Genomic DNA, 226,767 nt, shown 5'->3' on the forward strand with positions numbered 1-226,767 from the left:
CATTGGGGGAGGTATCGCCGGTTCTGGGGGGGGGGGTTATGTGGCGACCCACTTTCTGGCACACACGAACCGGTTCACAACAGCGCGCACAGGCAGAGGGCTGGCCCCGTAAAGGGCGCCAGGCCATCTTCACCAGCAGGGGGAAAATCCCGCGCGCGGAAAGGGTCTGGGAATATGTACTCCCCACAGCAATCCCGCCCAGGGAGAGCGGGAACGGGAAGGCTTTAAAGCAGGCCGCGAAGTTTGAATAAATCTCTTTCATCACAACTCTAACTCACCGACTCCGTGTGGTTATTCTAGCGCTGTGTGTAGCGCACCACTACACTATCCCTAATTTCCCTTGTCAGCCACGGGTGCACTACCTTCCCTGGTTTATCCTTTTGCCAAACTGGGATGAACAATTGTTGCAGTTCATCCATGCGATCTTTAAATGCTTGCCATTGCATATCCACCGTCAACCCTTTAAGTATCATTTGCCAGTCTATCTTAGCTAATTCACTTCTCATACCTTCAAAGTTACCCTTCTTTAAGTACAGAACCTTTGTTACTGAATTAACTATGTCACTCTCCATCTTAATGAAGAATTCCACCATATTATGGTCACCCTTATCCAAAGGGCCTCGCACTACAAGATTGCTAACTAACCCTTCCTCATTGCTCAATACCCAGTCTAGAATAGCCTGCTCTCTAGCTAGTTCCTTGACATGTTGGTTCAGAAAACTATCCCACGTACATTTCAAAAAATCCTCTTCCTCAGCACCCTTACCAATTTGGTTCACCCAATCTACATGTAGATTGAAGTCACCCATTATAACTGCTGTTCCTTTATTGCACGCATTTCTAATTTCCTGTTTAATGCCATCCCCAACCTCACCACTACTGTTAGGTGGCCTGTACACAAATCCCACCAGCGTTCTCTGACCCTTAGTGTTACGCAGCTCTACCCATATCGATTCCACATCCTTCCGGCTAATGTCCTTCCTTTCTATAGCGTTAATCTCCTCTCTAACCAGCAACGCCACCCCACCTCCTTTTCTTTCATGTCTATCCCTCCTGAATATTGAATATCCCTGAATGTTGAGCTCCCATCCTTGGTCACCCTGGAGCCATGTCTCTGTGATCCCAACTATATCATATTCATTAATAACTATCTGCACATTCAATTCCTCCACCTTGTTACGAATGCTCCTTGCATTGACACACAAAGCCTTCAGGCTTGCTTTTACAACACTCTTAGCCCTTATACAATTATGTTGAAAAGTGTCCCTTTTTGATTTTTGCCCTGGATTTGCCGGCCTGCCACTTTTACTTTTCACCTTACTACTCTTTGCTTCTACCCTCATTTTACACCCCTCTGTCTCTCTGCACTTGTTCCCATCCCCCTGCCACGTTAATTTAAATCTTCCTGAACAACAGTAGCAAACAAGCAAGACAAGAGAAATAGATCAAATGGATAGCTGGAGAATTTTTCTCAGGGCAGAAATGACTAATATGAGAGGGCATAATTTTAAGGTGATTGGAGGAAAGTTTAAGGGCGATGTCAGAGGTAGTTTCTTTTTTTTTACAGAGAGTGGAGGGTGGGTGGAATGTCCTTCTGGGTGACGGTAGAGGCAAATATATTAGGAACATTTAAGATTCTCTTAGATAGGCACATGGATGATAGAAAAAATGTCAGGCTTTGTGGGAGGGAGGGGTTAGATTGATCTTAGAGCATGGTCAAAGGCTGGCACAACTTCACAGACTGTAGGTCCTGTACTGTGCTGAAGTGCTCTATTTCCCTGGCGTACACCCAATTCAAATCAGCAAAATCATTTTTAAATGTGCAGATCTGGCATAACTTGGATCAATTTTGCTTCATTAACTGGAAACATTGACGCCAACTAATTATGACTTCTCATGAAGCTGTCTGCTCAATCATAGGTTGTAAGAGGCCCAGCTAACTAAGTTTTACAACCTTACCTTGTGGACCAATTGACCCAGTTGTGTTCTTCCAGGCTCCTGGACCTCCCTTGGCCCACAAACCTGCCACTCCTGTTCCTCCTGTATGATGACATTCCATAGCCCATTCACCAATCAAGACATAATTCTTGCATAATTCACATCATTCAGTACTTAAAGAAACAATGTTTGGGACTAAAATAACTTTCACCAGATACAAGAACCCCTAAAGGCAGTGACTCTATAATTCAATAAAATCAGAGTCTATAATGTTTAAATTTTGACTGATTTGGCAACATTCACTCTGAAGTGATGTTCTCAAAGAACTGATCAAATCAAGGTCCTGCCTTTCTGTTCAAGAGACTATCAAAATTCCATTTTGGTAGTTCTAAAGTCCAAAGTTCATCTTGGTAGCTTTCTCTAAGAAAAACAGTCAGCATCCTAGTTATTCAGAAAGCCATTGACAGGGTGTTGCACATGAGGCTGCTTAGCAACACAAGAGCCTATGGTATTACAGGAAAGATACCAGCATAGGTAGAGTGTTAGCTGATTGGCAGGAGGCAAAGAGTGGGAATAAAGGAAGCTTTTTGTGATTGGCTGCTTGTGACTCGCAGCGTTCCACAGCGGTTGGCATTGGGAACTCTTCTTTTTACATTGTATGTCAATGATTTAGATGATGGAATCGATGGTTTTGTTCAGGGTGTCAGATGTGGGAATCCTGGGAGACTTCCAGCCTCCCTGATGGCCACATCTGCGCCAGGTGCACCAAGTTGCAGCTCCTCAGAGACCGTGTTAGGGATCTGGAGCAGCAGCTTGATGACCTACTGCTTATCAGGGAAAGTGAAGAGGTGATAGACAGGAGCTACAGGGAGGTAGTCATCCCTAGGCTACAGGAGTCAGAACACTGAGTCACTGTCAAGAGAGGGAAGGGAAATGCCCGGATAGTGGAAAGCACCCCTGTGGCTGTCCCCCTCAGCAACAAATATCTTGTTCTGGATGCTGTTGAGGGGGATGACCTGACAGGGGACGCCCACGGTGACCGGGTCTCTGGCACTGAGCTTGGCGCTGTTGTGCAGGAGAGAAGGAGGGAGAAGAGAAATGTGGTAGTCATAGGGGATTCCATAGTCAGGGGAACAGACAGGAGATTCTGTGAGCCTGATAGAGATACCCGCATGGTGTGTTGCCTCCCAGGTGCCAGGGTCTCGGATCGGGTCCTGAATATTCTAAAGGGGGAGGGTGAGCAGCCAGTTGTCTTGGTACATGTTGGTACCAATGACATGGAGAGGACAAAGGAGGAGGTCCTGAAGAGAGATTTCCAGGAGTTAGGAAGGAAGCTGAGAAGCAGGACCTCCAGGGTAGTAATCTCGGGATTGCTACTTGTGCCACGTGCTAGCGAGGGCAAGAGTAGTCGGATCAGGCAGATGAATGCCTGGCTGAGAGACTGGTGTAGGGGGCAGGGCTTCAGATTCTTAGATAATTGGGATCTCTTCTGGGGAAAGTATGACCTGTTCAAAAAGGACAGGTTACGCCTGAACCCGAAGGGGACCAATATCCTGGCGGGAAAGTTTAATAGAGCTGTTAGGGAGGCTTTAAACTAATTTGGCAGGGGGATGGGAACCGGAATGATAGAGCGGAGGAAGGGGAAAACAGAAATAAATCTAAGATAGTGATCAGTAAAGATGTCAGGAAAGACAGGCAGGTGATGGGGCAAATGTGTAGCCATTGGGATGAGTTGCAGTGCAATAAAGTTGCAGTGAAGTCAAAGCAACAAGTATCAAATACTGGTCTTAAGGTGTTGTACTTAAATGCACGCAGCATAAGGAATAAGGTGGATGATCTTGTTGTACAGCTACAGATTGGCAGGTATGATATTGTGGCCATCACTGAGACCTGGCTAAAGGATGCATGTCTCTGGGAGCTGAACGTCCAAGGATACATGGTGTATCGGAAGGATAGAAAGGTAGGCAGAGGGGGAGGCGTGGCTTTATTGGTAAGAAATGATATTAAATCATTAGAAAGAGGTGATATAGGATCGGAAGGTGCAGAATCTTTATGGGTTGAGCTAAGGAATAGCAGGGGTAAAAGGACCCTGATGGCAGTTATTTATAGGCCTCCAAACAGCTGCAGGGATGTGGACTACAAATTACAACAGGAAATAGAAAAGGCTTGTCAGAAGGGCAGTGTTATGATAATTGTGGGGGATTTTAACATGCGAGTAGATTGGAAAAATCAGGTCGGCACTGGATCTCAAGAGAGAGAATCTGTAGAATGTCTGCGAGATGGCTTTTTAGAACAGCTTGTTGTTGAGCCCACTAGGGGATCGGCTGTACTGGATTGGGTATTGTGTAATGAACCGGAGGTGATTAGAGAGATTGAGGTGAAGGAACCCTTAGGAGGCAGTGATCATAACATGATTGAATTCACTGTGAAATTAGAAAAAGAGAAGCTAAATCTGATGTGTCGGTGTTTCAGTGGAGTAAAGGAAATTACAGTGGCATGAGAGAGGAACTGGCCAAAGTTGACTGGAAAGAGACACTGGCGGGAAAGATGGCAGAGCAGCAGTGGCTGGAGTTTATACGAGAAATGAGGAATGTGCAAGACAGGTATATTCCAAGAAAGAAGAAATTTTCGAGTGGAGAAAGGATGCAACCGTGGTTGACAAGAGAAATCAAAGCCAAAGTTAAAGCAAAGGAGAGGGCATAGAAGGAAGCAAAAATTAGTGGGAAGACAGAGGATTGGGAAGTTTTTAAAACCTTACAAAAGGAAACAAAGAAGGTCATTAAGAGAGAAAAGATTAACTATGAAAGGAAACTAGCAAATAATATCGAAGAGGATACTAAAAGCTTTTTCAAGTATATAAAGAGTAAAAGACAGGTGAGAGTAGATATAGGACCAATAGAAAATGATACTGGAGAAATTGTAATGGGAGATGAGGAGATGGCAGAGGAACTGAACAAGTATTTTGCATCAGTCTTCACTGAGGAAGACAGCAGGATACCGGACACTCAAGGGTGCCAGGGAAGAGAAGTGTGCGCAGTCACAATTACGTACTCAGGAAGCTGAATAGGCTAAAGGTCGATAAATCTCCTGGACCAGATGGAATGCACCCTCGTGTTCTGAAGGAAGTAGCTGTGGAGATTGCGGAGGCATTAGCGATGATCTTTCAAAAGTCGATAGATTCTGGCATGGTTCCGGAAGACTGGAAGATTGCAAATGTCACTCCACTATTTAAGAAGGGGGCAAGGAAGCAAAAAGGAAATTATAGACCTGTTAGCTTGACGTCGGTGGTTGGGAAGTTGTTGGAGTCGATTGTCAAGGATGAGGTTACAGAGTACCTGGAGGCATATGACAAGATAGGCAGAACTCAGCATGGATTCCTTAAAGGAAAATCCTGCCTGACAAACCTATTACAATTTTTTGAGGAAATTACCAGTAGGCTAGACAAGGGAGATGCAGTGGATGTTGTATATTTGGATTTTCAGAAGGCCTTTGACAAGGTGCCACACATGAGGCTACTTAACAAGATAAGAGCCCATGGAATTACAGGAAAGTTACATACGTGTATAGAGCGTTGGCTGATTGGCAGGAAACAGAGAGTGGGAATAAAGGGATCCTATTCTGGTTGGCTGCCGGTTACCAGTGGTTTTCCACAGGGATCAGTGTTGGGGCCGCTTCTTTTTACATTGTACATCAACGATTTGGATTATGGAATAGATTGCTTTGTGGCTAAGTTTGCTGACGATACGAAGATAGGTGGAGGGGCCGGTAGTGCTGAGGAAACGGAGAGTCTGCAGAGAGACTTGGATAGATTGGAAGAATGGGCAGAGAAGTGACAAATGAAGTACAATATTGGAAAGTGTATGGTTATGCACTTTGGCAGAAAAAATTAACAGGAAGACTATTATTTAAATGGGGAGAGAATTCAAAGTTCTGAGATGCAACGGGACTTGGGAGTCCTCATACAGGATACCCTTAAGATTAACCACCAGGTTGAGTTGGTGGTGAAGAAGGCGAATGCAATGTTGACATTCATTCCTAGAGGAATAGGGTATAGGAGCAGGGATGTGATGTTGAGGCTCTATAAGGCGCTGGTGAGACCTCACTTGGAGTACTGTGGGCAGTTTTGGTCTCCTTATTTAAGAAAGGATGTGCTGACGTTGGAGAGGGTACAGAGAAGATTCACTAGAACGATTCTGGGAATGAGAACGTTAACATATGAGGAACGTTTGTCTGCTCTTGGACTGTATTCCTTGGAGTTTAGAAGAATGAGGGGAGACCTCGTAGAAACATTTCGAATGTTAAAAGGCATGGACAGAGTGGATGTGGCAAAGTTGTTTCCCATGAAGGGGGAGTCCAGTACGAGAGGGCATGACTTCAGGATTGAAGGGTGCCCATTCGGAACAGAAATGCAAAGAAATCTTTTTAGCCAGAGGGTGGTGAATCTATGGAATTTGTTGCCACGGGCAGCAGTGGAGGCCAAGTCATTGGGTGTATTTAAGACAGAGATTGATAGGTATCTGAGTAGACAGGGCATCAAAGGTTATGGTGAGAAGGCGGGGCAGTGGGACTAAATAGGATAAAATGGATCAGCTCATGATAAAATGGCGGAGCAGACTCGATGGGCCAAATGGCCTACTTCTGCTCCTTTGTCTTATGGTCTTATGGTTTTGTGGCCAAGTTTGCAGATGATACGAAGATAGGTGGAGGGGCAGATAATGTTGAGGAAGCAGGGAAGCTTAGACAGATTAGGAGAATAGGCAAAGAAGTGGCAGATGGAATACAGTGTCAGGAAGTGTATGGTCATGTGATTTGGTAGAAGGAATAAAAACGAAAACTATTTTCTGAACAGGGAGAAAATTCAAAAATCTGAGGCGCAAAGGCACTTGGGAGTTCTCATGCAGGATTCCCTAAAGATAAACTTGCAAGTTGAGTTGGTGATGAGGAAGGCAAGTTCAATGTTAGCATTCATTTCAAAAGGACCAGGATATAAAAACAAGGATGTAGTGCTGAGGCTTTGTAAGGCATTGATAAGGCCTCACTTGGAGCATTTTGAGGAGTTTTGGGCACCTTATCTAGGAAAAGATCTGCTGACATTGGAGAGGGTTCAAAGGAGGTTTATGAAATGATTCTGGGATTGAAAGGCTTATCATGTGACGAGTGTTTGATGGCTCTGGGTCCGTACTCACTGGAATTTAGAAGACTGAGATGGGCTGTCATTGAAATCTATTGAATGCTGACAGGCCTGGATAGAGTGGACGTGGAGAAGATGTTTCCCATAGTGGAGGAATCTAGGACTCGAGGGCACAACCTCAGAATAGAGAGATATTCATTTAGAATGGAGATGAGGAAGAATTTCTTTAGTCAGTGGATGGTGAATCTGTGGAATTCTTTGCCACAGGCGGCTACAGAGGCTAGGTTATTGGGTGTATTTTAGGTGGAGATTCTTAAGGTCGGAGTGTGAAAGGTTGTGGGGAGAAGTCAGGAGAACGGGGTTAAAAGAGAAGGGGAAATAGCGGAGCACACTCGATGGGTGGAGCAACTTGTTTCTGTTCTTAAGTCTTATGGTCTTATCTTCCATCTTTCAGCTAACACCATCAAAAATGGATGGCTACTAAACTCATTGTTGTGCGTAGGGCCTTAATAGCCAATTACACCAATTAGCCTGCAAACCCCTACATCTTTAGAACGTAGGAGGAAACTGGAGGAAGCCCACAGGGACGTGGGCAGAATTTACAACGTCCTTCCTGACAGCAGCAGAATTGAACCTGAATCGTTGGCACCGTCGGGAAGAACGTGCAGATGCCACACAGTCAGCCCCGGAGGTTGGGATCGAACCTGGGCCAATGGAGCTACAAAGCAGCGGCTTTACTGGCTAGGCCACTTTGCTGTACCTCACATGGCAGTGTGTCTGTTGACAATCCAATACCCTCACAGTCATCACTGCAATTAGTCTATTTTCCATTTCATACTTATCTATACGATAGAATTTAAACTCCCAAGCTGCTACAGTGTCCTTGGATCCAGTTCTCCGGATTATACTAGTGCGACGGTACAGTGGTGTAGGAGATAGCGCGTTCACTTTACGGTGCCAGCGATCACCCATTGAGGTTCCATTCCTGCTGCTCTCTGTCAGGAGTTTTCACGTCCTCCCCGTAACTGTATGGATTTTGTCTGGGTGCTCCAGTCCCCCCCCCCCACTCTCTAAAGATCTACAGATTGGGGCTAGTAAGTTGCCAGCACGCTACGTTGGCACCAGAGGCGAGGCAACATGTGCAGGCTGCCCCCAGCACAATCCTTGATGATTTGTTTTGATGCAAACAACACATTTCATCGTACGTTTTGATGTCTTGTCTTCTTAAGCCTATCACCCCTACTGGGGAATAAGGCTGCCAGAACCCTGTCCTGGGCCAGTCTTTCAGGTTTTCCCAGGTGCAGCCCACCTTCGGGGTTTACCCTTCCTCTTCCAGGAATGAGGTCTTTGGAGATTCTGTTGGTGTTCCAGAGTACCTTCAGATACACTGGCCTTAAAAGCTCTGGTTTTTAACAGGATGAGGTTACTATCCCCATGCCCAACTCTCTTCCTCTTGCAGCCAGGCTTGGACCATCCATGGTGGAGTTTTGTTTTGATGGACATATGGCAAATAAAGCTCATCTTTCATTTACTATTCCAGCAATATTCCAGCCATGCTCCCATCTCATAACACAGGGCAGCACTGAGCTCATCATGGCCTTGAGCTGGCCTCCCTGCATTATTCTTACAGTCACATGAGGATATTACTGCGGAGGGCTCCCAAATGCTCCATCCTTGGTGCACCAGACTACATCATAACTGGCAACCATACCTCAGGTGCTCGAACCTAAGGGCCGACTCATAAACAAGAGATCCTGCAGAGGCTGGACCTGCTGAGTTCCTCCAGCATTTTCAAATTTAATTGTCATTCAACCATACATGGATATCCATGAATATGGCCAAAGCAAGTAGCGTTTCTCTGGGTCTAAGGTGCGAAACGCAGTACCAATAGTAACACATAGCACGAGGCACACAGAGCACATGCAAGATAGCAGTAAATATACAGTCGCATAAAAAAATATAGCCCAATTCCATGAGTGTCACACCTTGTAGACTGACGGTACATGGATGTTGTCAGCAAGAACGAGTCTGCAGACAAACGGAATCCAGTTCGTCTTTCACTGAGCGAACTCTGGTGGGAACCACAGACAGGATGGGCTAGCCCCCAACCTGTGCCAGGCTGCCTTTGGGCTCTCCCCTCCTGGGCGGCTGCAACAGGCCACCTTGCGGCACAAGGCCTAGTCCGTGCTACAACCGAGGGCACGCAGATCCCCCACTGTCAGTCTCACCGACGAAGCAGTGAACCGGACTGGCAGTATTCCACAATACCAATGTCCAACTACCCATCATCCAGGATTATTCCGATGCCCAACTGTTAAAATAGTTGAAATCCAATTAACAATGCAACCTGATGTAAATTAATTAAAACATTAATAAAAATGAAGTTACCTTAAAAAAAAACACACACACATAACACAGACCTGGACATCTCTCTTCCACCCAGGAAAGTTACCCTGACCAAACGAATGGGGTTGTAGGGGTAGAATAAAGCCAGGGATACAGAGCACATGAAGGACAGTGTACACTCTATCCGTGTACTCAGGTGGTGGGTTCAGAGGCTGGGCAATCGGTTCAGATACACTGGAATGTGACCTTCAGCTCGGACAAGAAGAAGACTCCGGCCTACAGTTCTGGCTGCCTCAGGAAAGCAGCCCGCATAACAGGCGACGTGGCAACGTAGTGGTTAGTGTAACACTATACAATGCCAGTGACTCTGGTTCATTTGCCACTGCGATCCGTAAAGAGCTTGTACGTTCTTCCTGCGACCACGTGGGTTTCCTACAGGTACCCCAGTTTCCTCCCAATTCCAAAGATGTACGGGTTTGGAGGCTAATAGCTCACATGGGTATAATTGGGTGGTGCGTGCTTGCCGGGCTGAAGTGGCCTATTACCTTGCTGTATCTCTAAATAGATAAAATCAGTAAATAATCAAATAATAATAAATAAAAATGCTTTAGCTTTTACCGCAGCTTGTGTGTGGGAAGGGTAAGAGGGACTTTGGAGGGTGAGGTTCTGCTGCTTGTCATTCATGCTTTGGGTTTTTTCCTGTTTTGTGAATGGCTGAGAAGAGTAAGAATTCCAGGATGTACATGTTCTCTGATATTAAATTAAACCATTAAACCCTCCCACCCCTGGTGTTCTCTCTTCTCCCCACTACCATCGGGTAGAAGATACTGAAGCTTCCAAATACGTACCACCAGGCTTAAAGTCAGCTTCTATTCCGTTGTTATAAAACTGACCTCTTGTATGTTAAAGATGAACTTCTGATCTCACAGCCTACCTCATCATGTCCTCTTACTTTGTAGTCCACCTGCACTTTCTCTGTAAGTGTAACACTATTACATTGGTATTACTGTCTTTTCCTTCGTAATATCTCAAAGTTTTTATGCTTTGAAACTTAACCTTAGCATAATTTGAATGGCTCGTCAAACTTAAGTTTTTCACTGCATCTAACAATAAAATAATACCTGTGAAGATACTGTAGTTTTCCTCAGAACTGCTGGCAAGCTGCATCATGTGGATACAAGACAACATTGTACCTGTAACCGCGAGCGCAGGGTGGATAATTATGTTCGCTATCCAAATACATTTAATGTTTGGATGGATAACTTTGAAGTCCGGTTGTAGAGCTGGTGGTTTTAACGTTAAGTGGATAATGGTATAATTGTATCAGCACCAGCATGAAGTTCCACTGAAAACCAATATCACAATGCAGCTCCGAAATTTATCAGGTGCCCATCATCGTATTTTTTGAAAACGCAGTAACAATGAAAGTTAGGCTGAGATACCATCCAGACACAGATAAGCTTAAAAAAATTATAAATCGCTGGTTTCATTACAAAGAGTGCCAACTTTAGATTAGTAAAAAATAATCCTTTAATTTCCATCATGATTTAACAAGTAGGAAGTTCTAGCAATATAAAAGTAAGGAGAGGTAGTGTAAATTTAGCAACACAAAGACAATGCTGTTTAACAGTCTAGTGCAGAACAGTGATGTTGGGTCTCCAGTTGACTGGAGATCTTGAAGCCATAACAGCTTCACTGACATCTAATTGGCAAAGTTATACGGTTTTAAAAACATCAAGCCTACACAGCATGAACCTGATTCACAAATCTCACAGCATTTCCCAGGTTTGTTATTACAGGGTTTTTGAACAAATACAGTGGGACACCGCTGAGTAATCCCTAATTCCCAAATGGATTAACTGATATGGAATGCACTGTACATTTCAACGTTAGTTGGAACTACATGCCATGTATACAGCCAACCACACCATAAGAATGCCTCAGAGTAAATGGCTCACATTGTTTTGCAGAACGTTTTCTCAGGTATATGGTGACCTAACAGGGAAATTGCTGTATGGAGCCCACATACATAGAGGTGGTACAACTATCATTCTCCAAGCATCAACCCTCTCTGCCTTGAACAAGTTAAGTCCTTTGTTAAATTAGCAGGCAGGGAGATCAAGGGTAACATTTTCTGGAATGTTTGATCTCTGACAAGGTCACAGTTCATCCATAACTTTACACACGTAAAATACTGGAAGAACTCATCAGGCCAGGCAGCAGCGATGGAAAAGACGAAGTTTCAGGCTGAGACTATTCATCTGAAGGGAGCTGGGAGTTGGCCATAGCAAGAGAGTTAAATCCAGGGTTAGATGCTGTCTGGCCTGCTGAGTTCCTCCAGCATTTTGTGTGTGTTGCTTTGGATTTCCAGCATCTGCAGATCTCTTTGTGTTTGGCATCCATAATTTTGCAGTCCCTCATCAGGTACGTGCCTGTACTTTGTTATGTAAGAGTGTTTTCAAAGACATGCAGGCCTAGACGTTCAGGCTTCTATCAACTGTGTAAAAGTTGATATCTTTCCACAGTGGAACGCAATTACTTCAAATCCAGGTCAAATTGCCTCACTCTGGAGATTTGACCAGTCTCTTCCGGTCATGAATCACTCCCGTGATAATATACTTTCCTTATCAGAAGCACACATCATAAAATCATTCCCCAAGAAACTCTTGGATCACAATGCCATACCCACTTTCGGGCCACATAGATTTAATAGAGCTGCTTGATCTGCGGTTGCACCACTTATACAGGGGTTCCCCTGAGAAGGCTCCCTGGTGCTGCTGGGACCTAACCAATGAAAATCCTCCTGTAGTCCTTGTCTATGCCGCTGTCACCCAGAGCAGTACATCACCCAAGATTGACCCAACCACTCACCAATCTTCAACCTCCTCCCATTTCTTAAACCTCAGCCTCTGGCCCACAAAGCATCGCTCCCCAGTCCCTAAGTCACAACTCCCTGATCACATGCTGAGGCTCCAATTCTCTGATTTGACTCTCTCCCATTCTTCCCAACTCCTCCCAACCCAGATACACTGCTGTAGAAACCAGTTATTTTCCATGTATGCACTGTACAGGGGCCTAGCACGCAAAGTTAAGTGCATACAGCTGTTCACTAGCAGTCCCTGGTTGATTTTCGTTTATTATGGAAGGCCTATAACCAAAATGGTTTTCAGCAGTCTGTGTCGTACACCTGTGGATGCCAGTTTATTTTCAGAGTACTATCCTGAAACAGGAAAATCCTCCCTGTTATTTTCCCAAAATCGCTCTGGGTCATGCGTCAATGTAGTTAGGAGTTCATAATATGCTTCTGTTCTGAGGCTCTGTGGATTGGTCATCTGGATAATGAAAGACCAGTTTGAGGAGGAGTTCATTGTTTCCTGATCTTTCAGGGGTATTGAGCTTCACCCTGCCAATAGCCCATTGCACACAGGAATAAAAAGGAGTAGGGTACCGAATCTCCATCCTAAATCAACTCAATGCTGTTCCACCACTGACCTGCTTCTTCTGTGCTAAGTCACTGAGAGAATAGTAAAGCAAGCGCTAATGTATTTTTTTAAAACATTGGGATCAGTCAGCCTTTATCAATTTTGTAGTTTCTATCCAACATTAAAATGCTATCACAAGGTTTAACATTGTCTCCTCTCTGGTGGAGAAAAAACATTGGTATTTTTCATACTGTAACCTCTTTACTCATGTCAGCATTCACTAAGTAGAATCGTGGCTCTCTACTTAGAAAATTGAATAAGCAGTAGGGCAACATGTTACAAGAGTGCACTCTAGTATTTACACTTCTCAGCAATTAACATTACTGACAGAATTCACTCGTTGTCCATGAAATACAAGTTACATGGTGTGACGATGAAATCACAAAGTGTACTCTAAATATATACACAGGTACCTGTACATACATACAAATATGTACTGAGACATAAATGATTACGTCACCAGTAACATGCAGATGGCAAGAGCAAATGTAAGTTTGTAGAGATATTGAGAGAACAAAAGATACTACACTGAGTAACTTATGATGAACAAAAGTTTCACTGCTTATTTTTTGCATTGTTACTATGTAAACAGTTTAACATTGTATTTTAAGTGGTGGTGTATATTCAGTAGACTACTATTAGTACATGCATGATCAGAATCTACTAACTAAAGATACATGGTTTTAGCACTTTGTTTTTGAATTACAAGTCCTTGAAGATTCATTCAAAATATTTACGTTGTTGTACTAAACATACCTGTATCACAGTGAAAGATAACTTCTGGCAATTTAACAAAATAATTTGGCAGGTATATATTTACATACTAAAGTTCGCACTCCCTATGTATATGGTAAACAATTAGAAGGATAAGACTTATAGTGCAATTGCATTCCTACAAATATTTAAACACAGGCTGAGGCAATATAATTTTCACACAATGAGACAAAATTCTTGAAAATGTCTTAACAATTTCCCCGTGTAAATGGGTGCATCCATTGTGGTTAATATTTTTGGATATGTGTGAATGCTCTCTTTAAGCCAGGGAGTAACACTGTACTTCAGCTGAAGATGCACACAATAAGCCAGGACTCATGTTAAATGGATGCCTTATCAGCAGCATGACACATAGTAAGTGCAGCATCGATGGGCAAGTAGTGCCTCTGGACCCAGGGCTCCCAAAGCTTTCCATACCAGGGGGTTTATTTGCATGTCATGTCTGGGTCCATTATGGGCTAACTGGCTGCAATGCAGTCAGTGACTCCTGTATTAGTAAAAGGATGGGGCAGGTGGTGATCTAGGCCTTGTTTTACTCACTTGATCCCCTATTCCAAGCTACTGATCGTCCAGCCGATTCATACAGCCAAATATCTGCTTCTTACTCACTTCAGCTGGGAGAAACTGACATGATTTTAATGTCAGCTTTAATCAGTTAAAATCACCCAATCTGTTGATTATAGAAGCAAGCAACACATCTATCCCATGTCAATCCAGATCCTGGAACACACTACAGGGTAACCTGTGCACTCAGAAGTAAAAATAGCAATTGGTAAAAAAAAAGTGAGATGCTGCAAAAACCCAAGTACAAATACAGCCATCACTAACCAGATAAAGTATCTACACACCTTTCCCACATCTTGTGATTGTTTTGCTTTTTTAAGGAGTGGAACTGTAATACAGAATGACAAATCATTACAGAAAATTAGCAAAACTTAAAAAGCTTAGAAATATATTTTGTTTTTTTATACACCTGATCCAAAACACTCATTCTTTTAAATGTGAGAGAACACTTTAGAAGACATGGAGAGATTTGTGGATCACTTGAACTCAGACTTTTAAAGTGTTTTTGATAAAGGAAACAGCTCTGCATCTTTTTGTCTTGTCCCATTTTGTTCATCTCACATCATCTCCTGTACATCAAACAAACTCAGCAAGAAAATAATGAGGCTAATTCTCTAAGTATAGCAATCAACTGGGAGGCATAAAGGCATATGTTTTTATACACAGTAACATCCTGCACAAGGCAGGAGATCGTTACATGGTCTCTGGATCATCCCTTCAGGAATGTGTAGTCAAATCAGACAGGCCTCCATATCTCTATCCTTACAAGAGCCCAGTGTCATATTACGCTAGATGTAGAAGACTAAAGAAAACCTAGTTTTGTTCTTACAAAGAAGCCAGAGTGCTAAAGATCATCTACAGTTTGCCAACATGGGATTCTACCTTTCCATCAATCAACACTGCAGACAAACTAATGCATATCCAACAGCCAGTAGCAAATACGTTTCCATGTATAACTTAGAGGTTCCACGTGGGAGGCTACTTGATGATTTGTGGCATGTCACTCCAAGCTTTCGCCTTTTTCTTAGCCAGTTCCATCCACGATGGCTGATTGGAGGAAGGGGAAACTTTATCTTTGCTGTGTTGATCTCTTCCATCCTTGTCACTAGTGTTCTGTGTCATTGCCGGTGAATGTTTATTTACTATAGGAAAAAGAAGACTTTTTTAAAAAAAATACTCTCATGCATGTGGGGAGAAATGGAATTCACATATTACACTAATTACATTAGACTTGCAATTTTACAGTGCCTTGTCTCATCTGTGAGAAACATTTTGAAACACCTCATGAAAAAGTAAATTGCTTTGACACATGGAGATGTTAGTCATGTGGGGCACGGATATGAACAGAAAGTTATGTAAATAATGTTATTTTAAATATCTTCAAAATAATTAACAGCCAAAAATCAATTTCCTTCCTCTGCATACAAATATTGTCCTATTTGGGCTTTAAATAAATTTTATAATTAGCAATTAATAGTCATAATGAAAATATACTTTGAACTATGATTTCTATTATCAAAACATTGCTCAGTTTAATTATTTTTTTCTACTTTAAGTACAGTACCCCTCTAATTAAGCTGTCACAGTCCTTCTTAATTAGTTCTACATTTATGTTCCAGTACTACTTGCTACAGGCTTAAGTGGGGCTGTTTTTTGCAGTCAATCTCCAGTCATCTGCTGAATAAATTGTGCTAAAGTTGAGAAGAGACAGAAGTTTAATGCTACAAGTCTTAAACTATTTTGGGGAGAGGTCATTTGGATGCTGGCCACTTCAAACTACCATACTGCCACATTATGTCAGTTGTACAAGGTAACAGATTAGTCTCCATCTCAATTCAGCAAATAATTGCAAGAATAGCTCGAGAATAGGAAAGGGGACAGTGCATTTGCCAATTGGCCGGCTGGTGGCGCAATGGCATCAGCGCCGGACTCCGGAGCGAAGACTCCGAAGTTCAAGTCCAAGTCGGGCCACCCACCCCAAGCACGCTTTCCATCCGTGCCGGGTTGAGCGTCGAGCTAGCCACTCGGCCATGTTAAAAAAAAAAGAGTCAAGTCAGGAACGTTCATATCGTGACCCGGTTAATCCGAAAGGAGACCAATCCTGACACCACGCGCCAGACAAGAATGGCTGACTGTCTGGTGCGACACGCTAAAAAAAAAGTGCATTTGCCAGCAGTGGGCTGCAGTTTTCACAGAGGAGTCAGAATGTTATAGATTTCTACAGTTTGCTGTGTTAGCTGTTGGACTAGGACCATGTCTGCCTGCTGGTGAGGCAGAGTGCTCTGCAATTGGTGTCTGGGCTGTAGGAGGTGAAAAATGAGACATCTGAGCTAATCTTATTTGCCTGCAGTACATCTGCTGGAGAACTGCTCTCATTGAGTTACATTGACTCCTTGACGCACAACAGGCAACACTTAACCTCTGATAGAATAGACAGCTGGTATCTTTTTGGACTGTCTAATACCAGAAGGCATGGATTTCAAGTGAGAGGGTTAAGTTCAAAGGAGTTGTGCGGACAAAATGTTTTTACACAGAGAGAGGTGGGTGCTTGGAATGTGCAGTTGGGGTAGTGGTGGTGGAGGCAAGTAAGAGAGAATTTAAAAGGCTCTCAGGTAGTAACATAACACATAGGAGCAGAATTAGGCCATTCAGCCCATCTCATCTGATCTACCACTCCATCACGGTTGACTTATTATGCGTCTCAACCCCATCCTCTTGCCTTCTTCCACGTAACCTCTAACACCTTTACTAACCAGGAACCTATCAACCTCTGCTTTAAATATACCCTGTGACTTGGCCTCCACACCCATTACAGCAATGAATTCCTCCGATTCACCACCCTCTGGCTAAATACATTGCATGCATGAATAGGTAAAGAATGAAGGGATTGTGAGGAATATTGCATAGGCAGAAGTTAGGCATTTAATTACTAGTTTAATTAGTTTAGCACTATACCGTGGGATAAAGGGCCAGTTCCTATGCTGTGTATGTTCTAGTCTTCACTTTATTGAGAACAGAATTTCCTGCTGCTTGGCCCCTAATCCTTCCCTAACCTCCCTCTTCTTCCCCTCCCTTTAAGAATCAAAGAACCAACCCTTTAACCAAACATTTGCTTATCCCTTCGTATCTCATAGAGTCATAGAGCACTATGACACAGAAACACACCGTTTGACCCATTTAGTCTGAGCCAAACTATTAAACTGCCTAATCCAATTGACCTGCATCTGGACCATACCCCTCCCATCCATGTACCTATCCAAACTTCTCTTAAATGTTAAAATCAAACTCTCATCCTCCACTTCAGCTGGCGGCCTGTTCAACTGTCTCACCACTCTCTGAGTGAAGAAGTTCCCCCTCATGTTCTCCATAAAGCACACCATTCTCCCTTAATCATGACCCCTATACTTCTAGTCTCACTAAACTTCAGTGAAAAAAGCCTGCTTGCATTTACCCAGTCTATACCCCTCGTGATTTTGCATGCCTTTATCAAATCTCCTCTCAATCCCCTATGCTCCCGGGAATAAAGTCCTAACTTATTCAATCTTTAATATACATCGTTACCTACCTCTGCTTATAGAAGAAGTTCCTTGATGGAAATTTCTACAATTAATGTACCAAAAGAACAAAAAAGTCATTGCCTTTGTTCATACCTGTCACAGGACTGGTTTTAGGAGAAGTTTTCTTCTGAGGTTCTGACACAGATGCCTTTATTTCCAAACTGTAATCTTGGGTAGGCTTGCTAATGGTCGATGACTTAGGGTGGGTGCTTTTAGATTCAATGGGTGCATTCGTGGCATCCTGAGAAGAAAAAGAACAGTGTAATTTGCAAGTACAGTTTACAATTTTGCAAGGCAACATCACTGTACAAGTTAAGCATGAAAGCAGGAATGCATTCCAGTACAAGGCCAATGAAGGCAACATCACTAACTATTACTAATGAAAATCTCAAGACTGTAGTAAACAAATACCACATTTATGATTTTAGCTGTAATAATATATCAATGTGCTAGAACTGACTAATCGTGTGACTTAATACCATCTTCAACTCAAAGAAATGCAGAAGGAAATTGAATGTTTGGCAATATAATTCTGATTTTTCACTATCAGATTTATTATCCTGATACACGACATAGAATCTATTGTTTTGCAGCAGCGGTGTAGTGCAGAGACATAAAATCTATTAATTAGAAAATTAAATAATAATGCAAAGGAAGGACGAGGTAGTGTTCAAAAATATGACAGCAGAGGGGATAAAGTTGTTCCTAAGTCGTTGAGTGTCAGTCTTCAGGCTCCAATATTTCTCCCTAGTAACCAGAGGACATGTCCTGATGGTAAGGGTCCCTTAATAATGGATGCTCCCTTCTTAAGGCACTCACTCTTGAAGATCTCTTCAATATTAGGGAGTTTTGTACTCATAAGCCTCTTCAATTCTATGCATTGGAGTCTCCATACCAGGCTGTGATACATCAATCAGAATGCTCCCCAACCTACATCTATGTGAAATTTGCATGTGGTGACATACCAAATAACCTCAAACTCTTAATGAAGTAGAGCTACCAACGTGCCTTCTTTGTGATTGCATCGGCGTGTTGGGCCCAGGATAGAGCCTCTGAGACGCTAACATGCAGGAACCTGAAACTGCTCACTCTTTCCACTGCTGATTGCTCAATGTGTTTTCCTGCCCTGAAGTCCAATATCAGTTCCTGACTCTTTACTGATGTTGAGTGCAAGGTTGTTATTGTACGCCACCCAGATAGCCAATCCATCTCACTCCTCTGCACCTCATTCCCCCAAGAACAGTGATGTCATTGGCAAATTTATAGATGGCAGTTGAGCTGTGTGTGTGTGTGTGTGTGTGTGTGTGTGTGTGTGTGTGTGTGTGTGTGTGTGTGTGTGTGTGTGTGTGTGTGAGAGAGAGAGAGAGAGAGAGAGAGAGAGAGAGAGAGAGAGAGAGAGAGAGAGAGAGAGAGAGAGAAGGAGGAAGAAGAGGAAGAGGAAGAGGAGGAGGAGAGAGAGAAAGAGAGAGAGAGACACTAAGCACACATCGTAAGAGCATCTGTTGATAGTGAGGAGGAGATACTATTATGGAGCCACAGTGACCGTGGTCTCCTGGTAATGAAGTCGAGGATCCAGTTGCAGAAGGAGGTACAGAGGCCCAAGTTTTGAAGTCGAGGGAATGATGGAGTTGAACATAGAGCCGTAATCCACACATACTGTAGTAGCTCCAAAGCCAAGTGGACAAGTGAGATTGTGTCTGCTTTAGATCTGTTCTGGTGGTAAACAAATTGCTGTGGATCCAGGTCCTCACTCAGACGCAAACTAATTCTAATTATAATCAACCTCTCCAAGTACTTAATTAAAATAGATCTGAGTGCTGCCAGGAGATGGTCTTTGAGGCAGCTCACACTTCTCTTCTTGGGCACTGGGGTAATTGTTGCCCTTTTGAAGCCGGTGGGAACCTCTGACTGTGGCAGTGAGAGACTGAAGATGTCCGTGAACACTCCAGCCAGTTTGTTGGCACAGGGTTCATCCTCTTAAATGATATTCGGACATCAGTGTCCAAAACAGAGATCACAGGGTCACCAAATTCTGTGGGAATTTGCTCTGGTGTAGTTTTATTTTCCCTTCTGAAGTGTGCGCAAAAGGCATTGAACCCGTCAGTGAGCGAAGAATCACTGTCATTTATGCTGTTAGGTTTCACCTTGTAGGAAGTAATGGCATGCAATCCCTGCCTTAGCTGTCGTGCATCCAGTTCTATTTCTAGCTTCACTTGGGATTGTCTCTTGGCTCTCACAATGGCCTTCTATAAGTCACACCTGCAATGGATTACTGTGCAAAGATCTCTTTTGTTCTATTTGTCATTTGTCGCAAAACTGGGAGCACATGAGACTCCCTTATGCACAGAATTGCAGTATCATGGGAGATGACAGGAGAATTTGAAATGCAGGAAGATCAGAGCAGGAGTCGCCCACCAGACCCTTCAAACCTGCCTCACCATTCAAGGCGATCGTGGTTGATCGATGCTGTCCTCAACTCCTCTTCTAAAGCACAAGGAATTGTGAAGTCAGGAGTCCATCTTACTGTACTAGGGAACCTTTCAATATTCTTACAACAGTGCTGTTGAGGCTGTCCTTGAGTCTGGTGATATATGCTTTCAGGCTTCTGTATCTTATGTCCAATGGAAGAGACGATGTCTGAGATGTCTGGGGTCTTTGATTATGCAGTTTGCTTTATAGAGGCAATGAGAAATACAGACCCAGTCTATGGTGTGATGATATGCTGAGCTGTGTCCACAACTATCTGCCGTTTCTTGCAGTCACAGGCAGAGCAGTTGCGATACTAAGTTGCAATGCATCCAGATAGGATGGTTTGCATGGTGCAATGATAAGATGATTGGCAAGGATCAATGGGGACAGGCTGCTTCCTGGATTATTGATTAGAAGCAGTTTGCCATCTTCCCAACAGATAATTTCTGTGAACAAATAAGGACGGTAAAAATCCTTACGGACAACCTGAATGGTTTGGAAATAAATTGCAAAGACTGGGAGATAAATGCAGAGCCAACACAATCCAGAACTCAATTACAAAACTGTGTGACAATGGTAAATGTTGAGGAAATTAAGACACTGCACAAATCCTACATTTGAGTTGCCAGCAACTGACAGCTTGGTAGGCTAGTTAATATCTAGATGACAACGGTCAGACTTTCATATGTGCAGCCCAAGAGTATACAGAACAAAAAAATCCACTTTCCAAAAGTAGACTAGTTTATTATTGACCCATGGATCCAGGTACAATGTAAATCTTTTTTTTACATTACTTCCATGCTGATCATTTTGGCACATCAGTAAGTTGAGGTAATACAAGGGATAAGCAGTAACAATGCAGAATGGAGTGTTACAGTTACAGAGAAAATGCAGCTGCAGTGGTCAATATGGTGCAAGGCCACAGCAAGTGAGTTTTTAAGGGCAAGAGTCCATCTAATTAGACCATAGGACATAGGAGCAGAAGTAGGTCATTTGGCCCATTGAGTCTGCTCCACCATTTCATCACGGTCGATCAAATTTTCCTCTCAGCCCCATTTTCCTGCCTTCTCCCTGCATTCCTTTGTGACCTGACCAATCAAGAATCTATCAACCTCTACCTTAAATATATATACAGACTTTGCCTACACATCTGCCTGTGGCAACGAATTCCACAGATTTACCTAAATTCCTCCTCAACTCCGTTCCAAAAGGACGCCTCTCTATCGTGAGGCTGTATCCTCTGGTCTTAGACTCTCCCGCCAAAGGAAACATTCTCTCCACATCCACTCTATCAAGGCCTTTCAACATTCAATAGGTTTCAAAGAGGTCAGCCCTCATTCTTCTGAATTCCACTGAATTCAGACCCAGAGCCATCAAACACTCTTCATGTGATAAGCCATTCAATTCTGGAATCATTTTCATGAACCTCCTTTGAACTCTCTCCAGTTTCAGCACATCCTTTCTAAGATAAGGGCCCAAAACTGCTCACAATTCTCCAAGGGAGGCCTCAGCTGTACTTTATAAAGTCTCAACATTACATCCTTACTGTTATATTCTAGTCCTCTTGAAATGAATGCTAATGTTGCATTTGCCTTCCATAACACAGACTCGATCTGCAAATTAACCTTCAGGGAATCCCACACATGGATCCCAAAGTCCCTTTGTGCCTCAGTTTTTTGTATTTTATCTCCATTTAGAAAAAAGTCAATCCTGTCATTTCTTCTACCAAAGTGCATGAACATACACTTCCCAACACAGTATTCCATCTGCATTTTTTTGCCCATTCTCTCAATCTATTTAAGTCCTTCTGTAGCCTCTCTACTTCCTCAAAGCTACTTGCCCCTCCACCTATCTTTGAATCGTCTACAAACCTTGGAACACAGCCATCAATTCCAACATCCAAATCACTGACATATAACGTAAAAGAATCAGTCCCAACATAGATCCCTGTGGAACATCACTAGCCACCAGCAGCCAAACAGAAAAGGCTCCTTTTATTCCCACACTTCGCCTCCTGCAAATCAGCCACTGGTTTATCTATAGTAGAATCATTCCTGTAATTCCATGGGCTTGTAGCTTGTTAAGCAGCCTCATGTGTGGCACCTTGTCAAAGGACTTCTGAAAATCCAAATACACACTATCAACTGGTTCTCCTTTGTCTATCCTGCTTGTAATTTCTTCAAAGAATTCCAACAGATTTCCCTGAGGAAGTTATGCTGACTATGACCTATTTTATCATGTGCCTCCAAGTATTCCGAAACCACATCCTTAGTAATCAACTCCAACATCTTCCCAACCACTGAGGTCAGACTAACTGGCCTATAGTTTCCTTTCTTCTGCCTCTCTCCCTTTTTGAAGAGTGGAATGATATTTGCAATTTTCCAATCTTCCAGAGCCATTCCAGAATCCAGTGATTCTTGAAAGATCATTACTATTGCCTCCAGAATCTCTTCAGCCACCTTTTTCATAACCTTGAAGTGTACAACATCCGGTCCACCTCAACTTATCTACCTTCAGGTCTTTCAGTTTCCAAGAACCTTCTCTCTAGTAATGGTAACTTCACACACTTCATCACCCCTGACACCTGGAACTTCCACCATACTGCTAGTGTCTTCCACAGTGAAGACTGATGCAAAATACTTATTCAGTTCGTCTGCCGTTTCCTTGTCTCCCATTACTACCTCTCCAGCATTATTTTGCTGCAGTCCGATATCCACTCTCACCTCTCTTTTACACTTTATTTATCTGAAGAAACTTCTGGTATCACCTTTAATATTGTTGGCTAGCTTACTTTTGTATTCTACCTTTACCTTCTTAATAACTTGTTTAGTTGCCTTTTGTTAATATTTGACTAATTTCCCACTATTTTTCCTCTGTTATATGCCTTCTCTTTGGCTTTTATGTTGGCTTTGACTTCTTGTTAGAGACAGTTGCGTCATCTTGCCTTTAGAATACTCCTTCCTTTTTGGGATCTATATATCCTGTGCCTTCCGAATTGCTTCCAGAAATTCCAGCCATTGCTGCTCTGTCGTCATCCTGCCAGTGTTGTTTTCCCAATCAATTCCGACCAACTATTCTCTCAGGTTTCTGTAATTCCCTTTACTCCACTGTAATACTGATACATCTGACTTTAGCTTTTCCTTCTCAAATGTTGATGTGAATTCAATTATGTTATGATCACATACTCCTACGAGTTCTTTTACCTTAAGCTCTCTAATCAATTCTGGTTCATTGCACAACACCCAATCCAGAACAGCTGATCCCCTTTGTGGGCTCAACCACAAGCTGCTCTGAAAATCCATCTCTTAAGTACTCTAGAAACTCCCCCCCTTGGGATCCAGCACCAATCTGATTTTCCCAATCAACCTACAAGCTGAAATCCCCCATTGTAACATTGCCCTTTTGGCATGCACCTGCTATCTCCCATTGTAATTTGTAGACCACTTCCTTACTACTGTTTGAGAGTCTGTATATAACTCCCATCAAGGTCATTTTACCCTTGCAGTTCCTTAGATCTATCCATTATGACTCAATACCTTCGGACCCTATGTCACCTTTTACTGAAAATTTGATTTAATTTTTTTTCACCAACAGAGCAACACCACCCCTTCTGCCTTTCTGCCTGTTCTTTCGATACAATGTGTATCCTTGGACTTAAAAGTTATTAAAGGTGATGTGTATCCTTGCTCCCAGCTATAATCTTCTTTCAGCCATGATTCAGTGATGCAGACAACATCATACATGCCAATATACATAACACTTCTAACAAGTTCATCTATCTTATTCCGTACAACGAGCACATTCAAATATAACACCTTCAGTCCTGTATTCACCTTTTTTGATTTTGTCCACCTTTTACATTGCAGCTCATCCTATTTGCCCTATTATCAGCCTCTAGCTTGGAGTCTCAGTGCACATTGCCACTGTTTGTAAACCAACTACCTCACCTTCAGCACTATCACGCCAGTTCCCATACCCCTGCCTATTTAATTTAAACCCACCCAACAACTCTACTCAACCTGCCTACAAGGATACTGGACCCCCATAATTATGAAAATTAAGTGTAAACAATTTTAAGTCCTGGTTAAACCAATAGAATATAGTGCTATAGAATAATTGCATATACTTTTAATAATTGCTATCTAGAAGTTATTGCTGTTAGCAAGGACAAATGACCTTACATTGGGATAGCAAGCCTGTGAAAAAGTTTCCTCAGTCCTTTGATCTTGAACAGTTTGGCCTCATTTGCCAATTGCTCCTACCCTGGACTTGACAACAGGTGAATGATGAACCGAAACCATAACTTAGTTTTCCCATTTATCTGTTCTGTTTGTTGTGTGGTAGCAAGATTCACAGTCTAAAGGAGACCAGTGTGTTTCACAGACTGCAAAATAAGGGCCACATCCCAAACAAGGTCAAGTTCAGGAGATTAGCGTTCCTCATTTGGAGGAGATGTTCCTCAAAGTGTTGGGAGTTTCCTCAAAAAGGTTGGGACTTCCCTCAAAAGATTCTCATCATATTCTCCTCATTGTATTATGCTGCAGCAGTGATCCTTCACTGTGGATTGACATGTACTCCTGGAAATCAGGAGCATTTACACCCTGTCAGTCTGTCACTTACAAGAAGCTTGTCATTCCGAAGCGAAAATTAAATCATAAAAATTGTACTGCTTATAAAAATCAGCATGTCAGAACCTGTCATACATTAATAATTTTTCCTGTATTTGAGAGGAACTCCTGCATGTAGAGAATCCAATTTGCTCCTTTTTGACAGCCATTTTCTTAAAACTCCTCTTTCTCACTAAAGTAATTCTTTGCTGCAAAACTGAGCTGTCTATTATGAGAGAAGCATCTCCTTCAGTTTAAAGTGATGGCAAAAGTGAAGTTAGTGCAATCAAATCAACAAGAAAGCAATTGTGTCTTGTTCCTACAATCAGGTTTATTCATCACTGGCAGATGTCAGAGAAGCAAACGACATAGAACATTACAACACAGTACAGTCCCTTCGGCCCATAATGCTGTGCCAACCTTTTAACCTACACTAAGATCAATCTAACCCTAAAGTTTTTTGGGTGCAAAGAGTTCATTTTGTGGTTCACCCATCTATAGACTGAAGACCCCACTTTGGATTCACACTTCACTGGGATAGGATATTTCATACCAAACATTTTCCTGAGTGAAAGATTCAAACGGAATCAACTATTGGCTACCAATAATCTCCAAATTAATTGCTTTAAAGATTTAAAATGTGTTTGTATTTAAACAACAATTACAATGAATGATTCTTCATTTACATTGGAATGGAAATCTATTTAAGACTCTGCTGTAGCATAGAAGCTCACCATAATTTTACACTTATAAAATTATCAGTGTTGAATCTCCTGAACATCAGGTATCAAATTCTTGGATTTTGTACAATTCTGATTTATATTCATTCACTACTTTGGCTGTACACACAACAGCCACAACCTTAAGGTGTGAAACTCCTCCCTAAGCCTCTCTGACTTGTCACCTCCTCCTTCGAATCCAGTTTCTTTAATCAAAGTTTTTGATCAACTGTCCTAATGTTTCAGACCTCGCCTGGCTGGCGGTGAGAGGGGCCCTCCCAGTCAGAGCCCTCCTGTACGCCCGGAATGTCGTCCCCGCACCCCACTGCCCACGGGAGGACTGCAGTGAGGAGGAGTCTGTGACCCACCTCTTCGCACACTGCCAGTTCGCAAAGAGGGTGTGGAGGAGGATGGACGGGCTAGTGTCACGTTTTACCCCCAGCAGCTGCGTGACAGAGGACTCTTTGATCTACGGGCTGTTCCCGGGGACGCACACGGAGACCAACGTCCGGTGCTGCTGGCAGATCATCAACTCGGTGAAAGACGCTCTTTGGTCGGCCCGAAACTTGATGATCTACCAGCACATGGAGATGTCCGTGGGAGAATGCTGCCGACTGGCACATTCTCGGCTGCAGGAGTACGTGCTGAGGGACGCACTGAAACTCGGTGCAGGAACCGCAAGGGCCCGGTGGAGAAAGACCACAGTATAGGTTTCTCCACCCGTGGGAGTGGGAGGGGTCGGTGGGCGGGGAGTATACCCCTCAACAATGATATGGTAAGCTGAACTACTGGAGTGCCACGTGGGTGGCTATAAATACAGATATATACTGAGTCTAATGGAAACGTATGTAAAGGATGAAAAGTTATTGAATGGTTTATTGTATATATTTATTTTTGAATAAAGTATATTTTGAAATTAAAAAAAATCTGCAGCTTAGTGCCAACTTTTTAACACACCGCTCTTTTAACCACTTTGGGGTGTTTTGCTGCATAAAAAAGGCACAATCTAAACCAAAGTGACAGTTCGTTTTAAATATATTAAAAGTATTTTTCCCAAAACACATAACAAACTCACCAGCTAACACACTTTTCGTCCCTCTTCCCTCCGGGAGAAGGTTCAGGAGCTTGAAGACTCGTATGGCCAGATTTGAGAACAACTTCTTTCCAACTGTGATAAGACTGCTAAACGGATCCTGACCCGGATCTGGGCCGTACCCTTGAAATCTCCGGACCTGCCTCTCGGTTTTTTTGCACTACCTTACTTTCCCTTTTCTATTTTCTATTTATGATTTATAATGTACGTTTTTAATATTTACTATCGATTTGTACTCCAGGGAGTGCAAAGCGTAGAATCAATTATCGCTGTGATGATTGTACATTCTAGTATCAATTGTTTGGTGACAATAAAGTATGAACTCAGAACAGATTAAAGCTATATCCTAAGTTCAACATTACAGGTCACTTATTGAATGAGTAACACATATAAAGTGCTGGAGGAACTAAGCAGTTCAGCAGCATCTATGATGGGAAATAAACAGTTGGCGTTTCAGGCCAAGGCCTTTCATCAGGACTCAAATGTCTCAGCCCAAGATGTTGAATATTTATTCCTCCTCATAGACGCTGCTTGATCTGCTGAGCTCCTCCAGAGTTTTGTGTATGTTCCTTAAGATTTCCAGTATCTGCAGAATCTCATGTTATTAAATGAGTAGCAGGTTTCATTGAAGGAAATAGAGGACAATTTAGAAATCTGGCTTTTTTCAAAATGTAATCATGACCAATACATAACATAGGATATGAACTAGGACTGAACACGACAACAACATGGTACAACGTTACCTTGTCTCTCTCCTGTTGCTTCTCGCTATCAGCTTTGACTTCTTTGGCTGACGTTTTAGCTTCTTTGCCAATATACTGTTCTTGGTAACCCTTCTGCTTTTTTCTTGCCACAGTCACCCAAGCTGGCACAGTGGAGTCTTCAACAGATGATCCATTATCTTTGTTGAAAGGTTGCCCTTTGTCTGCAGAAGGGAGATGATAAAAATCAATATTTAATGATTAAGATCTTTAAAGCTTTATTTGTCACATACTCATCGAAAGATGTAGCGAAAATGTATTGTTTGCGTCAAATCAATTCGGCGAGGATTATGCTGGGAAGCCAAGCTACTAGTGCCAATATAACATGCCCCAAAATCACTAACCCTAATCTGTACATATTCAGAATGTGCGACAAAACCAAAGCACCAGGAGGAAATCCACCGGGCCGGGGGAGAATGTACAAACTCCTTACAGACAGCAGTGAGAATCAAACTCTGATCTTACTGCTGACGCAGTAATACCGTTATGAATATACTCATTGGAATTTAGAAGATTGAGGGGGGATCTGATTGAAACGTATAAAATCCTAAAGGGATTGGACAGGCTAGATGCAGGAAGATTGTTCCCGATGTTGGGGGGGTCCAGAACGATGGGTCACAGTGTAAGGATAAAGGGGAAGCCTTTTAGGACCGAGATTCGGAAAAACTTCTTCACACAGAGAGTGGTGAATCTGTGGAATTCTCTGCCACAGGAAACAGTTGAGGCCAGTTCATTGGCTATATTTAAGAGGGAGTTAGATATGGCCCTTGTGGCTAAAGGGATCAGGGGGTATGGAGGGAAGGCTGGTGCAGGGTTCTGAGTTGGATGATCAGCCATGATCATACTGAAAAGCGGTGCAGGCTCGAAGGGCCGAATGGCCTACTCCTGCACCTATTTTCTATGTTTCTATAACCATCATGCTACCGTGCTGCTCGACTCTCAACAACTTGCACAGATTCCCAATGCACTATTCACCCATGAACAAAGAAACAACATCTCACAAGATGAGGAAAAGCTTAATTAAAACAGATCTTTAATATATTAATTCCAAAGTATGCTTGATTAATTGTTTAATTAATTTGTTTCAGTGCTTCTTTGTTCATTAGGTTGATTCCCCAGACAAAGTGTTGGTTTCCATGCAACCGTGAAGCAGATTCTATCCACACTCTCTGGAGATTAGCAAAGAACGAGGTGGCCTAATTGAAACTTACAAGACCCTAAGAGATATCGACAGGATAGATGATGAGAGGATGGTTCTCCTTTTAACTACTGCATACTGAAAGACCTAGATAGAGTGGATGCGAAGAGTATGTTTCCTATAGTGCAGGAGTCTAGGACCAGAAGGCACAGATTCAGAACAGAGGGACATCTACTTAGAACAGAGATGAGGGGGAATTTCTTTAGCCAGAGGGTAGTGAATCTGTGAATTAATTGCCACAGATGGCAATTAGGTATATTTAAAGCAAAGGTTGATAGGTTTTTAATTAGTTAGGGCATCAAAGGTTACGGGGAGAAGGCATAAGAATAGGGTTGAGAGGGATAATAAATCAGCCATGATGGAATGGCTGAGCAGACTCAGAGGGCTAAATGGCTTACTTCTGCTCCTATATCTTATAGCCGCATGGTCTAGAGCTAGACAGGATTAGCCTTTAAAAAAAAGTCATCCATTAGTAGTAGTTTTGACTCTGAGCGTCATTTTAAACTCTCAAGCCTTGGGTGTTGTAGCGACCAAGTCAGTGAGTGAGTACAAAGCTGCTGGACTACTGGGGAGTGAATACCTTTGAGGAACAGGTGAGAAAGTTGCGGTCAAGGCCATATTAGCTAGAACTTTCTTGAATGACTAGAAAATATAATTTGTCTGGCTTTATATTGCACAGCAGAGATAATGGGAATTTCCTTGGTTTTTATGTAATGTAGATGAAAATAACTATTGTCCTAGATAAACTTTTTTTTTTAAAAATGAGTGGGAAGAGCCAGAGGTTTTGCAGACCTGGGCGACTTCTTCGAATTTATCTGCAAAACAGTTTAAATCTCCTTTTCTCATGTCTTTTCTTTCCTTTTTCAAAGTGGCTGAGGTCCTGTTGGAGCCAGCGATCTACAGCTGTGCACAAAATACATTCTTCATGGACGGTGGGTTCTCGCTCTTCAGAACCTGCTGAGCAGCCTGTGTTTTGGGATCTCCCGGAGCAGCCTGAAAGATGTGTGCCTTTGGGGGCGCAGCCCTGAGGATGACCCAGTTTGCCGCTGATGTCGCAGATTGAAGCGTCACGGGAGATTGAAACATCAAAACAGTAGGTGCAGTTGTCAGATGCCTCTGCACTCGAACAACTGCTCTCTCTCGAAAGTGGGAGAGAATCTGCTGATTCTCGAGTAGGGGGAACTTGAAATAAGCGACGCTGCAGATTGTAACATCGAAACGGTGAGTTGTTGGCATCCCCTCTCGCTGTGGCAGGAGCAGCATCTCCCTCCCTCCCTCGTTAGTGAGAGAGAGGGCCTGTTGAGATGTTCAAGCACTGGGATGGACAGTAGTTTTTGATGAACTATAGATTATGGTCTCTGGGAGCTTGCTATTGCCCTCATGGTGGTTGGGGGGGGGAGGGCTGATGCTTTTTTGCTGGAACAAGCTGGGGGAGGGTTGATGCTTTGCTGCTGAATGTGCAGAGGAAGTGGGAGGAGGGCTTTGGGGTTCTAGCGTTTCTCTGTCATTCATTCTTTGGGGTTTTTTCTTTGTTTCGTAGCTGTCGGTGAAGAGTAAGGATTTCAGGTTGTATACTGTGTACATTCTCTGACATTACATTGAACCAGTGAAATATATTTTGCTGTATTCTCTGCAGGCAGTTTGAAACTGAGCCCAAAATTTTGACAGAAACATCAAAACCTAAGATTGAGAAGTAGACCTTACTCCCCAACCCCCTCCATGCTTACACTCACTCACAAACACACTCACACTCACCTTACTCCCCAACCCCCTCCACCCCCCCACACTCACACTCACAAACACACACACTCACAAACCCTCACCTTACTCCCCAACCCCCTCCACACACACACACACACACAGTCTTGCAATATTATGAATTTGGTGAGCCTGAAGGACGTTTCAATGATAATTCAATATATTATTTCATATTCCCTTATGACAAAGAAAGCAGCCATTTCCAGCTCATCATGTCTGGCTCACAGAACATTCCTGGTTGCTGACCAACTTACCCAGTGGCAATTTATAGCGGCTGATGAACCCATCAATCCACCTGCCCTTGAGGGGTGGGGGGAAACCAGAGAAACCAATCAGTCACAAGGGGAGCATGCAGACTCCACATAGACAGCAGCAGGACTCAGGAGTGAACCCCAGCTTCTGAGGCTGAGAAGTTGCACCACCCCACTGCCAAAGTATTTGAAGATCCTTCCAGTTTTTAAAACATTTAAGGGCTAAGTAATTTTTTTCCACATTTTTAATAACAATTATAGCTAGGATGATGGAATTTAAACTGGTATTTCAGCAAAAACAACTTTAATTGGTATCACATTATTTGCATAACGTTTCAGTTTGGTGTTGCTCTACCTTGTGGCAATTAATGGAAAGTCTATACAACAGGTTCACCTGAAATATCAAATAGGGACAAATTCTACTTCCAGATCTCAGGTGTATTAATATACCTCATTTGACACAGAACAGTACAGCACGGTACAGAATCTTCGGCCCATAATGTTGTGCTGACCAGCTTAACCTAGTCCAAGATAATCTAATGTTTCCCTTCCACGTAGCACTTTATTTTTCTTTCATCCATGTGCCTATCTAACAGTCTCTTAAAAGTCCCTAATATATTCACCTCTATCAGTGCGTTGCATACACTTAACATTATAAAAAAACCTACCACTGGCATCCCTCTATACTTCTCTCCAATCACCTTAAAATTATGCCTTCTCGCACTAGCCATTGCTGCCCTGGGAAAATGTCTCTGGCTGTCCACTCTGTCTATGCCTTTTATCATCTACTACACCTCTACTAAGCCACCTCTCATTCTCCTTCGCTCCAAAGAGAAAAGCCCAACCGTGCTCAACCTTTCCTCATAAGACTTAGAACATTATTGTATGCCTCAATGGGATAGCCAGTGAAGTCTCACACCATGGCCTGGTTCAATGACATAATGTTTCTGTGATTCTGTTTAATCCATCTTGAGAAATCGAATAACCTAAAGCATGGCTACCATCGATGATAATTCAATGAAAGCCGCAGGTTCCACCTGCCTCCCTGCCTCCAATGTATCCCTCCCTCTCCCACTCCCCATGTGGTTTCACCTGCCTCCACGTTTCAAATGCAACTCTCCCTCTCCCACTCCCCATGTGGTTCCACCTGCCTCCGTGTCCCCAATGTACCCCTCCCTCTCCCACTCCCCACATGGCTCCACCTGCCTCCATGTCCTAAATGGACCCCTCCCTCTCCCACTCCCCACATGGCTCCATCTGCTCATCATCTTTCACACCCACTTAGCCCATCAAGTGCTTTTTCATTCCCTACCGAGGCCACCTCATCTTATGCCACATCATCACACACTCCACATGTCCTTTAATAAACTACTTTCCCTACTGTGATAGGTGTAACAATGGAGAAGCTTCACTTATTCATATGTTATGGACGTGCCCAAGTCTTGGAAAATATTGGAAGGGAGTATTCCAAACTTTTTCTGTACTCTTTAAAGTAAATTTTAAGCCTAATCCTTTGACTGCCCTATTTGGTATTGTTGGAAGGGAAGATATCATTTTGAAGACATCTGATCTGCACATTCTGGCCTTTACCTCTCTTATGGCTAGGAGGGTGCTTTTGTTTAAATGGAAGGATGCTGTTCCGCCAAACCATGCTCAGTGGTTGTGGGATGTTATGGCATGCCTAAATTTAGAAAAGATTCATTGTTCAATTTCTGAATCTAACCAAGATTTTCAAAATTTTTGGGGGCCGTTTTTAAATTATTTTCATAATCTTTGACTTCCTGTTAAAGTACAGAAGTTGGCGGCGTGACGCAGCGCGCGCGGCTGTTCCAATTGATATCGATATGTGTAACTAGGGGCCGTGCACAATCCTGATTTGATGGGGACAGCCGTGAGAAGCATGGAGGAACACCTAGAGAAACTTCTGAAATTCCTGCTTCGCTGCCGCTGCTACTGTGCAATGGAGAATCTCCAGAGGGGAAGGCCCCAAATCCTCGGCTTTACCTATTGTCGGTTGGCAGGGCCGGGGTCGGAATGCTCGGCAGAGATGGTGTTCGGTGCCGGAGAGCTGGTCGGAGGCTTGGAATTTTCGGGCGGACTCAGAGTCGGACTTCGGTCAGATGCTTCCAGTGTGCTGCATCGGCAAGTTGGCAGCGCTGGAGGTTGACCGTCTGTGTGAGATGATGGGACTTTCGAGAGACTTTGAGACTTTACCGTGCCATGGTCCGTTCTTATCAAATTACGGTATTGTTTTGCACTGTTGTAACTATATGTTATAATTATGTGGTTTTTGTTAGTTTTTAAGTCGGTTTGTCATGTGTTTCCGTGATATCATCCTGGAAAAACATTGTATCATTTCTTAATGCATGCATTACTAAATGACAATAAAAGAGGACTGCGTCTCCTCATGATCTAATCTAATAGTAAATTTTATTATCAGATAATTTTTTTTTCTTTTCTCCCCCCCCCCAAACAGCTTCGACTTTGGTAGTGGGTGTAGATCCCTTTTTTAAATAAAATTGTTTATATTCTAATATACGAATTAATCTAATCCATATGAATATAGAGTAAGGAGTTTGTTAATGTGATTCAATATACTGTATCTGGTATTATTATATGTTTTCTTTTGTTTTATAATATGTATTCTCTTGAACTCTGTATTCTTCTATATAGAAATCAATTAAAAAAATTGGAAAAAGAAAAAATAAGCTACTTTCCTCAGAAACAACCCAGTTCCTGTTTCAAACAATAGTTTACTTCAGAGAACAGCACTTCCTGATCATGCTCTGTATCAGTTTTCTCAGAGACTAATCTCAGTTCCCTGAATGAACTGTGCAAATTTTTGCAGAATAATCTTTATTACTTACTGCTAAATTTATCTGCCTTGAACTCAATTTATGTTACCTATTTTTTTCACATAGCTTCTTAGAAATAGTTGGGCACCAGGCCAAGTGGTTAAGGTGTTCGTCTAGTGATCTGAAGGTTGTTAGTTCGAGCCTCAGCTGTTTGGGTCCTTGAGCAAGGCACTTAATCACACATTGCTCTAGTGTCTGTGCGAGGAGTGGCGTCCCACACAGACTTCCAATCTGCGCCTTGTAACGCATGAAAATGCCCGACGCAGGCCCCTCATGGTCTGAGTCGACGTTCCCTCCCTCCTTCTTAGAAATAACAAGTTTGAATGCAGCAGCAGTTGACCAGATTTGAACTAATCAGACTCCTTGTGGAATGGTGTGTTTTAACGGAAATTTGCATAAGCAGAAATATCCATCACCATAAGAAAAAAATGATTATACAGTAATTTCTTCTGAAGTGTTGATTATACAGGTGATTTCCTGGATTTTCAGTGATTTTAGATTCCAAAATCCCCGAAGTAAATCAATTGTAGATTCCAAAATCCCCAAAGTAAATCAATTGTAAATCTGACCAGAAACTTAATATTCCCACATTAATACCTTCCTCACAATATCCTTCTCGCAAAACTTCAACATAGTTCTCTGGAAGAAAGGAAATCAGTTTATCTAATGGATGAATAATGGCATTGTTATAATTTGTACACATTCAGAAAGCCTTACCAATCAACCATATGACCAAAGGTCATTTTTGTTGGCGAGTGCACACGCTGTGCACTCTGGATACTCTGTTCAATAAAAACTGAAAGAAAGATCGGGTCAATGCAAGCAGGCTTTTTCCGCTGAGGTTGGGTGAGACTAGAACCAGAGGTCATGGGTTAAGGGTGAAAAGTGAAATGTCTAAGGGGAACATGAATGGGAATTTCTCGATCAGAGAATGGCGATATCTGCCAGCAGAAGTAGCAGGTACAGGTTTGATTCCAACATTTAAGAGAAATCGGGTAGGTATATGAATGGAGGGAGATTGATGGGTCTAGGCAGAGTAATCGTTCAGCATGGGCTAGATGGGCTGAGGGGCCTGTTTCCGTGCTGTAATATTTTATGACACTATGACTCGAAACAGACCAGAACAAGCTCAGAGGAGTTACAGATCTTCAGATCTGAGACGGACCATTCAGTCTATCTGCTCCACGCTGGATTTCCATAAGCCTCCGTCACCACCTTCCATTGTAAAATATCATATTTCCTCCAATTCCTTTCTCTCTCATCTGGCTTGCCCATCAATACATCCAGAATACTCACCTTAACCACTTTGTAAGTGATGAAATCCACTCCTCCCCCCATGCCAAACGTCAGTGACCACGCCCCCTATCCCAGAGACAGTGAGCTGCACTGGGGGAATCAATTGTCACCCTAGGGGAACACGTCAAACAAACCCACTGCCTGAAATGGACTGGGCTTCCTGATAACTCTCCTGGCCAGGGTGTTACTTCACTAAACTAATCAGCCATCTGATAGTCGAAAACTAGCCCTTCATTACCATAATAATGCAATGCTGCCTTTGTCAATGGACACACGAGTGACAAAAACTAGTCAGATTTTAACAGCAGTTTAGAGTTTGTACATAATGTAGTAGATTTTCAATTCAATCACTTAACCGAGTTACAGAAATTTTCCAACACATTGGTACAAAAGACAGCTGAAACCTCCAACTTGTGAAAGACAGAGATAAACAAATCCCAAGGATCATTCAGACTCTTACAAAAATCTTCAGGATCCACAGCTGTGAGTTTGTGGGAAAAAATAGCTGGAAGCTCAGTGTTTTAAAGTGTCTTATCTTCTTCTTAGGTGGCTTCCCACCATTGAGGTGACTTGTTTGCAGTCTGGTTTTGAAACTGGTTTATTATTTTCACATACACACAGTGGGCATTTTATTGGGTACCTCCTCTACCTTCATTACGTTCATGATCTTCTACTGGCGTAGCTCATCAAATTGTTGTGCAGTAAATAATTTTCTGCATACCACTGTTGTAACACATGGTTATTTGAATTACAATCAACTTCCTATAAGCTAGAACTAGTCTGGCCATTCTTCTCTGACTTCCCTCATTAACAAAGTGGTGTTGCCCACAGAACTCCCACTCACTGGACATTTTTATTGTTTCTCACACCATTCTCTGTAAATGCTAGAAACTGTTATGCATGAAAATCCCAGGAGGCCAACGGTTTCTGAGATACTCAAACCACCCCATCTGGAACCAACAACCATTCCATGCCCAAGTCATTTAGATCACAGTTCTTCCCCATTCTGCTGTTTGGTCTGAACCACAACTGAACCTCTTGACGTCTGCACGCTTCTATGCATCCAGTTGCTGCCACATGATTGGCTGATTAGATACTAGCACAAATGAGCAGGTGTACCTTATACAGTGGCCACAAAGTATACATTAAGACAGTGAAAATCTTAGTTTTGCATGCCATACAGATCATTTCAAAACATAAATACATTGAGGAAGTACAGGAGAAAGGCAATAACAGAATGCAGTGTTACAGTTACAGAGAAGTTACAATGCAAGTAGTCAATAAGATGCAAGGGCTATGACAGGTTAGATTGCAAGGTTAAGTGTTCATTAATGTACAAGTGGGTGTTCAAAAATCTTATAACAGTGGGAAAGGAACTGTCCCTGAGGTCTCTGAGACTGATGGTGCATGTTCACAACTTCTGCCTGATTTTGCCGGGGGGGGGGGGGGGAGGAGAGAAAAAAATGTCAGGGTGGGAGGGGTGTTTGATTTTATGTGCTCTGAGGTGACATATGGGGCCAATAGAGGGACTGCAGAATAACGGGGTAGGCAGCTGAGTAGTTTGTTACATGATGGATTCGTTCTGTGTGTGTCTGACGCGCAGACATGAGGTTCTGAATGCTGCATCTTCACTTCAAGCGCTGGTGGACCAGGCATTCCCAGGAGGCAGCAGGAAGGTTGTATTTTTCCAGGCAAGCCTTGAGCATAAGTTTGAACCTTTTTCTCTGCCTATCATTTTCCATGACAGAGCTCAGAAGTGAAAGCCTGAGTTGGGAGCCTGGAGTTGAGCATACCAACGACATGGCCTGCTCAATGTCGACCTGGGAAAGGAAATGTTGCTTCACCTTATCCTTGTGAAGTAAATTCATTACCAAAGCACATCTACATCACCATATACTGCTCTGAGATTCACTTTAATGCACGCATTGACAGTGGAACAAAGAAATACAATAGAAGCAATGACAGACTAGACACAAAGACTGACAAACAACTAATGTGCAAAAGATGATAAACTGGAAAAACAGAAAAAAATAAGTAATAATAATGAATGAATAATAAACAATATTCAGAACATGAATTGTAGAGTCCTTCAAAGTGAGTCCATAGGATGTGGAATCAGTTGTGTTGAGCTGAGTGAGGTTATCCATGTTGCTGCAGGAGCCTGATGTTTGAAGGGTAATAACTGTTCCTGAACCTTTTGATGTGGGGTCCAAGGCTCCTGTACCCCCTTCCCAATGGCAGCAGCGTGAAAACATGTCCTGGATGACGGGGGTCCTTGATGATGGGTCCTGCTTTCTTGTGGCAGTGGTCCTTGGTCAGCTGTGGAGAGGGCTTCATTTGTGATAGACTCCTGTGGAGTTAAAGGGTTTTGTGCATAGTGTCTCCATCTGAACCAACAATTCCATTGATTACTGAACCATTGAACAGATATTTTCCACTTAACCAACCAAACATTGGCTAAGGATATTAAATGGAAAATATCTATATGCTGGAATCAAGACAACATTTTTAAAAGATACAGCTCAGTAATAAGCACTTCTGACCCAATAAGACCCAGCCGCCCAATTACACCCAAGTCACCAATTAACCTGCATATCTTTGATTTACTTAACTTGTCACATGTACATTGAAACATCGATATATACAGTGAAATGCATCATTTTGCATTATTGACCAATACAGTCCAAGGCAACCTGCAGGAGTCGCCATATTTCCAACACCAACATTGCACGCCCAGAACTTCCTAGTCTTGACCAGTATGTCTTTGGAATGTGGGAGGAAACCTTAGCACCCAAGGGAAAACCACATGGTCATTGGGACAGCATATAAATTCCTTACAGTCACAGAATTGAATCTTGGTCACTGACACTGTAATAACATTACACAACTACACTACTGTGCTGTCCCTTCAATGGCAAAACACAGGAATCGTATGGCGAATGGAAGTGAAAAAAAACTTGGATCCATCTGGAATAAACCAGTAAGCAGTGGGAACAAAATGGGAGGCAGCAAGGATAAAGATCAGATAGGAAGTTAGGTGGAGCTTTTGGAAATGGGAATCAATGCTAACAAGAGTGAGGTGATGGATTTTGGAAAGTCAAATGGGAACAGGACACATACAGTCAGTGGTAGGCTGCTAAGGAACGTAGATGCACAGAGACCCTGGGCTCCAATTCCATGGTTCCCTGAAAGAGGCAACACAGGTTGATAGGGTAATGGGGGGGAAAAGCCAACAGCGTGCCTGCCTTTGTAACTCAGGACAGAGAATATCATAGTTGGAGTATTGTGTTATAAGGCACAGGAGCACAATTAGGCCATGGAGTCTGCTCCACCATTCCATCACGCCCGAATTATTGTCCTTCTCATCCCCATTCTCCTGCCTTCTCTCTATAACCTTTGACATTCTTATTAATCAAAATCCTATCAGCCTCCGCTTTAAAAATACCTAATGACTTGGTCTGCACATCTGTCTGTGGCAATGAATTCCACAGATTCACTACCCTCTGGCTAAAGAAATTCCTCCTTATCTCTGTTGTAAATGGATGTCCCTCTTCTGAGGCTGCGCCCTCTGGTCCTAGACTCCCCACTATAGAGAACATTCCCTCCACATCCACTCTACCTAAACTTTTCAATATCTGATAAGTTTCCATGACCAATATTGCAACTTTACAAAACACTGGTTAGGCCACCCTTGGAGAAATATGAGCAGCTCAGGTTGTTGTACTCTAGAAAAGATGTGGTTTTGTTGGAGAGAGCTCAGAGAAGATTCACCAGGACTTTGCCTGGACAGGGGCATATTAGTTATGGGGAGAGACTGGATAGACTGGGCTTGTTTACTCTGTAATGAAGGTGGTTAAGGGTGACTCGATAGAAATATACAAGATGGAGAGGCAAATAGAAGGTAGATAATCAAAATCTTTTTCCCCCATGGTATAGGTATAAAGAGGGCAGAGGTCTAAGTCAGGAGAAATGAATCTTAAGGGGTTCTGAGAGTAAGATTTCTATTTTTACCTTTGATTATGGGGCATTTAAACAGGCTCTTAAACAAAGCATGGGAGGAAATAGGAGTATGGGACAAGGTCAGCAAATGGGATTGGTGTAGATGGGCAAAGTAGTCAGTACGGACATGGTAGGCTGAGGGAGGGGTTAGTTTCTGTGCTGTGGGAGTAACATTGAGTTACATCCACCAACAATACCAGGGAGAGCTAAAATTCAAATCTGACACCAACCACCCAGGAGATCAACAAGTATAGATTAATTGATCAAAATGTCACTAAATTGAATTACATGGCTTTGAAAGACAGATGAAGGATTCAGTAATCTGTCTGGGAAGCCAGGAGGTATCTATTCAGTTCTAGGTGTGGAAATGAAAAACATGTTTGCTCAGTGTAGCCAAGTGGAGGATCCTCACATACAATGATGTAAAGAGAAATGCTGCTTCGTTCATTCATTTTTAGCACCACATGACTGTGAGAATGACATCCTACGTTCAAATATATTCCCTTGCTACAGTTTAAAAAGCTCTATCAATGCTCCCTTGCGTTCTTCCAAGTGCTACTTCTGCCTCCCAGTTTGAAGCTTAGCTTTATTTGTCACACGTACATTGAAACATACAGTGGAATGCATTGCTTATGTTAGTGATGTGCTGGCAGCAGCCGGCAAGTATTGCCACACTTCCAGCACCAACACAGCAAGCCCACAACCTACTGAGCCCAATTCATACGCTTTTGGAATGCAGAAGGAAACCGGAGCACCCGGAGGAAACCCACGCGGGCACAGGGGGGAAAGCACAAACTCCTTACAGCCAGCGGCAGAAAGTGAACCCCAATCGTACAACTGGTGCTGTAAAGCATTGCGCTAACCTCCATGGAACTACGCTGCCCTCTTCAGTGCAAAATAATAAGGCACAAATAGAGTCAAAATGGCATTATCATTGACAGGAATCAATGTACTTGAAGGATGGCCATCTCCAAACAGTCCAAAGCTTTTCAGCCTTCCACAAGTCAGGAATGTGGTAGCATACTCCCTGCTTCACTTGAGCGCAGTTGCACCCACATAAAGAGCTCAGCACCAACCATTACGGAGCAAACCACTTAATTACTACCACACCCTTCCCCAGAAACATTTTTTTCCCTCTACCGTTAGTCATTGTGTTCCCTCTCCAAAATACCACTGCAATTGCTTGTTTAGGCTGGGCTGAGAGGACATTCCAAGCACACCCTTCTTGCCAAAGAGGACAAGGGCAGATGCACTTGGCTTTTACATGCATCCTTCTGAGTCACATGTCATCCCAGATTGGACGTTCACGTATAGCAGGCCTTTCATTGTTGCGGTGTTCTGGGGAACGCTGTACATCTTTAGCAAAAGGGCCACAGCAGTTCAGAAAGGCGGCGCTAAAGCATTTTTATATAAGATGTAGGTTTACAGAGCTCCCTGATGAATGGAAATGTCCTAGGTTTCCCAGTTGTAAGTACTAATGATGACTAAGTTTCCAAGTTACATTGTTCTCTACTTGTACTTTTTTCAGGAGAACCATGCAGTGAGGTACTCTCCCCAGGGGAACTGACGGACAAGGCAGCACATGGGGGCAGCTAATAGGGCTGCTCCCTCACAACGCCAGGGACCCAGGTTCGACTCTGGTGCCATCCCCGTAGAGTTTACAAATTCCCCTTGGGTTTCCTCTTACATTTCAAAGCCTAATTTAACCCTAGACTAATCACGAGACAATTTACAATGACCAATTAGCCTCCCAACCAGTACATCTTTGGACTGTAGGAGGAAACTGTAGGGGAAACCCATATGGGCACGGGGAGAACATACAGACTCTTTACAGACAGCTACGGGAAATGATCCTGGGTGACTGGTACTGTTAAATCATTGTGCAAACTACCATGCCACCGAGCCGCTGGCAGGAAGAGGCTACTCACTCCAATGTGTCTGTGTCATCTCTGTTAAAGAGCTACTCAGTTAGTTCTTGTCCCTTGCTCCTACTAATATTTCTTTCCTGTGTTTACATCCAGTTCCCTTCAAAAACTTAACCATAAAACTGCTTTCCAATTCCATTTCAGGCATGGATTCAAGATCAAAGCACACAGGCTAATAAAGGTCTACTCCTGCTTCTCCAGCTCTTAAATCCAAATTCTTTAGTAGTTGACTCTGGTGAAAATTGAAACCATTTTTCCTTAGTTATTTAATAAAGACACTACAGTTTTGAATATGCCTTTTAAATCTGTCGATCAACTCTGTTTTCAGAATTCTATCAGCTTCTCTGATCTCCCAAGTGAACAGAAATCTTTCATCCTTTGTATGCATATTTCTAACAAATCTCCATCTTCAGTACAAAGATAGAGCGAATGTCTTAAGTTGTAATGCAGGGATGATCACATCCATTGTGGATCTCTGGAGAAATAAAGCACAAGTGACGTCAGTCTCTCCAAAGAGGTGTTGCTATCAGGTCTATCATGACCTGCTTGAACAGTTAACAGCTCACAATACATAACTCCTGGTAAGGTACGACTGACTACATGCAGCCATTCCTATCTCAATAACTATGGCCAATAACCAACTCTCCATTCACGCTCCCACATCTCCTCTGATACCACCTACCTAAATTCTGAAAACTTCAGAGTAGAAATCTGTATTTGGTTCTCAGCACCAAACCTGGAAGTGTTTCATCTACCTCAGAGAAAGGTGGTGCTGGGGTATTATTCAGAAAAATAAACTTTACTTTTACATTTCTGACCAAATGATGCACAAAGTACCAGAGCAGCACAGATGAAATGCTGGAGAGACTCAGCAGGTCAGGCAACATCAATGGAGAAGAGTAAACAGTCAATATTTCAAGCTGAGACGCTTCACTTGGATTGAAGACTGAAGAGACTCGGCCCAAAACGTCAGCTGTTTATTCCTCACCATAGATGCTTCATGTCCCTGCTGAATTCCTCCAGCATTGTGGGTGTGTTGCTTTGGATTTCCAGCATCTGCAGAATATCTTGTGTTTATGTTGAAGTACTAGGTTTGCAGGGGAATGGGAACCAGAGTGCCAGAGCTGACAGTGTGGCTGGGGTGAAAATAAATGTTGTTAAAAGTTCAAGCAAATCCGTTAATAGAAAGGTTGTGAGTGGTGGTAAAAATCTTCTGAGGTGTATATATTTCAATGCTAGGAGTATTGCAGGGAAGGCGGATGAGTTGAGGGCGTGGATTGACACGTGGAATTATGACGTTATAGCAATTAGTGAAACTTGGCTACAGGAGGGGCAGGACTGGCAGCTTAATATTCCAGGGTTCCGATGTTTCAGATGTGATCGAGGCAGAGGAATGAAAGGTGGGGGAGTAGCATTGCTTGTTAGGGAAAATATTACAGCAGTGCTCAGGCAGGACAGATTAGAGGGCTTGTCTACTGAGTCCTTATGGGTGGAGCTGAGAAACAGGAAAGGTATGGCCACATTAGTGGGATTGTATTACAGACCACCCAATAGTCAACGAGAATTGGAAGAGCAAATCTGCAGAGAGATAGCAGGCAACTGCAGGAAACATAAAGTTGTGGTGGTAGGGGTTTTTTTTTTCCATATATTGATTGGGACTCCCATACTGTTAGGGGTCTAGATGGTTTAGAGTTTGTAAAATGTGTTCAGGAAAGTTTTCTAAATCGGTATATAGAGGGACCAACTAGAGGGGATGCAATATTGGATCTCCTGTTAGGAAACGAGTTAGGACAAGTGACGGAAGTCTGTGTAGGGGAGCACTTTGGTTCCAGTGATCATAACACCATTAGTTTCAACTTGATCATGGACAAGGATAGATCTGGTCCTAGGGTTGAGGTTCTTAACTGGAAGAAGGCCAAATTTGAAGAAATGAGAAAGGATCTAAAAAGCGTGGATTGGGACAGGTTGTTCTCTGGCAAGGATGTGATCGGTAGGTGGGAAGCCTTCAAAGGAGAAATCTTGGGAGTGCAGAATTTGTATGTTCCTGTCCAGGATTAAAGGCAAAGTGAATAGGAATAAGGAATCTTGGTTCTCAAGGGATATTGCAACTCTGATAAAGAAGAAGAGGGAGTTGTATGACATGTATAGGAAGCAGGGAGTAAATAAGGTGCTTGAGGAGTATAAGAAGTGCAAGAAAATACTTAAGAAATAAATCAGGAGGGCTAAAAGAAGACATGAGGTTGCCTTGGCAGTCAAAGTGAAGAATAATCCAAAGAGCTTTTACAGGTATATTAAGAGCAAAAGGATTGTAAGGGATAAAATTGGTCCTCTTGAAGATCAGACTGGTCGGCAATGTGCGGAACCAAAGGAAATGGGGGAGATCTTAAATAGGTTTCTTGCGTCTTTATTTACTAAGGAAACTGGCATGAAGTCTATGGAATTAGGGGAAACAAGTAGTGAGATCATGGAAACTGTACAGATTAAAAAGGAGGAGGTCCTTGCTGTCTTGAGGAAAATTAAAGTGGATAAATCCCCGGGACCTGACAGGGTGTTCCCTTGGACCTTGAGGGAGACTAGTGTTGAAATTGCAGGGGCCCTGGCAGAAATATTTAAAATGTCGCTGTCTACAGGTGAGGTGCCGGAGGATTGGAGAGTGGCTCATGTTGTTCCGTTGTTTAAAAAGGATCGAAAAGTAATCTGGGAAATTACAGGCCGGTAAATTTAACGTCGGTAGTAGGTAAGTTATTAGAGGGAGTACTAACAGACAGAATCTACAAGCATTTGGATAGACAGGGACTTATTAGGGAGAGTCAACATGGCTTTGTGTGTGGTAGGTCATGTTTGACCAATCTGTTGGAGTTTTTCGAGGAGGTTACCAGGAAAGTGGATGAAGGGAAGGCAGTGGATATTGTCTACATGGACTTCAGTAAGACCTTTGACAAGGTCCCGCATGGAAGGTTAGTTGGGAAAATTCAGTCGCTAGGTATACATGGAGAGGTGGTAAATTGGATCAGACATTGGCTCAATGGAAGAAGCCAAAGAGTGGTAGTAGAGAATTGCTTCTCCGAGTGGAGGCCTGTGACTAGTGGTGTGCCACAGGGGTCAGTGCTGGGTCCATTGTTATTCGTCATCTATATCAATGATCTGGATGATAATGTGGTAAATTGGATCAGCAAATTTGCTGATGATACAAAGACTGGAGGTGTAGTAGACAGCGAGGAAGGTTTTCAGAGCCTGCAGAGGGACTTGGACCAGCTGGAAAAATGGGCTGAAAAATGGCAGATGGAGTTTAATGCAGACAAGTGTGAGGTATTGCACGTTGGAAGGACAAACCAATGTAGAACATATAGGGTTAATGGTAAGGCACTGAGGAGTGCAGTGGAACAGAGGGATCTGGGAATACAGATACAAAATTCCCTAAAAGTGGCGTCACAGGTAGGTAGGGTCGTAAAGAGAGCTTTTGGTACATTGGCCTTTATTAATCAAAGTATTGAGTATAAGAACTGGAATGTTATGATGAGGTTGTATAAGGCATTGGTGAGGCCGAATCTGGAGTACTGTGTTCAGTCTGCATCACCAAATTACAGGAAGGATATAAATAAGGTTGAAAGAGTGCAAAGAAGGTTTACAAGGATGTTGCCGGGACTTGAGAAACTCAAGTTACAGAGGAAGGTTGAATAGGTTGGGACTTTATTCCCTGGAGTGTAGAAGAATGAGGGGAGATTTGATAGAGGTATATAAAATTATGATGGGTATAGATAGAGTGAATGCAAGCAGGCTTTTTCCACTGAGGCAAGGGGAGAAAAAAACCAGAGGACATGGGTTAAGGGTGAAGGGGGAAAAGTTTAAAGGGAACATTGGGGGGGCTTCTTCACACAGAGAGTGGTGGGAATATGGAATGATCTGCCAGACGAGGTGGTAAATGCGGGTTCTTTTTTAACATTTAAGAATGAGTTGGACAGATACGTGGATGGGAGGTGTATGGAGGGATATGGTCCGTGTGCAGGTCAGTGGGACTAGGCAGAAAATGGTTCGGCATAGCCAAGAAGGGCCAAAAGGCCTGTTTCTGCGCTGTAGTCTCTATGGTTCTATGGTTCTACTAGTGTGTCGTGAACAAGCCTATACTACGCTGCTGGGGCCTCAATGATTTCTAAGTTAGTGGCTGGGTGACTGCAGCTATTTGTACAATCTGATTCCTTCTCCTTTTCGTGCCGAGTAACGTTTCAGTGCTTAAGGAAGCAACAGTCTCCCCATTGTCTGTCAGCACCTCAGTGCTGACACTATTTGTGCTTGTGCTGTGGGTAGTACACTTGCCTCTTAGTCACAAAGTCCCCCCTCAGAGACACCAGCAGCAAAATTCAGAAAGTGAACTACATTAGTGGGGGTCATACAAATATCAAACTTGAATAAACAATATCTCATAGCATCATTTTCAAAGAAGAACAGCGGTTTGATGTCCTGGGAAATACTATTCCTTGACCCGTGCCTGAAGACACCTAACCTGTGCTGTACTGGTATGTAGGAGCTCGCATGTGAAAGTTTGCTGTTACAGGACATCTGAACTTAAAAATCTAATTTTTGTGGTTACACTACTAGTTAACTGATGCAAAAACCAATGAACAAGCAAAACAGGAAATGAATTTGAGGTTAAACACTGCCGTCTATTTCAGGGAATTAAGCTGTTTATATTAGGACAATTTCAAAAATCTCCCTCATGCCAATTCCATGAGAGGTGCTCTATAATTACTTCTCTCTATTAAAGTGTATATACACACACACTACAGATGCTCCTCTTTCATGATAAGTACTCAAAGTGTGGAATTGTTATGGTTACACATGAAAACAGGCGTAGTATAGAAACATATGCTGGAAGAACTGAGTAAGTCAGGCAGCACCTATCATGGGGTAAAAACAGTCTGGAGTGAAATAAACTGTCGTTGTTTTAGGCTAAGACACTTCAGCAGCACTGATGAGGGGTCTCAGACTGTTTATTCCCCTCCATAGGTGCTGCCTGACCTGCTGAGTTCTTCCAGGATTTTGTGTATGTTGTCCTAGTTTTCTAACATCTCCAGAATCTTCTGTGTTAATGAGGGAGAGGATAGTAAATGTGTTAGTACCAGGTGGGGTGTGTTCTTACATAAAACAGCCTCACTCTCCACCCTTTTCATGTGTTTTCTTTTTGTTCAGGTAACTAAATCTGACACTTCAAGTCCCAACTGAATTATAATCAGTCCTGATACATAGGAATTGCTGTAGACAATTTAGTGTTCAGCAAAGTTCCCAAACATAACAACACATGAATGAGCAGGTAATCTGTTACACTGACGTTGTTTGAAGGATAAGTGTTGGTCAACATATCAGGGACAGCCCATATGCTCTTCCTCAGATAACATGTGCTTATCTTTTCTGTCCATCTGAATGGATGGAGGGGTCCCTGATTTAAAGCCCAGCAAGTTGACACCAGCCAATTCAGCATTCTCTCTTTACAGCAATGAAGTTCCTGCAAACGTTATGGGTTCATGGCTTCATGAGGCAACCATTTACAGTGGATGGAGCATAGCCCAGATGGGGCAAATAAAGAGAAGTTGTCCTTGTTAATGAAAGTTAACAGCACATGCCGTATCTCGTTAATGCCACATGGAAGAAAGAAAATTGGAGAACTATGTGGGAGGGAAGGGTTAGATTGATCTTGGAGTAATTAAAAGGTCAGCACAACTTTGTGGGCCAAATGGCCTACACTGTGCTATACTGTACTGTTCTATACTCTAACGTTTGGCTAAAGGGTTGGAACCTAAATTTAAAGTGCTTGGGAAAAGACACAAGTAGAATGTCAGAAAAATATTTTCCTCTTTAAACATTAGCTATCATTCTTCTTGGTTCAATTTCTTAAGATGGATGGCTGTTCTGTCTCCATTTTATTTCATGCCTTATTTGTTCACTGACACTGCCATGAGTTATATTTATTAACCAACAGTACTGCAGCTTAATGCTATTCGTAAGTTGAGACACTCCAATGGGATGACAGGAGCAGACATGAAGCAAAAAAGTGATCTTTCAAATTGATAGCCCTGCATCAGAATTCACTGTCGGGTGAACTTCACTGCATAGAAATAAGAGTCATTAGATTTTCAAAAGAAAATAGGAGATACACTTGAGCAAAAGTACGTTGCAGAGCTATGGGCAGAAAGCAAGAGAAATGGGATTAATTGCTTGCTCTTGGTGTAATTAACACTGACTCAATTGGCTAAGAGGCCTCCATAATGATTCAAAAATTCTATCAATCGTCTAGCTCCAAGGCAAAAAAAAGGTGTTGAAATTAAAAACAGAAATTGGGAGAAATATGTAGCAGGATAGATCTGCTGATGGAGAAACAGAGTTTATATTTCAGGTTAATTACCTTCCTAATAAAAATTTATCAATCTGAGACAATGATTTGTTTCTCTCTCCATTGACCCTGTGAGAGCCACTGAGTATCTCCAACATTTCCTGTTTTTATTTCAGACTTCTAGCATCTGCAAAATCTAGCTTCTCAGAACACACAAATATCACTTCACTGCCATGCCATTTGTTAATAACACAAAGTGATGCAAACACTAATGAGCAAGTAAAACACAAAATAAAATTGATAGAAGTAATCTTAGGAAAACAGCAATCATCTAGTCTAGTAAATTAAATCAGGAAGAATGTCAACAATTGTTTGAAGTTCAATTACATTCATACTGACATTAGTGTAGGCTTTATCAACACTGATTGAAACTACAATGTAACTGAAATCCCCTTGCATAAAGCAATCCTAACTGTAATTTGGAAAACACCATTCAGAGGAAATCATAATGCAGTATGAGGTTCTCCAGCCCTCTGTGTGTTAAATTCAGTTCATGCTGAATTGTTCTAGTTTCAATACCGAAGATCATTTTCACTCAGCTTGAAGTATCGCCAAATGTTGGCAAATGGCCAGTGCAGACCCAAGCCACACAGGCCAGGAAGCTGCCAGTTTCAATTGCTCATCTCTGTTGAGGAGATTAATTTCAACAGATCACTAACAACATTATCATGTGCAATATAATGTTAGGTACCTTTCATTATTACTACCTTCCCAATTTCTCTCATCCAATTTTTCCTTTCTTCTGCTTTTCATTAGTATTTCATCTCATTCTGCTCATTCAGATTCAGATCTGATCAGAAGCAACCAATATAAATACCATTGAATCTTTCCCTCCACATCAAGTTTCTGAAGACAATGAACCAGCCCACGAACACTACCTCACTATTTCTCTTCCCTTTTATGCACTACTTTAATTTTTTTGTAAAATTCTTACTGTGATTTTTTTTTAGTTTAATGCACTGTACTGCTGCTGTAAAACAACAAAATGCATGACATATGTCAGTGATATTAAACCCAATTCCTGATATTAAACCAGGTTTATCACTGGTAACGAGCAGTGCACATCTTCGAGGAAGGAGGTAAAAGAATGACTATACTAGCAAGAGGCAACAGCTTTAAAGAAAAAGACAAACAAATATCCACACCCATTTAAATAAAGGAAGTGCATAATTAAATTTATTGTAGCCTGTTACAGGTGAATCATTACGATGGCGTTAAAAATTACTTCAACCACCTTTCCAAGTAACCATCATTATAATCACTTAGATTATGGATGCATTTTGAACCCTCATCAAGGTGCAGGGATTGGCTAATCTGGTTCTTATAAGAGATCAAACAGCACACTTGTGGGGAGCCGCCAATCAGTTACTCCAGTTGGTCTGTGGTTTGAACTACAGTGATTATCACAGCTAACAGTGTTGCATGGCAATTTGCATTTATACTCTGTCTCATCTGCTTTGCAAAGATACAATATGCTGCCAATTATACAGCAAAGCTAAAATTGTATCATAAGAATTTTGACACCCAAAGGAACAACATAGCTGCAGCTCCCCATCCCAACCAACATGAAGTTTTCAACCCGCTCATTATCAATCCTAATCAGTAGTTAGAGGTGAGAAACAATTTGAAAATCAATCCTCCCAAGATATGAAAGCGAGTAAACTTGCTGCCAAGTATTAACATGTTTTTTGTTGTTCTACTAATCATTTTGTCCACCTGTTGACAATATTTACTTTCATTTGAACTTGCAGGATTTACAAACCAAGATTATGTTTAATCAGTGAACGCTTAGCACTTGAAATTGCCAAAAGCAAGAAGAGAACTCAATCCAACAATGAGCAATTTTATCAGAACACTTCCAATATTATCAGGGGCTTAAATCCAGTTACATCTCTCTTCTCATCTTTGCAATACCGGTCACATGGTTTGATTTTTTTTAAAAATTAAGAGTGTTTTTGCTTAGGAAGCAAGGACACAAATGTTCCTCTGATCTTATTTCTCACAATGTAGAAGGCTGCCATTCTGCCGATTAAATCAATGCCGGCTATTTAAACCATCCCATTCCAAACCAACCTCCCCTTTCCATCACCATCAATTTTTCCATGCAACCTTTTCTTGCTGGTATGTCCAGGAACTCCTGCTCAAGCCTCACTGCGCTCAGGGTCATTTATAAGGAGCAATAAAATTACCTAGCAGTTTGACTTTAAGGTGTGGAGGGAATCTGAAGCACCTGCGGAAACTCACTTATTTAGAGAGAAAACACACACACTCCCCACAGAAAACATCAGACGTCAGGTTTGAACATGTGTCACTGCAAAAGGCTGTAACTGCATTAGCTTCACCGCTGTGCCATCATCACCACGGAAGTAATAAAGAGTTACTCATTGTTTTGAGTAAACAACAGAATCACTTAGACAATAGATAATAGGTGCAGGAGTAGGCCATTCAGCCCTTCGAGCCAGCACCGCTAATCACCGTGATCATGGCTGATCATCCACAATCAGTACTCCGTTCCTGCCTTCTCCCCATATCCCTTGACTCCACTACCTTTAAGGGCTCTATCTAACTCTCCCTTGAAAGCGTACAGAGAATTGGCCTCCACTGCCTTCTGAGGCAGAGCATTCCACAGATCCACAACTCTCTGGGTGAAAAAGTTTTTCCTCAGCTCCGTTCTAAATAGCCTACCCCTTATTCTTAAATTGTGGCCTCTGGTTCTGGACTCCCCCAACATCGGGAACATGCTTCCTGCCTCTGGCATGTCCAATCCCTTAATAATCTTATATGTTTCAATCAGATCCCCTCTCATCCTTCTAAATTCCAGTGTATACAAGCCCAGTTGCTCCAATCTTTCGATATATGACAGTCCTGCCACCCCGGGAATTAACCTCGTGAACCTACGCTGCACTCCTTCAATAGCAAGAATGTCCTTCCTCAAATTTGGAGTCCAAAACTGCACACAATACTCCAGGTGTGGTCTCACCAGGGCCCTGTACAACTGCAGAAGGACCTCTTTGCTCCTATTCTCAACTTCATCACGTTCGTTACATAAGAGATGCTGCAGATGCCGAAAATCCACATAAAATGCTGGAGGACCTCAACAGCTCAGGCAGCATCATCAGGACCCTTCATCAGGACTTAATCCACTTTAGGGAACTAGGTACTTGGACCCCAAGATCCCACAATGCATCAATGCCTTTAATGAGTCCTATACACATTCCTCTTACATTTGACTTTCCAACGTGCAACACTACATCTTTGCCCAGATTACGCACCATGAGGTTCTCGGCCTGAAACACCCACTGTTTATTCCCCTCCATAGATGCTGCCTGACCCGCTGAACTCCTCCAACTTTTTGTGCGTTGCATTAAATTCTTCAACCTTTTGACAAATTATATAATAATTATGGTTCAAGATAAATCTATTCAGCCCATCAGGTCCATACCAGCTCCTAGTAGAGCAATGTACTTACTGCTATTCCCCCAATCATTCTCTCTGACCCTACAAAGTACCTTCTCTCAAGTGCCTATCCATTTCCTCCTGAAAGCTTTGATTGATTCAATTTCCTCCATCCTTCCTGGTAGCAAGTTCCTGAACAGCATTTTTTGGTGATAAAGTTTTCTCCCCCCCATACTCCCTTCTACTTTTTGCCCAAAATTTCACTGGGGTGCCACGGTAGCGAAACGGTCAGTGCGATGCTTTTGCAGCTCGAGGCATCAGTATTGGGTCTTCAATCCCAACACCACCTGTCAGAAGTTTGTACGTCTTTCCTGTGAGCAAGTGGGTTTCCTCTGGGCACTCTGGTTTCCTCCCACGTTCCAATGACATACCAGTTAGTAGGTTAACTGGTCATTGTAAATTGCCATGTGACTGGGCTAGGATTGAACAGGCGGGCTGCTGGGCAGTGAGGCTCGCTGGACCACAAGGGCTTGTTTGGGGCTGTATCTCTAAATAAATAAATAAATACAATCTGTGTGCATCAATCCTTGAGTTACCCGCACAGGGGACAATTTCCCTTTATGTAGTCTATGTAAACCAGTCAGGGTCTCCAGCTACGATCCTCTGAACATTCTTTGTTGCCGTTAATGGTCTTTGAGTATTAGGGTCAGAGAGCACGACAGCACAGAAACAAGGCATCCACAGCTGCTTGTGGCAAAGAATTCCACAGATTCACCAATCTCTGGCTGAAGAAATTCATCCTCATCTCCATTCTAAAAGGACGTCCTTCTATTCTGAGGCTGTATCCTCTGGTCTTAGACTCTCCCACCACAGGAAACATCCTCTCCACATCCACCCCTTTTACCATTCGATAGGTTTGAATGAGGTCATCCCTCATCCCTCTGAATTCCAGTGAATACAGGCCCAGAGCCATCAAACGCTCTTCATATGACAAGCCGTTCCATCTTAGAATCATTTTTTGTGAAGCTCCTTTGAACCCTCACCAGTTTCAGCACATCTTTTCTAAGATAAGGGCCCAAAACTGCTCACAATACTCCAAGTGAGGCTTCACCAGTGCTTTACGTTCTTGTGAGGCCTCCCCACAGACTCAACCTGCAAATTAACCTTTTGGGAATCCTGCACAAGAACTCCCAAGTCCCATTGCACCTCAGTTTTTTTTTGTATTCTCTTCATTTAGTAAATAGTCAACCCTTTCATTTTTTTCTACTGAAGTGTATGACCATTAACTTCCTGACACTATATTCCATCTGCCATTTCTTTGCCCATTCTCCTAATCTAAGTCTTTCTGTAGCCTCTCTACTTTCTCAAAACTACCTACCCCTCAATCTATCTGCATATGATCTGCAAACTTTGCAACAAAGCCATGAATTCCATCATCCAACAGGAATTCTGTAGATGCTGGAAATTCAAGCAACACACATCAAAGTTGCTGGTGAACGCAGCAGGCCAGGCAGCATCTCTAGGAAGAGGTACAGTCGATGTTTCAGGCCGAGACCCTTTGTCAGGACTAACTGAAGGAAGAGCTAGTAAGAGATTTGAAAGTGGGAGGAGAAGGGGGAGATCTAAAATGATAGGAGAAGACAGGAGGGGGAGTTCCATCATCCAAATCAGTGACATATAACGTAAAAAGAATTGGTCTCAACACAGACTCCTGTGGAACACCACTAGTCACCGGCAACCAGCCAGAAAAGGTTCCCTTTATTCCCACGCTGCTTCCTGCCAACCAGCCACTGCTTTATCTATGCTAGAATATTTCCTCTAATACCATGGGCCTGTAACTTGTTAAGCAGCCTTATGTGTGGCACCTTGTCAAAGACCTCCTGAAAATCCAAGTATACAACATCAACTATTTCTCCTTTGTCTATCCTGCTCCTAATTTCTTCAAAGAATTCCAACAGATTTGTCAGGCAAGAAACCTTGAGGAAACCATGCTGACTATGGCCTATTTTATCATGTACCTCAAGGTACCCTGAGACCTCATCCTTAATAATTGACTCCAACATCCTCTGAACCACTGACTAACTGGCCTATAGTTTCCCTTTTTCTGCCTCTCTGCCTTCTTGGAGTGACATTTGCAATTTTCCAGTCTTCCGGAACCATTTCAGAACCTAGTGATTCTTGAAAGGTCATTACTAATGCCTCCATGATCTCTTCAGCAACCTTTTTCTGAACACAGGGGTGTACACCATCTGGTCCAGGTGACTTATCTACTTTCAGACCTTTCTGGTTCCTTAGAACCTTCTCCCTGGTAATGGTAACTTCACACACTTTATGTCCCCTGACATCTGGAACTTCCACCATACTGCTAGTGTCTTCCACAATGAAGATTGGTGCAAAATACTTATTCGGTATTTTAATACTTATGCTCCACAAATATTGTCCTTAGCAAGTTTATTCTACTCATAACAAAAAGGATAATGGTATTGTTTCAGCATCATGGCATTAACCAGTCCTTATAGCCTTATTGCTTAAAGAGGAACATCCCTCATAAAGAGCCACAGGCTAGAAATCCATTGTTGACCTTTTTTTTTATAAAACCCAATATGCAGTGGTGCCAATCATCATGCAATACACATTTAATAAGCTGCTGTGACACCGAACCAGAGATACATGATTTAGAAACAGCAGGGTCCATGGCCTGAAATGCAGGCTCCAACAGAAATAAATATCCCCAGAGAAAGGAAGTCCTTGAAAGGACAAAGCTAGCCTCCATCACTGTTAGGGAACCTAGCATAGAAATAATGTTAGACTTATAAGACATCATAGCTGACTTATTATCCCTCTCAACCATGGGCCTTTTCTTTTGATATAAGGCCGCCCCGCCCCATGGTCCACCTCCGGCACCGCTACGAAATCCAGCGAGGCATCCAAGACTGTGTGTACTGACAGTTGTTAGGTCTCTCCTAGCCCGCATCTTTCTGCAGCTGAGAACCAGAGTTGAAAAGACATCCCACAGATTACGGACTCAGAATTACCGTGTGCAAATGTACACATAAAGTGCTGTAAATCATACTAGATATGCTCACAGTTTCTTACATATCTTGCTGCTCCAGATACCTATTCAAGGGTATGTTTCCTTGCAATGTACAGTTTCGATCACATGAAGTTTAGAACATAAGACATTGAACAGAAGGACCCAAGGTAAGACCTCTCAACCCCACGATACCTGTGCCTACAGTATCTGTCAATAGATTCCAAACACCCTGACAGGAAGGAAGCAGTATTTAGGCTGGGCTCCTACTTGACTGATCCAATGTCTAAAGCGACAGGCTCTCCCCAGGGCTGTGTCCTTTCACCCCTCCCTTCTGTTCTCACTTTATACAAATAACTGTACCTCCACAGACAAATACAATTAATTCCTAAAGTTTGCGGATGACATGTCTGCAGTTGGTCTTATCTCTGATGATGATGTGATCTTTTAACAAAGAGAGGTAGACTGTCTTGCAGCATTAAGTGCTTGTAAAAACTTGGAGCTTAATGCTATCAATCAGAATGAGAATTGACTTCCACCTACACCCCTACCTGTGCACCACCCCCACCCCCAGAAAGTAATGGTCAGGCTGGGTCTGTGGACAAGTCATTCAAACTCCTGGGGACTATTGTTACCAGCACATTGAAGTTGGACAAGTATGTTACACTCATCATGAGGAAAGCCCAGCAGGGATTGTTCTTATTCAATATCAATGAGGAACTAACCTGGTCACGACATACTGGTGCAGCTATAATGAAGGCTATATTTCATTGGGTGTTTGAGGAGATTGGGTTTGTCACCCAAAACACTCAAAAACTTCTACAAGTGTAACATGGAGAGCATTTTGATTGGCTGCACGACCGTCTGTTATGAGAGGTGCAATTGCACAAGATCGAAGTAAGTTGCAGAAACTTGTAAACTTAGTCAGCTCCATCATGGGTTCTGGCCTCCGTAGTATCCAAGACAACTTCAAGGAGCGGTGTCTCAGTAACGATCCCCCCACCCAGGACATTCCCTCTTCTCATTGTTACCATCGGGAAGGAGGCACAGAAGTCTGAAGGTACACACTCAGTGATTAAGGAACAGCTTCTTCCCCTCTGCCATCCGATTTCTAAATTGAACCCAAAAACATATATGCCTTCTTTACCACCATGTTGTCTACTCATATTGCCACTTTTAGGGAACTATGGGCTTGGACACCAAGATCCCTCTGTGCATCAGTGCCATTAAGGAGTCCTGCAACACAGAAAAAGGTCCTTCAACCCATCTAATCCATACTCAACCATTCATCTGCCGAGTCACTTCAACTTGCTCCTGGACCCATTGCCCTCTCATCCATGTGCCTATCCAAATTTCTCTTAAACGTTGGATTGAAATCCACCACTTGCTGCCAGCTCATTCCACATTCTCACCACAGCCTGAATGAAGTAGTTCCCTCCTCATGCTCTGCTTAAATATTTCACCTTTCATCATTAACCCATGACCTCTAGTTGTAGTGTCACCCAACCTCAGTGGAAAAGGCCTGCTTGGATATCGATATCCCTCATAATTTTGCATACCCTCTGTTAAATCTCCCCTCAGTCTTCTACATTTGACAGAACACTGTCCTAACATGTTCATCCTTTCCCTATAACTCAGCTCATCAAGTCCCGGCAATATTCTTGCAAATTTTCTCTGCTCTCTTTCAGTCTTATTTGCATCTTTCCTGTAGGTGGTTGATCAAAACAGCACACAATACTCCAAATTAGAGCTCACCAATGTCTGATACAATTTCCACATAACATCCCAACTCTGGTACTCATTACATTGATTATGAGGGCCAAGGTGACAAAAGCTTTTTTGTGACCCTGTGATGCCACTTTCCAGGAATTATGGATCTGTATTCCCAGATCCCTCTGTTCTACTGCACTCTTCAGTGTGCTATTGCTCACTGTGTAAGACCTACCCTGGTTGGTCCTCCCAAAGTGCAACACCTCACACTTGTCTGCGTTAAATTCCACCTGCTGTTTTTCACCCCATTTTTCCAGCTGGTCCAGATCCTGCTGCAAGTTTTGATGGTCTACCTCACTGCCCACTACATCCACAGTCTTGGTGTCAGCTGAAAATTTGCTGATCTAGTTTACTACATTATCATCCAGATCACTGTTATGGATGACAAACAACAACAGACCCTGCACTGATCCCTGCGATACTCCACTAGTCACAGGCCTCCAGTCAGAGAGACAACCATTTACTATCACTCGCTGGCTTATTCTGAGAAGCAATGCCTAATCTGATTTTTTGCCTTATCTTGAATGTCAAACAACTGAATGTTCTGACAAACCTCCCATGCGGGACCTTGTCAAAGGTCTTGCTAAAGTGCATGTAGACACACCAACTGTCTTGCCTTCTCAACTTTCCTGGTAACTTCCTTGAAAAATTCTATAAGATTGGTTAGACATGACCTACAATGCATAAAGCCATGTTGACTAACCCTAATCAGTCCCTGACTATCTAAACACTTATATATCCAGTACCTTAAAATACCTTCCAATAACTTTCCCAGTACTGATGTCAGGCTCACTGGTCTTTGATTTCCTGGCTTAATCTTACAGCCTTTCTTAAACAATGGAAGAACATTAGCTATCCTCCAATGCTCTAGCACCTCACCAGTGTCTAAGGATGTTTCAAATATCTCTGCTAGGGCCCCTGCAATTTCTGTACTCGCCTTGCACAGTGTCCAAGGAAACACATTTTCAGGCACAATTTATAGACTAATTTTCCTCAAGACAGCACACCTCCTCCTCTGTAATCTGTACATGGTTCATGTCCTTGCTGCTGCTTTGCCACATTTCTGTGTTTGTCCCCTGAGTAAATTGAGATACATAAAATCTATTTTAGATCTCCCCCATCTCATTCAGCTCCACATATAGATTACCACTCTGATCTTCCAGAGGACCAGTTCTGTCACTTTCTATTCCTTTGCTCTTAATGCATCTGTAGAAGCTATCAGAATTCTCCTTCACCTTGTCTGCTACAGCAACCTCATGTCTTCTGTTAGCCCTCCTGATTTCCTTCTTAAATGTTCTCTTGTATTTCTGATACTCCTCAAGTGCCTCGCTTGTTCCTACATGCCTCTTGCAAGCCAAGGTTCCCTAAACCTGCTATCCTTGCCTTTTATTCTGACAGGAACATAGAAATTCTGAACTCTCAAAATTTCACTTTTGTAGGCTTCCCACTTATCAAGGACACCTTTGTCAGGAAACAACCTGTCCAAATCCACACTTGCCAGATCCTTTCTGATGCCATCAAAGTTGGCCTTTCTCCAATTTAGAACTTCAACCCGAGATCATTACCTTGAAACTAAGGGCATTATGATCACTAAATGCAAAGTGTTCCCCTACACAAATGTCTGTCACCTACCCTGTCTCATTCCCTAATAGCAGATCAAGTATCGCACTGTCTCAAGTTAGGACTTTATCTATTGACTTCCCTGAACACATTCGACAAACTCTTTCCCATCCAACCACTTTACAATATGCAAGTCTCAGTCAATGTGCGGAAAGTTAAAACCCTATTCCTAGTGGGGTGGCGACAGGATGGAGTGAGAGCAGATGTACGTGAGATGGGGGAGATGTGTTTAAGAGCAGAGTTGATAGTGGAGGAAGGGAAGCCCCTTTCTTTAAAAAAGGAAGACATCTCCCTCGTCCCTTCCTCCACTATCAACTCTGCTCTTAAACGCATCTCCCCCATTTCACGTACATCTGCTCTCACTCCATCCTCTCGCCACCCCACTAGGAATAGGGTTCCCCTGGTCCTCACCTACCACCCCACCAGCCTCCGGGTCCAACATATTATTCTCCGTAACTTCCGCCACCTCCAACGGGACCCCACCACTAAGCACATCTTTCCCTCCCCCCCTCTCTCTGCATTCCACAGGGATCGCTCCCTACACAACTCCCTTGTCCATTCGTCCCCCCCATCCCTCCCCACTGATCTCCCTCCTGGCACTTATCCGTGTAAGCGGAACAAGTGCTACACATGCCCTTACACTTCCTCCCTTACCACCATTCAGGGCCCCAAACAGTCCTTCCAGGTGAGGCAACACTTCACCTGTGAGTCGACTGGGGTGATATACTGCGTCCGGTGCTCCCGATGTGGCCTTTTATATATTGGCGAGACCCGACGCAGACTGGGAGACCGCTTTGCTGAACATCTACGCTCTGTCCGCCAGAGAAAGCAGGATCTCCCAGTGGCCACACATTTTAATTCCACATCCCATTCCCATTCTGACATGTCCATCCACGGCCTCCTCTACTGTAAAGATGAAGCCACACTCAGGTTGGAGGAACAACACCTTATATTCCGTCTGGGTAGCCTCCAACCTGATGGGTGGCTTCATCTTTACAGTAGAGGAGGCTTATGATCCAAAGTCATATTCCTGCACTACAAGGCTGTGTGTTTATCCCCCTGCTCTACTTGCCTTACACTTATGACTGTGCGGCTAAGCAAAGCTCCAGTGCCGTATTTAAGTTTGCTGATGGCACCGCTGTCGTAGACTGAATCAAAGGTGGTGATGAGTCAGCAGATAGGAGGGAGATTGAAAATCTGGCCGAGTGGTGCCACAACAACAACCTCTCACTCAATGTCAGCAAGTGCGAGGAGCTGATCATTGACTTCAGGCGAAGGAAACCAGAGGTCCATGAGCCAGTCCTCATCAGGGGATCAGAGTGAAGAAGGTCAGGAACTTTAAATTCCTCGGTGTTATCATTTCAGAGAATTGTCCTGGGCGCAGCACAAAAGTGTAATTACAAAGAAAGCATGGCAGTGCCTCCACTTACTTAGGAGTTTGCGAAGATCCAGCATGTCATCTAAAACAGTGACAAAACTCTACAGAAATGCAGCAGAGAGTATACTGACTAGTCATATCATGGCCTGGTATGGAAACGCTAATGCCCTGGAATGGAAAATCCTACAAAAGGTAGTGGATGCGGCCCAGTCCATCACAGGGAAAGCCCTCCCAACCACTGAGCACAGCTCCATGGAGCGTTATTGTAGGAGAGCAGCATCCATCATCGGGAACCCTAACCACCCAGGTCAAGCTCTCTTCCTGCTTCTGCCATCAGGAAGGTGGTACCGGAGCCTCAGGTCTCACACCACCAGGCTCAGGAACAGTCATTACCTCTCAACCATCAGGCTCCTGAACCAGAGGGGAGAACTTCATTCAACTTCACTTGCCCCATCACCGAACTGTTCCCACAAACTATGGACTCACTTTTGAGAGCTCCTCATCTCATGTTCTTGATAGTTATTACTTATTTAACATTTATTATGATTATTATTATTTCTTTCTTTTTGTATTTGCACAGTTTGTTATCTTTTGCACACTGGGTGTCCATGCTGTTGGTGTAGTCTTTCAGTGATTCTATTACGGTTACTGGATTTATTGGGTATCTCAACAAAAAAATGGATCTCAGGATTGTATATGGTGACTTTTGTGTACTTTGATAATAAGTTTGCTTTGAACCTTGAACTGTTGCCCAGGTGAATGACCACAGGGGTACTCTACCTATCCCCTTTCCCTCACCTGATGGTCATCCAGTTACCTGTGTCCTGCACCTTGGGTGCAACTACCTCCCTGTATGTCCTGTCTATCAACTCCTCAGCTGCCCAAATGGTACCGAGTTCATCCAGTTCCAATCCAGCTCCTTAACAATAGCCCGTTAGAAGCTGCTGCTGGATGCACTTCTTGCAGGTGTAGTTGTCAGGGGCACTGGTGGTCTCACTGACTTCCCACATTCTGAAAGAGGCACATTCCGCTATCCTGTCTGGCATTCCCACAGGTCTAAATCTGCAGTAAGAAAGAATAAATAGCGAAAAAAAGTCTACCTATGGCCTACACCTCACCTTGCTGAAGCTTCAATGAGCTGAAACCTCAAATCCCCACTCTAACACTAGTCCACTCACACATTGGTCAGTCTGCTTAAACTAAACTTCTTTTTATTAGACCTCATCAAGTTCCTAACTGTGCACAATCCAATGTCACCTGGGAAACGGTGCACTTGTTCACCTTTTTTTAAACCTTTTGCTTTCCCCTTATAGACTTTCCAAGTCGCAACACCTTACCTTTACTTGGTTTAAAAAACACCTACCATTCGTCCACCCCTATCTACAACTGATCTATATTCTGCTTTATCCTTTACCAATCAACTTCACTATCTACAGCTCCACCAAGTTTTGTATCACCTGAAAATTCACTAATCAGCCCATCTACGTTTTTGTCCAAGTCATTTATATACATCACAACAGTTTTACTAAAACTCTTTTCAGGACTTGAGCACTCTCAGCGAGGTCATAAACAGATTCCAAGATCATAACAATTAATAAACGGCAGGAATTGATAAAACAAGTTACATTCTAAGTATAACATGGAACAGTACAGGTTCTTCAGCCCTTGATCTTGTGCCAACGTTCTAAACTATTCCAAGATCAATCTAACACAGTCCTCCATTTATTTTTCATCCATGTGCCTATTTCAGTCTTCTAAATGTCCCTGTTGTATCTGGCTCTACTACCACCTTTGGGCATGCAATCAATGCATGTTCCACTCTGCATGAAAAAAAACTGCCTCAGAAAATCTCTGCCATACTTTTCTCCAATCACTTTAAAACTATGTCCTGTCATATTAGTCATTGCTGCCCTGGAAAAAGGCACTGGCTGACCACACTATCATCTTATGCCCCTCCATCAAGTTGCCTCTCATCCACCTCTGCTCAAAAGCAAAAAAAGCCCTCGCTTGCTCAACCACTCCTCAATAGACATGTCTTTCTAATCCAGGCAGCTTCCTGGTAAATCTCCCCTGCATCCTCTCTAAAGCTTACACATCCTTCCTATAACGAGGTGACCAGAACTGAACACAATACACCAAATGTAGTCTAACCAGAGTTGTATTGAGCTGCAACTTGCTTCATGACTCTTGAACTTAATCCCCTAATTAATGCCAACATACCATGTGTCTTCTTAATCACCCTATCAACTTGCGAGGCAACTTCTGAGAGCTCAGGGGACTGCACCCTCTCTGTTCCTCCATGCCGCTAAGAATCCTGCCATTAACTTTGTACTTTGTGCCCCCCCCCCCCACTGATGTAAGACTCACGAGTCTACGATTCCTAGGATTATCCTTATTACCTTTCTTGAACAAATAAAGCCAATTCCCAATCTTCTGGAACTACTCCTGTGGCCAGTGAGGATGCAAAGATCATCACCAATAGCACAGCAATCTCTTCCCATCCAGCCCTGGGAACTTATGTTAATGATTTTCAAACGTTCCACCACATCTTCTTGCTTAATGTCGATATACTCCAACATGTTAGCCTGTTCTACACCAATCTCATTTGTCAAGGTCCCTCTCACTGGTGAACGCTTAAGGAAAGTACTTCCTCCAACTACATTTCCCCTTTTATCCCAAATCCGTCCAATCCTCACTCTAGTCATCCTTCTGTTCTTCACATGTGTAGAACACCTTGAGATTTTCCTTATTCCTACTCGCCACAGCCTTCTCATGTCTCCTTCTAGCTCTCCCAAGTCCCTTCTTAAGCTCTTTCCTGGTTACCTCAACTCTCAAGAATCCTATCTGATCCTTGCTTCCTAAACCTTAAGTATGCTTCATTCTTTCTCTCAACTAAATGTTCCACCTCTCTTGTCAACCATGGTTCCTTCACCCTACCATCCTTTCATTGTTTCAATGGGACAAACCTATCCAGAGCTCCATGCAAATGCTCCCTAAACAATCTCCATATTTCCTTTGTACATTTCAATGAGAACATCTATTCCCAACTTCCTGCTTAATAACATTATAATTAGTCCTCTCCCAATTAAATACTTTCCCATATCATCTGATCCTATCCTTGTCCAAGGCTGTGCTATAGGCTAGGGTGTTATGGTCACTGTCTCTGAAATGCTTGTCCACCAAAAGATCTGTCACCTGATCAGGTTCATCAAATTTTGAAGGTATTGTAGGAAAACAGCAATGTTTGAAATAATTAAATAATAAGAGAAAAAAACATGGGTATAAATGGGCTTGAACATCATGACCACCAACTCATTTAACTTTCAATTCCATCTTTTTTTTAGTGGTTGTAATGGAAGTCTAAATCAACAGGACAACCTTGGCCCAGACTTGTTGGATGTACCCTAGGTGACAAAAAGCAACAAGAATATAAACTATTCATAACAGAAAAGAATACAAAATATTTCTTCATGCAGGTGGTATAGACCACACCGTGTGATCTATAAATCATTAGAGCATTGAAGATAATGTTGTACTAGAAGAACATGGGAGTTTAGGCAGAGAATGAGAAAACTGAATCAAGATCAAGGACAGAATTTGGAAAATTGGGCTCTGAAAATTAAGTACGAAATTCCAGATAAAAACTACACGAGCCCTTTGTTAATGTTATGTATATATTAGATCCAATAGACTTTCTTACCAGAGTTTTTACCGACACTTGTTCTCTTCTCTGTGTCTTTTGATCTTTCCTGTGCGGATTTGATAGTCTTGGGTATGTCCACGGCTGTTGTGGGAGTGTTTAAATTTTGCAGAACAGGTTTTCTCGGTAAGGGTGGCCTTGCAGCAAGGTTTTCTGAAGATTTAGCTTTCAGTTTCCCATCATCAATCGATCCTTCCGGTGGCTTTTTAACTTCTGTCTTATCAGTGGTAGGTTGTGATGGACATCCACTCGAATCCAAAGGGACCTCAGCACTATGACATTTGCCTGTCTCCTTGTGCTCAGTGTGAGAAACTTCTTTGTATTTTAAGCAATAAGAAGTGCTGCGGAGTTTAACACCAAAAGCACCTCTTCCCTCTTCATCTTCCTCAGTCTTCTCCTGTCCATGTGCTTCAATCTTAGATGCAGGAGGCTCAGGGAGGGACACTCCTTCATCCTTTTCCTTGTTCTCGTTACCAGGTAACGAGCTCACTTTCTGACGGATGGTTTTATATGAAACATCTGGATCTGCAGGTGGATCATCATTCTGTTTCACACCACTTTGTCTGGACCGATTCCAAGCTGAGGAAATTGAGAATTTATAGGAACCCTGACTATTTTTCTTAAACGAACCCTGTTGACTTATTGTTTTTTCTTCTATTTTAACGTTGGCTTCCTTAAATACTGCAACATCCTTGTTTTCCAAGCTGCCATCACCAGCAGTTTCCAAAACAGATGGTTCCTTTGACGTTTTAGGAGAATCAGCAGGCTGGGAGTATGTGTCAGGCACCCGAGTCAATGAAATACTGCTGAAGTTTTCAGGCACCTTATCAATTGTGTCTTTGAAAGTTGAGTGTTCTTCCACCACCTGCTTGTCTGAACAAGCAAATGGCTCTTCTGATGTTGGCTCCATTTTTGCTTGTTTACAATATGCACATGGATCGTCTTGCAAAGATTCTCCTTCTCTGCTCACTGACCCCTCAGGGACAGCTGAAGATGGTTTGTCATTGTCTATCAAAAATATGTCGGTCTGAATCAAATTCTGTGTGGGACACACAGTCTCATCACCCAAAGATGTACTGACGGGAGCTGTGTCAGTGTTCACAGCAGCAGCTTCCCAAAGATTTGCACTTTTCTCTTGCTTTAATGGATCGATGACCTCAAGTGAAATGGAATCATCAGAAATTACAGCTGTAGATCCTACCTGACTGGTGCCTGGTAACACAGAAATATCAGTAACACTCTCTCCCAGTATATCCAACTCCACTGGCATGGTATATTCTGCAATTTCTGATGGTACAGAGTATGCTTTTAGTTGTGCATTGTCATCTAGTGCACTGTATAATGCACTACTGGCTTGCTGACCAGGGACATCCACCATGGGAAGTTCATCAGCTCCTTGTTCTGTAGCATTCACAGCTTCAGCCATGATTATGGAAGGCTCAGTCTGTGCTAGAGATTGTCCCTGAGGGAGAATTGTTGTTGAACATTCTGCTCCTCGTTCCAAATCCATTTCAGGATTGGCAACTTCGGCATTGTCCTCGACGACTTCTTGTTCATTTTCCTCCTTCAGCTCAGGAACATTGTATATCGAATCACTCAGTCCTTCAGCAAGTAACCTCTGTAAAAACAGTGACAAGTATTCACAGTGAACTGCCAGCTTGCTTTCATTTCAGTCAGTAACCTTTAACTTGGTGATCGGACCAGAAAAAGTAACAGCTGTCACTTTATTTCAGAGGCAATTTTGAGAATGAGCACAATAGGAAAGGCAAGTGATTAAGCACCAGCTGCCCACTTAATTGACATCCAGGCAGCCACCTTAAACATGCAAGATGCAAGAGTTGCAGGGAGTAGTGGAATCTGCCCAACACATCACTAGCACATCTCTCCCGGCCATCAAAGGTTTCTACATGAGGCATCATATCGATAACCATCAAAGGTCTCTATCATTCAGGACGTGCCACCTTCTCAAAGCTACAATCAAACAGGAGGTACAGAAACCCGAAGACTCACATCACTCCGCTACTTCTCCTCGACCATTCAGTGAGAGCGTGGAACGAACTGCCAGTGGAAGTAGTGGATTTCAACACTTAAGAGAATTTGGATAAGGGCCTGGTTGGGAGGGGTGTGAGGAATTATAGATCATTGTCTGAGTCAATGGGACTGGGCAGAATCATAGTTCAGCACAGACTAGAAGGGCTTGTATCTCTGCTGTAATGCTCAATGACTCCATTACTATTTAGTTATTGAACTGATCTACACAATCCTAATCACTACCTCAGTATAGTAACTATGACACTTAGCAAAACAATGGTCTTGTTTTTCCTCTTTGTTCTTTCTTGCATAATTTTTATACAACTGACGCTTAGCTTGTGAATATTGTACGTATATTGTGCCTGTAATGCTGCTGCAAGTACATTTTTCATTGAACCTGAGAATACCTGTGCACACGACAACAAACTTGCCCTAGACTTTGATATGCATTCCTTCCCCCACTGGTGCACCATCAACGAAGAGCACCACAATCACTCTGAAACCACTTCCCAAACCTTCGATCTCCACGCATCGAGATATGGTGACACATCATCTGCTGGTTCCCTTCCAAGCTGCACCAGACCTGGAAATTCATCACTATCCCTTCAGAGTCACTAAGCCTAACTCCTGGGGGCCCCCTACATACCAGAATTATGGGAATACCTTCACAACAAATGGAATATGTAGATAACTTCACTATACTACACTTCACATACCTTCACCTGACTATACACTTCACAAAACATGCGTGGAAAGCCAGGTTTGATGAATCTGTTACAGTATGTTTGAAAAGCTAACCAAAAGGATAGATAAGGGTAGGGCAGTGGATGTTCTCTAATTGGACTCCAGCAAGATTTTCAAAAGGTCCCACATGGTAGGCTGGTCTGGAGGATTAGGTCCCATGGAATCTGAGCTCAGCTGGTAGATTCAAAATTGGCTCAGAGGTAGGAAGTAGAGGGTAATGGTTGAAAGTTGTTTCTCAGAATGGAAGTCAGTGACTACAGGGCTCGGTTTTGGTACTCTTGTTGTTCATTATTTATACAGATGATTTGGATGGAATGCACAAGGATTGATCAGTAAGTCATGGATGACACAAAATTAGGTACTGTTGACAGTGAAGAAGGTTATTGTGGGTTACAAGGGGATCTGCTCAGTTAGGGAACTAGCAAATTGATATCAATAAAGATAAGTGTGGGATGATTTTGAAAGTCACACCAGTGTAGGAGGTCTACTGGGGCACTAGGGAATGTAATGTTCCAGAGGGACCCAGGAGTACAAGGGCATAGTTCATTGAAAGGCAACTTCACAGGTAGAAACACTGGCCTTCAGTCAAAGCACCAAGTATATGAATTACAGTGCCTTGAAAAAGTATTCGGCCCCCATGTCAAATCAAAAGAAAAATTCCAAAACCTGTCAACAATTTACTAAAAATTAAAAACTGAAATTGTGAGGCTGGAGAAGTATTCATCCCTTTTGTAATTATTATGCTAAATTTCCTCAGGAAATGCGTTGATGTAGAAAATTCAAGGATCATCTGTTTTCAATGAATTCATATGAATAAATACCTCCTCTCTCTTTAAGGTCCAATAGTACGGCAGATTTTCAACAGACAAACCAAAATGAAGATTAAAAGAGCATTCAAGACATGTCAGGGAAATGATAATGATGAAGCACAAATCTGGGGAAGGATACAAGACCATTTCAAAGGCACTGAACATACCTCGGAGCTCAGTGCAGTCCCTCATGAAAAAGTGGGGAGAAAAATGAAACCACAGCCACACTATCTAAATCAGAACGTCCATCTAAACTCAGTCACCAGAACAGTCACACTTCTAAGAGAGGCTACCTGACGCCAACGGTCACTCTAAGCAGCTGTAGAAGCCAGTGGCTGCAACTGGAGATGAAGTTCACAGCTCCACAATCTCTAATCCCTTGCACAAAAAGGGTATTTATGGAAGAGTGACAAGGAAGAAGCCCAGATTATTAAAAAAAAAGCACATCCTTACCCAGATGAGGCAAAGGTGGAACTTTTTGGCCTAAACACTAAGTGGTACAAGTGGTGTAAGTCTAATACTGCACATCAGCCAGGTAACACAATCCCTACTGTAAAGTATGGTGGAGGTAGCACCCTGCTATGAGGATGCTTTTCAGCAGCAGGGACTGGAAACCTGGTCAGGTTTGATGCGAAGATGAATGCTGCTAAATATAGAGAGATACTGGATAAAAAATCTGCTAGCCTCTGCCAGAAAGCTTGAAGTGGGGAGGAAGATTGTCAAGACAAAGCACCGAAGGAAACCGATGTCCTTGAGTGGCCCAGTCAGAGACCTGATCCTAACCCAATCGAACATCACTAGCAAGACCTCAGAGTGCTGTCCACCACTCCTCCCCAAACAGCCTGGCACAGCTTAAGCAATCTTACAAGGAGGAATCGGAAAATTTTGCTCCAGCACATTGTGCAAAGCTGATAGAGACTTATCCAAAAGGCCTACTGCCTGCAATAGTTACAAGAGGTGGCTCAACTAAGTACTGAGCTAAGGAGGATGAATACGTTTGAACTACTGACATCTCAATTATTGATTTTTTTAAAAAAAGTTTTTCATGCTTTACAATTTCCCCTGTTTTTGGGGCTCTACCATAAAAGTAAGAGCATGTGATTCACAAATAAAAATTCTCAGTTAAATTGATCAAAATCTCTGTTTGTAATACTCATTTATGTGAACAAAGGGTTGGGAGCTGAATACTTTTACAAGACACTACATGTTGCATTGAGTATAGAAGTTATGTTGTATTGTTGAGGCTGCACTTGTCAGTTCTGTGCACAGTTTTGTCCCCTCCTTTTTAGGAAAGATATGTTTCAAATGGAAAGCGTAAAGAAAAGATTTACGAGGATGTTGCCGGAACTAGAGGACCTGAGTTATAGACAGAGTTTGGCCAGGTCTGGGTCTTTACTGCTCTGTAGCAATTCAAAGAAACTTGTAAGCATCATCTCAAGGGCAGCTAGGTTTGGGCAATCCAACGATGCCTAGATCCTGAAAACTGTTGATTTTGAAAAAAAAATGGCCTGGTTTAGAGATCTAGTTTCCTTGATAAAAAAAAACATTAAATCACAGAACACAGGACAGTACAAGAACAGGCTCACGATGTGGTGCTAAACTCCAGCACATGATGTGCCAAACTAATTAATTCAAAGACATTTAATCCATTCTGCCTGCACACAGTCCATTTCCCTCCATTCTCTGCATATTCATGTGCCTATCCAATTGCCTCTTTTACCATATCTGCTTCCACCACCACCCTCGATGGCACTCTCTGTGAACAACAAAAAGCTTGCTCCACACAGCTTCCCCCTTACCTTAAATGGATGCCCTCTAGCATTAGATAGTTAGACCCTGGGAAAATGACACCAGCTATCTACCTATGCCTCTAGTGATTTAATAAACTTCTATCGGCTCTCTTCCCAGCAATAGAGATAGTTTCTCTTTCAAAATTTCTCACAGACTGGCAGCTAATGGTAACAGAATGCCGCATTGAGAAGATGACAATTGCATTGCGGAATAAGACTACAATGGGACATTCACTAAAGCTTTGCGTGTCCTGTTATGGAGAGGGTGTTGCAAGTCCCAGAAGGGATACATTGAAAATGAAGTAAAATAAAACCTGAGATTTCAGGTTAGGCAACAAAGACATGAAACATTCAAAGGAAGGCCTCTGTGCAAAAGAAGCTTGTGTATTCTCTGAAGGGCAATGACCTCGAGAAATCACATGAACATAGAGCATTATTAAAAATTCATGGCTTAGAGATCTGTTTGAGCCATTGTTCCTTCTTTAAAACTGGCTTAGTGATCCCCTTTATGTGTGCAATCTGATAGTTCCAGATCCAAATCAGTTCTAGCAGGTTTTCAGAAACCACAAGCGTTAAGGGTTGAATTTACCACATCAGCCACACATTTCCCTGATCCTTTACAGAAGTCCAGAAGTGCTTAACCAGCAGTGGGAACTCTTGCTTTTTGATAAGTACACCTTTTTCATTCACAACTTGGAAAGGGGAACTGTCCTCTCTAGCCCCGCACCAGTACACTGCTGGGCTTCTCCCAGTTCACACACATTTGCAAGTCAGTAGAAGGCTTGGAATTTAAGCCCAGAGAGAGCTACCACCTCTAGCGGAAAAGATGAAAATTTGAAAACCAAGCCTGCGTTCTGCATAAAGTCGTAATACTTACTGAAGGGGATCTTCGTTTGGTGTGGGAGCGCTGATTCCGTGGTTTCACTGAGATTTTGTGCCTCGCTGCTGAATTATCCAAGCAGAGGGACAACACAGGTGGAGAGTTAAAATCAATACCAGGTGAAGCAGGGCTGTCAGTAGATGAGGTATAAACCAGCGGTGATGTAGGACTCCGTGACCTTGCTGTTGGCCTTGCTGTGATGACTGCAGAATGGGGACTGTTGGGCCTAGAGGAAGATCCTGGAGAAATCTGTAAATTAATAAACCAAGAGTAAGTACTGCATTGAACATAAACCGCCATTCCCAACATCAGCTCCACAATGGAGCGGCTATGAGCTCTGCTGTGCTATTCCCATGTGAGAGCATGGATTGTGGGTTCAACAATTCAGCTATACACCAGTCCCAACACAAGCACATAACAAGTATGTTGCTCTGAAGCATCAACGTGGCAATGGTGCATTGTTAGAGAGAAAGAGAAAGAAAGCAAGCAATTGGATGTGTAGAAAACACTTTTCAGGGTGTCCTACATCACTTTAGAACCAAAGGAGCAAGTCCCTGTTGCAGTCCAAGTAACGATACGTAGAAAATGGGACGTGTCAGAAGTTGTAAAATTAGTCAGCTCCATCTTGTGTACTAGTCGTAGTATCCAAGACAGTTTTAAGGTGCCTCAGAAAAGCTGCACCCATTATTAAGGACCCCCATCGGCCAGGACATGCGCTCTTCTCGATGTTACCATCAGAAAGAGATACAGAAGCCTGAAGCACACACTCAGTGATTCAGGAACAGCTTCTTCCCCTCTGCCGTCTGATTCCCAAATGGACATTGAACCCATGAACACTACCTCACTTTTTTCGTATTTATATTATTTCTGTTTTTGAACTATTTTTAATTTAACTATTTAATATACAAATATATATTGATTTACTTAGATTTATTTATTTTTCTCTCTATACTATCATGTATTGTATTGTACTGCTGCCACTGAGTTAACAAGTTTCACAGCATATGCTGGTGATATTAAACCTGATTATGAAACGTTAAAACAAAGGCTTCATTCATTACTTGTCCACTTGTCCAGCCCAAGTTATAGATTCTGTGTACAATTCGACAAGCGTAAAGTAACTTGTTAATATTTCTCCCTCAGTCAGAACCACCAGAAAAACTTGAACTGAACACTGTTTATTTAACTGTTCCGTAATGGCTTGGGTAGTAGAAAATGCAAACCAGGACTACTTACGTAGACCAAAACACTTGTACTCAGATAAAAAAAAGTATATATTATAGAAGATGTGAGTGTTTTTTTTCTATACTCCTTTTAGAAGGATGCGGTCCAAATGCAGGAAATTGGGACTAGTTGGGTGGGCACCATGGTAGGCACGAACTCATTGAGTCAAAGCACCTCTTTCCATAATGTATTGCTCTATGTTCTATTACCAAGTAGAGCAATGTCTCTCGACTTGATTGATTCAAGATGATGGATCTTAAAAGAAATAGGAAAGATCTATCACAGGAACAGAACCCTTAATGAGTAATTTTAACTGGGATCAAAGATTAAATAGTTCTTATTGTTGACTACTTGACCAAATATCCATTTATAAATGAAAGGTTATTTGTTGAGTACAGGTTAGCAAATCCCAGTTGGTGAGCAGTATTTCCCATTGATTTGACTTCCAACTTAATGGTCATTAAAATGTTATTAGATAGCAACTGCAACTTTATTTTATTTAGAGATACAAGGTGCTAACAGGCTCTTCCAGCCCACTGGGCCCAAGCCACACAATCGCACTCGTGTGGCTAATTAACCTACCAATCCATACATCTGTCAAGCAAATGGCAGATGGAATTTAATCCAGCAAAGTGCAAGGTTTTCCACTTTGGTAGGATTAACCAGGGTAAGTCATGCACAGTGAACAGTAGGACACTGAGGAGTGCCGTAGAGGAAGGGGGCCTGGGAATGCGTTGAAAGTGGTGTCACAGGTAGATAGGGTCGTAAAGAAAGCTTTCAGCACAGTGGCCTTCATAAATCAAAGTATTGAGTACAGGAGATGGGATGTTATGTTGAAGTTGTATAAGACGTTGGTGAAGCCTAATTTGGAGTATTGTGTGCAGTTTTGGAGATCTACCCACAGGAAAGAGGTTAAAAGATTACAGGGAAAATTTACAAAGATGTTGCCAGGATTGGAGGACCCGAATTAAATGGAACGTTTGAACAGGTTAGGACTTCATTGCCTGAAACGTAGAAGGTTGAGGGGAGAGGTATACAAAATTATGAGGGATACGGATAGGTAAATGCAAACAGGCTCTTTCCACTGAGGTTAGGTGGGACTACAACTAGAGATCATGAGATAAGGGTGAAAGGTAAAAAGTTTAAGGGGAACATGAGGGTAAACTTCTTCACTCAGAAGGTCATGAGAGTGTGGAATGAGCTGCCAGCGCAAGTGGTGTATGCGAGTTTGACGTCACCGTTTAACAGAAGTTTGGATAAGTACATTAATAGCAAGGGTACAGAGGGCTATGGTCCCGGTGAAGTTTGATGGGTGTAGGCAGTTTAAGTGGTTCAGCATGAACTAGAAGGGCCAAAGGGCTGGTTTCTGTGCCATACTTTTCTATGACTCCATCTTTGGAATGCAGGAGGAAACTGGAGCACCCAGAGGAAACCCATGCAGTCACCGGAGATTGTGCAAACTTCTTTCGGGCAACGGGAAATGAACCCGGTCGCTGGCACTGTAAGAGTATTATGCTGATCACTACATTACCATGCCACCCCAAATTCACTAGGAAATCTTAAATACACAGTTTAATCGTAATCCCGGTTTGTCACCATGCTAAGTATTATCTGATGCCAAACCTGGTTCACACAGTTGCTCCTGGTTACTATGAATTTTTGGCAAAGTTGCTCGCTGCCGCTTGCGCGCGGGAGTGGGGAGCTGGGGGGGAGGGGGACTTTGGGGTTCTCACGTTAAACTGTCGTTTATTCTTTGGGGCACTTCTCTGTTTTCGTGGATGTTTGTGAAGAAAAAGCATTTCAGGACGTATATTGTATACATTTCTCTGACATTAAATTTGACCTTTGAACCTTTGAAGTTAAGTTTCAAATGAACACAATGTCCAAACTCTCAGTCCATTAAAGTACTTAGGCATAGCACTTGGAAACTCAGTTCAATCTGAAGCATGGGAACATAACAGGTTTGACCAGATAACACTCGGGTCCATCACAATCAAATAGTAAAATTCTTGCAGCGGCAGGAATCGTCAAAGTCAAAGTGAATTTATTACCGAAGTACATATGTATCACCATATAATACCTGGAGTTTCATTTTCTTGCAGATAATTACAGGAAATAAAATAGAAATTATGACAAACTATGCATAAACAAAGACTGATAAACGACTAATGTGCGAAAGAAGACAAATTGTGCAAATAAATAAATAATAGTGAGTGCATGAGTTGCAGAATCCTTGAAATTGAAAACAAAACTGAAGCTGGAACTACCACCACAATGTCTGGTTTTCATAAGGTTATTAACCTGAAATACTCGTGCTCTTTCTCTTGCCGCTGATGCTAGCTGACCTGCTATTTCCAACATCTTCCTCTAAATGGATTTTTAATTCGTTTCATGTCTGTTCTGGAAGTGCACATGGCTTTCATGTTGGGAAATTGAAGTGCAAACGCCTTGTAATTGGTGGTGTGAACTAGAGGCTCTTTCTGTGCCCATTATATTCTGATTAAATTGATTACGCACATTCATGGGATGGTCTGTTTGATTATGATTAATAGGAAGTGCACCAGACTGACGCTTTATGAAGTGATTCATTTCCACGGTCAGAGGCTGTTCGCATTCACTGGGATTTGGGTAGTAGGTCCTTGAGTGAATAGGTACAATAAACAAGAAAGGAAAATGATCTCATTGACAAGGAGCTGATGGCGACATGAAGCTTTGTTCAAACCCATAATGTAATCCACTGAAGTAGAAAATTAGTAAACATATAAATTCATAGGAGCTCATTATCTGGGCTATTAATGATTAACAGAGATTTTCAAGATCTTGTGAAAGGTCTCTGTGCCAGCTCCTGCCATGCATGACTACTCATCCTTTCATCTATCCTAATAAAACAACATAAAAGTTAACATACCAACTATTTAGAAAAGGTGGAAAAGATAAGAAAGCAAGCAGCAAACAATGAATGAGTATACTCTACATTCCTGGAACTTTAAAAATAAAGTGATATGTTAATGGACTTGCTTCTGAATTATAGGAAGAGAAAATTAAGTAAAGGCCACTACTCTTAATCAGGGGTTGCCAACCTGGAGTCCATGGACCTGTTGCTTAATGGTATTGGTCGATGGCATTAAAAAAAGCTGGGAACTTCTGCTGTAAGTTAGTTCTCAACCCATAATGTAATGAATACTGGAAATGTGTTGCTTAAGAGAGCTGTGATGGCTCAGTCATTGTGCATCTTCAAACAGATAGATTTTTTGAAAATTGATTTACAGACCACCATTTCTGAAGAAACTTGGAATGAGATTTTTAAATTGGTTAATACTTCATCAATATGTGCTCGTCATTCCTTCCTACAATTTAAAGTGGTTCATAGGGCTTATATGACCAAGGATAAGTTATCTCATTTTTATATGGATTTATCTCCCTACTGTGATAGGTGTAACAATGGAGAAGCTTCATTTATTCATATGTTTTGGACGTGCCCAAGTCTTGGAAAATATTGGAAGGAAGTTCCAAACTTTTTCTGTACTCTTTGAAGTAAATTTTAAGCCTAATCCTTTGACTGCCCTATTTGGTATTGTTGGAAGGGAAGATGTCATTTTGAAGACATCTGATCTGCACATTCTGGCTTTTATCTCTCTTATGGCTAGAAGGGTGCTTTTGTTTAAATGGAAGGATGCTGTTCCGCCTAACCATGCTCAGTGGTTACGGGATGTTATGGCATTCCTAAATTTAGAAAAAGTTCATTGTTCAATTTCTGAATCTAACCAAGATTTTCAAAATTTGTCAGGGTCGTTTTTAAATTATTTTCATAATCTTTGACTTCTTGTTAAAGTACAGAAGTTGGTTAATAACATATTTTATTATCTGATAAGTTTTTTTTCCCAAACAGCTTCGACTTTGGTAGTGGTTGTAGATCTCTTTTTTTTAATAAATTGTTTAAATTCTAATATATGAATTAATCTAATTATATGAATATAGAGTAAGGAGTTTGTTAATGTGATTCAATATACTGTATCAGGTATTATTATATTTTTTCTTTTGTTTTATATGTATTCTCTTGGACTATGTATTCTTCTATATAGAAATCAATAAAAATATTGGAAAAGAAAGAAGAAAATTAAAGGAGCCAAGGCTTCATAGCGCTAGGTCAAGAAAGTGGTGTCAAGATTTAAAAATAAGAATCAACCACGATGTTTGTAAACCATGGAGGTGACACGAGAGACCAAGTGGAAGTAAGAATCCTTATTCTGTACTGGGGAGTTTAGTTACAGATTGGGAGATATAGAAATCAAAAAGCAACACTAAAATCATTCACGAGGTTCCTTTATGAGGCAGTAGATTAATAGGTCAACAGGATTGCTACCTGGGATGTTGAGTCATTAAGCATGAGAAGAAAATGGAGGGCACAGCCGAGAGGAGTGAGTTCATTCTGCACTGGAGTGCGGACAGGCCAACTGTTGGCACTGAGCCAGATTCAAGGACAAAAGGAGGGACTCTTGGCAAAGAGATGGAATCACAGCAGGGAAAACTAATTGTTCCTTCTGGGTCTCTGAGCTGTCGTCCCCTAGTTCAGGGCTCCATTTAGGACAAATAAGGAAACACAACGGTGAAACAAACCTCTACATTGGTGGGGAAAATTTTTGAATCTACAATTATAGGAATCCATTTTTCAATACAGGTGTTAAATATGTGCAGGGTATTTATGCATCTTTGTACACTTAGTTGTCAATGGACCAGAACGTGTGAGTGGCAAGCACATTCATATTCATATTTAGCAATTGCAATGGAAGACAAATTCACCCTCATGCCTCATTGCATGCAGATAAAGCTAACATTTGGGACCATTAGTTGAAACAATGAAGAAAAGCTACAGAGTTTATACAAAAAATGGGGAGAAAGTCATCTGGTATCAATGGCCAAAAACAAGCTTCCACCCGAGAACCTCAAAGTGCTCGGGAATCTGGCAAAGATAATATACTCAGTGAGCAACACACATCAAAGTTGCTGGTGAATGCAGCAAGCCAGGCAGCATCTCTAGGAAGAGGTACAGTCGACGTTTCGGGCCGAGACCCTTTGTCAGGACCTCTTCCTAGAGATACTGCCTGGCCTGCTGCATTCACCAGCAACTTTGATGTGTGTTGCTTGAATTTCCAGCATCTGCAGAATTCCTCGTGTTTGCATACTCAGTGAGTGTTTATCTGGATTTCCAGCATCTGTAGAATCCCTTGTGTTTAATCACATAATCAGAAGTTGTCAGTATCAATTTCAAGAGGAACAGTAACAGCTTAAAAATATCATTCAATGCTTAAATTCAGAATAATCTCTCAATATATTTTGTAGTTCCTACCTTCCAGCAGATTAGTAATAAGCTGGCATCCCAGAACTTCATCTGATGTTGAAGCAAGTTATTTACCTTGAACCACATTCTGTCCACCTAAGTGAACTCTCACAACCATACCTCTCAACCAGCAAGCTGCAATGCATTGAAATGGTGGAGTTTGATTCAGCATGTGAGATGGATAATCTGTTTTCTGTAGCCCAAGGTACCAGGCTAATTTTACCTGCTTTGGAGTCTTCCATACAGCTTTCAAGCGAAAACAACTTGGGATTTCTGATTCAAATCGGATAGTTGAGAGGTATGTTCGCTGGTAATTATTTCCCAAGTCACCTTTGGAGGGATCTCCTGAAATTGGGAGTTGTGCAAATTATTACCTGCTCTTCTTCTTCGCTGCCTGTCCCACCTAAAGTCAAAGAGCTATGATTCTTGTAATGGTCAGAGTACTGTGGGATGGAATTAGGAAAAGGTTCAGTCAAAGATGGTAAATGAAAATGGACAAAATGCTACAGAATAAAATTAAAAATCTGCTACGTTTAACAACATGATCTCACTCAGAAAGAACGCATGACAGAAATTAGTTCCAAACTGATACTTTCTTTAAAAAAGAAATTAAAAAAAAATTGTACACAATGAGTTTATTATAAATTTTAAAGATCAAGATGAACAAGAAGGGCTTTGATTTCAAACTTGCGTAGTTGTGGAAATGAGTTAAACAAAGGTGGTAGAACAACGATGGAAGAGATAACATTGTGCTTGTATGAACAGTTAGGGTGACCTGAGGTAACAATCACAAGCTATAAGATCAGAACAGGGAGAGATGGTAGATGGTCCTTTACCAAAGGCAAAGTGAATCCGCTGGAAGCTTGTGCAGTGATAGTTGAATGCATGCTTTCTAGTGACAGCTGGAACAATTTCTAGTTGAAGTGAACATCATCTTGCATAATAGGTAGGTGCAGTGTAACATCAATCAGAGCTACAGCAGAGTTTTCTGCTCTCGTGTTTAAGCCCCCTTTAGATTTAAAGTTCTCAAATGGAAATCCACTTTGTACAATCTAAGCCATCCTGGAGTTGGCCATGAAATTAGAGCAGTAAAAATGCTTAAACAATTCCTGTTGTTCATAAAGTAATTGAGCAAATTGGAGAAATTCAAGCTCATCATACTTCTGGTGGTGAAGATAATACAATCTGTGAAGAACACCATCTAACATCTGTGGAGCAATTATCTTTTGGATGACCTTACAGTATTTATTCTGACATTGTTACACCACATTCTTAATTCAGTAAATCTGTAAATATAAGATGCATACTATTTTGTTTTACTAACCTTAGCCATGTCATTTTGTTATCTTGCAAATAGACAGAAAATCTTTGACAGCAATGTCAAAATACGAATTATTTTGAAATACATTAGTTTACTTTCTCAATGAAAATTAGAATATCTTTGCTGTCATGGCAATTACAGCCCTCAAAAGGCTCATAGAAAGCAATTTCAATTATACGAAAATGCTCTACATGATATTGGAATTTGAACCAACGTGGAAGCAAGATTCTCTCTGCACAATGCTTGCAGAACATGTAGCAAACATTTTTATTTAGTGTTTTTAAAAATTTTCTTCCTAATATGTGGAATTCTATCACCAGTTTAGGTTTTAAGGCAAACAAAGAAAACTACAAAGGCAATCCTTATTATTGAGGGGAATAATTGGAATATTGGACACTGCTGTTGGGGAGGATGGGGGAAGCCGCAATGATCGAGTCTCTAGCACGGAGTCTGGCTCCATGGCTCAGAAGGGAAGTGGGGAGAAGAGGACTGCAGTACTGATAGGGGGTTTTGTATTTCGAGGAGCAGACAGGAGATTCTGTGGGCATGAAAAAGAAACCCAGATGGTATTTTGATTCCCAGCTGCCAGGGTCAGGGATGTCTTAGATCAGGTTTACAGCAGTTTAAAGGGGAACAGTGAGTAGCCAGAAGTCATGGTACATATTGGTATCAACGACATTAGTAGGAAAAGGGAGGAGATGATGAAGAATGTATATAGGGAGTTAGATAGAAAGCTGAAAAGCCGGACCTGTAGGGTAGTAACCTCTGGATTGCTGCCTGTGCCACACACCAGTGAGGATAATAATAATAATAGGGTAACCTGGCAGGTGAATGCATGGCTAAAAAATTGGTGGAAGGGGCAGGGTTTCAGATCTCTTCTGGGAAAAGTGTGACCTGTACAAAAAGGACGATTACATTTGACTGCGGGGGGTGGGGGGTGCAATATCCTTCCAGGCAGTTTTGTTAGAGCTGTTGGGGAAAGTTTAAACTAATTTCACAGGGGGTGGGAACTGAAGTGTTAGGGTTATGATTGGGGCAGTTGGTATACAAGTAGATGCAGTGTGCAGTGAGACTGTAAGGAAGGACAGGCAGATGACAGGGCAAAATTGCACAGCGGGAAGAGATGAAGTGTAACTTGGGGGAAACATTTAAAAAGGTGATGAATACAGGACTGAAGGAGTTACATCTGAACGCATGCAGTATACAGAATAAGGTAGATGATCCTGTAGCGCAGCTAGAGACTGGCAGGTGGGCATTACTGAGTCGTGGCTGAAAGAAAATCATAGTTGGGAGCTTAATATCCAAGGATACACACTGTATTGAAAGAACAGGTAGGCAGACAGAGGGGATGGCTCTGATGGTAAAAATAAAATCAAGTCCCTAGAAACAGATAACATAGGATCAGAAGATGCAGAATCTTTGTGGGTACTGTTAAGAAACTGCAAATTTAGAAGTCTATTAGAGCAGCAGACAGGAGATTCAGTAAACGTGATAGAGACATCCAGATGGTATGTTGCCGCTCTGGTGCCAGGGTGAGAGATGTCTCAGGTAGTGTCCACAGCATTCTAAAGGAGGAGAGTGAGTAGCCGGAAGTTGTGGTACTAATGACTTGGGCAGTAAAAGGGAAGAGAGAATATAAGGAGTTAGGTAGAAAGCTGAAAAGCAGGACATCCAGGATAGTAATCCGTGAATACTGCCTGTACCACGCACCAGTGAGGGTAATAATAGGATGATCTGGCACATAAATATGTGGCTGAGGAACTGGTGCAAGGGGCAGGGGTTCAGATTTCTGGATCATTGGGATCTCTTCTGGGGAACGTATGACCTATACAAAAAGGATAGGTTACACTTGAACCCGAGAGGTACTAATATCCTTGTGGGTAAGTTTGCTCAAGCTATTGGTGGGGGTTTAAATTAATTTAGCAGGGGGATGGGAGCTGGAGTGATAGTGCTGAGGATGGAGCAATTGGAATACAAGTAGATGCAATGCGTTGTGAGACTGTGAGGAAGGTCTGGCAAATGATTGGTCAATGGGATGAGTTGAAGTGTAACATGGGGGCAAAAATCAAAAAGGGTGATGAATACAGACCTGTTGTATTTGAATACATGTAGTATACAGAAGAAGGTAGATGATCTTGTAGTGCAGTTAGAGATACGATAGTCATGACTGAAGGAAATTTATACTGGAAGCTTAAAATCCAAGGATACACCTATACACCTTTTATCAAAAGGACAGGCAGGTAGGTGGGAGTGGGGTGACTCTGTTGGTAAAAAAAAAAAAAAAATGAAATCCAATCCTCAGAAAAAGGTGGCGTAGGATTGGAAAATGTAGAATCCTTGTGGGTACAGTTAAGGAACATCAAGGGTAAAAAAGACACTGATGGGAGATATATATAGGCCTACAAACAGAGGCCAGGATGTGGGATACAACAGGAATTACACCAGGAGATAAAAGGGGCAAGGTTATGATAGTCATGGGGGATTTCAATATGCAGGTAAATTGGGGAAAGTCAGGTTGGTGATGGATCCCAAGATTGGGAATTTGTAAAGTGCCTAGAAGGTGACTTTTTAAAAGCAGCTTGTGGTTGAGCCCACCAGTGGAAAGGCAATTCTGAATTGGGTGTTGTGGAATGAACTAGATTTGATTAGGGAGCTTAAGGTAAAGGAATCCTGGGGAGACATGGTTCATAATATGATAGAATTCACCCTCCAGTTTGGGGGGCAGAAGATAAAGCCAGATGTATCGGTATTACAGTGGTGTAAAGGGAGTTACAGAGACATGAGAGAGAAGCTGGCCAAAGTTGATTGGAAGGGGGTAGTAGCAAGGATGATGACAGAACAGTAATGGCTGGAGTTTCTGGGGCCAGTTCGGAAGGCAAAGGATAGATGTATCCCAAAGATGAAGAAGTATTCTAAAGGGAGCATGAAGCAACCTTGGCTGACAAAGGAAGTTAAAAACAACATAAAAGCAAAAGAGAGGACATGTAATATAGTAAAAATTAGTGTGATGTTAGAGGATTGGGATGCTTTTAAAAACCAACAGAAGGCAACTAAAAAGCCTTAAGGAGCGATATGATGAAATATGAAGGAACGCTAGCCAATAAAATAAAAGGCTACCAAAAGTTATTTTCATATATACAAAGAGTAAAAGAGACGAGAGTAGATATCGGTCCACTGGAAAATGACACTGGTGATGTATTAATGGGGGACAAGGAAATGGCAGATGAACTTAAATATTTTGTGTCAGTCTGCACTGTGGAAGACACTAACAGTGTGCTAGAAATTAAAGAGTGTCAGGGAGCAGAGGTGAGTATAGATGCTATTTCAAAGGAGAAGATGCTTTAGTAGCTAAAAGGTCTGAAAGGAGATGAAGAGTAGGAATAAAGGAATCAATTCTAGTGAATTGACTAGTGGTGTTCCACAGGGGTCAGTGTTGGGACCATTTCTTTTCATGTTATGTGTCAATGATTTAGCTGATGGAGTTGATTGCTTTGTGGTCAAGTATGCAGATGATACAATGATAGGTGGAAGGGCAGGTAGGGTTAAGGAAGCAGAAAATCTGCCAAAGGATTTAGACAGATTGGGAGAATGAGCAAACTGGCAGAAGCAATGTAGTGTCGGGAAGTGTGCCGTCATGCTCTTTGGTAGAATATATAAAGGTGTAGATTATTTTCTAAAGAGGGAGAAAATTCAAAAATTAGAGATACAAAGGGACTTGGGAGTCCTTGTGCAGGATTCCTTAAGGGTTAATCTGCAGGCTGAGTCGGTGGTGAGGAAGGCAAAAGCGATAAGCATTCATTTTGAGAGACTAGAATATAAAAATAAGGATGTAATGCAGAGGCTTATTTGGAGTACTGTGAGCAGTTTTGGGTACTTTATCAAAGAAACGAAGTACTGCCTTTGGAGAAATTCTAGAGGAGGTTCACGAGAATGATTCCAAGAAAGGAAGGATTAACATATGAGGAATGTTTGATGGCTCTAGGCCTGTATACTTTGGAGTTTAGTAGAATGAGGGGTGATCCCTTTAAACCAATAGAATACAGTATTGAAAGACCTAGACAGAGGAATGTGGAGATAATGTTTCTTATAGTCAGTGAGTCTAGAACCAGAAGGCACAGACTCAGAATAAAGGGGTGTTCATTTAGGAAAGAGATGAGGAGGAATTTCTTTAGCCAGAGGGTAGTGAATTTGTGGAATTCATCGCCACAGACAGATGTGGAAGCCAACACATTGAGTATATTTAAAGTAGAGTTGATAGATTCTTGATTAGTCAGGGCATTATAGGTTCTGGGGAGAAGGCAGAAGAATGGGATTGAGAGGGATAATAAATCAGCCTCAATGGGCTAAATGGCCTAATTCTGCTCCATGTCTTATGGTCTTATTTAACAGGCAGTGCTTATTCTATGTTCTGTGATAAAGGGGGGTTAACTTGCTGCACAGATCAGCCATTGAGGAGACCGGAAGAGTCAATTAAGACAGCACCTGATAACAGTACAGGGACTAAGTGCCGACTTGGAACAGGGACTGATATTAATGGGTAAAGCTGCTCAATATAAAATGATCAGTATAGGCAGTTCTGCTATGAAGTGACTTGGTTATCAAGTGATTGATAGACTAGGGAACACTATTCACATCACATGAGCTACAATGGTCATAGTACAATTGCACTTGGGTAAACTAGTTTAAATCTATACTTTGAAACCTGTTTGCTCATAATGAGATTTTCTATTACATGAAGTTTCTTAGTAATGTGTTATAGCAGACATGTCTGTACATTATTACGTCTGTGTAACTGAATTACCTGTGTTATGGGAATTCTAATATGGGTTGCTCAGATAATTTGAATTTAGTTTGACAATTTTCCCCCAAAACTTGTTTCATGGTATTCAGTGACTGAAATTTATCTTTAATTTCCCCAAAATACAAAGGGCGAGCTGTTTGCTGGTATCAGGAGTTGATAACGTACTAATACATGCAAATCAAGTCAGTGCAACTTTACAACTCAATAGCCAAGAATGATAGTCTTATGCAATATTGAAAAACAACTGATCATATTAAACATTTAAATAAATGCCAAGACAATGCTCGGGGAAAGAAATAAAAGTGTTTGATGAAAATGAAATGGAATTAAGTAAAAGATGGCACAAAGGGATACGTGACCTGCAGGGTGAACAGATGATGAGCTGGATTTTTTGGTAGCAAGTAAATTTATAAAGATATGTATAAGTGTAAAAATAAGCTAGAGAAGGTCAATCAGCCACTCATATCTGCTCTAGTATTCAATAAGATTGTGGCTGACTGAAATGTAATGTTAACGTCAGATTCCTACTGACCCATGATGATCTTTCACCTTCTTGACATCTTAAAAATAGACACACTTGGCTTCTAAGGGCCGTTTAACAATTAGTGACTCTCAAAGTGAAACAAATGCCTCATCTATACCTTAAATGGGTGACCTCTTACTCTTAAATAATGGCCAAAGTTTAGATTCCTCCACAAGATGAAATATCCTCTCCATCCTGTTGAGATCTCTCAAGGTCTTGCATATTGCAATCAAATCCCTGCTCACTCTTTTAAACTTCAGCAGATGCAAGTCTGGACCTCTCCTATGACAACCCACTCATTCCAGCTATCAGCCTACAAAGTGACCTCTGAACTGCTTGCAATGCATTCACATCCTTCCTAATGAAAATTAACACATCAGCCATCTGATACATACTTCTACTAATGCTGTAAAAGGAAAACTATCAATGAGTTGTATTGGGCCATGACCTGAAATTACTCAGTTTTACACCATTGCTTAAACTGTAAATGAGCACCGGATCTCCCTAATGGGATGTACTTCCAATCTACCACAATTAGACACTGTGATACAGTGGAAGGTCTATAACCAGGACTTCAAATCAGGAAATACAGCATTTGATTTTTTGAGACATGTTCCTTGAAAGTCTCATTTCATACTGGGTGTTCTGGATTGTGTTATCACTCCTGCACATAGCTGACTATTGCAATAGCTGGTTTTACTCTGATTTGACTCTGAGAGCCCAGTACCTTGGCTAATTGGCTACATGCTAAAGCTTCATGGATAGGGGAGCTTTCTGGAGGACTCCTGGGCAATCCATCATCTTCAGAACTAGCACCAGTATCTTCTATCCTCTTTGCTGGTGTTGACATTGGAGGTGGTCCCAGTTTAATATTTTGCTGTACCTTTAACTGTAACAAACATAAAACATATTTGAATTAGATACTACGATCATCAAGAACCTGGTCTAGCCAATTGTTACAACTTCAGCCTTCTTTACATGCATCTTTTCACAGGTTGCATCCAATTGTGCATTAATTAAAACTACTCACAGTAAACAGTTTCCACTAACACCATTGCCATAGTTACCATCAGTTACTGGATCAACAGCAGTCAGAGTCAGAGAAGGTTCACCATAGAGAGAGTTCATGGGTGTGAAATAAAGGAATTTAGTGCCTTGGTTTGATCATTCTCTCTGGTTACCAGATCTAATCGGTGGGGAGTTCTGATTAAACATTAACAATCACACACACAGGTATGACTGCAGGGCAGTTATGAAGATTTATTAGTAGGAACTTTAACCTCCGCATCACATGAGTTTGTAGTCCTCTTGATACACTTGGCTTATTATTTCACTCATTCTTAATAACATGCACAAATTAAATTTTACTTTTCAACTAAATGCTTGGCTGGACTCTGTAAGCTCCAAGGGATCATGTAACCACAGCTATCTACCTCTTGATATCAAAGTGGTTAAAATATTTAAATAGCAAAATATCCATTTAGCAAATCCAACAACATGAAAGCAGTGAGGATAAATCAGTGGTTTCCCTGCAGTTAGTCTCTAGCCACCTTAGCCTAGAGGAGCATCATAAACACGAAATATTCTGTGTCCTGATGAAGGGTCTCAGCCCGAAACGTACATTGTTTACTCTTTTCAGTAGTTGCTGCCTGATCCGAGCTGCTCCAGTAGTTTGTGTGTGTTGCTCTGGATTTCCAGCACCTGCAAACTTCCTCATTTTTGTGATATCCTGCAGATGCTGGAAATTCAGAGTAACATAACCAAACTGCTGGATCAACCCATCAGAGGAATATACAGTCACTGTTCCAGGCGGGGGCCCTTCATCAAAGGAGAACCAACAGTTTAAAGTCATCCAGGCTCAAAGGGAAGGCAGGCTGGCAACAGGTAGTCTAAGCTGTGTTGACAATGGTGGAGTGGACATGGACAGGGTGTTTCCAACAGTGGAAGAGTCTAGGACCAGAGGGCACAGCATCAGAATAGAAGGACATCACTTCAGTTCAGAGATAAGGAGGATTTTTTTTTTAAACCCAGAGGGTGGTGAGTCTGTGAAATTTATTGCCACACACAGCTGTGGAAGCCAAGTCATTTGGGTCTATCAATAGCCAAGGTTGATAGGATCTTTACTAGTAAGGGTGTCAAACGTTACAGGAAGGCAGCAAGCCAGCGTGTGGTGAAAACTGCCCAGCGGATTATCGGCACCCAATTGCCCACCATTGAGAACATCTACCATAAACGCTGCCTGGGTAGGCTAAAAGCATTATCAAGGATGCATCTCACGCTAACCATGGACTTTTTACTCTCCTCCCATCTGGTAGGCGCTACAGGAGCCTCCGCTCCCTCACCAGCAGGCACAGGAAGAGCTTCTTCCCTGAGGCCGTGACCCTGCTGAACCTCTCATCACAGCGCTAAGCAGCATAGCACCCATATTGTACTGTCTCAGTACTTTTATATTTGTGTGCTGTAGCACTTACTTTTTATTCGCAGTTATTTTGTAAATAATACTAGTCTTTTGCACTTCTGGTCAGGTGCTAACTGCATTTCATTGGCTTTGTATCTGTACTCGGCACAATGACAATAAAGTTGAATCTAATCTAATCTAATTATATTCCTGTATCTTATGGACTACACTTTGAAACGATAATAATATGCTCGGGAAATTTCACTTTGAGCTAAGAGTGCGGCTGAGGCAGGAGCAGAATGAGATGAGGCAGCAGCTGGAGATGAGAAAGGGCAGGCAGAAGTGGTGTGGGGAGTGAACTGGGTAGGACTTGACACATTACATCTTTAGCAACCTCCAGCAACCAATTTATTTTCTGTAGGATGGGGTGATAATAATTTATTGAGAAGTTGTCTCAGAAGATAATTCAGTTCATTCCCCTGCACAAACTGCTGCTAAAACATCTCTCCAAGCAGGTATTTGGTGACTGCAGCATACAAGAACTCTGTCAACATGGAAGTTTATTCGATATTTCTTCAACTATTCTGACATCCATGTTTAGGTTTACACAGAGCTGGATACATTCATTTTGACTCGTGTAAACATGTGGCTGTGCTCTTTGAGACAACTTTTATAACATCTTTTTAAAAGCATTAGCATGACTTGTCTCATGTACATCGAAACATACAGTGAAAGGTGTCGTTTGTGTCAACGACCAACACAGTTTGAGGATGCGCTGGTGGTAGAACGCGTGTCGCTATGTTTCCAGCACCAACATAGCGTGCCCACAAATTACAAACTCACATGTTTTTGTAATGTGGGTAGAACCAGAATACCCAGACGAAACTCGCACAGTCACGGGGAGATCGTACAAACTCCTTACAGACAATAGCCGGAATTAAACCCCGATCAGTTGTGCCGTGAGGCGATGTGCTAACCATTACGCTACCATGCCACCCTTGAGAAACATTGCAGGATAGGCACCGGGTGAGATAACACCGGCCACTTGAATTAGGCTGATTTAAGTTTGTTCTTGGTGATATGCCTAAATCTTCCAAAATATCAATCTACTTTTATTCGATGAATTTTAAGAACACAGAACAGGACAGCAGAGGAACAGGCCATCCGGTCCACAATGTTGTCCAGAAACAGCGAAAAAGCAAATCGAAAACACCCAAATGCCTAAACAAAAATTATATTAACGACATAATTTTGATACAGCGAAGGACCTTTAGTTTACCACTATATACTGAAGAGAGCTGTTGTTAATGGATTCAAAATACTCTCAAATTAACAGTTTTCATCTGTTAGTTCTGTGCTATTAGGTAAAATTTCATATCTGTGGCTTACTGTGAACACACAAAAGTTGACATACAAACTTCATGATAAATACTTCTCGCTCTCTGCCTCTCCAGATTGGCTGACTTGAAGTGCACACTTTGCTGAAGGTCAAGTCCTGTCAAGCTTAAGTAATCTTTTACTGTTGTGATGATCATAATTTCAGCCAAGTTCTTTATTACTTAAAATTACCACTGCAATTACAAAGCCACTTTCCTTTAGGCATTAATTAGACACTTTAAAAATGCTAAATTGGTAATGAAGCATAGATCAAATGGACAGCCAGAAACTTTTTCCTAGGTCGGAAACGGCTAATACAAGGGACGTAATTTTAAGGTGATGGAGGAATGTATAGGGGGGATGCCAGAAGTAAGTTCTTTACACAGAGTAGTTGATGCATGGAATGTGCTACTGGGGTGGCGACAGAGGCAAATGCATTAGGGGCAGTTAAAAAAACTCTTAGACAGGCACTTGGATGATAGAAAAAAAAGCAAGGCTACGTGGGAAGGAAGGGTTAGATTGCTCTTCAAAATGGTAGCTCAACAATGAGGCCGAAGGGCCTGTACTGTGCTGTACTGTTCGATGTTAATATTTTCTGAAAACTTTGCTATCTAAAAGCTTAATTCTTCCTCAGACTTTGCTCCTGATTTGACATTGTTGACAATGTGATAAAGACTGGATGATCTGCCTGTTTAAAAAATATCGTTCTTCAAAGTACTTATACGGAAATGTTTTGCTGGCTTATAGGCCAAATAGAGACCGGATAGATGTTGTTGCGGGAAGGTGACACTGCTGACGATGCAATAATCACTCAGTATGCATCGTCCTAAACTTCTTTGCTCAAGTCTCTAGAATAGGGCTGGTGCACAGAATCTCTCAACTCACAGTCAGGGCAGTTGCTAGCTGAGTTAGAGCTCAAGTATGAGTCGAGCTCCCCAGCCCCATTCCACTGGAGCACCATCAAGAGGCAGTCCTGACCAGATGTGCGAATGGAAATTGCAAGGCATATGATGGGAAGATATTGCATCAGATTGGGTGGATTGCTGAGAAAATCGCTGGAATCTCTCTTCCACCCCCCCCCCCCCAACTCTCTGCATCCAGGACATACACCAGCAGGACTGCATTTGCAGAGTCCTCAGCATCGTCAAGGACCCTCTCATTCATCCCATAGTCTCTGTGACCTCCCACTGTCGGGCAGAAGGTGCATGGACTGTTAGGCACTCTCCCCCTAGCATGCGAGACTTCGGATATATTAAAGTGCCTAACACTTCTGCACAGTACTGTAGGCATTTAATGTATTGCACTGTACTGATGCTACTGCAAAATAAAAGAATTTTCATGCCATACTGTATGTGAGTGATGATAAATTTGATTATGATATGGGTCTCTATTGTGGACTGAGAGTGGGAAGTGGGTAGGGAGAAGGGAATCATGGTTGGGAAAAGGGGAAGGAAGAGAGGAGGGAGCAGGAAGCACCAAAGTGCTACAGCTGCCCATACACCTCCTCCCTCACCTCCATTCAGTGACCCAGGTAGTCCTTCCAAGTCAGGCAACACTTTGCCTGAGAACCTGCTGGGGTTGTCCACTGTGTCCGGTGCTCCTAATACTGCCTCCTCTACACTGGTGAGACCCATTGTAAGCTGGGGGACCACTCCGTTGAGCACCTCCACTCCATTCACCATGAGCAGTACTTCCTGGTGTCCAAACACTTCAATTCCCATTTCCGTCCTGACATGTCAGTCCAGTGCCAAGACGAGGCCACCCTCAGGGTGGAGGAGCAACACCTTATATTCCATCTGGTCGGCTCCGACCTGATGGCATGAATGTCAATTTCTTCTTCTGGTAACCAAATTTGCCCCCCCCCCCTCTTTATTCCCCACTCTGACCTTTTATCTCTTCTCACCTGCCTATTACTTCCCTCTGCATCTCCTCCTTCCCTTTTGTATACGGTTCACTCTCCTCTCCTATCAAACGACTTCTTCTCCAGCTCTTGACCTTTCCCACCCACCTGCTTCCCCTATCCCCTTCCTGCTAGTTTCCTCCTCCTTCTCCTCCCCCCCCACCTTTTTATTCCGCCATTTTTGCCCTTCTGTCTCAGTACTGCAGAAGGGTCTCGGCCTGAAACATCGATTGTCTATTCACTTCCATAGACGCTGCCTGAGCTGCTGAGTTCCTCCAGCATTTTGTGTGTGGGGCTCTGGATTTCCAGCACCTGCAGACTTTCTTGTGTTTACCAGAGAGATGTTCCTGTAACGATCAATACACCCATTGTTTGGAATCAAATGACCTTTCCTGGTGTCTCAGGGCTGGGTGTGTCTGCACCCACACCATTCCCTGTCTCTGGCACACCTTCTCTGCCACTTGTCCCACACCCCTCCCACTGCACTCCACCCTTGCCATTCCCAACATTCTTTACTCCTGCCAGGTTTACAAACTTGCACTCCATTCCACGTTGACAAATACAGCAGTGTGCCAAAGGTCTTAGCACCCTAGCTACATACATGTGCCTAAGACTTTAGCGCAGTAAAGTATGCCAACTTGTACACCAACTGAATACTTATTCTTAATCTGTTAATATGACTATGTGCTGTGTTTTGCAACATGGTCCTTTAGGAATGTTGCTTTGTTTGGCTGTATACATGAATGGTTGAATGACAATAAACTTGACTTTGACCTGGCAAACACTGAGGTCAAAGTGCCAGATGTGCCTTTGTTGTGGCCATTTTCAGATTGCGACTAAATACTTAGTGAGTTATTAACATTTTTGCTTCATTACTCGACATAAGTTACACATTTAGTGCATCCCCTTGCATCCTAATTAAAACTTCAATTTAAATAATTAATCTTACTCTATGCCTCAGCCCCTTTATCCACAGGAGAGGTGTGGAGGGAGCACCTCCCCCGTCAACAGCACATTCCCAGGAGGCAAGCATTTCGTAAGTTAATTTATTGAGAAATGCTGTCAAAAGGAACATTGTCAATAGGGACAATGGCAAATAATAATTGCAGTGATGCACTTGTTCTTAAAAGAGGGGCAAAAGATTGAGCTTTTCTTTCTCCTCTTTTCGCTTTGTAGCTGAACACAATGCAGGAACACAAGAATGACATTACTGGAAAATAGGTCTAGTGTGATAAGGATTAATACTGACAGCCCTGTTTATTCAGTCTTACTCTACTGCTGGCCAATCACCTGGCACATCAATACTCATGACCTCCTACAGAGGCACAATGTTAGCATAGTGGTTAGCACAATGCTATTACAGCTCCGGGTGTCAGAGTTTGGAGTTTGTACGTCCTCCCAGTGACTGTGTGGATTGTCTCTGGATACTCCAGTTTCCTCCCACAGTCCAAAGACGTACCAGTCACTAGGTTAATTGGTTATTGTGATTAGGCTAGGGTTAAATAGGAGTGCTGCTGGGCGTGCAGCTTGTTAGGCCAGAAGGTTCTGTTCCACACTATCGCTAAACAAATAACTAACAAGAGGGGCATTTGGGAGCATCCTAACATGCTGTGTCACTGCGTGGTACAGAAACCACACTGTAGCGGGCAGGAGGGCTCTGCCACGGTTAGTTAAAGCTGCCCAACGTGTTACCCACACTAGTCTGTTCACCATCAAGGGCATACATGCAGAAGGGTAGTGGGAAAAGGCCAGCAACGTGAAGGATCCAACTCACCCTGCTTACGGATCGGTTGTCCCACTCCCATGAAGACGCTACGCAGCGTCCACGCCAGGACCACCAGACACAAAAACAGTGAACTCCCCCAAGCTATCAGGCTGTCAACACCTCCCTTCATTCACACAACCCACCACCCCCACAAATACACCACCTAATGTCACTTCATGTGCACACGATCATATAAGTTACTTGTACTTAGAGCTTAATAGGATTGCTTTTATATCCATATGTATGGGTTTTTTTTGTTCATAGTGTTCTTTACGCCTACTGTGTTTTTTAATGCTGCACCAGATCCGGAGTAGCAATCACGTTGTTCTCCTTTCTGTTTATGTACTGATCAATGTCAATAAACAGCCTTGAATCTTGACGTGCAGTACTCTGATTGTGGTGGATGGTTAAAAAAAATGCAGCATATTTACCAAAAAGTGCTGGATACAAGGTTATACCTTCATACAGCTTAATAACAATGCACAGTATCACTCAAACCAGCCTTGTGGCAATTGTTAGCAAGTGGGCTATTTCCCTCAATTCATACAACAAACTCACTCCTCCAAACTATCACTGTCCAAGAACTTCTGATCGAAAAGGCATTTGGAAGTGAAAGGCCATTATCGAATTGGTGTTTGAAATAGCAGATGATTTATTTTTGAAAAAAACTGGTGCACCAGAGGGTATAATGCTAAGGTGATTGGAGGAAAGTATAAGGGAGATGTCAGAGACAAGTTCTTTACACAGAGAGTGGTGGGTTGAATGTGGAACAAGGGGTGATGTTAGCTGATCTAGGTCAAAGCTGATCTACCTAAGCATGAATCTGGTGCAGCCTTTACATTCCCAGTTGACAAGATTACCGATAAAACCACATTTTAATAACAGAATGACAGTGACAGGTAATATCAGACAGAATAAAATAATTAACCATAGATCCTACAGCAAATCCAATTTTCTATTACAGCAAACACGAGGAAATCTGCAGATGCTGGAATTTCAAGCAACACACATCAAAGTTGCTGGTGAACGCAGCAGGCCAGGCAGCATCTCTAGGAAGAGGTACAGTCGACGTTTCGGGCCAAGACCCTGACAAAGGGTCTCGGCCCGAAACGTCGACTGTACTTCTTCCTAGAGATGCTGCCTGACCTGCTGCGTTCACCAGCAACTTTTACGTGTGTTGCTTCTATTACAGCAAAGTGTGCAAGCTATAACGTAACTAATGAAGTTCTTGACACTTGGTGCATTCCACATCCCTACTTCTAGGCTGTGTCTGCAAATCCCTGATATCACATTAACATAATCCCATGTCACTATTTACTCGTTGTTAGCCCTCACTATTTAGCAGTAAGGACACCAGGCAAGGACAGCTTCAGGTTCTTCCTGGTTGCCTATTGAAAAGCAGTAAACCTTACTGTCCCAACTAGCACATGGGTTATGCCCACTGGGAGAGTTAAAAAAAACATTAAGTGGCATTTAGCAAGCAGATGACAATAATACACATTAGCTCATGGATATTACATGTTCATTACCTGTAAAGCTCTGATAGGTGCAGATATACTCTCCTGAGAAAACACTCGCGCAGGCTGAACAGCTTGTTGCCCAGATGTGTCTGGGATGAAGATGCTGTCGTGTGACAGTGCTCGAGTTCCCATGACATTTCTATGAGCACTAGAAGAGGAAACAAACAAAACTGCAGAACATATGTCATTGCATTGAAAGAGTCAACAATGTCACATTGCGATAATTTGTTCCATTACCAGCATATTGGGTTGCCCCTGAAGCTGTAGAGTATTATGGGAAAGCAGCCTCATTAAATAATTATATCACTAAAGAATTATATAACACAAAAAATTACAATGAATAAATCTGAGGAAATTAAACTGAAAAGTATAATGCTTCTGTGCTAGGAAAATGAACTAACGGACATTGATAATGTGGATGGTACGATTTCCTGCAAACACGGGGAAATCTGCAGATGCTGGAATTTCAAGCAACACACATAAAAATTGCTGGTGAACGCAGCAGGCCAGGCAGCATCTATAGGAAGAGGTACAGTCGACGTTTCAGGCAGAGAAGATTTCCTGAATGTGTAGAAGAGCACCTTGCAAAAAAAAAAGCTCACACAAAATATGAAAATGCTTCTGATTTTGTTTGGTTCTGTGGGCTTTGGATGATTTAGTTATGAATCTTGACAGAGCTAGAACTGCACCCTGAGACCCGAAGAAGGAAGCTATTCAATCTTGCAGCACTGCCAAAGGATATCAGAGGTCGCCTTGCAGGTGTTTAATTACTCTCCCAAGGAAGCCCAGCCACTTCAGGAGTTGTGAATAGGACAAGTCATGCACAGCAAATTTTGCAACTAATAGAATGCCAGAAAAATCTCTAAGGACTGCTGTTATCTTAGATAAACAATTGTTCGGTAATTGTTGTTTCCATCAGTTAGCATCTTTCCCAATATGACAAATCATTCCCAAAATGAGATAGGTTTTTTACACACTCAGCTTCTGTTAATTCTAATTACATTCTGTTGTGTTAAAGTACAATCCATCTTCTCAAAGTTCCCAGCAAGCTAAGCCTACAGTGACCATCTTAAATTTACCATAAAATAATATTGAACATGTTTGAAAATAATGATCATACTTGAAAATAAATATCAGCACAAGTCCAGGAAGTGCTCACACTCTGCCCTTTATGCCGCACAGTTTGCACCAGGATGAAAAGGAGGTCAAAGGTTACGGGAAGACAACAGGATAAGGGGGTTGAGATGAAAAATAAATCAGTCATGATGGAATAGCGCAGCAGACTCAATGGTCAAATGGCCCGATTCTGCTCCTATATCTTCTGAAATTAAATTACAATTTCTGTGATTTTCTTCCGAAAGAAAAAGATAAAAGTTAGAAGCACTTCATTTCCTCTTGGGGATATATTGATAATTGGTTTGTTATTGTCCAAGGTACAGTGAAAAGCTGTGTTTTGCATGCCACCCATACAGGTAATCTCAAAACAAATATATTGAGGCCGTACAAAAGTAACAAAAGTGCAGAATATAGTGACACAGAGGAAGTGCAGTGCAAGGAAAAATAAGCTGCAAACGCCATGATGAGGTGGATTGAGAGGTCAAGAGTTCAGCTTTAATCGTCCAAGAGGTCCACTTAGCGGGATAAAAGCTATCTTTGTGCCTGGTGGTGAGTCCTTTCAATCTTCTGTTGCAGACAGGCAGTTCCCACGATGCCGGGACACTGAAGCCAAGTGCAGTCACTGTAAAGTCACTCTGGTTGCTTTCATTGCACACTGAGGTACTAGAACGTACGCGGAATTGCAGCGCATTGATGTGACTGCAGAGCTGCAGACTCCATGTCAATGATCGAGGTTTAAAGCTGACCCCTGCGCTGAAGCACAAATTACCCTATTTATCTAAAAATAGCTCAGCTTTTACTTTCCTTCACTTTACAGCCCTGAGCACAGTGCCCCAGAGTTACTCCACAGACCACTATCAACATTCAAATGTATCAGAATGACAGAGAGATACATGGATCCATCATCCCACCAATGAAGGTTATTTTATTAATTGGGGTACCCACTAACAATTCGGTTTGCACTGCATGGAGTTTGCACATTTTCCCTGATCCTGTGTGCTTCCTGGGGCACTCCAGTTTCTCCCCACATCCCAGAGAGGTGTAGGTTAGCAGGCTAATTAGCTATTGTAAAGGATCCAAGTGTAGGGGATAGCAGGGCAGAGGGAGAATTAACTACAGTGAAATATTAATGAGCCAAATGGCCTAAGTCTGTTTCTATATTTTATGGTCTTATGGAAATGGGTTTGCTCGGCAAGCATAGACTTGATGGGCCAGCTGGCCTCTTGTTACATCAATAGCGAATATTTGGAAATATTGGCCTTTCTCTCTTTAAGTACATGTTAAAGAAAGGTGGAATTTGCAATGATATCATGTAATTTTTTAAACAAACAGAGTATACGTTATGCAGTGAATAGTGACATAAATACCCAGCATTACATCTCTCCAATATTATTAAAGTATATTTTTGGCACTAGAATGTATATGTGAGACTGCTTTGTTTGAACTTGCACAATTGTACAGGCATTTCTCTGGTCTGGCCTTTGGCCAAATATTGGCAATGCCTACCAAACAATTTCTTTTGACAAAGTGTTGCCAGCTCTCAAAGGGCTGGGTTATAGCAAGGGTTCAGGCAGGCTAGGACTTCATCCCTTCCCATACAGGAGATTAAAGGGTGATCTTTACCTGGAGAATCAAAACTAAAGAACTAAAGCAATCTGTGATAATAACTTAGATGAAAACGTGGATGAGTGGGTTAGTAAGTTTGCAGATGACAGGATTGGTAACATTGTGGACAGTTAGAAGATCGCTAAAAGATACCACAGGGTATCAATCAATTGCAGATAGGGGCAGAAAAATGGTGGATGGAGTTTAATCCAGCCAAGTGTGAGGTGTTGAACTTTGGCAGGTCAAGCGTAAAGGGGAAGTACACAGTTAATGGCACCCCCGTTATTAGTGGGTCCCTCTGTACATCCACATCCACACCTCTCTGAAAATGAGCATGCAAGTTGATAGGGTGTTAACGAAGGCATTTGGTAAACTTGCCTTTATTAATCAAGGCACTGAGTTCAGAGTAGGAAAGCTATTTTACAGATTTTTAAACTCCGCATTCAATCCTGGACACGCCTTTGTAGAAAATATGTCGATGCTCTGGAGAGGCTGCAGAGGCACTTTACCAGGATGTTGCCTGTATTAAAGGTAATGTGCAATAAAGGGAGGTCGGTCAAACGTAAGTTGTTTTCTCCATAGTGTCAGTGGCTGAGAGGAGATTCCATAGTTTATAAAATTGGGGGGGAGAGGGGGGAGACAGCTATTACCTCTTACCCATGGTCAAAATATCTAATAATAGAGGGTTTGCATTCAAGGTGAGTGGAGGAAAAGTTCAAAGAGGATGTGTGGGGCAATTTTGTTTTGTTTTTACACAGAGTTGGGGAGGGAGTGCTCTGCCAGAGCTGGTGTTGGAAGCAGATAATGATTGAAGCATTTAAGAGAGTCATTAAGTACATGAATGTGCAGAGAATGGAGCAATGTGGATCACATGCAGTCACAAAGAATCTCTTTAATTAGGTGTCAATAGCTTAATTAGATAGGCATAGCATGGTGGTTTGAAGGCTCTGTTCCTGTGCTGTACTGTTCCATGTAGAGGGCATAGCTTAAACTGAGAGGGTAAAGACTGAAAAAGGGACCAAAGGCCAACTAAGTTTAACCCATTGATGTTATACAGAGATGAGGTCCATTCCTTGACCCTATAATCAGAGGAGCTTCACAGCATAGGTCACTCGTTCATTATGTCCCTAGAAACCAAACAAAAGCTACTTGGGTTTCAGCCCGAAACATCAATTCCATAGGTGCTGCCTGACCTGCTAAGTTCCTCCTGCATTTTGTGTGTGTTGCTTTGGATTTCCAGTATCTGCAGATTTTCTCATGTTTGTGAGAGGTACTTGGGCTAATGTTGCTTCCCAGTTCTTGACCTGTATCCTGGCCAGTTATGGCAACACATGCTCATCCTAGTGTTTTTCAAATGCCTTTAGGTTTCTTTTCCCATCACTCTTTATCAGCACATCAGGTCAGAAATTTCTCAACTCGCCTTCTGCTAATCACATTAAGTCAGCATCCCCTTCTTATTGTAAACATAAGAGATTTTGCAGATGCTGGAAATCCAGGGTAACACACATAAGACACTGGAAGAATTCAGCAGGTCAGGCAGCATCTATGGAGAGGAAGACTTGAGCCCTGATGAAAGGTTTTGGCCCAAAATGTCAGCTCTTATTCCTTTTCTTATGTGCTGCTTGGCCTGCAGAGTTCCTCCAGCATTTTGTGAGTTACACCTCTTCGTGTTGACCTCCCTAAGGTGCTTATATAATATTAATGCATTAGATATTCCCTCTGTCTCCTTTGATCCAAAGAAAACAATCCCAGTCAAACCAACACTTCTTTTAACTAATTTTCTCCAACCCTGGTAATATCTAGCAGTTTTAAATTATATTTTTATGATCAACGTTCCTCTCTGTAGCAAATTTGAATGAAATTGCTGAGAGCTATTTAAATCTCATTAAGTTTTGCCTGAATTGTTCTCATGAGCAAGTAAGCAAGAAGTCAAACCAATAAAATTTAGAAGACAATTTTTATTACTGCATAATGATAATTTCAAATCAATGTCTGATCATTGACTGAGTGCCTTCAGATGCAATTTGTGTGGGAAAGATGGCAGACTATTTGACAATTAATTTGTAAAATGATCTGTACATTGGAGAAATTATATCAGTAACAGCTTGTGAAGGAAAATAAAGATCCAAAAATAATCAACTTACATACAAACCACATTTTCAAAAAATTCTCAAAAGAATCAATATTTAAAGAGTTAATGTAAGAGGAGTGTTTGATGGCTCTGGGCTTGTACTTGCTGGAATCAAGAAGAATGAAGGGGGAATTGCATTGAAACCTATTGAATATTGAAAGGCCTAGATAGAGTTAATGTGGAGAGGAAGTTTCCTATAGTGAGGGAGTCCAGGACCAGAGGGCACACCCTCAATAAAGGGGCGTCCCTTTAGAACAGGGATGAGGAAGAACCTCTTTAGCCAGAGGGTGGTGCATCTGTGAAATTCATTGCCATAGATTGCGGTGGATATATTCAAAGTGGAAATTGATAGGTTTTTGATTAGTAAGGGTGCCAAAGGTTACGGGGAGAAGGAAGGACACCAGTGTTGAGAGGGATAAGAATCAATCATGACGGTGGGCCAAATTCTCTTCCTATCTGCTATTTTCCTACCTCACTGTATCTAGCATTTCTTTTCTGTGAAATGACAGAGAGATAAAGATAACTGGTGAGCCTATTGAACTTCGAGCAAAAAAATAAAACTGTTATGCAGAATCCACTTAAAGTCTATTAGGTTTGCTGCCAAAACTAAGGCACAGTGCAGCAGACATTGCGGTGTCGTTTTCTCATACATTTAAATAAATTATTAACGAGTACAGTAAACACAAATGGAAATCAATGCCAGGAGATATAAAAATGATTTATGAGGAGGTAAAACACAGAAGCAGCTCTCCGGGAGTCCTACCTTTGCTCATCCTCAGAGTCAGGATCTGGAGTCCGTAATTCCGGACCAGTAACATCACTTGTTGACTGACTTTGCTTCAGGCTGCTCTTTGACTGGGTTATCAGTTCTTTTTTCTTCTTTTTGACAAACAGCTTCTTGAGTGATTTGAACTTTAGCTTCTTCTTTCCTAAAAAGTTCAAAAAAAAAATCTCAAGAGGAGAAGATCTACACCAACAAGCAACCCCTGAACAGCATATTGGGTCATTTCAATATCTTAAAAGGAAAAGAGACTTATATCTTGGCCATGGGATTAATTATAGTAAGAAATGCAGGACATGGGCACGTGCATTTAAAATCTGTCAACAAATACATTTAAGTTCAGCCAAGTAACTTCTTTGTACAGTATTGAACACATGGAGAGTGGTGGTTGTGTGGAATGCCCTGGCAGGGATGGTGGTAAAGGCAGATACATTAGGGACATTTACAAGATTCTTAGATAGCCATATACATCATAGGAAAATGGAGGGTTATGTAGGAGAGAAGTGTTAGATTGATCTTAGAGTAGATAATAAAGTCGGCATACTATTATGGGCTGTAGGGCCTGCACTGTGCTGTAGTGTTCATATGTTCTAAGAGCTCCTCATTGTGCAAAGTATTAATTTCCCTGAGTAAAAGAAACTAATGGTAAAGAAGCAACTTAGAGAAGGATTACAACACTAGTACCTGGAATCGGTGGGTTATGAGAAAAGGATGGACAGATTGGATAAAGTGGAGGTTAGAAGCAAGTCCTGACGAAGGGTCTTGACCCGAAACGTCGACTGTACCTCTTCCTATAGATGCTGCCTGGCCTACTGCGTTCACCAGCAACTTTGATGTGTGTGGCTTGAAATTCCAGCATCTGCAGAATTCCTCGTGTTAGAAGCAAGGCCTTGATTGAAACATACAAGATCCTGATGTGTCTGGACAACATAGATGTGGAGAGGATGTTTTCTCGTGTCAGAATCTAGAATTTTTTGATAGCTATTCAAAAATAAGTGGTTGCCAGTTTAAGCCGGTGGGGGGGGGGGGAGTGGGGGTGGTGTTTGGAACTCTCTTCCTCAGAAGGAGGTGGCAATAGTCCTTGCATATTCTGAAAGCAGAAGTAGGCTTTTTCTGGATAATCAAGGTGGTAAAAGATCACCATGGGTAGATGGGTATGTATAGTAAGGTTATAATCAGATTATATTAGATTATAATCAGATTATAAGGTTATTAATCAGATTACCCATGATCTTATTAAATGGAGAGCAGGTTCAAGGGGCTGAGAGACCTACTCCTGTTTCTAGTTCATATGTTCGCAGGTTAGTGCTTTTAGTTGCTCTTTTCTCATGTTTAAAGATTAAAGTCTTAAAATGGAAAAGTACCATCAGAATGCTCCCTTGCATTGACTCAAAAGCACCATTACTGAACTTTTTTAAAAAAAAGGGCAAAAATAAAGTGGAAACAATAGTATAGAACCAGATTTAAAATTGTTGCTTTAAATGTACCCTCTGAGGTTGTGTGTGCAAATATGGTTAACAATCTCACTCAGTACAAAGCCCCCCATTTCCAAGCAGACCACCTATTTATTTGGAGATACAGCATGGCGACAAACCGTTCCAGTCCGATGAGACCCCATCACCAAATTACACCCATGTGACCAATTAACCCAAACCTGTTTGGAGTGTGGGAGGAAACCAGAGCATCTGAAGGAAATTTGCATGGTCATGGGGAGAACATTGAACAGGATAGCTGGACCTGAGTACTTCTCTTTCGCTCTGCAAAGGTCAAAGAAGAACCTAGACGCGTTGATTTTACGTAACCATGTGGATCATTGGAAGGCAGGAGGTACAAAGGGCCTGACTGGTTCTGCTGCAGTTGTACAGGAAAATGTTAGAGGGCAGGGAGTTGATGGCGAGCAACAACAGCAGACCAGGGCACCTTGGAGAGAATGGTCCCTCAGAAATACTGGAAAGTGAAGAGAGGGGAAAGTAGTCTGGTGGTAGAATCTCACTGACGGTGGCAGAAATTGAGAAGGGTCATCGAATGAATGTGGAGGCTGGCGAGGGGAAAGGCCAAGAACCAGCACAATACATTGTTCTGTCCAGTAGGAGAAAGGCTGAGAGCAGAGTGCAGGAAGTAGACGAGATGAGGTCTAGAGCACATGACACAGGAGCAGAGTTAGGCCATTTAGTCCATCGAGTCTACTCCCCCTTTCAATCATAGCTGATTTATAATCCCTCTCAACCCCATTCTCCTGCCTTCTCCCCGTAACCTTTGATGCCCTTAGTAATTAGGAACCTATCAACCTGCGTTTTACAAAAAGCACAATGACTTGGCCTCCTCAGCCATGCATGGCAATGAATTCCACAGGACCTCTGAAGAAGTGACAAAGCACACTGATGAAGGTAGAACAGTTGATGTAGTGTATTTGAATTTCAGTAAGGCAGTAGATAAGTTTCCCAATGGCAGGATCATTCAGAAAGCCAGGAGGCATAGATTCCAGGGAAATTTGGCTGTGTGGACACAGAATTGGCTTGCCTATAGAAGGCTGTGTGGAAGTAGATGAGGGGTTTCCTAACCTGGGGTCCACACACCCCTTGGTTAATGGTAAGTTTCTCTGGCACAAAGTATTTTGGGAATCCCTGTGGTGGATGGAAAGTATTCTGACTAATAGTGTTCTACAGAGATCTGTTCTGGGACCTTCACTCGTGATTTTTATCAATGACTTGGATGCGGAACTGGAAGGTGGGTTATTAAGTTTACAGATGTCACGAAGGATAGTGGAGATGTAGATAGCGTGGGGGTGGGGGAGGGGTCATTGTAGGTTACAATGGGACATTGACTGGATGCAGAGATGGGCTGAGAATTGGCAAATGGTGTTCCACCTAGAAAAGTGTGAAGAAATTCATTTTAGATGGTCAAATTTGCAGGCAGGATGCAGGGTTAATACAGGATTCTTAGCATTGTGGAGGGACACAGGGATCTTGGGGTCCATATCCATAGACCCCTCAAAGTTGCTAGGATTGTTAACAAGGCATATGGTGTGTTAGCCTTCATTAGTCAGGGGTTGTGTCCAAGAGCTGTGAGGTAAATGTTACAGCTTTATAAAACCCTGGTTAGACCAGACTTGCAATGTTATGTTCAGTTCTGGTCACCTCATTATAGAAAGTATGTGACAGCTTCAGAGAGGATGTGGAGATTTATCAGAACGCTGGTTGGACTAGAGGGCATGTTTTATGAAGATAGGTTGAGTGAACTAGGGCTTTTCTCTTTGGAGTGAAGGAGGGTGAGAGGTGACTCAATAGAGGTGTTTAAGATGATAAGAAGCACAGAGTGGATAGCCTGAGACTTTTTCGCAGGGTGAAAATGGCTCATACAAGGGAACATAATTTTAAGGTGGCTGCAGGAATTTATAGAGGAGGATGTCACATGCAAGTTCTTTATGCAGAGAGTGGTCGGTATGTGGAATTCACTTTGTTAAACAATGTGCCTCTCACTGGCATCAAGGAAGTGATTCAAGCTCCAAGGGTATGATTACCACAGCATGCATTAGCCAGGGCACTTAAATCCTGCTGATTACCTTGCCTACAACATCCCTACTTGTCAAGGGTGCAGAGCAGGACACTGTGCTGGGTATTATGTGAGTGCTCATGTAACCAAGGACAATAAGTGAAACTGAAGCTGTAGTGAGGAAAATTCATTTATATCCATGTATATGAAAGTAATTCAGTCACAAAAATGAAAACAGAAAGATCAAGGAGAACATCACAATCTTTGTACTTCAAATTACAATTACACCTATCTCAGTCTCGTACTGCCAGGTCATTGATGTTATCCTATTATCCCTACCAAAATGTGCTGTGGATGTCACTTGCAGAGGTCAGAGTAATCAGGAAAATTAAATAATTGTTTAGGAGAAAGGTATAGCACCCAGGTTTAGATTGTTTGATAAAACGCAAACAGCAATATCTCAGCTAACCACAATGTCACGTCTACAAATACTAATACAAATGTCAGAATTACCCCAAGGAGTGTGGGGTGATGTTATTGCTGGTTTTGCACGTCTACACCTTGGTGATCATTTGCTTGCATTTTTGCTAACTACAGTATACTCAGTGGCCACTTTATTAGGTACAGGAGTCCAACCCGGTGTGGTCTTCTGCTCCTGTAGTCTATCCACCATGGTATATGAGGTGTTGCTCCTCCAACCTGAGTTTGGCCCCCTCCGCCTTCAGTCCTGACGAAGGGTCTCGGCCTGAAACGTTGACTGTTCGTTTCCACGGATGCTGCCCGACCTGCTGAGTTCCTCCAGCGTGTTGTGCATGTTACTTTGACCCCAGCATCTCCAGAGTATTGTGTGTTTACTACCACAAGGTTTGGTGTGTTGTGCATTCAGAGAAGCTCTTCTGCACACCACCATGTGGTTATTTGAGTTACTGTCATCTTCCTGTCAGCTTGAACCAGTCTGGCCATTTCCTCTGATCTCTCTCATTAACAAGACATTTTCGCCCACTGAATTACCACTCAGGGGATGCTTCTTGGCTTTCCAACCAATCTCTATAAACTCTCGAGACTGCTGTGCATGAAAATCCCAGGAGGACAGGCTGGTCTGAGATACTCAAACCACCCTGTCTGGCACCAACAATCATTCCACAGTTAAAGTCATTAGATCACACTTATTCCCCATACTGATGTTTAATCTGAATAACAACTGAACCTCTTGACCATGTTTGCATGCTTTTATGTCGTGAGTTGATGTCACATGATTGGCTGATTTGCACTAAGAGGTGTACAGGTGTACCTAATAAAGTGGCCACTGCTTGTACATTCCCCATGGCAGCATCAATAGTTTCATTTCTGCAAAAGCTACCATCTCAAAGCCGTGCACCGTTTGGTGCTCTGCCAATTAGGATGGATGCAATAATGCCCAACAGGGATTACTACAAGAAACGAGCGCACTGCAAGATAACATCAGCCAGGAGAAAGCAGCCTGCTTCATTGGCACCTTACCCATCACATAAATATCCCACCTGTCCATCATAGGGCCCACTGGCTGCGGTGTGCATCGAAGTACGCTAGAATTAGTTGTCTAACCTGAAGGGATTTAAAGATTTGCTTTATTTGTCACATGTACATTGAAACATACAGTGAAATGTACCATTTGCGTCAATGGCTAACATACTTCCAAATATGTGCTGAGGGCAGCCCACAAGTGTTTCCGTGCTTCCAGTGCCAATACTGCATGCCCAGATCTTACTAACCCTAAATGATGTGTCTTTGGAATGTGGAAGGAAAGTGGAGCATCTGGAAGGAATCTACACAGTCACGGAGAGAACGTACAAACTCCCTACGGAGAGAACCCCGGTGGCTGTAAAGCATTGTGCTAACCACTACAATAGCATGACATCTCGCCAACACACTGCATTTACCACCAAGAATGGCAGGAAGTTGAGAACAATGTAATCTGCATTTCACCATCCCTCTCTTGCACTATCCCAGCCAGGGAACTAAAGTGCTGGTCTAACTCCAGACGACATACACTATTCATTAGAAGTTAGCTCCAGAAAAAGGCCACATTCAGACAATACCCAACACAATATCCTGTTCTGCCACTGCTTGATATGTGGGGAGGATACAGACTTAAGCTAAACACTTCATCCTTCAAAACACTCAGAATGAAATTAACTGTTGGTGAATCTGAATCTAATAGCCTTTAAATGAGCAATCTCAATTAACGTACAGCCAGCACCCTGATATTGTCAAACATATTCACTGCATGACCAGAAACCTCCTTCATATAAGGCATTGCAACACTGTCTTACAAAGTCCAATAGATCTGAATAATTTATTTAATTAATGGGGGCATCACTATTATGCAAGCACATTTCCTCACATGTGACTATTTCTAAGTATGCCAGCTATGTCAAAGATGGCATAGAATAAAGTAGCCATTGTTTTATACCAGGCATTGGTGAGTTTATGTAATTAATCGAACAAAGCTCACCTGTCAGAGTTCACAATTCCCAGGTTTAGTAAAGATACAGATTTTCAAGAAAACTTTGAGAACAAGCTGAACTATTTTTCTTTCCTCCTGAAGATCTTTTTAGTGGGAGAGAGCCTGGGGTGGGATGTTGATTTTGATGCCAGTTGCTTGGCGTGGCCTGTGCACTGTAACAAACTGATTGCGATCAAATCCTTGCTAAAGGCATGATAACCATAGGTTTTCCTCTCCTACTACTGGACTTGGAGGTTTTTTGCAGAGACAGTATTGATGGTACCTCTCCAGTACTTGAGACATCCACTGTAGTTTATCCCTACCTATGAAGCACATAAGAGTGTACGTATCAATGCTGCTGTATAGACCAGGAGCTTGTAGAGGAGCTTGAGGTATTGATTATCAAACGGTTTTTTTCCCTAGATGGCCATAGGTTGTGCTGGTACTGTAGACAGTCATAAATTTTATCATTGATATTTCATTGAGCAATGGCTCCCAATACATGGAAAATGAAGCCTCTGAGCAGCAGAATTTTGGCAGCAGTACTGTGTGATGGGAGCTGATTGGCTGAAGCCCTTTCCTCATCTGATGGATGTGTTGTCATACCCACATTGTTGAAGGATGACTTGGATGCGAGCACAAATTGTGACCTACAATTCAATGAGTGGGCGATACTGGTTCTGGGGCAGAGCTGACTAAAGTCGATCAGTTCCCCTGTATCCTGTAGATTAACTCCAATCCAGTGGGAAGCATTGAGATGGGGCAGCCTTGTAGTCAGGAAGACTGAAAGGAGGATTGTGTGAGCTTTGCTTAACCACACTCCACATGCCATTAAATCAGGATTTCTATGTTTTGATGCCACCCTGTGAATTGTGCACAACAACAGCACTCCTTTGCCACCAACTTGGTCCATGTCTAGACCAGGAGACATAGGAGCACGATTAGGCCATTTGGTCCATTGGGTCTGCTCTGCCATTCCATCATGGTTGATTTATTATTCCCTCTCAACCCCAATCTCCTGCCTTTGCCTCATAACCTTTGACACCCTCACTAATAAAGAGCCTGTCAACCTCTTAACCTGACTTTGCCCTCTGGTGATAGACTCTCCCACTACTGGGAGAATACTCTCCACATTCACTCTATCCAAGACCTTTCAGTATTCCACAGGTTTCAATGAGACCCCATACCTCATCCTTCTAAACTTCAGCAAGCTCAAGTCCAGAGCCATCAAATGCTCCTTATACGTAAACACTTTCATTCCTGGGATCATTCTTGTAAACATCCTCCCTAACATATTGGGCCCAAAACCGCACTCAATATTCCATATGTGGTCTGACCAACACCTCATGAAGCCTCAGCATCATAATGTTGCATTTATATTCTAGTTCTCTCTAAATGAATGCTAACATTGCATTTACTTTCTTTACTACTGACTCAACCTGAAAGTTAATCTTTAAGGAATCCTGCACTAGGATTCCCTCTGCACCTCCGATTTCAGAATTCTCTTCCCATTTAGAAAATAATCTATGCCCTTATTCCTTCTACCAAAGGACATGACTATACAACACACACAAAATGCTGGAGGAACTCAGCAGGCCAGGCAGCATCAATGGGAAAAAATACAGTCAACGTCTTGAGCCAAGACCCTTCAGCAGGACTTGGCCCAAAATGTTGACTGTACTTTTTTCCATAGATGCTGCCTGGCCTGCTGAGTTCCTCCAGCATTTTGTGCTTGTCGCTTGGATTTCCAACATCTGCAAATGTTCTCCTGTTTGTACATGATTTTACACTTCCCCACACTGTATTGCACCTGCTCATTATAATTACTTCACACCCTTCAGCAGTTAAAATGTTTTCTATGAAAACTAAAGCAAAAGCTTGCACATTTCACAGAGGTGATAAAGCTTCTTACCTGAGCTATCTTCCGTGGGCCCTTCAGCTTCCTGCATCTTGGGGTCTGTCAAACCAGTAGCCATTAGGGTGTTCTCACTGGGGAAAAAATAGAGGGTTGTTAATTTTTTTTGGAATCATTGTTTTCAAAATGTTGTGAAACAATAATTTTGTTAAATTTAATCTTCATGCTATAATCTAGTCTTTAAAGACACTTTCTCCAAAAACTCTCCACATTCTCCCCATTTCTTTCCTGAAATTGGGAATCTCTTCATGGAGAATGGAGGCCTCATCCAGTCACTACTGAGTTGCTCTGGTCAACATATGAAACAGCATTCTCAAAGTTCAAAGGAAATTTATTATCAAAGTACATACATCTTACCATATACAACCATATCTTACAGGCATTAAGAGCAGAACAAAGAAGTACAATGGAATCAATGGAAAAACTACACACAAGCAAAGACTGACAAACATCCAATTTGTAAAAGAATGTTTCTCATTATAATTTAATCACACTATAAATGCATAACTTTTGACTGAACAGCAAACTTTCAGGAATTCTAAAGCACTATCTGAACAGAGAAATATAACCTAGGAGATGATGGTTTCACTGAGAAACCAGTTCCTTTTGTAAACCATGAATCCATCCGATCCATATAACTCACTCCTTTCTGCAAGGCAGGAGGCTTCAATACTTCCCAGTGCATTTTCACATTTCCTTCTGACACAGAAGTAGCCATTCGGCCCATTAAGTCCAAGCTGGTTCATTCTATTCCGCTGCTTATTTTCCTTGTAATATATTCTTCCCACTTGCCATCAATTCTACCACTCATCTCAAGTATACAAGAGGCAATTTACACTGACCCACCTAGCTTTAGAATGTGGGAAGAAACCAGAGGACACCCACATGTCCACACAGAAAGTGTGCAAACTCCTTAAAAGCAGCACCAGACTCCTGTTGTCAGCATCTTGAATGGACCTCTTGTATGATAAGATGGACTCTTGACCATTATCAAGATCGTTATGATCTTGCACTTTATTGTTTACCTGTACTGCACTCAGGTTTTACACTTTATTCTCATTGTTATCGTTTCACCTTGTTCCACCTCAATACACTGTGTAATGATTTGATCTGTATGAACAGTATGCAAGACAGATTTTTCACTGTATCTCAGTATATGTGACAATAACTGTAACACTATATTCTGCACTCTGTCACTGGTTTTCCCTTGTACTACCTCGATGTACTAAAGTGATAAAATGATGGCGTACAAAACAAAGCTTTTCACTGTACCTCAGTCTATGCAAGAATAAACCAATTAACCAGTTTAAGATCTCTGAAAGGTCACTTATTTCCTCTACAGTAATCTACAAAATATTAAGATTTACATATTTGGCCTCTTCATTTTCATAAATTATCTTCAAAATTATGTTGGAATAAATATCTCATTTACTCACAAGCCTCCACCGGACTTTCAAAACATCACTAGTTTAAGATATTGGCTGGCTTCCTCTGCACTTCTGGAACTTTTCATATTTCCAAAGATTTTCCTTTTGATTTTACTCTCAGTATCATTCAATTTTTTTAAAACTCAAGGTTAAACCATTCTATTAGATGTCATAATCAACTACTGAGGTAAACACACATAATTATCATCACAACTGCCTTCGCTGCATGGCTCGACCATCAGCCAATATGCTCATAACTGTGCAGATCTATAGAAATCTAACTAACACATTGCTTCCTTCAGTGCGTTAAGAATAATTGAGAAGTTCCAAGCTAATCTGCTGACAGTAATTTGCAATATTACATCCCAGTGCAAGCCCTTTCTTTTGGCCCTACAGAACAGATTTAATGAAGAAATAGATGCATTTTTATTGCTGAACTGTTGAAGGATTTAGGGTTAACAGCTGCAGTGAGCTGATAAAGTACAAACAGATTTTGCTTTGCTGTACTTTTTAATTCAGAGTACATGCGCTGCAAATCGCAGATAATGAGAAAGAAAGGAAGTCCCAACGAGTTGAAAAATCTGTTCATAATATGAACCAAACTGAACTGGAAGAGGATTTGAGTACAAGAGACATCTTTCTCCAATTATCTCAGGCCCTGGTGAGACAGCATTTAGAATATTTTGTACTGGTCTTATCTCTGCTTAAGGACGGGTCTACTTGCAATAGAGGATTTGCAACATTTACCTCACCGATTCCTAGGATGGCAGATTATATGTACAAGAAATTTAACATGTTGAGCCCAGACTCTTGAGGCTGCAGGGGTTCCCAAACTGGGGTCCACAGACCCCTCAGTTAATGGTAGGGTCCTTGGCATAAAAAACATTTGGAATCCCTGCTTTAGAGTTTAAAATAGGGGCAAACTTATCTAAACATACAAAGTTATTATGGACATGACAGAGTGGATGCATGATCTTTCCCTCAGCCAAGGCAATGAGATTTAGTGAAAGAAATCTAAAAAGGGGTCAGACACTCTAGAAGGAGACAAGAAGAAGCAAATCTTTGGAATCCACTTGATAGAGGGAAATCAAGGCTCAGGCAGTGTATTCATTCTGACAGAAATCAATGGATTTCTGAATAAGAAATTTGTTAATGGTGCAGGAAATAGTGAGGCAAAAGGTAAGCCATAATGGAGAAAGGCGAAGGGGTCAAATAACTTGCTTCACTTTCTTATTAAAGTCTGTCAACACCCTTGTGGCCCATGCCGGTTTCCTTGGTGTGAAGCGACTGAGAGTACGAGACACTCATACTCTTACCCGTCACCCCCCCCATCGGATAGGACGCCAGCCTATCGCGAGGTTAACCCCCAGCATTTTTGCCGGTGCCCATTTTCAGCTGGGTAAACCTGGAGCATTGTGTAGTTAAGTGCCTTGCTCAAGGACCTCGGCTGAGGCTCGAACCCATGACCTTCAGATTGCTAGTCCAACGCCCTAACCACTTGGCCACATGCCACACTCACTTTCTTATACTGTATATTTATGCTTTTATGTAGAAGTACATAATATAATGATTATATAACATGCAACTCAGTGGGATTCAAGGAAATAATCAAAAACTTAACCCTTAAGTTTAGTCCACAGCATAACTAAATAACAGCAACAGGGGAAAATGAATTGCTGTTGATGCAGGTCTATCTCCATCAGAAATAGGTATCGTGGTTTCAAGCTCTGAATTGTCAAAAATGGAAGCTTGTGGTTTTTCCTTCTTGGCCTGGTGTGTAGTTCAAAATTTTTTTCTAATGGAGACAAAAATAAATAGGTTTTCTCCACAGTTTAAATAATCCACTCCACTAATAGGAAGGTTTGCTCTCTTTAAAGTCAGCAAAACAATGCCCCGGGATAGGAGCCACTGGGTACTGGAGAGTCAATCCCCCTTCATAACAGCAAACTTCCATGGCTTTTTCTTCTTCCCTCAAGAGATGGATGATCCCATCAGAATAACAGAAGGCAGTCTGATGCAGGGTCTCAACCAAACTGTCGACTTACATTACTTGCCTCCACAGAGGCTGCTTGACCCACTGAGTTTTTCCAGCAACCTGCTTTTTGTTCCACATTCCATCATGTGTGGCTTTTGTCGTCTTCACCCTGAAGCCTTGTCTTTTTAGTCACATCATTGGGACTACCCAGCTCTCCCCAGGCAGTACACCATGAAATAATGGCCTGCTTTGGGTGAAGTTATAGATAGATAGATAGATATACATACTTTATTAATCCCGAGGGAAATTTGGTTTCGTTACAGCCGCACCAACCAAGAATAGAGCGTAAATATAGCAATACAAAAACCACCAACAATCAAACAACAAAATGCAAACTATGCCAGATGGAAAATAAGTCCAGAACCAGTCTATTGGCTCAGGGTGTCTGACCCTCCACGGGAGGAGCTGCACGTTCGATGGCCACAGGCAGGAACGACCTCCCATGCCGCCAAGTGTTGTATCACGGTGGAATGTGGCCGAAGTCCAACAGTAAAAAGTTCAATATCCAGTCTGCAAACACGTTCCTCGATCGTAATATGCCTCGGATTGCACCATCTGTTGTTAACCAGATCAGTAAGCACCCAACTCCTTTACGCTTACCGCTCAAAAAACGAGCTTTGGGGTGAGTATCTTTGATCTTCTCCAAAATTACGTGACGGATTCTGATAGAAATCTAGAGGACAAAGCTGGCTTTAGGCTAACATTGTATCTCACAAGGAGAATATCCAGATATACAGTGGTATGCAAAAGTTTGGGCACCCCTGGTCAAAATTTCTGTTACTGTGAATAGCTAAGCAAATAAAAGATGACCTGATTTCCAAAAGGCATAAAGTTAAAGATGACACATTTCTTTAATATTTTAAGCAAGATTACTTTTTTTATTTCCATCTTTTACAGTTTCAAAATAACAAAAAAGGAAAAGGGCCCGAAGCAAAAGTTTGGGAACCCTGCATGGTCAGTACTTAGTAACACCCTCTTTGGCAAGTATCACAGCTTGTAAACTCTTTCTGTAGCCAGCTAAGAGTCTTTCAATTCTTGTTTGGGGAATTTTTGATATTTCATTATAATTAGGTCATCTTTTACTCGCTTAGCTATTCACAGAAATTTTGACCAAAGGTGCCCAAACTTTTGCACGCCACTGTAGCTGCATGGGTGCATGGCTGGGTAGTAACGGAAATGCTCAAACGCACATAGCCTCTGCCGCTGTGCATCTGGAATTGGACACATCTAGAAAAAGTTTACCAAACAGAAACATGAAAGATTTTCTTTGTTGTACTGTATTTCATTATATTTCAACTAATAAACAAAATCCAAAAGTATGTGATTTTTTCAATTTTCATTCTAAATAGTCATAGTATTCATATTACAAAAAAAACATTTGGAGTGCCACGCAGTTTTCAGGCTGCATAAAAATTTCCTGCTCAGAGCAATAGTTGACCCACAGAGCTGCAAAAAAAACATTAGAGGGAACCATTGATCCCAGCACCTCTTCTTGAGGGTCACCAAAAGGACAAATATTAAACCCAGCATTTTAATTGAAAGTTAAACAATACCCAGCCAGAAATGAACATTAAATTACAAATAATTGCAGAAAGTGCAAAGAGTTGTGTAGTTGAGAAATTTCACAACAATAAATCAGTCTGGCTGCTTCACACTCCATCTGATTTTCTCTTCTAACAAAATTGGACTGGATCTGATATAGCACAGGGTAAAGAAAACAGGCCATCAATTCACTGTGGTCTACTGGGCACTAAAATTAGGACTTCTACTCTCCAGGTCTCAAGCTGAGGCTACAAAAACACTGAACATTGGTCAGACTGGATCCTTAATAATCAGGCACCCATCTGGTGAAAATAGTAATTGGTAAAAATGTTGAAGGGTTTCTTCAGTTCTCTGAAGACATGCATGTCAATGTCAGCAAAATACTGGATTATAAACACAGATATGTACATATACACTCAGTGCCTAGTTTATTAGGTAAATCTGGTCACTACTGCAAATATCTAATCAGCCAATCATGTGGCAGCCACGTAATAAAAGCATGCAGACGCATTCAAGAGGTTCAGTTGTTGTTCAGACCAAACATCACAATGGGGAAGAAATGTGATCTAAGTGACTTTGACAGTGGAATGGTTGTTGGGACCAGAGTATCTCAGAAACTGCCAATCTCCCGGGATTGTCACGCACAACAGTCTCTAGAGTTTACAGAGAATGGTGTGGAAAGACAAAACACATCCTATGAACAGCACCTCTGTGGGCGAAAATGCCTTATTAATGAGAGAGGTCAGAGGAGAACAACCAGACTGGTTCAACCCGACAGAACAGCGATGGTAACTCAGATAACCACGCATGACAGCAGCGGTGTGCAGAAGAGCATCTCCGAATGCACAACATGTTGAACCTTGAAGTGGATGGGCTCCAGCAGCAAAAGACCACGGACATATAACTGTACCTAATAAAGTGACCACTGAGTGGTAGCTCGCTGTAGATTTCCCTCCCTTCATAGTCTTCAGCTAGCTTTTCCCATTCTCCGGTTCATGCAGTGCACTGGTGTATTACTGTGCACAGTCCCTAGTTGCTACTCCACAATCAGACTAGATCACAATCAGATCTAGTGACCTCTATGCCCGCCTTCACCTGCTCAATTTAAATCAGTTACTATACTGGATCATTGTGTCATGTATGTTATTTCGTATCCCACTTTACTCATCTTTTTTTGTGTTCTGAAGGAGGGGAGAGGGGAGGGGAGGGGAGGGGGGAGAGAGGAGAGAGAGAAGAGGAGAGGAGAGGAGAGGAGAGGGGAGAGGGGAGGGGAGAGGGGAGGGGAGAGGGGAGGGGAGAGGGGAGGGGAGAGGGGAGGGGAGAGGGGAGGGGAGAGGGGAGGGGAGAGGGGAGGGGAGAGGGGAGGGGAGAGGGGAGGGGAGAGGGGAGGGGAGGGGAGGGGAGGGGAGGGGAGAGGGGAGGGGAGGGGAGGGGAGGGGAGGGGAGGGGAGGGGAGGGGAGGGGAGGGGAGGGGAGGGGAGAGGGGAGGGGAGGGGGGAGGGGAGGGGAGGGGAGGGGAGGGGAGGGGAGGGGAGGGGAGGGGAGGGGAGGGGAGGGGAGGGGAGGGGAGGGGAGGGGAGGGGAGGGGAGGGGAGGGGAGGGGAGGGGAGGGGAGGGGAGAGGAGAGGAGAGGAGAGGAGAGGAGAGGAGAGGAGAGGAGAGGAGAGGAGAGGAGAGGAGAGGAGAGGAGAGGAGAGGAGAGGAGAGGAGAGTGTGTGGCGCGCCACTCCTCACACAGACTTTTTCGCAGTATCTTCCCCTTTTGTTTTAGGAGGTCGAGTTGCAGTCTCGACACTCAACCCGGCACAGATGGAAAGTGTACTCGGGAGCGGACTCAACCAGTTTTGAACCCGGGAACCTCCGCTCCTGGGTTCAGCGTCGATGCCATTGCACCACCAGCCGGCCCCTTTTTTCCTGTTCCAAATCGTTTTTTTAAAGGACTAGCACCTTTTTTAAAGCACTTCATTTTACATCCTTAACATTACGGTCAAATCATGAGGGAGGATATGGGATTTAAGATCATGGCTGATCTCATTGTATCTGCTCCAGTTTGTCTACTGTCACAGAGATCAACAGCAGATGTGATCTCTCTGGCCCTTCACTCTGCTCTGGATCATCTAGACAAAGACATCCGTTAGTCTTGCAAGACCATGGACCTGCGCCTGGAAAGTCTTCACTCTCCAGGGCGCAGGCCTGGGCAAGGTTGTATGGAAGACCAGCAGTTGCCCATGCTGCAAGTCTGCCCTCTCCACGACACCGATGTTGTCCAAGGGAAGGGCATTAGGACCCACACAGCTTGGCACCAGTGTTGCCGCATAGCAATGTGTGATTAAGTGCCTTGCTCAAGGACACAACACGCTGCCTCAGCTGGGGCTCGAACTCACGACCTTCAGATCGCTAGTCGAATGCCTTAACCACTTGGCCACGTGCCCACACATCATCTAGACAACAGACTCATAAGTCAGGCTGCTGTTCATCAACCACAGCTTGGCGTCCAACACAATCATCCCACCCAAACTCATCATCACGCTTCAAGACCTGGGCCTCTGTACTTCCTGCACTGGATACGCGACTTCCTCATTGACAGACCTCAATCAGTGAGGATTGGTAACATGTCCTCCTCGCTGATTACCAACAAAGACACTTCAAAGCTGCTTCCTTAGCTCCCTGCTCTACTCTTTATGCAAACATTGTGTGGCTAAGCACAGCTCCAGTGCCATCTTTAAATTTGCCAGTGACACCACGTTGTTGGACGAATCACGAGCCAGCTTACTGGAGCGAGTTAGGGCACCAGGTTGAGTGGAGTCGCAATAACAACCTCTCGCTCAGCGTCAGCAAAACTGAAGAAATGATTAGTGGCTTCAGGAAGGGGAAAGAGGAAGAAAAATAAAATCTAGTGAGTGGTAGCCCTGCGGGCGTGAGGTCAGAGGAAAATACCCAGTCTGAAAGGAAGGTGACGGTAACTCAAGTAACCATGTGTTACAACAATGGTGTGCAGAAGAGAATCTCTGAATGCACAGCACGTTGAACCTTGAAGGGGATAGGCTATAGCAGCAGAACACCACAAAACGTACAGCAGGTGCCTAATAAAATGGCCACTGGGTGTGTAACATATACAGTTAGAGACACAGCTCATTAAACTGTAACAAGAAAAAAAGGAAACTAAATCTCCTAAATTCAGAGATTGTCCAAGTGTGGAAGGGTCCTAAAACAATCCACCATCCCAGTAGCTGACTTTATTTAAATTCAATTCAGTTAGCTTAAGATTCCAGAAGGAGTGCAATCATTATCAAATGTATTAAATTAGTTAATTTTGATCATCTGTAAACCCTAAGGGACTTTAAAAGAAGATGGTGCTTTTTATCAAAATTATACACCTGTTAGCTGTGGCACTCAAAAATTATTGAGACACTTAAATGTAACTTGGACATTAATCATCTATCCTTTTTCCAGCATATACGAGGAAAACCCTATTGTTGTTCCTCTTGGAATTCTAGGCAAATCCTGCAGCTGTAATGCACCTTTGCCTGGGGCTTGTAAGCAGTTGGGTAGGACAAGCATGAATCCACCCCGGAGACATGAAATGTGTAATCGATGTTTCCTGAAGCTTTGAAAGTGTCATATGACTGAGCTGGGATTTCATCTGAAAATATTGGGACGGAGCATGTCGTCAGGTAGCTGGGAGCTCCAAAGATACCCATGACTGGCTGCAAAGTGTGCAGCAACACATTCAGAACTTTGCCAGTAGCACAGTGAGAAAGCACAGGACACGCCAGGGTCAGGTGCAGCCACAGGTGTATCTGACCTAGCACTACACCTGTAACCTCAACACCAAATTCAGAAGCATTCAACACACAAAGCTGACGGGATTAATAGTTGATACACCTGGAGCAGTCATGTCCATCTGAAATGGATACCTGATCTTCAAAGGTTTAACAGAGAGTTCTGATTATTTTTATATTCGAGTAGAGGTGTGTTTTAAGTCAAATACCTGTATAGCATGTTATAAATAAACTTACTAAGTTTCCCCATCCTTCCCCCAATAATTTTAGTTTCTTTTATTTAAATCAGGTCTGTCTGTTTTCGGATGTCTCTGATAAAATTACCAGAGCCATTCAAAAAGAGCAAAACAGGCCTGTGGCAAAACCATTCATTAAAGGCCGGCAGAGTAATGTTGGGGGCAGGGTCACAGGATGTGATGTGGAGAACCATGGTCAACTTCCTTTCACTGAACCAAGACTTCAGGTCACTGGGAGCAACCTGATCGTCAAAGAAAGATGCAGCCGCAAGTCCAGCACGAGACAGATCATGTGACCCAAATCGCCAAAGCAAAGATGACATATGTGAGTAGATGGGACTAACATAGATGAGCACAGGGCGGTGCAGTAGTGTATAAGCCGGCCTGGTAGTTAGCACCACACTTTACCACGTCAGCAATCACTGAGTCTGTAAGGAGTTTGCTTGCTCTTCCCATGATGGCAAGGGTTTCCTCCGGGTGCTCCAGTTACCTCCCACATTACAGATTAGGGTTAGTGAGGTTTGGGCATGACATGTTGGCGCTGGAAGCATGGCGACACTTGCAGGTTTCCCCCAGCACAATCTTCAGACTGTGTTGGTCGTTGATGCAAATTGGCACATTTCAATGTGCGTGTGACAAATAAAGCTCATCTTTACTACGGACAGCATACACATGGTGGGCTGAAGGGCCTTTTTCTGTGGTGTACAACTCAGAGTCAGATTTATTATCACTGAGAAATCTATTGTTCTGTGGCAGCAGTACAGTGCAAGAATAAAAAATAAGTTATTATAAAAAAATAAATAAATAGTGCGAGAGGAATAGCAAAGTAGTGTACATAGGCTCATAGATTCAATGATTTTATGATATACTTATTAGGAGCTGTTGAGATGGCTGTCTTCTCATTATATTAAAGCAACTGGAACATGGGCCTCCAGTGTCTGTTTTCGCCACCTCAGGCACTGGACCTAAGAAGATGGCAGGTGGGTATTATCATGCCGAGACTGGAAAGCTTGGTGTATATTATTAATGTACTGGAAGGCTAGTGATGGGCAAGCAGCACAGTTGTCTAGGAGAGGTGCCCACAATGACTGGCATCAGACTGGGAGCTCAGTTACACAGGCTGAGTGATTAGGTACCAGCGATCTCATCAGAGTAGGGAAAGGTGGGTAAATGGTTAAGTTCTGATGACGGGCCTCAGATCCAAACTGTTAACTCAGTTTTGCATTCCACAGATTCTGCTTACCTTTCTAGACTCTTCCTATTGCTTTGTATTTCAGGTCTCTTCATATTTTTTTGATTTTCAGATTCATTTTGGGTTCAGATCAATTGGAAAATTGTTTGTTAGGGACGGAAGGGGAAAAAGTGGGGCAAGAGGGCTTTGGGTTGGCAAATCATTAGATTCCCTCGTTGGGGAGGAAATGGGTCCAGGTACCAGGTGAATGTCACATCTAGAGGTGGGAATAGGAATCTCGCCTGGTGGTGTTGGGGAGTAAGCAAATCCAGGTGTGGGACAGGGGAAAGAGGATATACAAATTCTTCTGTTTTCCTTCTTGATCCTCTATGCACGTGACATACCATTCAATGGAGAAGCCACACTGGCATTCAGTGCCACACAGAGCACAGCTGGATAACACTTTTGTGATGTTCATGCACACACATGGCTTGTGTTTTATGTAGACCGTGTATGCACAGACCGATGACGTCTGCTCACACATGGCTTGTGTTTTATGTAGACCGTGTATGCACAGACCGATGACGCCGGCCTCCATGCCACTTGCTGAACCAGACACAATAGAATTTGAAGATGCTGGAAATACTGAACAGCGCACGCAGAAGGAAGGAGAAACTCAGCAGGCATCTTAGTTTTAGTTTCTTCTCTTTCTTTCCAGTCCTGAGGAAGGATCTTGGTCCGAAAAGTTGACTGTTTATTTCCCTCCATATATGCTGCTGACCTGCTGAAATCCTCCAGCACTTTATGTGTGATTGAATAAGCAGGTGTAGAAATCCTCTTTCCTCTGTCACACCTCAGGATTTCCCGATGTTTATTTCCCTTTACGTTTGAGTTTTTAAATGAAAATTCCAAGATCAAGCTCACAAATACGCAATCCTTGTCCAGTCACTGGATAACCCATCTCATTTAGCCAGTGTTCTAACCATTTCTTTCCCACACTATGCCAGAGGACATTGGGGCATCATCATACTGCCTTAAAGCACAAACTTCTGGACATCAGCTTGGGTGAACAAAGCTTGGTTGCATTTACTGCTGATGCTAAATTGAGATCCTCAAAAAATAATATGCATTTCACCATATCCCTGTTGAAAAGAGCATTCAGGTAGTTCCTTCTTCTTAGGCAGTACCTTAAGGTCAAGGAACATTTCCACCCAGCCCAGGTTTGAAGGTTCTGAGGTGGCTAATGGGGCTACTACAAGAACCACAGAACCTTCCCCAGATGGGGCAGGGTGCAACAGACAAGGCAGGCAGGTGTGTAGTTTTACGAGGTTCTTCTGCTGTCTATGGCAGGTGTATGCATGTGCTCTACATTCATGGCCTTGTGTATTTTTAATGCCAACCAAATGCTCCTTCTCTATTTTCAGCTGTCATGGGCCAGAGAGTCCCAGGACAATAAGAATGTTGCACATCTTCAAGGAAACTCAGCACATGGATATTTCCCTAAGTCTGTGAAGGATGAAGCGTGAAAGTGTGAATAGTCTTGGATCTGAAATTTTAAATCCACCTCTCTGCCCACAGGTGCTGCATATAGTGCATGTTTCCAACAGTTGCTGTTTTATTTCAGAAAACCAGTATCTACAGTTCTTTTCCCCTTTTTCCTCAGCCTGCCTGATAATCTTCTCCCATGACAGAGCCTGAAATAGTGCATCTGATTTGGCAGTCTGGTGTCAGGCATGCAAACAATGCAACTTACACACAGGTACCAGAACCAGTGTTGTTTCCAATGGGGTCTCACCTAACTTCAAGCATCCCCCAACACCTTGCTGGACAGCAGCCAGAAAAGAACAGCAGTCCTCAAAACACATCCTCTACCCAGTAGCAGTTCACAGTCTAGCTACCGCGGAAGATATCGAAAATGAAAGGCACAGGCTGGCAGCTCCCACACCCACTCAAGGAGAAGTGTATTCCTGGTCTTCAACAGTTTTGATCCCTTTAATTACTGAAAGTTATTGTAGCATTGGAGGCAATCCGAAAGTGATTAACCAGTTTAGTTCCTGGGACGAGAGAATCATCCCATGAAGAGACACTAAAAGGTTTGGATATGTACTATTTGTTTAGAATAAAGAGGGGTGACCTTATGGAAATAACAGAGACACAAGAAGGCAGAGGCTGAGACCTTTTTCCACTATTGGGAAAGTTTCAAACAAGGGAACACAGTCACAAGTGGCTGGTCATTTAAAACCAAGATACATGGAAACATCCGGAATTCTCTAACTCAGAGTTAGGACGGCTAGATCTATTTTAATGTAGAGGTAGATAGATTCTTGAAAGTTGGGGGAATTGAGGGTTAAGGCAAACTGGCGCAGAAGAGAGGTTGAGAACATCATGCGTGATGTGAAGCCATGATCACACTGAATGGGAATATCGGCTTATTATTGTCATATGTACTGACAGACAGTGAAAAGCTATTTTGCATGTCATCTACAGTGTACATTTCACAATAGTACACCGAGGTACTAAAAGTGCTGTGCAGGCAGACCATAAAGTACAAGGCCATAGCGAGATAGATTAGGAGGTTAAGAGTCCATCTTATTATGTAAGATTATTCAGTGGTCTAAAAAGTGAGATAGAAACTCCTTTTAGCCTAGTGACCAGGCTCAAGAGGACAGTAGCCTATTCCTGCTCCTGTTTTCTGTCCTTGTGGTCAATGAGACACTTGCCAGAAGGTCCTGTGCATCAGATGTGCAAGGAAAACAGCCAGGCTGTCCCAGAAAAGAAACTTCAAGAATAACCTCCTCCAGGAGACTCCTCGCACAACAGAGCAACACCAAAAGCTAATTAATTTCTCTCACAAAATATGTCAAGCTGATTTACCCACGGAGTGAAAATCCTCGCATGGGTTATTTTTATCTGTTCATGGTGCCACTCAAAAGGAGAGAGACATTTTAGAAAGTATTTGTTGAAAGTGGAGCTGTGATCAATTCTCTCATGTTTTACATTCACTACAGGTGAATCTACACAGCAGGATTCAAGGGAATTTCAGACATTATGTAACCTTTCTTGGCTAATTATTGGTACATTATACTAGTCTTCAGAATTACTTGGCTTGCATTGGAACTGTTATTTTGCAGATTAAATCAGTCTCTCTATTAGGAAACCTCTTACACCCCAGGTGGCTAATGATTACATCCGCCATAGGTGAGATTGTGGATACTGGGCAGGGGTAGGGGTATCACTCTTGTACCATTTTCCTCCTGCATTCTTTCTGCTGCTCCTCTCCCGACTCCATGGTCCTCAGGTTCTGGGACACCTCGCTTCTCCTCCCCTGGCACCTGCTGCTGTCATCTGTTTGCAAGATTGTGCAGCTTCGGTAAAGAAGTCTACACATCTTGCTGAAACCAAGTGTTTTCTGCCCATATCCTGGTACCTGCTCGGCTCTCATTGTGTCTGCTCAGCTGCTCAAAGTTCCAGTAAATTTTATTATCAAAGTACATAATGTCACCATATACAACCCCAAAGTTCATTTTCTTGTGGGCATACTCAACTAATCCATGAAAATATTAACTATATCAGAATTAATGAAAGTCCACCCAACTAGCTACTGTACAGAGAATTACCAATTCATATGGGGTGTATGGGGTGTCTGTGAGGGGGAGCACCTCTGGTGGGGGAACATGTCGCATCCTTTTCAAGGCGGTTAGTCCACCTTTGGTCTCCACCTGGCACTCAGCTCTCACCTGTGGCTCCCCGTAGCTGTTTGCATGCGACAGCGACCACACCCCGGGCAACGGCTTCGACAAGCCAGCTAAACCAGGTGAGCGTAGCCGACGGTCTCAAACCCTCAGTGAGATAGGGAGTTGTCTATCCCAGCAGGTTAAGACAGACTCCAGCGGATTGAACAGACGAGACCAGCGGAAGGTCCAACGATCAAGAAGGCGGTCTCTGCAAGCGTCATGGAACGTGTAGAGCAGGACAAGACACAGAAGACGTCCTGGTCATCCACTGCGCCTAGTCCCATCTCCAGCCATTTCAACTCTGTCTTGCCACTGGATCCAGATGGGAATTGGGAAGAGAGAGTGAGGCTGACGCTGCGCAACTCTCCCTCACTTAAATCCAAACCACGCGCACGTCTCAACACCATCATAATGGTGTCGAGGTTGACATCGACGATGGACGAACATAACATAACCAATTCATATATATAAGTAACTCTGGGCACATTGTGCCAGCCACCAAACACCTTATTAACACACAGAGACTGCAGATGCAGGAATGCAGAGCAACAATCTCCATTATCCATCATCTACAATCTCTTGTGTCTCCATCACACTGTTCTACTGTGAAGTCTCTTCAAATCAGGCCAAATTTGAAGAAGATTTAGTCCTCTTATTTGAATAGGTACATGGATGGGAGGGGTACGGAGAGCTATAGTCCAGGAACTAAGGAGATTAATAGCTTGGCATGGACTAGAGGGGCCAAAGGGCCTGTTTCCATGTCTCTCTTTGACAGGCAGTGTTTCGATGTACCATTTACTTCCCCACCCCAGCCCTGCCCCCAAGATGTTGCTCAAACCATGAGGCTCCTCCAGTGGACAATTTATTGCCTCCCATTTACCTCCACCCTTGCCTTAACTCTTCCCAGACTCTGCCACTCACGTACAAGCCAGTGGCTAATTAACCCTACCAGTCAAAATATTGGAGGAAACTGGGCAAACGGGAACACACACACAGTCACAGGGAGAACATGAGAAGTCCACGCACAGTGGCAGAGGTCAGGATTGAAGCCTGGTTACTGGAGCTGGGAGGTAGCATCTCTACCCACTGTGCTCCTGCTGCCTCAGGTGGAAGAGTGCAAACAGCCAGGGGACAGGAACTGGTGAAAGAAACGAGATCAGGCAAGGAGCTTTTCCTCATAAGAGCGCAAGACACAGGAGCAGAATCAGGCCATTCCTTCATGGCTGATTTATTGTCCCTCTCAACCCCATTCTCCTGCCTTCTCCCCATAACCTTTGATCCCCCTATGAATCAAGAACCTATCACCTCATACCCAAACCATCTGGAATGTGGTTGAAATAATACCATTGAAAGAACAAGGGACTAAAAAAGATTGTAGCTTTATGACTAGGAGGTGAGACTAAATTGATAATTGCAAACTCCTCATGATTCAATAAAGGCCTTCAAGGAAGGAAGCCTGCCAGCCTTATCTGGTATACATTTATCTCCAAACACACCACTGAGGTTGACTCTTAACCACCTCTTAAGTGGCCCAGCAAGCCATTCAGGTCAGAGAGCCCATTCCGTCTGTACCCTTTCAAGATGCTGCTGCAGGCAGGATGGGATGGATATGACAGGAAGAATTTCAACCACACTCTCTCAAGGCAGGACTTTTCTCAATGTGGCAGTCCAGGTAAACTGACTCAACAACTTTACAAGGATTTGTAAGCAGCTCCAGCGCACAGAAGCCCAAAAAGCCAATGTTCCTCATTCAAGTAGGGTGGATGAAGTAGTTTCTGCACATGATACATATGAGAGTCTTCCCTGAGGCAGCAGTGGGCAGAAAATTAGGAGGCAGGACAGAGATCTGCTGCACACACACAAAATGCTAGCAGGATTCAGCAGATCAAGCAGCATCTATGAGGATGAGCCCCTTGAGGATTGATGAAGGGTTTTGGCCTGAAACGTTGACTGTTCATTTCCACACACAACACGCTGGAGGAACTCAGCAGGTCGGGCAGCATCCGTGGAGACGATCAGTCAACGTTTCGGGCCGGAACACTTTGTCAGGACTGTAGGGGGAAGGGGCAGAGGCCCTATAAAGAAGGTGGGGGGAGGGTGGGAAGGAGAAGGCTGGTAGGTTCCAGGAGAAAAACCAGTAAGGGGAAAGATAAAGGGGTGGGGGAGGGGAAGCAGGGAGGTGATAGTCAGGAAAGGTGAAGAAGGAATAGGGGAAAACACAATGGGTAGTAGAAGGAGGCGGAACCATGAGGGAGGTGATAGGCAGCTGGGGAGGGAGCAGAGTGAAATAGGGATAGGGGAAGGGAGGGGGAGGGAATTACCGGAAGTTGGAGAATTCTATGTTCATACCAAGGGGCTGGAGACTACCTAGACGGTATATGAGGCGTTGCTCCTCCAACCTGAGTTTAGCCTCATCATGGCAGTAGAGGAGGCCATGTATGAATATATCCGAATGGGAATGGGAAGCAGAGTTGAAGTGGGTGGCAACTGGGAGATCCTGCCTGTTGTGGCGGACGGAGTGGAGGTGCTCCACAAAGCGGTCCCCCAATCTGCGTCAGGTTTCACCAATGTAGAGGAGGCCACACCGGGAGCACCGGATGCAATAGATGACCCCAACAGATTCACAAGTGAAGTGTTGCCTCACTTGGAAGGACTGTTCATTTCCCTCTTCAGATGCTGCCTGACCTGCTAAGTTCCTGTGCATTTTGTGTGTGTCGCTGAAAATTTACAACATCTGCATAACTTCATGTCACAAATCAGCTGGTGTGGTTAGAAAGACAATTTTAAAAAAAGAAATTGGGTCAGTGGAAGTTCCATAGTGACAGCAAACCAAGCAAGTGGGAGCAGCTAAAGATCTTAAGACATCGGAGCAGAAAAAGGCAATCCCTTGCAGAACGATACTTTCAACCCTTCTTGCTTATGCCAGTGCACTGAAAGAGTTAATCCCACTCCCCTGCAATCCCTTCTGAATATCAGTGAGACCATTTCAACCACCTTTCAGAGAGTGCACTGCAATGCTGCATTAAAAGAGAAGGCTCCTCATTTTGCCTTGGGTTCGTCTGCTGATTAATATAAATTTATTGTCTTCGTGTTACTAACCATTCGGCCCTTATTCACATCTTGGGCATTGTTATTAAATTTCCTGAGCTGTACCTTCAAGGTGCATTACATTAGCAATACTACTGCACACTATTGCTGTTATAACTCTCCATCTGTCTTCCAAGGTTGACGTTAATAGTTTGGGGTCTACTATTAGATTGGTGTTTAAAATTAGTTGTCACCTGCTGCCAATTACTGGAGTCCAGTCTCTGAAAGCATTAAGCTGTTGCATAAATCCATAGAATTGGCGAATTTTCTTTGCAAAGTACCTGGCAAGCACATTTGAGAAAACCCATTAAGATCTTTAATTAAGCACTTGAAATTAGTGTTTTAAAAAAAATTATTGGCTCTCATTTATAATGTAATTTATTCCTTGAATTTTGCAGATCTCATGTTTGAAACTAACCTGGTATGGATTGTAGGTGATGAAGGTACCAACTAAGATTTTGTTGTTGTTCAGTCGTTAAGTCAAGTCCGACTCTTCATGACTTCATGGACCATAGGGTCCATAGGGTTTTCATGGCAAGATATGGAAGGCCTTTCTTCCACACAGATACTGCTGCTGCCCAGGTTGGGACCCGGCTGGGTTCGAACTCAGGACCATCTGCCTTCAAGTCCAGTGCTGATCCCACTACACCACCAGCCGGCCCACACCAACTGAGACAGGCACCTACTAATGCAATGACTTCTGATTTTTGTAAACCTTAAGGTGTATTAATTTAGTCAAAATAGTAAACCATCAGTAAACATAATATCTTAAAAAGTGTGTGATGGGCTAAGTGCGTGGCAACTCAACTAATAACAAAATGGCACGGCAAAGAGGTGCAGCCACGGTGTGAGTGGGCCAGTGCCAGAATGGGAAATCTGAGGCTTCGGCGAGGAGACACAGGTGACGAGCAGGCAAGGCAATTGTATAGTAGTTAAATAAAAAATTCACCGAATTTCAACTAACTTAGTTGATGCAGAATCAGGCGATATGTTATAGCTGCATAATGCAGGGGCTGGCAGGACCCCATCGTGGTTCCTGGTCACCACATCCACAGCAGGCGCTGGCTACTCGGGGAACTCAGTCGATGACCTGGAATCTGAACTTCGAACTCTAAAGTGCATCAGGGAGGGGAGAGTTACCTGGATTCTCTGTTTCAGGAGCCAGTCATACCCATTAGCTTAACTACTTGAAATTCAGTTTTGTGGCCAGGGACTAGAGGGTGTGACTGCAAGTGAGGCAGGTAGGGGGATCCCAGAGTAGTTCTGGAGGAGCCTCAACCTTGAACTTGTCCAGCTGTTGCTCCTTGTGTGGATAAAATTGGGACAGACTGAACTGTGGCCATGTGATTCAGGGAACCCATCAAAAGGGGCAAAGAAGAGAAATTTAGTTCTAGTTGTAGATAGTGTAATTGGGGAATAGACACACTTCTCTGTTGCAATGATTGAGAGTCCTGAAGACTTTGATGTCTGCCTAGTACTCCTTAGGACATCTCATCTGACCAGCAGAGGAAATTGGAGCGTGGGCATGGGTGGGGGGTGGTAGTGGGAGGAAGGTCCAATTGTTGTGGTCCATGTGGGTACCAACAACATTGGAAGAATAAGGAAAGAGGTTCCGTTCAGGGAATTTAAGCAGCCAGGGACTAAGTTAAAAGGAAGGATCAAAAATGTAATTATCTCCGGATTGTCACCTGGGCCACATACAATTTGACACAGGGTAAATAAAATCAGAGAGTTAATGTAAGTACGCAGTGTGGGAGAAGTGGGCTTGAATTCCTGGGACACTGGGGAAGGAGGGAATTGTTCCGATGGGAGGGTCTCCACCTGAACCATATGATATTAGGTCTTAGCAAATCACATAACTATGGTTGTAGACAGGGCTTGAAACAACAGTCGGAGTGGGTTCAGTAGCTTAGAAAAGTACAAATAAAGTAAAAGGGAAGGCGAGTGCAAGAAAGATTACTAAAGTCTCCAGAATAAAGAATAAGACAAAGTTTAAAAAGAGATAAGAAGTTAACTTCAGGCAACATGGAGACAAAATTGAGAAGAATGGTGAATACAGGATTGAAAATTTTGTACTTGCATGCATGCAATACACAAAATAAGGTAGATGAGCTTATAGTGCAGTTAGAAATTGGCAAGTATGACTGAGTGATTGGCATCATTGAGTCATGGCTGAAAAAGGATCACAGCTGACAACAGGAATTCTGCAGATGCTGGAAATTCAAGCAACACACATCAAAGTTGCTGGTGAACGCAGCAGGCCAGGCAGCATCTCTAGGAAGAGGTATCTAGGAAGACTGTACCTCTTCCTAGAGATGCTGCCTGGCTTGCTGCGTTCACCAGCAACTTTGATGTCACAGCTGACAGCTTAACATCTAAGGATATACATACTATTGAAAAGACAGGCAGCTGGGCAGAGGAGGTGGGGTGGCTCTCCAGGTATAAAACTTAAAATCATAGGACCATAAGACATAGGAGCAGAATTAGGCCATTTGGCCCATCGAGTCTGCTCCACCATTTAATCATGGCTGATCGTTTTTCCCCTCCTCAGCCCTACTCCCCAGCCTTCTCCCCATAATGTTTGATGCCATGTCCAATCAAGAACCTCCCAAACTCTGCCTTGAATACTCCCAACAACCTGGCCTCCACAGCTGCCTGTGGTAATAAATTCCACAAATTTACTACCCTCTAGCTAAAGAAATTTCTCCACATCTCTATCCTGAGACTGTAACCTCTTGTCCCAGACTCTCCCAATCATGGGAAACATCCTTTCCGCATCTACTCCTTTAGGCCTTTCAACATTCAAAAAGTTTCAATAAGATCCTCACTCATCCTAAATTGCACAGGGCTATCAAACATTTCTCATCTGATAACCCTTTCATTCCAGAAGCATTCTTATGAATCAAATCCATAGAAAGACGCGACATAGAATCAGAAGATGCAAAATCTTGTGGGTAGAGTTAAGAAACTGTAAGAGCAAAAGAAGAGTTACACATAGGCTACCAAACAGTAGCTTTTAAAAGTTAACAGAAGGCAACTAAAGCAATAAGGGGAAAAAAATTAGATATGAAGGCAAGTTAGCCAATAATATAAAACATGACAACAAAAGTTTTCAGATACAGTATAAAAAAGAGGAAAGGCTGGACATCAGACCACCAGAGAGGTAGTAATGGGGGACAAATTATCTGCGGATGAAGTGAATAAGTATTTTGTGCATGTCTTCATCTTAAAAAGCACCAGCAGTATACCAGAAATTCAAGAGTCAGGGAGCAGAAGTGGATGTAGTCACTGTTACTAATGAAAAAGTACAGGGGGAACTGAAACGTCTGAAGTTAGACAAGTCACATGGATCAGATGAACTAACCGCACAGTTCTGAAAGAGGTAGCTGAAGAGATTGGGAAGGCAGTAGTAATGATCTTTCAAGAATCATTAGAGTCTGGAATGGTTCTGGAGGACTGGAAAATCACAAATGTCACTCCAGTTTCAGAAGGGAGTGAGATAAAAGATGGGAAATTATAGCCAGTTAGCCTGACTTCAGTGTGCCTGGTAAGATGTTAGCGTCCATTATCAAGGTTGAAGTTTCAGGGCACTTGGACGCACAGCATAAAATAGGCCAAAATCAACATGGTTTCCTTAAGGGGGAACATTCTCTGACAAATCTGTTGTAAGTCTTTGAAGAAATAACAGGCAGGATGAACAAAGCAAAACAGAAGCCCTTGAGTCTGCACAACCCAAATGAAACTGATGGGATCTAGCTATGTGTACAGAATAAAATAACTTTAATACTCAATTCTGGAAGCAGAAGACACTAAATGCAGCAACAAGGAAAATGCAGGAGGAATTCGTTGGGTTGGGCCCTCACTGGTTGAGATGCGGATAGATGGAAGAGGCAAGGAGCTGAGGAAGAAGGAATCTGATAGAATAAGAGAAGGAGGTGTGTCACGAGAGAGAGATGTGCAAATCGTGAGGATGGGGCAGTAGAACAGGAGTAAGGGAATGAGGGAAAACAAAGAGTTAGGGAAGGAATAAGGAAAAACAGAGGGAATAGGTTTCCAGAAGTTGGGGAAATCAAAGTTGATTGTATCAGGTTGAAAACCACCAAGATGGAATATGAGGTGCTACTCCTCCACCCTGCATCTGGCCTCAACATGGCAGCAGAGGAGGCTATGAGAAACCTGTCAATGAAGGAATTGAAAGGATGGCCACCGGGAGGCTCTTGGCTGTGGCTGTGGACTCATGCTTTACATATACTGCACAAAAGGACCGGTGTTAGGAGTGTATCCTTTGGAAGAGCCATCAGATCTAGAATGGATCAGCCTGGACCTCCCAGACATCTCAGGCTGCCCGTGCCATGTCTGCTGCCACTTACTGACACCTGAGTTACAAAAGGATTGAAAACAATAAACACTAAAACTGCTGGAAAACAAACCGTATAAAACTATTCCCAGGATACCACTGAGTGCAGGTAATCAGCAATTTTTATTGCATCCTTTTATCGTCAGCCTCGTCAGACTTTTTTTAAAAAATAAGTGTTTATAAATATGCAGTTATGGCAACCCATGTTGTTTTACTTGAATATTCCAAAGGTGACTCAAGGGAGGTGTGGGCCCAAACATCCACTGGTTTGCTTCAATAATGCAATATAAATGTTGGAATTTCTCCAGCAGTTTATTTACAGGAGGCAACAACGTAACTGATTGTGTCCATGACAGCCCAAAATAAACCACATTAATCCAACTTTCCTACTCTTGGTACCTCACTCAGCAAGTTAGCCAAGGCCAATGAGCTTTTCCACCAATATCAGTAGTCTTTTCCTTACCCCGTCTGCATTATCTAGAAAACTAACTGCTGCTTCATCCAAGCTTAGAATGTCAGCACACATCACACGCAAGAGCCCGGAGGAACGCAGCAGGTCAGGCAGAATCTATGGAGGGAAATGACTTCACTGGGACTGCAGATCAGGGGTTCCCAACCTGGGGTCCCATGGACCCCTTGCTTAATGGTATCGGTTCATGGCATCAAAAAGGTTGGGAACCCCTGCTCTAGGAGAAGATGTGGTCAAAGAACTAGAGAACATCTGAGATCACAGAAAGGGAGCAGAGAGTGAGAGGATGTCACTGCACTCCCATCGAAAAGAGGAGGAAAACTTCTTCCGGGTAGGCACACATCGAGGCGACTTCACAGTGGAGCAGGAAAACAGAAACACAAGAGGTTCAGCAGATGCTGGAATTCTGGAGCAACACAAACAAAATGGTGGAGGAAGAGTCCTGATGAAGACTCTTGGCCTGAACTGCCAACAGTTCGTTCCCCCTCCATCGATGCTGCTAAGTTCCTCCAGCATTTTGTGTGTGTTGCTCCAGATTTCCAGCATCTGCAGTCTCTCTCTCTCTCTCCTGTGCCACCATTACACCACATTGCCTTTTGGCTCAACAAGTCAATGCCAGCTAGCAGGACAAATCCATTTCCTACTCATTTTCTCTCTAACCTATTCACTTTGCATTTCCAACAATTCTATCCAAATTCTACCACTCACTTACACACAGGAGGCAATTCACAGTGGTCAGATAGCCTAGCAACCTGCATAGCTTTGGGACATGAGTGGAAACCACCATACCAAAGCAGTACAGTACAAGGAGAAAATGCAAAGCCACACAAACAGCACCGGGGTGAATAGAAGACCATGAGACCTTAAGACACAGTAGAATTAGGCCGTTTAGCCCATCGAGTATGCTCTGCCATTCTGTGCACAGTCACAGTTAGTTCAAAGTTCAAAGCAAATGGCTTAAACCTGCATATCAAACAGCACAATCAAAAATAATATTGCACACACAAATGTAACATTCAACCACCATCATTTGTCCCAAAAAATTACAGAAGAATGTTCTTATAACTTTCTTTCTCTCCTGTAATTACGTCCTGTTAAGTCAGCGTAAACACAACCCAGTTTGCTTCTGGCCATTGGATTAATAAACCATGTCTTATAGGTTTTGACAGCTCCACTTTACACAGACAGCAGTGATTCGAGTTTGCAGACTGTGCTCGCAACTAAAATATGCAGACATTGCCAATTTGTTCTTACCAGGGAAAGTATCGCATGTCTTATCAGATTGTTCTAGACTAAATTAAAGCAAAAGATCTTCAGAAAGAATATTCAAGTAAATTTTAACAATGTGTACTGAACAGTCAGTCGATAAGAGTTTATCGTGCAGCTATGGCGAACCACAGCTCTGATGATATTGCATAAATCACATTTTACGCACTCTGAGCACTGTGTGAGAGAGGGATAAAAAGGCCATTGGGGAAAGTTCATGCACTCATAATGCATTACGCACCCAAGTTGTGACATTTTATCCCATTCACAGTTCACTTACCTCCCATCAGCTTGCAGATAGTGGTAGAATCTGGCCACATTAGCGCCTGACACAAGCTCTTGCAAGATAGAAACAAAAAGCTGGCAACAATGAACTGCAATGTGGCTCAGCAAGGGTTTGCAAAAGCAAGGACTCCCGCCTGCTTTCTGTAATTAGCAGCCAGATTAGCTTACTGTTCCCTTCAGATGAGGGAGGCAAAGCTCCAATACCACCCCCACCCCGCCACCAAGTCCAAAATGAGCTTTAAAATCTTACTTTTATATCTCCCAATAACGATCCTCCCCATTTTCCGGCTACATTATAAGCGGGAGTAATTTTGTTGATGAATAGGCCCATTAGATGCCAATCATTTGCTGAGTAAATTGCCTTCTCCTTCAACCATCGACTGAACAATTTTCTGTTGGCTCCTTTTGTTTGGGCGATACGATGTGACTTTTGCTATCTCTATTTCCTGTTTATTTGGATACAGTATTTCCAAGTAAATCTAATTTCCTTCTATTGATGCTATGGGCAACAGCGTTCCCATTCTAAAACTAAACAAGGTCAGCTTAACACTAAGAACACAGCTTTCAAATAAATCTGCCTTCACTGTGTTTTTCTGTTTTGCTGGATAAACATTACAACTTGCAGTGTGCTGGGGGGGAAAAAAATTTAAAATCACAGCTTATGTTTACAGCTGTACTCCTTAATACTGCACTGCTAATGTCATCTTTTTCCCCGAGCTGAAATAGTGTTTTTCACTTTATGTTATTGAAAATGCAAAAATGTCAGAGGCAGGTGCAGTTCAGAGTCCCGAGGCATAAAAACAGAAAAATGCTGAAAAAAATTCAAGGTGTTGGGCAGAACCTTGTGGAAAGAGAAATCGAGTTAGCATATTTTTTTTTGAAAAAAGGACAGTCCCTTGGAATCAAGGGTGGTGTACTCCCACTCCAACTCTCCAGGTTTTCACATAACTGAGGAGGCCAATATGGGTCCCACAGCGTCTCCACAAATGGGCCGGTGGAGACTTATGACAGCTTAGGAGGTGGTGCACCCACTTACAGATAAAGAGTATGGAGCTAATTCACAAGGATGTTTCTGGGACTTGAGTACTGTAGTTACATGGAAAGGTCGAATACATCAGGAGCTTATTCCCATGACTGTAAGAGACTGGGGGTGGGGGGAGGTGGGAGTATTTGATGCAGGTACACAAAATTATGAGGTGTATAGAGAGGGTAAATGCAAGCACTGAGGTTGGGTGAGACTAGAACTAAAGGTCATAGGTGAAAGGTGAAGGGGAACCTGAGGGGGAATTCTTCACTCAGCGTGATGAGAGTGTAGAACGGGCTGCCAGTGGATGTGGTGACTGCAGATTCAATTACAACATTTAAGAGAAGTTTGGATAAGTACATAGATGGGAGGAGTAGATGGCGGCACGACGCAGCGCGCGTAGCCTCTCCGGTGAAATGATATCGTATTTGTTAAATAGAGTACCGTGCACAATTCTGATTTGATGGAGACAGCCGTGAGAAGCATGGAGGAACATCTGGAGTAACTTCTGAAATGCCCGCTTCGCTGCCGCTGCTACTGTGCGATCGAGAATCTCCGGAGGGAAGGCCCCAAGATCCTCAGCTTTGCCTGCTGCTGGCGACCGGGGCTGGGGTTGAAGCATTCGGTAGAGATGGTGCTTGGTGCTTGGTGTCAGAGGGCTGGTCAGAGCTCGAAGTTTTCCAACAACTCAGAGCCAGACTGTGGTCGGGTATGGCAGGGAGAGTTTTCTTCCTTCTCCCGTCTACGTGAGATGTGGGGCTTCCGAGAGACTTTGAACTTTTTACCATGCTCACGGCCTCCTCATCAAATTACGGTATTGCTTGCACTGTTGTAACTATATGTTATAATTATGTGGTTTTTGTCAGTTTTTCAGTCTGGTCTGTCCTGTGTTTCTGTGATATCACAGTGGAGGAATATTGTATCATTTCTTAATGCATGTATTACCAAATGACAATAAAAGGGGACTGCGTGTCCTCATAATCTAAAAAAAAAAAATATGGAGGGCCATGGTCCAGGTATGGGGTCGATTGGACTAAGCAGAATAACAGTTCAGTATGGACTAGATGGGCTGAAGGGCCTGATTCTGTGCGGTAGTGTTCTATTCCGCCATTTATGCTAAGCATCTTGGTGGGTCTTCTGCTATGGATTCCACTGAGCTGTCTGAGGATCCTGTACATTAAGGAGCTTTGTGAAAATCTCGCTACTTTTTCCACCATCCACCTGGTCTTCTCTTCAGAATCAGATCAGTTTTACTATCACTGACATATGTTGTGAAATCTGTTGTTTTGCAGCAGCAATACATAACAAACGTATTTTAATGTACAAGTTACAATGAGATATACAGTTTTAAAATTTAAATAAATAGTGCAAAAAGGGTGAAAAATAGCATGGTAGTGTTCATGGCCCATTCAGAAATCTGGAAACACTTGTTCCTTCAATGTTGAGTGTGTGCCTTCAGGCTCCTGAACCTCCTCTCCGATGGTGGTAAAGACAAGGGGACAAGTCCTGGGTGCCACAACAGAGTTCAGGAGAGCATTTCTGTTTCGGGAGTAGGGCCAGCCAATGGCACAGCCTTATCAAATTTGTAGGTAGATGATGCTTCCTGGCACTTCACTGTGTTATGACAATAGAGCGTGGAGAGCATGGAGTCTTTTCCATCCTTGGCCGAGAACAACTGGTGCAGCTCCCTCTGGGACACGAGGCAGGGTTTGTCAGTGTCAGTGGAGATATCCTCTGTAAGCTCAGCCACTGCTGTCAGGGATGGAGCAGGTGCACTGGTGATGGTGACGTGCTGGTTCAGCATGCAAGTCAACCAAAAGGTCATCAGCAGTTCACTCATCCCGTGGGGCGGGTGTCATGAGCTCATTCTCAATAACAAAGCTCGCCACAGGATTTTGACATTCCTTTTCCAGTTTACCCTCCCTGACGGAGATCACGCACCTCCCGCATTGTTCTCAGAGCTGGCCATCCCTTGCTCATTCTGGGTGGTGACATCAGGGTCCAAGTTCATGGAATGCGGGAGTGAAAAGATATTTGACTTTGTTGGGACTATCCACAGCACACTTGGTGCTTCGGGTCACTATCTTCACTTCAAGGTGGGCTCACATGCAGATGCCTTGTTCTCTGCTCCTTCCTCACTATCTCCCCACTATTCACCACTCTTCTGATCCCTCACCTTTAATCATTCCCTCTCCTTCAGTGTCTTACATCATCAAGCCGCCTACAACCCTTGCTCAGACCTTTTCAGAAAATCGGAATAGGGTGATAGACTTAGCCAGCTCTATCACGGCTGGCTATTCTCGACGGAGGGGAGGGCACTAGCGACCCCTCCATCAAGAATATCTTCAAAACTTAATGCCTCAAAAGGGCAGCACACATCATGAAAGACCCACCACCACACAAGATATGCCCTCTTCTCATTACTAATGTCAGGGAGCAGGTACAGGAGTTTGAAGACACACACTCAACGTTTTAGAAACAGCTTCTTCACCTCCACCATCAATGTATATACATAAACTGAATTGCTTATTGTAATTTACAGTACATTTCATGCATTGCACTGTATTGCTGTCACAAAACAACAAATTTCACATATACTGTATGTCAGTGATAATAAACCTGATTCTGATTAGTAACCTCGTCCCAAGCTTCCAGCCAAATGATAGTATCGATTTTAACAAACATTTTGACGACAGCCTCTACCATCTCCATCAGGGATTATGTCTAGGCATGTCTAGTCTGGTGGTATATATACCCACGTCATCTATCCCTCCTGATTGGATGAGGACTAACCAATCAGGTTTCTGCTGACCCACCTTGTTAACAATCTATTTCCAGTTCTTACTTGGAGCGAGACCTTCGTCTTTGTTAAAATTCTTTTTTTCTAGTTTTATTTCAATGGCTTCCTTCATCACGCGGTCCCCAAAGTCATTGGCGCATCACAGCAATTTTGTGCCGTCAAATACAATCCTACGGCCATCGTGAATGCAATGTTCTGCTACTGTCGATTTCTCCGGGTAACACAAACGGGTACACGTCCTGTGCCCCTTGATTTGGGTTTCCACTGTGTGCCCTGTATGGCCGATACACACTCCTCTGCATCCACAGGGAATCCTGTAAACACCAGCCGTCCTGAGTCCCAGGTCATCTTTGACCCACATAAGCTGTGGTTTGAGCTTCCTTACAGGATTGTGGATGGTATTAATCCAGTGTTTCTTCAGGATTCTGGCAATCCTTCCAGAAATCGTGGCAGTATAGGGAAGACAGGCGGTAGGGAGAGGTTCCTCCTCATTGTTAGGTTTTCTGGTTTTTCTGTCAGCTCTTTTAAGGTCCCAGTTGATTTCCTTCACCTTGTAGCCATTCTGTAGGAACACTGAACATTGTCTTTACCTCCTCAAGAAGACTCTCTGGGTCAAAAATAGTTTTCACAAGGTTAATGAAAGTAGAAAGAACTGTTCCACATTGGGAGGCGTGATGGTGCCTGCTATTGTTGAGGTACAAGTCCGTGTGAGTGGGTTTCTGATAGACACCACGTCTGAGGCTACCATCCGGTTTCCATCACATTAGAACGGGAGGCAACTATTCTTATCCACCTCCATCGTAAATTGAATGCTTCGATGTATGCTGTTCAGATGGTCATGGAATTGTTGGGAGTCACTGCCACCTCTCTTCCCCATATTTCCATGGTTTCTGGAAAGGTTGCCAGGATCTTGAAGAAATACTAGATTAATACCATCCACAAACCTGTAAGGCTCAAATCACAGCTTAAGCACAGGAGATGAAGCTGTTTGGGTTACCCGGAGAAATCGGCAGTAGCAGAACATTCCATTTGCAATGGTCATAGGACCGACTTCCACGGCACAAAACTACTGTGCCGCGCCAATGGCTTTTGGGACCGCCTGGTGAGGGAAGCCATTGAAATAAAACTAGAGAAAAAGAATTTCATCAAAGACAAAGGTCTCACTTTAAACAAGAACTGTAATTTGATTGCAGTCAAGGTGAGACAGTGGAAACCTGAATGGATGAAAGACTAACCAATGAGAAGGGACAGACAAGCATCATCCCTGATGAAGATGGAAAAGTTGGTCATCAAAACATTGGTTAAAATCAATACCCGTACCTGGAGGGAAGCCTGAGAAGACTTTATCATCATACATGATGGGAAAGCACAAAATCCTTTCTCCGATTCTGATTACCAACATCTACTACACCCCTTCCTTCTTTTGCATGCTAGTGCATTTGTAGCCTTTCTCCCTTGGGCTGACCATCCAGCTCCTCCTGCTGACCCTCTGCTATCCATCTACTATAGCCCCTCCTCACCAGCACCCCTGCAACTCGCATCTTCTTCCAAATGCTCTCAAGACCCTCCCCATTCTCCAGACCCAAGAAAGACCCCGTGCATTATAGTTGAGCCATGTTACCTCAGCTGTGGCTGGGATAAAGGTCAGCTGATGGGAGTAGCCTTGAGTCAGTGGTCAGTGGGCAAGCATTGTGGCAAATTAGGGAGACTTCAATGCACGGGATCAAAAGAGGCTAAAGAGGGTTGTAGACTCAGCTAGCTCAATCATGGCCACAAGCCTCCTCACCAGAGGGCATCTTCAAAAGGTGGCACCTCAAGAAGTGCAGCATTCATCATTAAGGACCCTCATCTTCCAATGAAATATAGCCTCTGGTGCACCTTCCTCTTGATTGCATTGGTATGTTGGTCCCAGGTCAGATCCTCTGAGATGTTAACATCCAGGAGCTTGAAGCTGCTCACTCTTTCCACCACTGACCCCTCAATAAGGACTGATGTGTGTTCTCCTGACTTCCCCTTCCTGAAGTCCACAATCAGGTCCTTGGTCTTACTGATGTTGAGTGTGAGATTAATGCTGTAACACCACTCAACCACCTGATCTACCACACTCTTGTAAAACTTGTCATCACAGTCTAAGGTTCTAACTAACAAAAGTGGAGTCATCAACAAATTTATAGATGGTATTTCGGCATTTGGGTCTGGATCCTCAGGATCTGACTAGGGTGTTGTGCAGAAATACAAGCCATGGTACATTGGGGGTGACATTCATTCATCTGGCCTATTGTCTAGCCAGTCACACTCCCATGCAATCCCATCAAACAAGAGAAGCTATCGAACAACTAGAGAGAAGCCCATCCAGCTTCCCCTTACAATACTAGCCCTCCGGTCCTAGTCACATCCTAGTTAATCTGTTCCCTGCTCCCTCTTCAATTCAATGAAATCCTGCACTGGGAATAAAAGTCTGGTTATTAAGAGCTGATATAGATTTACCTGGCAACAATAAAATGTCCAAATGAAAGGGTCAATTGACTAAATCAACATTTTATTTTTAATCAGTGTTACTTTCCACCCTCCTATAAAGAGCGCAAACTAAGAACAGAAATGGCTGCCCAATGGCAATCAATGTCAATAAACACTATCACTGTTAAATGCACAGATTTTCAACCCCTACCTCCACCACGTTCTCCTTTAGCGTGATTCATTTAAACAAAATTACTTCAGCCCTTCTGAAAGCCCAAAGGAAGACTGACAGACCCTCCCCTTGTCAAAGGATGTTTTTAACTAAGGGAGCAGTAATTGAAATCTCCAGGCAAACTACAGTGCAACCAAATCCAGGAAGGTGTGTATATTGAGCACGCACAGAATGAATCAGCTGCGCCCAGCGTAAAAACTAATGGAATGTTTCTCCTATCAGCGGATTTGGAGTAAATAAAATAATGAGTGGCGGTGCACAGTCAGACAGCCCACATGACTGTAATACATAAATTGTAATCCTCTAGCAGAAAGCTAGCAAGCCTTGTCAGTTCTTCTGGCTTTTAGTTAAAACCTCATCTGCTACGCAGTTAGAAACGTTTCGGCAGGCAGCACACTCTTAACACTAGTGCCAAATAAGCAACTGTTTAAATCAACATTCTGAACTGCAGGAGGCCGCTGACACTGCCAAAGTATTGAGGAGTCAAATCAGGAATCGAGTTGGCAGCATAAAGACTTATATCCCCTCTTCTTTGTGCTGCCCCTCACCCACCCTGATTCAAAACAACATTCAACAATATTCTCATCGGGGATATGTGTCACGCTGGCGACGGTTTTGAAATACAACTGCGTGGACCACTTCAGTTTAAATACTGGCAGGAAGATAACATCCATCAGAAAGTGCAGGCTGCAACATTTTTTTGAATATATAAATCACCTTGGGTTTTATACAATGCCTCTTCAAAATATGGAAATGCAGCACAGGATTCAGATTCTATCAGAAACAAATAGAGAAGCTGGCATTTGAAATACAAGACCTGTGCTTATGGGCACTAATGCTTCATAGGACTCACACAGCATGGATTGCTAATTTGCAATGTGAGAATAACCTCCATCATTTCTAGAAATGCCTTTAGTAGTTAGCCTAATTAAAAGAGATGCCACCACTATGTGTACTGTGTTCAACCCATAGCGTGTTACTCAATGCCTTTTCATTGCTGTGTACTCAAATGATTCTCAGCGAACTAAAGACTCATTATGCAAATTACCTGTCATCATCTCACAGCTTTTTTATTCCATTGCCTCCAATTTCATTCTCCCATTCCTCAGTGTCTGTGTTAACCCTCCCACCCGCTCCATGCTGTCATATGCAATTGCCAGCTGCCTTATTACAACAAGAGTGACATAACCACCACCTAGAAAATGGAGCAATTTCCCTCTTACTACCAGTGGCCCCTTTTACCAATGACACAATGTCTAAATTCCGTGAAGGGAGTAGATCTGATGAGGAATTTCTGGTTAATATTTACAACTTGGAAAATATTCACACAGTGGCTATTTTATTAGGCACCTCATGCACCTAATAAAATGGCCACTGAGTGTACGCTCATGGTCTTCTGCTGCTGTAGCTCATCCACTTTGAGGTTCAATGTGTTGTGCATTCAGAGATGCTCTTCAGCGCACCACCGTTGCAATGTGTGGTTATCTGAGTTACTGTCGCCCTCCTGTCAGTTCGAACCACTGTGGTCATCCTCCTCCGACCTCCCTCATTAACAAGGCACTTTCACCCACAGAACTGCTGCTCACTGGATGTTTTTTTTTTGTTTCTCGCACCATTCTCGTAACACTCGAGACTATAATGCGCGAAAATCCCAAGTGATTAGCAATTTCTGAGATACCACCCTGCCTGGCACCAACAATCATACCATGGATAAAGATTATCTTCCCCATCTAATGTTTAGTCTGAAAAATAACTGAAAGCATTAAACAACAGGAATTCTGCAGATGCTGGAAACTCAAGCAACACACATCAAAGTTGCTGGTGAATGCAGCAGGCCAGGCAGCATCTCTAGGAAGAGGTGCAGTCGACGTTTCAGGCCGAGACCCTTCGTCAGGACTAACTGAAGGAAGATATAGTAAGGGATTTGAAAGTTGGAGAGGGAGGGGGAGATCCAAAATGATAGGAGAAGACAGGAGGGGGAGGGATGGAGCCAAGAGCTAGACAGGTGATAGGCAAAAGGGATACGAGAAGATCATGGGACAGGAGGTCCGGGAAGAAAGACAAGGAGTGGGGGGGGGGGGACCCAGAGGATAGGCAAGGGGTATATTCAGAGGGAATGTGTGTATACCACCGTCCAGGGCCCCAAACAGTCCTTCCAGGTGAGGCAACACTTCACCTGTGAGTCGGCTGGGGTGATATACTGCGTCCGGTGCTCCCGATGTGGCCTTTTATGTATTGGCGAGACCCGACGCAGACTGGGAGACCGCTTTGCTGAACACCAGCACTCTGTCCGCCAGAGAAAGCAGGATCTCCCAGTGGCCACACATTTTAATTCCACATCCCATTCCCATTCTGACATGTCTATCCATGGCCTCCTCTACTGTAAAGATGAAGCCACACTCAGGTTGGAGGAACAACACCTTATATTCCGTCTGGGTAGCCTCCAACCTGATGGCATGAACATCGACTTCTCTAACTTCCGCTAATGCCCCACCTCCCCCTTGTACCCCATCTGTTACTTATTTTTATACACACATTCTTTCTCTCACTCTCCTTTTTCTCCCTCTGTCCCTCTGAATATACCCCTTGCCCATCCTCTGGGTCCCCCCCCCTTGTCTTTCTTCCCGGACCTGCTGTCCCATGATCCTCTCGTATCCCTTTTGCCTATCACCTGTCCAGCTCTTGGCTCCATCCCTCCCCCTCCTGTCTTCTCCTATCATTTTGGATCTCCCCCTCCCCCTCCAACTTTCAAATCTCTTATTCACTCTTCCTTCAGTTAGTCCTGACGAAGGGTCTCGGACTGAAACCTCGACTGCACCTCTTCCTACAGATGCTGCCTGGCCTGCTGTGTTCACCAGCAACTTTTATGAAAGCATTAAGTTGCTGCCACATGATTGACTTATTAGATATTTGCATTAACGTGCAGGTGTACAGGTGTACCTGATAAAGTGGCTACTGAGTGAATGAGGCACTGTGTGCCAGCCTTTTCACTGCATTCAGTTCCTGCAGAGAACCCAAGTCCAAAATTTAAACAAATGTAATTATACAATGGCAGATGTAGACCAAGGTTAAATGGGGACAAACCACACTCAAAATGCTACAGGGTGAACACTGTGACAGAAGCAAGCTATAGCAGTCCTCTGTGTCATGTTTATATCATCAGAACCATCAACACCACAGTCACAGTGCGTAAAATGCATGTTACACTGCAACAGCCTTGGATTAAAGAAAGGCAAACATAAAACATGCTAGAATTTCATTTCTGTCACCTCCTCACAGATCCAAGGTGAAAATGCAAGTATTTAAAAGCCAGGACTGAGGTGAACCCTCAACAATGCAAAAGCCTATTTAAACTGGCCATAAAGAATGCCATTTATAGAATGAAAAAGCGAGTTTGCACTTACATACATGGTACCCTTGGTGATGGCAACTTACATGAAATAGGTAATGAAATAGCTTTGAGGGATCATCAATGTGGTAATGATTCAGATCTAGTTATTCCATGTACATGGAAACATACAGTGAACATGCCATTTTGAGTTAACAACCAACATAACCCAAGTGTGTGCGAGGACAAGTGTCGCCACAAAATAACATGGGGAAACACAATAGAAAATGCACAGAAAGCTCACACTGCAATATGATAAATAACACAATAACCTCCCGTCCCCAGATCAGAAAAGTTTCCATCCAGGTGTCATAGGAACTTGGGTCTTTGCGAGAGGGTAGTAAATTAACTGCACTTGCATCAGCAGGTATCTCAGCCCGAGCAATCGCTAAAGAAACTGGTTGGGGGCTTAATCCCACACGCCAGGTTCAGCAGTGCGTTCGTGTTGCCACTGAGCAGAGACAACTAGTCAAAGAGGATACTCCTGGAGACAGAAAAAAAATACAATGCCTGAAAAGTTTACTGCAAATAATTTTTTCAAAAAAAAAAGATTGCTCATTTATTTCCAGAGTGAGACACGGCAGCAACTTGTTGCAGAGTTTCTGACTTACCTATTTACTACAATATGAAGGAGGCCATTCAACCACATGGTCCAGCCTTGCTCCCTGAAGAATAATTCCACCAGTCCTGTTCTTCGTCTCAGTATTCCCCTAACTAGTTAATGTTAGGGCAGCAGTGAAGGTCCTCCATCTCTGGTGGTGTTCAGGGCCTACTTCATCATGTCAGTAGCTCCCTCTCAGTTTTCACTACTGTCAGTCATTTAAAGTCCCAGGTGCAGACTCAGGAATACTGTCGCACTCAGACATAGAAGGATTCTTCATAGCTGTTTCCGTAACAATTTTGTTCTACCAGTCAGGGTTGTTAGCCCTGAACTGAACCCTCGAACCTGGAGGACCCGTGGACCATTCTTAGTCTGGCCTCCACTCTTTGACCTGTTTGGCATGGGTGACCCTACCAAGAACCAAAGCATAAACCCGTGACTCCAGCCAACATAGCTCTCTGGATCACAGAGACACACGAGCCCCCAAATCACGACAAGGTTGTGCTCCTCTTGGAGGATTACTCTAGTGCCCTGCAACTTATTCTTCCTCATAACTTGCCCGTGTTGTTTGCTTGAGACTTGGCCAACATCATTATGTGCTGTGCCGTATGATGTGGCCACTCATGGTCATTGACCATAATTGTTCTTGGCAGACTTTTATACAGAAATAGTTTGCCATTGCCTTCTTCTGGGCAGTGTCTTTACAAGATGGGTGACCCCAGCCATTATCAATACCCTTCAGAGGTTATCTGACTGGCATCAATGGTCACATAAGCAGGACTTGTGATATGCACCAGCTGCTCTTATGACAATCCACTACCTGCTCCCATGGCTTCACGTGACCCTGATCGGTGGGGGGGCTAAGCAGGTACTACACCTTGCCCAAAGGTGACCTGCAGGTTACCAGAGGGAAGGACGCATCTTCATCCTGTCACCCAGACTTCCCTAAACCATCACCCAGACTTCCCTAAACCAGAGGAATTTAGAGCAGCTACTTAACTTGCACATCACTGAGGAAACCAGAGCATCCTATGCAAACTCCACAGGCACCGAACCAGGATAGGATCGATCCAGGTTTGTTTTGTGTCACGCTAGAAATTTAACCATGCACAAATTGTTCTTACTTCCGATGATTTCCACAGCACCAGTCCCCTCATTCCCTGTTTTCTTCCAAAATAGTCTGAGAGTAACCAATGCCTTCACATCACAGCACTGGATTGGGATCCGACCCACAAGACATCCACCCAATTCCCTATTGTGATCCTCAATGAGAAGCACCACCCCATTCCTCAAGCAGACCGAAGCACAGCATCAGTCAGTGCTTCCCCAACCCCAAATCTTGTACAAGGACAGATATTTACCTTCATCCCCCGACCACAACAGAGATTTCATCATGCCCAGAGCCATCAGCCATCCTTTCCTGCAGCTCACTCACAACTCCATGGTTCCAGCAACACATTTTTACTCCCTAGGATTGTGTTGTGTAGACAGTTAGACCACACTTGGAATATCGTGTTCAGTTCTGGGCACCTCAATATAGGAAGGATGTGGAGATTTACCAGAATATTGCCTGGATTGGAGAGCAAGTCTTATGAGGATAGGTTGAGAGATCTAGGGGATTTCTCTTAGGAGAGAAGGAAGATAAAAGGTGACTTTATAGACATCTACAGGATGACAAGATGCATAGATTGAGTGGAAAGCCAGAGACCCTTTCCCAGGGTGGAAATAGCTAATACAAGGGGGCATAATATTGAAGTGATTGGAAGAAAGTATAGGGGGATGTCAGAGGCAAGTTTCTTTTTAAACATGATTCACCTTCACTACGGTTTTATAACCACACATGCAGAACAAGGATCAAGACTATTTTCTTCCTGTTGAGAAAGAGCTCCCTGCTGTAATACTGCAGGTTAACATCAGTGAAAAGAACTCTGAAGTAATGTGAAGGTAAGTATATAATCTATTTGTTGCCAGGAGATTCCCAGGCAGCAGGTCAGCACAGTATCGGGTAAATGACAGAGCCCAGCAAGGGCATAGAAACCACTGTGACATTTCAACCATTCAGCAGGCTTCCCCTTTGAAGTTTATACAACAAGAAAAATGCTGCACAAAGAATAAACACACAGCAGTCAAAATAAGCAAAGACAAAGCAAAAGTTCAGATTCAGATCCACTTATTTATCAAAACATACAGTGAAATGCAATGCTTGCATTAACAAGCAGCACAACCCAGGGATGTTCTGGGAACAGCCCACAGTACATTCCAACAGCAGCATAGCATGCCCACAATGCTCGACCAAACAACACAGAAAGCAACAAAGCAAAACAAACTCCTTTCCTCACTCCCAACCACCCACCCATACAGGACAAGCCTCTCCAACCCCAGGACAAGCCTCTGGGCCTCCAATGGACCATGCAGTGCAACAGTTCTGTATGGGCTGGGATCAGCCCCATCTTAAAGGAAAGCTGGTATGGGACATTAATTGTCCCATTAAACCAACAGCAGTTGTAGGATGAAGATGGGAACCCTTGGAACAGCCATGGTTCTATAAAAGGGAATGCGTGAAGACATCACCAACCTGGTCACCCTGTAGCCCATGTGACTGGGAGAAGTGTTGTGAAGGTTGCAGGTGAAGCTTTGAAATGGGAAGACCTTGGGGTCCAGCCAGCACGTGGGTCCTCTCGCAGAGGAACACCTGCGGCTTTCTATCACACACAGTTTCTCTGGCCCTTTTCCAAAGAGAGTGATGGGCAACTGGGGAGCAGCTGGCAGACTGTACTACCTGGAGATGCTCCAGCTACCACAAGGAACAACCTAAACCGTGACTGCAGTCACCCTGGTCAGATCATCACCTAGAGACTAAACTCTTGCTTTGGGAGGTCCATTCCTGGCAGCATCACCACCAGTGAGATAGCCAAATCTGAGGCCCTTGCACCATCCCCAGTTGCTCAGCCATACACTGGGTACACAAGGGTACGGTACTGGTAGGCACAGGATTTATATAATACGGGACACCTCCAACTTTAATAGCACATACTTTGAGATTGGAGTGATAGGACTTGAGGGACTGAGTTACTGAGCTGACTAAGACTTTGCTCATTGGCATATAGAGAAATGAGGGCCAATCTTACAGAGGTGTACAAAGTCGTGAGGGGCATAGATAGGGTGTTGCTCTCAGTCTTCTCATTGCTGGGGAAATCAAGAACCGGAGGGCAGAGGTTTACAGCAAGGGAGAAGATATTCAATAGGAACATGGAGGGACAATCTTTTCACCTAGAGAATGGTTTATATGTGGAATGAGCTGCCAGTAAAAGTGGCTGGGACAGGTATACAACATTTTAAAAAAGCACTTGGACAGGCTCGAGGATAAGGAAGGGTTTAGAACAGGGGTTCCCAACCTTTCTTATGCCATGGACCAATACCATTAGCAAGTGCTCTGTGGACCCCAGGCTAAGAACCCCTGGTTTCGAGAGATATGGGCCAAAATCAGATAAATGGGACTAGCTTAGCTGAGCAGATTATGTGGCATGGACCAATTAGACCAGAGGGTCTGTTTTTGTGCTGTACGACTCCATGCTGTGCTTTCAGAGAAAAAATTTAGAAACAGATGACTATAATATTCTATATTATAATTTTCTTAATAATATTTTTAAGTTCAAAGTAAAATTATTATCAAAGTACATCGATGTCATCATATACAACCCTGAGATTCATTTTCTTGTGGGCATGCTCAATAAATCCAATAACCATAATAGAATCAATGAAGGACCACATCAACTTGGGCATTCAACCAATGTGCAAAAGACAACAAACTGTGCAAATACAAAAAAAGAGAGATATAATAATAAATAAGCAATAAATATTAAGAACATGAGATGAAGAGTCCTTGAAAGTGAATCTATAGGTCATGAGAACATTTCAATGATGGGGCAAGTGAAGTTGAGTGAAGTTATCCCTTTTGGTTCAAGAACCTGATGGCTGAGGGGTAATAACTGTTCCTAAACCGGCTGGTGTGAGTGCTGAGGCTCCTGCACCTTCTTCCCGGTGGCAACAGCAAGAAGTCAGCATGGCCTGAGTGGTGGGAGCACCCGATGACGGATGCTGCTTTCTTGCGCCAATGCTTTGTGTAGATGTGCTTAATGGAGAGGAGGGCTCGTTTACCATTATTTAAGTAACATTTATTTCGGATCATTTTATTTGCAGGAAACAAACAGACATATCTGTCACCCTGTAACAAAGTGAAGCAGTAAAAGATGGTACATATGAATAAACAGAAGCAGGAGTTGGCCACCAAGCCCCTCAAGCCTGTCCCTCCACTCTGTATAAACATGGCTGACCTATTCCTCTTCAAGCCCCCATCACTCTCAACTACTCCAATCTTTCAGATTTTCATTTACCTCTACGTTAAATATCGAGTGGGACGCAGAGAATTCTAGAGATTCACCATCTTCTGAGAAAGAACTACCCTGGCATAAGCTTCTTAACAGAGTAGTTAACAGCACAGTGACTATGGGAGTCCTTTGAATTGCAGTCCCCACCCTGCCTCACTCTCAGATGCTACAGTAGGTGTTGGTTACAGAGGGAGGCTGGGAGGAAGTGCATCCATCCCCCTGATTTAGGGGAGGGGGAAGTATTTTTCCTGAGAGGAAGACGAGACCAAGTAGCGTTTTGAGGAATAACACTAGTTTTATTTTTTTCCCCTGCATGTCCTAGAGTATTGCCTTGAGAATCCACTTTTGAATGTAACCGCAAACATTTAGAATGCTGTAGTGGTTTCAAAAAACACAGCAAGATTCAGAAGCTAACAACTGACGACATATCCCGTCCTATCATTTGATAGTCAGTTCAGTTACAGGAGACAATCTAGCACAATAAGTCACTGCCATTTCCAGGATCTTCTGTTACACACTGGAGTATGTTCTGTCCCCGCCCACAAGCCTATCCGCTGTAGGCCACACTCACTCCGCATCCTCCATTGTCAGAATACAATGTTAGCAACCCAGCCACAATGAACTTGCTTCTTAAATTTCCATAAATGCTCGCTTGCTCCTGCAAACTGGACAGTACAACTGTCTAATTATACACTCCATGAGAAGGTGCATTACTTATCCCAAACAGTGTTTCTGAAGATAATCCACCTATGGTGTCAAGTTTAGATACGTTAACAGATCCAGTTATTGTATAGTTGACACTGAGTGCTATTTTTGAATGGTAAAAGGGCCAGGGATCACTTCAGTCATGCAAAATACTGAGATAAGAAAATATATTACGTAGGAAGATGCCTTGTGGATAACTTCACTCACCTCAAACCTGATATGATTCCATAATCTATGGACTCACTTTCGAGAACTCTACAATTCATGTTCTCAGTATTGTTTGTTTGCATGGTTTTCCATTTTACACATTGGTTGTTTCTTTGTGTGTAGTTTTTCAATTATTCTAATCTATCTCTCTATTCTGTGAATGCCTGCAAGAAAATGAATCTCAGGGTTGTATATGGTGACATAAACGTACTTTGATAATAAATTTACCTTGAACTCAGCTGAGTCTATATCAACTCTCGAAGCATTCCCTTCCTTTCATTTCCGTAGTCAATTCCCTGCAATCCTTGCCCTGCTCATCATCTCTCCCAATTGTCCTACCACTCACCTCAGTCAGTGATAATTTACCTTGGCTAATTAGCTTACCCATCAGCACATATTTGGGACGCAGGAAGAAATGTGAGCACTTAATTCTCTTCCGGCAGGATCTAGTTTCTTCACTGTTATTCTCTGGGTGACCAGCCCCGCAATGGAGGAGGAGAAAATATTTCATAAGTAATTAATGACCTTCATCCACAAGCATGAAATTAAACACTATAGCAGCGAATGCTACAGCATAATTAGTGCTTTATTCATTCTGTTTATTCACTGCAGTTCTTTATCAACAGATAAACAGAATGGAAGGAGTTAGCGGTAAAGCTTCTCTCTGCCCATTTAACGAACCTCAAAGGCAAATATTGGCTGTGTAAGAGGCCTGAAGAACAGGAGAAAACATGTTTTCTATCCCAGTCCCAGACATGAAACATTAACTGTTTCCCTTTCTACAGTTGCTGCTTGACCTGCTGAAAGTTTCCAGCCTTTTCTGGTTTTATTTCCCATTTCTGCCATCTGCAAGTCTTTACTCCCCTAATAAGAAGGTTGCCCAGTAATAGGGCTCCAAATGCCACAGAATCAGACAGCACAGAAACACACTTTTCAACTTAACTACACCATGCCAACCAAAATTCCCATTTCGGTAGTCCCACATCCCTCTAAACCTTTCCTAACCATGTACCTGTCAAAGGGTCTTTTCAATGTTGGTAATGAACCTGCCTGAGCCTCTTCCTCTGCAAGTTCATTCCATTGACATCCTTGGGCAACATTACACCCTAGTAATTCATTCAGTAACTGTCCCCAAAGAGAAAAATGGTTTAATTTTATTCCAGCCAATGGAGAAAATCATTTAAAGCTGGCGGAAAATCCTTTTGACAGTTCCTAGCTAAACATTATTTTGGATTATGGCAAACATTCATAGAAATCATACACCAAAAAGAAGTGTTTCCAATACATTCAAGAGCTGAACACATCCGCTCTGCAAGGGGTTGCTGACTGTGCCATTATACATTCACAGTTGGCACTCTCTTTTCATTGGAGAGATACAAGTGTAAACTGAAGATCATTCCGTACGCACACACTTAGTGGCCACTTTATTAGGTACACTTGTTTATGTTTGCTCATTAATGCAAATATCTAATCAGCCATTCATATGGGAGCAACTCAATGCTTGGAGACATTGTCAAGAGGTTCAGTTGTTGTTCAGACCAAATATTAGAATGGGGAAGAAATGTGATCTAAGTGACTTTGACTGTGGAATGATTGTTGGTGCCAGATGGGATGGATCGAGTATCTCAGAAACTGTTGATCACCTGGATAACATGCACCACAACAGCCTCTAGAGTTTTCAGACAATGGTATAAAATAAAACAGGAAAAAACGCATTGAGCTGTAGTTCTGTGGGCAAAAACACCTTGTTAATGACAGAGGTCAGAGGAGAATGGCCAGATTGGTTCAAGCTGACTGGAAGGCGACAGTAACTCAAATAATCATGTGTTACAACAGTAATGTGTAGAAGAGCATCTCTGAACATACAACATATCAAACCTTTAACTGGATGGTCTACAGCAGCAGAAGACCACACCGGGTTCCACTCCTGTATCTAATAAAATGGCCAGTGTGTATATTTTGAAGATATTATGAAGGAAGAAAAAAACATATTACTCTCATCTCTTAGATGTGATGTCGGAGGATTGGACTATTTATCTAAAATACGACATATCAATGAAAACTCGAAAATGAAAAATAAATTGGAGACTGCTGCCAATGTTGTGCTGGCTAGACAAATGAAAAGAATAATCATTGATATTTTGAGTACAGGCAATTGTTAAAATCTGAGTGCTGTCAAGAACTCTCTCATCTTATTTATTAGATATAAAAACCAAAAATAGTCTACAGGTCAGGCAGCATCTGTGGAAAGGAAAACACAGTTAGCACGTCGGGTTGAAGGACCTTCAGAACAAGGGTATTTGACCTGAGACATTAAGTTGGTGTCACTTTCCACACATGCTGACTGTTTCCATTAGTTCCCATTTTAATTCAGAATTCCAGCATCTGCAGTACTTTATTTTCATCCAGTAGATACCTATATGAATGCACTCATTGTACAGTAATAAATTATTGTGCCTTCTGCCACTACATCCACAATTCATTTATTTGTAAAGATTTTGCTACAAAGGTGCGCTGTACAAACAACAGCACGCAATGGAGAATTATAGAATACATAATTAATTTGAATTGTGAGATGTTTCTTTATAATTTGCTGATGACTTCATGCCTCTTTGAGCAAGATTGTCTATTAAATCTAATTAGTGTAGAAATGGGAAGAATTTTTACATCCACTGGAGACTTCGCACTGATCCCATGACAGCCATGAGAGCAGAGACCTTCATGCAAAGATCGGATCCCAGAGCTGGTTGCTGAGTTATTAGAATGGTGTCTTTAAATAATGTAACCCAAGCTAGACACAAACTCTCTTGTTTAATTGATTTAGATTGAATTAATATAGTCCATCTAATTTTAATTTGTACTGAGGTTTCTACAATGATTGCATGCTTGACTTGGTTTAAAATCAAGGGAAGGCACTCTAGATACCATCCTTTTTGTCTGTTTTTTCGCATGTACAGAAGAAGGGCAGTAATTCTGCCTTCCACATCTGCTATTATGCATATCCCTTCTCATTTCATCCAAACTGTTTTACTCTTTACACCCACTTATTCACAAACTGCACCTTTTTCTGCAGTTTACAGACTTTTCCAAGATTTGGGAGAAGTGGACTCCAATCCATAGATAGAGCCCTGTTTCATTTTCATTTTTAAATCTTTTTTATTAATTATTATTGAAAATCAACAAAAAAATACATTAAAGTAATCAAGTCAACATATCAATATGTACAATAAGAATTAAATTATCAAATAATTGATTAACAAAGCTAAACAATATGTTTCTGTTTTGAGCAAGAACTTGCAGAGGCAACTTTCAGTTTGAGCCAATTATGCTCCTTTCTTCTTTAAATTCCAACCCCATGGACCACTGTCTATCCCTCTCCCACCTAGCCATATTCCCGCTTTCTTTCCAAAGCATGACTGCTGTTACGGCAGGCTCCCTGTTAACGTTCCCTCTAAGGTGAGCGCATGTACGCACACGTACATCTTTTGCTACTAGCACACAAAGGAACTTAAACTGCACACAAAGGGTTGTCACCCTCTACCTCATTGGCATAGAAACATAGAAAATAGGTGCAGGAGTAGGTCATTCGGCCCTTCAAGCCTGCACCGCCATTTATTATGATCATGGCTGATCATCCAACTCAGAACCCTGCACCAGCCTTCCCTCCATACCCCCTGATCCCCGTAGCCACAAGGGCCATATCTAACTCCCTCTTAAATATAGCCAATGAACTGGCCTCAACTGTTTCCTGTGGCAGAGAATTCCACAGATTCACCTCTCTCTGTGTGAAGAAGTTTTTCCTAATCTCAGTCCTAAAAGGCTTCCCCCTTATCCTCAAACTGTGACCCCTTGTTCTGGACTTCCCCAACATCGGGAACAATCTTCCTGCATCTAGCCTGTCCAATCCCTTTAGGATTTTATACGTTTCAATCAGGTCCCCCCCTCAATCTTCTAAATTCCAACGAGTACAAGCCTAGTTCATCCAGTCTTTCTTCATATGAAAGTCCTGCCATCCCAGGAATCAATCTGGTGAACCTTCTTTGTACTCCCTCTATGGCAAAGATGTCTTTCCTCAGATTAGGGGACCAAAACTGCACACAATACTCCAGGTGTGGTCTCACCAAGGCCTTGTACAACTGCATGTTAAATATATTTCATGATCGTACACAATCACATTTCCTTTTCTGGTTTCTAATGCAGACGGTGTTGACAAAATGGCATTTGCAATGATTTGTCTGCGAATTTTAGAACTGGCTTATTTATACTGTTTTGATTGAAGAAATTACTGATTCACTCCGTGGAATTCCAAAGAAGGAAAGGGCATGAAGCACAAAAGAACTACTAATTCATTTAAAGCATATTGGCTTAATGAACCAGTACAACCTCCAAACCGAAAGCTCATGAGGTCAGGAACATGCAGCCATGAGAAATATTTATGTACATTACAGAAACTGATGTCACCTGAATGTACTGCCGAGATGCAAAAGTTGCTGGAGAATTTGCAAGTGGGAAGAAATGAAATTATATTCGGAAACTTGACTTTTGAAAAGCATCATTTAGCAGGCAAATCACATGTGTCAAGCCTCCGGCAAGAAAATCCTTCATTACCCGCCACAGGCCTGCTAAGTATGTTTTGTGAGAGTTTAGATGAATGAGAGCAAAAATGATCAAACCCAGAGGAGATCAAAGTTCTTATTGACAGTGTTTTGCTAGCTATTAATATGAATACCTCTATATACAATTCAGTGTGCACATGTTGTCGTCACTGGACAAAAGAAATTGCACGGTACAAGATTTTTGCACGCACAAGTCATTACAAATGAGAGGAACATTGCTCCCTGCCACTCCTCTGACTCCCCCAGACTACAGTGGCCTAGAAATCAGGTTGCATAGGTCTTGATGAAGGGTCTCAGCCTGAAACATCAGCTGCTTAATACTGTCCTTAGATGCTGCCTGATCTGTCTAGCATTTTGTGTGTTGCTCTGGATTTCCAGCATCTGCAGAATCTCGTGTTTATGGATTGTATAGCTCTTGCTTATTTCGGTGCTCTATATATCCCAGAGTGAAACTACATTATGATTTTAATTCTAACCGAAAAATGGCAATCATGCAACAAAGTAGACCCTGACCGTCAGACATCCATTGACACCAGTCCAACACAAATCTCATTGATTCACCTCCATTCCAAGTAACTTCCCCCAGATCCCACCACTACACTAGGAACAATTAACAGAGGCAATTAAGCCAACACCTTGCACACCTCTGGGAGAGAGGAAAGCCGAACATCCAAATATAAACTCACACAGTCACAAGGAGAACATGAAAACTCCACTCAGACAGCGCTCATTGAACCTGGGGTTCTAGTGCTGCCTCTCGAAAGTCCAACCCTACGTACCCGTCGTGAGATGTGGAAACAGGTAAGGCTGGCCAATAGGGTCCTGGTGAAATTGTACAGGCTAGCCCCCTGCACAATGGATTGCAGAAGCATGCCAACCATGCCATCGATTTCCTAGGGTGATAAAGATGGGAGGTCATCGAAGGCCTATGTTCCACTTAGAAGATAAGGCCCAACTTGAACATGATTAGACATTCCTGGAGGGTTTTTGACACATTTTTTTTTACTTCTGATGTACACCATATATTCCAAGAGAAGAGGAATTAAACCAATTTCATCTGGGCATGACCATCATGGGGGACTGCTAGAATACAAAAGATGTAAATATGCAGCAGTGAACTGGGTCTTTGCCAAAACCAGTGCATAAATATGTTGCATGTTTGGTACTACCCATCCCAACATCATAGGCAGGCATATGAGGTAGCATAGGTGGCCAGAATGGGAACATGGACTTGATGGGCCAAAGAGCACATTCCTGCACTGATCGTTGTCCCAGCACAGTGACAAGGCCTCTGATCCAGACCTAGACCTTCACCCAATCCCGTCCCAGCCTGCCCAATTAAAAACAGGTAAGCTGGTCATTAACGACCTGACTTGACGGAATCAGAAAAAATGTCCGAGCAGGACCCTAGCTGCTGTCTCATTCTTATTCTCCAACCTCTAGCCTAAGCACTTGCACAATTCCCTTCTCGTTTGTCTGCTCTGGATCCACATGGTACATAGCTGCTGTGGTATGCTGATGTTGACCCCAGCAGCTTTTAACTCATTGTTCCTTGCAAATTACATTTTTCGTTTTTATTTCCCTGACCGTAACGAAAGCAAAACAAGTGCTTTAAAAGCATCTCCTTTCGTTTAGCATTACAAACTTTGCCCCACCTCTTAACCTTTAAGCAGAGGAAAAGAGATTTGGCCATTTTAGGAGTAATCTCTTTCCATCCCACTGGGAAAATAATCCCTTTAACAGTTGATATGGAATAAAGTGGATTAATAAGGGAATGGGGAGGGGGGAAAGAGTTCCTTTGGATTTTTAAAGTTTTAATAACACTGCAAACATGGCAGTGACATTTCCTTTGATTACAATTTCTGTTCAAACAGTAATTACACTCTTTAAGAACTGCTTATTAGTAACATCCGTCAAGGGAAATCTCCCAACTAAATCCATGTTAATAATTAGAGGAAATTATCCCCATGGAGGAAGAAGAGACCATGTTAGAGTGTGTGTATACTTAAAAGCAGACTAAGCAGAGGCTCAAACATTGCTGTTAGATTAGCAAAGTCATCATTCTCTCTCAATAAAGACACTAGTCTTCTGGTGACTCCAGGAAATTGCAGTCTGAAAGCGCCCTGCTCCTTCAGGGGCTCTGATTTAACAGCATTTCTCTGCTGTGATACACACCCAGCAGTATGTTCACTAAAAACATCTTAAACTTCTGGGACTGTTCAGTTCTGGTCACGTCAGTACAAGAAGGATGTGGATACTATAGAGAGAGTACAGAAGAGATTTACAAAGGTTTTGCCTGGATTGGGGAGCATGCCTTATGAGAATAGGTTGAATGAACTTGGTCTATTCTCCTTGGAGAGAGGATGAGAGGTGACCTGATAGAGGTACGTAAGATGATGAGAGGCACTGATCGTGTGGATAGCCAGAGGCTTTTTCCCCAGGGTTGAAATGGGTAACACAAGGGGGCACAGTTTTAAGGTGCTTGGAAGTAGGTACAAGGGGGAGGTCAGAGGTAAGTTCTTCCACACAGGGAGTAGTGGGTGTGTGGAATGCACTGCCAGCAAAGGTGGTAGAGGCAGATACAAGGGGGTCTTTTAAGGGATTCTTAGGTAGGTACGTGGAGCTTAGAAAAATAGAGGCCTATGTGGCAGCGAATTTCTAGGCAGCTTCTACAGTAGGTTACATGGTCGACACAACAATATGGGTGAAAGGCCTGTAATGTGCTGTAGATTTTCTATGATCCATTCCGGTCTAAGATTTTCTTTTAATACTATGACACATCTCAATTATAGTCATACAAAATGCTGGAGGAAATCAGCAAGTCAGGCAGCATCTATGGAAAGGAATAAAAAGTCAATTTTTCATGCCCATGGTCCACTCTCCTCTCCTTCAAATTCTTTCTTCAGCCCTTTACCTTTTCTACCTATCATCTTCCAGCTTCTCACTCCATCCCCCTCCTCCCACCCACATACTTTCCCCTTCACCTGGCATCACCTGTCACCTTCTAGTTTATACGCCTTCCCCAACCATCTTAATCTTAATCTGGCTTCTTCCCCCTTCCTTTCCAGTCCTAATGAAGGGTCTTGGCCCAAAATGTCAACTGTTAATTTTTTTTTCCATAGATGCTCTCCCAACCTGCTGAGTTCCTCCAGCATTTTGGATTTGTTACTCTGGTTTTCCAGCATCTGCAGTATCTTTTGTGTAAATTATAGTCAATTGCCTTAGCACTGGAAATCAACTTTTACCAAATACAATCTCATTCTTTAGACTTTAATGATCGCTGCATTTCTAAATTTAAAAAAATACAAATTTTGAGATGCTCTTTATTTTTATCTTCCTTTATCTTCTTATAATTTTGTCTTTATTTTCCTGCTATTTCTGTCCAAAAATTTTGTATTAAATAATTAAACGTATACTTCCCATTCAGAATCTGTATGATTCTTCAGTCACACTGGGCATGTTATCACTTTATTTGTCCATAGGTCACACATTTATCATGATTGCAAAACCAATCTGATCTGTACACCAAAAATGCAGCTCATAAAGTTGCTGCTGCTTATGTTTAACAGGAATATTTACATTTCTACACGTCTTGGCATCAAGATCGGACATTGAACAGTACAGCACTATATGGACCCTTCAGCCGACAATTTTAAGCTGTCCGATATAAACCTACTCTGCAATTGGTCTAATCCTTCCTGCCTATACAGCCTATATCCTGCCGTTTTTCTTACATCCACGTGCCTATCTACAAATCTCTTAAGCATCCTCAATGCATCAGTCTCTATCAGCACTCGCTGCAATCTATCGCTGGCACACACTGCTCTCTGTGTAAAAAACCTACCTCTGACACCTCCTTTAATCTTTCATGCACTCACCTTCAGCAAAAGCACTCTGGTATTGGCCATTGTCACCCAAGCAAAATGTACTGGCTGGATGTACGGAATCTATTTACAGTTAGCAACTCCTTGAATTCCAGCCGTTGCTCTGATGTAGGTAATGCACATATATTTATTCATTTATTTAGGGCTACAACGCAGAATAAGCCCTTCCGGCCGTTCAAGCCGCGCCACCCAGCAACCCCCGACAAGCTCCTGTTTAGCCATAACCTGATCACTGAACAATTTACAATGCCCAATTAACCTACCAACTGGTACGTATTTGGACTGTGAGAGGAAACTAGAGCAACCAGAAGAAACCCAAGCACTCCATAGTACAAACACCCTACAGAGGCCGCCGAGATTGAGCTCCGAACTTTGACGTCCCGAGCCGTAATAGCATCACGCTATCTGCTAGGCTACAGTGCTGCCCAAATAAACATGGAAAACCCCAATATCTTCTACAGATGCCAAAAGGCAGAGGAAGACAGGCCAAAAAACCAGCACTGATTATGGAGGTAGAACACGTATACAAAGTTTGAATGGTTAATTTGTTTGGGTTTCATTGGAAGGGAAGAGACAGACATTGACAATAAGGAGCAAGAATGTGAAACAATAACCAAGACCAGAGGACGTAACTTCAGAATAGAAGGACGCCCATTTAGAACAGAGATGAGGAGGAATTTCTTTAGCTAGAGAGTGGTGAATTTGTGGAATTCGTTGCCACAGACAGCTGTGGAGGCCAAGTGTTTGGGTATATTTAAGGCAGAGGTTGATAAATTCCTGATTGATTAGGACAAGACAGGATACGGGGAAAAGGGAGGAAACCGAGGCTCGGGGAAAGGTGATCAGCTATGATGAAATGGTGCAGCAGACTTGATGGGCCAAATGGCCTAATTCTGCTCCTATATCTTATGGTCTCATGGTCAAAATAAGGAGATATATTAATGAATCCAGCATTTCTGACAGTGGAGGAATCACAAGGCCTGGATATGGTAGGTAGGCGGCATGGTAGTGTAGTGGTTAGCACAATGCTTTATAGTACCAGCAACCCGGGTTCAACTGCCTATAACGAGTTTGCATGTTCTCCCTGTGACCACGTGGGTTTCCTCTGGATTCTCCGGTTTCCTCCCACATTCCAAAGACATACCGGCTGGTAGGTTAATTGGTCATCGTAAATTGTAAATTAGGAGTTGCTGGGCAGCACAGCCAGAAGGGCTGGAAGGGCCCACTCCACACCATGTCTCAATAAATTATATGTATCCCATGCTCTTGCCGGCAACGAAGCATGGTGTGCTATAGTTTCTAACTAATTTTTCAAGCTCCTTAACTACGTATAATGCCATAGAACTGAAATTTGTTGATGTGGTTCTGTTGCTTATAGAGGAAAAGCAATAAACTGAGACTACAAATCCTCACTCTAGAGCTATCCCAAACTCTACTCTTGGCCAGAATGAACATGACTGAATGTCCTTCTGTGTTTTAAATTTCACATTTTCATAATTCAGCACATAGCAGGTTTCAATAAAGAGCATGGTGAATAACGACAATAAATCTTCATTTACGTAGTGACAGACTGTTGATGGTGGAGTAAATACTACCCAGGAAACAGGGATGGCTGTCCTAGTTTCCTTTGAAAGATCTTTTAGTCCCATTTGAGGAACACTGGTAACGCAAGCTTTTTTATTATCATGTACACCAAGAAACAATGACAAAGACAACGCACAGAGAATGCTGGAGGAACTCAGCAGGTCAGAAGCAAATAAGCAGTCGCCGTTTCATGCAAAGACACTTCATCAGGTCTGGAAAGGAAAGGAGCAGAAGCCAGAGTAAAGTGGGAGGAAAATTTTCAGTGAAAAAACTTGTTCGTATTCCACCTAGGCACAGTATGCCCACGGAGTGGTCGGACTGGTAATGTAGTGGGTGGTAGTTCACAAAGTACTCTACAGTGCCATCGATCCAGGTTCAATTCCCGCTGCCATCTTTAAGGAGGCTGCATGTTCTACCCATGACTGTGTGGGTTTCCTCCCACCTTTCAAAGATGTACTGGTTAGGTTAGTGAGATGTGGGCATACTAAGCTGGCACTGGAAGCATGGCGACACTCGTGGGCTAATTCCAGCTCATCCTCGGAATATGTTGGTTGTTGATGTAAAACGATGCATTTCAATGTACTGTATGTATCTTATACGTTTCACTGTACATGTGACAGATAAAGCGAATCTCTTTAAGCTAATCATGCCGTACACAAATACATAGAGGCAGTCAAAAGAAAACAGGATGCAGAACACAGCATACCGTGTAGCACCTATGTAGAAAGTGTTGTGCAGGTAAATAAAGTGCAAGGTCGACTGGGAGATGAAGAGCAGGGAAGGGAGCAAACAGAGACAGAGAGACTCAATGAGAGAAAGAATGCACTTCCAACAGTGCAGGATTCCTATTGTAGCTTACTGAGCAACAGCCCATATTATGACGCTCAAGTCTCTCGACTGACACTTGAAAATCGTGATTAAGCATACTTGATGTGTTAGAACACAGAACGTTACTGCACAGTACAGGCCCTTTGGCCCATGAACTTTTAACCTACTCTAAAGATCAATCTCACCCTTCCCTCCTACATAGTTCTACATTCTTCTATCATCCATGTGCCTATCCAACAGTTTCTTAAATGTCCCTACTGTATCTGCCTCTACCACCACCTTGGCAGGGTGATCCATGCACCCACCACTCTCTTGCATAACAAAAACTTACCTCTGACCCTCTGACATTTCCGTCCCCTCACACTTTCCTCCAACCACCTTAAAATTATGCTCCCTCATATTAGTCATTTCCATCCTAAGAAAAAAAATCTGTCCATTCGATCTATGCTTCTATTTATAAAAGAGTACAACAAAAATTTGCATGATTACTTACTTCACAAAATTACAAATTTCATCATTATATAATCATAAATTTTACTGTAAGAATGTGTAAATTTTCCCTGATACACATTATGTTTTTGGCAAAGCCTTAGCGAGCAGTTTCACCTCTGTGCCCCGGTGGTATTTACCTGCCCCCACTGTACCTCATTTTGCATTGCCTAATCACAGGTTGGCATCATCTCCAAGATGACTTGAGTGGACTGTCATGCTTTCCATCTTGCATACCTCCACTCCCCATTCAAAGGGTTCAAGCTGAGGTGTGGAGTGGGGACACATTTGCTTTGCAAAGGGCAAATGGAGTTTCTAGAACAGGCTCCCTCAAAGTTCAAAATAAACTTATTACCAAACAACGTATATGCCACCATACACAGCCCTGACATTCATTTCCCTGCAGGCATTCACAGTAAAATACAGAAGCACAACAGAATCAGTTAAAAACTACACACAAACACCAACAAACAAGGTGCAAAAGACAACAAACGTGCAAATAAAATTAAATAATTCTGAGAACGCGAGTTGTGGAGAGCTTGAAAGTAGGCTGTAAAATCAGTTCAGAATTGAGGAGAGTGAAGTTATCCACGCTGGTTCAGAAGCCTGATGGTTGAAGGATAATAACTGTTCCTGAACCAAGTGGTGAACGCTTGAAGATTCACTTGCCTTTATATGAAGTAATGCAATCCCTGAGGAACATTTCGGACATTGAGATTGCCTTTTAGTTTTTTTAAAAATTAGCTTAACTTTTATTGTCCTTTAACTATCTTTTTGTTCTAGTTTCTCACAAAATTGTAATCTTTGCAACGTTGCTTTTGCTGCCTAGGAATATTTCTTGTGTACTTTCCCATGCCCTGTCAAAGAAACATACCAATTGTTATCCACATCAAAGTTGCTCGAATTTCCAGCATCTGCAGAATTCCTCGTGTTTGCATACCAATTGTTATTACCCTTTATAAGGAACAACTCCTCTGACTTGCTCATTATCTGCACGTAGGCTGTGGTTTGCTTGCGAGAATGTTCACTTTCCAAGCCCAAAAGGTTCTGTGTTTCAAGACTATCTAGTCCATGATTGATGGGAGCACAATTAGGCCATTCAGCCCATCGAGTCTGCTCCATCATTTCATCATGGCTGATCTATTTCCTTCTCAAACCAATTCTCCTGCCTTCTCCCATAATCTTTCACACCCTGACTAATCAAAAACCTATCAACCTCTGTCTTAAATACATCCAATGACTTGGTCTCCACAGCAGCCTGCAGCAATGAATTCCACACCTACAGGTTCACCACTATCTCGTTAAAGAAATTCCTCCTCATCTCTTTTCTAAAGGAACAACCTTCTACTCTGAGGCCATGCCCTCTGGTCCTAGACTCACCAATTATAGGGAACATCTTCTCCACATCCACTCTATCTAGGCCTTTCAATATTCGATAGGTCCGAATGAGATTCCGCCCCCGCCCCACCCCCATTCTTCCAAACTCCAGCAAGTACAGTCATCAAACACTCCCCATACGTGGTAACCATTCATCCCTGGGATCATTCTTATAAACCTCCTCTAGAACATCCAGTTTTTTTTAGAAATCCCATTCTGGAATCTTTTGTATTTTAAAAATGCTTTGCTATATCTCATAATTTAAATACTCGAGAGTTTTTTTTAGTAGCGAGTTGATTATGCGATTTTAAAAAATGTTTCACTCATGAATAAAGTTTACAATGTTAATACCGTTTAACGCATCTGATAGTCTCACAACGATTTACCCATGTATACAAACCAGGAGCAAAATTTTGAGCTCCAGAGATCAGAGAGAAAGTAACAATATGAAGCACGGAAATGTGTTAATACAAATCAGGAGTACAATGTATTGTGCTCCGTTAGTCAAGTACTTCCAGTAGTCAGACAAGTTTTAATTAAAGCTGGAAAGAGCCACTGTAGTATGGAATGATAGTATGTGATTATTGCTAGTTTCTTTGTTCCTCTGGACTTGTCAAACCTTTGCATTTTGGAAATGGGAAACATTCGCCACCATAGTAAGCAAAAAAAATAACTTGTAGTATAAACGCCACTACAGATTAGCTTTAGCTGTCGGACTACATGACCGTTCAACAACGGCATGTTTCCAAATCACTGAATGGAGCACATCTATGCCAAATAAATTAGCTGCGAGTGCATTATATAAATATTCATTTTATCCCTTACCAGATTCTAAATGGTTTACTTTGATTGGGTCCAAATGCCGCGCGAGGCGCGATCCTTTTTGGTCTGAAAACCTCCTCACATGCTCCCCATCTGAAAAGGAACAGAGTACGGATCAGCGTTCAGCCCTCGATAACGCTCCAAAGTAACAACTACAGTGTTCCTCCAACGTGAAAAGTGCCCGTGCGCGGTTAAGCTCCTCACACGATTCCTCAGCGGCGGAGCGGGACAAAGCTGCCCCTGACAGCGTGTGCAGCTTACAACGCCTGAAGCCCCGCGCCAAATGATCCCGTTCCTGCTGCTGCATGATCCCGTCGGAAGGAAAACCATTACTATCCCAGCGTTGCTAAGAAACAGGACGTTTCTAACCTGAATTCTTAGATAAGTTTGCTGCTACCCGGCACTGCCAGAGCAGTGCTGTCTGTCTCTTTGCATTGACATGCAACGCAAAGAGACCTCAGCAGCAACAACTGTAAAGTTCCAACTAAGCACAAGTAGTTCTCTCGTTGGACAGATAAAGCTCTTGGTTACCATGGCCTAATTAGTTAGTCTCTTTTCTGAAAATCCAGATTGCACCAGATCATTCAAGCTCCCAAAGGACTTCTCGTACGGACAAGCTGCTTCCTTCCAGTTCGTAGCATTGACAACCACGTTCAGCATTTTCAATTAGTGTTTTCAGGTTGTCATCTTACGGCAATGAAATTCATTCAGGAATCGCAATTATTCTTCATTTCCACAGATGACGGCAATTTTTTCATTCAATTACACCGCAAAAATAAAGGAAAGCGGGAGATATCCATCCAACTGAACCTCTCTCAAATGGTGACCGCAAAACAACACAAAGGAGTACTTTAAAATATAACAGGCTGCATATTAGTACACATGGATGGAGGACTGGATGGCTTTAAACAATTTCAGCATTGCTTACTAGAGTGAAAACCTACCAAATATTTTATTTCGATAAACTACAAGGCGTCGTTTAATTGAACAATTAGCCCTGGAAGAAGCTACAAAAGTGTGTCATTAAAAAATTCAAATCATAAACGTTTTGCCCATATTAATTGCACATATGATGAAAGGCACCGTTATTGGCCATGTGTCTCTGGTGTTTTCTTTTTAATTGACTATATATATGTAAATTAGACATTTAGTAAGAACTGTGGATGGTTTTAAGGGTCTTTGTTCAATTTAAAATTACGCAAACAATATGGGCTGTTGATGCAAGTAAATGTCTGATCCATTTATTAACATGGCTCAAATTAAATGGTATTGAAAAATATTACGTGAAATTTTGTATTAATGCAAATGTAAAACAGTTTCATTAGATCAATTTAACATATCGTTTGGGTGCAAAAATTGATTCCAGATAAAGATTTTGCTTCTGCTGTCCTACAGCTCTTTGATCAGTATGAAGCACTTTCCATTTTCGATGCTCAGTACCACCATTAAAGAATAATTGGGTTCGGGAAAGCACAACTGAGGACAATGAAGCTCTCTCCCCTGTACTCCAATAATAATATGCGGCTGCTGAACAGCCCCAGTCAGTACGGGTGCAGAATCATCACACGTGGCCAACACCCGCCAGAGTGGGGGTAGGGAATTCCTTTTCATATTCGACTCAAAGAAATCAATCTCCCTTGTCTTATAGGGGACAGTCTCAGAATGGTTCCTATTCACTGTGTCTACTAAACATCGCAAACTGTCCATGACTAACTAATATCAAACATGGTTAATAATTTCTTTTCTCCCCAATGAAAATTATATGGTATATTCTAGGCGTATCAATCAACACTGGCCTCTGAGCAATTCTGACCACTCTCTCTGCTCTCTGTAGAGATGTACAAATGAATACACTCACTCATTCCAAGCTTCCTTTATTTCTCAGCTATATGTTTAGGCTTTGAAGCGCCAAGCTAGAAGCAGTAAGATTTATTCAAATATACCCTAATTCACAGTATAGCACAGACAGAATCGTAAATCACAACAGGATCTTTACAGCAAAGCAATTAGAGCCAGACTCTTCACCCATCTTTCTGTCCAACACCGGCCTGGATACTTAACAAATTAAAACTTCCTTAAAAATTAACAGAGCCATTTTGTTTTGCCATGTCTGAAATTAGATTTGATGAGGTTATTTAATATGTTGTTCTAAATTATTTAGATTTCACTTTGATTTACTTGGGCTGGAACTTATAAAGTGCCTAAAAAAATTAAAAGCAGCATTGGAATCAGACCAGAGGAGACAGACCAAGCTAGTATTTGAGATGAGAGGGTTGCACTATCAAGAGAGGGTAAACAGCTTGCTCTTGTATTCCTTGGAGTTTAGAAGAATGAGAGATGACTCTGTTCAGACACAAGATCCTAAAGGGGATATTTTGGGTAGATTTTTAAGATGTTTTCAACAGTCGGGGAATCACAGACAAGGGAACATCAGAAGTTTAGGGGCCAGTCATTTAAAATTGAGGAGTGTAGAAATTTATTTTCTCAGAGCATACTGAATCTTTGGAATTCTCTGCCTGAGGGCGATAAAAGCCAGATTATATAGAAAGAGAGAGCGATGGATATATATATGTGAGGTTTTATGGGTAAGCAACACAAGGGAATAGTTGAGACCAGCTTATATTAGCTGTGATGATATTCCCTGGTGGGCACGCCCAAGGGGCAGAGTGTGTATTTTCTGTGGTGTTGTTTCAAAGCAGTATGGCACAGGTGGTTGGAAGGCATTGGCTGGGCTTTGTTGGGGCTTGGGTCAGGTTTTGTGACCCCTGCTGATTCCTTGCTGGCAGGGTTCTGTCGTGGTGAGACACAAAGCAGTGCACTGGGTAGAAAAGGCCTCAGGCCTGCCTTTTGCACATAGCAACTGTTGTAGAACAAGTGGAGGAAACTGGGACTGGGGAGCAGAGAGGGGAAAAGGCCAGGGTTCAGAATGGAATTTAGACAATTATTACTCAATTAAATTTGCCAAATGAGTTTTTGATAAAGTTCACATATCACTTACATCAAATTACAGAACTTAACCAGCTCTCCAAGCCTCAAGTCCTAATGTCTCTTTTATGTGTATATCAGTTCTACTTTTTTTTTCATCCCTGTCCTGAATTTTCAGTGAAGTTCCTTCCAAGTTTTGCATTATTTCTCTCCTTACACTGCTGTGTCTTCCTCCATCACCATTACCAATGGAGACACTAGACAGCATAAACACATGAGATTCTGCAGATGCTACAAATCCAGAGTAACACACACACTAGATTCTGGAGGAGCTCAGCAGGTCAGGCTGTACCTATGGGGTGGAATAATCAGCTGATGCTTCGGGCCAAGGCCCTTCATCAGGACTGGAAAGGAAGGAGACAGAAGTCAGAATGAGAAAGTGGGTGGTGATTTCTGCCAGTTTATACTCCAGATCTCAGTACCTGAAAGAGTCTGGTGGAATCTGGTGCAACAAGCAAATTGCTGGAGCAGCACCTGTGGTCTTCAGGATTTAGACATGAAACATTGACAGCACACTAAGGTTGGCACTGTCATGAACACAGGGGAGTGGAGGGCAGAGAGGGGGTGGAGGGTGGAAAGGGCAGAGGGAGGGGGTGGGGGGTGGAGGGGGGAGAGGGGGAAGGGAGAGTGAGAAAAAAGTAAAGTACAGACGTGTCGGCCCAGTGTCAGTGTCACAAAGTCACAGATCCACCAAGTCTGCGAGCACCATCACAAAAACCCAGTTATACTGAGGTTACACTGATCCCATTTTATCCTCCCTTCATCCTAACTCTCCCCAGATTCCACCGCCCACCTACACAGAACAGAGACCACTCAGACACAGCATCAGGCCCTTCGGCCCATCTGCTTATGCCGACCATGATGCCAAACGTAACTAATCCTAACTGCCTGCTCAGGGTCTATTATCTCCCCTTCTCTGCCTGTTCTTGGGCCCCTGCAGTGCTACTAACGTATCCCGTCTTCCACTTAGAAGTCCTCCCATCTCCTCACCCCACTCCCCTACCAACAGATCCGGCTTGGCTCAGTGACTTCCTCCAGCAGATTGTTTGTTGCTGTCCATTACCAATGTCTGTTATTGCCGGCCCTGAATCTATCTCCTGCGACAACTACTCGCACCTTACCCTCTTACAGCTTCCTTATAAATAACCTTTAACTTTTCCACTACAAGTGATATGCCATTTCTGGCTACCAGCAATTCTCCTGGTTTAGATCTTCTCATCACTTCATTTATCTTATGATATAGCAGAAAAGAGTTTCCATTTAAGGATGATTTCCTCTTCAGATTTATTTATTTATCATGTATACGTTGCAGCATATAGTGAAGTGTGTTGTTTGTGTTAACAACCAGCAAAACTTAAGGATGTGCTGGATGAGGCCTGTAAATGTCACCATGATCAAAACCTCTTCCTTTTTACACGACTGCAAAAGCAAACTATAAGACTGACTGTTAACCGTTCTCCAAATAACATGATGTTGGAAATCATGTTAGGCATTGAATACATCTTTCTTTTTCAACTCCTTGTCACTTTTTTTTAAAAAAGCGCTGTATCATCAAACCAGATTAAATTCTTTCAGGCTAAACAAAAATTCATTCACAATATATGCAAACAGAAATTAAAGGAGGAGTAGAGTCGCTGACTTCTTAACATAGTTTTACAGTCTGATGATCGGCTTGACTGAACAAATCATTGTAGAATTTGCAAAATAAATGTCTGAAGTGAAGGAAGTCACGTATACAACACCACCACAAAATTCAGTGATAGGCAAACTGCGAAGGACCATTTTTTTCCAAAGTTTGATGTAGAAGATTTGTCCCTTTTAAGGGTATTCCCTACCCTTGTCCATGCTGTGTAGTGTTATCCAAAAACGGAGGATTTATTTAAATGAAGTGCTCATGCACTGATGCTACATATTCCAGTGACTGCACAGTTTGTTGTTTATTGATCCTCTTTACAGTTACTGTTCTATAGGCTTGCAGAGTGTGCCCACAGGCAAAGGAATCTCAGGGTTGTATGTGGTGACATGTATGGACTCTGATAATAAATTTCACTTTGATTTCAATTCAACAGGATCATAAAATATGGAACACAACATTGCATTGGCACTTTCTCTCGAAGCCACCTTCATTCTGCTAAATACTTTACCTACATTTAACAGGTTTTTGCCTTTGTTTGAATGCCACCCCCCCCCCACACACACACACACACACACACACACTCTTTCATTTTCACATTATATCCTGAGAGCACTACTAAATGAGAAGTTTCCTCACATTAAATATTGCGGAGACCAGAGCTTTTATGTTTGACTCTCGTACCCATGAGTTTAGTCAACCCTCAGCTTTATTTTTGATCTGCAGGTGAATATCTGATGCAATATCTAATAAAAAGACCACTCATTTCCTCCGTTGTCTACTGCCCCCGCTTCAGTTCATCTTTTACTAGAACCCTCACACATACTTCTCATACTTTGAAATTTAAATATTTCATATTTTTCCCCTCAGGAATGCAAACAAGAAAATGAATCTCAGGGTAGTAAATGATGACATATACATGCATTGATAATAAATTTATTTTGAACTTTGAAATTTATTTGAACCTTGAATATTTCAGTGCTCCCTGACTGGGCAGAGCATCTTCCAATCTCTACAATCATAAGACCATAAGATATAGAAGCAGAAGTAGGCCATTTAGCCCATCCAGTCTGCTCTGCCATTCAAACATGGGCTGATCCACTTCATCCGGTCATCCCACTCCCCTACTTTCACTCCATACCCTTTGATGCCCTGAGTCTCACTTTATATACTCATTTCCTCTGAACCCCATTCATTCATATTCTTGCTACCTGGCCACCTACATCACAAATTTCAAATGCTCATCCTGTCCTTCATGGCCTCATCCCTCCCTACTTCCAACCTCCTCCAGTTCCAGAACACACTGCGCCTTCAACTCTGTCCTCTTGTGCATCCTCAGTTTCTTCACTCCCTCTATTGGCAGCAAAGCACTCAGCTGTCAAGAACATTCATTCTGGAGTCCTCTCCACTTCCCTGCCTTCTCCGGAAAGTACAACCTCCGGAAATCCATCTCGCATGCGAAGTGGCAATTCTGGACCAAACCTGAATCACTAAGGATGCTCAGCCATCAAAAGTGAAACCAAGTGACATAGGTGACAGAAAGACTTTGCTCCCAGAAGGACTCAATGCCTTCTAGACTCACTTCCAGAAGACTGTAAGACATAGGAGCCACATCGCCATGTCTGATCCATTTCCCTCGCAGCCCCAGTCTCCTGCCTTCTCCCCATATTCCTTCATGCCCTGATCAGTCAAGAATCTATCAACCTCTGCCTTAAAGATACCCAGTGACTTGGCCGGCACAGCTGCCTGTGAATTGAATCGAATTGAATCCACTTCATTTCTTATATCCTTCACATACATGAGGAGTAAAAATCTCTGTGTTGCATCTCCATCTAAATGTGCAATAATAGTAATTTATAATAAATACAACAGTCAATGTCATATAGAGTACACTCAAATCAGCGCGAGCTTCCTCATGGCCAAATGACCCCACCACAGACATGAAGTCATTGTCTTCTAGACACTCACAGTCCTCATTTCTTCTGGAGAACTTGCCTTCAGAGCTCCCAGTCTCAGAATCCTCCAAATCTCCACCGCCCAAGGATCCATAAGCAAGTGTCATGGCAGATCCATTATTTCAGTGTCTCTATCATAGACATTCCCATTATTCTGTCCACCCTCCCTAATTCTCTGCAACTTAAAACATATTTCTGGAGATTCAAGAGACTGAAGATATTGGAACGTGGAAGAAAAGCCCAACTGCTGGAGGACTCTGCAAATCAAACAGTATCTGTGGAGAGGAACAAGCCCAGTCAGTAATTCAGGTCATAAACCTTCACCTTGACTGAATGAATGGACAGATAGACCAGATGAAGAGTCTCAACCCCAAGCATCAACTGTCTATTTCCCTTCATAGATGCTGCCTGACCCACTGAGTACCGACTTTATCTTCTCTCAATTCTGATAAGAGATCAGCCACCTAGAACACCGACTCTAACTTTCTTTCCACGGATAATGTTCGACTTGCTCAGTATATCTGGAGCCTGCAACAAACCATCTGCTGGGAAACTCAGTAGACTGATGTCCGGGTCAAAACCCTCCATCAGGACTGGTCATCAATTCCTTCCACCCCCCCCCCCCACAGACACTGTCCAGCCCGTTGAATTCCTCCTGCAGATTGTTGCTGTTCCAGTTTCCACCAGCTGCAGTCTCTTATGCTTCCAGTATTTGGGTTCCTGATAAGAGTTTCTCTGGTGTCAAATGTGCGGCAGTTTTAATACATTCAGTCAACACACATCAAAATTGCTGGTGAACGCAGCAGGCCAGGTAGCACCCCTAGGAAGAGGTACAGTCGACGTTTCAGGCCGAGACCCTTCGTCAGGACTAACTGAAGGAAGAGTGAGTAAGGGATTTGAAAGTTGGAGGGGGAGGGGGAGATCCAAAATGATAGGAGAAGACAGGAGGGGGAGGGACGGAGCCAAGAGCTGGACAGGTGATAGGCAAAAGGGGATACGAGAGGATCATGGGACAGGAGGTCCGAGAAGAAAGACAAGGGGGGGGGACCCAGAGGATGGGCAAGACGTATATTCAGTGGCCTTTTTGTTAGCTTCCTCCTGGACCTAGTAAAATGGCCACTGAGTGTATGCTCATGGTCTTCTGATGCTGGAGCTCATCTACTTCATGATTCGATGTGTTGTACATTCGGAGATGCTCTTCTGCACACCACTGTTGTAATGTGTGGTTATATCAGTTACTGTCGCCTTCCTGTCTGCTTGAACTAGTCTGGCCACTCTTCTCCGACCATCCTCATTAACAAGGTGTTTTTGCCCACAGAACTGCCACTCACTGGATTTTTTGTGGGGGGTTTTTTCCCACCATTCTCTTTAATCTTTAATTGTGCGTGGAAATCCCAGGAGATCAGCAATTTCTGAGATATTTAAACCAACCCATCTGGCACCAACAATCATTTCACAGTCAGTCACTTAGATCACATTTCTTCCCCATTCTGATGTTCGGTCTGAACAGCAACTGAACCTCTGGACCATGCTTCCATGCACTGACTTGCTACCACATGATTAGCTCATTAAATATTTGCATTAACGAGAAGATGTATAGGTGCATATAATAAAATAGCCACTGAGTGGATTGTCTCTTTATGTTGAGCAGTAGCTTCAGATGCAGTTGGGCTTTGCTTTAGTGCCTTAGATAATGACAACTTGAACTGAATTTATGGTTTTCAAGCAATACACATCAAAGTTGCTAACTTCGTCCTGACGAAGGGTCTCGGCCTGAAACGTCGACTGCACCTCTTCGTACAGATGCTGCCTGGCCTGCTGCGTTCACCAGCAACTTTGATGTGTGTTGCTTGAATTTCCAGCATCTGCAGAATTCCTGTTGTTTATGGTTTTCAATATCATTTTCAGTGAAATGTCCAACAATTTAACAAGTGATTTCCAACAGTTAAAATTTAAACCAGCTAGGATTGAGATTTGGCTCTCTAGAATCATATTAAAGTGCCATGGAGAAATTAATCATTACCTGGGGTATAGGTACCATGGTACAGTCTTTAAATCTTTATGGAACAAATGATGGCTGTAATACTTCATTATCTTAATTGGTGGATGTATAGGAACACAATGAAAAATGGTACTATTGATTGAAACCTATCTTTTTGGGATTGTGATTGGGGCAGAAATAAAGAATTTAAATTGGTGGGTCTAGTAATCTTGGCACTTAAGACTGAAGTTTTAAAAAATCCTTTATCAAGAGTAACATCTGCACCACATTCAAAAAAGCATGTAACACTCACAACACGCTGGAGGAACTCAGCAGGTCGGGCAGAATCCGTGGAAAAGATCGGTCAACGTTTCCTGCCAGAACCCTTCGTCAGGACTGTAGAGGGAAGGGGCAGAGGAGAGAGGCGGGAGGAGAGAGAGCAGCGCACCGCGTGTGCGCAGCCCTCTGGTGAAAAATGATATTGTATCCATTAAATAGGGGCCATGGACAATTCTGATTTGATGGAGATGGACGTGAAAGCACAGAGGAAAATCTGGAGAAATTTCTGAAACGCTCATGCGCTGCTGTCGTTACTGCGTGGTTGGGAATCTTCTGGAGGGAAGGCCTCAAAATCCCCAGCTTGCCTACTGTTGGCGACCAAGATTGAGGTCGAATCATTCGGACAGAGATGGCGCTCAGTACTCTGTATTGCAGAGCTGATTCGGAGGCTCGAAGTTTTCAGATGACTCAGAGACGGATTATGGTCGGGCATGGCAGGAAGAGTTTTTCTTCCTTCTCCCGTCTGCGTGAGATGTGGGACATTTGAGAGACTTTGAACTTTTTACTGTGCTCATGGACTTCTTCAAGTTATGGTATTGTTGCACTGTTGTAACTATATGTTATGATTATGTGGTTTTGTCAGTTTTTTCAGTCTTCGTCTGTCCTGTGTTTTGTGATATCACACCGGAGGAATTAATGTATCATTTCTTAATGCATGCATTACTAAATGACAATAAAAGGGGAATGCGTATCTTCATAATCTAATCATATCTAATCTGCAGATTATTTTGTGTCAAAAAAGCATGCATTGTGCAGATGAAAATGCATTAACACAATAATCACTTTACAAACTTCTTTGCGTGAGTTAATGCCAGTTGCATGGAGAGCTTGGTGTGAGAACTGTATATGCCTCAGCAGTGTTTTCTGTGCAACCAACATGCACAACACACTGGAGGAACTCAGCAGGTCAGGCAGCATCCGTGGAAACGAACAGTCAACATTTCAGGCCGAGACCCTTTGTCAGGACTGAAGAGGGAAGGGGCAGGAGACTGAAGAGGGAGGGGGCAGGCGCCCTATAAAGAAGGTGGGGGGAGGGTGGGAAGGAGAAGGCAGGTAGGTGCCAGGTGAAAAACTCCGCCTGCCACAACAGACAGGATCTCCCGTGTTGCCACCCACTTCATCTCTGCTTCCCACTCCCATTTGGATATGTCCATACACGGCCTCTTCTACTGCCATGATGAGGCTAAACTCAGGTTGGAGGAGCAACACCTCATATATCTTCTGGGTAGTCTCCAGCCCCTGGGCATGAACACTGAATTCTCCAATTTCTGGTAATTCCCTCCCCCTCCCTTCCCCTATCCCTATGTCACTCTGCCCCCTCCCCCAGCTGCCTATTACCTCCCTCATGGTTCCGCCTCCTTCTACTACCTATTGTGTTTTCCCCTATTCCTTCTTCACCTTTCCTGCCTATCACCTCCCTGCTTCCCCTCCCTCACCCCTTTATCTTTCCCCTTACTGGTTTTTCACCTGGAACCTACCAGCCTTCTCCTTCCCACCCTCCCCACTCCTTCTTTATAGGGCCTCTGCCCCTTCCCTCTTCAGTCCTGACGAAGGGTTCCAGCCTGAAACGTTGACTGATCGTTTCCACGGATGCTGCCCGACCTGCTGAGTTGCTCCAACGTGTTGCGCGTGTTGCTTTGACCCCAGCATCTGCAGAGTATTTTGTGTTTTGTGTGCATTAATGTACCCCAAATTTACATCTGGCAAAAATTACACGATAGTCACCGTTCCTCTTCAGACTTTATTAACGTCAAAGGCTCAAATAGAGTATTCCTTTCAGGGTCAGGGAGAACTCTCCTTCAGACACAAGCAAAGCCGTGGACAACTTGTGACAAAACAAATTTCAAGTGCGCTGACCCAACTTGGGGTCCCAATCACCAGGATCCCTCCCCACCTCTCTGCCCCATACACACAATTAAGGAGGTGGCGAGAAATGCCATTAAAAATCCTGCACACACAACACCTTACAGCATCAGGTGTAATCGATCGGGGGTCGATTCCTGCTGCAGTGTGTAAGGAGTTTGTTATACACTCTCACTGTGACTGCACTGGCTTCCTTCGCGTGCCCTAGTTTCCTCCCACATTCCAAAGACACGCAGTCAAGGTTGTTGAGTTGTTGCCATGCTACCTTGCTGCTACAAGCATAGCGACACTTGTCAGCTGCACAGCACAATCCTCACTGATTTGATTTGGTGCAAATGATGTGTTTCACTGTCTATTCTAACGTACATGTAATAAATAAACCTAATCTAATCTAGAGAAAAAAGAAACATTTGCTACCTTTATCACCAGCAACGAGTGAAAAACCAGGAGGACATTTCAGAATCAGGTTATCACCGGCATGTGACGTGAAATTTGTTAACTTAGCAGCAGCAGTTCAATGCAATACATAATCGCAGAGAGAAAAGAAAAAAAATAAATAAAATAAAACATAATAATAAATAAACAAGGAAATCAATTACATATATTGAATAGACTATTAAAGAATGTGCAAAAATAGAAATACTGTATATTAAAAAAAAGTGAGGTAGTGTTCAAAGCTTCAAAGTCCATTCAGGAATCAGATGGCAGAGGGGAAGAAGCTGTTCCTGAATCGCTGAGTGTGTGCCTTCAGGCTTCTGTACCTCCTACCTGATGGTAACAGTGAGAAAAGGGCATGCCCTGGGTGCTGGAGATCCTTAATAATGGACGTTGCCTTCCTGAGACACCGCTCCCTAAAGGTGTCCTGGGTACTTTGTAGGCTAGTGCACAAGGTGGAGCTGGCTAGATTTACAATCTTCTACAGCTTCTTTCGGTCCTGTGCAGTAGCTACCGCCCCCGCCCTACCCCCATATCAGACAGTGATACAGCCTGTCAGAATGCTCTCCACAGTAGAAGTTTTTGAGTGTATTTGTTGACATGCCAAATCACTTCAAACTCCTAATATAGTATAGCCGCTGTCTTGCCTTCTTTATGACTACATCAATATGTTGGGGCCAGGTTAGATCCTCAGAGGTCTTGACACTCAGGGACTTGAAGCTGCTCACTCCCTCCACTTCTGATGCCTCTGTAAGGATTGGTTTGTGTTCCTTCGTCTTATCCTTCCTGAAGTCCACTATCAGCTCTTTCATCTTACTAACATTGAGTGCCAGTTTGTTGCTGCGGCACCACTCCACTAGTTGGCATATCTCACTCCTGTATGCCCTCTCATCACCATCTGAGATTCTACCACCAATGGTTGTATCGTCAGCAAATTTATAGATAATATTTGAACTATGCCTAGCCACACAGTCATTTTTATACAGAGAGTAGAGCAGTGGGATAAGCACACACCCCTGAGGTGCGCCAGTGTTGATCGTCAGTGAGGAGGATGTGTTATCACTAATCCGCACAGACGGTGGTCTTCCGGTTAGGAAGTCGAGGATCCAATTTCAGAGGGAGGTACAGAGGCCCAGGCTCTGCAACTTCTCAATCAGGACTGTGGGAATGATGGTATTAAATGCTGAGCTGTAGTCGATGAACGGCATCCTGACATAGGTGTCTGTGTTGTCCAGGTGGTCTAAAGCCGTGCGAAGAGCCATGGAGATTGCATCTGCCGTTGACCTATTGTGACGATAGGCAAACTGCAATGGGTCCAGGTCCTTGCTGAGGCAGGAGTTCAGTCTAGTCATAACCAACCTTTCAAAGCATTTCATCTAGAAAAAGTAGTGCCAAACACCTTCTCCATCCATGTTTACAAAGAGATACCCTACAGTCAAGATCTCCTTTTGCAGCAATGTCTACTCTTCCACAAGGTGCCCTCTCAGATCCAAATTCCACAAAAGCCACTTCTCAAACGTGCTTACAACTCTCTCATAATTGTAGCCCTTACACTCAGAAGCCTTGCCTCTGGATCTTCACAAGTTGACCATGTTGATATATGCCGCATTAGGGAATGTATTCAAAGCTTTCCTCGCATTAGTCCAACGTTCCTTCTAACACCTCAGAATGTTTAGACTGATATGATTCAAAGTGGAGAAGGAACCTCAAGGCCATAAACTGGGAGCCCATAAGCCCCATGTAGGCACCAAAAAGGAGCGCATCACCACATAAGTAACCCATCCCATCAGTCATCTCCATCTTAGGACACACAAAACCAGAGTGGAAGCAAGTTGGTCCTGACTGCCTAAGAAAGAAGAATGTCATGTGTACCAGGCACTTTGTCCCTTTCTGCTGAGTGGCAGAAAGGACAAAAGGGTTTCTGGGCAAGGTGAAGGCCCTTCTAATTGTGGTCAATGGGAATCTTTTCTTCATACTTGGAATGGGGATTCTGTGACAGTGAGGCTCTCAAATGTGCCACCCTTCATGGAAAGTCCTCATCTCCTTCCAGATATCTGCCTTACCATCTCCTGCCACGTGGACAAGCAGCCATTTCAAAAGGTAGCCTCCATGTGCTGTTCAAAGCCATCTTATGTTACCATTCACGGTGATCAAGTGGACAAGTAGTCTTTTCAAAAGGTGTTGTTCAAAGCCCTCTTATGTTACCATTCATTTCAAGAGGGCTAGAATATAAAAACTAACATATAATGTTGTAATGCTGAGGCCTTACAAGGCATTGGTCAGACTACACTTGGAGTATTGTGAGCAGTTTTGGGTCCCTTATCTAACAAAGGACTTACTAGCATTGGAGAGGGTCCAGAGGATGATCCCAGGAAGGAAAGGGTTAACATATATGGACTGCTTAATGGCACTCGGCCTGTACTCACTGGAGTTGAGAAGAATGAGGGGGGACATCATTGAAAATGCTCACTTCTCACTGCTGCCATCTGGTAGAAGGTACAAGTGCCCAGGACTCATACCACCAGGTTCAAGAACAGTTACTACCCCTCAACCATCAAGCTCTTGAATAAAAGGGGATAGCTACACTCACTTCCATTGAGATGTTCCCACAACCAATGATCTCACTTCTTCTTGGGGAGCAGAAAACTCCATCTGACTGAAGCTGAGGTGAGAAAGACCCAGCCAGAGTCAAGCCAATAATATACCAGGTCAGGTTCTGAAAGACTGTGGAGCCCAGCTGAAAGATATATCTAACGTGTCTCTGGAGCAATTCATTGTCCACTTGGCTTTCAAGGTGGCGACCATCATTCCAGGGCCAAAGAAGGTGACAGTTACCTGCCTTAAATGACTATCGTCCTGTGGCATTAATATCAACCACTATGAACTGCTTTGAGCGGCTGGCATGGAACACAGTAAACCCTTTCTCCTGGCTACACTGGACTCTTTCCAGTTCACTTATTGCTCAAATTGGTCCACTGATGATGCAATAGCCTCTGCCCTCCACTCTGTCCTGTCGCACCTGGAAAATGGGGTCTCATATGCCAGACTGCTGTTTATAGACTCCAATTCAGAGTTCAACATCATCATACCCCAGAAACTGGAAACTGTCATTTCTGGCTCTCAACACCTCCCTCTGCAATTGAATACTGAACTTCTTAACAGTAAGGCCACAGTCAGTCCCTGTGGGCAGCAACATCCTTTGTCCCATTACGCTGAGCACTGGCACTCCCCAGGGCTGTATGCTCAGCTCGCTGCTGTTCACACTGCTGACGCATGACTGTGTCACAGATCCAGCTCAAGTTTGCAGATGACACAACACTAGTTGGCCTTATTGAGTACGATGACAAGACAGAGTATAGAGAGGAAGTAGAGCGGCTGGTGAATTGGTGCGAGAAGAACAACCCAAGCCTGAATATGGAGAAGGCAAAGGAAATCATTGTGGACTTCAAGAAGGTGCAGATGAACCATCACCTTCTGCAAATAGGCAGGAGGAGAAGATGGCAGCGCAACGCAGCACGCGTAGCGTCTCCAGTGAAATGATATCATATTTGTTAAATAGGGTACTGTGCACAATTCTGATTTGATGGAGACGGATGTGAGAGCACGGAGGAACATCTGGGGTAACTTCTGAAATGCCCGCTTCGCTGCCGCTGCTACTTTGCGATTGAGAATCTCTGGAGGGAAGGCCCCAAGATCCTTGGCTTTGCCTGATGCTGGCAACTGAGGCTGGGGTCCAAGCGCTCGGCAGAGATGGTGCTTGGTGCTCGGTGTCAGAGGGCTGGTCGGAGCTCGAAGTTTTTGGATGACTCAGAGTCGGACTGTGGTCGGGTATGGCAGGGAGAGTTTTCTTCCTTCTCCTGTCTGTGTGAAATGTGGGACTTCCAAGTGACTTTGAACTTTTTTACCGTGCTCATGACCTGTTCTTCATCAAGTTACTTACACTGTTGTAACTATATGTTATAATTATGTGGTTTTTGTCAGCTTTTCAGTCTTGGTCTGTCCTGTGTTTCTGTGATATCACACCGGAGTAATATTGTATAATTTCTTAATGCATGCATTACTAAATGACAATAAAAGAGGACTGCGTGCCCTCATAATCTAATCTAATCTAAAATACATGACTCCTCCATAGAGAGAGTTAAATGCACCAAGTTCCTGGGAGTTCAGATCACTGATAACCTCCCTAAATAAGGCAGCACACTAGTATCTCTAAGATTAAGGCAAGCAGGGCTCCCTGACCCCATCTTTAACTGTGTTTCACAGGAACACCATTGAGAGCATCCTGACAAGTTGCATCTCCATATGGTATAGAAGCAGTCGATCATTAGACTGCAAGTCCCTACAAAAGACTGTCAGAACAGCTGGGAGGATCACAGGCATCTCCCTACCATCCGTCGGGAGCACTGCGTGTGCAGAGTCCTCAGTATTATTAAGGATCCCACCCATCCACCCAGCATCCTCTTTGACCTTCTACCATCAGGCAGGAGACTCTGATGCATAAAAGCAAGAACAGTCAGGATGAGAAATAGTTTCTTTCCCCAGGCCATCAGGCCTCTGAATTCCCGGCTGCATCATATTTAAAATGTCACTAGTTAATCTGTTCTGTACCCTACAATATTTAATATTAATGCACTTTGTTATTTATGTGTGCTTCATCTGTAGATTTTATTCTTAATTTCATAAGTTAGTGTTATATGTATTACAGTGCTTTACACCCTAGTTTGAAGAAGCATTGTCTCATTCCTATATACATTGTATAGTTACCTATGTTATACACATGTACGTCATTAAATGACAATAATCTTGACTTGACTTTAAAGACTCTATCTTGTTATTTCATGTTCTCATTTTTATTACTATTTATTTATATTTGCATTTGCACAGTTTGTTGCCTCCTGCACTCTGGCTGACCGTTAATTGATCCTGTTATACTTACTGTGCTATAGATTTTCTGAGTATGCCCACAGGAAAATGAATTTCAGGGTTGTTCTTTGATAATGACATTTACTTTGAACTCTGAAACCTATTGAATATTGAAAAGCTTAGGTACAGTGGACATGTGGAGAGGATGGCTCCTATAGTGGGGGAGCCTAGGACCAGATGGCACAGACTCAAAATACAAGGATGTCCCTTTAGAACAGAGATAAGGAGGATACCTTTTAAGACAGAGGGTAGTGAATCTGTGGAATTATTTGCCACGGAGGGCTGTGGAGGACAAGTCGTTGGGTGTACTTAAAGCAGAGACGATAGGTTCTTGATCAACAAGAGTGTCAAAGGATACGGGAAGGCAGGAGAATGGGGTTGAGAGGGATAATAAATCATCCATGATTGAATGGTGGAGCAGACTTCATGGGCCAAATGGCCTAATTCTGCTCCTATGTCTTATAGTCTCTTTCCCTCACGAAAGACTCTGCCCGATCATCATCACACACACCCATTTCTTGCTAACATTCTCTAGTGGTGTGGTGCTTTTAATAGTTGCTTTCAGAGATCAGAGCCAAAAAGAAAGTTGTTCTTAAACAGGGAAATCAGGGAAGTTTGACCTCTAACACCTCTTAAATAGTGTGATGTTACACAACAGCCTTCTACTGCTTTTCATGGAACGGGTATGAACAAATGTTGCATTTCTTGTTAGAAATAGCTTTCTAACATAGCAGCAGCAAGCTTATTACCACTGGTTTAATGCTGGAGATACTATGCGGATGAACTTCAAGGCTAATATCCCAGGAATTCATAAGCAGGAATTTGGAAGAGTTCCAGTCCAAATAGCAGAAGAGATAAAGATAAATTCCTGAATGTCCACTGCAGGGAAAAGAACGCTCTACAATTTTTCCTTTAAATTCCAACATGTTAAACTCCTCAAGGAAAATGATTTTTCTCCCATGGACTTCAGGCATTAACTTGCCCATGAGGTGGTGAAAACAATGTTCTTAAAAATGAAACATCAGATTAACTTGTGTTTAATGCAAACTCGTGGAACCGAACATAAGAATTATATAATACAGGAACAGGCTCTTTGGCCCACAATAGCTGTGCCAACCATGATGCAAAATTTAACTAATCCAAACTATCTGCATGTGGTCTGTGTCCAGACATTCCCTGCCTCTCTGAAAACTTCTTAAACATGCATTTAACATTTCAGTAATATTTGATTAATCTTGTAAATATGTTGATTAAGCATTACTTGTGTGCTTAAATCATTCACTATGGGTTATATATAAAAATAAGAGATTTGCATTCATCACATGATATGCACACATCTCGCATAAAGTAAAAATGAACTATGTTAGACTTGCTTTTCAGGCTCCCAAGTCTTCCTTTTGATTAGTTTAATGTTTTGGAGTTACAAAACATAACAATTGCCATTCTACCTTCTTCCATTACCTCCCTGGCGGTGCATTCCAGGCACTGACATACAGCCAAGTTTTGGGGTACAGGTCCACAGCCTCCCGAACGCAGCCACTCAAGTGAACAGGATTTTCAAGGAGGTGCATGGCACGCTTGGCTTCATCTATCAGGGCACTGAGTATAAAAAGTGGGAAATCACATTGCAATTGTCTATACCTTTCCTTTGGCCACATTTGCAGTACCGTGTGCAGATCTGATTGCCACACTATAGGAAGGCTAAGCCAACTTGGGAGAGGCTGCAGAATAACTGCTGCCTGCATTGGAGTGTATTAGCTATAAAGGAGAGGCTAGACACACTTAGATTGCTTCAGGTGGAGCGGCAGAGGCTGAGGGGCAACTTGATAGAAGCATATGAGAGGCATTGACAGGGTAAATAGGGACAGCCTTTATCCCGGAGGGAAAATGTCAAATACTGTACAGCATAACCTTAAGGTGAAAGAGGAAAGTTAAAAGAGATGTGCAAGGCAAGCTTCTACCATCCTCTCTCCTAACTAGCCACCCTCTGCCACCTACAATGAGCAGAATATGCTAAACACAAAATATTCTGCAGATGCTGGGGTCAAAGCAACACATGGAGATGTATAAGAATTGGACATCCATAGTGAAAATGAAGCGGTCGGAATATGTCCATACATGGCCTCCTCTACTGCCATGATGAGGCTAAACTCGGGTTGGAGAAGCAACACCTCATATACCGTCTAGGTAGTCTCCAGCCCCTTAGGATGAACATAGAATTCTCCAACTTCCGGTAATTCCCTCCCCCTCCCTTCCCCTATCCCTATGTCACTCTGCCCCCTCCCCCAGCTGCCTACTGCCTCCCTCATGGTTCTGCCTCCTTCTACTACCCATTGTGTTTTCCCCTATTCCTTCTTCACCTTTCCTGCCTATCACCTCCCTGCTTCCCCTCCCTCACCCCTTTATCTTTCCCCTTACTGGTTTTTCACCTGGAACCTACCAGCCTTCTCCTTCCCACCCTGCCCTCACCTTCTTTATAGGGCCTCTGCCCCCTCCCCCTACAGTCCTGACGAAGGGTTCCGGCCCGAAACGTTGACTGATCGTTTCCATTGATGCTGCCCGACCTGCTGAGTTCCTCTAGCATGTTGTGAATGGAACAGAATATGCTGCCTGGGGTGGTGGTAGAATGACATAGGATAGGAATCTGGCGCTGGAAAATGGGATTAGTTTAGATTGGCAACATGGTCAACACAGACATGATGGGCTCAAAGGCCTGTTCCTCTCTAGTACCATTCCGTACTGGGGTAACAGACGCTCCAGGCCTAACAACCCCATGCTGCCCCAATACACCCATATGACCAATTAACCTGCATGTCTCTGGGCAGTCCTTTGGATTATAAAACAGTGGCAGGAATATAATCCCAATCAATGATCGCTGCATTGTAAAGCAATTGTGCTAACCCCTGGAGGAACTCAGCAGGGCAGGCAGCATCTAAGAAAAGACGTTTTGGGCCGAAACCCTTCTGCACTCTTTTCCTAGATACTGCCTGGCCTGTTGAGTTTCTCCAGCATTTTGTGTGTGTTGCTCGGATTTCCAGCATCTGCAGATTTTCTCTTGTTTGTGCAAACCACTATGCTACTACAACAATGCAGCACCGTAATGTCAGGGGTAAGTTTTTTCAAAAACGCAGAGTGGTGAGTGCGCGGAATGGGCTGCTGGCGACGGTGAAGGAGATGGATACGATAGGGTCTTTTAAGAGATTCCTGGACAGGTACATGGAGCTCAGAAAAACAGAGGGCTATGGGCAACCCCAGCTAATTTCTAAGGACAGGACATGTTCGGCACATCTTTGTGGGCTGAAGGGCCTGTATTGTGCAGTGGGTTTTCTATGTAATTTCCCTACAAAGAGGCCCTGGGCTCTGATTTCACAGTATACTACAGCAGGATTACACATTCCACCCAAGCTTGGTTATGAAATTAATTTCAAACCACTTCAATTATTTTTAACATCTGGTATCAAAGGATATTCTGAACACAGTTCACATGCATATACAATTAGACACTAGAGAATCTGTAGATGGTAGCAATCTTGAGCAACACATGCAAAAAAACTGGAGGAACTCAGCAGCTCAAGCAGCATCTACTGAGGGTAATAAACAGTGGAGTGGAGAAAGAGACAGGCATCTTCACATGGCACTGATGATCCTGGGGGCACTGATGATCCTGGGGGCACTGATGATCCTGGGGATACTGATGAAGGGTCTCAAATGCTTATTTCCCTCCATAGAGTGCGCCTGACCTGTCGAGTTCCTCCAGCACTTGCTGTGTGATACTTAGGGACACTGAACATTTACCAACTTAATATTCACCCAAGTAGCTGCCATAGCTCAAAAGACTTTCATAGATAATAAATGAAAGGAAAGATTATTGCTTAAAAAGTAATCTGGCTCAGATGGTGGAATGTTAGAAAAGGTCCTTCATTTGTACCCTGAACTGTAAACTGCAATTGATCATTTGCAACATTGGGTGACTTGGGTAGGAGAGTGACTTACTACCTTATCACTTCTTTCCCACTCAATCTTCAAATCCCTTCATTCATTTATTGATTGATTGATTTATTTAGTGATTCAGCTCACAGTGGGCCATTCTGGCCCTTTGAGTTACGTTACATTCCCCCCCCCCCCATCCACCCTAACCCTAGCTTAATCACGGGAAAACTTACCATCACCAATTAGTGTCTTTGGACCGTGAGGGGAAACCCACAGATTCCACAGGGAGGTCGTACAGAGACTTCTTAAAGAACAACTCCACAATTGAATTCCAAACTCTGGAACGCCCCAGGCTGTGCTAACCTCTATGCTACCGTGGTGCCCTTATGTAAAAATGCTTTCTTCTTTTGGCTTTTCAACAGAAAATGGCTGTTCCCTACTTAATCAAAGTCTTACACATTTAGAGGGAAGAATTTTTTGTTTCAGTGGAAATAGAACCGGGTTTATTAGCAAACAGTAATCTATTGCTTTAGTGTATATTGTGCTTCACACCAGTGTAGTTATTCATTACAATCAACATTTCAAATAATAATTGTTATCAAGCCAACCTTCTAGATAAATTCATCATTGTCTTTTGTCTTGAGTACTGAAGAAGGGACTCGACCTGAAATGTTGATTGTACTCTTTTCCATAGATGCTGCCTGACCTGCTGAGTTCCTCCAGCATTTTGTGTGTGTTGCTTGGATTTCCAGCATCTGCAGAATCTCTTGCCCGGCATGCTTCCATGTACGAAGCCATTTCTCTGCCTCTGTTTGCATTTCTCAATAACCCAGTGTCTACATATCCATATCTCTCCGTTCCAGTACACCCAGGGTTCCTATCATTAAGGAGATACACCTCAAGATCAAAATAAAACTGCAAGTGCTGAAAATCTGAAGAAAAGGATACAGAAAGGAAAGCTCAATCAGCAGATCAGGCAGCATCAGTTAGTGATTCAAAGTGAAGACCATTCAGAGCTGAGGAAAATGAAAACTAAATAGTCAGGATGACAGGGCAAGTGGGTGGAACAAAGGGGGATTTGTGATAAGATAAAATAACTAAGATGCTGTTAATCTCCTTTGTCTCGATAATGGATTGTTAATGTTATAAAGTCTAATTATGTGATTATTGGGCTGTAGTTTATATTGCATTCCTTCAGTTTTCTGTGCTTTCTTTCCTGTTGCCCATTAGCAGGTTGGGGTTCTGGGTGGGCAATATGTTAGGTTTTGTGTGAAGGAGGGGGTGGGGGTTTGGGGTTTTTTAATGTTCTAGCTGCCTCTTTCCCCTGTGCCAATAAAATGAACCTTTGAATTAACCTTACAGACGCTGGCCTACTGGGATATGGCCAGCAGGCTAGAACATACACATGAAAGAAAGAAAATAACAGAAAGGCAGGAAAACATAACCACAAGAGATTTTGCAGATGCTGGAAATCCAGAACAAGACACACAAAATACTTGAGGAACCATGGAGTATCTGGACAGTGAAGATGCATACATCGGGATGCTCTTTATCAACTACAACTTGGCAGTTAATACTATCATCCCCTCAAAAACTAATCAATAAGCTTTAAGACCTTGGTCATAATAGCTCCTTGTACAATTAGATTTCTTGATTTCCTCACTGCCAAGTTCAAAGTGAATTATTGTCAAAATACAGACAGTAAATGTCACCATATACAACCTTGAGATACATTTTCTTGCAGGCATACTCAATAAATCCAATAACCATGATAGAATCAATGGAAGACTGCGCCCAATTGGGTGGTCAACTGGTGTGCAAAAGACAACAAACTGTGCAAATACAAAAGGAAAAATAATAAATAAATAAACAAAAAAACAAACAAGCAATGAATATTGAGAACATGAGATGAAGAGTCCTTGAAAGTGAGTCCATAGGTTGCGGAAACAGTTCAATGATGGGGCAAGTGAAGTTGAGTAAAGTAATCCCTACCAGTTCAAGTGCCTGATGGTTGAGGGGTAATAACTGTTTCTGAACCTGGTGGCGTGGGTCTGAGGTTCCTGTATGGCCTTCCAGATGACATAATCGAGAAGAGAGTATGGTCTGGCTGGTGGGGGTCCTTGATGATAGATGCTGCTTTCCTGCAACAATACTCCGTGTAGGTGTGCTCAATGGTGGGAGGGCTTTGTCTATGATAGACTGGGCTCTATCCACTACTTATTGTAGGTTTTTCCATTGAAGGGCATTGGTGTTTCCATACCAGACTGTGATGCAGCCAGTCAATATACTCTCCACCACACATCTAAAGAAGTATGTCAAAGTTTTAGATGTCATGCCGAATTTCTAAGGAAGCAGAGGCACTGCTGTGCTTTCTATGTAATAGCACTACTGTACTGGGTCCCCAACACATCCTCTGAAATAATAACACTGAGGAATTTAAAGTTGCTGACCCTCTCCACCTCTGGTCCCTCAAAGAGGAATGGCTCATTGACCTCTGGTTTCCTCCTCCTGAAGTTAATAATCAGCTCCTTGCTTTTGCTGACATTGAGTAAGAGGTTGTTGTTATGGCACTACCTAGCCAGATTTTCAATCTCCCTCTTCTATGTTGATTTGTCACCAAAAAAAACATAAAGATATTGGAGCAGAATTTGGCCATTTAGCTTGAGTCTGCTCCATCATTTCATCATGGCTGAACCAATTTTCCTCTCAGCCCCAATCTCCTGTCTTCTCCTTGTATCCCTTCATACCCTGACCAATCAAGAATCTATCAACCTTTGCCCTAAATATAAAGACTTTGCCTCCACTCTGCCTGTGGCAAAGAACTCCACAGATTCACCATTCTCTAACTAAAGAGATCCCTCCTCATCTCCACTCTAAGAGGATGCCCCTCAATTCCGAGGCTGGGTCCTCTGATCTTGGACTGTCCCACCATAGGAAACATCATCTCCACATCCACTCTATCAAGGCCTTTCACCATTCAATAGGTTTCAACGAGGTCATCCCTCATTCTTCTGAATTCTAGTGAATACAGACCCAGGGCCATCAAATGCTCTTCATATGACAAACCATTCAATCATTTTCATGAACTTCCTTTGAATCCTCTCCAGTTTCAGCACATCTTTTCTACGGAGCCTAAAACTGCTCACAGTACTCCAAGTGAGGCCTCAACAGTGCTTTATAAAGTCTCAACATTACATCCTTGCTGTACACCCTAGCCCTCTTGAAATAAAAGCTAACATTGCATTTGCTTTCCTCACCACAGGCTCAACCTGTAAATTAACCTTTAAGGAATCCTGCACAAGGACTCTTAAGTCCATTTGCACCTCCATTTTTTTGTTTTGTTTCTCCACTTAGAAAATAGTCAATTCTTTCATTTCTTCTACTAAAGTGCATGACCATACACTTCCCAACACTGTATTCCATCTGCCATTTCTCCACACATGCTCCTAATCTGTCTAGGTCCTTCTGTAGCCTCTCTACTTCCTGTAAACTACCTACCCCTCCAGCTCTCTTCATATCACCTGCAAACTTCGCAACAAAGCTATCAATTCCATCATCAAAATCATTGACATATAACATAAAAAGAATCGGTCCCAAAACAAACCCCTGTGGAACAACACTAGTCACCAGCAGCCAACCAGAAAAGGCTCCCTTTATTCCCACTCTTTGTGTTTTGACAATCAGCCACTGGTTTATCCATGCTGGAGTCTGTCCTGTAATATCATGGGCTCGTAGCCTGTTAAGTAGCCTTATGTGTGACATCTTGTCAAGGGCCTTCTGAGAACACAAGTACACAACATCAACTGATTTTCCTTGTCTATCCTGCTTGATACTGTTTCAAAGAATTCCAACAGGTTTGTCAGGCAAGATTTTCCCTTGAGGAAACCATGCTGATCGTGGATTATTTTATCATGCACCTCCAAGTGCCCTGAGACCTCATCCTTAATAATGAATTCCAACATCTTCCCAACCACTGAGGTCAGACTAACTGGCCTGTAGTTTCCTTCTTCTGCTTCTCTCCTTCTTGAAGAGTGGAGTGACATTTGCAGATTTCCAGTCTTCCAGAACCGTTCCAAAATCTAGTGTTTCTCGAAAGATTATTACTAATGCCTCCACAATCCTTCAGCCTCCTCTTTCACAACCCTGGGGTATACACCATCTAGTCCAAGTGACTTATCTACTTTCAGGCCTTTCAGTTTCCCCAAGAATCTTCTCTCTAGTTATGGTAACTTCATGTACTTCGTGATCCCTGGCACCAGGAAAGTCCACCATACCGATGGTCTTTCACAGTGAAAACTTGCCTAAAATACTTATTCAGTTCATCCTCCATTTCCTTGTTCCCTATTACTACCTCTGCAGCATCATTTTCAGCAGTCCAATATCCACTCTCACCTCTCTTTTAACACTTTATGTATCTGAAGAAACTTTTGGCATCCTCTTTAATATTATTGGTTAGTGTACTTTCATATTCCATCTTTAACTTCTTTATGACTTTTTTAGCTGTCCTCTGTTGGTTTTTTAAAACTTCCCAATCCTCTAACTTCCCACTAATTTTTGCTCTATTATAAGCCCTCTCTTTGGCTTTTATGTTGGCTTTGACTTTTCTTGTTAGCAACGGTTGTGTCAGTTTTCCTGCAAAGTACTTTTTGCTTTTTGGGATATATGTATACTGTGCCTTCCAAACTGCTTCCAGAGATTCCAGCCATTGCTGCTCTGCCATCATCCCTGCCAGTGTTCTTTTCCAATCAATTCTGCCCAATTCCTGTCATGCCTGTGCAATTCCCTTCACCAGGTTGAGTGGACTCCGCCTTTTCTCCTTGGAGCGACGGAGGATGAGAGGTGACCTGATAGAGGTGTACATGAAGATGAGAGACATTGATCGTGTGGATAGTCAGAGGGTTTTTCCCAGGGCTGAAATGGCTACCACAAGAGGGCACAGTTTTAAGGTGCTTGGAAGAGGTACAGAGAAGATGTCAGGGGTAATTTTTTTCTGAAAAACGCAGATAGTGGTGAGTGTGTGGAATGGGCTGCCAGTGACAGTGGTGGAGGCAGATTCAATAAGGTCTTTTAAGAGACTTTTGGATAGGTACATGGAGCTTAGAAAAATGGAGGGCCATGGGTAAGCCTAGATAATTTCTAAAGTAAGTACATGTTTGGCACAGCACTGTGGACCAAAGGGCCTGTATTGTGCTGTAGGTTGAGCATGTTGTACAACTATAAGTTTAATAAACTAGGGTTTTCTCTTTAGAGAGGAGGAGGATAAGAGTGTCTTGATAGAATTGTACAAGTTGATAAGAGGCTTTTTCCCAGGATGGAAATGGCTAATGCAAGGGGGTATAACCTTGAAATATTTCAATTAAAGTATAGGGGGGATGTCAGAGGTAGTTTTTTTAAAAAAAAACGCAGAGTGGTAGGTGCATGGAATGTACAGGGGAGATGGTACAGACAGATACATTAGGAACATTTAAGAGACTCAGACAGGCACATGAATGAATGAAAAAAAAATGGAGGGATATATGGGAGGGAAGGGTTAGAATGAAGTTGATCGTTTCCTGTTCGGTCAGGGCATCAAAGGATATGGTGAGAAGACAGGTGTATGGGGTTAAGAGGAATCCAGGATCAGCCATGATAGAATGGTCGAGCAGACTCAATGGGCTGAATAGCCTAATTTCGCTCCTGTGTCTAAAGGTCTCATGGAGGAAAGGGTTGGGTTGATCTTGGAGTAGGTTAACAGGCCAGCACAACATTGCTTGGTCCATCGTGTCTCACACAGCAATCCCATTCCTGCACTAAGATTGCTTCTATCCTACTTCCACCACATTCATATTACTTTCTCCCCAACACCCAGATTTTACCTCTTACTTCTAAGCTGGGGTGACTGAAATGGCCAATTAGCCCATCAGATCACGCCTTTCGGATGCGGAAGCAGACCAGAGCACTCAGGAGGAAACCCACACGCTTACAGGTAGAAGATTCCACAGAGTGAGGCCAAGGACAGGATTGAACCAGGACAACTACGTGAGGCAGCAGCTCCACGAGCTGCACCACTCTGTTGCCTGGGGATAAGGGTTAACGTGTAGAAGCAGACACGGCATCGGATTCATAGCTCTCCCAACAGACAATGCACCACTTATTGAGTATTATAATAGGACTGTTAGCCTAGCTTTTTATGAAAGAGCTTCTGAAGCAGGGTGTAAGGGCACAAATTTCAGAGAGGGAGGCAACCAAGCCAGAGACAGCCTGAAAAATGAATGCACTGTGCTAATTACTATTAACCAAAGAAGAATTGTACTCAGGTATTTTGCATTTTTTTAAAATATAGTAAATCTACAGATCTTCCAGGAACAAAGGTGTTACAGAACAATGGTTTGCATTAAAATAGGTTTTTAATGAAAAGTACCATTGGCTTAGTTCAGCTGATAAACAGTACCGGTATTTAGTTTCTGCTGAGTGGTGCACCTAGTGCAGTGTATCGAGTTCACTAAAGCACGTTGAAACACCAGCAAACATTACACAGGAGCAAATTCCCAAAGTGCCTCCAACTTTGCTCAATAACCGGAGGAAACATGAAAGAAAATAGATACTTGTGCGGCATTACTACATGTCAGTTAAATTAAAAACTTCTGTTGTTTAGTAAGTGGCAAGGCTAATCCCACATTGACTACATTTACATGGAGCACTGTCACAAGAAAGCAGCATCCATCATAAAGACCTCCACATCCCAACAAGGCACTGCCCTCTTCTCACTACTTCCGTAGAAGGTACGGAAGCCTCATGTACCCAACCACATTCAGGAACAGTCATTACCCTACAACCATCAGGCTTCTGAACCAGTGTGGATAACTTCATTCACCACTATGATTCACTACAACCTCTAGACTTCACTTTCAAAGAATCTTTACAATTCATGTTCTCAATATTATTCTTATTTGGACAGTGTATCTTCTTTGTTTATGTATAGCTTTTCATAAAATTCCATGTACTATCATATGCTTTAGAACACGAGCTGCAAGATCTAAGCCAGTACTCCAATACAGTACTGAGAGTTTTCTCTGTGGATTGTCACTTTGTCATGGTGGAGAAGCTTGTGTGGTCCTGTGATCCCGAGAGCAATGCTGTCTGGAGCTATGCTCCTGGTAGGGTCACCCTAGGTGGTAAGGTCGAGGGTGAGGTCCCTGACAAAGAACAATCCAACCAAGACCGCAATGGTGGAACAGGCGGACGAAGTTACTTTGAACTCAACGGCTGTGAAGGCAGGTGAAGGCTGCAACAAATCCATCAGCTCCAATCGTCATGGTTTCCATGCCATTGGAATCAGTTGGCTGATTTGTGAAGTATCGTGTGCTTCTTGGAGTGCAACATCAAGTACACATTAAACAAATACACACACAGGCGTCTTCGATCTGTGGGCCACTTCTTCAGAGCAAAGACCTCAAGGGATAGCCACAATGACTGAGAGTATTACCATTCATGTGAAACATTTATATGAGTCTCCATCTGCTCTCTCAAATGGGTGCAAAAGATTTTTAAAACCTGGTGAGATATCATCGATACCACAGAGTCATAGAGCTCACACACAGGCCCTTCAGCCCAACTCATCTGTGCTGATCAATTGGCTCCACTCATCTAAGCACATTTGCCTGTGTTTGGCCCACATCCTTCTAAACCTTTCCATTCCTTGTAGCTCTCCAAGTACTTGGAGTACTGTGTACAGAATCATTCACTTTTACAGGAAAGACATGGTTAAAGTGGAATGAGTGCAGAAAAGATTGACAGGGATGTTGCCAGGATTAGAGTAACTGAGCCATAGGGAGAGGTTGGAAAGGCTAGGTCTTTATTCCTCGGAAGTTAGGAGAATGGGGGACAACAGGAGTATTTAAAATTATGAGAGACAAAAATAAGGTGGACGATAACAATCTTTTCACCAGGATAGGAGAATCCAAAACTAAGGGGCAAACATTTAGGGCAAGTGGGAATGGTTTAAAAGGAACCTGAGGAGTACCTTTTTCCCCAGAGGTTGAATAATATATGGTATGAGCTGCCAGAGGAAGTAGTTGAAATGGTTACAATATCATTTACCAAGTACGTGAATAGGCACATGGAGGGGTGATGGCTGACACAGAGAATTGGGACGAGCTGGGTGAACAATATGATCGATATAGGCTGGTTGGACGGGTCCTGTATCCATGTTGCTTTGTTCAGACTCGCCTTAAACCTATACTCTTTAGTTTTCCAGGCAGCATCTCTAGGAAGAGGTACAGTCGACATTTCGGGCCGAGACCCTTCATCCTGACGAAGGGTCTCGGCCTGAAACGTTGACTGTACCTCTTCCTAGAGATGCTGCCTGGCCTGCTGTGTTCACCAGCAACTTTGATGTGTGTTGCTTGAATTTCCAGCATCTGCAGAATTCCTGTTGTTTGCCTCTCTAGTTTTGACTCCTCTACCCTGGGTATAAATTGTGACTGTTTACTTTATCTATACTCATGACTTTATAAACCTACCCAATAACTTTATCTCAATTTAGATTACTTGTTCTGCATTAAACTGGCAGTGTCAGTAGGTATTGGCCTTTGTTACATCGGATAGTAAAACCCACCACGTTGTGCCAACCTGCATAAACCTACTCCACAATCAAGCTACCCATAATGTAAAACCCTGCATTTTCTTTTACATCCATGTGTCTTTCTGAGAGCCTCTGTAACATCCCAATTGTATCGGCCTCTATCGCATTCCTGGCAGTCTGTTCCAGCACCTGCCTCTCTATATAGAAACAAAAACGTCGCAATTTTCCCTAAACGTTCCACCACTCACTTTAAAAGGGTGTCCTCGGGTACTGGACATTGCCACCAAGGCAAAAAATAAGGTATTTGCATCTTATGTGACTCTATTAAATCTCCTCACATCCTCGTTTGCTCCAAAGAGAAAGCCCTAGATTGCCCAAACTGTCTTCATAATATTGGTTCTCTAATCCAGGTAGCATCCTGGTAATCTCCACCGTACCTTTCTAAAGTTTCCACATCCTTCCTATAATGAGGAGACCAGAACTGAACACAATATTCTAAGTGTGATCTAACCAGAGTTTTATACAGCTGCCAGAACACCTCGTGACTCTTAAACTCTATCTCCTGACACACCGCATGCCTTCTTTATCACCTTATCAACTTGTGTAGTCTTTGTTCCTCACGTTAAAGCAGAGCCTACAATCTAAATGTACATTATTGGTCATAAAATCCTCTGGGTAATGTCAAAGTGACACAAATGGTGCTGAATGGTGTGGAAATCTTGTTTTTAAACTTGGAAATGTATCACTGTTCCTTCCTTGGAACTGAGCAGACTTCTGGTACAAACACAAAATGCTGGAGCAACTCAGCAAGAGAGCAATAAGCAATTAACATTTCAGCCTGAGACCCTTCATCAGGAGTAGAAAGGAAGGGGGAAGAAGTCATCAGAATAAGAAGGTAGGGGAGGGGAAGTACAAGGTGAAAAGTGAAAGGTAAAACTAGGGGTGGGGGAAGATAGGTGAGTGTGGGTGGGAGAGGAGGGAAAGGAGGGGATTGAAGGATGAAGAGAGAAGCTGGGAGGTGATAGGTGGAAGTCATCAAGAGCAAAAGGAGGAGGAATCTGACTGGAGAGGAGAGGGGACATGAGAGAAAGGGAGGGAGAAAGGGCACCAGAGGGAGGTATGGCAGATGGGGAGAAGGTGTAAGAGAGGAGCCAGAATGGATAAAGGGAGAGAGGGGAAGGGGGGAGAAATTACCAGAAGAGAAATCAATGATTTCTTATACGCCCCGTTCAAGTGCACTAGTACCCACACCATGAGGATTGCAGTGATTCAAGAAAGTAGCTCCTAATCATCTCTGATGGAACTGGATATTTAGAGAATTGTGAAAAATGGGACAGTGCAGAAAAATAACAAAGGTTGAAGATTAGTCAGGATTTTTTTTGAATGGCAAAGCAGCCTTGATGTGTCAGACAGCCTCATTCACCTCATATTTTATCTTTGTGTTTTCAAGGGGAATCAAGGCTGGACAATAAATATTGCTGTTGTCTGTGGCATCCATAATCCATAAAACCAACAAATAAAACAGAAAACTACTATGGATTCATTGGAACCATTTTCAAAATCATGAAAGTTTATAGAATTGATTTTGGGTTCTTAAGATCCAAGGTTATCTGCTTTGTCTGTCCAGAGTGTCAGCTTTAATCTAGTTTCAATTCACACTGTGAACTTTGAACCCACAAAGTTGATCATTGTCATGAGTCAAGCTTGTCTCACCTGAAATATCAGACTGAAAAAACCTTTTGTGATAGCATTATCCATTAATGATTCAGTAACAAACCATTTATGCATTATTGAGCTGTATAGCAGTCTGCTGTTATAACTGATTTTCACATATCTCAGCATATCTCTGCTGTTAAAAGTCCCACCCAAAAACCACTAGTGATTTGCTACTTGTGGCAATTTAGTCATTTGTATCAAAATATATAAATGTGGATTGTCTATATAAAAGGTCAGCGTTTCTAAAAAAAAAACACTTGCTCTGAAATTTAATACTTATGCAGGGGTTCCCACCCTTTTTTATGTCATGGACCAACACCAGTAAACAAGGGGCTCGTGGATCCCAGATTGAGAACACCTGCAAGACAAGTTAATTGAATATTTAATCATAATAGCTTTAGAAAAATGACAAGAGAAAAAGAAATAGCCCTGGTTAAGTTCAAAGTAAATTTTACTACATGTCACCATATATCTTGAGATTAATTTTCTTGCAGGAATTCAAAGTAGAACAAATGAATCAGTGAAAAATTACACAAAGTCCCAAGTAAATTTATTATCAAAGTATATTTTAGTCACAATTACAACCTTGAGATTCACTTTGTGAGCTTACTCAAGAAATCCATAATGGAATAATAACAACAGAATCAATGAAAGACTGTAGCAACGTAGGCATTCAACCAGTTTGCAAAATACATTAAACTGTGCAAATACAAGAAGAAATAATAATTAAGTATCGAGAACATGAGAAGAAGCCTTTTCAAGACTGACAACCAATGCGCAAAAGAAAATGAACTGTGCAAATGCAATAAATAAATAAATAATGCTGAGAACATGGGTTATAGGGGAGGGGTCCTGAAGAAGGGTCTCAGCCCAAAATATCCACTGTTTATTCATTTCCACAGATGCTGCCTGACCTTCTGAGTTCTTCCAGTAATTTTGCTTGTGTTGCTTTGGATTTCCAGCATCTGCAGAATTTCTCATGTTTTATGAGTTATAGAGTTCTTGATAGAGAGCCCATTGATTTTGGCATCAGTTCAGTGTTGCGTGAAGTTACACACTTTAGTTCAAGCGCCTGATAGTTGAGGGGCAACTGTTCCTGAACCTGGCGGTGTGGGACCCAAAGTTTTTGTCCTTCCTGATGGCAGTAGTGAGAAGAGAGCACAGCCTGAACAGTCGTTAGCCCAGGTTACTGAGCACAGGGCACTGAATATAGAAAGTACAGGCCCTTTAGCCCACGATGTTATGCTAACCCTTTAATCAACTCAAAGATCAATCTAATCCTTCCCTCCCACATGGCCCATTTTCTTTCATCCATGCACCTACGTCTCTTAAATATCAGTTAATGAGATATGGAAAATTCACAACACAAATTTTATAATTGCTAAAATTGCTCACCCACAGCTGAAGGCTCAAATGCTAATGAGCACAATCAGTCTGTAAATATAATTAACCTTATTAATGCTGTCTTAGTTGTTAATGGTGGGGAATTATTTCTACTGCAAAGCTTCTGCGTTGTCATCATGACACATTCATGCTACCCACATGTGTCAGGTATTGAAACTGTCATTATCTTGTCTGCAGGGGTGGACCAGCTGGATTCAATGTCTTCAGGGATGGCAGTCAATCATTCTGCAGCAATGAGGCACATTGGCAAGCAGGAGCTGGCACAGCTGAATGCCATTACAATAATTCAATATCTGTCCCAGATATGGGTGCTTGCAATTCACTGAAGGGTGTACTTTGGCAGACTAAGGTACTTCAGGAGTGAGGTTGGGTTGCCTCTAGAAAATACCCATTGCTCTGTGTCCTCCAAGAATCAACAAAGCCCTGAAAAGTTGTATTTTCAGCTCTTGGGATTTTTCACATGTACAGTGAAAGGTATTGTATGCATACACAACCAAAACGGGGCGAGGATGTGTTGGGAGCGGCCTGCAAATATTGCCATGCTCCCAGCACCAATGCCCGCAACCTGCTGACCCCAACCCTAAAAAAAAACACTATATGATAAAATCTTTGTGTTATTGCAATGAATAACAACAAAAGCACATATGAAAGAACAACTACTAAAGGAGTAAAGGGAGAGATGAAATTAGTTTGTGGGTACATACATTGGATGGTTGAAATTAATAATATGATTGGAGCTCCTTCATAACCTGGAGAGAGCCTGTACTATCTGACCTCAGCATGAATTCTCAGAAATCCTTCTGGCCAATACTGATTTAAAGAGGAGGTTAATTAATTTCCTAACAGCGGAAGATTATTGCAACAACGTGCACACCTCTCTGGACAAGAAACACCTTACACCACTGAATCTAGTTATAACCGGTGTTATCTCTGAAGCCTTGGAATTCAGAGTGATCAAGCCTGGGAGCTGGATTACACCAATAAACTGTAACCAGGCAACCATACTTTTGTCTATGTGACAGCCTTTTGTCAGCATAGAAAGATAAACTCCTCTCATAACAACCACACAATGTTTTTGAACATCAGCCAAATACTTAGAACCCTAACTAAACAGTGTAGTGGCATGCTTCACTTGTCCAAACGGAGGTGGAGTCTTAGTGGCTGGATTTAAGTACAAACGTTTGTACATCCTACTAGGGAGCCAAAGGAAGAAACTAATAGGCTAATGGGTGCCCACAGAGGAATGCTGCTGACTGGCACATTCCAGGCTGCAGCAGTACTGAGGCTTGGTGCAACCACCACGAGGACTTGATGGGAGGGAGGGTCACAGTACAAGGTTCTTCTGCTGCAAGGCAGGGCTGAGGAAGCCCCTCAATTCTGGTAGGAGTGTATCACCCCAAAGGGGCTATATGAGTGGCAACAGTCCTATTGGTTTTAAATAATGTAACAGAACATTGACTAGGAATGTAAGAATGAAAAGCATTGCATGGTTTAGTCTTGTAATTTTTTTCATTATAAATAAAGATTATTTTGATATACAGTACAAGAAGAATATTGCCTTAAGTAAAAGGAATAAACCTCACAGTGAAAGACAAAAAACCTGCTAGAGAAAGGAGGAAGGGTGCTAGGGGGAGGTGATGGGCAAGTAAGAGGGAAGTGGCCAGAGTGGGGTAAATAGATTATGATTATGAGGACACGCAGTCCTCTTTTATTGTCATTTAGTAATGCATGCATTAAGAAATGATACAATGTTTTTCCAGAATGATTATCACGAAAACACATGACAAACTGACTTAAAAACTAAAAACCACATAATTATAACATATAGTTACAGCAGTGCAAAGCAATACCGTAATTTAATAAGAACAGACCATGGCACAGCAGAAGTCTCAAAGTCTCTCGAAAATCCCATCATCTCACGCAGACGGTAAACCTCCAGCGCCACCAACTTGCCGATGCAGCATACTGGAAGCATCCGACCACAGTCCGACTCTGAGTCCGTCCGAAAACTCCGAGCCTCCGACCAGCTCTCCGACACCGAGCGCCATCCTCTGCCGAGCGTTCCGACCCTTCCCCGGCCGCCGAGCAACAAGCGAAGCTGAGGATCTTGGGCCTTCCCCTCCGGAGATTCTCGATCGCACAGTAGCAGCGGCAGCGAAGCGGGCATTTCAGAAGTTACCCCAGGTGTTCCTCCATGCTTCTCACGGCTGTCTCCATCAAATCTGGATTGTGCACGGCCCCTAGTTACACATATGATATTTATTCGGAACGGCCACGCGCACTGCGTCGCGCCGCCATCTTCTTCTCCCTCCTTTGTAGGAGAACGGGGAGGGAATTTTTTTTACTGGAAGGAGAAATTGATGTTCATGCCATCAGGTTGGAGGCTACCCAAATCAAATACAAGGCGTTGCTCCCCCACCCTGAGAGTGGCCTAGCTGTGGCACAAGAGGTGGCCACGAATCCACATGTCAGAATGGGAATCGGAATAGGAATTAAAATCGTTGGCCACCAGGAAATTCCACTTTTGCCGGATGCAGCAGAAGTGCTTGACAAATTGATCCCTCAATTTGCGACAGGTCTCACAACAAGCAACCACAACAGATCCGTAGGTGAAAGTGTTGCCTCACCCGGAAGGACGGTTTGAAGCCCTGAATGGAGGTGAGAGGGAAGGTGAATGGGCAGGCGTAGCATTTGGCCACTTGCAAGGATATTATATGCTGAGGGATCAGTGAGGAGTGATGAATGGACAAGGGAATCATGGAGGAAGTGATCCCAGTGGAAAGCGGAGAGTGAAGGGTGGGAGGTAAGGATATACTTGGTGGTAGGATCCTGTTGAAGATGGCAGAAGTTGCGGCAAATGATGTATTGGATCCAAAAGACTCATGAGGTGGTAGGTAAGGATGAGAGGAACACTACCCCTGTTAAGCTGCCGGGAAGATGCGGTGAACATGAATGTTGGGGAAATGGAGGAGATGCAAGTGAGGCCAGCATCAACGGTGGCAGAAGGGAAACTCTGTTTTTGAAGGGAGGAGTACATTTCTGGTGTCCTGGAAAGGAAAGCCTCATCCTGGGAACAGATGGAGTAAAGACAAAGGAACTATGAAAAGGGAATAGCACTTTTGCAGTGCAATTGAGTTGAGCGCATAAGCAATCATCAATGTCTCTAACTTTTAGTAATTTCTCTCCCCTCCCCTTCTCTCTTTATCCATTCCCCATTCTGTACCCCCCTCTTACACCTTCTCTTCTCCCCATTATCTCCCTCTGATGCCCTTCCTCCTTCCCTTTGCCCATGGTCCACTCTCCACTCCAATCAGTTTCCTTCTTCTTTAACTATTTACCTCTTCCACCTACCACCTCGCAGCTTCTCACTCCATCCTACATCCTCCCTCCCCTCCCTCCTCCCCCCACCCACACTCACCTACCTTCCCCCTCATCTAGTTTCACCTTTTAGCTTGTACTCCCCCCCCCGCCCCACCTTCTTATTCTGACTTCTTTCCTCTTCCTTTCCACTGCTGATGAAGGGTCTCAGTCCAAAATGTCATCTGTTCATTCCTCTCCATAGATGCTGCCTGACCTACTGAGTTCCTCCAGCATTTTGTATGTGGGGCTCTGGATTTCCAGCATCTGCAGAATCTCTTGTGTTTGTATCAGAAGTCTGCTCACTTACAAAGAAGGAGCGGTGATACATTTCCAAGTAAAAAAAAATATTTCCACAACTCAGCACCAGTTAAGTCACTTTGCCATTATTCAAAGGATTTTATAACCAATAATGTACATTTAGATTGTAACTCCGCTTTAACATGAGAAACAAAGACTATGCAAGCTGATAAGGAAGACGTATGGTGTGTTGGCCTTCAAAGTCAGGAGATTGAGTTCAAGAGTCACGAGGTAATGTGGCAGCTGTATAAAACTCTGGTTAGACCACACTTGGAATATTGTGTTCAGTTCTGGTCTCCTCATTATAGGAAGGATGTGGAAACTTCAGAAAAGGTGCAGAGGAGATTTACCAGAATGCCACCTGGATTAGAGACCCAGTTTTATGAAGATAGGTTGAGCAAGCCAAGAATTTGGAGCTAAAGAGGATGAGATGAGATTTGATGGAATGTATAAAATGGGAAAGGTAAATGACTGGAGATGAAAGAATCTTTTGCCTTGGTGGTAATGTTGAACAACTGAGGACATCCTTTTAAAGAGTGTGGTGGAAAGTTTAGGGAAGATGTCTGTGATATTCGTTTTAAAATACAAACAAAGTGGCAGGCACCTGGAACACACTGGTGTTAGTGAAGGTGATAGAGGCTGGTACAAATGGGATGTTTCAGAGACTCTCAGAAAGGCACATGGAGGTAAGGATCCCTTTTTCTCGAGATCTGTCCTCTTCTCTGGAGACAAACTGTCTATTCACATATTTTGTAAGCCTACTGATTCCCTAACTATCTCGACTTTCCCTCTTTGCACCCTGTTTCCTGTAAAAATGCTGTTCTCTTTTCTCAATTCCTTCATCTCTGCTGTATCTGATTCCAGGATGCGGCTTTCCTTTCCAGGACATTAGAAATGTCTTCCTTCAAAGAATGGGTTTTCCTTCCCTCCACCAATGATGTGGCCCTCACCCGCATCTCTTCTATTTCCCGTACATTCGCATACACCCCACCTTTGATGCAGCCTCTTCGACATTGGTGAGGTAAGACATAAATTGGGAGACCATTTTGTCGAGCACCTCCACTCTATCCACCAAAAATGGAATTTCCCAGTGGTCAGCCATTTTAATTCCTATTCCCATTCTAACATACCAGTTTAAGGCTTCCTCTTGTGTCATGTTAAGGCCACTCTGAGGGTGGAGCGGCAACATCTCATGCTCCATTTGGGGACATTCCAACCTGAAGGCATGAAAATCAATTTCTCCTTTCAGTTAGAAAAAATACCTTTTCCCCTTCCCCTTCCCTCTTCTTCTATTCACTACTTTGGCCTCTTACCTGTTCTCACCTGCCCATCACCTCCACCTTGTGCCCGCCCCCCTCCTTCCCTTTCTCCCAAGGACCGTTTTCCTATCCCATCAGATTCTTTCCTCTCCAGTCATTTACCTTTCCCACTCACCTGGCTTCACATATCATCTTCCAGCTCTCTCCTTCCCCTCTTCCCACCTTCTTATTCTGGCATTTATCCCCTTCTTTTCCAGTCCTGCAGAATGGTCTTGACCCAAAACGTCAACTGTTTACTTCCATAAATGCTGAGTTCCTCCAATATTTTGTGTGCATTGCTCTTGATTTCCAGAATTTGCAGAATTTCTTGTGTTTATGCTTCCTGGGATGGTGAGTTTGACTTTTGTACACCAAACCAATTGAAGACTTAAATTGGCTAGTTCTCATACAAAAAATACTGGCCTTGATAGGGTAAATGCAGGGATAATTTCTGACTAGGCGGGGGAGTCTAGAACCAAGGGGCCATACTTTCAAAGTGATAGCCATTCAAGGGCAGAGATGGTGTTGAGGAGGCATACAGTAATGAGATGAGTGGTATTGCAGCAACAACCTTGAACTCCATGTCACTATGACCAAGGAATTGATCATAGACTTCAGGAAGGGTAAGTTGAGGGAAGACACACCAGTCCTCAGAGAGATCAGAAGTGGAGAGCCTGAGCAATTTCAAGATCCAGTGTCAACATCGCGGAGGATCTATCTTGGGGCCAACATATTAAAGCAATTACAAAGAAAATACAATAGCAGCTACAGTATATTTCATTAGAAGTTTGTAGAGAATTTGTATGTTATTAAAGACACCCACAATTTTTTTTTCCAGATATATTCTAGGGAGCATTCTAACTGGTTGCATCACTGTCTAGTATGAAGGGACCACTGCATAAGATTGGAAAAAAGTTGCCAAAAGTTGTAAAGTCAGCCAGTGCTGTCACGGGCTCTTCCTCCCCAACATTCACAATACCTTCAGGCAGCGAGCCTGAAGACGGCAGCATCCATCATTAAAGACCCCCATTACCCAGGACATGCCCTCTTCTCATTGATACCATCAACGAGGAGGTACAGGAGCCTGAAGACACACACAGCTTCTTCCCCTCCACCATCAGATTTCCGAATGGGCAATGAGCTCATCAATACTTCCTCCATAATTTCCTCTTTTTGCACTATTCATTTAAGTTTCATATATACTTATCGTAATTTATAGTTTTTGTTACTTTGTATTTCAGTGTACTGCTGCCACAAAACAACAAATTTCATTACCTGATCTGGTGATATTAAATCTGACCTCGATTCTGATTCTGAGATGGGAAGGTATTTCTTCACACAAAAGATAAGGAGCTTTGGAATTCTCCGTTGAAGAACACCGTGGAAGGCCAGTCACAGAGTATATTCAAAAAAAGGGAAAGACTGATAGATATTTTAGATGTTAAGGAAATCAAGGGACACAGGTTAGTGCAGGAGATGATAATGAGTTAAAAGTTCGGCCATGGTTTTATTGAATGGGGGAGCAGATACAAGACACCAAATGAACTTCTCTGGGTTCTAGTTATGGTATTGCTTTAATGCAAGTTACTTTAGGACATATTTGATTTGTACATGAAGTGAAATCGTGACCCACCACAAACATAGACTCCTGATTTTCATGCTAAGGCAGATTTATGGGAAAAGGAGGTTAATGTCCAGAAGCATCAATAGATGTATGTACACAGCTTACACCGAGTTCATCAGTGACAACCAGGAAAGACTAGGTGACAACCGCGAAAAGACTGGAGAGTCAGTGACAGCCCGGACAGATGGCAACCGGGGCAGAACGGGCTGGCAACCCAATCTGCGTCCTCTGAGAGGAGGAGCCCCACAAAAGCTACAATGAATCTAAGGAAAAGATACCCCCGGGGTGCCCGAGGGGGCGGGGGAGGATGAGCACCCCAGTCCGATGGACACAACGACATCAGACCCAGGCAATGAACAAACGACGATGAGGAAGCAGTGTGCATGTGGCAGAATCTGCAAGAACGATCGCGGCTTGAAGATCCACCAAGCGAGGGTGAAGTGTTTGGCAGGAGCAGGAGCAGCACAACACACAGGTGTCCAACCTGGTGAGACGAAGGAGGGGCCAGGCCCAGAGTCACCCCATAGTGCCCGGAACCTTCAAGTGTTGCAAACTAATTCCTCTAACATGAAGTCTAACAGGAGGCAGATCAAATGGCCTGCAGCTAACATGATTTCACTGTGGAAGCAGTTTGATGAAGATGTTAACCAAATTCTCGAGGAAACGGCGAAGGGAGGGGTTGATAGGAAGCTGCAAGCCATGACAACAATTATAGTGAGGTGTCTCCCAGTGGAGGTTGGTTGTAGGGGATTCGTAGCCCGTTCTTTAGTTAGAGCCTTCAGCATTTTGGGCATCGAGGGAGAGAGGAAGAGGAGAGCCATCTGCAGTACCACCGATATGGCAGAGAGGGCCTCAAGATGGCTATGGCTCAAAAGAGGGGAGCCATGGAGTCATAAGTAGCTAGCCATCTGGACACAAGCTGGGGTCTGATCAGCCCCGGCTGGGTCACCTGGAGGAGATTGTATGATGCTGAAAGACCCAAAACACCCGATGATTCCAGGAACATCACTGAAGATGTGTCCAGAAGCATCAATAGATGTATGTACACAGCAATTGATGTACAGTATTGCTTCATCAAAGAATTACATCAGGCCAGAGGTGGGCTGAGGCATCTCCATTTTTGAACTGACATTTGCTATGCTCAGGCAAGGAACAAAACCTCTTCCCCAGCTATCTCTATCCTCCACATTACCCCAAACATTACCCCAAACATTATCATAGCTTTCCCAAACTCCCAAAACCATGAATCAGCTCTGCATTTCTCAATCCCCACATCTTAAGCAAAGAGCATTTGCTGATGATACCTACCAAATATTGACAGCGCTAAGTATTTTGTTTCTTCCTTTTGTAGGACCCTGGCTTTCGTCTGACCTAATTTTTAATGCTTTCTTGGGATAAAGACTTTGTTTAAGCATTCAATTGTTCACCCAGTTCTTTGTCCACCAGTTTTCTGCTGTTAAATACTACTTAGAAAAAGATAATTCATTGGTCAATATAGTATTGCGTTTGCATTGTTCACCATTTATCAAATTTAGTCCTATTACCTTCACTTAAAGCAGATGTTGAGACAAAATTCAACACACTACTAAATCGTGCATTTACCACTATTGACCAGAGGACAATTTTCTAGGTGATAATCTTTGCGCAACTTGATAAAATTTCATTGAAAATTACGGCTCAATGCTTCAAATTGCTTGAGTGGCTTAATTACAAAAACTGTTCAAAGAGTACGTTTCACATATGTCACAAAAAGCATTACACAAACCAGGAGATGTGTGCCTCCTTCCAATGTGTCTAGACAGTTCTGTGCATTCGTCTTGTTATTCCTTAGTTACTCAATCTAAGAATTGCCCAAATCTAGACACCACATTCTTAATCTATCCCATTCCCTGCACTGGAGGCACAGGTGAGAGCAAATGTTGAAATATGGATAAACACACACACACACACACACACAGTGGAAGAACTCACCAGGTCAGACAGAATTCGTGGAGGAAATGGAATGCTGATACTGTAGGTCAAGACCCTGCAAACAGGATTGAGAGCAGAGAGGGAAGACAGAGAGTACAGAATATAAAACTGAGAGGGTGAGGGGGAGGGGTGGGGCAGAGGCTGGGATGTGATAAATAAAACCAGATATAGAGTGGATGAGTCAGTTGGGGAGGAAGGGGTGGGGACCCTGGAGTAGGGAAGATGCATGCTAGTAAGAAATTTGTGAAGACATAAGTTTAAAAAAGGTCAGATGGAGCCTGGTGAAAGAGCGGAGGGGGAAGGATAGGTCCAAAGGCCTTGGAGAGAGACGAACAAGGTGAACAAAGGGACCCCGGGTAGGCTGATATGAGCAGGAAATTAAAAAAAAAGGACAAGAGGTGAGGGTTAACTGAAACCAAGATCGCCAAAAATGGAATTTCCCAGTGACTACCATTTTAATTTCCTACTCCCATTCCATCACGTCGGTCCACGGCCTCCTCTTTTGCCATGATGAGCCCACACTCAGGATGAAGGAGCAACACCCCATCCTGACTAGGCAGCCTCCAACATGATGGAATGAACATTGATTTCTCCTTCTGGTAATTTTTTTTTTAAACCTCCCCCTTCTCTCTTTCTTATAATCCCTAATCTAGCCTCTTACCTCTTCTTCTCAGCTGCCTATCACCTCCCACCAGTCCCCCTCCTCCTCCTGCCCTTCCTCCCATGGTCCACTCTCCTATCAGATTCCTGCTTCTCCAGCCTTTTACCTTTCCCACCCACCTGGCCTCACCTTTCACCTTCTAGCTAGTCCTCTCCCTCTCCCCTCCTTATTGCCCTGCTGCCTTTCTCCTTCCCTTCCAGTGCTGATGCAGGGTCTCAGCTGAAATATCAACTGTTTATTCATTTCCATAGATGCTGCCTGACCTGACGTGCTCCTCCTTCAGCACTTTGTGCGTCATACCCTGCCCTAATGTACTCATTCAGAACCCATCTACCTTTTGGCCTTTATTTCAGAAAACATTAATGTCAGGTTTATTCGGCTAGTACCTTTCTTAAGGAAACACCATCTCCACTCACTGGCTCCCCTGCCATGCCTAGTTAGACACTTGTATTTATTTTGCTGCTCCTGTGTACTTTGTTCCCTGTTTGGCTCACCGCTCTAATCCTTTTTCTAAGGAGCAGCCGCATGACTATGTTTTTTCATTACAGTTGTCATGCTTGTGTCTTAGCAACCAGAATTATACATAATTGGCTGACCAGGGTAATAAATATATCTGTGATTAGATCTGATTTAATTTCCACACTTTCTGCAGAACCATTCAACATTTGTCTTTATTTACTGCTGCTCTCAATGTTCAGTGATGACTCCAACATATTTCCACATCTCCTTTAATAATGCCCACACCTTCACTGGGTGTGAGTGTCACAATACGTACTAGATCTTTCACAAATTTGCAATAAGTTTCTGCTGCCATTCCTCTTTCCCCACACACTTGCAGAACTCTCTCACTCACTGTAAGTGTGCTATCTTCTTCACCTCCTCTTCCCTTGGCCAATTTAAACTTCTTAAAAACTTAAATAACTTGTAAGCACTAGGATGAGCAGACCCTGCCTCAAGCATTGGAAATCTGAAATTCCTTTGATGAGCCCTTAATTTCTGTCAGCTGGTTTCTATTTTATGCAAGTTCAATTGTCACTCAATCATATACTGTACATGTTGAAATTTTGTTCCTTCAGAGCCAAGGAGCAAAATGCAGTATATTCAGTCACACGTGGTTACGACAACACACACAGTCACAAAATAATATTACCACAACTCCTTGAGTGGCCTGGCCTGGAGATTGGTCACCTACCTATGGAAAAGGTGTAAATAAGGATGAAAAAAACAGAGAAAATTTACAAGGATGTTGCCAGTTCTAGAGGACCTGCATTACAAGGAAAGAATGAATAGGTTAGGACTGTATTCTTTAAAACGTAGAAGTTTGAGAGGAAATTTGATCGAGGTATACAAAATTATGAGGGACATACAGTAGATAGGGTTAATGCAAGCAGGCTTTTTCCACTGAGGATGGATGGGACTACAACCAGAGGTCATGGGTTAAGTTTTGGATCCTGGGGAAAAGTACACACGCAGGACAACAAATACTTTTTGGGGTTTTAATTCCTTTATCTGTTTTAGATGTTTTAGTGCCAGAAGCGGGTCTCAAAACAAAACAAGTGAATTTACAACCAGTTCTTGCTGTTACAATCTCAGTTTAACTTTCAATCCACACTCTTGCGTATCGACGAATTGCGTACGCAGTATAAAAATACATAAAGCAAACCGCACAAAACTAATACCGAACACGGTAGTGACAATTCTACTTGGCCGGTGAGGAACTTCGCACAAGCCACACTGACCAGTGCCAATGCCTTCACTCGTGAAAATCTTTCCTCACCATGCCCAGTACCTCTGCGAGGAACTTAATCCCAAAGCCCCACCAGCTTCTTCCGCAGAAAACAAAAATGGTCTCCCCACTATCCTGCGCGTGCGTAATGACATCAACGTCTCCACTTAAAGGCACAGACAACTATTCTAGCATTACCCGGATTGATGCCTAAGTACACTTTTAACAATAATGAATAAGATTCGACGGTCACCCGGTTCCATAAGAGTGAAAGTTGAAAAGTTTAAGGGGAACATGGAGGCAAAACTTCTTCACTCAGAGGGTTGTGAGAGTGTGGGACCAGCTGCCAGCACAAGTGGTGCATGCAAGCTCAATTTCAATGTTTAAGAGAAGTTTAGATAAGTACATGGATGGTAGGGTTATGGAAGACTATGGTTCCATTGCAGGTTGTAGGCAGTTTAAATGGTTCAGCATGGACTAGAGAGCCAAAAGAAATGTTTCTGTGCTGTAATTTTCTACTACCCTATCATTCTATGATGGTGCATGGGATGTCACTTTTGAGAATGCAGCTTTAAGACTGACAGGTCGTCTTTCAGCACACCATCATGTAAAACTTTCCACAGACCACTAGAGTTGTCAGCTACATGGGAAGAATCTTCTCTTCTGGCCTGTTGTTATTTGGTTTATATTGTTTCCAAAGAATAGAAAACTATTGTCTTCGTACTGTACTGTCACTCATTTACATTTCAACATCCTTTCTAAATACCGACATTATTTTCTGATTCCAATCAACCAGTAACTTCATAATGTTTTGTGACTCATAAGTACAATTAATTCTTACAAATCTCCTTCCCAGTTTCTTTCTACAAGATTCAAGATTGTTTATGTGATTTCCAGTGCACAAGTATAAAGGAGAATCAAATAATTGTTTCTCCAGATCTGATGCAGCATATAGAAAACACACTAAGATAAGACCATAAGATACAAGAGCAGAATTAGGCCATTTGGCCCATCGAGTCTGCTCTTCCATTTCATTGTGGCTGATCTATTTTTCCTCTCAGCCCCAATCTCCTGCCTTCTCCCCATATCATTACATGTCTTGACCAATCAAGAACCTATCAAACTCTGCCGTAAATATACATAAAGAATTAGCCTCCATGGCTGGCAGTGGCAAAGAATTCCACAGATTCACCATTCTCTGGCAAAAGAAACTCCCCCTCATCTCCATTCTAAAAGGATGCCCCTTATTCTAAGACTGTGCCCTCTGGTCTTAGACTCCCCACCATAGGAAACATCCTCTCCACATGCAGTCTATCAAAGCCTTTCACCATTTGATAGGCTTCAGTGAGGTCACCCCTCATTCTTCTGAATTCTAGTGAATACAGGCCCACAGCCATCAAACACTTCATATAACAAATCATTTAATCCTGGACAACAAACAACAGGAATTCTGCAGATGCTGGAAATTCAAGCAACACACATCAAAGTCGCTGGTGAACGCACTGCTGGCTGCGTTCACCAGCAACTTTGATGTGTGTTGATTTAATCCTGGAATCATTTTCGTGAACCCCATAAAGAACACAATGATAAGAAAAACACACACAATATAAGTACACAAGATAGCTTATACACATAGATTAATTATATGTACATAAAGTGACGCTAGGTACGGGAGGTGACACTGACAGGAAATGATAACATAACAATGGTTGGCAGTGTGGAGATATTGATCAGCCTTACAGCTTGGGGAAAGTATCTGTTTTTGAGTCAGATAGTCCTGGTGTGGATGCTACGTTGCCTCCGAGTGGGAGGAACAGTCCAGGAGCAGGGCAGGTGGGATCCTTGATAATATTCTTGTCCTTTTCTGGCACTAAGCAGCAACTTGCATTTTAAAAAATTTGAAACATTATTTAAATAGCACGTTAAGTGTGGCAAAAAAGGAAGTTCAAACCAAGATTAGCAGAGAATACCTGGTCCCAGGAAACAGAATAAACAGAGCTCACAATAGGTCCTGGTAACATGCTAGCAGAGCTGAAGATGGTCTGCTTGAGAACTAGTTCCAGCTCCACTACACAGATCCTCAATATTCTACCCGAGTATTAGGGAAAGGTTGAATAGGCTAGGACTTTATTCTCTGGTGTGTGGCAGAATGAGGGGAGATTTGATAGAGGTATTCAAAATTAAGAGTAGTATAAATAGGGTAAATGAAAGTAGGCTTTTTCCACGGAGGCTGGGTGAGACTAGAATAAGAGGTCATGGGTTAAGGGTGAAAAGTGAAATATTTAAGGGGAGCACAAGGGGGATCTTCTTTACTGAAAGGGTGAAGAGTGTGTGGAACAAACTGCTCGTTGAAGTGGTGGACACGGGATCAATTTCAATACTTCAATTTCAATTCTCTAATTTCAATAGAGAAGTCTGGATAAGTACGCAGATGGGAAGGGACATTGAAGGCTATGGTCCAGGTGTGCGGACATCCCACCCTGCAAAAACTCATTTCAGGGAGGTAGCACCATCAATTTGGGGGAGACTTCCGGGGGAGGTGGGATGTCTGCAATACAGTAGCTCCTTAGCAGCTAGCCAGCTAGTTTAAATAACGTTAGCTATGCTAATGAACGAATGACACCTGTTAAACTCACCTCAACATGTCTTTCACAGTCTTAACCCACCGTGGGCAATAGAAAAGTCACTGTTGCAAACAGTGCTGCGAGAAACACTGTCATTATTTTGACCCTTATTAGGCAGGGGTACACTTTAGTGTAGTCTGGGGTGACATATGTTTTATATTTTCTTTTTTTGGAACACTCTGCCATGGTGCGCTCTCGCTCTCCCTCGCTCGCACTCTCCCTCTCTTGTGGTTGCTCGCGCATTCTCGCTTGCTTTCTCTCGCTCTCTCGTGCACTCTCTCTCTCTCGTGGTCGCTCCCGCACTCTCTCTTGCTTTCTCTCTCTCGCTCTCAAAAAAAATTGATTTCCGTGATATTGTATATAATCTGCGGGCATCAGGGAGCCACTATTAATATGCGGGAGACTCCCGGAACTTCCGGGAGAGGTGGGATGTCTGAGGGTGGGTCGATGGGACTAGGCAAAATAACAGTTCATCACAGACTAGATGGGCCGAAGGGCCTGTTTCTGTGCTGTAAAGGTCTATGACTAACTAATGAATGCATGATTTATGGGTTTTCAGTACAATACTCCAAAGATATTGTTATGAAGTTTTTTTCACCCCATAATGAACAATCCTTGAAGAGACAGAGAAATAGTCAGTAATTATGGTTCAAGAAGCTATCAATAATCTTCAACCCATTTCTACTGCAACCTATATTGATATTTTAAGAGCCTCCAGCTACCTTCAGTGATATTATAAACGGTAATTAAAATCACAGGGTGCAGCTGTGTCAACAAGATGATTATCCATTCGGTTGACGGTGGCACTGTGTTGACAAAGATGTGCTGAAACCATAGACCGCAAGCACTGCAGGTACTGTGGCTGCCGAAAATGTTCCCATTCGGTCAAAACAAAGCATCAAAGAACATGGCGACCCTTCTGAAGATAGGGATGAGGAGGACTCATTTGGAAGAGGGTGCCCTTGCTGTTGCTCACCTTGATCATAAGACATAGGAGCAGGACGAGGTCATTTGGCCCATCCCGTCTGCTCATGGCCGATTTATTATGCCCCTCAACCCCAATCTCCTGACTTCTCCCCGTAACCATGAGTTGAGGGTTAAAGGGCAAAAGTTTAGGGGTAACATGAGGGGGAACTTCTTTACTCAGAGAGTGGTAGCTGTGTGGAATGAGCTTCTAGCGGAAGTGGTTGAGGCAGGTTCGATGTTGTCCTTTAAAGTTAAATTGGATAGATATATGGACAGGAAAGGAATGGAGGGCTATGGGCTGAGTGCATTTTAATTCCACGTCCCATTCCCGTTCTGACATGTCTATCCACGGCCTCCTCTACTACAAAGATGAAGCCGCACTCAGGTTGGAGGAACAACACCTTATATTCTGTCTGGGTAGCCTCCAACCTGATGGCATGAACATTGACTTCTCAAACTTCCGCTAATGCCCCACCTCCGTCCCCGTACCCCATCCATTATTTATTTATATACACACACATTCTTTTTCTCTCTCTCTTCTTTTTCTCCCTCTGACTATACCCCTTGCCCATCCTCTGGGTCCCCCCCTCCCCCTTTTCCTTCTCCCTGGGCCTCCTGTCCCATGATCCTCTCATATCCCCTTTGCCAATCACCTGTCCAGCTCTTGGCTCCATCCCTCCCCCTCCTGTCTTCTCCTATCATTTTGGATCTCCCCCTCCCCCTCTCAAATCTCTTACTAACTCTTCCTTCATTTAGTCCTGACGAAGGGTCTCGGCCTAAAACATCGACTGTACCTCTTCCAATAGATGCTGCCTGGCTTGCTGTGTTCACCAGCAACTTTGATGTGTGTTGCTTGAAATTCCAGCAACTGCAGATTTCCTCGTGTTTGCAGGTCGGCGGGACTAGGTGAGCGTAAGAGTTAGGCATGAACTAGAAGGACCGAGATGCCCTGTTTCCATGCTGTAATTGTTATATGGTTATATGGTTAACCACTGCGCAAGGCTTCACGGCAGCTTAAAGTCACCTTGCTCTTCTCATGTCTCCCTTAATCCACAGTCAGCAAAGCAGAGAGTTCAAAAGGACAGTTAAAAGGTCAGTTTTCCAGTGGAGTGATTGGAATTAGCTTTACGTGTCACCCGTACTTTGAAACATTGAACGTACAGTGAAATGTGTCATTTACGTCAACGACCACTGTCCAAGGATTGTGCTGGGGGCAACCACTTCCAGCAGCAACAGAGCATGCTCAAAACTCACTCACCTGAACCCTAGCCGTCTGTCTTCAGAATTTGGGAGGAAATCCCGATAGGAGGAAGGAGAAGATGGCGGCGTGACACAGCACGTGGCCATTCTGAATTGATAGCGTATCTATGAAGTAGGATGCCATGCACAATCCTGATTCGATAGAGACAGATGTGAGAAGCACAGAGGAACACTTAGAGAAACTTCTGAAATGTCTGCTTCGCTGCCGCTGCTACTGTGCGATCGAGAATCTCCAGCGGGAAGGCCCCAAATCCTCGCCTTGCCTGTTGCCGGGGCCGAGGTCGAAGCGCTCAGCAGAGATGATGCTCAGTGCATCGGTGTCGGAGAGCTAGTCGGAGGCTCGGAGTTTTCGGACGAACTCGGAGTCAGACTGTGGTCGGATGCTTCCGGGATGCTGCATTGGCAAGTTTGCGGCGCTGGAGGTTCACCGTCTGCGTGAGATGATGGGACTTGCGAGGGACTTTGAGACTGTACCATGCCCATGGTCTGTTCTTATCAAATTATGGCATTGCTTTGCACTGTTGTAACTATATGTTATAATTATGTGGTTTTTGTCACTTTTTCAGTCTTGGTTTGTGATGTGTTTCTGTGATATCATTCTGAAAAAACATTGTACCATTTCTTAATGCATACATTACTAAATGACAATAAAAGAGGACTGCGTGTCCTCATAATCTAAAACAAAAATCAGAGCACCCAGAGCAAATTTGTGTGGTCACAGGGAGAACGTACAAACTCGTTGTGGACCATGGCAGGAATTGAAACGCAATCAGTGATCACTTGTGCTGCAAAGCGATGCATTAACCACTATGCTACCATGCCACCCACGAAGCTGAGAATGGTCCATCCAATAGCCTGTCACAATTTATCAGCCAGGAACAGAATGAACTCGTGCCTTCGAGCTCCATCAGACTAAATTCACCAAAGCCATTCTCATCTGAGCACCACTGTCTTTCCTCACTTCCACCCAGATGGATAAAGCCACTACCACTTACATAAAAAAATAGAAATCTTAAATATAAAGATTAGCTTTATTTGTCACATGTACATCAAAACACGCAGTGAAATGCGTCATTTACGTCAAATCAAATCAGTGGGGATTGTGCTGGGCTGCCTACAAGTGTTGCCATTCTTCTAGCACCAACAGAGTGTGCCGACAACTCACAACCCCCAACAGTACATCCTCAGAATGCTGACCACATTTTCCCTCAGGACTGCTTCCCCGCGAAATAAAATCGTGGCCCGTCAGACTGCAACCTCAATTCCACACGCCTAACTACCCACGGTGACCTTTCCCCCTGCCGATTTCCAAGAATCCACCTCAAAAGGAGGAAAATTCTGCCTCCAGCACAATTTGAGGAAGAGAGTTCCATAGATTTGCAACTCACTGAGGGGGAAAATTTCACTTCATTGCTGCCCTGAATCAGCAACCCCTTGATTTTAAACAACGATCTCTAGTTTTAGACTCTCAAACAAGAGGACATATCCACCCTATTAAGAACCTTCTGGATCTTGTATGCTTCATTTGCTGAGTGACCTGTACAGAATCATAGAACATGACAGCACAGAAACAGGCCCTTCAGCCCATCTAGTCTGTGCCAAACTACGATTCTGCCTCGTCCAATTGACCTGCACCAGGACTATATTTACGTCTCTACAAACCTCTATTACCCAGGACTAAGCTACATTTTTATTATCTTAGCTCAAGACCCAATTGTTAATAAGATTAAAAATCATTATTTCGGCGACTTGAAGCACTTTAGTTTGACAGAGGCTCCTGAGCTCTGGATCACAGCCAGAGATTTTACACTGAAAATAATTAGTAAAACCTTTATAATTTAAGAGTTTTTCATTTTGCACACTATTTGACCAGAATGCAACCCTCCTGGTAAATCAAGGAACATTAAGTGGCTACAGCAAAGCTGAGAAAGTAGAAAACTGTCACAAAAAATCGAGACAAACTCAAACTGAGCTGAACTATTATTGCCCCTTTAGTCTCCTCTCATTCATCAACAAAGTTATCAAAGTGGCACTTACTCACTGTAATCTGCTCACCTTGCCCAATGGTTCGTAATCCTGGAATACTCAAGTTAAAAGCATGGTAAGAGTGCCTCACCACAGGGAGATTATTAGGGGAAAACAAATCTGTTTTTATTAGTGTGGATAAAAACATGAGCAGAAATTGCTGCATCATTCAACTCAAACCCAAAAATTCACTGACAGTTTGAACGTCTGAGTGTAGATACCCCAGGGACTGCAGCCGTTCAAGAGCAAGTAGGGATGGGCAATAAATGCTGGTTTACCTGGCGACACCCACATCCCGCAAATGAATAAATTAAAAAAACACCTTGGCTGTGTCTTCTTGCTGTGAAAATGGCGATGTTTTCATTTAATATGAAGGTATTGTGGCTTAATTTTAAGGAGATGGGAAGTATGGGAGGAGGATGTCAGAGGTAAGTGTTTTCTTCGCACAGAGAGTGGCGGGTGCATGGAATGTGCTGCCATGACAAAGACAGATTCATTATGGGTCCCCAAGCTTTCTTATGCCATGGACCAATGCCATTAAGCAAGAGGTCCATGGATGCCAGGTTGGGAACCCCTGCATTAGGGGCATCCAAGAAACTCTTAAACAGACACAGGGATGGAAGAAAAGTGGAGGGCTGTATAGGTTAGATGGTTAAAAAGTCGGCACAACATCATGAACCAAAGGACCTGCACTACGGACTGGACTGCTCGATGTTCTAAATATGATGGTTTATAGTGTTTGATTTACCCCATACACCACCAGCCTAAATTGATAAATACCATAGAAGATACTTCACAGCCACAGTAATATCAATGGATAGAATCCCACAGGAAAATAAATTGTGTTAATTCCACGACATTGTTATCATGGAACCACCTTCTTTAAAGACTGAGGTCACCTCTGCATGTTTTTCCTTTAATGTTCCAGTTTCTACTGAGCTAATTAAACAGAAGATAAAAACAACAAAAAAAAAAAATCCATGTCCTTAATTGCCTGATACAATTCCAGTGAAACCGCCTTCATATTTACCTACCCATAGTTCAATGCTCATGTCCACATTTTTATCTTCCATTTCGTTGTCAAATTCTCCCAATTATTTCAATTATTTGCTCCATCGCAGTCAAATGTCCTTTCAGTGCTAGAAGTTTTTTTTTGACTGACTTCAGTGCTGGTTTCTGGTGCTGGCTGTGTGCAGGTTACTTTCCTTCCACATCCAACTGGTGGGTTAATTTGCCACTAACTTGCTCTTAGTGTGTAAGTGAGTGTTAGGTTCTTGGGGGAATTGATAGGAATGTGGGGAGAGCAAAATGTGATTGCTATAAATGGGTACTTGATGGTCAACACAGACTCAGCATCCAAAGGGCCTATTTCCAACCTAATTGATGGCAGACATCCCACCTCTCCCGGAACTTCGGGGAGTCTCCCGCATATTAATAGTGGCTCCCTGATGCCTGCAAATTATATACAATATCACAAAAATCAATTTTTTTGGGGGGGAGAGAGGGGAGGGGGGAGAGAGGGGAAGGGGAGAGAGGCCATTGCAGAGTGTTCCAAAAAATATGTAAAACGTACATCACCCCAGACTACACTAAGGTGTACCCCTGCCTAATAGGGGTCAAAATAATGACAGTATTGCTCGCTACACTGTTTGCAACAATGACTTTTCTATTGCCCATGGTGAGTTAAGACTGTAAAAGACATGTTGAGGTGAGTTTAACAGGTGCCATTCGTTCATTAGCATAGCTAACATTATTTAAGCTAGCTGGCTAGCTGCTAAGGAGCTACTCTATTGCAGACATCCCACCTCTCCTGGAAGTCTCCCGCAAATTGATAGTGCTACCTCCCTGAAATGAGTTTTTGCAGGGTGGGATGTCTGTGATGGTATTTAAAAGAAATCTTGTTACTTAAAGTCAATTCAGCTTATAAAATTTATAAAATATTGAAAGGCCTATATAGATTGAACATGGAGAGGACAGAGGGGGAGTCTAGGTCCAGGGGATACAGCCTCAGAATAGACAGACATCCCTTTAGAACAGAGATGAGGAGCAATTTCTTTAGCCAGAGGGTGGTGAATCTGTGGAATTCATTGCCACAGAGGGCTGTGGAAGCCAAGTCATTGGGTATATTTAAAGTGGAGGTTGATAGGTTCTTGATTAGTAAAAATGTCAAAGATTATGGGTAGAAGGCAGGAAAATGGCTTTGAGAAGGAAAATAAATCAACCATGAAGGAATGGCAGAACAGACTCGATGGGCCAAATGGCCTAATTCTACTCCTACGTCTTCAATTAAGATTTTTGAAACTAGACGATCAATCGTATTGTTCCAGTTTAAATTAGAAATTAAACATTATTGGAAAAGGAAGTTCTCGTTTGAGGACTAATGACTACAGGTGGGATGAGATGTGAGGATGTGTTTGAGATATGATTTTAATCTCTGGGGCTTGGTATACATTCTGCTTTCAAATGGGCATTTTCAAATTAGAGTCAAACTCATTTCTGAATGAGCATCTTATCCATGTGGCAACATCTCTCAAAGAGGTACATAACACGTTAAACTAAAGCATGAAATGTGGTAAGACACCTTAAATGGACAGTACAGAAACTCTGTATCGATACACTAGTCTACTCATTTAAGATGCCAGGGTTAAGGTTTACATATATCCTTACCTGAGTTGGCCTCTTTGTGATTCCAGGCATAATGATATGGTTGACTCTTATTTATCCTACAAAATGCTCTGGCAAACCATTTACTTCAAGAGGTAATAAGGAATAGACATGAAATGTTGGCTTTGCCAATAACATCCACATGCTACAAGTGAGTAACTCTGGGGAGAGATTGGAGGCCATGATAGATTGGAATGGTTAATTATAGGAAGTTAAACACTGCGACTGCCTCAGAAACCATGTCCCATCCTTCATTACATAGGAAAATGTACCTTTTTTCTACCAAAGTCAATTGGCTCAAAAGTTATGTGAGCCTTCATTGTGGAACTTCACCTTCCTTAGAGAGCTGATGTTGACTGAGCAGATAGAGCAGTCCAGATACCGATGATGTAAACGGCAAGGTGTCATCTGGGATTTTGCACGTGCCACACACAACAAACCACCCTGGATTCCCAGGATGTGGTCTTCTGCTCTTTTATATAAACAACAACAGGAAAACAGAAACTGCTGGCTGCTCTGAATGCCAGTTCTATGTTTAGTGACAGTGAACCTCAGGATTACTAAACTTAGAATATAGCCATTACTCCACTATAGTTAAATATTTACTGTGGTTATTTAGTAATAAAGCTCACAGGCCAAGAACAAGTACGGAACAAAAGCAGATCACTTGGGTACAATTTTCCTCCTGCATGATCTTCTCATGACTCTTATGGATTCATTGCTGATAAATATTACCATTTAATACTAAGCCTATATACTTGTTTTAAAAGTTGTAAAAGAAAAACTTCAGGAAAGAACTGTTTTTGCACTTTAGTAACCTCAATTTTATATCTCATTCAGCCCATGGCAGTGCCAGCTCTCAGAGCAATCCTAACAACGCTATTCTCCCATTTACTTCCCCGAAACGCAGGGGTTCCCAACCTAGGGTCCACAGACTCCTCAGTTAATGGTAGGGGTCCATAGCATAAAAAAGGTTGAGAACCCCTGCTGTAGATTATCCTCTCCCCCAGTTCTTCTACCACCACCTGCACTAGGAATACTGCACAGTGGCCAATTAACCCACCAACCAGCATGACTCTGCGATGTGGGAAAAAACTAGGTCTCTTAAGGGAGACCCACAGGGCTGTGGAGAGTACGCACAAACTGCACACAACCAGCACTGGAGATTGGGACTGAACATGGGTCACAGGAACAGTGGCCTTTAAAGCCTCGAGTCTGGACAGTAGACAATCACTCTGATTTTAATATCAGAGCATCAAAAGATGAGGAAAGATCAGGAACATTTGTTCAATTATAAGGGATGTAGGTAAGGGAAATGTAAATAGGCACTTTTCCACAGAGGTTGGGTGAGACTAGAGGTCACAGGTTAAGGGTGAAAGGTGAAATATTCATGGGGAACATGTCTTCGCTCAGAGGGTGGCGATAGTTTGTAATGAGCTGCCAGTGGAGGTGGTGGATGCAGGTTTGATTTCAGCACATGCTGAAATTTAGATAGGATGGGAGAGGTATGGTCTGGGTGCAGGTCAATATGGCTAGGCAGATTAGTAATTTGATATGGACTAGATGGGCCAAGGGCCCTGTTTCTGTGCTGTAGTGTTCTGTGACTCTGATCTTGAACACAAGAGATGCTGCACAAGCTGGAGATGCAGAGCAGCACACACAGCATGCTGACCTGCTGAGCTCCTCCTTGTTCTTCGCTTCAGAAAGGTGATGCTCCACGTGGATCTGCCAGTCTGCATGCCACCACCTGTTCCTGCACGGAGGCTGCAGCCCACCCCTCCATTCACAGAACAGGGCTCCGAGAGCCCCACAGTGCCTGCCAGTTCCCCAGGTTGTGGGGATACGAAATCTGCTCACTGAACTGAGGCCTGATACAAGTACACGCAAAGAAAGATTTTTTTAAATATGATTCAGTTAAGTTTAATCATTCATTAAATTTCTATCTGTGCTTTTCATTTTTTTAAAAAACTATTAACTCAAGGGTCGGCTGGTGGCACAACGACATCGGCGCCAGACCTGGGAGCGGAGGTTCCCGGGTTCAAAACCAGTCGGGTCCGCTCTCGAGTACGCTTTCCATCCGTGACGGGTTGAGTGTCGAGATCGCAACTCGACCTCGTAAAATAAAGGGAAAAATACTGCAAAAATGTCTGTGTGAGGAGTGGCACGCCACACAGTCTCTCTCTCTCTCTCTCTGTGCCTTGTAAAAGCCATGAAAAAGATCACAGATGCACAGACGCACGCACGAAAACGCAGGTGCACACACACGACAAAAAAAACCTATTAACATTTAAAGAAATGGATGGCTTTGTGGTGCACGACCAGTAGAGTTGCTCCTAAATACGAGACTGCACGTGCTGGAAATCCAGAGCAACACACACAAAATGCTGGAGGATCCCAGCGAGTCAGGCCGCATCTATGGAGGGGGAAAAAAAAAGCAGTTGATGTTTCAGGCTGTTTAGGACTGATGAAGGTTTTCGGCTCGAGAGGACAAAAATACGAAAGCAAGGATGTAATGCTGAAGCTTTACAAGGCATTGACCAGTACTCGGAGTACTGTGAGCAAAGCTGGGCCTCTTATCGAAAAAAGGATGCACGGCCATTGGAGAGGGTCCAGTGGAGGTTCACCAGAATGATTCCGGGAATGAAAGAATTAGTATACGAGTCACTGGAGTTTAGGAGACTAAGGAGAAGAATGTCAATAAACCCTATTGAGTGTTGAAAAGCCAAAATAGAGTGGATGTGGGGAGGATGTTCCCTATAGTGGGGAGTCTAGAACAACAAGGAAAGGCCTCAGAATACAAGGTCATCCTTTTACAAGAGCGATGAGGAGGAATTTCTTCAGATAGAAGGTGGTTAATCTGTGGAATTCATCGCCACAGAACGCTGTGGAGGCCGTCGTTGAGTGTATTTAAAGCGGAGGTTGATAAGTTCTTGATTAGTCAGGGTGTCAAAAGTTACAGGGAGAAGGCAGGAAAATAGGATTTAGAGGGATAAAAGAAATCAGCCATGATGGAATGGCAGAGCAGATTCCATGTGCCAAGTGGCCTAGTTTTACACCCATGTCTTATCTCTTGAGTTCCTCCAGCATCGTGTGTGTGTTGCAGTAGCAATGCTCCCTCACAGAACCAGAGACCTTGGTTCAATCCCAACCTTGGGTGCTGTCTGGGTGGAGTTAGCACGTTCTCCCAGGAACCTTCGGGTGCTCCAGTTTCCTCCCACATAACAATTCATTCTGGCTGCCAAGGTCATTGACTTGGGAGCTAACTTGCCCTTGGTGTGTAGGAGAGTGGATGGGATTAGTCTGGGATTTGTGTAAGTGAGCGCCTGATGGTCAGGTAAGGGCCCGTCTCCATATGAATGATTGTGTAAAAAAAAAACTTTCCCCAAATTGGTCTGAGTCATTTTTAATTTTCATAGATACATTCACACTCAACGTCAAAGGCAGGCTGACAGCAGTGAGCCTGGAGGCAGGGCCACATCAGCTTTGGAAGATTCAGGCATTTTCCTACACACCAGGGGCTATTTACAGGGGCCAATCATCCGCCCAACCTGGGCAAATTGTCACGTGGGAGGAAACCCTCACAGTTAAAAGGAGAACGGGCTAACTCCACACAGTCAGTACCAGAGGGCAGCCGATCTGTGAGGTAGCAACTCTACGCAACGCACACAAAATGCCAAGGAACTCAGCAGGTCAGGCAACATCTATGAAGGGGAAAAGGCAATCAATGTTTGAGACTGATGAAGGGTCTTGTTCATTCCTCTCCATAGATGCTGCCTGACTTGCTGAATTCCTGTGTGCGTGTTTGTGTTGCTCATTTGAGACCCTGGCCTGCCCAGGACTCTGATAGTTGGGAGTTGGTCTCAGGATGGTACCGTCCACGCTATGTCCACACACAGGCTATTACTCTTTAGAAATCGGCATCCTTAAGAGACCTTTTGCAATACATTTGATTAACTACAAAAACACTTTATTAACTGTAATGCGTCTTGGAACGTCATGAATCCACAATACAACCAACGTCCTTTGATAAACTGTGCCGGCGCCTTCTACAACAGTCAACTTGGGGTGACTGAACCCCTCTGGTGATCCAGTCACCAAGACCCAGGTAGCTACAGCCTATGCACAATGCATCGGCGATCCTACGATCCGGAAAGAATAATACATCTTTACTTGACGACCTCAGTGAGGAAAGTTTAACACGCTCCCCCCCCCCCCATCATTGCACACACTAGAGATTAGCAGACTGAGAGAACTCAAGGATGATATACATCTTATTAAACGCTCGTTTGCCCAGAGAAACAGAGCGAGTCCTGTGTTATACCCCCGCACTCGGCTAACTCCTCTGAACAACATCACAGACGGAGAGTGTACCTTGCAAAGAATTTACTGCGTTCTGATTAACTTCTGAACAGACAGAACTTTTGAGGCGAATGACTGACCTGCGCCGTTACCTCTCCTTGTAGACCCTTCCCTGTCGAGCGGTGTCCATTGGACTCGGACAATCGCCGCACTCAGTTATCTAACGACTCCGTTTGTGTCTGCACTTTACACCAGCAAGGGCGGAGCCTGTGCTCGGGGTAGGCCCTCCGACACCGGAGCCGCCGACAGCTCGTCTCACCTGTGTGGGGAGGTGTGCAGCGAGCAACAAAATTGTTAAAGTCAGCATTACAGATAGCCGTTTCTCATTTTAGAGCACCTGTTCGTTTCTGCTTTCCACTACTTTTAATCTAACTATATTTACTATAATTGATTTACTTATTTTTTCTCTTCTATATTATGTATTGCGTTGAATTGCTGCTGCTAAGTTAACACATTTCACCACACATGCCGGTGATAATAAACCTGATTCTGAAAATCAGATTCTGATTCTGATAGTTAAGAATTTCTCGAGTTTAATCTGACTCCAAATATCTTAAAGGAAAAGCCCGTTGTATATTGCTAATTTGGTGTTACCACTGAGAATGTCCGAGTATTTTTCAGAAAAATATTGATTATAAATTACATGCGAGGGGTTTGCCGAACGGCATGCAGGTACAGCAGGTAACTGGGAAACAGAATGTTATTGGGGGTTTATATGGGAGGCAGGGTTTGAGGGTCAGCACAACATTGTGGGCCGAAGTGCCTGTACTGTGCTGTACTATTCTATGTTCTATTGTGTATTGTTACGGGAGATGAATTCATGAGAAAGAGGGTCATTGCTCAGCTATGGAGGACGATGATGTGACTACATCTGGACTGTTATGTACAGTACCAGCCTCCCAATTTGAAGGAGAATGCCAATGTGGTTCAGAGACATTTGTACAGGATTAATAGGCTTGAGGACCTGAATTATAGGGATAGGTTAGGCCTTTGCTCCCTGGAGCACAGGAGAACGAGAGGAGATCTGATAGATTTATACAAAATTATAAGGGGTAAAAATAGGGTAAATGCAAGCAGGCTTTTTCCTCTGAAGTTGGGTGACACTAGAACTAGAGGTTATAGCTTAAGGATGAAAGGTGAAATGTTTGCCATAGAGGGGGTACAAAGAAGGTTCACCAGATTGATTATTCTTGCCATAGAAGGGGTACAAAGAAGGTTCATCAGATCGATTCCTGGGATGGCAGGACTTTCATATGATGAAAGACTGGATCGACTAGGCTTATACTCTCTGGAATTTAGAAGATTGAGGGGGGATCTGATTGAAACGTATAAAATTCTAAAGGGATTGAACAGGCTATATGCAGGAAGATTGTTCCCGATGTTGGGGAAGTCCAGAACGAGGGATCACAGTTTGAGGATAAAGGGGAAGCCTTTTAGGACCGAGATGAGGAAAAACTTCTTCACACAGACAGAGGTGAATCTGTGGAATTCTCTGCCACAGGAAACAGTTGAGGCCAGTTCATTGGCTATATTTAAGAGGGAGTTAGATAAGGCCCTTGTGGCTAAAGGGATCAGGGGGTATGGAGAGAAGGCAGGTATAGGGTTCTGAGCTGGATGATCAGCCATGATCGTAATGAATGGCAGTGCAGGCTCGAAGGGCCAAAAGGCCTACTCCTGCACCTATTCTCTATGTTTCAGGGGAACGTCTTCACTCAGAGAATGATGAGGGTGTAGAATGAGCTACCAGTGATGAATGCAGGTGAGGATTTCAATATTTAAAAGAAATTTGGATAGGTATACAGATGGGAGGGGCATGGAGAGCTATGGTCCTGGTACAGGTCGAATGGACTAGGCAGATTGATAGTTCAGCATGGACTAGGTGGGCCAAAGAGCCTGTTTCTGCGCTGTGGTGGTCTATGACTCTATTCTATTCTAATAGCTGGAATGTATCATTTGTATTACAAGGAAAGTTTGGCAGGTTAGGCGTACCTGCTGGAGTTTAGAGAAGCAAAAGACTGTGATTTTAGAAAACAGGAGCAGCAGCCCTTAAACTTGCCCTGCCATTCAGTATGATCTTAACTAATCTACCTCAGCCTTCTGCTCTTCCCCTGTGCCTAATCCTCAGTTCCCAGATCCTTCAAAAATCAGCTACCTACGTTCTGAATACTCCCAAAGATCTAACCTCCATAACTCTCTGAGGAAGAGAATTTGAGAGATTTGCTACCCTCTTTGAGCAAAAATTTCTACAGGGCTAAATTCTAAATGACCAACACAAGAAGATAAGTGCTTGGACTGGACAGACACATCCGTCAAGCCTGCCTTGCCATCCAGTGTGATCAAGGCTGATCTACCCCAGGATACAGCTCCGCTTCAGTGCCTGCCCCCATAACACAACTCCTCAATCTTTCAAATATTTATCCGTCACCACCTTAACAGGCATTCTGGTTGGCACAGATGTCAAGGGCCAAATGGCCTTCCCCTGCTGTACTCTGTTAAATATATCTAATGATCTGGTCTCCACCATCCTTGGGGGCAGTGAATTCCGGGGTATCACCATATTTGAAAGTTTCCACACATCCCAGTTTTCAATGACAGGCCACTTATTTTTCACCTACAGACACACAACATAGACTATTACAACACGGTGCAGGCCTTTTGGCACATAATGTTGTGTCAACCTTTGAACCTGCTCTAAGATAAACCATACATTGCCCTCCATTTTCTATCATCCATACGCCTACCTACAACTTTATTCGATGCCCCTAAACGTCCCGTTGTTTGAGACTCTCTCATTAGTGAAAACAACTCAACATTGATGCTGCCCAGTCCCTTTTAGGACCTTGCTGGAAGATCTCAGTAGGTCCAGCACTCTCTGTGGAGGCAAAGGGATGGCGGATATTTCAGACCATGGCCCTGCATCAGGACTCAGAGTGTGTCCAGGGAAGATGGCTATTAGAAAGAGGTGGGGAGGGACAGTGAGATCGTGGCTGGCAGGTGACATAGGGGATGATGGAACCAGGTGAAGGAGAGGGAGGATAGAGACAGAGTGATGAGTGATAGATGGAAACACATATGGAATAAAAAATAGACAGATGGAGCCAGATGTTTGGGGGGGGGGATGAGGTAGAGACAGAGGTGGGAAGGTGATAAGTGGATTCAAATTCTCCACTACCAGTTTTCAGCATCCATCTGTCTTGAAGGACAATGGGTGTGCGCAATGGGTCAAGCCTGGGTGGAAGGTAGGAGATCCTGGGATGCCCTATCATCAAGATCCCCCTCTCAGCATCACCAGTGTAGTCCAAAGGAAAGTGAAGCAATACGTTTGGCACCAGATTGGCTGCAGGAGCTGACAGCAGGATGTTTAGTCACTTCCAGTCGCCTTAGGGGCTCCACTCCGGATTTTCGGTCTGGGTTTACTCCCTTAGCCTTCGTCTCTCCCAAGGGTGCCCACAAGCAGTGGGGCTATTTACCCATAGCTGGGGATCTGGTTCATGAGCACCAGGGCGTGCCCACACACCAGTGAGCCTGCGTGCTACATGTGCAGGGGCCAGACCTCCTCCCCGTCCTCTGTAGTTCAGCCTGAGTCCGAAAGAAGCAGTTTCCATGTGTCATCAGCGAGGAGGCATTACATGAGGCTTGCTACTGGAGAGGCTATGTACTGGCAGGGAGAGACTTACACATTCAGCTCTCCTTTTCACAGGACTGCTGGCCAGTGGTAGAAGCTGAAAGCAAGAGTGGTAAACACTACCTACTACACTACCACAAGTCAGTACCTTACATTCCACCCGGGTAGCCTACAGCCCAATTGTATGAAATACTATTATTTCATATATATATATAGTATGAAAGCCCACACCTCCACTCTCCAGCTGGTTCCATCTGCCCATTTTCCCCATTTCCCTGTTCCACCATCACCAATGCCTCCATCTCTAAATACCCCTTCCCCCTCCTGGCTCTATATGCCTATCACCCCCTCCTCACCTGGTTTCACCTGCCACGTAACAGTCCCTCCCACTCACCTCTTTATACTGGCTACCTTCCCCTCTGTTCTCTCTATCCAGACAAGGGTCACAAGCTGAAATATGGACCATTCATTTGCCTCCAAGGATGCTGTTTGATCTTTTGAGTTCCTCCAGCAGTTACTCTATTTTTTGCTCCAGATTCCAGCATCTGCGGTTTCTTGTGTTTCTCTTTCGGGTATTTTACGTTTTGAATAATTCTCCTAAACTCATGAAGTACAAACCCAAACTGTTTGTACTTTTTCACTTGTTAGTAAATCTCCGCCATCACAGTGAATCTCTTTTGTACTGCTTCCAATATCACTTTTTTAGGTGAGGTGACAAAATCTGGGCACAGTAATCCAGGTGTGGCCTCATCCACACCCTATACAACCGTACTAAAACTACTCTGCACTCCAAATCCTTCCTATTAAAGGTCAACATGTTGTTTGCCTTCTTAACTACTTGTTGGACCTGCCTACTAACTTCTTGTGATTCATGCACTAAGAATAACCCCATCTCTCTGAACCTGCAGTCTCTTTCCATTGGGATAATAATCTGCTCTTACCAAAATGCATGATCTCATTCAATTCCATTTGCCAGGTTTTCACCCATTGTCCTCAGCATAAAGTGTCCTTCTAACTACTTCCATATTATCAGCAAACTTGGAAACTTTCTGTTCCCTCCTCTGGGTCACTAATATAAGTAGTAAACAATTAAATGCCAAGGGCCAATCCGTGGGTAATCTATTACTTCAGCTTGTAAAGAATCCATTCATACCAACTTTTTGTTTTCTGTGCACCAACCTGTTGTCAATCCAATTCCTTATCTTGAAACAATGTCTCATTTGAAATTTTCTCCCTAAATAAAAAATTCCAATATCTATCCAGTTTCCCTCAATTTCAATCATTTACCTCTGATTCTTCCAAACTTCAAAGAACACAGACCCAATCTGCTTAGCTTCTCTTGATATGACATACAAGATCCCGAGGGATTTTGTTGGGGTGGATACGGAGAGGAAGTTTCATCTTGCGGAAAAAAATTAGCACTGGGGGTTGTTAAGATTAAGGTGAAATACACAAGATACTGGAGCATCTCAAAGGGTCAGGTAGCTTCTATGGAGAGAAACAGTCAACATTTCAGATCAAGACCCTTCATCTGGACTCCGTTTTCATCTGTAGATGCTGCCTGGCCTGCTGAGTTCATCAGCATTGTCTGTGCTGCTCCAGGTTCTAGTACCTGCAGTCTCTGTGTCTCTGCTTTGAAAATAAAGTGTTGTCCATTGAAGACAGAGATGAAGAGAAGCTTTTCCTCACAGTGCTCATGAGTCTTTGGATCGCTCTTCCTCAAAGAATGGTGGAAGCAAAGTTCATGGAGTCTTTTCAAAGCAAAGGCAAGGACTCTTGGTAAGCGAAAGGTGTAAAGTTATCACTGGTTGCCAGGAATGCACATTTCAGTTTACAAAGTCAAAGTCAATTTTATACATGCAAGGTCATGTACGTACTAATGCAAGAGCAGCATTACATGCACACAGCACCATAAGTAGCATTGACATAAAAACACAGATTATGTATTATTTTTACAAGTAAAAAACACATTAGAACAAAAAAGTCAATTTTAGAGCAAAGTGAACAGTGTCATCAGTCAGTCCTACTAAACTGTAAAGGTGATTAGGGTTTTGCTGGTCTGTTCAAGAACTGAATGGATAAAGGGAAATAAATGTTCTTGAACCTAGGTCTGCTAATGAGGATATCATGTATTCAGTTGCAGGAGGTACAGAGGCCCAGATCTTAGAGTCTGATGATGAGTTTGGATGGGATGATTGTGTTAAATGCTAAATTTTAATCAATGAACAGTAAACTTTAATCAATGAACAGTAGCCAGACATACAGTACGTACAAGTTCCTGTTGTCCAGGTGTTCCAGAGCAGAGTGAAGAGCCAGAGAAATCACATCTGCTGTTGATCTGTTGTGACAGTAGACAAACTGGAGCAGATGCAATGAGATCAGACATGACACTGTTCCTAAATCCGGCATTCTTGCGTCTTCCATGGTGATTTGACCAAAATGTTATGGGTGAAAAATGAGTGACTTTCAAACAGGATGCCTCCCAGCATCCATGACACCTTCAAGAGGTGATGCTTCAGAGAGGCAGCATCCATCATTAAGGACCCCAAACACTCAGGACATGGCCTCTTCTCATTGCTTCAAGTGGACAATGAACCCATGAACATTACCTCAGTATTTTCCCTCTCTTTTTTCTACTACTTATTTAGTATAATTTTACTTTTTATATATAATTACCATAATTTATAATTTTTATTATTACAGTACTGTACAGAAGTCTTCGGCACATATATATACCTAGGGTGCCAAAGACTTTGGCACAGCACTGTAGTAATTTTATGTATTGCGCTGTACTGTTGCCACATAAAAAACACACATTTCATGACACATGTGAGTGATGATAAACTTGATTCTGATATGGGTCTCTATTGAGGACTGAGAGTGGGAAGGGGGCAGGGAGAGGGGAATCATGGTTGGGAAAAGGGGAAGGGGGATGGGAGGGAGTGGGAAGCACCAGAGAGACATTCTGTAATGATCAATAAACCAATTGTTTGAAATCAAATGACCCTTACCTGGTGTCTCAGAGCTGGGTGTGTCTACACCAACACCACGCCCACCCCACCCCAGGCACTCCTTTTCTGCCACCTGTCCCACACCCCCACTGTGGCGCACCACCTTCCCCATTCCCAACATCCTTTGCTCTTGCCACATTTACAAAGCTCTCCGCTCCACGTGGACAAATACAGTAATATGCAAAAGTCTTAGGCACCCTAGCTACTGTAGATATTTATGTGCCTAAGACTTTTGCACAGTACTATGTATTGCAATGTACCGCTGCTACAAAATAACAACAAACATAACAACATATGCCAGTGATACTAAACCTGATTCTGATTCTGTTGTGCATGAAAATCCCTGGAGATCAGACATTTCTGAGATACTCAAACCACGATGTATGGCACCACCAATCATTCGATGGTCAAAGTAACTTAGCTCACATTTATTTCCCATTCTGATGTTTGTTCCAAACAAAAACTGAACCTCTTGGCATGTCTGCATGCTTTTATGCGCTGAATTGCTGCCACATGATTGGCTGATTGGATATTTGCATTAACAAGCACGTGTTCAGGTGTAACTAATAAAGTGGCCACTATGTGTCTATTTCCATGAATCAAACAGCTTTAAGAAAGTAAAATGGCAGTTTTGAAGCCTACAGTATATAGTATATGAAAATGGAAAATGTGGCTAATAGGTTAGAGCAAGTGATAAAGTATTATCAGAAACTATAGAAGAAAATGAAAGATGAAGCGGGATACTAAATACTAGATTGGATCTTCAGTGTCAGATATGATCCTGAGGATTGACAGGCATCATTATGAGCCAAGGGGCTTTAATTCATCTAGGTTGCCCAAGAGTAACAGGCATTTGGTCCTTTGAATATGATAATCAGGAGCCAGCAACTGTTTCAAGATTCAATATCATATTGGGCATATGTTGTTTCAACTAAGCTTGTGATCCTTAAAGTGAATGTTGAAGATCTCGGAAGAAGAGGTTGTTTTCCAAATTTTACTTACCTTAAAGTTGAACCTTTATTCTAAGCTTTGGTGACCTGTCCAATTTGATTATCAGGAGCCTCTTCTGTTCGAAAGAGTGCAGGTTGATAGCTTAATTGGCCATTGCAAATTATTACTAGTGTGTAGGTGAGAGGTAGTATCAAGGGGAATTGATGGGAATATGAGGAGAATAAAATGGGATTAAAGTCAGATTGGTGGAGCCGGGTACGATGATTAGTATGGGTTTAATTGACCAAAGAACCTGTTTTTATGCTGTACCTCTCTATGATTCAATGACTGTATGAGCCAGATTGTAACACAAGGATATTTCTTGGTGATACCACCTTTGGTGAATTAATTCCAATTAGAAGCATCTAGTAACTTCTAGATGATTCAGGTAGATATTTATAATAGTTAATTGGGACAATCAGCAATTATAGATTTTGTGTTGCCAAGTAGCAGATAAAACCTTAGCCAGTCCTTTGCAGCATGTACTGAAGAGCTAACTTTATTCTTTCCCGCTGTATCTTGTAGCTGCTCTTGAAGAATACTCAACCCAAAAAGATCTAGAGTTGCACTCTAACATGCATTAGTTGTGCTAGTATTATTCCCCTTCTTTGTTAATTATGAATTAGTGTTGAGTGGCCCACATCCTGATACCTCATGGTCATGTCAACATCCACAAGATGCAAGCCAGGAGAAATGTCAAAATCAAAGTCAATTATCATCAAAGCACAAATATAAGATCATAGACCATAAGACATAGATGCAGAATTAAGCCATTTGGCCCATCGAGTTTACAGTATACGATTCAATGGTTCCATTTAATATCAGAGAATGTATACAATATAAACCAATATATAAAATGCAAATTCTTGCTCTCAACAGTCATCCACAAAACAGAAAAAGCCCCAAACCCTAAAGAATGAGTGGCAGGAAAAAGAAAGACCCCTCTCCCCTTCCCATGCACAAGCAGCAACCTTTCCCCTCTCCACTTTTACCCTGGCAAAAAGCATCCGTTAGTCTTGCGAGACCATGGATCTGCGCCTGGAAAGTCTTCACTCTCCAGGGTGCAGGCCTGGGCAAGGTTGTATGGAAGACCAGCAGTTGCCCATGCTGCAAGTCTCCCCTCTCCACGACACCAATGTTGTCCAAGGGAAGGGCATTAGGACCCATACAGCTTGGCACCAGTGTCGTCGCAGAGCGATGTGTGATTAAGTGCCTTGCTCAAGGACATAGCATGTTCCCTCGGCTGGGGCTCGAACTCACAACCTTCAGGTAGCTATTCCAATGCCTTAACCACTTGGCATGTGTCACCATATACTACCTTGAGATTCATTTTCTTGCAGATGTTAATAGGAAACTAAAGAAATACAGAAGAATTCATGAAAAACTACACATAAACATCTTGATGGATACCCTCCACTTGTCTGGATGAATGCAGCACCAACATCTCTCAATAAGCTCGAATCCATCTGGGACAAAGCAGTCCACTTGATTGGCACCCCATCTGCTATCCTAAAAATAATTCCCTGCACCACTGCTACACAGTGGCTTCAGTGTATCCTGTGTCCACGTCATTGCAGTCACCAATATAACATGTGACTACAATAAACCAATTTACCAATTTAGCTCCCTTCCACCATCCAATTTCTGAACAGCCTGTGAACCTTTGAGCAGTACATTATCAGAGTCAGAATCAGGCTTATTATCAATGACATATGACATAAAAATTGTTACTTTGCAGCAACAATACAGTACAGTCCATGAAATTCACTATAAATTCCAATACAAAATGTACAGTATATAAAAAATTAAAGTGCAAGAGAGCAAAGATAGTGAGGTAACATTCAGAAACCTTGCTATTCCACTTCTGCACAATTATTTGAACTTACGCAGGTTGAGTACCCCTTATCTGAGATTCCAAAATGCAAAAACCTGAGAAATATGAATTTTCTGAGTGCTGACATGATGTCCCAAATGGAAAGTTTGGGACGACACAGTAGCTTAGTGATTAGCACAAAACTTCAAAACACCAGAGACCTGAGCTCAATTCCCACTGCTGCCTGTAAGGAGTTCGTATGTTCTCACGTGGGTTTCCTCTGGGTGCTCTGGTTTCCTCCCACAATACAAAGACGTACATGTTGGTAGGTAAATTGGTTATTGTAAATTGTCCCGTGATTAGGCTAGGATTAAATCAGGGATTGCTGGGTGGTGCAGCTCAAAAGGGCCAGAAAGGCCTGTTCTATGCTGTATTCAATAAATAAATATCTTGCATGGAATGGGCTGTGACAGTGGTGGAGGCAGATACGATAGGGTCTTTTAAGAGACTCCTGGATAGATACATGGAGCTCAGAAAAATAGAGGGCTATGGGTAACCCTAGGTAATTTCTAAGGTAAGGGCATGTTCGGCACAACTTTGTGGGCCGAAGGGCCTGTATTGTGCTGTAGGTTTTCTATGTTTCTATAATTCCACAAGGCGCTGGGAAGGTTCCCAGGCAATGTGTAGGCCTCTGCACCCCACAGCCATCTTGGAGAAGTGGCTTCATACATGTAATGAACAGAAATTAATGAAAAATAGAAAATCACTGCATGAAGCGAAAAATGAAGAACTCGATTGTATATTGAAAGAATGGATTCATCGGCATCAGAATGAACATAAGCCATTTAACAGTATGCTGATCATGAAACAAGCAAAAATCTATCCCAACGAACTGAAAATTGAAGGTAATTGTTTCATGCACAAAATTATTAAAAATATTATGCTAGACTGTCCCCTCCCATTATAGTTGCTGTTGAAATTGATGGCAGATATGAAGCCAATGGCAGCGTTGGAACCCGGTAATAGACACAGTTGTCGGCAGTCATTCAACTCCAACAGTCCGTGGAGGACTCAGCTCCATCACATCAGACTGTGCTCTGACTGCGGACGAATCACCCTGAGAGCTTCACACCAGCTGAACATAAGCTGTATATGTAATGTAAATGGATTTCGTGTTTTGACTTGGCTCCATGCCCAAGGCATCTCATTACATAGGTGCAAGTATTCCAAATTCTGAAATCCAAACAATTTGGATAAGCAGGGCAGGAGGGTGAGGATCAAGTTTTTTTTTATTTCTCAAGTGCCTTCAGACTTTAGATACAACACTGACTCATGACATCTGCAGAAATTCTCTGATGATTCAGCAATAGTTGGGTGTATAAAGGGAGGATGGGAGGATGGATACAGGGCCGCGGTGGAAGACTTTGTCAAATGATGCAAGCTGAATCATCTGCAGCTCAGCATCAGTAAGACAAAGGAGATGGTGATGGACTTTTGAAGACTAAGCCTGCATTGCTCCCCGATGGTGAGGACGTGGATGTGGCGAGGACCTACAAGTACCTGGGGTTGCACCTGGATGACAGACTTAGTGGAGCACCAACACAGAGGCTGTATACAAGGGCCAGAGTCATTGCTACTTCCTGAGGAGACTGAGGTCCTTTGGAGGATGCAGGCCTCTCCTTCACATGTTCTACCTGTCTGTTGTCACCAGTGTTATCTTCTGCGGTGGTGTGCTGGGGCAATAGCACCAACATGGGTCAACATGCTCAATAAACTGATTAGAAAGGCTGGCTCTGTTATAGGAGTCAAACTGGACACACTGGAGGCTGTGGTAGAACAAAGGACCCTACTGAAAAGCCTGGCAATTCTGCACAATGTTTCTCACTTTCTGCATGTCACCTTGGCTGAACAGAGGAGCACTTTTGGTAATAGACTAAGACAATTGTGCTGCTCCAAAGAGCGCCAGATGAGGTCATTCTTACCCTCAGCCATTAGGCTCTATAATGAGTGAACCTACAGCTGGGGAAGCGATGATCCCCTCCTGTCGGACTGCTTGAAGTAATGTATTTTTTATTCTTTCTTACTTCTCTTCTAATACTTGTATATTTGTATATCTGTGCACTTGTAATGCTACTGTGACACTGTAATTTCCTTTGAGATCAATAAAGTATCTATTTAGATAATATTTAGAGGTGATAGAGAGGAGCTATAGGCATATAGTCACACTGGGGCTCGGGAGACAGACAAGTGGGTAACAGTCAGGAGAGGGAAGAGCAAGTGTCAGATACAAGAGAGTACCCCAGTGGCTGTCCCCTTAACAATAACTACTCCTGTTTGAGTACTGTTGGGGGAGGGGAGGGGGAATGACCTACCTGGGGGAAGCAACAGTGGCCGTGCCTCTGGCACAGAGTCTGGCCCTGTGGCTCAGAAGGGTAGGGAAAGGAAGAGGACGGCAGCAGTGATAGGGGACTCTATAGTTAGGGGTCAGACAGGCAATTCTGTGGACACAGGAAAGAAATGTGGATGGTAGTTTGCCTCCCAAGTGCCAGGGTCCGGGACGTTTCTGATCACATCCACAATATCCTGAAGTGGGAAGGTGAACAGCCACAGGTCGTGGTATATATTGGTACCAACGACATAGGTAGGAAAAGGGAGGAGGTCCTGAAAACAGACTACAGGGAATTAGGAAGGAAGTTGAGAAGCAGGACTCAAAGGTAGTAATCTCAGGATTACTGCCTGTGCCACGTGGCAATGAGTATAGGAATAGAGTGAGGTGGAGGATAAATGCGTGGCTGAGGGATTGGAGCAGGGGGCAGGGATTCAGATTTCTGGATCATTGGGACCTTTTTTGGGACAGGCGTGACCTGTAGTAAAAGGACGGGTTACACTTGAATCCAAGGGGGATCAATATCCTGGCAGGATATTGCAGTTAAAGCTACTGGGGAGAGTTTTAACTAGAATTGCTGGGGGTTGGGAACCAAACTGAAGAGACAGAGAAATGGGCGGTTGGCTCACAAATCAAGAAATCTTGTTGACAGTGTAAGGGGGGGGGGAGATAGGCAGGTGATAGAGGAGGGATATGCTTAGACTGATGGTTTGAAATGTGTCTCTTTTAATGCAAGAAGCATCATGAACAAGGTGGGTGAGTTTAGAGCCCGGATCAGTACTTGTAGCTATGATGTTGTGGCCATTACAGAGAGTTAGATGGTTCAGGGGCAGAAATAGCTACTTAGAGTGCCAGGCTTTAGATGTTTCAGAAAGGACAGGGAGGGCGGGAAACGAGGAGGGGGCGTGGCACTGCTGATCAGAGATAGTGTCACAGCTGCAGAAAAGGAGGAAGTCATGGAGGAACTGTCGACTGAGTCTCTGTGAGTGGAAGTTAGGAATAGCAAGGGTCAATAACTCTACTGGGTGTTTTTTATAGACCACCTAATATTAACAGTGACATCGAGGAGCAGATAGGGTGGCAGATTCTGGAAAGGTGTAACAATAACAGGGTCGTCGTGGTGGGAGATTTTAATTTCCCCAATATCGATTGGCATCTTCCTAGATCAAGGGGATTAGATGGGGTGGAGTTTGTTAGGTGTGTTCAGGAAGGTTTCTTGACACAATATGTTGATAAGCTGACAAGAAGAGAGGCTATACTTGATCTGGTACTGGGAAATGTATCTGGTCAGGTGTCAGGTCTCTCAGTGGGAGAGCATTTTGGAGATAGTAATCATAATTCTATCTCCTTTGCCACAGCATTGGAGAGGGATAGGAGCAGACAAGTTAGAAAAGTGTTTAATTGGAGTAAGGGGAAGTATGATGCTATCAGGCAGGAACTTGGAAGTATCAACTGGAAACAGACGTTCTCAGGGAAATGTTCAGCAGAAATGTGGCAAATGTTCAGGGGATATTTGCGTGACTTTCTGCATAGGTATGTTCCAATGAGACAGGGAAAGGATGGTAGGATACAGGAACCGTGGTGTACAAAGGCTGTTGAAAATCTAGTCAAAAAGAAAAGCTTACGAAAGGTTCAAAA

General features: G+C 43.0%; 1 protein-coding gene across 4 annotated transcripts; it reads right to left on the reverse strand.

The window, feature by feature from the left end:
* Positions 1-10,949: 10,949 nt before the first annotated feature.
* On the reverse strand, positions 10,950-213,551 carry LOC140200061 (CRACD-like protein). 4 transcript variants are annotated; one of them, XM_072262766.1, is made up of 13 exons: positions 213,385-213,551; positions 156,746-156,835; positions 103,947-104,023; positions 96,040-96,205; positions 90,434-90,572; positions 82,192-82,353; positions 75,194-75,262; positions 68,255-68,506; positions 62,004-63,621; positions 34,101-34,142; positions 27,424-27,605; positions 17,886-18,033; positions 10,950-15,377 (listed from the first exon to the last, which is right to left on the reverse strand). In XM_072262766.1, exons 3-13 carry the CDS (start codon positions 104,008-104,010, stop codon positions 15,214-15,216), a joined length of 3,006 nt encoding a protein of 1,001 aa, XP_072118867.1. In that variant the 5' UTR covers positions 104,011-104,023; positions 156,746-156,835; positions 213,385-213,551; the 3' UTR covers positions 10,950-15,213. The 4 variants fall into 4 exon arrangements, with proteins under 4 accessions (XP_072118867.1, XP_072118868.1, XP_072118870.1 ...); XM_072262767.1 differs by lacking the exon at positions 156,746-156,835; XM_072262769.1 differs by lacking the exon at positions 34,101-34,142.
* Positions 213,552-226,767: the final 13,216 nt, after the last annotated feature.

Source organism: Mobula birostris, chromosome 7 (genome assembly GCF_030028105.1).
Source record: "Mobula birostris isolate sMobBir1 chromosome 7, sMobBir1.hap1, whole genome shotgun sequence".
Taxonomy (NCBI): domain Eukaryota; kingdom Metazoa; phylum Chordata; class Chondrichthyes; order Myliobatiformes; family Myliobatidae; genus Mobula; species Mobula birostris.

What these genes read in the sequence shown, in the direction of transcription:
- LOC140200061 (XM_072262767.1), bottom strand. Translation starts at nt 104,010, where the DNA reads ATGGCTACTGGTTTGACAGACCCCAAGATGCAGGAAGCTGAAGGGCCC. An exon ending in AAGTGTCGGTAAAAACTCTG is followed by an intron (nt 34,143 to 62,003) that starts GTAAGAAAGTCT and finishes CCTTTCTTCCAG; the next exon opens with AGAACTATGTTGAAGTTTTG. An exon ending in AGAAGGATATTGTGAGGAAG is followed by an intron (nt 27,606 to 34,100) that starts GTATTAATGTGG and finishes TCCCTTCTGCAG; the next exon opens with ACAAAGGGCAACCTTTCAAC.